The sequence below is a fragment of the Cnephaeus nilssonii genome (assembly GCF_951640355.1).
Source record: "Cnephaeus nilssonii genome assembly, chromosome: X".
Classification (NCBI taxonomy): Eukaryota; Metazoa; Chordata; class Mammalia; order Chiroptera; family Vespertilionidae; genus Cnephaeus; species Cnephaeus nilssonii.
The window spans coordinates 88,082,294-88,370,651 of NC_137071.1; the positions used below are offsets into that span (position 1 = coordinate 88,082,294).

Below are 288,358 nucleotides of genomic sequence, written 5' to 3' on the forward strand. Positions count from 1 at the left end.
ACAAGAAGTTGCCCACATTATAAAGCAACCCGTCCCATTTTTAAGTAGCTGATATTTTAGAAAGTTATTTCTTGTTCAGCTGAAGTCTACTTTCATGAAACTTGTACCAGCTGCTGTTGATTCCATATAGAATGTCTAATTCTCCTTTACCTGAAAGTCCTTCAATTATGAAACAGGATGTCCCTCCCTCACCAAAAGCTTTCCCCGTTCAATATCTCTCATTCATGCAGCCATTTCTTATATGACATGATTTATAGGCACTTCCCTTTCCTGACTGCCTTCTTTGAATGTTCCAGTTCGTTAATGTCCTCTTAAACATGGCATCCAGGAATAAGCTCTATGGGCCAGCTAGGGAGGCCCAAGTGGGACCTGACCAGTTCACCACCATCCTCTTGGCCGAACTCAATTCTCATTAGCATTTTTTTTTTGCATTGTCACCTCACAATCAACCAAGACCTTCAGTTTTCACAATGTTACATTAAGCTCTAGCTCCTCATTCTTAAATGTCCTGCACTAAATAAAGCATTAGAACCCTTTATGTGGCCCTTCATGCTTTTATAAGCCTGAATTTATTCTGGCCTTAGGCTCTTCTGACTCAGTTCCTAGAGGTCTGTGATACATTTTGGTCTTCATCCTTAAAAGCCTAGCCCTCCTTCTGTCATCTATATATGTACTTTCAAAATCTGAGCTCCTCAGAGAATAATCTGTAAGGACACTTTAATTAATTAGATCTTTCTCCCTTTTTAATTTCTCATTGGACTTTTTCTAAATTGTACAGGTCTGAATCTTTGGAATCTCTCGCTCACTTGAGCTATCTTTCTCTTTAGATATTTGGCCAGGAGATAATATTATCATATTTATCTTTTCTCTTTTGATATCTCTCTCTCTCTCTCTCTCTCTCTCTCTCTCTCTCTCTCTCTCACACACACACACACACACACACACACACACACACACACACTTCAGTTAACCCATCTGACCATGCCTACCATTCTTTTGCTTAACAGATCCAGATGGCATGGTCAGTTTCCCCAAGATTCTTGTCATTTTTACTTTGCTAACCAGATCTTCCTTATTTATTGTCAGGATTAAGCCCAGTTCAGCAATTTCCTCTCTATGCTTCTTCAGTCTTCTGAGAACTATAATCATCAGCAAGAGAGTCAAGAATATATCAGATGGCTTATGTCTCTGATCACCATTTCTTCCCTATGTGATGGTTTTATGAAGTACTATTCAGAACTATCTGGGCAGTCTCTTGTATATTTGCACAACTACAATCACTTTCATTTCTCCCTTTCATTTTCACTGAACGTTTTCAACCTCAAGCCAATAAAATACTACTCTGCTCTCCTTTTATATGGTATCTTCCTGAACAGGTTTATCCTTCTATTTTGAGATGCCAGTCAGAAGTCCCATTTTACCAAGTTTGAACAATACCTATATAACGGTTTTTCTGCCTGCATTAATGTTTTACATTCACTTTATTCCCATATTCTGGGTGTTGGTACAAAGATCACTAACTGAGACCTTACTAGTATGTATCATTTCTGACCCTCATCCTTGTTTTTTCTTGAGAATTACTAGGCACTGCCTTAGCTTTAGTTCTTCTTTCTTAATTACACTTGTAGTCTACATAGTTTCCAGAAACACAGTATTTACTAACACAGAACCCCCACTATGCCTCACTGGAGGAATCTATTTTTAACTAATTGACCAGCCATATGTCATTATAAATATCATTATTGTTAACATTTGTCTCTATTTTCCTGGGCTCTTTTTTTTATTTTTTTATTTTCCTGGGCTCTTGCTACTGGTTTCTTTTTTCTTCTTTTTACTTTTTAATTTTTTTAACCTTCAGACATAAAAAAAAAAATGCCCAAAAAACAGTATAAAGAATTTCCATATATAGCCGAAACCGGTTTGGCTCAGTCGATAGAGCGTCGGCCTGTGGACTCAAGAGTCCCAGGTTCGATTCCGGTCAAGGGCATGTACCTTGGTTGCGGGCACATCCCCAGTAGGGGGTGTGCAAGAGGCAGCTGGTCGATGTTTCTCTCTCATCTATGTTTCTAACTCTCTATCCCTCTCTCTTCCTCTCTGTAAAAAATCAATAAAATATATTTTAAAAAAAAAGAATTTCCATATATCCTTTACTCAGCTTCTCCAAATGTTAACATCTTACGTAATCACTGCAACTAAGAATAGTATTGGTAGCCCTAGCCGGTTTGGCTCAGTGGACAGATCGCAGGCCCTCAGACTGAAGGGTCTCTCTCGGGTTCAACTCTGGTCTAGGGTACCTACCTTGCTTGCAGGCATGTGGGAGGCAACCAATCGATATGTCTCTCTCACACTGATGTCTGTCTCTCTCTCTTTCTCTCTCTCTCTCTCTCTCTCTCTCTCTCTCTCTCTCTCTCTCTCTTTCTCCCCTTCCTTTCACTCTCTAAAAATCAATGGAAAAATATCCTCAGGTGAGGATTAACAAAATAATAGTATTGGTAGAATACTCTGAAGGAATCCACAGATCTTCAAATTTCAACAATAGTCCCACCAGTGTCCACTTTCTGTTTCAGGATCCAATCCAGGATCACACATTGCATTAAACTATCATTCTCCTTAGTTTCTTTAAATCTGTGACAGTCCTCAGTTTTTCTGTTTTCCAAGACCTTGACACTTTTGAGAACATCTGACTCCTCTAAGTGTACCTGCTCATAGGCAACTAGGAGAGCTCCAGCTCACAGTGGATTTGGAAAAATACCAAGCCATGGCATGAAGTTGCTTTTAAATGACCCATCTTGTATTTCACCTTCAGTAAAACTACATTTTGTTACCCAAAGACTAAGAAGGGGGAAATTCTATGTAATTATTTGATCATCTTTTTTGTGTGGAGAGAAAGAAATGGGACAGAGCATAAATGCAGAAGTGCTTGAAACTGTAAAAGGAATCTGGAATAGAATACATGCTCCAAGGGAGTAGCAGATATGGCCTGGAGAGATAGAAAAAGGGTAGATAAGTGATAGCCCTGCATTTCAAAGAGTAATTAACATTTGAATAAAAAGCATTAATCAAAATGTCAAGGGGTCAAACTAGAAAGGTTTTAAATTTTATTTTGAAATGGGTTCTGAAAACCACCTCCCTCTAAATAAAATGCTCTGTAGAGATTTGCTTTACCTGTTAATTCTCTCCCTAGTAGAAGTAGAAATATAGGAATATATCCTGTCATTCTCTGAAACTGTACAACAAGGTTATTTTTGTATCCATATGCATTACTAATTACAATCAGCTATTTAGAAAACTAGTAACCTCTCATGAACACAGGTCAAAGATACCCCCCCAAGATCAACAAAGCTGAATTCAAACTTGCTCTTCTTTGAACACGTGATGTATTGCTGGGGTTCTTGGGAGGGCTAGCAAATTGCAAAGTATACTTAAAGGATCTGACAATCTTGGAGGAATCCTCGAATAGGGTCTTTTGATGGGCAGATCTGGAGAAGGTGGGAGAAGGGAGGAAAGGAAAGTGAGGGATATGCCCCTTTGTCTTCAGTATGCTGGGCACCTAGGGTTTAGCTGCAATTGCGGTTCTCAGGCATTATCCTTATTTTTATAAACATTCTTGTGATTACTTAGACATAGGACTTGTGATTACACTCTTGGTTCCTGTTCTGAACCTGAGAGTACATGCAAACTAACAAGAATTTGTGCGGCAAATGCTTACCCAGTGCAAGGATTGAAGGGCTCAGTAAGCACTTGTCCATTGAACAATGGCTGTCTATCTAATTCTATTGATTCCTCTTTTTTGAAGTTCAGGAGTCAATTCAATCCCAGAGCTCTTTACCTGGAGTTGGGGAAGCCAAATGCCAACCTAGTTCATACAGCCTTTTAACCTTCCCTGTACAACCTTTATATTTGGCTTCTGGCTACAATTTCCCCACCCCTAGCCGAGTCCTTTGGACTCTCCTCTGCAAGTTCCCAGAAAGATCTTTGTTAGGCTGTATTTGCAAATCCGGGTCTGGAACATGTTGGCAGTGTCCCCGCTATGCTGTTCCCCCAATTTCCTCTGGATTCAGAGACATAACTTCAGGGCAGTACCAGGTCTAGAGTGAAGAGGTACTTGCATTGGCACAAAATTTAAGGGGATTCCAAATAACTTAGTAAGCAAAATAAATGATTTATAATGCACTATCTTAAGAACTCAAAAGTAATGGAAAAAAAGTCATAATGAACAAATTATCAAAATTTTAAATAAAGACAGGATACCCACGCCCCCACACTTGTATGACCCTGCCTCACTTGTTTCAACCTAATCTCAGGCCTGGGGGTTCCAATTAAACTTTATTTACTAAAACAGGCTACCGGTCAGCGGGCCGCAGTTTGCTGGTATGGAAAATTTTAAATGTTGCATTAAATTTTATCTTGATTACCGAGTTGTGTGCTTTTTGTTTTGTTGTGTTTTGTTTGGCGGTTCCCTTAAATCCTGAGCCTCATCCTTGTCCGGGCCCTGCTCCAGAGGTTTTGGTCCAAGAACCTGATAACGTCAGCGTCCCTTCCAGCTCCCAGGCCCCTCCCAGGGTCCAGGGTCCGAATCCCGGGTATTCCCTAGGACCACCCCTCCCTCAAGCTAGGTCAGCTCCAGTGGACCAGCCGGGAGCGTGGAGGGCGGCCCGGCCCGATTTCGTGGCTCCTCCCCCGCCGCGTCAAGCCACTCAGCAGTCCCCAGGCCTAGCGCGCCGCCAGCCTACCAGCCACGCCTCCGACGCCGGCCTCCAGGGCGCCGGCTCCGCGTATATATTTCAGCCATTTGCTTCGCTCCGCCCTAGAGCCCCGGAGTTCAGCCGGTTACGGTCCCAGGCCTGTCTTCGCCCGCTTCTTCTTTTCAACATGACAGATGCCGCCGTGTCCTTTGCCAAGGACTTCCTGGCAGGTGGAGTGGCCGCAGCCATCTCCAAGACAGCGGTAGCACCCATCGAGCGGGTCAAGCTGCTGCTGCAGGTACCTCCTGGGATCAGAGAGCCCGAACAGGAAGTGGGGGAGGGGACGGGAAGAGGGTCGCGCCGAAAGTGGGGCCCAAGGAATGGAGGGGAAGGAACTCTTTAGATAAGTCCCGGGAAGTGGCAGCGTGGGAGCCAAGGTGGCAGCAGAGGCGGACCAAAAGGCAGGTTTGAGGGAGGCGCTTTTTTTAGTGACCCTAAGTTCCAGATCTAGGAAAGGGTTGGGGGTGGAGGGAGGTGACGAAGGCCCGGGCCTCGGCTTCCCAGAGGCCGCGAACTCGGGCCGGCGTTGGGGGGGGGGGGGGGCGGAGGGGGGAGCGGCAGTGCTTAGCTGCCTCCCCGGGCCTTCGGGTCAAGGGCAAAGCCTGAAAGCCGGCGAACACCTGGCCTTACAGGAGACCTCAAGGTCGCGGCAAGGAGATCACAGCCTTGAGGAAGCCACGCGGCCGGTAGAGCGGCCGCGCTCCCACCTGGCCGGAAGCCTGTGCCGGGAAGCGCGTGTGCCTGCTGCGTCCTCCTCCGCGCAGCCGCCGGCGCCGCGCGCTCGCACGTTCCGGCTCTAGATGGCGCACTCGGACGGGCGAAGTGGCCTGGTGGCCCGCGGGTCACCTCTAGGAGACAAGTAGGGTCTGAACAGAGAAGGGAGGGAAGCAGCTCTGGAGAACTGAGGCGTAGTCCCTGGTCACTAAGGTGACCGCACCCTACCTGGGACTCACCTTAATGCCTCTGAACTTGGGCCCGACCTTTCTCCTAGGTCTAAAGGGCACCGGTCCGCGTGAGCGTGCCTGCTCCCCACCCAAAGGGGTGGAGGCTTAATGTCTCGAATGATGCAGATCACCTCTTCCACCTGTGACAGCTGTGATACAGAAGACTAGATGGGGGGCAGGGAGCTAATCTTAAATCGCTTTGATTGAGATGAGATATTCTCTTCCCTTTTCCCTTCATGGTTATAACTCTCCCTGTTGGTCTCCTTTTTGTCTCTCAGGTGCAGCATGCCAGCAAGCAAATCACTGCAGATAAGCAATACAAGGGCATTATAGACTGTGTGGTCCGTATCCCCAAGGAGCAAGGAGCCCTGTCCTTCTGGCGTGGTAACCTGGCCAATGTCATCAGATACTTCCCCACCCAGGCTCTCAACTTTGCCTTCAAAGATAAATACAAGCAAATCTTCCTGGGTGGTGTGGACAAGAGAGCCCAGTTTTGGCGATACTTTGCAGGGAATCTGGCATCAGGTGGTGCTGCTGGGGCTACCTCCTTGTGTTTTGTGTATCCTCTTGATTTTGCCCGTACCCGTCTAGCAGCTGATGTGGGCAAAGCCGGAGCTGAAAGGGAATTCAAAGGCCTCGGTGACTGCCTGGTTAAGATCTACAAATCTGATGGGCTTAGAGGCCTATACCAAGGCTTTAATGTGTCGGTACAGGGTATTATCATCTACCGAGCTGCCTACTTCGGTGTCTATGATACTGCAAAGGGTAAGTTTTCTATATGCTTTGAAGTTGTGTTCTTATGAGACAGTGTGGAAGGTTACCATGCTAATTTTCCAGGAGCCAGAGATTTTTTTTAATTTATTTTATTTTTGTAATTGCTGAAGGCAGCTAAGGTCATCCAGTACAACCCTTGTGACCAGATGAGATGTTAGGGGGATGTGGAAAGCAAGTCTATAAAACTGTTTTCTAGTAAAGGTGCCTCTTTCCTATTCTCAGGAATGCTTCCAGATCCCAAGAATACTCACATCTTCATCAGCTGGATGATCGCACAGTCCGTCACAGCTGTGGCTGGGTTGACTTCCTATCCATTTGACACTGTTCGTCGCCGCATGATGATGCAATCAGGGCGCAAAGGAAGTAAGTTCCCCTTGAGCAGAAGATGAAGACATGGGCATGGGGTTGATAGTATCTACTACATAGTTGCTTTTGAGCCAGGCCCTTTGGATGCCTATGAATGAGCGTGCTTAAATGGTATTAGAGATGAAGTCTGCTGGGTAGTCTACATATTACTGTTCTCTAGTCATAGCATTAATATTTCAGCATTTCAGTTAGTTAATATTTCATTAACCTGTTAATGTTGGGATTTAAAAAACTGTTAGCTCTTAGAAATGGGGCTCTGGTTTGGTTCAGTAAATCCTAGGACTTTTCATCAGCCTTTTGTCACTAACTCTGTCTTTCTTCTTTGCAGCTGATATCATGTACACAGGCACACTCGACTGCTGGAGGAAGATTGCTCGTGATGAAGGAGGCAAAGCTTTTTTCAAGGGTGCATGGTCCAATGTTCTCAGAGGCATGGGTGGTGCTTTTGTGCTTGTCTTGTATGATGAAATCAAGAAGTTCACATAAATTATTTCCTAGTCTTCCCTCCCCCAGACCCCGTGAACAGGCATGTTGTATTATGTAACATATCTTGAGCATTCTTGACAGACTTTTGGTTGTCTGTTTTATCAGTGGCAACTATTTACTGGTTGAAAATGGGAAGCAATAATATTCATCTGACCAGTTTTCTCTTAAAGCCATTTCCATGATGATGATGGGACTCAATTATATTTTTTATTTCAGTCACTCCTGATAACAAATTTGAAGAAATAAAAAATATCTGAAGTAGAATTTTGTTTGTGGTTTATTTGCCTATAAAAATGTCTTGTTTAGTGAGTGCTACACTTGAGTAAATGCTGCATGTTTGTTTTTTTTAATATATTTTATTGATTTTTTACAGAGAGGAAGGGAGAGGGATAGAGAGCTAGAAACATCGATGAGAGAGAAACATCGACCAGCTGCCTCCTGCACACCCCCTACCGGGGATGTGCCCGTAACCAATGTACATGCCCTTGACAGGAATCAAACCTGGGACCTTTCAGTCCGTAGGCCGACACTATCCACTGAGCCAAACCGGTTTCGGCAAATGCTGCATGTTTAATAAATACTGCTGTGTCTCCTGAGACATGAACAGCTTTCTTTTAAAACCAACCTTCAGCCATCACTTATCAAAGAGTAGTAGCTTGGCTGTGTGACCTGTCAACATTACCAGTACATTAGCAAAATGAAATTCAGGCCCACTGTATCCAAAAACCATTGGTCTGTGGCCTGTGGAAGGTCATAGCTGAATGAGCTTTCTCCAAAAAGTAAAATGTATCCACCTTACCTAGTCCTATGGTTATTAATCAAGAAATATAAGCTGAAATGTTCACTCCTTAAGGTTGCTTTTTCTGAATTTCCTCACACTCAAAAAGAATTGTATAATATACGGTAATAGCAATTTTCGTCCAGTTGCCTTCCCTCATCCATCTTCACCTGGATCAAGCCATTTTAATCCCACTCAAAGCAAAGGATTAGAACTGGCATAGTTAAGCGGTGCTGAGATTGTAGTGCTGTTCAAGATTACAGGGTGATCTGGACAACTGCCACGACCTCAAAATTCATTTTACAGAGAGGAAATGTATCTGCATTTTGTTTTAACGTGCTATTAACCCCAGTTAATGAAGGACATTTATGTTTCTTATGGATAAGCCCTTATTTAGGATCCACATGAGAATGTTTGCAATTTCTGTAGCTCTTGAGCCTCAGAAAGCCAGTAACAAGATTTATGAATAAGGCACCATGGTTGTCAAGGCACAGCATTAATAGTGGAAAATGATAGGTGATTTATGTGCATATTCCTGAGGAGCATCACAAATGCTGGCAAGTTTCAGTGCTGATCACAGGGTCTGCATGGCATGCATTAATGCCCAAAGGACCCTAGATATTTCAATCACTTGTAAAGAGTAGCGTAGTTAAGAACTCACACTATATATCAAAACAAAGTTGTGCCCTTTAAATATATACAACGTTTAGGCTGGCCAGCATGGCTCAACCAGCATGGCTCAGTTATTGAGCATCAACCTATGAACTGGGAGGTCATGGTTCGATTCTTGGTCAAGGCACATGCCTATGTTTTGGGCTCCATCCCCTGTGTGGGATGTGCAGGAGGCAGCCAATCAATGATTCTCTCTCATTGTTGATGTTTCTCCCCCTTCCTCTCTGAAATTTTATATATATATATATATATATATATATATATATATATATATATATATATATATATTCTAGTATATCCTTGGGTGAGGAGGATTAAAAAGAAAAAGATCTTAAAGTTGTTTTAAAAACCCAAAACTTGTTCTCGTATTGTGCTGTTGGGCAAGTTACCTAATTTCTCAAAGCCTTAGTTTTCGTCATTTATAAATTGAGGATAATATTGGCTGCCTTGGAGGGCTGTTGCAAGAATTATATAATTTATGTAAAGCATCTGCCTTAGAACATAATAAGTACTTTATAAATAGTAACTATGATAATTATTAAGAGGCAGTTAAGATTTCAGGGATTCCAGAATCAGAAGTACCTGGATTTGAGGCCCTGGCTGGGTGGTTCAATTGGTTAGAGCATTGTCCCGATACGCCAAAGTTGTAGTGCAGGTTTGAACTCTGGTCAGGGCACATACAAGAAGCAACCAATGAATGCATAAATAAGTGGAACAACAGATCGATGTTTCTTTCTCTCCCTTCCTCTCTCTCTCTAAAAATCAATAGATTTTTTACAAAAGAAGTATCTGTGCCCTAGCTGGTTTGGCTCAGTGGATAGAGCATAGGCCCATAGACTGAAGGGCCCTAGGTTCCATTCCAGTCAAGGGCATGTGCCTGGGTTACAGGTTCAATCCCTGCCCTGGTCCGGGTATGCGTGAGGCGGCTGGTCAATGTGTTTCTCTCTTTCAGTCTTTTCCCCCTCCCTCTCTCTCTAAAAATCAATGGAGGAATATCCTCCGGTGAGGATTTTAAAAAAAAGAAGAAGTACTCGGATTTGAATGCTGGCTATGCTGCTTACCTTGCTCCCGAATCTCAGTTTCCTCATCTGTAAAATTGGGATATAATAGTGCCAGCCATATTTCCTATGGGTGTTTTGAATGAGGGTTAAGGAACATAAAGCATGTAGAGCAGTAAGTATGGCACCTGGCATCTAGTAAGCACACCAATGGGTGTTTTTCATAATTAGGCATCCATTTTGTTGAATGAAGATTTGCCCCAGCAGAGTGCTACTTAAGAATGAATTCAAGCCCACTTTTCCTGCAACAGCCTTGACATACTATATTGTGTAGAATTTCTATAAAATAAACTTCAGGTTAGGTCTTTTTCAGTTGTAGATTTTGACCCTGAAAGGAGCTAAGAGGCTCTCCAGTTAGGGCTGAAAATCACAATACAAGAGAACCCAAGCCCCCTTTATGGTTATTACAATATATGCAGACTCACTGAGCTGCAGTTATTAAAATAAACCTAGGACTAGGCATAAATGATCAGAAAGCAAGAAGTGGTGCCTCCTACAATTGGTTGGCTGATATAAATGAGGTGGTGGTTGTTGTTTTTTCTGTTCTTTCTATTCTTGTTGTTCAATGATTTTTGAAATTTAATTTAAAGACAAAATGGTTTTAATCTCTCCAAGCTGTGCAGGATAGTGCTATAGAATTCATTACGTCCATTATGCTCATGTGAACATTGATGGTACACAATCTTAGCAACACCCTAATTTATGCTGTTGTTTTGTTACTATTCAATGCATAACAGGATGCATGAAGCCTGATTCCAGGTGAGAGAGCCGGAATACAGGTCAGCTTGTGCACAGCCGAGCTTCCCATTCCAGAGGCCCCTCCAGTCACTGGAGGCAGCGTGCTGCCGGTGCTCCGGACCACTGGAGAAGGAAACCAGGGGTGTCTCCCCAACAGGGGCAGTTGTCGTGTGGATGGTAAGTCATTTAAGCCATTATTTTCATATTAAAAGACGTGGATATGTTAGAGAGTCTATTGTACCATTTGAATGCGTTTTTAAACCAGAAGCTGCAAAGAGAGTTCTTGTGTACAGAGGACCATTTCTGGCACTGCCCCCAGACCCCTGGGAGGACCCATTCAGCCTCCACTGTTATTATGGATACTTTGGTAGAAAAATGTTAAAAGTACTGCTGTATGGGATGATAGATTTTTCAAGCATCAATGTTACTGGGGTAAATTGCATTTCTCCTGCGAAGTTTGTGAGCATAGTGTTTCTATTTTGTTTTTTAGGTTTTTAACACAGTTAATATCTGTACATGGCAATCAGTCAAATAGTGAAGAAAAGATATAAAATGAAAAGCAACTATCTCCCTGTCCTGCCTTTCTCAACCCTAGTCCCCCTCCTTAAAAGTAACCATTATGAACAGTTTCTCATATATCTGTCAGAAAATGAATGCATATTCTTGTAATTGTAGCTGATTTGTTTGTATCTGAATCATATTCTCACTGCTTGAATTCAAAATGGCATAATTCTTTTCAACCAGTGTCAGCCGTGGGGTACCAGAGCTCACCGATGCTGTAGGAGGCAGGAGGGTGGGGAAAGGGTAGCTTCCGGACTCTGAGCAAGGATTTCTAAGTGTGAACCTTTATTGAAACCCTAAACCAGTACTTTCCTCCCCTTTTTGGTTGTAGCTTTGGTCACTGAGTGGGGCCTGTCACTTCTAACATCAGAGCCTTAGTTTCTCCTCTAAAGTCCTTTCCAGTCTTAACGTTCTCTGGCTCCATCATTTTTACATAAAACAGAATCTGTGAAAGGGCTAGGATTAGGTGATTTAATCCTTCCAGAGAACATTTTTAAATATCTAACAGAGTCATAAGTGAATAGTCTCTGACTCAGAGCAGTCATTTGCAGACTGTGTGGGTGGGTTAGCATTGCAAGTAAAATTACAAATGTAAAGATTTACATTAATTTTGGGACCAAGAAGCTGAGCAACAAAATTACAGCTCGGAGTTTGGGTCAAAGGTGATCTGATTTACCGCAAAATAATTAACATCTTTCTTGTCAAAGATTCATCTTATTAAGTGTGATGTGCACTTTGGCATGCAGGTGGAGATTTATTTGCACAACAAATATTGAGCATTACAATTTCTGGACACACACAAAAAAAATGCCTTATGTTCCACTCAAAATGTTTGGAGGAGCCTTCCCATCTTTTGTGTACAGAGAACCATTATTTGCTTTATGTGCAGGTGAACAAGTTCAGATGCATGGTGCTCTTCTTAAAAGAGCCTTTGGTATCCTAGCAACATATATAAACAATGTTCAAGAAACAGGTTGGGCAGTTGTTTTCACTGGACTCTCTTCAGAGACAAAACTGAGTTCAATTAGAGGAGCCTATTAATTCGTGCCTTTTTCAATACTATCAAGGAAGGAGACAGTAGAAGAGAGGTCTTATTTTGAAGCTGATCAGCCAACCTGGGATTTCCTTTCCTTGGGCAACTTTTGTAAAGCAGGGAGGAACTTTAGCACTGTCAAGATTTAAGAGTGTGCAGAATCTGATCACATGACACGTTTCACTGTCTCTAATGTTTTCACTCCCCGAATGGAGATATCTGCCACCATCTATAATAATAAAAGAGAAAGATGCAAATTGACCATACCTTTGAGACACCCACCAGCCAATCGGAGTGAGTATGCAAATTAACCCAACAAAGATGGCAGGTTAATTTGCCTACACAGGCGCCGAGTGGCCAGGCAACGACGACGCAGGCGTTCCACACCACCCCAGCTGCTTGGAGCATCTAGGCATTGTGGGAAGGTGGAAAGGCGACTGTGGGCCACAGTGAAGATAGAAAGGTGGCTCTGGGCTGGAGCAAAAGCGGAAAGGCGGCTCAAGCCTGAGCGAAGGCAGTGCCAGCAGCCAGGGGAAGGAAGGCCCATTCTTGCACGAATCTTCGTGCATCGGGCCTCTAGTAAAGACATAACCAGAGCAAAGTTTGTGCTAAGTTGCTGTTGACAGAGCGAATTCCGAGGGCTTTGTGTTTGGCAGTGAAAAGGAAAACTCTTCTGTCTATATGAGCTTCCAATGCCCTGCTCTGCAATGAGCAGGGACATCTCACAGACAGAGGCAGAGGGACTGTGAAGTTACCGATGCTTTAGCTTCAGAGCCACCCCCGGCAGGGGCTCCTTCCCAGCCCTAGGAGGTGTCATAGTGATGTATTCATTTAGATGAATGAATATGCAGCCCACCCTGTACATCAGGGAAGAGGTGGGACCCAGTCTGCGACTTTCTCATCACCTGATTTCCCTGCTGCTCCCCATCTTTCCCCTCATGTTGCACTCATGAGAATCTTTTAGGCTAGAGGTCTCATTTTCAAATACCAAACTTTGTCACTTGACAGCTATCCAGCTTTCACTACTTTGGGCCTCCGTTTCCCCATCTGGCACACGTGGATAACAATAGTACCTACCTGGAAGGAGTATGTGAAGATTAAAGGTGTTACTATATGTAAAATGTTTAAAATAATGCTAGGCACCTGCTTAACCTAATTTTGCTATTATTATGACTGTTATTATTTTATTGGAAGACTTAAATTATTTTTATTTCATTCATGAGATACTGGTGTAATGGATTTATCTCTGACCTACAGATTTTCTAAAACAGTCTCAAGAAAATATCACATGTAGTATAGAAACTGAATCAGAGAGAAAGTTGGAAAGAAAGGAAGGAACCCTCCCTAGCTGGTTTGGCTCAGTGGATAGAGCATTGGCCTCTGGACTGAAGGGTTCCGGGTTCAATTCTAGTAAAGGGCACATGCCTAGTGGGGGGGGGGGTGCAGGAGGCAGCCAATCAATGATTCTCTCTCATCATTGATATATCTCTCTCTCCCTCTCCCTCTCCCTCTCCCTCTCCCTTCCTTTCTGAAATCAATAAAAATATATTTTAAAGAAAGAAAGAAACCTTTTTTGAATGGAATGAATAGGAACATGTGATAATCATAAACTCTAACTCAAAGCACACATTTTACAACACTGATTATGAAAGAGAGCAAAGGCCAACAATAAATCTGTTCTGCCTCACACCAGACTCCACTGCCCTGCTGGCCCAGGAGCCACTATGTGATCACCAAGGTTCCCTTTGCTCTTGTATTTCAAGGAATCCATAAAGTCCCAGCCTGCCCACCCAATCCTATGATTTCAGTCCCTAGGGAAAGAAGCTGCTGGGAAAAGGCAATGTACCCAGATCTTGGGAAGCAAAAGATTGCCTTTCACTTATGCAATTAAGTTTGGGGCCCAGGAGTCCATTTATTATAAATACCTCTCACTTTGAAAGGCCTTTTATTTTTAGATTAACACTAGAAAATGTGCAAATGAATGGCCTGGCTAGGGAACAGCAAGTGACTATCTATACCAGTGGTCGGCAAACTCATTAGTCAACAGAGCCAAATATCAACAGTACAACGATTGAAATTTCTTTTGAGAGCCAAATTTTTTAAACTTAAACTTCTTCTAACGCCACTTCTTCAAAATAGACTCGCCCAGGCCGTGGTATTTTGTGGAAGAGCCACACTCAAGGGGCCAAAGAGCTGCATGTGGCTCGCGAGCCTCAGTTTGCCGACCACGGATCTATACTAGTAAAAGGGTAATATGTTAATTAGACTGGGAGACCTTCTGGACGTCCTTCTGGACAAAGCCATGGTGGCAGGGCCAAGGCAGAGGTGGTTAGGGGTGATCAGGCCAGGAGGGGAGGGCAGTTGGGGGCGAGCAAGCCAGCAAGGGGAGCATTTGAGGGCGAGCAGGCCAGCAGGGGAGGCAGTTGGGGGTAATCAGGCCAGCAGGGGGGCAGTTGGGGGTGATCAGGCCAGCAAGGGGGGAAGTTGGGGGCAAGCAGGCCGGCAGGCAGAGTGGTTAGGGGCAATCAGGCAGGTAGCCAGGTGAGCAGTTAGGAGCCAGCGGTCCCAGATTGCGAGAGGGATGTCCGATTGCCAGTTTAGGCCCGATCCCACAGGGGTCCCAGATTGGAGAGGGTGCAGGCCGGGCTGAGGGACAAACCCCCCCCATGCACAAATTTCATGCACCAGGCCACTAGTTTATTATAAAACCTTGAGCCTTGTTGTGCATTTACCCAAGACGTGAAATCCAGGGGTAAAGGTGCTTGGGGTTCTGGGTAAAAGCATGCTGCTTGCCAATTATGATAAAAAGCTGGCAGTTTGCTGCATGGCTCAGTGGTTGAGCATCGACCTATGAACCAGGAGGTCATAGTTTGATTCCCAGTAAGGGCACATGCCCGGGTTGCAGGCTTGATACCAGTGTAGAGCATGCAGGAGGCAGCTGACCAATGATTTTCTCTCATCATTGATGTTTCTATCTCTCTCTCCCTCTCCTTTCCTCTCTGAAATCAATAAAAATGTATTTTAAAAAGAAAGCTGGCAGTTCAGCCACTGCATTTGTAATCCCACTGGAACTCCATGCTTCTCTATCTTGGGTCATGTCACACCTCATCATGGGTTAGTGCTTCAGTTTGTCCACCAGGAAAATTGGAAATCAACTTTTCTTGAGTTACAATGTAATTTCTTAAATCTTCTACTAGGGGTTATGGCACTTTTCAGGATTTCTAGAGCTAGACAGATTGGATTAGGTTAAGCCTGCTTCTCAAAAACAATCAATACAACCAAGTAGCAGTGATTTCTCTAAAACTACAGAATCAGGATCATAGCTAATTATTGTGGCCTCTTATACGCTGGATATTGTGCTAAGCAGTTAACATGGATTAACTCTCCCGATCCTCTCAAAAACTGCCAGAGGTACATATTATTATTAACTCAATTTTGCAACTGATAAAACTGAGACTCTGAGCTCTTCACCTGACAGAAGGTTTCAAAGAGAACTTCAAGGTGATCCTGTCCAACTATTTATTTTGTGTCATGAAATATATTAAAATATGAAAGCTGACTAGTTTCAATACCCACAGACAAAATCCACGTGACAGGTATTAAATAGAAATTATAATAATCAAAGCACTATCTGCAGAATCCATTTTTAGAGTATGGATTATTTTCTATTTTCAGCCAATTTAAGAATTATTGTTATAAAAAAGTCCCTTGAATTAAATTTGATTTGATTTAAGTTTCTTTGCTTTTTCAGGATAGACCTTCCTTTTAAATGAAGGCTCCTAGCAAAGAAGGCTGAGCCTCCTCAGTTATGTCCTGAGGTTACTGGGCCATTGGATACTGCCCTACTTGACAAACACAACCACGTGACTAGGTGGTATCTGGCACCCCATCACGTATGAGAGCGTCTCAGAAAAATGCTGAGACCTGGGCTTTTGTCTATTTTATTTGACTGCACCTTATATGGGGAGACCGTACATGCATGTCTTGTTTTGCTACTTCTACACATGCTCTGTAGTCCCAAGCCAAGCCACTTGCTATTCCCTAGCCAGGCCATTCATTTGCATATTTTCTAGTGTTAATCTAAAAATAAAAGGCCTTTCAAAGTGAGAGGCAACACACATTTATTTGAGATTTTTTAAAAAGGTAGCTATTCATGATGCACTGATTCAGGCAGAAGCCCAAACAGTGTTCCAATTATGAGACAAAGGCAGTGGGTATTTATGAGAAAGGGAAGAGGAACAATTGCATCAATAGAATGAAGGCATTTCTATTGGCGAAGATAACATAACATAATGATGCTAATTCTAAGCAATGATTTTAATTTTCAGTATGGTAGTCATCACTCTTGTGGTCATAATATCTGCGTTCTTGTTATTTTTGAAAATAGTTCTTTGGGGCACAATGTTGCTCTAGGCCCAGTCCAAAGGCTATTTTGCCCTCTTTGAACATCCAAGGCTTGAGGCATAAGACATGCCAGGCAGTTTCTCTGGCATGGCAGCTCTGGCTCCATTTTAAAGTGATTCCTGTTATTATTTTTTACACTAGCTTTGTTGTACTATTACTTTTCCCAGGCCTGCCCTTCCCTGCATCGCTGCCAAGCCATGGTCCTTCAAGACCCAGCCAAGAATACACCTCCTCTGCATGCCTTCCCAGATTCCAGCAACCAGCACATTCTGCCTTCTTCTTTGAACTGCTAATGTAGTCTATGTCAAAATCCACAAGGAAAGGGATTTTGTCAGTTTAACTCATAGTTGTAGCCTCAGTGCCTAGAACAGTGGCACGTGATAGGTATTCAAGAAATCATTTTTTGTTTGTTTTTTAAAAATACATTTTTATTAATTTCAGAGAGGAAGAGAGAAGAGAGATAGAAATAGCAATGATGAGAGAGAATCATTGATTGGCTGCCTCCTGAACACCCCCACTGGGAACTGAGCCAGCAACCCGGGCATGTGCCCTGACTGGGAATCGAACTGTGACCTCCTGGCTCATAGGTTGTCATGCAACCACTGAGCCACACCGGCTGGGCAAGAAATCATTGTTAAGTGGATGCATTTTATGTTTATTTCACAGTATAGTAACTAAGTGTTCACTTGTCTGTCTCCATTTGAGGCTATGTCTTGTTCGTCTTTACATTCCTAACATGGAGCATAGAACACAACACATAATGGGTGTGTGGTAAATGCCCACTGGAGGGAAAAATGAATGAGAGAATGAATGACCAGCATGTGGAATTTGTTCCTTTGGTTTGGCAGAAATGAATTTTGTCTGGATCCAGCCCCTTGCTACCTGGGAGCAATTTCACAGTAATAAATTGTGCAGGGCCTTCCTACCTTGCATCCATTGTTTGCCCAGCCTCCGGACTGAGTGGGAAGTTCTGGATAGAGCAAGAGTTTAGAAATCACCTGGTTCCTGGACTGCTGCTACATTGTCCACGCTAGAGAACTAGAGAGCCAGAGCCTTGGGACACCTCCCTCCCCAACTCTGTGTAAAAAGCAGGTATGGCACCATATCGATTGTATCTACCGTCCTGTGAACATACGCTGCCTATTTGATCCTGAACCCCTAACCTGGATCCTTCCACATAGTAAGTACTTGATGGCTATCTGGTTGTGATGGTGACGATGCTGAACACTGACTGTCACACAAGATGACTCAGGTCACCCAAGGGGAGAGGAACAGGCATGTTACTGGGGCACCTGAGGACGCTGCCATCAGAAATGTACCAACTGCACACCACATGACTTATTAGGGCTGATTAGACCAGGCATATTCCTGTGCCTGGGCTTGATGTTCCCAGCTCCTAAGAAAGTCCCTGCTACTGAAAGCCAGTGAGACATGACCCTCTTTGACCTGCTCTGAAAGCAAGTGGGTTTGTTCTCTCTCTTCCCCCCACTAACCCCTTCTCCCCCATCCCCACCCAGGGGCTTGGTCTCTTACTGCTCACCCATCATCATTTCTTGAGCTTTTTACTCTGGGCCAGGCACTCTTCTAATTGTGTATGGATTCTCTCGTTTCATCCTTTCAGCAGCTTTATGATGACCATTTTCCAGATGAGGATAACTGAGGCACCTGGCAAACCACATATAGCACCTACAGCTGAAAACCCTGAAAGCAGAGCCCCCTCTCGCCACCCCCCCACACACACCCAACCCCGTCACACACACACACACACACACACACACACACACACACTTAGACAGGGCCAGGAAGCAGTGGGGGAAGGCATGATGCCTGGAAAATAATTGGGGAGACTGGATGAAGAGGAGTGGCTCAGGCCTGTGTGGGGACTGACCAAGGTCAGCAGCAGCCTAAAGAGAGGCACTTGGTGGAGTGGTTAAGGGCCTGACTCTGTCTGTGTCCAGTTGTGAGATCCTGGGCAAGGTTCTGAGCTCTCAGTTCCTCTGCTTGCTCAGCTGTAAAACGGGGTCAAGAACGGCACTGTAGGGCGCATAAAATGAGTAGTTGAGAGCTTGGCACAGAATAGACACTTAAGTGTTAAGTGACTGGTTTCTCAGAGGCCAGCCAGCCTTGTCCCTTCGGGTGCCTACCCTCCCCCACTATTTCTCCCCCCACCCCCAAACTTCGTAGGAGGGCGCTCTCAGCGTGTTGACTACAATAGTCCTTTGCTGCAGACACAGGGAGTAGCAGAGGAAAACGCCCCGCCCCGCCACGGGGTGGGGGTGGGGGTAGGCGGCGGGGGGTGGGGGGCGGCGGAGGGGCTGAAGACAGCTAACTAGGAGAGAAAACGCGTCCTTTGCTGGCTTCTTGGCGACTGAAAGCCGTTGGATGTGCAAGGCTGGATGAGAGATACAGGCTGAGGAAGCCGCCACAGCAGCAGCCCACGGTGACCCCCAGTCCCGCCCTTTGGCCTCCGCCTTGGCGCTGCTGCCCAGGCTCCTCTCCACCTATTCCGGGCAAAGGCACCGCCTCCAAGAAGCCTGCTCTGACCACTGCAGCCACTCTTCCAAAGTATCATCCGCACTGGTATAATTTAACACTTGGATACGTGCTGGCTGGTTCCCTAAGGGTATGGATGTATTGGATGTCTTGGCTCCACAACATCGTGCCTTTTATTTCTCCCCCCTCACACATGGCCCCTGACGCACGCAGCCACAATGCGAGTGCCCAGCAAACACTTGTCTTGCCTCTGTAAGGTGTCCTGTAGCACCCAAAGGAGACTCTCAGGGACCCTGATGTCACAGAGCCCAGGGGTGGCAGAAGAGATGCCAAGAAGAACACCTGCCTGGCCTCAACCATTTTGAGCCTTCCCTAGGCAGGGAGAATTGGTATAGCCCGCCTTTGCAGGCAAAGCCTTGTAACAGAGGAAACCCATCTGCAGGGGAGCCTATTGATGTGGAAACGTTTGTTGAGCACCAGCCTCGTGCAGAGCTCTGTGCTGGGCTCCCAGAACACAGAGAGGTGGTATAAACAGGGTGCCTGCCCTCATGGGAAGGAGCACAGAAAAATGGAAACAGATTTAGAGTCAAAAACTTCCCACACACTAGCGGTGTGAGCTTGGGCAGGCCAGGTCACCTCTGTGAGCTTCAGTCTCCTCATCCGCATCTCTGAGGGGGGTCTGGAGTGGTGTGGGGTAGGAGTGGTCAAAGATTAGCCAGATCTACAATGTTTTCACTGTCATGAGACTATATTCACCTACTAAGTAATTTAAATTACGTTAAAAAAAATTAAATCCTCGCCGGAGGATATATGTTTATTTGATTTTCTTAGAGAGAAGGGATGGGAGAGAGAGAAACATTTGATTAGTGGCCTCCCATTTGTGCTCCAACCAGGGATTAAACCTGCAACCTTTCAGTGTGCAGAAGGATGCTTCAACCAACTGAGCCACACTGGCCAGGGATAAATTACATTTTTTAAAAAAATATATTTTATTGATTTTTTACAGAGAGGAAGAGAGAGGGATAGAGAGTTAGAAACATCGATGAGAGAGAAACATCGATCAGCTGCCTCTTGCACACCCCCTACTGGGGATGTGCCCGCAACCAAGGTTCATGCCCTTGACCGGAATCGAACCCGGGACCCTTGAGTCCGCAGGCCGACGCTCTATCCACTGAGCCAAACCGGTTTCGGCATAAATTACATTTTAAAGTTGAAAAATAAAATGGAGTGGTTTTGTGACAAATTATAAAATAGTATATATGAAAGCTCTTTGTTAATTCAAAGAGGCTCCACAAAGGTTCCTCGCTTCTGGTTGCTAAAATACATAATAGGCACTTGTTAAATGCTTCTTGAGGAAACAACAATGTTTCCTGGGTGATGAGGCGAACAGTCAATTTAAGGTGACAGGATCCATATACAAACATGAGTGTCTGACATGTGCCAAATGGCTTGTCCAGATAATTGAGTTGTCCATGAAAGATCAGTTGGGGGCCGAAAACCAGGTATTACAGGCTTTATTAGAGGAAAGAGACCTGCTGGGCTGTCTCGCAAGGGGAGAGCAGCAACCCGTGCAGAGGTGAGCACTCCTTTTGAGGGGAGGAATGGGAAGGAATGGGGGCTTCAAACTGCGGCTCGCGAGCCACATGCGGCTCTTTGGCCCCTTGAGTGTGGGTCTTCCACAAAATACCACTGCCTGGGCGAGTCTATTTTGAAGAAGTGGTGTTAGAAGAAGTTTAAGTTTAAAAAACTTGGCTCTCAAAAGAAATTTCAATCGTTGTACTGTTGATATTTGGCTCTGTTGACTAATGAGTTTGCCGATCACTGGCTTAGGGTACTCAGCGGGTGCTGATTGGTGGCTTAATGTATGGTCCATATAAGGTACATAGTTAGGCACTCAGGTACTTAGGAACAAGGGCTCAGGGTATTTGGCAGGTGCTGATTGGTGGCTTAATGTATAGTCCATATAACGTGCCTGGTTAGGTACTCAGGTATTTCCGGGCTGCAGGTTACGTCGTGTTAACTGTTATTCCGCCCACCAGTTGGGAGAAGGGAGGATCTATCAGTCCAGATGGCAAGTGTTGAATGACCAGAGAGGGGAGCAATCATGGTGGGTGGGTGGAGGCTCTACTGCGAAGTCCATCCTTGAGATGAGCCTTGAGGACTGGATTGGATTTTGGTTAGAGAGGCATAGGGAAGCCCATCTAGTCAGAGGGAATGGCATTAAAGGTGCAGAGGAAGGAAGGTATGAATGGTTGGGGACTGCAAGTGTGGAGGGCAGGAAGCTCTGCTTTTGCCCACTGTTTTATCCCCATTGACTAGTATAGTACTTGGCACATAGTAGACTCAGTGTTTGTAGAAGGAAGGCAGGAAGGAAGGAAGGCAGGAACGAAGGAAGGAAGGAAGGAAAGAGGAAGAGAGGGAAGGAGGGAGGCAGGGAGGGAGGAATTCCGTCAAATAGAAATCAAAGCTTCCCATAAATTGTGAGAATCAGGACAAGCAGGCAAACAGAAACTAGAAGGACACTGATACTTGAAGTGAGAATATGGTCTCCCCCACTAGATTGCAAGCTCTAAGAATGGGAGACAGAACCATGCCTGGCTTGTATCCTTAGTATCAAGAGTAGTATCCAGCACATAGAAAAGGCTCTATGAATATTCGTTGAAGTGAGTGAGTGGATAAATGTGGCAGTTTGTGGAAAAGGCATGGATTGAGTTTGAGTCCTGCCTCTGCCAGTCATTGCCTGGGTGACCACGGGCAAGTTGCCTAACATCTCTGAGACTCATTTTCTTTCTTTCTTTTAAATTTTTTTATTGATTGATTTTTTTAGAGAGAAAGGAAGGGAGAGAAAGAGAGAGAGAAACATAGATTTGTTGTTCCACTTACTAGTATTCATTCATTGGTTGATTCTTATATGTGCCCTGACTGGGGATTGAACCCGAAACCTTGGTGTATCAGACGACCCTCTAACCAACTGAGCTACCCTCCTAGGAATCTGAGACTCATTTTCCTTTCTGTAATAATACCCACTTCACAGGATTGTCCTGAAGATCCAATGACATACGTGTATAAAGTGCCTGCTGCCACGCACAAGAACACTTGGTAGCCACCCTTTGGTTGGAGCACATTTTAGAGGAGTGCTTTGTACACAGTAGACCATCAGTGAGGTTTTTTTTTGGCTGAGAGGAAGTTTGGGGATCTTGAACTTTTTGCCCTGTAGGCAGTGGGGAGCCTCATATGCAAAGTGGGGTATTGGCTGATTAGCATGGATCTGGTGTGAGGCACAGGCTGCAGGGAAGAGGGGCAGAAGATGCAGGTATGGAGGCTCTTGTAACTGTGAAGAGATTAGGATTAGGGTGATGGCAGTAGAGATGGAAAGAAAGGGGTGATGGGGGAAAGAGGATAAAAGGAACTTGTTATTCTGAAAGGAGACTGGCAGTTGCCTGCACAGTAAAAGGGGAGATAGGTATGAACTCAGAAAGATGCAGAGAACTGCCAAGTGGGTTTTACTGCTAAAGAGCAAGGAGCTATGTGCTGTCTGGAGTCCCAGTCAAAGAGAAGAAGACACCAGAAGACTCTGGGGTTCTGCTGTCTCTGGTCAATGAAAGTCACAGTGGCCAATTCCCAGAGCCTGCAAGATTTTCAGGCAATGGTATTTTTTTCAGAAACATTAGAGACAGCATACACTTTGTTTTCCTCTTCTCCCCCAACTTTAGAAAAGCATAGTCCACAAGGGGGCAGTGATATCTGGCAGAGTCCAATTTCCCTCATAGATGCTCCAGCTGTCCAAACAAGCCTGAACAGGATATTGGTGTCATTCATCCCCCACTGCCTGATTAGCAGGAGTGGCCCTACCAGGGGTGTGCGAGTTGTGACGTAGCCATGAGGTGAGCACTGGGAAGCCACAGAGCCCTTGCCTGACTACATAGGACATCGATTATTGCTCAGACTTGGAGCTGCCTTCTGCTTCTAGTTCCTGTCTGCCTCACTGTTTGCATCTCCCTAACGGGGCCAGAGAAAAGCAGAGAGTCTGAAGCCCAGCGGGCCTGGTGGTGTGAGCTCCTGGAAACTGAGATCAATAGGGCAAGTGCCCACTCCAAGCAGAGCCCAGGATGGGGGGTTAGGAAGTGGAAATTCAGGAGAAATGAAAGATTCCTTTAACAAATTAAATAGAATGGAAAAGACAAACTCATACTGGTTCAGAGAGTGGCTCTGCGATCAGAAAGACCTGGGTTCAGATCCCAGCTCTACCATTTCTTAGCTCTACTAGTAAGTCCTAAGGCAAGCCTCTTCCCTTTCCCAAGCCTCAGTTTCCTCATTTGGAAAATGGAGAGAGTAATAACAGCATCCATCTCACAGGGTGGTTGGTTGTGGGGTTTCAATGAGATAATGTGTAAATGAGATAGTACCTGGTAAATAGCATTGAATACATGGTATCTGAAATCCTTGATATTGTTAGTAGTAACAATAACGCAATATGGTACATATTGAATACAGAAAAAAATGTGGAAGACACAGTGGCAGGTGAGTAGGGGTGGGTATTAGCCTGAGTTGTTGAAGGTGAAGAGGTAGAGTTGTGAGAGAAGAATGGGAAGGGCATTCCAGGCAGAGAGAAAGAGGAGATGTCTTCAGGGTTGGCAGGTGACTTCACTCAGCAGGCCCGCTGGATCTGCATTGGCAAGGACGGAAGCTGCTGCAGTGGGGCTGAGCAGCTGCAGGGCTGTCAGGGCCAGACACGGAAGGCTGCTTAGCTCCTCATCTTAGCATTCAGAAGCTAGGGAAGCCCTAGCCAGTTTGGCTCAGTGGATAGAGTGTCGGCCTGCGGACCGAATGGTACCGGATTCGATTCTGGTCAAGGGCACATACCTCGGTTGCAGGCTCCTCCCCAGCATGGGCCCTGGTCAGGGCACTTGCAGGAGGCAACCAATTGATGTTTCTCTCACATTGATAGTTTTCTTTGTCTTTCCCTCTCTCTGAAAATCGATGGAAAAATATCCTCGGGTGAGGATTTTAAAAAAGAAGAAGCTAGGGCAGTGACATGAGGGAAAGAGTGTCTCAGGTAACCGTTAGAGAAGACTCTAGCCTTCCAGTCTCAGCATTTTAGAGGACCAAAGCAAATCCATGAGAGCAAGTGTATTAGCCAAAGTTCTCCAGAGAAACAGAGCCAATATGATATAGATAGATAGATAGATAGATAGATAGATAGATAGATAGATAGATTTATTATAGGAATTAGCTCGTGCAATTATGAAGACCAAGATCTGCCATCTGCAAGCTGGAAACCCAGGAAAGCTGGTGGTGTAACTCAGTCCGACTCCAAAGGCCTGAGTATCAGGAGCACCGATGTCCGATGGCAGGAGAAGATGCATGTCCCAGCTCAAGAAAAAAAAGCAAATTCACCTTTCCTCTGCCTTTTTGTTCTATTCAGGCCCTCAAGAGATTGGATGACACCCACCACCCACATTGGTGAGGATGATCTTCTTTACTCAGTCTACCAATTCAAATGATAATCTCTTCCAGAGACATCCTCACACATACCCAGAATAAAGTTTTACCAGTTGTCTGGGTATTCCTTACCGTAGTTGCTACATAAAGTTAACCCTGGCCAGGTTGCTTATTTGGTTGGAGCATTGTCCCCATATATCAAAGTTGCCGATTCCAATCCTAGTCAGGGCATATGCAAAAAGCAACCAATGAGTGCATAGATGGGAGGAACAACAAGTTGATATTTCTTTCTCTCTCTCCCTCTCTCTCTCTCACACACTCTCTCCCCCCCTTTCCCTCTCTCTCTCTCAAATCAATAAATACAAAATAATTTTTTAAAGTTAGTCATCACAGCAAGCTCAAGAAGTAAGAGTCCCAGTGCTCTCTCTGCAGGCACAGACCCAGGGGGAATAAACGAAAATACAGAATAAGGGAGTCAGCAGGTTCTTTTGTTCTGGGCCCCACACTGATATCTAGAATTCCAAGATGAGATCCAGTGGGGCCTAGGAGTCAGTTTCTACACACAAAACCCTCAGCTCTCAGCTGCAACAGGCTCATCCCCAGGACAGTGTCCTCCTTATTCCCACCCCAGGGCAGTAAACTAAAAGGAGTTTCTTGCCTGGCCAGCATGGCTCAGTGGTTGAGCATCCACCTATGAACCAGGAGGTCACGGTTCAATTACCGGTCAGGGCACATGCTCAGGTTGAGGGCTCAATCCCCAGTGTGGGGTGTGCAGGAGGCAGCTGATCCATGAGTCTCTCTATTGCTGTTTCTTTCTCTCTCTCCCTCTCCCTTCCTCTCTGAAATCAACAAAAATATAATTTTTTTTTTCAAAATAAAAGGAGGTTCTTGAAATTTTCAATCCCAGGGCCTGGTCTAAGGTTTTTATTTCCATGCGGATTTTATAAGCTTAACTTTCCTCATTAGCAGATGTTTTTAGGGCCCTGACTCAGGGACAGCAGAGCTGCGCTCATTTCCTGTCTGCCAGAATGGCAGGTGCCCATATAACCTTTGGTTACAAAGGCCCTCAGAGAGAAGCCTTGGCCTAAGTAGCCCCAAACATGAGATAATAGAAAAGCCTTTTATACTTAGGTTTGGGATACTCTAAGTGATTTTTTGGCAGCATATTTCCCTTCCTAAATAGGGTTGAATTAGGCTAATATTAAAATTAATTTTATGAGAGGCAGTCCAGCAGAGTGGTTAAAAGCCTTTAAAGCAGGGGTGGGGAACCTTTTTCTGCCAAGGGCCATTTGGATATTTATAACATTCTTGAGCCATACAAAATTATCAACTTAAAAATTAGCCTGCTATATTTGGTAAAACATTTAATTAGCTCACCCCTAATGCTTTGGCAGGGCCAGACCAAGTGATTTCTCAGGCTGGACGTCACCCCCAGGCTGGACGTCACCCCTGCTTTATAGCAACAGCAGTTATGGCCTCGTAACCACATAGTCTGGTTTCCAATTCAGTCACCACCACTTACTAGCTGTTTATGTCGCTCAGGCTGAGTTTCTTCATCTGTAAGACGAAGATAGCTGGAGTCCCTTCCTCCTTGGGTGTTTGGTGGAAAGCATTTGGCCCAATGCCTGGCCCCTTGGAAGCCTTCCACAACGGGGACGGGATGATCATGATTATCATCACATTGTTATGATTTAAAAGGCACCTTTTAAATATTTTTTTACTGATTTCAGAGAGGAAGGGAGAGGGTGAGAGAGATGGAAACATCAATGATGAGAAAGAATCATTGACTGGCTGCCTCTTGCACGCCCCCCACTGGGGACCGAGCCTACAACCCAGGCATGTGCCCTTGACCGGAATCAAACCTGGGATCCTTCAGTCCGAAGGCTGACGCTCTATCCACTGAGCCAAACCAGCTAGGGCTAAAAGGAACCTTTTAAATGGGAGAGGCAGGTGAGGGAATGTCAGACCAGAATTGAAAACTGTCAGCATACAATCCAGAAAAAACACCCATGTTACAAAATTTAGGTGTTCCACTTATTATCCTGAAAGCCACCAGAACCTGCTTTCTGGACCCTTGTTCTCAGGCTTGTGCTGGTTTCCCAGCATGTTCAGGCTGGAGTGAGCAGGTGGTTTTGGCTTGTGACCAGCTGGACACAAATCCTATTGGGAACACCTCTCTGCCGGGGGCGGGTCTGGCTGGGGACAGACATTTGCAAGGTGAATGGTTGTTACCACGAAGTCACCTTTGTCTGTGAAGTGGGGGAGGAGGAGGCCAAAGTCTGTGGAAGGACAAAGTCACTCTGCCTTGGCCAGGGGTTACCTGCCTCCACATTCTTGCCAGATTATCAGTTTGCCCATGCGACAGTTTGGAAAAAAACACTTGAAAACACGTGTTTTGTTTTATTTTTTTAGCTAAGACATGGTAAAAGGACCTCTGGGAAATAAGTGTCATGGCTTTAGCTTAACTCTGTCCAACGCCAGGAAGACAAATTGGTAAATTCAGTCTTTGTGTCCTGGTTCCTCCATTGTTGTCAACAACCCAAGCACTTTGAGCACTTTGAAACCCTTGTTTTCTTTTAGGCTTTTTGTTTGTTTGTTTGTTTGTTAATCCTAACCATTTTCCATTGACTTTTAGAGAGAGTGGAAGGAAAGGGGAGAGACAGAGAAACATCGAGGTGAGAGAGACACATTGATTGGTTGTCTCCCGCACGTGGGGATAGAGCCTACAACCGAGATATGTGCCCTTGACCAGAACTGAACCCAGGACCCTTCAGTCTGCGGGCAGACGCTCTATCCCCTCAACCAAACCGGCTAGGGCTGAACACACCCTTGTGATGTCTTATTTTTCTATTTACACCTCCATTTACACACCTACATTTTTGTTTCTCCCTCTAACCTCATTTATTTTTTTCGTATGTAACATGTGCCTGATACCAAATTCACAAGGCACAAAGGGTTTGCAGTGACAACTTAGTCTCCTACCCACCACTGTTCCCTAACCACCCACTGGTAATCTGCTCCCCTCCAGAGATAGTCTATGCATGTGCAAGCATATGTTATGTTAGTTAGCACAAATGATAGCATTCCGACTCATATTGGTATTCCCAGTGCCCAACAGAGTGCCAAACACATAAGCCTTCAAAAAAGTTGGGTGTCTGAATGTTGGCTCCAAAGTTTTGTTTTTTTTTTTAATATATTTTATTGATTTTTTCCAGAGAGGAAGGGAGAAGGATAGAGAGCTAGAAACATCGACCAGCTGCCTCCTGCACACCCCCTACCGGGGATGTACATGCCCTTGACCGGAATCGAACCTGGGACCCTTCAGTCCGCAGACCGACGCTCTATCCACTGAGCCAAACCGGTTTCAGCGGCTCCAAAGTTTATGGTTTTCATTCCAGCTCTGAGTGTCTGCACTGTCTAGTTGTTATTTCCACAGGCATATCCATATATTGCCTGCCTGGACTCGCAGCTCTGGCTTTACTTGCTCAGGATTGAGATTTACAAAGAGGCCACTGGGGCCTTGCTTACTATAAACAACTCACTCTCTTTCACAAGACAACTTGAAACAACACCCTGGTGCACGCATTTCTTCCTGCTCTGTTCAGTGTCAAGCCAAAGCTTAGCTCTGGCTCCACATTGGTGGTGGTTGTTGCCTGAGAGTATGGTTACAGAGGTTTTGATGCCATGCTCATCTTTGGGGAGTCTGTAAATACACTCATCTCAGAATGTTGGCTCAGGAAATAAAATGCAGAAGTTTCTGAACCACTGCGGTATGCCTCAGCCCCTGCCAGAGCTGGTCTCTCTCTCTCTCTCTCTCTCTCTCTCTCTCCCTCTCACTAAGCATGTTCTTGGGTGAGGATTTTTTAAAAGCCTAAAGCCCCTCGCTGGTTTTGTCTCAGTGGAAAGAGCGTCAGCCTGTGGACTGAAGGGTCCCAGGTTTGATTCCAGTCAAGGTCACATGCCTGGGTTGCAGGCTCTATCCCCAGCAGGAGGCATGCAGGAGGCAACCAATCAATGATTCTCTCTCATCACTGATATTTCTCTCTCTCTTCCCCCCTCCCTTCCTCTCTGAAATCAATAAAAATATATTTTAAATAAATAAATAAGCCTAAAGAATAAAGGAGCCCTAACCAGTTTTGCTCAGTGGATAGAGCATCAGCCTGCGGACTGAAAGGTCCCAGGTTCGATTCCAGTCAAGGGCATGTACCTTGATTGCAGGCACATCCCCAGTAGGGGGTGTGCAGGAGACAGCTGATTGATGTTTCTCTCTCATTGATGTTTCTCTCTCTCCCTCTCCCTTACTCTCTGTAAAAAAATCAATAAAATATATTTTTTAAAAAACACTTAAGATAGTCCCTGGCCCTAGCTGGTTTGGCTCAGGGGATAGAGCATCGACCTGCAGACCGAAGGGTCCCAGGTTTGATTCTGGTCAAAGGCACATGCCTGGGTTGCAGGCCTGATCCCCAGTGTGGGGCGTGCAGGAGGCAGCTGATCAATAATTCTCTCTCATCATTGATGTTTCTATCTCTCTCTCCCTTCCTCTTTGAAATCAATAAAAATATTTTTTTAAAAAGATAGTCCCTGAAATATGGTAAATGCTATATAAGTGCTTTTAAAATAAAAATTTTATTGTATATATTTTTCTTCAGTTATTTTTAATGACACAATGCATGAATACAACTATATTTTTATTTATTTTTAAATATATTTTTTATTGATTTCAGAGAGGAAGGGAGAGGGAGAGAGAGATAGAAGCATCGATAATGAGAGAGAATCATTGATTAGCTGCCTCCTGCATGCCCCCTACTGGGGATCGGGCCCACGACCCAGGCATGTGCCCTTGACTGGAATCGAACCCGGGACCCCTCAGTCCCCAGGCCGATGCTCTATCCACTGAGCCAAACCAGCTAGGGCACAACTGTATTTTTTAATTCAGCCATGCATTGTACAACCCCGCCCCTAGTCCCCTAGGCAAGCACTATCAGCAGTTTGGAACACGTTCTTCTAGACTCTGTTCTTTGCCCGTATGTGCCTATAAGTATACAGCACATATATTATTGATAGATACCATCAGTCTACTTTCCACTAAGATTGTGACTACACCCACCTGTGGTGAGAGGGTCTGTGTTCAGTACTTCAGCTGTGGATGTGGTCAACCTTTCTAATATTTTCCCAACCTGATAAGTAAAAGTCAACTCATGGTTCTAAGCTGTACTTCTCTGATTATGTAGAACTCAAAATCTGTCAGTCTTTCCCTCTATGTGTTCTTGCATTATATCCATTCCCCCTATCCCCTGGCTGTAAGTTTCAAGGCTCTCACATACTTATCTGGGGCCCCTTGGTGCATTTTTTTCCTATTGGGAAAAAGCTGAATGTTGTGTTACATGGTGCATCTCTTACAGAGAAGGGAAAATTTAAAAAATAGCCTATATCTAGGCTAAGTCCTGTATAAAGATAAAAGTCCTCACTACACTGACTTTTGCCTGGGGTGGCTCTTGGGGCCTCATTCTACCTCCAGATGGGTGAGAAGAGCTTCCCAGCCTTCTGGGAAGAGTTGCTGTGGCTGCTAAACTAGGCAAAGTGATCAGCCTCCCCAAAGATGTGTACTAGTATGCTGCTATAGCAATAGGTCTCAGCCCCTATGGGGGCTACAGAGCAAGATAACAGCCTAGAATCCAGGTCTAGGTCTCAGTAGTTATCAGAGATCATGCTGCCAGATCAGCAGGCTGTGCTCCAGACAACAGAGGTGCCCTATGCTCTTCAAATGGCTGGGTTGTTAGTCCAGCTCCTCCTAAGCCTTCTCTCCAGGCCTCTCTTGTTTCTGCATTATCCTTACACAAGAGCATGCCTTCCAGGTGACTGAGCCCCAGAGAGACTTCCCAAGTCAGCTCACCTAAGCCAGGTATCTAGCTAGACCAAGGGATGATCCATGGGAGGAGCCAGGGACTGTCACCTAGAAAGGCTTCAGAGCCTTAGGGTATGGGTCCTGGACAGCTCTCGATTGCCCTTAGAGACTGACTCAGGATTTGTCATCTCTCAGTGACAGGAACCCTAATAACCTGGACCCATACACCTGCATTCCCTGTGCTATGTGCTCAGGCAAGTCTGGGCCCAGCTGTGCCAGAACAGCAGGTGTTCAAAGGACATGCCACCTTGTTCCCAGGTGTTGCCCACACAGAGTTTAGTACAGTTCTATGGACAGGGGGAAAGGTGTATCTTTACAACCAGTATACACCTACAGACTCATTTAGCAAACCTCTGTTGAGTACCTGTTATGAACAAGGCCTTGTGCCAAGTACTGAGGGGAGGAGAAGAGGATAGAGACAAAGAATAATTAAGAATGGTCCTTGCCCGATGACCACAAGCGCTTCCTCCAGCTCTGTCCCAGACTGAACACGGTTTTGCACCATGAACAGAATTTTGCTGATCACTTCCTCCCTGATGACAAGGCCGCCCAAGCGCTGGGCACGACCTGCTGGGAGGCCCTGGTCAGCCCCCTGGTGCAGAACATCACTTCCCCCAACGCAGAAGGTGTGAGCTCCCTGGGATGGCTGCTGGGTCAGTACTTAGAGCAGAGGGAGAGCTCTCGGAACCCCCTGAGTCAAGCATCATCCTTTGCCTCTCAAGTTTGTTGCCTTTGCCACTTGCTGGTGCATGTGGAGCCTCCCCTGGGGCCTTCTCCTGAGCCATCTACTCAGCCCCCCAGCAAGAACAGTAAGGGCCAGGATCAGAGCCGTAGGCCTTCACCTGTTCTTCTAAGCAGTAGCCTGAGGAACATATCGTAGTGCTGGCTGAGCGTGGTGCAGGAGCTGCAGCCTAGAGGGCCCCAGACTTCATGCCTCGTTACTGTGCACTCTATGAGCACTTGCAGAGAGCAGACTCAGAGCTCTTTGGGCCTCGGGCAGCCTTCACGCTGGCCCTGCACAGTGGCTTCTCAGGCGCTTTGCTGCAGTAATCCTTCCTCACAGCTGCTCACATGAGTGAGCAGTTTGCCAGACACATCGACCAGCAGATCCAGGGCTGCCTGATTGGCAGAACCCCTGGAGCAGACATGCTGGAGTAACTTCAGCGGCACCTGGAGCCCATCATGGTCCTTTCTGGCCTGGAGCTGGCCACTACTGTTGAGCACTTTTACCAGCACTACATGGCGGACCGTCTCCTGAGCCTGGGCTCTAGCTGGCTGGAGGGGTTTGTGCAGCAGCAGATCAGTTCCTGCTTCCCCAACCGCCTCCCCCAGCAGATGCTGCAGAGCCTGAGTGCCTCCCAGCAGCTGCAGTGCCAGTTCCACCTCTTCTAGCTCCAGCCGGCTTGACAGGCTGCTCTTGGAGCAGGAGGATGAGGAAGAACAGGGCCTGGGAGAAGAGGAGGAGGAAGAGAAAGAAGAGGAGTCTGAGAAAGAAGTATTTATCGAGAACCAAGGTCCAACAGTTTCTATACTGGTCCTGTCACCACGCTGCTGGCCAGTCTCCCCACTCTGCTACCTCTACCATCCCAGAAAGTGCCTTCCCACAGAATTCTGTGATGCCCTGGACCGCTTCTCCAATTTCTACAGCCAGAGTGAGGAGATAGGGACAGGCAGTTGGATATTGGGGTGGCAAGACAGGAAGAGGAGATGACCTTTGGACAGGAATGCATAGATATGAAGAAACATTCTCTAGCAACAGCAGTCTCCTAGGGAAGGGTGAAGAAGTGTGAGTTAGATTTTTATTAATTTCTCATTTCCTTCAACTTTATATGAATTGGTTCTATTTTCCTTTTTCTAACTTCAAGTTGCATGCTAGCCTTTTCGGACTTCTTTTTAAATAAAAGTATTTGAGGCTATTAAAAAAAAAAAAAAAGAATGGTCCTTGCCCTTAAGGACTTTGTCCTCTACCAGAGAAGCCAGCCATATATGTAACTAGCTATAATGAGACCAAACTCGTTCACTGATTTGACATTTGCTGAATACATATTCTGGGTGGGGCACAGCAGAGGAGAGAGAAAAAGTCCTACCCTTAAGGAGTTTATACCCCAACTAGAGGCCCAGTGCACGAAATCCGTGCATGGGTAGGGTCCCTAGCTGCTGCCGGCTGCAGGCCGGGGCCTCTGTTCCCCTGGTTGCCTGCTGCTGCCACTGTCCAGGCCTCCCTTCGCACCCACCGTGGCCTGGTGCCACCCGCTCACCTGCTCCACCATCTCGCCGTGGTCCCGCTCTCATCAGGGCCCATCGGGCTGGCAGCGCCTCCACTGCTGCCTGCTGCCAGCACCATGTTGCCAATGCCCGTCATGTTCTGCGCCGCCCCCTGGTGGTCAGCGCATGTCTAACTCTTGGTTGGTCGAACTCCTGCCCATAGGGACAATTTGCATATTAGCCTTTTATTATATAGGATGAGGGAGGCAGAGAAGACAACAATTACAATATATAGATGCTCCTCAACTTACAACAAACCCATTATAAGTAAGTCAAAATGCATTTATTACACACAACCTATCGAATATCATAGCTTAGTGTAGCCTACCTTAAACATGCTCAAAACACTTATATTTCCTACAGTTGGGCAACTATCTCAAGTTCCATCTCAAGAGTAATTGCCTACCTCTTCTCACCAGAAGCAGTAGACACAGTTTTGCAGAAATGATGGGATGCAAAATCACAAAACACAATATCAAAAAAATGCTGGCAACATAGTACACTGTAGAATATTGCTTGTTTATCCGCATGATCACGTGGCTGACTGGGAGCTGCAGCTTGCAGCAGTTACCCAGCATCACAAGAGGGTGTGATACCATATATTGCTAACCTAAGAAAAATAAAAATTCAACATTTGAAGTAAAGTTTTTACTGAATGCATATTGCTCTTGTGCCATTGTAAAGTAGAAAAATTGTAAGTGGAGCCATTATAAGTTGAGGACTATCTATAGTGTGAAAAGGGTGTGATAGAGGTTAGCCGACAGAGCTTTGGGTGTGAACAGCAGGGATACGTAATAGACACTTGGAGAATCTGGAAAAGCTTGTGAGAATAAGTTCCACCTAAACCAAGATCCACAGCTACCACTTGGCGGCTACACTGTGAATGGCACCCCTTAGAGTTGTGCACCACCATTTGTGGAAGTCTGGGCTGAAGGACAAATAGGAGTTAGCCAAGAGTACTTAGCAGATGTGGTGCACCAAAAGTGGCTCAAATGGCTAAAGTGCAAGGGCCAACTGGTAAATGTGGATGGAGGGAGTATGGAAGTTGAAAACTCATTTTGCAGCTACCATTGTAATGACCAAATTGGACAAAAATTATGAATGGATGCTAAATGTAGGGGGAGATTTTAGTGAGAAGCAGGATATTTGCATGGTCTTAGTGTCTTCCCACAGATTGCTTATTATAGGCAAGGGAGAAAAAAAGTAGCTAGAGTAGAGAAATCGGGTACCACCTTGAACTGGTGATCAACATTAACACCACCAATGAGAGACAGATGTACATTTGAGTACCCCCAGGTCAGGCACCAGTGTGCCAGCAGAGATGCATATCTAATGTGACAAAACATCAGGCAGATGCAACATGAGGGGCATGCTGTTAAAAAATGTTAGCAAGTCCAGCCAGTGTGATTCAGTTGTTGAGTGTTGACCTATGAACCAGGAGGTCGCAGTTCAATTCCCAGCCTGGGTTGTGGACTTGGTCCCCAGTTGGGGGCAGGTGGGAGGCAGCCCATTGGTGATTCTCTCTCATCATTGATGTTTCTATCTCTCTCTCTCTCCCTCTCCCTTCTTCTCTGAAATCAATAAAAATATCCTATATAATAAAAGGCTAATATGCAAATTGTTCGACCGCTCGCTATAATGTGTGCTGACCATCAGGGGGCAATGCAGAACAAAGGAAGGCCCCGGCTAGCAGCCGAAAGGCCCCGATTGGCCCTGATCACCAGCCAGGCTTAGGGATACTACCCGTGCATGAATTTCGTGCACCGGGCCTCTAGTATTTTTATAAAAGAAAAAATGTTAGCAGGAAGGGATTCTGTATCCTTCAAAAATAGCAAGGTCATATAAGGCCCTAAAATGCTGTGGAATGTTCCAGATTAATGAAGGCTAAGTAGAAAGAACAACCCAATGCAATGCCTGACCCTAGAGTAGCTCCCATACTGGAGGGGAAGAAATATTCTAAAGGACATCAGTGTGTCAGCTGATAAAAGTGCAATATGCACAGTAGATTAAAGTATTGTGACACTGTTAGATTTACAAAATTGATAGCTGCACTGTGGCTATGGAAGAGGATATTTCTATGCTTAGAAAATACACACTGAAGTGTAGGGGTAAAGGATTGTGAAGTATACAACTTACTCTCAAATGCTTCAGAAAAAAATGTGTATGTGTGTGTGTATATAAAATGGATAAACATAATGTGTATGTACATGTATATGTAATGTATATACATTTGTACAAATATGAGTTTTGTACAAATGGATATATATATATATATATATATATATATATATATATATATATATAAATGATCCTCACTACATAGCATGTATGTGTGCGTAGAGAGAGAGAGAACCCAAATAATACAGGAAATGGGATAAAATGTCAACAATAGGTGATCTGGGTAAAGGGTATACAGGTGTTCTTTGTACTATTTTTATTTTTGCAATGTTTTGTAAATTTTAAATGATTTCCAAATAAAAAGTTAAAGCCCCAGTCAGTTTGGCTCCGTAGTTAGAACATCAGCCCCCAGACTGAAGGGTTTTGGGTTTGATTCCAGTCAAGGGCACGTACCTCGGTTGCAGGCTCAAAACTCATGATCAAGTCTCAGGAACAAAGGATGGGAGGGTGGAAAAGTGGTGAGACACGAAAGCAGCAGCCAGATCTTTTTTCTCCCAGCTTAACTAACATATAGCTAACATGTAACACTGTGTAAGTTTAAGATGTGCAACGTGATGATTTCATACACTTATATACTGCAAAATTATTACCACTATATGTTAGCTAACACTGCCATCACATAGTTATCATTTCTTTTTTATGCTGAGAACATTTGAGATCCACTCTTAGCAACTTTCAAGTATATAATACAATATTATCAACTATAATCATCAGACTGTACATTAGATCCCCAGGACTACTCATCTTCTAACTTCAAGAGACTTGCACATCCTGGCTGGAATCTGAACTTTATCCTGAGAACAATGAGATATAAATAACAGAAATACTTAGAGAAAAAGGACCTTGTACCACAATGTTGACTCATGTTTTGTTTCCTAATTTGTACCTTCTGGTAGTTTACACATTTGGGACCATCACCACATGCAGTGTATTACACAGCTGGAAAGGGGGTGGCAAAAGGTGTATTCTTAGCAGAGTGCAGGAAAGGGGTTGGTCTTGGAGGAAGCAAGAAGTATAGGACAAAGAAAATATGGGCATGTTGCAGGCTGAGCAGAGAGGTATAGGGGTGATTTTCTCAACATTTGTTAAGCTTTGGGGATACTTCACGCTGGAGATACAAGGATGAATGAGATACAGTAGTTCCTTCACAAGAAGTCTGATGGCATCACCGTCCCAGAGGATAGGTAGGGTAGTGTCTTGAATTTGTCAGAGGCAGCCATGAGAGGGTTTGGAACTGTAGCTGGCAGGACTAGGTAGCTACAGGGGCCTGTCTGTCAGCTGTCCTAGAGGATGTGGGTAGGGAATAGACACTTGTGTTTTGTAAACAATGACCACAAAAGGGAAAACCCTCCTTCAGTCTCTGAAGAAGATCAGGAGACAAGCACCCACCCAGAGCAGAAGTGTGGGGCTCTGTCACCTCTTCAGATCAGAGGTCTCAGGGGAGAAGAATAGGAACTGCTTCTCTAGTCCCACCAATTTCCTCTCCCCAGTTTCGTTCTCCCTTCTGGAAGGAAGCCTAGACCACATTTTGGGAGATCTTAGCACTTTGCTTCTGGGAAACCTTTGCTGGGAAGGGAAGAGCTGGCGGGCTGAGACTGCTCCCTTCCCCAGAGCTTTGCCTTCCCCAGGGCAGTCTTTCTTTTGGGTGGTACCTTCAGGAACCAGGCCACTCCTTTCCTGGAAGCCACTTCCCCCAATTCCTGGGAATCCCCTCTGGCCCTGTGGACATGCTTATTACCCTACTCTGGGCCTTTCCCTGACTTCCTCATTGGTATCAAAACTGCCTTTTCATTTAACATTCCTTCCTTTCTGCCAAGGAAAATTTGATGCCAGTAGGTTCTGCTTAAAAGTGGGCTGGCTAATATGCCAGCACACATCCCCAGAATTGACTAAAATAAGGGGAACTTCAGGCACCTACAAATTGGAGTGAAAGATATGTTTGGGCACATCATTCAGAACTGGTTTATGGACAGTATGGAGAATGGAGTGGGGGTGGGGTAGGGACAATGGGGAAACTGGAGACAAGAGGCTGTTGCTGGTACTTCAAGAAGACAGCAACCTGACCTAAAGTCTTTTTTTTTAATAGGTTTTTATTAATTTCAAAGAGAGAAAGGAAGAGGGAGACAGAGATAGAAACATCAATGGTGAGAATCATTGATTAGCTGCCTCCTGCATGCCTCCTACTGGGGATTGAGCCCCAAACCCAGGCATGGTCAACACTCAACCACTGAGCTATACCAGCCAGGCATGATGTAATGTCTTGATAGGGTATGCAGGGCTAGGTTGATGAAACGAAAATGTGCGGAACAGGCCTGACTGCATGACTGAATGTGTGGAGATGTGGAATAAGGGAGTGACCAGTTTTCCTGCTTGGCTAAGCAGGTGAGTGGTAATGCCATTCATTAAGAAAGAGATCATCCGGCAGGACAGACTGTAGGTTTGAGGAGGAAGGAAAGGATGATAAATGTGGTTGGGTATATTAATTTGAGCTGCCTGTGGTACAACTAAGTGAGGTTGTCCATGGGGCTCTTGGGGGGTGGGGTCTGGAGCACAGGAGCAAAGTCTGACCTGGAAACAAAGTTTTAATATTTTACCACATACTGACACACACACACAAACACAGAGGCACACACAAACACAGAGACACACAAAAATACACACACAGACACCAAAACTTCAAATTTGGTTCACTCACAGGGTCACTGAGTGCAGCGCAGATTGACGGAAAAAGGTGTGGTTGTCCTTGGAGACAAGGGTGGAGAGTCCCTGCACAGTGGCTGTACAATTCCTCCTTAACAGTCATTATGCAGCATCATAAGGACAACAGTCCTAGTGGGCCCGGAGATGGTTGACTATTGAAGAGCCATGCCTCCCTGCAGACTTCATAGCAGGCCTCCCCTCTTTTCCACCCCCCTAGGAATAGCGTTGTCAGAAGGCATTTCCTGGAGGATGTGTGGGAATGCTGTGTAGGTATGGGCTGGGTGGGAGCGCTTGACAGGGAGTGGAACGCTCATAAATCTGTAGTTTGATCCCTTCCTTTTCAGAGTGCATTGAGCCCTTAGTGTCTGCCTTCTCACCCTGGTCAATCCCCATCCTGTGTACTAATGGGAGGGCAGCACCACCCTCTCAGCTGCACAGGATGTTCTCAGGCTGATGCCAAGAGCAAATCAGTCCCAGTCAGCACTTCTGCCAGCCTCATAGGCACAGGGTGGAGCAGCATGCGTGGCCATGGGGGGCAGAGGTGACTTTCCTCATAGGTTGAAAGAAAAAACAATTGGTGTCTGAACTTCCTGGTTACAGAACATCTGGCTAATAAAAACCTGCATGTGTATAGGGGTGGGGGTTGGGGAGTTCCCCTCCCCCAAGTGTTAGCAATAATAAAGGACACTCCTTTTAAAGATGACTAGAGGACTCCTACACAGGACTCCACACTGGGCTTCTGTTTCACCAGGAGGAAATCTTGAATGTCAGCCAGGCTTGTACTCATTGATTCATTCAGGCACTGAGGGCTGGTCTTTGTACTGAGTGCTGGGTGGGGCGGGGCTGAGGACTGTGCCCCTGGAGTGCTGCCAGCCTAGGTGCAAACACAGAACACTCAATTGTGCAGTGACATCAGAGCAGCATATCCCAACATGGCCCCAACTACATCAGAGCAGTTGTGCCTGATAAGTTATCTGGGGGTGACCTGGGGAGTGGAGACAAGTGCAAGTGGCTCGGGAGGAGCCAGGGTTCATTCAAGGCCTGACACACAGGATGGCCCAGAATGCCTGATGGGCTTTCCATCAGAAAGGAGCATGTTCCAAAGCAGACTGAGCCAGTCAGCAAGACGCCTGACTACAGACGCACAGTCCCAATGCCACCCTCACCTGCTGAAAAGGAAACGGCTACAAAATGCAGATTCCGGGCCACCCGCAGGAGTAGCTTCCAGGGCTCTGGCTGACATCCGAAAGGCAAGAGACAAGGGTTTGGCCCCATCCCCAAACTACAGTCTCCAGTGTCACCAGCCTTTCTAGTGACAATAAATAACAGCCCAGTCAGGAGCAGGGCCAAGTGGACAGAAAGAGGACTGAGCCAGAGCTCTCCTGACCTCACTCCTTCATTCTTCTCTTCCCCTCAGTCTTGAGTGCTTGCCCAATGTGCCTTCCAGAGTCACTGCAAGTGTCCCCGGCTCTTGGCCACCTCTGCTTTTTTTTTTAAGGCAGAAAGAGACCACCCAGCCATGGTAAAGCATTGTCAAACTGTCTCCAGCACCCTCATTCAAGGTGGTAGCTAGAGTTAGTTCTAGAGTTCCCTATCCTTGGTGGTGGGCTGAATTAATGGCAAAGCAGAATGGAGTAGGGATGAGGGTGGTTCAGGACCTACAACTATACTCAGGCCGAGGGGTGTGCTGGGGTTGGCTAATTCTGGCACCTGAAAGCCAAATGCTACATGTTCAGAAATGTTGTGAGCTAGTTGTTAAACACAGCTATTGTTAAAGAAATACATAGGCCCCACCAGTGTGACTCGGTCGTTGAATGTTGACCCATGAACTAGGAAGTCAGGGTTCAATTCCCGGTCAGGGCACGTGCCTGGGTTGCAGGCTACATCCCAGTGAGTCATGGAAGAGGCAGCCAATCGATGATTCTCTCCCATCATTGCTATTTCTCTCCCTCTCCCTTTCTCTCTCTGAAATCAATAAAACATATTTAAATATATATATATATATATATATATATATATATATATATATATTTACAATGAAATAAATTCTATTAAAACTAAGGTAATAAATATCCCCAAAACTCATCACTTCCTAATCAGTTTACTATATTTTATTATTACCTATGCACTTGACATTATTTATTGTCTGCATGGTTGAAATACTGTGCAATTGTACCTGAGATAGGCAGCTTGAAATCAGCCATGGTGGCAGTATTTACAACCCAGAATTCAGTAAAAGTTGCAAATTGTGGCTTGATTTATTTTATTCATTACCTGTATCTAAGAAAGTGATGGAGGAAAATGTTACTAATGCAGATTAAACTCAGTTGTGTGCCATGTAACTGTTACATTGTGAATCATAGCAAAATATGAGGAAATGATCTTCCAGTGTTTGAAAACCACGAACCTATTCAGCAGTCACTCACATTATTGAAGAATTAATGAAAGTTCTGACATATGTCTTTGCTGTTTCACACAAATGAAAATATCAACCAACATTCATGTTAGAACTACATTTGTTCATCAATTGCAAACCATAGGTTGACTCCAAATACAAGAGTCTGGCAAAAATTAATGAAAGCATTCTGTGAGAATCAGTTGGCTACTGAGTAGTAAATAATATTGATGTTATCATTAATATTTATAAATATTACAAATACTAATATCATTTATTTTAATAACATTGTCTGTTTTATTATTATGTTTAATTTGTGTGGTATACATCCTTTATATCAGTAAAATTTATAATTAACTTCTTTACAGATATACATACACACACTTCTCCCCAGAGAGCCAGTTGTTAAACATTTACCATCATACCACTGATTAAGCCCGAGGTTCAGAACTCCTTTGACACCAGAAACACAAGGTCCAAAGATTCAAGAGGTACTCCAACCCTGACCAACATCTGGTAGAGGACAGACACGTGACTGAAAAAGTCTATGTCTTTTTTTAAAAAGCAAACAAAAAAAATCTCACTAACTCCATGAAAGTAGGGACCTTGCCTTTCATTCATAGTGATATACTCAGTGCCTAGTCAGTCCCTGGTACATTGGAGGTGCTCAGTCAATTCTTCCAGAAAAAAAATAAATGATTTTTCTATGTCAACTATCTGATCTAGCTGCTTCTTACAATACCACCCAGAGGTGACCCTGACTGGAGACCCAGGCCTATACTCCTTAGCCTAGATATTCCCCTCTCCACAGGGTCCTTGTTTCACCCTCAGTCCAGCTCTGGGAGGACTCCCACACCAGCATGTTGCCTGACAGGAAAGTCTGCTGCTTTACTTCCTGGATGCTGTCTCTCTAGAAATTGGCCTGGACTGGCCTGGTGCCTCCACTCCTAACAAATCACTTTGGTATAGGAGGAAGCAAAAGTGTGTGAAAAACATCCCAGATGATGAGGCAGGCTGGAAAGAAAATAAACACTGCAGCTTCTGAAAGGCTTGGATCAATTCATAGCTGATAGTTTTTTTTAAAAATATATTTTTATTGATTTTTTACAGAGAGAAAGGAAGAGGGATAGAGAGCTAGAAACATCGATGAGAGAGAAACATCGATCAGCTGCCTCCTGCACACCACCCTACTGGGGATGTGCCCACAACCAAGGTACATGCCCTTGACCAGAATCGAACCTGGGACCCTTGATTCTTCAGGCCGACGCTCTATCCACTGAGCCAAACCGGTTTCGGCTGATAGTTTTTTTATTTTTAATTTTTATTGATTTCAGAGAGGAAGGGAGAGGGAGAGAGATAGAAACATCAATGATGAGAGAGTTATTGATTGGTTGCCTCCTGCACACACCCCACTGGGAATCAAGCCTACAACTTGGGCATGCGCCATGACTAGGAATCGAACCATGACCTCTTGGTTCATAGGTCGACTCTCAACCTCTGAGCAACACTGGCTGGGCTATGGCTGATAGTTTACTAAAGAACTCAAAGACAGCGTTTGGGTACTCATATCCCATGATGCCCTTGCCTGAGTCACAGGAATCAGGCCTCACCCACAATGTGGCATTTTTATGCTCTTGTGTTTTCATGTCCTTCAAATGCCCTGGCTCAAGTCCATGCTGCTGGGTATGCATGCCCACACCTTCTTCCCACATCCTGAACCGCTGCCCAAAGACATGCAAGGTGATCTGCAAAGTGAAGTCTGTCAGCTTCCAGGGAAAGAACAGGAGGCTTCTTCTCAATCCCCAACTGCAAGGTGGGCTCAAGTCCTGGCCAGTGTTAGCTCTCGGCCACTTGCTCTGCCTGTATTTTCCGGTGCTCAGAAAATGCTGTGGAAACAATATGCTGGCATTTTCCAATCCTGCCTCCATACTGCACATATGAGTGTTCCCTAACAGCATTTTCCTGCTGCTACTCTTCTGTTCAAAATGCCTCCAACTGACAGCTATTTTGCATGTAAATTCATGGCCTGACCTTCAAAGAGAAGTTATCATTAATTCAGTGTTTACTTTGTGCCAGGCATTGAATCTAAGCATCGCATACCCTGAATGTAGTAGCAAGTCTCAGATGAGCCCTCTGCTATTTGTCAAACGAGTAAGTGCATAACAAACAACCCTTTTCAGAACAATCCTGAAAAGCAGGCATTATTTATTTTTTTAATATATTTTATTGATTTTTTTTACAGAAAGGAAGGGAGAGGGATAGAGAGCTAGAAACATTGATGAGAGAGAAACATCGACCAGCTGCCTCCTGCACACTCCCCCACCGGGGATGTGCCCGCAACCAAGGTACATGCCCTTGACCGGAATCGAACCTGGGACCCTTCAGTCCGCAGACCGACGCTCTATCCACTGAGCCAAACCGGTTTCGGCAAAGCAGGCATTATTATTCTCCATTCTACCAATTAGGAGATTAAGGCTTAGGGAAGTTAAGTAAGAGGAAGAGTCAGGGTTCAAACCCAGGTCTGTCCGACTCTAAATTCAGGAGATTTTATATATATATATATATATATATATATATATATATATATATATATATATATATATATATATATATATATATATCTTCAAGTTTCCCCTATCCTCAACCTCCCTTACCCAGGAAGGTTCTGGACTAACAGACACAGTCCTGTGATTTTTCTTTTTTTTTTGGTTCCAGTTATTTCTGTGAATATGGCTGCATCCCTCCAGGCAGAGGGCACATATGCCAGCTGCCCCATCTACAGGCACTGCCCGCCACAAATGACTCATACCCCAAGGATTGGCCGTATAATATGGTGGCTTCCCCGGGAAATTTCCACAGCCTTCCCGGGAGAAGCACACCCTTGGCCAGTCACAACCTCTGGTCCATCACGGAGGAGGCACTTCCTGGAAGTTCTGTGGTAGAGGATTTCCTTTTAGGGAGCTGCTGTGTAGCCAAGGAACCAGTGCTCCTATCAGCAAGGACAGGACGCCTCCACCTTGGCCCCACCTTGGCTCCACCTTCCACAGTATGGGCTGCTTCTAAGTACCCCACTCTGCTCCTGTGGAACCTACTGACCTCTTGTGGGCAGAGTGTAAATGCACTAAGGCGGGACATCCTTAGAGGGCTTGGCCCTCACTCAGCCTGCTACACTACAAAGAGCTGTGCTCCCGTATTTTCCTGTTCATTGGAAGCCAGCTAACCCTTGTAAGGTTTGATTTGACTCTGACTGCTGCCTCGACCTCATGGCGCCTCCGTTTCTTTATCTATAAAATGGAGGTAAACAAAGACCCCCACCATATTTTTTAAAATATATTTTTATTGATTTCAGAGAGGAAGGGAGAGGGAGAGAGAGAGAGAAATATCAATGATGAGAGCAAATCATTGATCGGCTGCCTTCTGCACACCCCCTATTGGGGATGGAGCCCGCAATCCAGGCATGTGCCCTTGACCGGAATTGAACCCAGAACCCTTCAGTCCACAGGCCGATGTTCTATACACTGAGTCAAACCAGCTAGGGCCCCCACCATATTTTTTAAAAATATTTTTTATTGTTTTCAGAGAGGGAGAGATAGAAACATCAATGATGAGAGAGAATCATTGATTGGCTGTCTCCTGCATACCCCCTATTGGGGATCAAGCCCAACCATTGAACCACAACAGCTGGGCAGACAGACCTCCACCATATTTTAAAACCTGAGAAAAAGCTTTAATTGGGGAGAAATGTGCGGGTAGATTCAAGATGCCAAGGCTCCAGAGGGGTACTCTAGTCCTGTCCTTGGTACCTGACTAGAATTATTAGGTACTAGAGGCCCGGTGCACAAAATTCGTGCATGGAGGGGGGTTGTCCCTCAGCCCAGCCTGTACCCTCTCCAATCTGGGACCCCGAGGGATGTCCGACTGCCCGTTTAGGCCCGATCCCACTGGGTCGGGCCTAAACGGGCAGTCAGACATCCCTCTCACAATCCAGGACTGCTGGCTCCCAACTGCTTGCCTGCCTGCCTTCCTGATTGCCCCTAACCACTTCTGCCTGCCAGCCTGATCACCCCCTAACCATTCCTCTGCCAGCCTGTTTGCCCCCAACTTCCCTCCTCTGCCGGCCTGGTCACCCCTAACTGCCCTCTCCTGCAGGGTTGATCACCTCCAACTGCCCTCCCTTGCAGGCTTGGTCCCTCTCAACTGCCCTCCCTTGCAGGCCTGGTCCTTCTCAACTGCCCTCCCTTGCAGGCTGGGTGCCTCCCAACTGCCCTCCCCTGCTGGCCATCTTGTGGTGGCCATCTTGTGTCCACATGGGGGCAGGATCTTTGACCACATGGGGGCAGCTCTATTGTGTGTTGCAGTGATGATCAATCTGCATATTACTCTTTTATTAGATAGGATAGAGGCCTGGTACAGGGGTGGGGGCCAGCTGGTTTGTCCTGAAGGGTGTCCCTGATCAGGGTGGGGTTCCCTTGGGGCATGGGGCGGCCTGAGTGAGGGGTCTGTGGTGGTTTGCAGGCCGGCCATGCCCCCTAGCAACCCAAGCAGAGGCCCTGGTATCTGGAATTTATTTTCCTTCTACAATTGAAACTTTGTAGCCTGGAGCGGAGCCAAGCCTGGGGCTCCCTCCGCGGCTGGCAGCCATTTCTGTTGGGGTTATAATTGAAACTTTGTAGCCTTAAGCGAGTGAGCCCAGCCAGGGTGTGAGGAAAACTTTGCTTCCCCTGTTGCCGGGGACAACCCTGGCCTGCTCTCTCAAGCTCCATTCTGCCGCCATTTCTGTTTGAATTTGTTTACCTTCTATAATTGAAACTTTGTAGCTTGAGTGGAGGCTTAGGCCTGGCAAGGGCAGGCAGAAAGCTTGGCTTCCTCTGTTACCTAGGAAACCTTGCTCTCTGTGGCTGTAGCCATCTTGGTTGGGTTAATTTGCATACTCGCTCTGATTGGATGGTGGGTGTGGCTTGTGGTGTGTCGGAGGTTTGGTCAATTTGCATATTTGTCTATTATTAGGTAGGATTATTGAACAATGTTTATGACCTTTTTTGTTTGTTTGTTTATGACCCTTTTTTATGTCACAGCACACACAGAAAATATTTGTCTAACACACTGTAGTAAAAGGAAGTGAACAACGCTGTCCCAGATTTGGCCTAGCTACACCAAAGTTGGAGGGTATGATATCTCAGCCTTCCTAGAATCCTTTAAAAAGGTTTTGTCAAAGCAGTCAAAGAAGCAGTTCTTTTCCCTCTTTCATATTAGTCAGCCAGCAAAGGTTTGGTTGGGTGGCCCTGCCTCTCAGAGACCCGCAGAGACCATAGACACAGGTGGGAATGGTCACTGAGCAGTGGGCAAGGGTCCTATATGCCTGCCCCAGCCACATGGCGGAGCTCTGCAGGCTCTGACTCACTTGTGCTCCTTTCCTAATGCAGAGAGGTGAGGACATCACAGCCACCCACAGACCTCCGGGCAAAGCACATTGCATTTTAGGAAAATCTGTCTGTCACACACTAAAGACAGGATGTATAGCCAAAACAAAATTGTGAGATAGGCGCATTGGTCTCCCCTCAAGCTCTTGTTCCCTTTCCCCCTCCTGCTACCCACTCATGCCCCATTGATGCATTCATTCAAAAAGCCCTTAAAGAGTGGCATCCAATTGCCAAACCCTGTGCCAGGTACTGGGATTATGGGTTGGTACTATTGGCTTCAAGGAACTCAGTCTGGTAGAAAGACATGGAAAGAGAGGAGCTGGGTAGGGGTGCGTAAAAAGGTGAAGTGTGCCAGGGCCTAAGGTAGCTTCAGAGTCAGGCAAGTTTGCAAGGATGCTTGAAGAATAAATGGGGGCTGGAGAGGGAGGAGTAACTGGGGAGTAACAAAGCCGATATCCAGAGAGGACATGTACAAAGGAGGCATTGAGATGTGAGAAAGTGAAACATGTTCAAAGCACTTCAAGTTGTCCAGTTGTGATAGAATATAAAATGCTAGATGGAGGAGGGGCAGGGGTGGGGGAGTGATGAAGCCAGGCAGACAGCAGCTAGATCTAAGAGGTGCCAGTTAAAGGAGTTTTTACTTGATTCTAAAGGCAATAGGGGGCCCCTGGGGCATTCTGAATAGGCAAGCACCATATCCAAATTACTTTTAAGAAGTACTGCTCTGGCCCAGCCAGCATGGATTCTTTTTAAAGAAACTGCTCTGGCAACAGAGAGAAGGGCAGGGTCTTCCAGGCAGGGAGACTGGTGAGGAAGCTGTTGCAATCATTTGGGTTATAGAGGTTCAAAGCCCAAACTAGGACATTGTCAGGGAGGGTATAAAGGAGGGCTTTGAGAATCCTTAAATCAGCAGAATTAACAGAATGTGGTGGTTGATAGGAAGTAGGTGATAAGGGAGAGAAGTTGTGCCAAGGGAAGTGCAAGTTTTCTGACTTGAGTAACTGAGTACATAGTGGTGCTATTAACTAACTGAGTTCTGGAACACAGAGAAGACCTAGGCTGGGGCAGGATTGGAGACATGGGCCATTGTGGATATGTTGGGTTTGAGATACTTGTGGGACATGGATGTCTGCTTGGATATAAAAGTGCTATCACTCAGTAGCAGAGGTCTGGGCTAGAGATATGAATTTGGGCATCTTCCACATATGGGGTAGTTGAAGCCATGGTTCTTAATGAGATGATGAATAAGAAGAGAGCTAAGGATGGAGCTCTGAAGATCACAAGCATTTAAGGAATGTAAAGAAAGTGGGAGAGCCAAATGTTCTAGAAATGAAGGGAAGAGTGAATGGCTGTCAGAGCCCGATGCACCAGAGCAGTCAAATAAGACAGGGTTGAACAAGGAGGAGAAAGATGTCAGCAGAGTCGTGGAGGCAGAAGCTAGACTGCAGTGGGCTAGTCCCAGAAGTTTAGACTGTGAAGGGGAAGAAATAACAAAAGCTAGAAGGGGACTCTGTGTCAAAGAAGGTTTTTGTGGAAGGTATTTGTTCAAATTTCCAGGTGGAGGGGAAGAGATAGAGAGGGAGAGGTTGAAGTTACAGGAAAGAGAGAGGACATGATGAAACAATAAACAATATGGTTCCTAGGGAAGGCCCAAGGGGAGAACAGGACCTGAGCACACAGGGGCGGGGTCTCAGCCTTTGGCAGGAGGAGGGAGTTGGGGTAGGAGAAGAGAGCATTCCAGGTTGGATTTGCTGAGAAGCCAATTTGACTTGGAGATCAGCATGCAGGATGTTTATTAGAGAGCGCCCTTGGGTTCACCAACCATGAAAGAGAAGGAATTGGAGGAGGGAGCCATTGGTCTGCACTGCAGGTTTGAGAAAGACCTCAGCCTGCACCATGGGAAGCACTGAAGCTAGGAGTTGGGGTCAGGGGGCCAGGCCTTTATACCCCCATCAGTCATTAACTGGATACAGGCTGCCCTGGAAAGGGGGCATGGCCTTGGGCAAAGCAGGTCTCTTCCGCTGAGGCAAACCCCAAAGGGATCTGACAGCTGAAGGGTGTCTGCTGCAGGCACTGAGTCCTTCAGTCCTGAAGGGGGTCAGGGAAGCACATACTGTGTCCACTACAGAAAGGAAGGGGGTGCTATTGCATTTGAGTTGAATCTGTGGTTTAGTAAGAGGCTGAAGGAGTTTACATTGTTGGCCTGAATTATCCCTGTGAAAATGAAAACAAGTCCTTCTGCTGAAAAGGGTGGGGCTTAGGGCTGGAGGAAAGTAAAATGGCTGTGGGGTGGTTGCTTCAGAACACTGAAGAGGAGCTGACCAGGGACATACAATAGGATTGCCAAGTAGTGTTTGGGTCTTAATTGAAACCAGAGAATGAATCATTTTGGCAGGCCTATGCGTTCAGATTTCAAGGTTTTAGTTAGTTTGTCTCAGGAGATGTCTATATTATTTATTCATTTATTTTTAATTTTATAATAAATTTTAATTGATTTCAGGGGAGAAGGAAGTGGAAGAGAGAGATAGAAACATCAATGACAAGAGAGAATCATTGATCAGCTGCCTCCTGCACACCCCCTACTGGGGACCGAGCCTGCAACCCAGGCATGTGCCCTGACCAGGAATCGAACCCTGACCTCCTGGTTCATAGATCAAGGTTCAACCACTGAGCCACGACAATCGGAAAAACATATTATGACACAGTGTTCTTTTTGCAAACTTTTCATCTATTTCCTAAATTCACAAACTTTTTACCTAAATTATTTCATAAACAAAATCTGCATTCAAGGACTTCAGTAGATAACTATTATTTTTGTTACAATAACAGTTACTTATGCTAATGGCAACAATCTGGCTAAGGGCAAATAAAACTATTATATTAAAATATCATAAACCAATCAACCAATCAAGAAAATTATTTCAGAGAGGACATTAAAGAAAAGAAATGCTTGTTTATGAACAGACAAAAATTATAGGAGTCAAGATTAAACCTAATTAGCAGGCAAATACAGAATGTAGAAAATTACAAAGGAAAACAAATTATGATCTACAAAGGAAAAACTGCTGCTATAATGGCGAAATGTAGAACAGGTGACCCATCAGGTACTAGAGTGACAAAAGGTAAGTATACTGCCTATTTAAAAGGGCTTTTAAAATCCACGCAGGAATTACATGGGCAATCATTCAAAAACAGTACCTTGCTGTTCTGAGAAGAAAGGGTCCCTGCATGAGGAGTGATTAGAATAAGCACTCACTCGGCCTAAAGCCCTAAGCGTGGGCTAGGCAGCCAACTGTGCCTAGCTCAGGACACCAGCTTGTCAACTATGAGTAGCTATGAGTCAGTAGCAGAAACTTTTATAACTGGCAGTAGCAATGTGGTTCCTAGGGGAAAAAAGAAATATCCAATTCAAGAACAAAATCAACATCTGTGGTGGGGCCTCATCCTGCTTCTCTGCATAGAGTTGTCACTGAGCATACATTTTAACAAAGGCTTTGTTGCCTAAGCAATGACTCTAAGTGTAGAAATTTTAGGACACGGAGAAGAGCAGACCTATAGAGTTGCTATGCAGTAGGTATTACTTGGATGCATCCTAACTCATTCCAGATACAAAGTGAGTCAGTATTGCTTCCAGCTCTACCTTAGAGGAGAGATGGGGCTCCCTACAGCCTCCAGGGGCCAATCGCTCCCAGCAAATTATCATCTTACTAGTGGCCTGGTGCATGGATTTGTGCACATAGAAAGGAAATTAATTAGAAGAAATATTTTAATATCGCTATTTGCCCTTTCTCTAGAATAGAAGTGTCAACCAAATTCACGATCAACAATGACAGATCAAAACACATGTGTATGATTGGCACCAGCGAGAGCTTTATATGTATTGTGCATGCGTGAGTCAACTTAGCCCTTTATACATATAGAATAAACTTGCTTAATTAGACCTTATTTCTGATTTAGCTAAACTTTTTCCAGCCCAGTGAAGCACCCCAACTTCTCTTTCAGGTAATTGTCAGCAACACAGCAATAAATATCAACATGCAGCAGATTATTATTGTAGATCACGCAGGGAGAACAAAGGGTAAAATATTTAACTGCAGCAGTGTTTGACTATTCTGCACAATGAGAAAACCTGAAGTCATTTTCAAGGTCCACCATTTCTTACTTCTTTTCAGTTGGGTCAAGTTTCTAAGCTTTCTAAATCTTCATTTTCCAGCTAAAGAAAAGAAAATAGGATTCCACCAACTCTCCTATCTACCTACTCCAGGACTTCTGTGAGGATCAAATGAGATGAGGCACAGGAAAATGCTTCACAGACATTTGGTTACAGTGTAAAATATTTCCACCTGGCTAAAGTGTTTCTGGACTGAAGAAACTGCAAGGAGGCTAGTCGTCGCTAGGGAGAGGAAGCCAGGTTTTGCTACATGACGTCATTACCCTGATGGTGGGAAGGATACTTAGCATATTAGCCTTTTATATATAGAGATAGCTCTTTCCACCTGCCTGCCTGACTACTCAGTACAATTTCCAGGAACTGCAATTACTGTTCCTCATCCCTTATTCCAGTGTTAGAAACACACATGCATGCACACACATGCACACACACAAAGTACAGGTAGTCTTTTTTTAAAATATATATTCTTATTGATTTCAGAGAGGAAGGGAGAAGGAAAGAAATAGAAACATCAATGATGAGAGAGAATCATTGACCAGCTGCCTTCTGCACTCCCCACACCGAGGATCAAGCCGCAACCCAGACATGTGCCCCGACTGGGAATCGAACCATGACCTCCTGGTTCATAGGTCGGTTATCAGTCACTGAGCCACACAGGCTAGGCCAAAGTACAGGCGATCTTTTAAAAAATATTTTATTTTTCAATTATAGTTTACACTTAATATTATTTTGTATTAGTTTTAGGTGTGTACCGTAGTGGTCAGACAATCATATACATTACAGAGGGATTGCCAAACAATAAAACCAGCAACAAAAATATATAGGGCTTTTAAGGGGGAAAGCAAGGAAGTATGGGGAGGTGATAAAATTTCAGATAGAATGGACAGCAAAGACCTTTCTGAGGAAATGACATTTAAGTGAAGACCTGAAGCAGGTGAGGGAGCAAGCCACAAAGATATCTGAGAGAAGAGTGTACACAGCAGAGCGAACAGTAAATGCAAAGGCCTAAGAGTGGGGTGTGCCTGGCATGTTTGAGGGCTAGGGAGGAGACTACTGGAGCTGTAGGGGAGTAAGTTGAGGGAGATTGTAGTAGGGGTTGAGGTCAGAATGAATGAACAAGTAGTGGAGATTGTGTCTGGTGCCTGGGAGTATGGGAACCAAGCTGGTTCCACAATGTGGAAGCCCTCCAAATCCTGCTGGAACTCACAAGGGAGAGTGGAGGCCCCACAAGAATGCCTATTAATAACTCACTCTCAAAAAAAAAATAACTCACTCTCATGGATATAGAGAACAGACAGCTGTTTGAGGGGAGAGTGTGGGGGCTGGGTGAGAAGGGTGAAGGGATTAAGCAAAGGGGAAAAAAGACTCATGGACAGACAACAGCGCGGTGATTGCCAGAAGGAAGGAGGGTGGGGAGAGATAAAAGACATTAAAGGGCGGATAAATGTCACTTGACTTGGGGTGGTGAACACACAATACAATATACAGATGATATGTTATAGAATTGTACACCTGAAATCTATATAATTCTATTAACCAATGTCATCCAATAAATTCAATAAAAAATAAGTCGCTCTCTCCAGCTCCATTTCAAAGGCATGACTGGATTCTTATGACTGGACTCCCTACTCCACCCCCAACCCCAGCCACCTTGGAGGATAGTCAGGGCCTTCCTTGAATCTCCTCCTCAGTCTGAGATTAGGGCTAAACTTGCAGGAGCAAACTGAGATTATGAATTGACCTTTAGAGTTTAAACAGTTCATCCTTTCACCTCCAGAGAGTACTCTATTCATTTGTCCTTTGAGACAGTGAGGGCATGATGGGCTTGTGGCCACTTGCCCCCTCTAGTCCTTCTGATAGAGAAAACTTTCAATTAGAGTTTATAGACAGAAAATTCTCTTCCAAAGTCCCACTTTCCCACCTGCCTGCCTCACTCTAGTTCTACCTTCAGAGGCCAAAAATAAATAAGTGGCCCTCCCCAACTTCTGGGATCCCTATGTCTGAGTCCTATGGCTTGCATTATTCCCCAGAGTCCAAAGTCAAACCCTCCATTTTCTGAATGATGATTTTTAGTTCTTTAGATATTTTGATATGCGCTTTATTCTCTTTGGTATTACAAATATCTTCACCCACTCTGTGGCTTGCTTTTTCACTTTTTTTTCCCTTTTATTTTTATTTTTTTCACTCTAATAGTATCTTTTGATGAACAGAAGTTCTTGATTTATAAAAATATTTTTATTGAGTTTATTTATTTCAAACAGGAAGGGAGAGGGAGAGAGAGATAGAAACATCAATGATGAGAGAGAATCATTGATGGGCTGCCTCCTGCATGCCCCACACTGGGGATCGAGCCCGAAACTTGGGCATATGCTCTGACCGGGAATCACACTGTGACCTCCAGGTTCATAGGTCGACGCTCAACCACTGAGCCACGCCAGCTGGGCAAGAAGTTCTTAATTTTAATGTAGTCAAGTGTATCCATCTTTTATGTTAGTTCTCTTTTGTTTTTTTGGTGTTTTTTTTGGGGGGGGGTGAATATATATTTTTATTGATTTCAGAAAAGAAGGGAGAGGGAGAGAGAGAGAGACATCAACGATGAGAAAGAGTCATTGATTGGCTGCTTCCTGTAGGCCTACACCTACTGGGGATCGAGCCCACAACCCAGGCATGTGCCCTGACCGGGAATCACACCATGACCTCCTGGTTCAGAGGTCGACACAACCACTGAGCACACCGGCTGGACTATTTTCCTATGTTTATCCTTAGGTATCTAAGCTATGGTAATGACTTAATATTTATTTTTAAGTTTCCAACTGCTTGTTGCTTATATACAGAAATAAAATCAATTTTCCATGTCAACTACATATCCAGCAACCTTTCAAATTTATCAATTCAAATGTTTATCCTTCAGTTCTTTTGGATATTCGATGCACATAGTTGTGTTTTCTACAAATGAGTGTTATTTCTTTTTACCCCCAAATCTTTAACCTTTTAAGTCTTTTTCTTCTCATGTTGCACTGGCTAGGATTCCCAATGTAATGGTAATAGAGGGAATCCTTATCTCATTTCCACTTTCAGAGGCAATAATACAGCTTTTAAGTATACTTGCTGTAAGATTTTTAGTAGATACCCTTTAGCATAATGAAGAAATTTTCCTCTATTCCTAGTTCCTCATTTCCATGTTTATCTTTACAATTATTTAAGACTAGAGGCCAGTTGCACGAAGATTCGTACAATAAGCCTTTCTTCCCCTGGCTGCCAGCACCGATTTTCCTCTGGCACCCGGGACCCGGGACCCGGGCTGCAGCAGAGTCAAGCCTTCAGCCTTCATCAGAGCCAAGCCTTCAGCCTTCAGGCTTGGCTTCCGCCGCAGAGGAGCCTTCAGTCTTCAGTCTTCAGTCTTCACTCTGGCAGAGCGTTCAGTCTTCAATCCGTGCCTGTGTATGCAAATTAACCCACCATTTTGTTGGGTTAATTTGCATACCCACTCCTGATTGGCTGGTGGGCATCACAGAGGTACGGTCAATATGCATCTTTCTCTTTTATTAGTGTAGATGGGAATTTGTTCCTAGCATCCAAAGAACCTAATTAAAACAATGATAATTCATCCTAGCTAGTTTTGCTCAGTGGATATAGCATTGGCTTGTGGACTGAAGGGTCGCACGCAAGTTCAATTCCTGTCAAGGGCATGTGCCCTGGTTGCAGGCTCGATCCCCAGAAGGGGGAGTGCAGGAGGCAGCCAACCAATGATTCTCTCTCATCATTGATGTTTCTATCTCTCTCTCCCTCTCACTCCCTCTCTGAAATCAATAAAAACATATTTTTAAAAATGATAATTTTATCACTGTCATTCAATATTTATAACTCAATTTTATTTTTGGTACCATTTTTTGAATTTAAAATTTTTTCAATTACAATTAAAATTCAATGTTATTTTGTATTAGATTCAGGTGTACAGCACAGTGGTTAAACAATCATATACTTTACAAAGTATTCCCCCTGATATTTCTAGTAGCCACCTGGCACCATACATAGTTATCGCAATATTATTGACTGTATTCCCTATGCTGTACTTTACATCCCCCTGACTATTTTGTAACTACCAATTTGTACTTCTTAATCCCTTCATCTCCTTCACCCAGTCCCCAAACCCACCTCCTTTCTGGCAACCACAGGTCTGCTCTCTGTATCTATGAGTATGTTTCAAGTTTGTTATTCTTTAGATTCCACATATAAGTGAAATCATATGGTATTTGGCTTTCTCTCACTTATTTCACTTAGCATAATATCCTCTAGGTCCATCCATGCTGTCAAAATTTGTAATATTTCATTCTTTTTTATGGCCAAGTAATAATCCATTGTATATGTGTGCCACCACTTTTTCCTCCACTTGTCTCTTGGTGGGCACTTGGGTTGCTTCCAGATCTTAGGTATTGTAAATAATGCTGCAGTGAACAAAAGGGTGGATATACTCTTTTGAATAAATATTTTGGGTTTCTTAAAATATATACCCAGAAGTATAATTGTTGGGTCATAAGGCAGTTCCATTTTTAATTTTTTGAGGACCCTCAATACTGTTTTCCATCAGTGGCTGCATTCTCACCAACAGTGAACATGAGTATCCTTAGCTCCACATCCCCACTGACACTTGTTGTTTGTTGATTTATTGATGATAGCTATTCTGACAGGTGTGAGGTGATATCTGATTGTGATTTTTAAAATATATATTTTTATTGATTTCAGAGAGGAAGGGAGAGGGAGAAAGAGTTGGAAACATCAATGATAAGAGAGAATCATCGATCAGCTGTCTCCCGCATACCCCCTACTGGGGATCGAGCCTGCAACCCGGGAATGAGCCCTGACTGGTAATCGAATCGTTACTTTCTGGTGCATGGGTCGACACTCAACCACTGAGCCACACCGGCCAGGCTGATTGTGGTTTTAATTTGTATTTCTCTGATTAGTGACATTGAGCATCTTTTCATACATCTATTGGCCATCTGTATGTGTCCTCTTTGGAGAAGTGTCTATTTGGGTCCTTTGCCCATTTTTAAATTGGATTGTCTGTTTTTTTGGTGTTAAGTTGTATGAGTTCTTTATAAATTTTTGGATATTAACCTCTTATCAGATGTATTATTGGCAAATATGTCTTCCCATAAGTAGGTTGTCTTTTCATTTTCTTGATGGTTTCCTTTGCTGTGCAAAAACTTTTTAGTTTGATGTAGTCCCATTGGTTTATTTTTTCTTTTGTTTCCCTTGCCCAAGAAGATATATCGGGAAAAAATATTGCTAAGAGAAATGTCAGAGCTTTTACTATGTTTTCTTCTAGGAGTTTAAGGTTTCAAGTCTTACATTTAAATCTTTAATCTATTTTGAGTTTATTCTTTTTTTAAAAATCCTCACCCAAGGATATGTTTATTGGTTTTATTTTTTAACATGTTTTTATTGAGTCCAGAGAGAGGAAGAGAGAGGGAGAAGGGGATAGAAATATCAATGATGAGAGAGAATCTTGATCAGCTGTTTCTTGCATGCCCCCTATTGGGGATCAAGCCTGCAACTGTGCCCTGACTGGGAATCAAACCATGAACTTTCTGGTTCATCGTCAATGCTCAACCACTGAGCCATACCAGCTGGGCTGTTTATTGATTTGAGAGAGGGAGAGAGAAAAACATCGATGTGAGAGAGAAACATTGATCAGTTGTCTCCCATATGCTCACCAACCAAGGATCAAACCCACAACCTTTTTGGTGTACAGGATGATGCTCTAATAAACTGAGCCACCCAGCCGGGGAGAGTTTATTCTTGGGTATTGTGTAAGAAGGTGGTCTAGTTTCATTTTTCTTGCATATATCTGTCCAACTTTCCCAGCATCATTTATTGAGTGGACCGCCTTTACCCCATTTATGTTCTTGATTCCTTTGTCAAATATTAATTAACCATATGGGTATGGGTTTATTTCTGGGCTCTCTATTTTGTCCCATTAATCTATATGTCTGTTTTTATGTCAGTACCATGCTGTTTTGATTATTATGGCCCTGTAGTAGTTTTATATCAGGTAGCATGATTCTTCCAGCTTTGTTCTTCTTTCCCAAGATTGCTGTGGCTAATTGGGGTCTTTTGTAGTTCTATATAAATTTTTAGATTATATGTCCTAGTTCTCTATGAAATGTGCCATTGATATTTTGATAGGTATCGCACTGAATCTGTAGAGTGTTTTGGATGTATGCATATTTTAATTTTGTTAATTCTTCCTATCCATGGGCATGGTTTAGATTTCCATTTATCTGTATCTTCTCCAATTTATTTCTTCATTATCTTATAATGTTCTGAGTACAGGTCTTTTACCTCCTTGGTTAAATTTATTCCTAGATATTTTATTTTATTTTCTGATGCAATTTTTAATGGGATTGTTTTCTTAGTTTTTCTTTCTGATAGTTCATTTTTGGTATATAAAAATGCAACTGATTCCTGGATATTTATTATGTATCATGCTACTTTACTGAATTCATTTATCAGGTCTACTAGTGTTTTGGTACAATCTTTAGGGTTCTTTCTATACAGTATCATGTCATCTACAAATATGAGTTTTACTTCTTCCTTTCCAATTTGGATGCCTTTTATTTCTTCTTCTTGTCTGACTGCTGTGGCTAGGACTTTCAGTACTATGTTGAATAAGAGTGGTAAAAGTGAATAATCTTGTCTTGTTCCTGATCTTAAGGGGAACACTTGTAGTTTTTGCCCATTGAGTATGATGTCCGCTGTGAGTTTGTCATATATGGTCTTTATTGTGTTAAGGTATGACCCCTCTATTCCCACTTTGCTGAGAGTTTGTATCATAAATAGATGCTGGATTTTGTCAAACATTTTTAGTGAATCTATTGACATAATCATATTATTTTTATCTTTCATTTTGTTTATGTGGTGTATTATGTTAATTTACGAATATTGTACCAACCTTGCATGCAAGGAATAAATCTTACTTGATCATGGTGTATGGTCTTTATAATGTATGGCTGGATTCGGTTTGCTAATATTTTTAAAAATACATTTTCATTGATTTTTAGAGAGAGAGGAAGGGAGAGGGATAGAAAGATAGAAACATCGATGAGAGAAACATCATGAACCAGCTGCCTTCTGCATGCCCCCTTCTGAGGACTGAGCCTGCAACATGGGCATGTAGCCTAACCAGGAATCAAACCGAGATCTCTTGGTTCCTGGGTTGATGCTCAACCACTGAGCAACACCGGCCAGACTTGCAAATATTTTGTTGAGAATTTTTGCTTCTACCAACTTTCTTATTTTATTTAGTAAAGTAGAACTTCCCTAATAATATTAATATTATTAATAATAATATTGAATAATAGCAATGATGGCATGTACCCTAGTCTTGTTTCTGACATTAATGAAAATGCCTCTAGAATTTAATCTGAATTCTATTTGCTACTATTTTATGTAGAACTTTCACATCTATATTCAGGATTTTATATCTATATTTGTAGGTGAGATTGGTTCATATATTTCTTTGTTCCTGTTATCACTGTCAAGTTTGATATCAGTTATCCCATTTTCATACAAAGAATTGGGGATGCCCTGGCCGAGTGGCTCAGTTGGCTAGAGCATCGTCCTGTACACCAAAAGGTCACAGGTTTGATCCCCAGTTGGGGTGCATACGGGATGCAACTGATCTTTCTCTCACCTCTCTCTCTCTCTCTCTCTCTCTCTCTCTCTCTCTCTCTCTCTCTCCTTCCCTCCCTCCCTCCTTTTCCTTCTCTCTAAAAAATCAATAAACAGCCTGGCCCGTGTGACTCAGTGGTTGAGAATCGACCTGTGAACGAGGAGGTCATGGTTCGATTCCTGGTCAGGGTACATGCCCAGGTTGTGAGCTCGATCCCTGGTAGGGGACATGCAGGAGGAAACCAATCAATGAATCTCTCTCATCATTGATGTTTCTCTCTCTCTCTCTCTCTCTCTCTCTCCCTTCCTCTCTGAAATCAATAAAAATATATATTTTTAAAAATCAATAAACATGTCCTCAGGTGAGGATTTTTAAAAAGAATTGGGGGAAAGTATAACTTTATATTTTAAAACTATCTGTTCATTGAGGTTCTGCTAAAACTCAAGGACACAGTCTCATTATCCAGAGATCACCACTGTTAATATCTTAATGCATTAATATCTTAATTCTTCCAGATATCTCTTTATATGTGTATATCCATGAACAGATATAAAATATACCAAATGAGACCATTCTACATACTGTTCTGAAAACTGCTTTATTTCAGCCAACAACCTCCACCATTTTAATACATTTCAACTCATCTAATAGCATATATTTATATTTTCCCAGTTGACCCCCAAATAATCCTTACAGCTGGCTTATCCAAACCATAACAATCTAGAACCAGGCACTAATTGCATCTTGCTGTTTTGAAAAGGAAAATTTTTCTAACAATTATATCTGTTGTAAAATAGAAATAGCAGCTTTGGGAAATTGTAAGTTTACCATCACTTGAGACTTTCAAGCAAAGGCTGAACCAACATGTGTCTGGGAGGCTGCACAGGGAATTTTTGCATATGAGAGATTAGGGCACATGATTTTTTCAAAATATTTTTATTGATTTCAGAGAGGAAGGGAGAGGGAGAGAGAGGGATAGAAACATCAATGATGAGAGAGAATCATTGATCAGCTGCCTCCTGCATGCCCCCCACTGGGGACCGAGCCTGCAACCCAGGCATGTGCCCTTGCCTGGAATTGAACCCAGGACCCTTCAGTCCGCAGGCTGACGCTCTATCCACTGAGCCAAACCAGCCAGGGTGGGCACATGATTTTTAAGGTCTTTTCCAAACTTGAGTGATGAACATTCAATGACTGATGTTTTACAAATGCTATTATTGTACCACTTCTGTACTGGATCTCATTCCTTCTTGCCTACTCAAGTACATCACTCAGGTAATTCTCTCTCTCCTGCATTATCAATTTTTACTTCTCTTTTGGCTTTTTCCTCATCAACATTCAAATGTGCTGTTATCTCTTCCATCTTGAAAATACCTGCTCACTCCTGTCAGGCTTTTGCTCACACCACTCTTTTGAACTGCTCTTGTCATGGTCACCAATGACCCCCACATTACTAAACACAATACTCATTTCCAAGTCATCATCTTACATGTGCCTACTTGCTCTCAGAGCCATTTCCCCTCTTCTCCTGCTCTGCTGTGTAGAACAGACAAGTACGTTTCCCAGGCACCCTTCTGGAATGACTTCATGATAGATTGGCCAATGGGAATGATTGGTCAAAATCATTGGCTGGAGGGCAGAAGAAGGGGAAAAGCCAGGATATTCTCCTTCATTTCCCTCAGTTTTGAGAGTCATTTCTAGCAGTGCTGTATCTCCTTTGTGGCTCCCACTGGATAGGCCTCCCTCCAAGGACCAAGCTCCTGCTTGGGCCAGCCTTCCTGCTTCAGCTGGGTGGCCCTTGATCCTGACTTGGACAACACTACCCTCTAATTTCACCTCCAGTAGAAATGATGTACCTAGGGGTGAAGCAGCTTTCCGCTGTTGCTAAATTTCTGGATTAATTCACCATTCCTTCCGTGGGTTCTCCGCTTTTCCTGAGAACAGCTCTCATCCAAGTAACCAATTCTACATGCTAAATTCTTTTTGTTTAAAATTCTGAATGTGGTATCTGTTTTCTAATTGGCCCCTGAAAGATATAAAACATCAACTTCTCTTAGTTTTCCAGATATTTCACTCTGTTTTCCTCCAACCTTACTAGCCATTTCTACTCAGTCTTCTTTGCTGACTTCTCCTCATCTCTTGACCATCAAATGACGAAATACCCTAGGATACAATCTGTGGACCTATTTTGTTTGCTATTTACACTTACATCTTTGGGAATCTCATGCTGTCCTGTGCCTTTGAAAAAAAATCTAAATACTGAAAACTGCCAAATTTATATATCTAGCTGGACCTCCCCAATTAAGCTCCAGATACATATCTAACATCACCACTTCAATAGTCAGTAGGCATTTCAAATATAACATGTCCATAACACATATTACTGCACATATTAGGAAGTCCAAAGTAGGGAGAGTTTCAGGGGCAGTTGATCCCAAGCCTCAGTAGTGTCATGACGGACTATGTTTCTCCTTCATGCTGCTCTGCCATCCTCAGTGGGTCAGAGTTGTCCTCAGGGATTCTCCTTCACTAAGTCAAGATGGCTACAAAGTTCCAGGCACTACATCCAAAGGCAGCAATGTCCAGAGGCCCAAAGGATGGTCTCATCAGGCCTCTTATCTAGGATCAGGAAATCTAGTAGGCAACCTTTCAAGTCTGGCTTCTTTAACTTAGCATGGTGCATTTGAGAATGCATTCATTTTGTTGCAGGAATCAATAGTTCATTATTTTTATGTTGAGTAAGTATTTTAATTGTTTGGATATACCACAGTTTGTTCATCTATTCACCCATTAAAGAACATTTGGCTTGTTTCTAATTTTTGGTGGTTGTGAATACTGCTGCTATAAATATTCACATACAGGTTTTTTTGTGAACGTACGTTTTCATTTCTCTAGGCTAGATATATAAGAGTAGAATTGCTGGGTTATCTGGTAAATGTATATTTGCTTTATTTAAAAAGTTGACAAACCTTTTTTTCCAGAATGACTGTAACAGTTTGTATTCCTACCAGCAATCTATGAAAGTTCCAGTTGCTCTGAACGGTCACCAGCACTTGGTGTTGTCAGGTTTGTTTGGTTGTTTTACAATCATTCTAATAAGGATGCAGCCATATCTTATTGTGGTTCTAGTTTGCATTCCTATGACTGGTGATATTAAACTTCCTTCCATTTAGTTGCTATCCCCATAGTGCTTGACTGCCCCACCCCCAAGGCTGTTCCTCCCCATCTCAGTAAACAGCACTTCAATTCACCCAGTTATTCTAACCAAAAATCAAGACGTTGTCCTTGATTTCTCTTTCCACAACCAACCTATCGGTTGATCCTGACAACAAAATCTCCAAAACACATCTACATTCACTTTCTCCAACTCTTCCTTTACTACCCTGATCCAACCACTCTCTTCTCGTACCTGTTCTTATGACAATAGTCTCCTAATTGGTCTCCCTGCTTCCATTCTTGCCTTCCAACAAAACAAGCCACTCTCGTCCTAGCTGGTTTTGCTCAGTGGATAGAGCATTGGCCTGCGGACTGACGGGTCTAGGGTTTGATTCCGGTCAAGGGCACATGCCTGGGTTTCAGGCTTGATCCCCAGTGGGGGGCATGCAGGAGGCAGCCAATCAATGATTCTCTCTCATCATTATTTCTCTCTCTCTCTCTCTCTCTCTTCCTCTCTGAAATCAATAAAAATATATTTTAAATAAAACACAAAAAACAAGCCACTCTCCATGTAGCAGCTAGAATGATTTTATAGCATAAATCATGTTACTCCTCTGCTTTAAAGTCTCCAATAATTTCCCACTGTGCTTTTAAGATATAAAGTCTTTATTTGAGTCTACAATGCCACACATGGCCTGGCTTCTGCTCACTCCTCTGACCTCACCTCTTGCCAGTTGTTCATCCTCTCGCTCAATACAGTCTAGTCACATTGGCCATCTTTCTGTTCCTCCAACGTGCTAAGCTTATCCTTCCACTGGGCCTTTGTGTTTTCTGTCACCATCATTAGAATGCTTTTCTCCTGCTCTCATTGTCATCCTTCAGGTTTTATGTGGCTCAAATGGCCCCTCCTCCGAGTCCATCCCTGACCACCTGTCATTCTCTAACACATCACACTATTTTAACGGATAATTTTCTTGTTCACTTGTTTGTCTGTTATCCCTATTCCCAGAATGTGAACTTATTTCTTCTCCACTATACCCCCAGATCAAGTACAGTACAGTAGTCCTCACTTAACATTATCAATAGGTTCTTGGAAACTGTGACTTTGAGCAAAATAAATTATAACAAGACCAATTTTACCATAGGCTAATTGATATAAAATAAGAGTTAAACTGCCATTGCATATGTCTGATCACAAAAACATCACCAAACTTCTAAATAAAGACCCAAAGCACTTCTAATATTAAACAATGAAATAAATGTGAGCTATACATCTATTTAAGAAAGATGCAGCCGAAACCGGTTTGGCTCAGTGGATAGAGCATCGGCCTGCGGACTGAAAGGTCCCGGGTTCGATTCCGGTCAAGGGCATGTACCTTGGTTGCGGGCACATCCCCAGTAGGGGTTGTACAAGAGGCAGCTGATCGATGTTTCTCTCTCATCGATGTTTCTAACTCTCTATCCCTCTCTCTTCCTCTCTGTAAAAAATAAATAAAATATATTTAAAAAAAGAAAGATGCATAAAAACAAGTAAGATCATCATTTTCCAACCCACTTATTCCAGTTCAAGGTCATGGGTAGCTGGAACTTTTCCTGGCAGCTCAGGGTGCAAGGCAAGAACCAAACATGGACATAATGCCCTTCTATCCCAGGGCAAACTTACATACATACCTATCCTCACTCATGCCAGAACACTGTAGACAGGCCGATTCACCTCATGTGCACAACTTTGGGATGTGGGAGGAAACTAGAGTACCCAGAGAAGACCCACACAGTCATAGAGAGAATGTGCACTCCACACAGATAGTGGCCCTGGCTGGGAATCTATTTTTTCCATCGTTATAATACTGCATGAAACATTATTCAAGGACCTGCTCTATCTAGCATGATATAGATATTAAATATGTATCAGAATAGGTAGCAGATTAACCTTGAACAGGAATAAGGGCCACCTCTTCCTCTGAGACTGGAAAGAGAAAAGGATGGAAGCTGGTACAAATAAGCATTCTCAGTGCTTTGGGGAGGGAAATCATCTACTGAGAGTTTGCAAGCAGAGGTTTGAGGAAAGTGGTCAGTGAAGACTCTAAATTGTTCCTGAGGGAAGAAGGAGACTTGCTGATCCAAAATATGTAGTAGAAGGGTTGACTAGCTGTGGTGAGAACATTGATATTGGAACCATAAATTCACAATGTCAAATACCACTCATTTACAAGCTATGGACACTCACCTATTTGGGTAAAAGATCAGAGAAAGCAGATTGTAGGACTGATTCTAAATTGGGTGCTCACAAGGCATATATTATCATATTAAAAGAAGGTAAGATTTACCTATTAATATATATATATATATACATATGTATGTATGTGTGTGTGTGTATATATATATATATATATATATATATATATATATATATATATTTCAGAGAGGAGGTGAGTGGGAAACATAAATGATGAATCATTGATCAGCTGCCTCCTGCTCGCCCCCTACTGGGAATTGAACTGTGACCTCCTGGTTCATAGGTAGATGCTCAACCACTGAACAACACTGGCTGGGCTATTTATCTTCTTCAATTAAGAATGGCTGCTGTGGCGGAGGAACCAAGATGGCGGCATAGGTAAACACAACCACATCAAAACTACAACTAAAAGAAAAAACGGATATCATCTAGAACCATGTGAAGGCCGGCTGAGTGGAAGTTCTACAACAAGAAGGAAAGAGAAAAGCGCATCTAGACTGGTAGGAGGTGCAGAGGTGTGGAAGAGCGAAGGTACAGAGGCGCGCGGAAACAGGCTGGAAACGCTGTTGTCTTTTTCAATCGGGAGATACAAACTCCCGACTGCTCTGAATTCCAGTACCGGGCAAGACTCTGGGGACCCAGACTCATATGGGGAGAAACTGGACTGTCTGGCATCAGGCCAGAACACGAGGGTGTCTTTCTTTCAGAGGTGGTCGCAGCGTTCATTGTTCCTGCACGGGGCCTCGGGACACAGAGACCCAGGGACCTATCCGGGGCAGGGCCAATGGGCAATCATTGCTGTTTGCACTGCACTGTGATTCCCTGAGACCACACCCCACTCAATTTACAACCCCACCCAAGCTGTGCACAGAGGCATTTGCATATGAATGGCCTGGCCTTTTGCAACCTAACCTAACAAACTGCAGCTGGGTCAAAGAACCCCAGAGCTTCCAAAAGAAGGCCTAAGGCTCATCAGCAGCCTGCATTGCTTCACAGCTGTGTCTCATTTAGCACCTCCAAACCCCAAACTAAGAGGAAGAATCTGAAGATCTCTCTGTAGCTCCTGCAGGGTGGCCTCAGGCAGTGGTTGACTTTGTACCTCCTTGGAGACCCAAGAGTCAGTGCACCCAGTGGTCAAAGAAGACAACACCAGATTACAACTCTTCAGATCCATAAGAGATACACTTAGGGGGCAGACTCAGTGAGCACCAAAGCCCCACTGAAGCAAGTCCTGCCCCATAAGGGTGTTTCCAGCACAGCAGTTCTCCCATTGTAGACACAACTGGTCCTCAGAGCCAATTGGTCTGGAGGTCAATTCCGCCCAGTGATACCTACAACAATCAACACTTAACTACAACAAGACTGTGAACACAGCCCACAAAGGGGTGTACCAAGAGTGTCTACCTCAGGTGACTGGGAAGGCTGAGCCACTGGGCCCTATAGGACAGCTAGCACACAAAGCCACTCTATCAACACAGGGAAGCAGCCAAAATGCGGAGACAAAGAAACAGGTCACAAATGAAAGAAATGGAGGAAAGCAAACTACAGGATATAGAGTTCAAAACCATGGTTATAAGGTTACTCAAGAATCTTCTAGAAATCTCTGAGAAATTTAGTGAGACCCTCAAGGATATGAAAAAGGACCAAGTAGAAATCAAGCATACACTGACTGAAATAAAGAATAATATACAGAGATCCAACAGCAGACTAGAGGATCCCAAGAATCAAGTCAAAGATTTGAAATACAACGAAGCAAAAAATACCCACTGGAAAAGCAAAAAGAAAAAAGAATCCAAAAATATGAAGACAGTATAAGGAGCCTCTGGGACAACTTCAAGCGTACCAACATCCGAATTATGGGGGTGCCAGAAGAAGACAGAGAGCAAGATATTGAAAACCTGTTTGGAGGAGAAACCAAGATGGCAACATAGATAAACACCTGAAATTGCTGCCTCGCACAACCACTTCAAAACTACAACTAAAAGACAAAACGGACATCATCCAGAACCACAGGAAGGTGGTCTGAGTGGAAATTCTACAACTAGAAGGAAAGAGAAAAGCACACTGAGACTCAGAGGAGCTGCAGGAGTAAAGTGCAGAGGTAGGGAGACGCACGCGCGGAAAGGACTGGCAACTGAGGACGCAGCTGTCTTTTTCAAGCTGGAAGGAGACACAAGCACCCGAATGCATTGAACTCTAGTTCTAGGCGAGATTCTGGGGACCCACACTCATACGGGGAGAAACTGGACTGTCTGGCATTGGGCGGAACTCAAGGGTGGCTTTCTCTCAGAGGTGCTTGCAGCGATTACCGAGGGACACTGAGACCTGGGGGCCTCTTAGGACAAGGCTGATGGGAAGCCATAGCTGTTTGCTCTACCCTGTTGATTCACTGAGACCCCTGCCCCACCCAAGCTGTGCGCAGAGGCTTTTGCATATGAATGGCCTGGCCCTTTGAAATCTAAAATTACCTAACAAACTGCAGCTGGGTCATAGAGCCCCAGAACTTCCAAAAGAAGGCCCAAGGCCCCACAGCAACTTGCATTGCTTCACAGCTGTGCCTCATCTGGGCACCTCCAAACCCCAAACAAAGAAGAGGAATCTGCAGATCTCTCCATAGCTCCTGCTGGGTGGCCTCAGGCAGAGGCTAAATTAGCACCTCCTTGGAGATCCAAGAGCCAGTGTACCCAGTGGTCAGAGTGGGACCATCCAGATTACAACTCCTCAAATCCATAGGGACACACTCAAGGGGCAGACTCAGTGAGCACCAAAGCCCCACTGAAGCAAGTCTTGCCACATAAAGGTGTCTCTCCAGCACAGAAGTTCTCCCATCATAGACATAGCTGATCCTCACAGCCAATTGGCCTGGAGGTCAATTCCTCCCAGTGATACCAACAACAATCAAGGCTTAACTACAACAAGACTGTGAACACAGCCCACGAAGGGGTGCATCAAGTGTATCCACCTCAGGTAATTGGGGAGACTGAGCCACTGGGCCCTATAGGACACCTAGCACACAAAGCCACTCTATCAACACATGGAAGCAGCCAAAATGCAGAGACAAAGAAACAGGTCACAAATAAAAGAAATGGAGGAAAGCAAACTGCTGGATATAGAGTTCAAAACCACGGTTATAAGGTTTTTCAAGAATCTTCTAGAAACCGTCAACAAATTTAGTGAGAACCTCGAGGATATGAAAAAGGACCAACTAGAAATTAAGGATACACTGACTGAAATAAAGAATAATATACAGAAATGCAATAGAAGACTAGAGAATGGCAAGAATCAAGTCAAAGTTTTGAAATACGAAAAAGCAAAAAACACCCAACTGGAAAAGCAAAAAGAAAAAAGAATACAAAAATATGAAGATAATGTGAGGAGCCTCTGGGACAACTTCCAGTGTACCAATATCCGAATTATGGGGGTGCCAGAAGATAGAGAGCAAGATATTGAAAACCTATATGAAGAAATAATGACAGAAAACTTCCCTACCTGGTGAAAGAAATAGACTTACAAGTCCAGGAAGCACAGAGAACCTTGAACAAAAGGAATCCAAAGAGGATCACACCAAGATATATCATAATTAAAATGCCAAGAGCAAAAGACAAAGAGAGAATATTAAAAGCAGCAAGAGAAAAACAGTTAGTTACCTACAAGGGAGTACCCATACGATTGTCAGCTGATTTCTCAACAGAAACTATGCAGGCCAGAAGGGAGTGGCAAGAAATATTCAAAGTGATAAATAGCAAGAACCTACAACTGACATTACTCTACCCATCAAAACTATCATTTAGAATTGAAGGTCAGATAAAGAGCTTCACAGATAAGAAAAAGCTAAAGGAGTTCATCACCGCCAAATCAGTATTATATGAAACTAGAGGCCCAGTGCACGAAATTCGTGCACAGGTGTGGGGTGTCCCTCAGCCCAGCCTACATCCTCTCCAATCTGGGACCCTTCAAGGGATGTCCGACTACCTGTTTAGGCCCGATCCCACCGGATCCTCTCACAATCCAGGACTGCTGGCTCCCAACTGCTCACCTGCCTGCCTTCCTGATTGCCCCTAACTGCTACTGCCTGCCAGCCTGATCACCCCCTAACCACTCCCCTGCCAGTCTGATTGATGCCTAACTGCTCTCCTGCCAGCCTGTTTGCCCCTAACTGCCCTCCCCTGCAGGCCTGGTCCCCCCCAACTGCTCTCCCCTGCAGGCCTGGTCCCCCGCAACTGCCCTCCCCTGCTGGCCATCTTGTGGTGGCCATCTTGTGTCCACATGGAGGCAGGATCTTTGACCACATGGGGGCAGCCATCTTGTGTGTTGGAATGATGGTCAATCTGCATATTACTCTTTTATTAGATAGGATAGAGGCCTGGTGCATGGGTGGGGGCCAACTGGTTTGCCCTGAAGGGTGTCCCAGATCAGGGTGGGGGTCCCCTTGGGGCGTGGGGTGGCCTGGGCGAGGGGCCTGTGGTGGTTTGCAGGCTGGCCACACCCCCCGGCGACCCAAGCAGAGGCCCTGGTATCTGGGATTTATTTATCTTCTTCAATTGAAACTTTGTAGCCTGAAGCAGAGCCAAGCCTTCTGCTCGCTCTGTGGCGGCAGCCATTTCTGTTGGGATTTATTTACCTTCTATAATTGAAACTTTGTAGCCTGGAGTGGAGGCCTAGGCTGGCCAGAGCTGCAGAAGCTTGGCTTCTTCCATCTCCGGGGGCAACCCTAGCCTCCTGCTCTCTCCAGCTCCATGGCTGCCGCCATTTCTGTTGGGATTTATTTATCTTCTATAATTGAAACTTTGTAGCATTGAGTGGAGGCCTAGGCCAGTAAGGGCAGGCGGAAAGCTTGGCTTCTTCCAATGCCGGGGAAATACAAGCCTCCCTCCTGCTCCCTCCGTGGCCGCAGCCATCTTGGTTGGGTTTATTTGCATATCCGCTCCTGATTGGCTTGTGGGCGTGGCTTGTGTGTGTGGCTTGTGGGTATAGCGAAGGTACAGTCAATTTGCATATTGTTCTTTTATTAGATAGGATGCTGAAAGGTATTCTTTAAGAAGAGGAAGAAGAAGAAAAAGGTAAAGATAAAAACTATGAACAACAAATACATATCTATTAACAAGTGAATCTAAAAATCAAGTGAATAAAAAAATCTGATGAACAGAATAAACTGGTGAATATAATAGAATCAGGGGCATAGAAAGGGAGTGGACTGACAACTCTTGGGGGTAAAGGGGTGTGGGGGGTTCGGGAAAAGACTGAACAAAAATCATACACCTATGGACGAGGACAGTGAGGGGGTAAGGGTAGAGGTGGGGTGGGAACTGGTGGAGGGGAGCTATGGGGGGGAAAAAGGAACAACTGTAATAACCTGAACAATAAAGATTTATTTAAAAAAAATGAAAACCTATTTGATGAAATAATGACAGAAAACTTCCCTACCTGGTAAAAGAAATAGACTTACAAGTCCAGGAAGCACAGAGAACCCCAAACAAAAGGAATCCAAAGAGGACCACACCAAGACACATCATAATTAAAATGCCAAGAGCAAAAGACAAAGAGAGAATCTTAAAAGCAGCAAGAGAAAAACAGTTACCTACAAGGGAGTACTCATACGATTGTCAGCTGATTTCTCAACAGAAACTATGCAGGCCAGAAGGGAGTGGCAAGAAATATTCAAAGTGATAAATAGCAAGAACATACAACCAAGATTACTCTACCCAGCAAAGCTATCATTTAGAATTGAAGGTCAGATAAAGAGCTTCACAGATAAGAAAAAGCTAAAGGAGTTCATCACCACCAAACCAGTATTATATGAAATGCTGAAGGGTATTCTTTAAGAAGAGGAAGAAGAAGAAGAAAAAGGTAAAGATAAAAATTATGAACAACAAAGTGACAACAAATACATATCTATCAACAAGTGAATCCAAAAATTGAGTGAATAAAAAATATGATGAACAGAATAAACTGGTGAATATAATAGTATCAGGGGCATAGAAAGGGAGTGGACTGACAATTCTCGGGGGGAAGGGGGTTTTGGGAGTGCAGGAAGAGACTGGACAAAAATTGAACACCTATGGACAAGGACAATGGGGGGGGGTAAGGGCATGGGGTGGGGTGGGAATCGGGTGGAGGGGAGCTATGGGGGGGGGGGAGGAACAACTGTAATAATCTGAATAATAAAGACTTATTTTTTTTAAAAAAAGAATGGCTGCTGTAATAGAAACCAAGTCTAGTAGCATCAAAATGCTTGATAATTAAGAATCATTTCCAGTGGCTTCAAATATTTGGGCAGAAGATTATTTCCCTAGATTTATGTAAAAACTTTTTTAAAAAAGGATTACAGGTCTGGCCTATGTACAACTAGTTCTAATCGCTGTCACTATAATGAAGTGCTGTTGCCTCTCATCCATTTCCCAGACCTTTTGCAATTCCAACCTGGTTTACCTTGGAACCAAGAGATAGTGCATCCCCTTGACATTGCCACAAGTATGTAATATGAAATGTTTTTATGACCTTCCCCCCTGCAGCTATTTTCCAGAGTTACTATCAACTAGAAAAGGTCAGTACTCGGACAATGGCTCTGGGCAGTCAAAATGCCACTGTAAGACAAGTCAGACTGGGAGTTTAGGGCAGAGGGCCAGGAGATAAATGGAATTTCAGCCTGAGTTCATATCAGAACTGGCCTAGTGAGTTTTCAAATACACCCTGAGTTTGTTTTCCTTGTTTAAAAAGAGGTAAGGTTTACAACAGCACCAGAAAAATGAAGTACTTAGGTATAAATTTAAACAAAATATTTGCAGGATCTGTACATGAAAAACTATAAGACAATGATGATGTCAAACCTCAGAGGGAAGGTGGGTGGGAAGAGATAAACCAAAGAACTTGTATGCATATATACATAATCCATGAACATAGATGATAGGGTGGTGAAGGCCTGGGGTAGGAGGCAGGGGCAGGCTAGAAGAGGTCAATACTTTCAACAATAAAGAATTAAAAATAAATAAATAAATAAACAAACCAACAAATAATATGGTGGGAGATTCAATTAAAAAAAGACACTGATGAAAGAAATCAAACATCTAAATAAATGGAGAGATATACCATATTCATGGATTAGAAGATACAATGTTATTAACATGTTAATTCTACACAACTTGATCTTTAGATTTTACACAATTCCAATCAAAATTCCAGCAAGAATTTGAGAGATACCAATAAGCTGATTCTAAAATTTATATGGAAAAGCAAAGTAACTAGAATAACTAAAATAATTCTTAAAAGGACCAAGTCAGAAGATTCATACTACCTGATTTCAAGACTTACTGTAAAGTTACAATAATAATTAAATCAAGATAGTGTGGTATTGGTGCAAAGATAGACAATAGAAGGAAAAGCCCCAAAATATAGTCAACTGATTTTTGACAAAGGTACAAAGGGAATTGAATGAAGAGTCTTTTCAACAAATAGCAATGAAAAACTGGACCTCTATACACTCACTAGAGGCCGGATACACGAAATTCGTGCATAGGTAGGGTCCCCTAGGCCTGGCCGGCGATCAGGGCCATCTGTGGGGTGACCTGCGGACGGGGCGATCGGGCGGCCCCCCGCTGGTGCCCACCTTGACTGGAAGCCTGGCGCTGCCTGCTGGCCGGCCCCACCCCCCAATCACTGCCACTGGAGGGAGACAGACGCTCAATGCAGGAGCTGCCCCTGTCAGTGCATATCATAGCGACCAGTTGTTCCACCGGTTGGTCAATTTGCATATTAGGCTTTTATTATATAGGATGCTTCATACCTTATGTAAAAATTAATTCAAAATAAATCATAGGCCTAAATATAAAATATATAACTGCTAGAAGAAAATCTGCATGGTCCTGAGTCATATAAGGTATTGTACTATTAAGAGAATGAAGACTGGGAGATTTTGCAAAATCATATATCTGATAAAAGATATGCCCAGACAAAAAGTTCTTAAAACTCAACAATTTAAAAAAAAGTTTAAAAATGGGCAAAAGATCTGAACAAACTCTTCACAAGAAGTTATACAGAGAAAAATTAGAAAATACAAATATGTTCACAATAAAAAATCAAATCACCCAATTAAAAATGGGCAAATAATTGGAATAGCCATTTCTCCAAAGATACAAATGGCCAAAAAGTATAAAAAGTTGCTCAGTATCAGTAATTGTTAGAAAAATGCAGATCAAAATCATAAAAATATAACTTCACACTGTCATAGATTAGAGGACACTAAAGAGACATGATAGTTGCCTGGCTGTGTGCCTCAGTGGTTGTATTGACCTATGAAACAGGAGGTCATGGTTCGATTCCCATGCCTGGGTTGAGGGCTCGGTCCCCAGTGTGGGGCATGCAGGAGGCGGCTGATGGGTGGTTCTCTCTCATCATTGACATTTCTATCCCCCTCTCCCACTTCCTTCCTCTCTGAAATCAATAAAAAAAAAATTTCTTTTAAAGAGACATGACATGCCCTAGCTGGTTTGGCTCAATGGATAGAGCGTCAGCCTGCAGACTGAGGGGTCCCAGGTTTGATTCCGGCCAAGGGCACATGCCGGGGTTGCAGGCTCGATCCCCAGTAGGGGGCGTGCAGGAGGCAGCCAATCAATGATTCTCTCTCATCATTGATGTTTCTATCTCTCTCCCTCTCCCTTTCTCTCTAAAATCAATAAAATATATTTTAAAAAATAAAATAAAATAAAGAGACATGACAGCTAAATGCAATGTGGGATACTAGAACAAAGAGGACATAGCAGAAAAACTGATGAAATCCAAATGAAGTCTGTAGTTTGTTATTAGACCAATGTTAATTTCTTAGTTGTGACCAGTATAATATGGTTTTATATAGGTGGGGCAAAAGTAGATTTACAGTTGTGAGTATACAAAACAAAGTTTATTCTTGTATTATTATTTATTAAATGTATTATTTTCCATATGAACAACTGTAAACCTACTTTTGCCCCACCCTGTATATATTAGTCTGCTAGGGTTCCTATAACAAAATACCAAAGACTGGGTGGCTTAATAAATATTTATTTATTTCTAACAGTCCTGGATACTGGGAAGTCCAAGATTAAGGTGCTTGCTGATTCAGTGAGAGCTCTCTTCTGAGAGACAGAGACAGAAACAGAGACTGATACACACAGAGACAAAGAGACAGTGAGATGCAGAGGCAGTGCCCTCTTATGAAGGCCCTAAACCAGTGGTTCCCAAAGTGGGGCACATGCCCCACAGGGGGGGCAATTTGATTTTTAAGGGGGGAAATTCAAGAATGAGTTATTAATAGTGAATTTTTTTGCATTTCTTCTGGTTCTATGGGCCTCATAGACAGTATGTTAATATACTAGAGGCCCAGTGCACCAAATTCATGCACAGGTAGGGTCCCTAGGCCTGGCCGACGATCAAAGCCAATCAGGTTCCCCGCCTCCCTACTTCCTCCTTCCCTTGCTCCCTCAGCACCACACCACCGTTGGTCGCCCCCCATGTTCCGCCTGCTCCCTGGTGATCAGCGCACATCATAGCGAGCAATCGAACTCCCATTCTCCTGGTAGAACTTTGCATATTAGCCTTTTATATATATAGAAGATATTGTGACATATTTATGCATTTCAGTTCTCTATTATATATTTTGAAATTTTATTTGCTTTTTTTTCATACCACTTCATATTATTTTTTAACAATTTCTTAGTGATTTCTTCCTCAGTACTTCAGCTGTCCTTTTTGTTCTTTTATTTTTCTCTTTCATGGATGCCATGTTCTTTGAAAGCTTGTTTGGACCAAGTTAATGGCCTTTTAGGCTTCCTCCACATGAATAGGAGTTCCCTTTTTGAATAATAAAAATTAGATGTCACAGGGGTGGCATCAGTATTTGAGAGATGCTTAGGTGGGGCAGGGCCAAAAAAAAGGTTAGAACCACTGCTCTAAACCCATCATAAGGGTCTCTCTCTCAAGACCACATCTAACCCTAATTAACTCCCAAAGACCCATCTCCAAATACTATTACAGCAAGGGTTAGGGCTTCAATGTATGAATTTTGAAGGAGGGGCACAATCCAGCCCATAGCATTATATAAGATGTTAATATTAGGGGAACCACAGTGAAGAGTATACAGGAACTTCCTGTACTATCTTTGAAACTTTTATGTAAATCTAAAATTATTCAAAGATTTTTAAAAGTGAAAAAAAATCAAGAAGGGTTAAAGGTGCCTAGTCAGTGTAGCTCAGTGGTTGAGCATTGACCTATGAACCAGGAAGTCATGGTTCAATTCCTGGTCAGGGCACATGCCCAGGTTGCAGGCTCAATCCCTAGTGTGGGGCATGCAGGAGGCAGGCGATCAATGATTCTCTCTCATCATTGATGTTTCTATCTCTTTCTCCCTCTCCCTTCCTCTCTGAAATCAATAATAATATTTTTTTAAAGAGGAGTTAAAGGTGCTGGTGAGGAAAATTCAGATCTTCAATCACAGGATCAGGCTGAGTTAAAAGAAAGAAAGATGGTGGTGGAATGGAAATATTGGGGAAAACAGGAGGATCAAGGTTCTATGAAGTTGAAAACAGGTTTAGTTCACCATAAGTAATGACTTTTATTTTCCTTGAGTAATATAGAATATTAAAAGCTCACGTACAATGGAGTGTGCTTCATTATAATAAAATGAAAATGAAGAGTAGCCAGGTGAAGAAGCAGAATAAAAGATAAGAAAAGTAAAAAGGGAAGATTTTTTCTTGAGAAAGGGAGGTGGGTCCCTAGCTAGTGATCAACATAAGCTAATTTATTAAAAGCTTCTCAATTTTTCTTAACCAATAAAATTATACTTCCAAATTTCAGGGTTAACATTTTATAACATTTTACTATTTCAGCACAGTTGATAATTTAAAAACAAAAAAAAAAATAGAATAAGACTCTGAAATTTCAATATGCTTCTTAATACTAACATTGAAGCACTGTAATTGCTGCTAAAATACAAATAAAGACAACAGAGAAATGTCATGTTATTTTAATAACTATTTCAATATGAAGGAATAAAAGATAATGAAGAGCACATTCTTGTTTGGTGCTAATGATGGAACAATTTGCAGTCTTAAAGATGAAGCAAAATGCATAATTTGAACCAGATGTTGAAATGGTTTAAGATTAGAAAGGTAACCACACATTTACTACAGGAAATCCTCTATGCAATTGTCTTTACATTGCATTTTACTTGGTTTGTCAAAATGAAATTGTGATCTGTTCTCAGTAGTGTGTGTGTTAATATTTTCTGAAGCAACATTTCAGAGAGGAAGGAAGAGAGAGAAACATCAATGGAGAGAGAATCATTGATTGGCTGCCTCCTGCACCCCCCCCCCCAATAGGGATTGAGCCCACAACCTGGCATGTGCCCTGACTGGGAATCAAACTGTGACCTCCTGATTCATAGGTTGATGCTCAACCACTGAGCCACACCAGTCGGGCAGTAATATCATCATAATAAAAGGCCAAGAGGCATCACGACCAAAACGACCAAACGACCGGTCACCAGGAGGTGCATGGAGCACCTCTCGGCCATAATGACCTAACAACCAGTTGCTATGACGCCCACTGTGGCTAGTGAACTGGCCTGATCCGGGGGTGGGGCCACTGGCCAAACACCCATGGCCCCTCCCCCAGCCGGCCCAGTCCTGATCGGGGGCCCTGATCCAGGCAGGCCAGCTGGCCAACCTCCTGCCATCTCCTCCTCGCGACAGGCCCAGCCCCGATCTGCCCTGATTGGGCCTGGGCCAGCCGGACCCCACCCATGCACGAATTTGTGCACTGGGCCTCTAGTGTGTGTGTGTGTGTGTGTGTGTGTGTGTGTGTGTGTGTGTGTGTGTATGTACATTTTTTTAATCCCACATGAGATACAATGTAGCTGCATAGTCAGATTTCTGACTTTATCACTCACTAGTTATGGGAACTTGGGAAACTGAAACTTGCAGAGCCTCAGAGTACATATTTGTAGCATTATAATGATAGATAGCACAGTAGCCTCCCCCCCCTCCACACACACACACCCTTATCTGTGGTTTTGCTTTCCATAGTTTCAGTTATCCCTGGTCAACCATGGTTAGAAAATATTAAATGGAAAATAAGTTTTAAATTGTATATGGTGCTAAAATTTCATGCCTGGGACGTGAGCCATCCCTTTGTCCATCCATATTGTATATACTCCCCACCCATCAGTCTCTTAGTAGCCGTCTCAGTTATCTTATCGACTGTCAAGGTATCACAGTGCTCATGTAAAAGTAACCCTTATTTAACTTAATAATGGTCTCAAAGCACAAGAGTAGTAATGCTGGCAACTCACATATGCCAAAGAGAAGCTGTAAAGTGTATGTATGCATAGGAAAAAAACATAGTATATATAAGGTTCATACATCCACTGGGGGACTTGGGATATAAACCCCTGGATAAGGGGAAAGGCTACTGTAGTTAAACCTCTCTCATGAGATTGTCATCAAATTAAGGTTATACCTGGTTTGTCCATATAGTGGAATATTATTTGATATTATTTGATAATAAAAAGGAGTGGAGTGTTGATATATTCTTCAATATGAATGAACGCTGCAAATATTATGGTAAGTGAAAGAAGCCAGTCCCTGAGACCAAATATTGCCCGCCAGTATGGCTCAGTGGTTGAGCATTAACCTATGGTTGAGGTCACAGTTCAATTACCAGTCAGGGCACATCCTTGTGTTGCTGGCTCAATCCCCGATGGGGGGCATGCAAGAGGCAGCCGATCAATGATTCTCATCACGGATGTTTCTATCTCTCTCTCTCCCTCTCCCTCTCCCTTGTTCTCTGAAATAAAAATATATTCATAAACAAATAAATAAATAAATTTAGGTAATACTTATAAAGTGCTTTCCATGGTACCTGACACATAGTAAGTACTCAATAAAATGTAGCTAGTATTATTATAATCATTACGACTATTTTTTTAATTACTATGAATAAAACAATCACCAAAATTACCCTACAAATCTAAAAACAAACAAAACACGTTTAGTGAAAGTGAGAGTACGAAAGGAGCAATGATAGGAGGTTGTTGGCAGAGAACAGAATACTGGATTTCGGAATAGATGACATCCAGGCTGTGATCATGGTAGTTTGTGGCTCAAGTGGTGTGAAGGTAAAGGTCATTGTTTGGAGTTGAGGTCAAGGAATTGTGTGGAGGTTATGGTTGGTTATCCACATGATGTCTAATTATGTCTCCAAATGAGGACAGGAAATGAGGTGGAGAGGACAACTCAGTTGTAAAGAATCACTAGATGCAGGCGATAACTTTTTAAGACAGATGAACAGATGAAAATATAGATACAAGCACTACATATTGGTATCACTGAAGCAATGTAACATTAAATATTTATAAGACTCCTCCACAAATAGCAAATGTGAAATAAAATACCCAGCATCCTTTCTTACTCTATATCTCCCTCCCACGTACCCGCAAACAGAAGCAGTACTCTTAGTTATTTGACAGGATGGTAGCTCCCCTGAGTTGGTTATTGAGATTCCATTTTCATTCAGATCTCACCTATCCTACCCCCTCACTCCTATCTTGCTTTTGCTTCTTTAAGTACAAAGTCTGATAAGGAGCGGCTCACTTATAGCTTTCATATTTGAAGTAAAGGAAGCTTTATGCAGATTCTGGCTTTTTATGGATTTTCTCTCCCAGTAGGAGAGATTCAAGCCATAGTAACACCTGCCAGTCTAGGAAGAGAGACAGAGTAACCTACAAGGATCTGACTTTCTGTAACTTTAAAATCTAATCCATGCCACTTTTTTGTATAACACACCACAATGTTTTTTCCAAAAATCTTTAAACATTTTATTAAAGACCAACTACTTTACAAACCAGAAACACTTAAACACTGATCTATTCATAGTTTCTGTATAGCTAAATAAGTTACATCAAATGGACAAAAATAGTACAGAAGACACATATATAGAAAGATTTTTAAAATTCACCTCTAGAAAGCAGGTCAGATGGACTCAAAGACTTCACTGAATGTAGGAAGCAACATAAAGCCTTTTGCTGGTGCATAAAGGTAGGAGCCAGTCCATGCAGTCAATAAAAAGTTCTTTTACTCGTGGACACGAACAACAGTGTGGTGACTGCCAGGGGGAGGGAAGTGGAGGAGGGTAAAGGGGAGATCAATGGTGATGGACAGAGACTTAACTTGGGGTGGTGACCACACAATACAATATACAGATGATGTGTTATAGAACTGGACACCTGAAACATATAATTTTGTTAACCAGTGTCACCCCAATAAATTAAATAAAAAGGAAAAAAATTATTTTGCCTTCTGGTCTAAATGCTTGTTTCTAGTCTGGGTTCAGAGAAAGGTCCTGATCATTTGAACTGGTTGTCAATCAAAGTCCCCTTCATTTTTGCTTTCTTGGCTTCCAGTTCAGCCTGGAGAGAAAGAAAAGTATATGTACTGATACATGACATGAAATTCTTCTTTTCCTTCCTTATTCTAACTGCCTAAACACTATCCCTCCATGCTCATTTAGTATACAAACTAGAATAGTGGTTCTAATGTCCTTATGAATCTCTAGCAACTGCTATGGCACACACAGAAAATTATAATATCTGTATAACAAAATGGGGTAAATACACAAGGCTGCAGTCAAAGGTAATCAATGTAGAGCTATCTCCCAGCCCCAGGACCCCCAATGGGCCAAGGGAAATCAATCAATATCGTGGTTCACTAGTATCTTATTCTTGGCATAACAAAAGAAGAACACTGTTCTAGAACAGTGCTACTTAATGTTGAGTGGTCCAAGAACTGTTTGTTATGGGTCCATGTAAGATATGTACAAAAATTGAGAGTAAGCATTTAGAGTCTTTTATCGCCATTTGACAGAATAATAAAATGAAATAATTTAATAAGAGCCTCGGCAAACTTATTTTATTGCACTTTATAAATTATAAATCTGTTCTTGCAAATTGGAAATTAAAAAAAAGATAAAACACTGGCCTTCACCTCAGAAAATTTGGTAAGTACTGCTTTAAACCACCATGGCAAGGTAAAGCAGCTACCAAGACCTACCCACCTCTTTCACCAAAAAATCCTCTACAGTCATTAGGATAGACTGGTATAACTTTTAATGAGGCACCAATGAAGTGCTATCTGATTTTAAAGAAATATCACAAGTAAATTATTATCAAGGAAAAAATGGAGACCCATCATATATAGGTGTGCATGCTCTATGATGAGCCCATGAATAATGCAGAAACTGGTGGTGGTACTGAGGCCTTAAGAAGCAATGACCAGCCTGACCATTATGGCTAGGTGGTTGAGCTTCAACCCGTGCATTAAGAGGTGGCTGGTTCAATTCCCAGTCAGGGCACATGCTCAGGTTGCAGGCTAGATCCCTAGCAGGGGGTGTGCAGGAGGCAGCCAATCGATGTTTCTCTCTCATCGATTTTTCTATCTCTCTTTCCCTTACTCTCTCTCTAAAAATCAATCTATAATAATAAAAGCATAATATGCTAATTAGACTGGACAGCTGAACGACCTTCCAGAAGAAGCCAGGGCTGCGAGGGCCGAGGCAAGCGCGGCTGTGAGGGCTAAGGCAAGCCGCTGCGAGGGCCGAGCCCCTTGCACAAATTTCGTGTAAAAAAAAAAAAAGAAGCAATGACCAGCCCCAACCCCAGTCCTACCAATGTAACACTATCCTGTGCCATTACATCCTGGGAAAGCATCCATAAACCCCGATCTTTAACTCCTGACCTTGGACCACAAGTAGCAGAATAAAATATCATTCTACTTAGGGCTAGCTAACAGGTACTATCATTTAGAGCCTAGATCCTGTGGTCACTACCCCAGAGCAGGGTATACCGACAGTCATAGCCCAGACAGAGTTAGATACCTGGCAGCCGGCTACACTAGTAACCCCTGACAGACTTCCTAAAAGATTTCCCTGACTGCCAGAGGATCTTCCCGACCAAGAGATCCAAATAGTCCAGCCCAGCACCTTGCTTCTACATGCTACTCACCAGCTCTTGCAGCCGCCTTTTGCTCATGCCTTTGCGCTCCAACTGTTTTTCAATCACTTTGGCATTCTGTGCATACGAGTCAGCAACTTCCCGCTGAGGGGAAAAAAGAAGCATCCTTAAAGCAGCAGTCACACCAATGAGTAACAACAGAGACCTTAAGCAGCAATTTATACCACTCAAATTATGAAATTATCACTGAAATGGTATGGCTGTTCCATTTCAACTCTTCAGTAATCCAGGAGAGTTCAGGTTTCAACTGAAGCCATTAAAAAAATAATAGATAACATCTCTCCCTCTGTAAACATCATTATACTGAAGTACCATAAAGGTAATTGCTGCTACTGCTAAGGGCAGACTCAGAAACCATCAGAGCTGGACTGGAAGGGACCTGAAATCGTTGTAGTATTTAAACTGAAGAGGGATGAGGGATTTGTCCCCCAGGGCATCTCAAAAACAAAATATTTTTTAAAAATCACTGATTTAGTCCAACTCCCTGGCTCTCATTTTACAGATGGTGCTAGGGATCCAGGGACACAGGAACTAGCCGGCATCCCAGTTGCTTACTGGCAGAGCAAGGTCTATGAGCACTCTCTAATTATTATGCTACCGGGATGCTGTAGTTCTAGAGCCCCTTTCCTTTCATACCCCCTGTCCAATTCCCTTGAGAGCAGAAGCACTTACAGCCTCAATCTCCTCTTCCTCTTCATCAATAGTAGACACAGTGACAGAGCTGAACTTGCCCATGTCTTTAGTCCGTTTGGTCATCATCACCTAGAGTCGCAGAAGAGAAATCAGTGTAGAAACGGCAAGAGGCTCTGTGAGCTATTTGTGTGTGTGGCGCACGCAGGTGCACGTGTCTGGGTGCTGGGGAATGTAGTTTTGGGGAGTGGACATCCACCTCTTTGAAACAGGGTGGCCTATCTAAAAGTGGCAATGTGTTTATTTGCATTATATTTTTCTAACATTTTCCATCAAGGGTTTTAAAAGTATATTTAAAAATTAGCCTGATTCAGTCCATTTTTAATTTTTTTCACTGGAAAAAGAAGAAATTGGAAGGAAATAAATGTGAATAAAAACGATACAATTTCTAATTTTACTTATAGGGCAGCTGTAGGAAAGAAAAAAGAACACAATATTATGCACAAAATTGGCGTTCTCTTAATAAAGAATGCTTTCATAAAGGACAATTTCTTGCGCACTATAATTTAAAATTTAGGGCTAAATCCATTGTCATATATAATATATAATATATATAAATATATATACACACACACACACACACACACACACACACACATATATACATATATATATATATTATTATTTTTCTAACCCTCACCCAAGGATTTATTTTTGTTTGTGTTTTTGTTTTAGAGAGGAAGGGTGAGAGAGAGAGAAACATCGATGTAAAAGAGAAACATCGATTAGTTGCTTCCCATACAGGCCCGAACAGGGACCGAACCCGCACGCCAGGAGAGTGCCCTAACCCGGAATCCAGCCCGCCACCCTTTGGTGTACGAAATGACACTCCAACCAACTGAGCCACCCAGCCAGGGCAAAATCCATAGCTATGTTAACCAGTCTGTCTCCTTCAATGACAATTACCTTCTTAGGAGGCTCTTGCTTCTGAGTATATATATTCGTTTTGCCAAAACCCTGGCCAAACTTGACTACTGCTCCATCCACAATGAAGGTCACGGGGGCATTCTTTGGCTGGGACTGGTAGAAGAGTGGCAGTCCACACCTGGGAACAGGAGAGTGAGTCTTTGGGAGGCCTCAGAATCCAGATTTGCAAAGTGTGCTGAGATTTCAGGAATATTTTTGTTTGTGGCATAAACTAATGGTGCGCTCTTTCCAGTGTTTCCCAAAACTACTCAGTAAGAATCACTGAGGGTGCCTGTTAAAACTGCTGATCAGATGCCTATCCCGCATCCCCAGAAGATCCTGATTCAGCAAATCTGGGGGTTGTGGCCTTGGAATCTGTCATTTTCCTCAGCATCCCAAGTGATTCTTATCATCACATAAGTCTGGTGAACCCTGGCTCCTGCTATTGATTGCTTTCTAGTCAAAACAGCTGCAATTCTTCCCTGGTGTATGGGTAACCAGTTTGGGGGTTTGTCTAGTTTTGTTTTGTTTTGTTTTTGCATTTTCAAGAGGGTGCGTAAAGGCTCCACTGCAGTGATCGGCTCATAAATGCCTGTGATTACTGAAACAAGATTAAACTTACTACTGTTTAATGTTCTATTAATCTAAAGCTGGTAATATATGTGTTTATATTGCATTAAATAAACTTCTGAGGTCTGGGGTCCTCTAGCATGCTTTATAAATGGGCCTGGATTAAATTACTCTGTTCCATTTACCATAAGACCCAGCAAAACCACTTCAAGAGAAAAACACATGTTCCCACCAAGATTTATATTAGAATGTTCATAGCAGCTCTATTTGTAATAGTCAAAACCATTAACAACTCCAATGCCCTTCAACAAAGGGATGGTGAAACAAGCTGGTGCAAAGGACTACTACTCAGCAATAAAGAAGGACAGATTACTGGTATACATAACAACTTGGATGAATCCCAAAAGCATTATGCTTCATGAAAGAAACCAGATGTAAAAGATACAGATTGTATATAGTAAAACGCATATTGTAGAAATTATGTAAACTTTCAGAAAAGGCAAAAACCACAGTAACAAAAGGCAGATTGGCGATTGCCCAGGGAGAGGGGTGAGGAAGGAAACTAACTGCAAAGGGAACATGGGGTCCTAGAACTGTTCTGTATCATGATAGTGGTGGCATTACATGATTGCATGCTTCTGTCAAATGGTACACTTGAAAGGGCAAATTTTATTATATATAAACTAGAGGCCCGTTGCAGGAATCTTCCTGCAAGAATAGGGCTTCCTGCGGCAGTTTCCACCTCCCCGCCTGCTTCCCTCCCTGCTCCGCTGCCCCACTTGCTTCCCTCCCTTCGCCGCCGCCCCGCTTGCTTGCTTCTCTGAAGCTTCGCTTCCTTCTACGCTGTCTTCAGTCTTCGCTCTGCACCTGGATATGCAAATCAACCACCATCTTGTTGGGTTAATTTGCATACTCACTCCTGATTGGTTGGTGGGCGTGGCTTGTGGGCGTAGCGGAGGTACGATCAGTTTGCATGTTTCTCTTATTAGATAGGATTATACCTCAACTTAAAATAATTATATCATGTTAAAAAACTTATTTTTGTGGCTTGCTGGTCAAAGATGTAACTCTGACTGGTCTCTTTGAGAAGCATATTGTTATTTGTGTAGAGATTATAAGGATAAAGATACAACAGAGAATTGGATCCAAACAATTCTGGTCCTAACACATTGTTGTCACTACTTGCTTATGCTCAGAGAAATCCACACGGTTAATACTTACTTTGCACACTTCTTCCTGTACTGTCGTTCAATGCCTTCAGGCCTGCACAAAAAAAGGAAGTCAAAGAAGAAAGATATGAACAAATCTCATAACCTACCAACATCACTGTCACATTTCTTCAAATGCTAAAAGGGCCTTTCAAAATTTTCCATTTCGCACTGACCAGCATGGTTCAGTTGGTTGGGTATCATTCTGTGTACCGGGAGGTTGCTCGTTCAATTCCCAGTCAAGGGCAAATGCCCAGGTTGTGGACTTGGTCCCCAGTGGTGGCCGATGCTGTGCTCCCACATCAATGTTTCTCTCTCTCCCTTCCCTTCCTCTATCTAAAAATTGATAAAATATCTTTAAATTTTTTTCATTTCATAGATCAACTGGTTATGAAACATGTATTGATTTTAAAGCATTCCTTCCGTCCACAAATATTTACTGATAGGAGCCAAGCATCTCCCTGAATGAAGAAGAGGAGCAGCTGTAGTCATAGCAACAACTTAGTGGCAGTAATAAGAACAACAACAATAGAGGTAACTACTTATATAGCTTTTACTACGTGCCAGGCAGCTGTTCTAAAGTGTACATATATTAACTCATTTAATCCTTACAACAACCCTGTGATGTAGGTCATATTATCATTCCCATTTTACACATGAGGGCTCCTAAGTTCAAAGTAATCACATGATTTTCCCAAGTTCATAGAGTTAGAAAGTAGAACAAGTTGAATTCAAGCCCAGGCCATCAGGCTCAAGAGCTCACAGGACACTGCCTTAGATAACCAATTCTTCCACCCACCATTACTTAACAGAAACCTGGGACTCATCCTTGATTCTTTACTTCCCCTCATCTCCCACACCTCTGCATCAGCAAATCCTGTGCATTTTATCTAAAAAAAATCTTAGCCCGGACAGCATGGCTCAGTGGTTGAGCATCAACCTATGAACCAGGAAGGCACAGTTTGATTCCCAGTCAGGGCACATGCCCAGGTTGCGGGCTCGATCCCCAATGTGCGGCATACAGGAGGCAGCCGATTAATGATTCTCTCTCATCACTGATGTTTCTACCTCTCTCCCTCTCCCTTCCTTTCTGAAATCAATAAAATATAGTATTAAAAAATAATAAAATAAAAAATAAAAAAACCCTTAAACCTGTCTACTTTTCTCCACCTTCCTGCCACCATCTTAGCCCAGACCACTGGTATCTCTTGCCTGGACTACGGTCACAGCTTCCTGACTGTATCCTCCCTACTCATCCTCCACTCACAGTTTTATTTCCCAGAGGCAAATACTGTTTCTGGTTTTTTTCTGTTCCTCCGAGAGATAGTGGATGATACAAGCAAGAAATCCTTATTTGTACATAGAGAAAATACATTTTTTTTTGCCTTTTTAAACAAGTGTAGCATATTTTAAATTGTATATTAATTAGTAAAAAGTGTATTGACTTAAAAATGTTGCCCAGCCTGGCTGGCATGGCTCAGTGGTTGAGCGTTGACCTATGAACCAGGAGGTCACAGTTCAATTCCTGGTCAGGGCACATGCCCAGGTTGTGGGGCTCGATCCCCAGTGTGGGATGTGCAGGAAGCAATCGATCAATAATTCTTTCTCATCATTGATGGTTCTCTCTCTCCCCCTCTCCTTTCCTCTCTGAAATCAATAAAAATATTATTTTTTTAAATGCTGTGCGGCCAGTATGGCTCAGTGGTTGGGCGTCAACCCATGAACCTAGAAGTCACCAATTTGATTCCCCGTCAGGGCACATGCCCGGGTTGTGGGCTCGATCCACAGTTGGGGGCGTGCAGGAAGCAGCCGATAGATGATGTTTCTCTCTCATCAATGTTTCTATCCCTCTTCCTCTCTCTCTCTAAAATCAATAAAAGCATATAAAAAAGTATATATATGATCCTTCCCCATCACTGATAAAGAGCTGCTTCGTTCTTTACAAGGTCTGTACTGTATGCCTTTGTATGGATGAACCAAAATGGCTTTTACTTGTTGGATAAATTCCTAGAAGTGCATCTACTTTAAATTCTGACAGACACTGCCAACATCATTATCTCATTTCTTCAAATGCTAAAAGGGCCTTTCAAAACTCTATACAGAAGTTGAACCAATTTACACTCCCACCACCAATGTGAGAGTTCCTGTTTCCCTACAGTCTCACCAACACAGTATGCTATTAAAGTACACTGCCAATCTGGCATGTGAAAAATGTGATCTCATAAATTGTAGTTCTTTTTTTAAAAAGAGTAAAGCTAGGCATCTTTTCATATATTTAATAGGCATTTGTATGGGGGGGGGTGAACTGTCAGTCTCTACCTTTTGTCTATTGAGTCATCTTTTTATTATATACTAGTGGCCCAGTGCACGAAATTCGTGCACATTAAAAGGGAATTAGAGGAAATCTTTTAATATTGCTATTTGCCCTTTCTCTATAATAGAAGTATCAGAGATGAAAGAAAATTAGTAAAATGTATATGAAACTCTTCCTCCTGTCAGAGTCTGGGGCATGCCGTGGGACCCAGAGTTAAGTCCCCGCCCACCCACGTGTGCCTCGAAATCTTGCAAGACTCAGACCCGGCTGGTCCCACCCCCATCAAGCCCCACAGGGCAGGGAGCACAGCCTCAGGTCCTCCAGCCTGGCGCCGGGTGGGGGGCGCAGCCTCAGGTCCCCCGGCCCTGGCACAAGGGCATGACAACCATTTGAATATTAGCTCTTTATTATATAGGAATAAGGAGACTTGCAAATATTTCTTCCCCAGTTTTACATTTCTCTTTGACTTTTCCCCCCACATAGAAATTTTAGATGTTTGTGTGACCAAATAAATAGTGAGAGAGAAAGAGACCTTTCTCATTCCAAAATCATATCTAAAATAAAAATTCCGAATGCTTATTCTAGAATCTGCTTCTACTACTGTCTCACCCCAAATCAGTCTCTAAGTACAGTCAAGAATGGCTTCCCAAGACACCTAGAATAAAATCCAAACTCCTTACCATGGCCTACCAGGCAGCAACTGGGCCCACAATTGGGGCCCTGCATCACCTCACACATTCCCTCCCTCTCTCACTACACACTAGCCATGCCAGTCTTCCTTCTGTTCTTTGAACCAACAAGTGTTTTTCCACCTCTGACCTTTCGCACACGCTCTTCTCTGCCTGGAATGCTCTTCTTACTACTTTGCCACAGCTGTGCCATTCTTCTTTTTTGGACTCAGTTCAAATATCCCCTACTCATAGAGGCCTTCCCTGCCTTTTTAAAGAGGTTCTCATGTGGTTCTCTGCATGAGCCCTTTGTTTCATTCATATGATCTTTCATAATCATAATTACTTTATTTTTTTCTGTCATCCCACTAGACTGTAAGGTCCATGAGATCAGAAATCAGTGGAGACCACGCCTGTCTGTCTCACCACTCTATCCCCAGAGCTGAACAAAGTACTGGAAACAAAATAAACATGCAATAAATATGGGTTGAATTATTTTAAGAATTCAGTTTAGTGAATAAAATTATAATCATGGAGGTAAGTTCTTAAATAGAGGAATGTATACAGTGTAATTAATGGGAACACAGAGGTTGGAGCTACCAATCTGTCTGAAGCAAGCATGGAAGGCTACATGAAGAGGTATGTTCAAGCTGACAGTCCTGATAGAAAATGGTATTTCAGGCAGAGGGAATACTATGTGAAAAGGCAAAACAACACAAACTATTCAGAGAATTACAAATAGTCTGTTACTAGCCTTAAAAAACAAAAGGAGTACGACAGATCTTACAGACAGAAAGATTTTAAGATCAATTGTATACCAACAAATTAGATTACCTAGATCCGTGGTCGGCAAACTGCGGCTCGCGAGCCACATGCGGCTCTTTGGCCCCTTGAGTGTGGCTCTTCCACAAAATACCACGGCCTGGGCGAGTCTATTTTGAAGAAGTGGCATTAGAAGAAGTTTAAGTTTAAAAAATTTGGCTCTCAAAAGAAATTTCAATCGTTGTACTGTTGATATTTGGCTCTGCTGACTAATGAGTTTGCCGACCACTGCCCTAGATGAAATGGACAAATCCTAGAAAAGAATGACACAAACTACCAAAACTCACGGGCAAAGAAATAGAACATCTAAATAAAGCACAATCATAAAATAGATAAATGGGACTTGATTAAAATTAAAAACATTTGTGCTTCCAGAAAGTGAAAACACAACCCACAGAATGAGAAAAGATACAATGGTGATGCTTAGAGTGTAACGCCAAAGATTGTGATCTCCACCTTCTTTAACACTTTGCCTCTCTGCTTACAAGTATTACTTATGCCAAATGTGCCCCCACTTGCTAACATCACTAAACTAGGGCACTGGCAATATTTCCTGTTTTGTGTACCCTATCTGGTTCCTACTAGGATTCTAAATTCTACCTCAGCCTGAAGGGAAATATTCACCATGCAACTGACTTCTAGAATCCTAAAGTCAGCCAATCTTATAAGCTGGAGCTTACAAAGCACAGGAATATCAAACAAAAGGGGCTGTATATTTCCCAATGAGTTTATTTTCAAATACCTATGGCAAATTGGATTTTGTCAAGTTTATAAAAATTGATCAAGTATAAGGCAGGGTTCTTCCTCTCAAAAAGTTTTATCTTTTTGAGATATTGAAACTCTAATGTAAATGAGACAAGGCTTTTAAGTGCTTTGATTATTAAAAAGTGATTAAATGAGCTGAATATTAAGACTAAGTAACCTTGCTGTCTTTCCCATTGTTTAAAAATATATATTTTTTTATTGATTTCAAACAGGAAGGAAGAGGGAGAGAGAGCTAGACACATCAGTGATGAGAGAGAATCACTGATCGGCTGCCTTCACACAACACCCACTGGGGATCGAGCCTGCAACCCGGGCATGTGCCCTTGACCAGAATTGAACCCGGGACTCCTCAGTCCAGGCTGGCATTCTATCCACTGAGCCAAACCAGCTAGGGCTTTCCTATTTTTAATCTCTAGGAATATATGTGACTAGCATTGCAATTGCAGGAAAAATCCTGCAATAGGGTTTCCTGCTGCACTCTACCCCACCCTGCCTGCTCTCCTCCCTTGTCCCCTGCCCCGCCTTCTCCGCCAGCCCCCCTGCTTTTCTCCCTTCTCCGCCAGCCCGCCTGCTCTTCTTCCTTCTCCCCCGGCCCCGCCTCCGCTCCTCCCTTCCCTCCCCCCCCCCCCCCCCCCGCTTGCTTGCTTCTCCACAGCTTTGCTCCCTTCTGCAGCTCTTGGCTTCTTTCTATGCTGTCTTGATATGCAAATTAGCCGCCATCTTTGTTGGGGTAATTTGCATACTCATCCTGATTGGTTGGTGGGTGTGGCTTGGTTGGTGGGCGTGGCTTGGGCATAGCAAAGGTGCGGTCAATTTGCATATTTGTCTATTATTAGGTAGGATAGGGAAGGCTGAAAACTAAACCAATCATTCTCCCTGGTTGTGGCAGACAGCCTCTAAGGTGGCCCCCAATGATCCTTGCTCCCTCGTATTGACACTCTTATACTGTCCCCTCCCACAATGAATAGGGCTGACCTGTGACACCAGTAGGACACTGAAGAAATGATAGTCTGTGACTTGAGTCTTGAACATAAAAGACATTGTGATTTCTGCCTTGCTTTCTCTGGGATTACTCACACTGTGGAAAGCCAGCTGCCATGTCACTAAGGATACTCAAACAGCCCTATGGACAATACCTGTGGTGAGAAACTGAGGCTTTTCCCCAACAGTTACACTCAGCTGCCAATCATGCAAGTGAGCCACCTTGGAAGTGGAACCTCCAGCACCAATAAAAACTTCAAACTTCTGCACCCATAGTCAATCTCTTAACCACAGCCTCATGAGAAACCAGAGCCACCCAACTAAGCTGCTCTTGAATTCCTGACCCACAGGAACGATATGAGATGATGTTTCTCAGTTGTTTAAAAAAAATCAAGGGCATACCAGGCAGGCCAAGACCATATCACAGAGATTTTTTAAATCCTCAGGCTTAGATTTTATCCTGCTAACCAGAATTTTTAAAATTGTGCTCTACAATGACCCCTAAATGAAATCAGATAGGGGAAGGGAAGGGAGTTCTTAATGGGTTGGGCTCACCTCCTCCCAAAACAGAGCAGCTTCCTGATGATTTATACTTTTGGGTAAGAATTTAATTTTAAGAAAGGATTCAGTCTAAAAATGTTTGAAAGGCACTGCTATAGGTCATGAAGAATCACTGAAAGATTTGAAGCAGGAGATTGAAATAATGTGCATTTGAGATCATTCAGGCAGAAGGACAGTAAAAGTTAAGGCCAAAGACCAGAAAAAAGGCCACTTCAACAGCCCAAGCAAGTGAAGTTGGGTACCAGAATGATGGCAGGGTAGCAGGGCCAAACATGAGGAGGCAGCCACAAGAGAGATTACAAGATAGAACAGACAGTACATGGTGAGTGGATGTGTGCAGGGGATTGTGGGGGGCAGGGATGGATGAGATAAAGAGGATAGGCTCCCAGATTTCTGCCTTGGGCCACTGCATGAATGGTGGCGTCAGCATAGGAGGGGAAAAAAAGAAGAAATTGTGTTTGGCTGATAGTTACAGAGACCTGACTGCAGTGGCTTCAACACAAGAGTTTGTTCTCATGTAAAAGAAGCCTAGAGGAAGGTGGATCCTGGCAAAGGTTGAGACCCAAGAATAGCATGGCAAGAGCTGTGCAATTCTTGTGGCCTTTCTTTCCCAGTCCCAGGATGGCTGCTGGTGCTCCAATTATCAAATCCATTTTCCAAAATAGCAGGAAGAAATAAGAGAAGAAAAGGTTTTCCTTGGAAGCCCCACCCAACAATTTCTACTTCCATCCTTTTTACTTGGCAAAAGCTAAGTCACATTCAGAATATTAGAGGTTTTTGGGGGGGGGGGGCGTTTTGGGGGGAGGCTGGAATATGTACTAACTTTATAGACTCTAGTATTTAGGCGGGTATGAGAGAAGATTTGGAGTGGTGCTGATTGAACCAATCTGCAATATCTTCCACATTAGAGAAATAATGAGTTTGGCCTTAGTCATGTTGGATCTGAGGTAGAACATCAGGTGAGGAGGTAGAGTAGGCAGATATTCAGTTCTAGGCACAGGAGAAAAACGTAGGCAAATCTAGATGTTGTGAGTCCTCAGCATATAAATGTAACTGATACCACAAAAGGTGGTGAGAATGTCCAAGGACAGTATAAAGAGAGAAGGGAGAAAATCAAGGTCAGAGCCCTGGGGAAGACCAATATTTAAGGGACAGGAAGAAGACTACAGAAGACCTATAAAGCCAAGGAAGTAGAAGAACCACCACCAGAGCAATTTCACAGAAATCAAGGAAGGAGACAGCATCAAGGGAGGCACAAGGAACAAAGATACAGACAGAAACTCACCCACTGATTTGTAACTGGGGGAGTGCTAGATAAGGGAAAGAGAGGACTAGGGAACAATGTCAAAGGAGTCCAGCTAGTGTGGCTCAGTGGTTGAACGTTGACCTATGAACCAGGAGGTCACAGTTTGATTCCCAGTCAGGGCACATGCCTGGGTTGCAGGAGAGTAAGGGTAAAGAGGAGACTGAAATTCCACTTTGACCAGTTGGGAAGCACACTAGACTGCACATGATTAGAGCAGGAACAATATCAACCAAGGGGGAAATATACCATGCCTTGTTGGTAAACTCTGAAAACTGTGGCCCAACAGTCACTTGGCCAGAGGCCACAAGCCTGAGCAGCACCCAACACTAAGGCTGGGACTGAAGCTGGCTCACTTCCAGGATCAGGCTGATTGCATTCCAAGGTTTCTACTTCAGTCTAGAGCCATGCAGTTTTCTGGCACAGAACTGAGGGTATCTGCCTTATAATGTCACAGAGTCTGTGGCCTAGTTGTGTTATTAGATTACTTTCTGAATTAACTGAATAGAAATTCTTTTCATATATATAATATAATACTACTATATAGTAATATATAATTATAATATACTAGAGGCCCCTTGCACGAGATTCGTGCAATAGGCCTTCCTTCCCCTGGCTGCTGGCACCGGGTTTTCCTCCGGCACCCGGGACCCAAGCCTTGGCTCTGGCCGCAGCCTTCAGTCTTTGCTCTGGCCGGAGCACAGCTCCTGTAGCTCCCCCCCCACCCCCACCCCCCACTCATAGCAGGCGTCCCACCCCGCATGGCTGCTCTGTGCCTGCATGCGTGCTGCCTAGAGGCTCGGAGCGGCTGGGGCTGCTGCCATCTTTGTTGGGTTAATTTGCATATTCACTCCTGATTGGTTGGTGGGTGATGTGAAGTGATGGTCAATTTGAATATTTCTCTTTTATTAGTGTAGAATATATTATATATGTAATGTTATATAAATATATAATTAATAATTTATTCATCCTTAAGATAGTCAGTTAATAATTTTCAAAATCAGAAACCTAAATAAAGATTAATGGAGGGAGAAAAAGCACAAGAGAATGGATTAGCTTTAGATAGGGCATGTTACTTACTAGTATAAACCTTTCTATGTACCATATGAAGTGTTTCCCCAATATTTCCTGGAGGGCCTCCCTTTGTGACTATCATAAGTTTTATTATAATTTGTGCCCCGGTTGTATCTTAAATATGACCAAAATTTTCTTCAACTGCACAGTTCTGGAAACCCAGTTGTCACAGTGGTGCTTGATGCTTGATTTGCTACTGAATGTCACCTAGCAGTGGTTGCTAACTTTTTTCATTCATGCGGGCTGATAATAGTTTGGTTTCTTAAATAAACATAGCTAGATGCCAGCCTGTAGTTTTTTCTAGTTCAACACTAGAACTTAACCTTTTGCACTCAGATGTCGAGTGTGACTCAACATGGTTAGCATTAGAATAAAGGAATCGAGAAAAAAGCAAGCGAGTGCAAAGGGTTAAGCTCCATAAGGGCAGGGTTCTTTGCTTGTTTATTGGTTGTACTGGGTTGAATAATGCCCCTTAAAAAGTAATGTTCTTCACCTGGCTGGCGTAGTTCAGTGGTTGAGTGTCGACCTATGAACCAGGAGGTCACAGTTCAATTCCCGGTCCAGGTTGCAGGCTCCAACCTCAGTGGGAGGTGTGCAAGAGGCAGCCGATCAATGATTCTCTCTCATCATTGATGTTTCTATCTCTCTCCCCGTCTCCCTTCCTTTCTGAAATAAATTAAAAAATATATATTTTTAAAAAGTAATGTTCTTCCAGAAACCTCAGAATGTGGCCTTATTTGAAAAGAGGGTTGTTGCAGATATAATTAGTTAAGATGAGGTCATGTAGATGAGTAGAATGTGCCCTTAATCCAATGTGATTGGTGTCCTTATAAGAGAAGAAACATAGGGACAGAGGCACACACACAAAAAAAGCCATATGATGATGCAGACAGATATGAGAGTGATGCATTTACAAGCCAAGAAATGAGAAGTATGGCTAGCAAACACTAGAAGCTAGGAAGGGACAAGGAAGGATCCTGCCCTAGAACCTTCTGAGAGAGCATGGCTCTGCTGGCACCTTAATTTTAGACTTCTAGCCTCCAGAACTGTGAGAAAATTCATTTCTGTGGTTTTAAGCTATCCAGTTTAGCACATTAATACACTAGGATATCCCGGGTTTCTAGGTCAGCACATGGCACATGGTAGGAGATCAATAAATGAAATATTTGCTGAATGAAATGATGGACTTTTTATTTCCCTAGGATTGACCTCTCGGTGGCATCGGGCACCTGTTGATGACTACCCTCCCTCCCCACACACACTTCTTGAAACTCTGTCCTTTCCTGTTTTCCACATCATCAGGTTCTTCTGGCTATGTTCCAATTATGATATCTGCTTTTTAAATGTCAATGTTTCCCCGGATTGTATCTCCAGTCCTCTCTTCTTCTTGCTCCACAACCTTTCTATGTAATTTTATCCCTTCCCAAGTTTCAATTCCCCATATATATCAAGGACTCCCAAACTTAAAACAGATCTAACCATGTCACTGCTCTGCTTAAAAAAGGAGATGGTGTTCAGCCAGCATGGCTCAGTGATTGAGCGTTGACCTATGAACCAGGAGGTCACAGTTTGATTCCCGGTCAGGGCACATGCCCGGGTTACAGGCTCGGTCCCCCGTAGAGGGTGTGCAGGAGGCAACCAATCAATGATTCTCTCTCATCATTGTTGCTTCTATCTCTCTCTCTCCCTCTCCCTACCTCTCTGAAATCAATACAAATATATATATATTTAATAAAATAAATAAAAGATAAAAAAGGAGATGGTTATTGCCTGAAGATAAGACCCAAACTTGTCTGCTTCAGCATTTTATTGTCCTCACCCCAGGAGGCATGAACCCCTTCTTCCTGTAGAGTGGCCTGGGCTCTAGATACAAAGAACTACTCAGATTTCCCAAGCACACATATTTGATGCTTTTAATGCTTCCATATTCCATCCACTTGAAATGTTCCTAATTTACCTCACATACTTTGTAAAATCCTAGTTCAAGGCCAAACACAAATGCCACCATCTATTTCTACCTTTCCTGACCACTGTTCAGGCAGGATGAGCCACTCCTATATGTTTTCCTGTAGCCTTTTGTTCACCATACCAGTATTTTATCATATCACAATAGGTAGCCTATTTCCTCGCTGAGCCATGAGCTCTTTAATGGTTAGGATGGTACTTGATTAATCCTCATAGATGCAGTCCCTAGATCAATGCCTGCACATAGTATGCTCTAAGAGATTACAGGTTAAATGAACTCATTCTACTTGCAAAAAAAAATTACAGCTCTCAAATAGCAAAAGAATCACATCTCAGCACCATTTCAACAAAACACAATAGAGCTACTGCTGCATTAACAGAAATTAGAGATCTACCACAAACATCAATGTATTGGGCCCAAAAGACATGTTCAACGCTAGATGGAGTATTTATAGTCCTCAGACTAGACCCCAACACAATAAGGAAATCCTAGATAGAGAACATCGACCTCTTACCTGCGAAGATACATAGTTTCCTCGTCTTCTGTGTTACAAAACTTGTGGGCATGTTTGGCAGCATCAATCACCCGGGACCTATCCCGGGGCCTCATAGGCAATTTCTCCAGCTGACAGTCTGAAGTAATGAAGAAAGATTTGGTCACTAGAGTCACTGGAAAATATCCCGAGGCAATCAGAAGTTTTCAGTGTAAGTTTTACTTAATTACTATGCTTATTGAAGCCTATTATTGAATTTTCCAACTAAAAATGACTTGGTATCAGGACACCTGGATTTCAGTCCCAGTGCTGTTACTACCCTGGTGATCTTTGGCAGGTCACTTCTTTTTGGGGTCTTTTACTTTATTTGAAGGATGAATAGATTGTATTATCTCAAAAGTCTTTCCCAGCACTACAATTCAAGTTTTCTGATATTTCTGTGATTCAAGCGTCATGGTACAGTTGGTTTGTATTATAATGCATTAGAATCAGAAGAAATAATCAAGCATACTACAATGCCTATGAGGAAAGCATTGAAAAAAGTGGATAAGTGCTTAGAAAAGGATAGAGAGGGTAGGTGGTATGCTATATATAGTATGCAGATGACCCATCCCTGTTAGGAAAGTTTTAATACAAAAACACATGGTAAATAATGTACAGTTATAAAGCAGGTGGAAAATTGATATATTGCCAACTAAGTACCTAAAGGATCACAGAGAAGTCAAGTGATCAGAGGGAATTGAGATTAACAGAGGAGGAGGAGGAGAGGGCAGTTAGAGATCACCAGGTAGTTTGCACAATAGCTCGTTGCTATTCACATTGACCTGTTAAGAGTAGATATTTAGTATTCCTAGTTTAAAGATGAGGAATTTGAGCCTGGCCAGTGTTGCTCAGTGGTTGAGTGTTGACCTATGAACCAGGAGGTCATGATTCTATTCCCAGTCAGGGCACATGCCCAAGTTACAGGTTCGACCCCCAATAGGGACCGTGCAGGAGGCAGCCCATCTCTCTCATCACTAATGTTTCCATCTCTCTCCCTCTCCCTTCCTCTCTGAAATCAATAAAAATGTATTTAAAAAATAGAGATGAGGGACTTGAGGTTTAGAAAGGTAAGATATATGTCACACATTTAATAAGAAGCAGAACAAAAATTCAGACCCAACTCTAGGTGATCAAAAGAGAATTCATTTATTCAATAAATATGTAAGGTTCCTCCATATACTCAGGCACAGTTCCAACACTGTGCTGGGGGTTCAGTAAAGAGCAAAGCAGACAAAGTGACTGACCTGATTAATTTAGTCTAGTGGAGGAGGCAGAAAATTTAAAAATAATAATTATATAATGTGATCTTGGAGAATGATAAGTGCTAATAAAAAATTTAGACAATATTAAGAGGAGGAACAGTGATCTCAGAAAGTGTTAAGTGCTACCAAGAAAAATCAGGCAGGGTAAGAGGACAGAGTGACAGGGGTGCTATTTACATAAGGTAGCCAGAGAAAAGTTTTCTAAGAAAGTGACATTTTAGCAGAGACCTGAATAAAGTAAGGAAGCACTGAAGGAAGAGTGGTGGAGACAGACTAAATACCAATCCCAAAGTCCCTGCCTGGGGGCAGGAACATTTTGACATGATGCAGAAACATCACTGTGGCTGGAGTGCAGTGAGCAAGGGGAAGAATGTTATGAGATGAAATCTGAGAGGTAGCTGTGGGTCTCTGATCGTGCATGGCCTTCGAATGGACTTTGGTTTTATTCTCGGTGTTACAGGGAAACACTGGTTTGAAACAGGACTCTGGCTGCTGTGTAGAAAATACACCACTGGGGACAAAGTAGAGAGCAAGAGGCTAATGTAGCAATCCAGGTGAGGGATGATGGTAGCTTGGACTTCAGTAGTAGAAATGGAGGTGATAAGAAGTAGTCATATTCTAGATAGCTTTTTAAGGAAGCACCTGCCAAATTTGTTGATGAACTGGATGGGTGTAAGGTTAAGAAAGGGAGAATTGGGCTCTCTGCTCCTCCTGTTCATAAGACAGCGTGTCTTCCTGCACAGTGCCAGCCACAACCCTGAGACATGATGGTGGAGGTCAGAATGATCAGATATAGCCGTATTGGGTACCTGGTCACAAGGGCTGTTTTTAACTCTGGCAAAGTGGACACTGTCACCATCAATGACATCTTCATTGACCTCAGCTACAGGGTCTATATGCTCCTAATTCTATTCATGGAAAGTTCAAAGGCACAGTCAAGGCTGAGAATGGGAAGCTTGTCATCAATGGGAAGTCCATCTCCATCTTCTAGGGGCAAGATGCTGCCAACATCAAAAGGGGTGATGCTAGGATCGGTGCCCTCTGCTCTTTCTTCCACCCACTGCAGGGACACCCTTCCAGGTGCTCCGCTCAGAAATAAGAAGGTAACTTGCATCCTAATGGGCAACAGACACAGGCCTTCGGGTATGGAGACTGCCCCTGAGCCAGCGCCTTCTGCCTCATCTGATTTGAAGCCGGCTCAGGGAGAGTCTCCATACCCAACCCCTAATGTGTCAGTTGTGGATCTGACCTGCCATCTAGAGAAAGCTGCCAAATATGATGATATCAAAAAGGTAGTGAAGCAGGCATCAGAGGGCCCCCTCAAGGGCATCATGAGCTACACTGAGGACCAGGTTATCTGTCTCATGCGACTTTAATAGTGACACCCACTCCTCCATCTTCTATGCTGGCGCTGCATTGCTCTCAATGACCACTTTGTCAAGCTTGTTTCCTGGTATGACAATGAATTTGGCTGCAGCAACAGAATGGTGGACCTTATGGTCCACATGGCCTCCAAGCAGTAAGAGCCCCCTGGACCACCAGCCCCAGTGAAAGGAAGAGAGGCCCTCAGCTGCTGGGGAGTCCTTGCCCCAAATCAATCCCCCAAAATATTGAAAATCTCCTGATCTTCACAGTTTCTATCCCAGACCCCCTGAAGAAGCTTAGGGAAGACCCCCTGAAGAGGGGCTTAGGGAGTCCTACCTTGTCATGCATCAATAAAGTTCACTGTACTCAGCCAAGAGAGAAAGAGAGAGAGAGAGAGAGAGAGAGAGAGAGAGAGTTCAAGAATGAGTCTGAGCCCTATCCAGGTGGCTCAGTTGGTTGGAACATTGTCCTGTACACTAAAAGGTTTCGGGTTTGATCCCCAGTCAGGGCATGTATGGGAGGCACCCGATCGATGGTTCTCTCTCTCTCTCTCTCTCTCTCTCTCTCTCTCTCTCCTCTCTCTCCCTCTCCCTCCTCCCTCCCTTCTGCCCCTCCCTCCCCCTTCTTCTCTCTCTCTAAAAATCAATGAAAACATATCCTCAGATGAGGATTAAAAAAAAAAAAAAGAGCCCCAGCCAATTTGGCTCAGTGGATGGAGTATCGACCCGCAGACTGAAGGGTCCCGGGTTCAATTCCGGTCAAGTGCACATACCTCGGCTGCAGGCTCAATCCCTGACCCTGGTCAGGGTACATGTGGGAGGCAACCAATCGAAGTGTCTCTCTCACGTGGATGTTTCTTTCTCTCTGTCTCTCCCCCTCCCTTCCACTCACTCTAAAAATCAATGGATGAGAGGAACAGTGAGGAGCACAGAGTAGGGCATCATGAAGTCAATGATATCTTTGAAAGGCTCTTTAGACATCCAAACAGAGACATGGAATTGGCAGGTGGAGTTTGAGGAGAAGTGCAGGTCAAAGATGAACATTTGGGAGTCATAAGCATATTCAAAGCTTGGGAATGGTTGGGATCACTTAAGGAGTGATTAAAGATTGAGAACAGGTCAGGGGACTGAGCCCCAGGGCCTTGCAAGGCCAAAGTCTGAGACAGAAAAGGGAACCAGACACTCAGAAGAGGAAAAAAATCGAGATAGGAAGAAAATCAGGAGAGTGTAGAGTCTTGGGAGCAAATAAAGTGTTTCTGGAAGGATGGAGTGCTCGGATCTGTCAAATGCTGCTGAGATGGAAACTAAAATGACCGTTGACTGACCAGTGGAACTGGTAATATGTTCAGTTATTAAGTTTGACAAATATGGTTTAGATGGTGAGGTGGGAAGGAAAGCCTGTCTGAAGTGAGGTCAAGTGGGAAGTGAGGTTGCAGAAACAGCCAATATAGGCAACTCTTCTTAGAAGTTTTGCTATTTTAAAATAGCAAAGAAATGGGGTTATAGCTGGAGGAGAATGTTAGATCAAGGAAGGGTTCTATTTTCATTTCCTATAAGAGCTATTACTGCATCCGGAGGCGAAGTGAGAGGAGGGGAAGATACAGTGTATCATTTTCTGAAGGAGTAATTAGTTTTCAGGGAGGTTTGGATGCAAAGGCAGAAGGTTAAACAGAAAGCTGCATTCCGAGGCGGGGATGTGCAGGGAGGATTTTGATGCAGAGGGAAAGCCTACCAATCTTCAAATAGACTTGGCTCCCAGATCACAGCCAGAAGAAAAATCACACTTGAGAACCCTAAGTTTTGCTCCTTACACAGCCTCCACCCCCCGCGCGCCAGTTCCCCACTACTCACCCAGAACCAGAACCATCTGGCCGCACAGACAGTAGTACACATGGAGGGGCTTCTCGCCGTCGTCATATTCCTCCCGGTCCCGGGTGTCGGAGCAGACAACAGATCTGGACACAACTTTAGGCATAGTTCAGAGAAACCGGCAAACGCAACGCCCAAAACAAGAGTCGCGCATAAATTACGTCAGAGACGCGCGCGTTGAGTCTTTCCCCTACAGTCCCGCTAATCACGTGTCAGTAGCAGTCATGTGAACTTCCGGGCTGTCTCATTAGGCTAAGATGCTGGGGGAGGGAGGGGGGGGGGGAGTCGTCCAGAGTCGCCCAGAACTTCCGTTGCCTTGCCTGTTAGCTGGGACTGCTTTGCTTGGGATACCCTTAATATTATTTAAATTATTTCTATTTCTATGCATGTATGTATATGTATATGCATGTATATATATATATAAATCGAAGGACTATATTTACACAATATGCATAATATAGATTTTAGGTGTGCCTCTACGATTTTTTTCTTTGATTTTATTTTTTTTTCATCTTTATTATTGAAAGTATTACATAGGTCCTCCTTTTCCGCCCATTAACCTCTTCCAGCCCGCTCCCGTCTGTGCCTCTATGATTTTAATGGCTATATTCAGGATTAGTACCTAACAAAGTAGAGACTTTTTAAAGCTGAGATGTAATTCACATAACATAAAATCACCCTTTTAAAATGTATAATTCAGTAGTTTTTAAATATATTCACAAAGTTGTACAACCACCACCACTAACTTCAGAAAATTTTCATCATCCCCAAAAGAAATTCTGTGTGGTTAGCAGTCACTCCCCACCTCTTTCCCAACCCCTGGCAATCCCTAATTTACTTTCTGTCTCTATGGATTTGCCTCTTCTGGACATTTCATATGAATCAAATAATACAATATGTGGTAGTTGGTGACTGGCTTCTTTCACTTAATGTTTTCAAGGTCCATACATGTTGTAGTGTGGATTAGTAAAAAGTAGTAATGAATCAGTAAAAAAGAACTTCATTCCTTTTTATAGCTACATAATATTTTCTTGTATGAATATGGTATATTTTGATTATTCATTCATCAGTTATGAATATTTGTATGGTTTCTACTTTTTGGATATAATGACTAATGCTATATGAATGTTGGTGTACAAAGTTTTTGTGAGGACATATGTTTTTAATTCTCTTTGGTGTTTAATTAGGAGTGGATTTGCTGGATCATATAGTAACTTGATGTTTAACTTCTGAGGAACTGCCAAGAGTGTTTTCCAAAGTGCCTTTACCATTCCCATCAGGAATCCGAGGGAGGAGGGGCTTCTGATTTCTTCACGTCCTCACCAATGATTATTTTTGCCTGTCTTTTTTTCTCATGGCTATCCTGATGGGTGTGAAGTGGTATCTCATTGTGGTTTTGATTTCCCTTTCCCTGATGGCTAATGATGTTGAGTACCTTTTTACATGTATTGGTCATTTATTGGAGAAATGTCTACACAAAACTTTTGCCCATTTTTAATTGGGTTGTCATTTTATTGTTGAATTGTACGAATTGTTATATATTCTGGTTACTAGACCGAAACCATATAAATGATTTGCAGCCCTACCTGGTTTGGCTCAGTGGATAGAGCGTCAGCCTGTGGACTGAAGGGTCCCAGGTTCCATTCTGGTCAAGGGCACATGCCGGGGTTGTGGGCTTGATCCCCAGTGGGGGGCGTGCAGGAGGCGGCCAATCAATGATTCTCTCTCATCATTGATGTTTCCATCTCTCTCTCCCTCTCCCTTCCTCTCTGAAATCAATAAAAATATTTTTTTAAAAAATAAATAAATGATTTGCAAATAGAGGCATCTTAATGATCCTGTTTGCCACAGGTGTAAGTGAACACCTTCCACTCTTCCTTTTTCACAACCCAGAAACTCTCCCAGAATGCTTTTTGCAGAGGACAGATCCTAGAGCCATCCAGAATAAGGATATTGAAACAGTTTACATTGAATAACTTCAATAATCAAAGTTCTGACACCAAAATAGTGGATTTTTAACAGGGAACGTACTGAAGATAGCAGGAATTTATGACTAGAAAATTGACAGGTTGGCAGGAAGAAGTGTACTGTTCAAGATATACAAAATGTAAACAAACCTGAGTTAAACAAAATATAAAAGAAATATCAATGCAAGTTTTAAAGAATCACAGTGTTTGCTCCTTGGTATTAGTCCAATGTCATCCCTATGATTCTATGTTATTTGGCATTTATTGATCTTCTACTGTGTGTCAGGCACTGTGCTATATACTGGTTGTTTAGTAATCAATTACAAATAGTCTCACCCCCTCATGTGGCTTTGTTTCGTGCAAGGGTGGCTAAACTTTTTTGTAAAGGGCTAGAGAGTAAATATTTTAGGCTTTGAGGGCCAAGAGGTAAAATAAAAAACATCATATAGGTACTTGTATAACAAGAGAGAGAACAAATTTCCACAAATATTTTATTGATGAAATTAAAAATATAATAATTGAGTATAAATTTTTATAATACAGGTCCACTAATGATCAGACTGGCATTCTTTGATGGATGGGGATAACATTTCACTTACTTAGGGTTCAAAGTGAGTGTTCCCTGTCATCAAAATTACCTGCAATCTCTATCTCTTTAAAGGTTTTTAAATTGTTTCATATGACCAAATTGACATTTTAAAAAACCTCATTTTTACTTTGTAATAAAGTTTATAAATTGATTTCTCAAAAGAGTCAACAAGCTGTATGCACCTGTTAATAAAGGTATTAAATACTTAAAAAAACACTTGCAAATATTCATCTCTTAATGCTTATCTGTAATGAGAGTTTGTGTATTTCATCTTTGAACAAATAGAACAAAAATAAGTACTATCAAATACTGATATCCATCCACAAGCAATTGATTTTAATTGATCATATTCATCTCTTAGAAGGCATTTTGAGAATTCAATTAGATTCTTCTTTTAATATTTGCCTTTTAGCATGTCATTACATTGCAGAGTAATCACCTCCAATTGAAATTTAGGTGGAAGCTCCTCAAATGAACAGATTAATTTTAAAATATAGAAATTTCCTTTGCACTTTGCATCAAGGTTCGAAAAATGCCACTGGAACTGTAATTTGAGCTCAGAAAATATATCCACTGCAAATTTGTGTGGGAATACAAATCTTGATTTTTGTTTTAACTTTTTACAGCACAGGAAGTGATTAAAATAACTTGACATTACTTTTGATGCAAACAATGTTAGTAGTTGTCATTGAAATGAATTTACTGCAGTATAATTTTCACATATAAGCAGTGGTTTGCCTTGTAATTTTAGGTTAAATTCATTAAGTAACATTATCAAGTATAGAGTAAAAGCTAATTTCAAAAAACATTCAGTATTCAATAACAGTGGTTGAGGGTGAATCTTCTCATCCAGAAAATGTTCAATCTCAGCCCTGAGCTTTTAAATAACTTTTTATAAAACCACTGCTAAGCTAATAAACTGCAGTTAGTAGGGCAAGTCAGAATATTCAGCTTCTATTTCTGACAAAAAAAAAATTCATGAAACTGTCAATGATTTAGTTCATGAGAGTGAATGAAGTACGTTGTTGACACTAAGGGTTGAATAACACAAGAGAGATCCAAATATTTTCCTGCAAAGTACCTGCTGTTTAATAATGAAATGAATAATCATGGGATTTAAACAACTTACATTTTCTCAAGCTTTGTTCATTTGTCCAACTAAGCTGTTTTCTGCTCTGTACATATTTGTAATGCACATTAGCAGATTCTACTTCAGGTTGTATTGAATCAGGGTTTTCTTGATTTCTTTGGAAATATTCTCATTGGTAGTTGTTCCACACAGACTACCCATACAGGTCAATCCTTACATCACTTTAAACTCAGCATTGACTTTTGTGTAAACAACTGAACAGTATTGGAAACATCTGTGAACTCATCAAGAGTCAAGGAAAACCACTTGAAATTATTCGCCCTGTTTATTTATTTATATTAATTTGAGGGGGGGAGAAGGAGAGAGAGAGGGGAGGGAGAGGGAGGAAGAGAGAGATTTCTTATTCCACTAATTTATGAATTCATTGGTTGAGTTTTGTATGTGCTCTGACTGTGGATCGAACCCACAAACTTGGTATATCAGGACGACGCTCTAACCAACTAAGCTAACCATCCAGGGCTGCCATGTTTTTTGTTTTGTTTTGTTTTGTTTTGTTTTGTTTTTTGTTTTTGTTTTGTGTGTGTGTGTGTGTGTGTGTGTGTGTGTGTTTAATGACTATTGATGTTGCTTCCAATGTCCTTCAGTATTTGAGCCACTGTTCTTGTTGAAAGGTTAATAGTCTTTAAAATGTTTATTTTCCCTGGACACATTTCTTTGGCTTCTGCAAGCAAACACAATTTAATTAACTGATAATCAGTAAATGGCCTGCCTTTCTTGGCTAACAAATGAGCCACTCAGAAACTCACTTTGGCCGAAGCCACATTTTCATCTTTTATTTTTGTAAAGAATTCTGCTATGATAACATGTTCCATTTTAAACTTTCTAATTTTTCTATCCATTGCTTTCCTGTGAGCTGGGAACATTGCAATGAGTGCTTAGTTTGATAATGTTCATGTATATTATATTCTTTTAGCAACACTACAGTATCACTGTGTAATAAACACAGTGCTTTGACATCTAATAGATAACCAAGTAGTCTACACTTAAAAGGCTGATATTCAGCCCAGCAGTGTGGCTCAGTGGTTGAGTGTCAACTTATGAACCAGGAGGTCACAGTTGGCTTCCAGGTCAGGGCACATGCAGGCTCAATCCCCAGTAGGGGGTGTACATGAAACAGCTGATCAATGATTCTCTCCCATCATTGATGTTTCTATCTCTCCCTTCCTCTCTGAAATCAATAAAAAAAATATTTTTAAAACATGATATTAAAAATCCACTTTTATTTTCTTGTTTTGACATGATAAGTATGCACTTTTAATTTTTAAAATGCCACAATATGGTGATATTTCTTCAAGATGTAGAGGTGATATGAACCAGGAAGTTACTGTTCTATTCCCAGTCAGGGCACATGCCCAGGTTATGGGCTCGATCCCCAGTAGGAGGTGTGCAGGAGTCAGCCAATCAGTGATTCTCTCTCATCATTGATGTTTCTATATCTCTCTCCCTCTCCCTTCCTATCTGAAATCAATAAAAACATATTTTTAAAAAGATATAGAGGTGATATTTCACTAAGTTTCAGTTTTTCTTTCTCTTCTCCTTTCTCCCCTCCCCTCCCCTCCTCTCACCGCTCTGTCTTTCTTTCTCTTTCACTCTGCTCTCTCTCCCTTTCTCTCTCTATGTCCTGGGGGCTATAAATGAACAGCATACTGCTATGTTTTTTAATTTTTTTTTTTAGAGAGAGAGAGAGAGAGAGAGAAACATTGATGTAAGAGAGAAACACTGATCAGCTGCCTCCTGCTGGAGACTGAGCCCAAAACCCAGGCATGTGCCCTGACCGGGAATCAAACCCTGTGACCTTTTGGTGCACAGGAAGACACTTAACCATACTACTACTTTTATTGCCCAAAGCTACACTGTGACAACTTGTTTCCTATGTGATTCTCTTGACTTGTTTTCTGAGATTATTAGAGTCAAGAAAGACCTTTTGTTTTATTTTCTGTTGTTTCTTGGTTGCCGTTTGTACTACATTTAATCAACAGAAGTGATACTAAAGTTGCTTGCCTTCACTGGCTAATAGAAATACAAACTCACAGCCTCATAGGCAGGAAATGATCAGTTATCCAGTCTCTCCTTCCAACCAAAAATAGTTCAGGAAAATCACAATCCACTCTGCATTTTGAAAGCTGCATGAATGAACTTTTACAATCTCCCTAGTCATATACTCCTGTATTTCACAGTCCTACTTTTAGGAAAAATCTCAAATCTTTGCCTATAGACAATTTTTTATGTTCCCTGAAGCTGCATTGCTAACACACTTTCAACTGAAAAGGACTTCGTTTCTTTTAAAAAGATAGATGATAGATAGATAGATAGATGATAGATAGATAGATTTCAGAGAGGAAGGGAGAGATAGAGAGAGAGAGACAGAGACAGAGACAGAGACAGAGACAGAGAATCATTGATTGGCTGCCTCCTGTACACGCCCAACTGGGGATTGAGTCTGAAACCAGGCCATCCTACCTAATAATAGAGTAATATGCAAATTGACCGCACCTTTGCTACACCTAAGCCACACCCACCAGCCAAACCATGCCCACCCGCCAATCAGGAGCAAATATGCAAATAACCCAACCAAGATGGCTACAGCCACTGAGAGCAGGAGGGTTTCCGCGGTAACAAAAGAAGCCAAGCTTTCCACGCCTCCTGTTGCTGGCCTAAGCCTCCACTCAAGGCTACAAAGTTTCAATTATAGAAGGTGAATTAACTCCAACAGAAATAGCTGCTGGCCGAGGAGCGAGCAGCAGGCTTGGCTTTGCTCCAGGCTACAAAGTTTCAATTGTAGAAGGTAAATAAATTCCAGATACCAGGGCCTCTTCTTGGGTCGTCAGGGGGCATGGCTGGCCTGCAAACCACCACAGGCCCCTCACTCAGGCCGCCCCACGCCCCAAGGGAACCCCCACCCTTCAGGGCAAACCAGTCAGCCCCCACCCATGCACCAGGCCTCTATCCTATCTAATGAAAGAGTAATATGCAGATTGACCATCACTGCAACACACAATATAGCTGCCCCCATGTGGTCAAAGATCCTGCCCCCATGTGGACACAAGATGGTCACCACAAGATGGCCAGCAGGGGAGGGCAGTTGGGAGGCACCAGGCCTGCAAGGGAGGGCAGTTGGAGGCGATCAGCCCTGCAGGGGAGGGCAGTTAAGAGTGACCAGGCCAGCAGAGGAGGGAAGTTGGGGGCAAACAGGCTGGCTGGGGAGCAGTTAGGCGTCAATCAGGCTGGATGGGAGTGGTTAGGGGGTGATCAGGCTGGCAGGCAGAAGCGGTTAGGGGCAATCAGGAAGGCAGGCAGGTGATCAGTTGGGAGCCAGCAGTCCTGGATTGTGAGAAGGATGTCCGACTGCCCATTTAGGCCCGATCCGGGATCGGGCCTAAACGGGCAGTCGGACATCCCTCGAGGGGTCCCAGATTGGAGAGGGTTCAGGCTGGGCTGAGGGACACACACCCCCTCCATGCACGAATTTCGTGCACCGGGCCTCTAGTATGCTCTGAATAAGAAACGAACCATGACCTCCTGGTTCATAGTTGACGCTCAACCAAAGAGCCACGTCAGAGCATGGGTTTTAGCCTCATGTCCTTGTTGGTGCTGGCGCCCTCACGGAAACTGTGTGAGTTCTTCTCTTCCAAGTCCTGCTTTCATCTCTTTTGAAACAAAGTTGATATAGATCCTTTCCAGGAAGCTTGTTCTAATCAGACCAAACCAATGAGTCACCTACTGGATTCACATGCTTCTGCTATGTATCTTACTGCTGCTTTTGTAGGCAGAATTCTCCAATACCACCCCCTCCCTCAAGATTCCTGGCTATTGATATACACACACCTTCTTCCAGTTATTCAATCAGACACTAATTTAGGTTCTGCTGTGAGGGAATTTTGCAGATGTAATTAAGGCTCCAAGTCAGATGATTTTTTAAAAATATTTTTTTATTGACTTCAGAGAGGAAGGGAGAGTGAGAGAGAGAATCACTGATTGGCTGCCTCCTGCACACCCCACACTGGGGATTGAGCCCACAACCGGGTCCTGACTAGGATCGAACCATGACCTCCTGGTTCATAGGTCAACACTCAATCAAAAAGCCCTGCCGTCTGGGCCCAAGTCAGATGATTTTAAGATAGGAGATTATCTGAGGTGAGCCTGTCCTAATCAGATAAGCCTTTAAAGTGAACTGGGCTCTTTGTGAAGAAAGACATTCAGAGTGTGAGAGGGATTTGATGAGAGAAAAATTCTCTGTTGCTGACTTTGAAGATAGAATAGGCCACATGGCAAGCAATGTGGGAGACCTCTAAGAGCTGAAAATGGTCCCTGGCTAGCAGGCAGTGCGAAAATGGGGAGCTTAGTCTTATAAGAACACAGAACTGAATTTGGTCAACAGTTTGTGGTAATTTGTTCAACAACAGTAGAGAATGAATGCATTTGCTTTTGTAGATCATGCTTTTGTTGATTTCATATGTCTTAGTCCATGTTTCTAGATGAGAGGAAAAGGTTTTTAAATTTTATTTTTGTCCCCCCTTCACACCACAGCCATAATGTGAAGTTACTGGGGAGACTTGCCTTAACTGATATTTTGGAGTTAATGTGAGATATAAATCCTTGGCATGAAGGTACCAGTTGCTAAGCAGCAACTACAATTACTACCATTCTCAAGTGTCTCCTACCTCTCATATTAGAAACAAATTTCTACACATCTGATATCTTGTGGACATCTTCATCTGTATGTCTCACCAGTCCCATGAACTCAGTAAATTCCCAAATTTCCTTTCCCAAAGCTGCCCCTCCCCCTCTATTTTCTAATTGTGTTCATGGCACCTTCAAACCTCCAGCTGCCTTTGAATTTACAACTCCAGCCATTGTTGACTCCTTCCTCTGTCTATTCTCCACCACCCAGTCACTCTGTTGCCAAGTCCTCTCCATTCTTCCCCTCCTTTCCATTTTTATTGTCACTGCCTGGTTCAGTATCTCTCACCTAGAATACTTCAGGAATCTCCTAGCTACTTTCCTGGGACCAATCTCTGAATGGCACAGTTGTAATCATGTCTCTTCTCTGCTCACCCACCTTCCAAGAAATCCATTGGCTTGGCATTCAAAACTCTTCAGGACTTAACCCAGACCTACCTTTCTCATATTTTCAAAAACTCTTTTTAAAATAGTATTTTTATATTTATTGATTTGAGGGGGTAAGGAGAGAGAGAGAGAGAGAGAGAGAGAGAGAGAGAGAGAGAGAGAGAGAGAATGAGATCGATTTGTTATTCCACTTATTCATTGGTTGATACTTGTTATGTGCCCTGACTGGGGATCCAAATGGGCATCCTTGGCAGATATGGATGATGCTTTAACCAACTGAGCTACCAGGTCAGGGCCTCAAAAATTCTTAAATGAGTATTTTGCCAACCTTTTAAGTTATTTGGGGTTAACCTTTAAAAATCATTCTTTAAAACTATTATTGCTTTTGCAGGTCCGCATCCCAACTCTGACTCTTCCCTGAAATCTGCAGCTTCTTCCAGTTACTTTTACTTCAGACCCACTGCACTTGCAGTTCTCTGTAGTCCATCATTCTCAGACCTTGGATTTTTCTGAACATACAGCAGCCGTTTGGCTTGTTGAACTGCCAAGGGAAAATGTGGTTCCAGAACCAAATTGTGAGTGCCCAGAGCTAAAACCTCATTCTTGTCTTAAGCTCTCATTCCTTCCCCCCGCCTCCCCCCTCCCCAGGACACACACCACCATTTTATTCTGCTTGGGAGTGATCATCGGCCTAAATGTTGGGACTCAAATCGCTCACATTCATCCCACAGCCCCTTTCATAGTCGAGGCCAATTTACTCTTTGGATTTTCAGTGATTTTAACGGGTCACACACAGCCCTCCCCAGTGTTCTGTGTCCACAGAGTATGTGCATGCATTGTTCCCGCTTTTTGAGAACCTTCTGGTTTGCCTCCGCCCACTCCTCCTCCTCTAGTTTGGGATTTTATCCTTGTTCCCCCCCCCCCCCCCCCCCCAGTCACAGGGCGCACTTTAAGTGATCTGGTCTTTAAAAAAAAAAAAAAAAAGATAACCTAAAAAAAAGCTTCCCAGGATTCGTCTTAGACTTGACAAGTGGGGGTGCAGCCCATTCCAGGACCCAGTCCTGGAACTGTAGGCTTCCGTGGGCCAGTTAGACGGCCTCAGCCCTGCGAGCTCTGGCCGGGCTTTAATGACCTAAGCAACTTTCCTTCCACGCCCCCCCTCCCGTCTTGGTACGGCCCGTCCGGCTTTTGGCTTTCCATTCTCCCCCCCCCCTTCCTTCCAGGTTGGTTCAGCCCCTGTCTACTCCGGGGTGGTGCTTAGCCGGCGCCAGACCGACCCTCGACTTCGGAGGGGCAGTGCGGTGCCTCTGGGCGCTTCCTCCCCGGCGTCTTCGGCTTCTTCAGCCTCTTCGGCCTCCTTACCCTCGGCTGGGACCCGCGATCTCAGTGTATGCCCCAGCCCTGACCCCGCTCGAGACATGTCTACCCCGGCTCGGCGGCGCCTCATGCGGGACTTCAAGAGGTAACCGGCGGGGACCGCGGCGGCCGCGGGCTGGCTACGGGACTCAGGGCGGGTCCCGAGGCGGGCCGGGGGCCCGGGGGGGGGGGGGAGCCCTGAAGTAACCGGCAGCATCGCGGCTGCCCGGTAACGGGGCCCCTGTCGGTTTCTCTAAAGGTTACAGGAGGATCCTCCTGCCGGAGTCAGTGGGGCTCCGTCCGAGAACAACATAATGGTTTGGAACGCGGTCATTTTCGGGTGAGTCTGCTTTCCGGGCGTTGGCGAGAGATGGGGGATGCTAGGCGGCTCTTCCGGCCCTCAGGGACCGGCCCCTGGTGCAGGCAGAGTGGGAAAGGGCCAGTGTTGGGGTCTGGCGGGGCCTAGGCGCCTCCCCGGAGCCTGTGCCTCGATTAGCTCGATTAGCTCGGTTCCCGCTGCCAGGGGAACCGTTTGGGGTTCTCAGGGGGGCGGGGCGGGGAGTGGTGGCGGTTGTGCGCGGCGGCCTGTACTCGGTTTCTGAGCCTGAAACAGCTATTTGTAGTGGCTTTCGACCCAGGAACCGGGGTTTTACCAGAGGGTGGTTAGCAATGCTTGGCAGAGCCTGGAATAGCCATCTCCTAAAATGAACCAGGGAGTAGGGGACCCCTTAAACAGGAACTGACATGTTTTTCTCTGTATTTCAGGCCCGAAGGGACCCCATTTGAGGATGGTAAGAGAGTTTCTTTACACACACCTTTCAGGAGCCTGATCATCTGGGGAAAGGGTTCCTAGTCATCCTGGAAGTGCCTCCTACTTAGGAACCTGCTTCTCTCTAGCCTCTGCCTACTAAAGGCTTGAGTGGAATCCAATATGTGGCAGGTTGTTCTGTTGCCTGCTTGACTAGAATTGCACCTTTTTTTCTTGCTTGCTTCTTTAAAAAAAAAATCTGGGTAAGGCAATCACTTTTTTAAAGGAGCATCGTAGCACTGAGGGTAAAGACTTCTGAGGTCTGGGCTGTGATCTGCAAAATTCAGGCCCCCATCAAGATACTGAGTTAGTATCACCCCAAACACTTGCTGATAGATTCAGAGACCATCTGGTTAGCATTCTACCACAGGGCAGGAACTGTGTACAGCAGGTGCTTAATAATATGGTTCTCAGATGTTGAATGGATGCAAGCATCCCTTGTACACAACTATCTAGTTTCTACAATCTGGCATTGAATGCCTGTCAGCTTAGCTGCTTGGTCTAAAATGGTTTTTAGTGGCCAGTTTGAATATAATACTGTTTGTTATTTTAAATGAGTTTTCAGAGATTTAGATTTGACTTTAAAAAAAATACATGTATTCATTGCTTTTTAAAGATTTTTTTAAAACTTCCTATTTTGAGGTTAATATAGATTCACGTGCAGTTGTAATAAATAATAATACAGACTGTGTGTATCCTTTACACACTTCCCCACCCCATTCTTTGGTAACATCTTGGATGACTATATTACAATATCACAAATAGGAAATTGACAATGATATGGTTTTATGTGCACTCAATTGTGTGTGTGTAGTTATTTTTTGAGAGTTTAATTCATTTAAAAGATGATTAAAAGTATTTGAACTACTGTTTGACATCTTTAATATTGGAGGTATTTTTTTAAAGAAAAGGATCTGTTATTCTTTCTCAATGACTTATCTTCCTTTAGTTATGTAGCATTATATATATATGCACATAATTCAGTTTGAAGGTAGGAACAAAAACATTGTTGCAAGCTACTGGAGTACATACTTACATTGTCAAGTCGGACCACTCTTTGATGCTACCAGCCCACAAGGTAGGTCAATATCAACCAATTCTATAATTTGTCTCAAATACTCAGATTTCCCTAGGAGGTTGCAGACAGTCATCTAAGTACTTTTAGCTTCCTGTCTACCTTCATTCCATGGGTAAATATCACTGCTCTTCAGTCCTGCAATAAAAAGAAATGACAGCAGAAGAGAGGGGTCCTAAAGGCACACTACTTTGGTGCAATAAATCATTTGAACTGATCCATAGCAAGACTTAATTTTGCAGTACAGCATTGGTACTAGTTCTTCCTTACTTAAGCTTTATGTGCAGATTAACTGTGTATTTGCTTTAGCTTTAGCAGGCTTTGTTTTCATTGGCTTCTTTTGGTTCCCTCCCTATTTTACTGACTTCTTTATCCTGGGCACAGGTTTATTAATAGTACATCACTTTGCCAAGGGGTGACTACTTAAATATTTCAAGGGTGCTTCTCTTGTTTTAAGTGGTAACAACTGAAAAGGTACTTATGGAATCCATTATCTATCTGGACTTTCCCTCTTGACATTAATGACTCTGTTTTTGATGATGTGTATCTCCATGCTGGCATTACTGAAAGGAATTACTCAGGCTAAATGACAGTACTCTTTTCTGATTCATTCTGTTAAGCAGTCTGCTATCCAAGAATGCTTCCTCAGGTGTCTAGAACACTGACTGTGGCTGCAAATATATTTGACCGTCTGTTAATACCCCTCCTTTATGGTTAGGGAATTTACTGGAAAAGACTGATTAGGGACAAGTAGCATAGTTAATTTTGCCCTGTTTCCAATGTATTAATATAAATTAACAGCCCCAAAACTATTTTTGCTGCTTCCTTGTAAACCGTTTGTAATGGAAGTTTCTGGAGCAGCAAGGCCCTAGTTAAAGAGATGAAATCTTAAGAAAAACAACTCTGATTTAATTTCACACATTTGAAGTAAGAGGACAATGTTTCCAAGAGCTTACATTACCAAACAAAGCACTGGGGGCAGCAGGTTATGTATGCGGAATACAAAGGCTATGGAACAAAGCATTCTCCGGCACATATAAAATTTGTTAATAGACACAGTAAGATAGTAGTATTTGTTTTTCATAATAGGTGTATTCTTAAGAATTTGGGTGTTAGATTTCCCCCAAAAAATGAATCACTTAAAACCCACTGAGGATGTTTTTAAGCTAAATAAATCCTATGATAGAGTACTTGAGTGTTATCTTAAAAATTAGAATTTTCAATCATCAAAAAAATGTTTTAAGTACATGTACTTTGCTTTATTTTTCTCTTTGTTTTATTTTATTTTATCCATCACCATTTATCTCCCCTATACCCTCTTCCATCTCTACCCACTCCCCCCCCCCACCAACATAGACACTGTTGTCTATGTCCATCAGTTTTTACTTTGCTTTCCTTTCAGGGGTCACAATCTAATGGCCAGATGGCAGGAAATGTCTGCAGAGGTGTTTCTTTGGCCAACACAATGTTTTTAAACATTTGAATTTGTGAATATCTGTAGAACATACACTCTTGAACCATATCACTCCCTTATTGCCATACACTCAGTCATTTAACACATTTATATAATTTTCCTGGTTCCTATGTATAGATGGATTAATTGACACTTTCCTTAAAATGTTTTGGCCTCCTCAGGTTCTTGAGCAAAATCAGTACAGATCGTGTGCTATTTTGAGGCTTAAGTTTTCAGTGATTTTAAAGCCTAGCCTCCTAAATATTCAGAGATAAGCTCTAGCCTCAATTGCATAATATTCTAAGATTTTAAATTTCTTTAATATTTGTTTTAGACCTCAGAAATTGCATTAAGGGTTATACTAAAGAGGTGTTGGTTGTTTAATCTGGCTAGCAATATGAAATATACCTTCTTAAATATGTGCTTTGAATAAGATTTGGGTGAGTTCTAATTTATATTCAAGTTGACATAGCAGATTGTTTCACCTCTCAAGATATTAAATGAGCTGCTTTAAAAGACTTGACTCTTCTTTGGTAGCTAGGTAAGCACCTTGTTGAACTTCTAGGCAAATATTAGGCAGAAAGCTCAAGGGTTTTGAGAACCACCAACATAGGTACTCAACTTGCATTTAACTGAGTGTTTTATATAGATCAGAAATAAAGTACTTAATATTTGAATCCATTAATTGTATATTTCTTACTACAACTAAAGCTTGGATTTTGAGGTTTTGCCTCCTATAGCTGGGTATCAAGATGTGAAACTTTAGAATTATTAATATTTATAGAGCACTTATTTTGTGTCACTGTGCATATTTCCCTCATTTAAACTTCACAACAATGTTACGTGTTGGGTACTATTATTAACTCCATTTTACAGATGAGGAACTTGAGGTTTAGTCAAGTTGAGTGGCTTCCCCAAGGTTTCACAACTAGTCAGTAGCAAAGCTAGGATTTGAGCCTAGGTCTGTGTGACTTCAAAGTTCCACTTATGCCAGCCTTATGTGTTGTTTTACTACCTTTAGGTATTATATTTAATGGTGGTTTTAATTTAAAGTACCTGAGAGCTCCATCTGCTATGAAATCTGCCCAATTGTAGAGCAATTCCTAAATGATAAATCTCTTGCCTATAATTTTATCAGATTTCAGCATTGAGCCAAATGTTACACTCTAGATACATACAGAAGCTCAAAGTTTTGAACTCTCTTGAAAACACTGATTCCCACTTTTTCTTACATATTATAATATCAATAGTACTGAAAAGGAAGAATATGCTTTCTTCCTCAAAAAAGGAAAGATTTATGACCAGGTGGTGATTAAGGTGAAGTATGTTCTGAAGGATTATAGCATGTTTGTCCATTCCAAAATACTTTACCTTTTGTCCTTAGGGAGGTTTAACAATCATTTGGGTACTATTAATGGAAGCAAGAAGGAAATAAATGGCCTACTCTGAAGGAAACAGTACCAAATTATACTCTTATCTGAAGTGTGATCTATTATATTAGAATAAATGATTTATTTAATATACCAGAGTAATATAGTAGAATATGCATCACCTTATACCACATAGTAACTGATTTCACAAGTTTACTTGAAGAGATTTCAGTCCGGAAAAAATAGTTGCCCAATTGTTTTCTTGAATTTATTAAACCAAATTAAAAATAATATTTTTAAAGGAAATAATCTCCCCAAATCACATCATCCTACAATTCTTGAATGAGATATAGTTTATCCTTTACTTATAAGTCTATAATCTAGTGTGCTTTAGGGCCTTCTGCTACCTTAGTTGACACATATTCAAGAAAAATAAATTCATCATTAGATAAATTTTCTGGAGACATGAATGTAATCAAATCCGATTTTTAAATTACTTCGGCCATTAATTCCCTCCATTAGTGTGAATGATTAAGTTGATTTTATAGTGAAGTACTTTGTGAGTCATACTTAAGGGTTTTGAGAGGGACTATGAAGGTTTTTTTTGGTTCACATTCAATTATATTTTCATTATAGAGTTGCTATTATATATGGAAAGGAACTAGTGAACACTTCTATGCCTATTCCCTTCTATTTTAAAAATAATTTGATTATTTATTTGTGTTTCTAGCATTGATTTTTGAACCTTTGTAATCCCATTCTCTAATCCATTTAAAAATCTCTCGAGAGCTTATGATGGCAGCTGATTCAAATGGGCTTTTAAGATCTTCCAATTTTCTAAAGGAAGGCCACATTTTAGCTTTAGTTTCTTGTCATTTTAAGGCTGTCTTCAATATGCACAGTGGTTAAAGTTATCCTACAGGTAGTAATTTTTAGTTTAAGGGGGCTGTGTTTAAGTTTGGAGGAGAATAATGTCAAAACAAAAAACAAATCACCTTTGGGTGCTGGTTCTTAAAATATCTGTCCATTTTTAGAGCCAATTCCTGGAGATGTATCTCTTAGCTGGTCTGTATCTTGGCATTATTTCATTTAACAATTGGGAAAAAGTCACATAGCATTAAAAACAAAATACTTCTGAACAAAGTGATAACTATGTTTTCTTAAACCTGTCTTTTCTAACTACAGGAACATTTAAGCTTATAATAGAATTCACTGAGGAATATCCAAATAAACCACCTACGGTTAGATTTGTCTCTAAGATGTTTCATCCAAATGGCAAGTATCACTTTTAATACAGTATTTTAAACGACTGCACTGTTTATTAGGGAGGTGTTCCACATTCCTATGGATTTGTCTGTGGTACCTGAGTATTTAGGCATCCTGCTGTTTCCTGAAAACTGAACTTGTTCATGGTGTGCTATTGCGGTCTTCAGCTGTAGTACTAGAACTAAAGCAAGGAAGCTACTTGGCCTTCGCTTGGAGTCTGAGAGCCTACTGATTTTGATGATCTTTGTGTCATTTACTTATTAATAAACAAAGGTAAGGATGCCCTTGAGGTTTCCTTTTAATGTTAGGCCAGATTGGGGTAGTCTTATGTTGTAATTTTTCACTAGTGTTTTTATTTTTAATATTGGGAGGGAGGAAAAGAGAGGGAGAGAGAGATAAAAACATGAGGCCTGGCTGGCATGGCTCAGTGGTTGAACGTCGACCTATAAACCAGGAGGTCAGGATTGATTCCCGGTCAGGGCACATGCCGGGTTGCAGGCTTGATTCCCAGTGTGGGGTGTACAGGAGGCAACCAATCAATGATTCTCTCTCATCGGTGTTTTTATCTTTCCCTCTTCCTTCCTTTCTGAAATCAATAAAAATGTGTTGTTTTTTTTTAAAGAAACTTTAATAATGAGAGAGAATCATCGCTCGGCTGCCTCCTACATGCCCCACACTAGGGATGGAGCTCACAACCCAGGCATATGCCCTGACAGGGAATTGAACCGTGACCTCCTGGTTCTTAGGTCAACTTTCAACCACCAAGCCACACTGGCTGGGATCACTAGTATTTAAGACAATAGTTTCCAACTTTGGTTACAGATCAGAATTACCATGGAACATTTAAAAAATACAGATGCTCTAGCCCCAATCCAGACCTACTGAATATCAGATTCTCTGGTTGAGGGCCAGGTATACAGTATTATATTGGAAAAGCACCATTTTTTTTCCTAGCAGTAAGCCTAGAACAGTTTGCCTTTTATTCAGGTTAATAAAAAGTATTTTCCAGGTTATCAAATATTATCTTCATGCCAATATGAAATCTTGTGAGCTATCTTTTGTTATTTCATATAGGAGGTATAGGTTACTAATTTGATGGGATGAATTTCTCACACGTCTCTGGATGGTTGGGGACCCTGTTAGAAAATGTTGATGATTTCCTGGATAATGGGGCACTCTTTTCAGAAGGAACACTAAGTATCTTCCAGTTTTATACTGATTACATTTGACATTCTCCGATCCTGATTATTTCATTAGTCATGATTCTATTTTTAGGAAAATAACTGAGGAGTAGCTGAGAAAATCTTGTTAAACCTCAAAAACAAAATATTCTTGACTGTGTTTGTCTTGACTATGCTGTTAAACCCGTAATGGTTTTGTTATGTTTAACATACATATTTCTCTGCTCTTAGTCTATGCAGATGGTAGTATATGTCTGGACATTCTTCAGAACCGCTGGAGTCCAACTTATGATGTGTCTTCCATTTTAACATCAATACAGGTGAATTTTTCCTTCATGTGACTAACTGGCCTTTTATGTGTTTATATTAGCAACTGAATTGTTTTGAAAGTCATAACTTAAGGTAAAAGGTTGGTCTTCAGACCTCAGCCACCAGAATGTGTATATTTGCCTATATACTAGCAAATATATATACTGCATCTAGGAACTGACCTTTTACAAATTGTCTTTGTAGTCTCTATTGGATGAGCCCAATCCCAATAGTCCAGCAAACAGCCAGGCCGCTCAGCTGTATCAGGAGAACAAGCGGGAATATGAGAAACGTGTTTCTGCGATAGTAGAACAGAGCTGGCGTGATTGTTGACTTGGGTGCAGCAAGTGAAGAGGCTGGGCAAATGAAAACTATATATTGACGTGTTTGTCACCTTATTCCTCAGTGTCATCACATTTACTTCCATTAAAAGCAAAATAGTTATTCTGCTGTTTCCATCTTCCCTCGCCAAACTTTTCCTACCCCTTCTATCTTCTCATTGAACATCAAAAGCACCCCCTATGAGATCAAATGTACTGTACCTGGGTTACGTGCAAAAATTATTAATGCTTAATTCCTTTTCTGTTGTATCTCATCTCCAGCTGTGGGGCAGTATTTTGTCACCATACTTTACACTAAGCTCTTTAAACGAATTGTTATACAAGTGGTGCTTCTGCAAAGCTTGATAACCGGGATGTTATTTTTAACAAAATGATTGAAGTGTTTCATCCTGGCTGAGACACTTGTGTTGGACTTAGAAGTGAACATTTGGAATATGGCCTATTGAAAACAGGGAAACAAATCCATACAAACATCCATTTTGAGATGAAAGTTAAAAATGCATTATTTCTACGATCTAACCAATACGCATTACAAGGTGGTTTTTATTGGTAGGAAGGAGAGTGTTAAAGGACTCAGCCAAAGGAGTACAATCACTGTAGTAACTGACACATCCTCTCCTTGCAAGATATTCACTGGACACACCCATGCTAAGTTTCAGACTACAGTCGGCCTTCTGTATCTGCAGGTACCACATCCATGAATTCAACCAACCCCAGATGGAAAATATTCGGGGAGGGGGGAGTTTTGTTATCGATGATGTGTACTAGGTAGGTAAGCCTCTGATGGTTGTGTCTGTTCTGATGAATACTTAGGGACAACTGTACTGGAAGTCTTCTGGGTTTTTACTTTTTAAAGAGGTGTGGGAGCAGAGGAATGGAAACATATTTTTAAGGTGGGGAAGGTTGGTGATCCTTTCATCTTTTTAAAGTAGTGCTACCTTAGATGAACAAATTTATAATCTCCCCTCATTGTTTAGAGTTTTAACCCAATGAAAAGAGCATATCTGTGGCAAACTATTTTCCACACAAATCCTGAGTTAATGCTGCATGCTTTAGTTTCCTCTTCCCTTTCAGTATTATAAGAACCTTAAAGTCAATGTTTGCAATCTTTCTTTGGATATTTATACTTTTAAATAGTACCTTTTAAGTAGCAGTGTGGGACAAGGCTTGTAAATGTTTTGTCTAAATGTTCCATTGTCACCTTGTGTGCATTTATCACTCTTCTAAATCTAACTTTGCACAAGTAACCCATGTAAAAAATGTACATTTTTCAAAACTTGTAAATAAAAATAAACTTAAAATTTTGTAGTCAAGGTATAATTAATTATATTTTAGCTCAGTATGAACTTTTGGTATTATTGAAATCGCATATCTACTCTTTCCCCCCTTTGAAATAAACATGGTAAAAGCAAAAAGTACAGATTCTGGGAAAAGAATAGATACTGTTAGAACCTTTTTTCTTTTCAGTCATGAGTAATGTTTTTCAAAAAACCATTTTAACAGTATGTAAAACTTAAATAAAACAAAGCTACTTTAGCATTAATATGATCAATCAAAGGAATGAAATTGGGATAAAGGGAGAGAATAAACAAACCCGGATCTTTACCAGCACCCTCAAGAGACCAACACCTAACTTCTTGTCCTGACATCCACCTCTTTTAAAAAGCCCTAGCTTAAAAACAAACAGTACCAAACTATTACAAAACGGTATTTTCAGTTCTGTGTAAAGTTTGGGAGTACAAGTATCCTCAAGTTATCTTGCTTAAACAAAACTCTTCTGAGAAACATCCTATTTCTTTTTAAATAGACAAGAACAGTGACTTTGTGGAAACTCACCTCTTTACTTGTTTGGGGGAGGGAACTAAATAAAATTAAATCCTTAAGGTATTGTACCCATTCATCCTTTAAGACAATGGCACTTTAAGGAGGCTCAATGTGGGGTGAGTGCATTCGACACTGACCACATTAACTGGTTTGTTTCACTTAGCAGCAGTATCCTTATATGTACTTAGGTCCATTTCTGCTTCAAAGTAGAACAAAGTAGAAACATTAAATTGGGTCTCCACTTGATACATTAGTTTTACATTTACTTTTTTATCCCATTGTGGCTGGGTATCTTATTGACACTGTTAACCACACTTTAAAAAAAATTAAGGTGAGATCAGGAATGTGAAGATCTATTTTTTTCTTTTGTACACCTGAGAAACATATTCCCAATCTCTCATGGGATAACCCTTTCAAAACCTTACAAGTCAACAAGCTGACCTCCCAAATCATCATACCCATGGTAAAAGATACCAGAAACCATTCATTTGGCATTTAATGCTAATTTACCTTTTTTTATTTACCATTTTTTTACAAATGCCTCAGGCTGCCTGCATATAACAATTATTTATAAAGTTAAAACAGGTTATGTGAGGTCCCTTTTAAAATGACAGATCTGAACTTGAGTCTTCAATTCTGCACCTGCTGATGTGGGGAAGGGGGCATGATAAGGAAGAAAAGTTGTAATTAGAGTCCTTTATTTAGAACCCACCTCCAGCTTCAGGGGCTATTAACAGTCAAGTGATGCATTGTAATAAAAAAGAATCCCAACCGAATGCATAAAATTCCATTCATTTTGCAGTCAAAAGGGAGTGGGGAAACTGTGTGTGTGTGTGTGTGTGTGTGTGTGTGTGTGTGTGTGTGTGTGTGTGTGTGTAATAAAACAGTTTCTTAGTATAACATTTAAGTAACTCAAAACTTGAAACTGCTCATATACTGTACAAGGTTACTGGGTTAAAAATGACTATTTCAAAGGAAGGGAAAATACAGGAACCAATAGGGGACAAAACAGAATAGCAAGGCTGTCAGCAGCTCATTATTGCCAAACCCATTTCTCAGCATACATTGTTTTCAGAGTTAAGTGACTTTACTCTATTTCCACATCAATACCAAAGCTGATCTAAGAAGTTGGGAATCTTGGACCCTCAAATCCAGAACCAAATACATACTTAGCCCAATTACTTGGGAGTCTTAACTTTAGATACATTAATATTCTGCTCTGTTGAACTTATCTAAATAAGCCAGATTTACATGTAACATTACCCTACTCCTCCCCCCCAAAAAAACTAATTTTGGGAAGAGGAAAGAAATGTAGAGAGAAATGAATTTTTACATTCCTTATTCCCCAAAGCCACTCTTACTCAAGAGAACTCAAGGATGATTTTTCTAACTCACTAATTGAACCATAGCTTCTCAAGGTTGGTATGAGCCTTGTAGGTTAAAAAAAATACACAACAAAAACTATAAACATTTTAGCTTAGTTCCCTTTGCCATTAAAACATTAAGTGTCAAAATGCACACCTCACTTCTCTTCCTACCAACATTAGGAAAGGACCACACACTAGGCAGAGACTTGGTAAAAAGTAAGTATACTGTGTCAATCATTGTAGGTGACTAAAGGTTAAGAGATCCAGGTATAAAAGTTAATCCCTTTATATTTTTAAAATATTGATTTAACTACAATAGACAGCATCTTAATGTCAAATATAAAAAAGAGGGGAAAAGAAATTTCTGTTTATTGTGGGGCAGTTAATGTCAAGCACAGTGCTAAATGTTTTAAGGTACTGCAAACAACCTAATTGTTCTAAATATAATTTCATTGGATGTGTTTAACATTAATATTCACTTCTGAATATTAATAGTGTGAATATTAATACTTGATTTATCTGAAATACAAAAACATAGAATTAAACAGCCTGAGATTTGGTTGCAGCCAGCATATTGGTCCATAGGAAAAACCTGAGTGACTGATGAGCCATTCCTATCTGCCAAGTCACGAAGTTCATCCACATGTGCTCTGGTGTTGAAATACTTTGTGCAAACACCACTTCCCCTCTCCAGATCCCCAAAGTGTCACTACTAGGCTACTGCCCAGAAATAAGCACACCACCATTTTGATCAACTTCGGCTCCTTTTTATTCAGGAAGCACACACATTCTTTTTATATACTTTCTTTTTACATTCCAGAAATAAGCGAAAAATAGCTGTTTTAAATATGTTACAAAGTTGGCTTTTGAGCTTAATAAGCTTTTTGAGAGAGTGACCAGCCAACAGACCTTTTCATCAAAGCACCAATGTATCTTCAGTCTTTTACCAAGTTCTACCACAGCTCTGGCCGCCCTGGATGCGCTGTACATCCAAACCGCATGAAAGCTACAACGGAGAGTTGCTGTGAGTCTCTGCAAGGCACCAAGAACAAACAGTTCCAGCTTCCTTTCTTCAGGTTAAACCAAAGTCTCTGAAAGTTTTCAAGTGCTCTCTCTAGTGCTCGTTCAGCATGAAGACTAGAATTTGTTAAAATTGATATATCACAAGGTACAATACACACTTCCAATATGCTGAAAACCACATAGTAGAAGTTATAAATAAGCGAACACTAAATTCACTTTAAGAAAGTTTTACATCATTTAGTCGATAAGGACATTTACACATACAGCACAAGTTACTGTTAAACATTCTATAACTGGCTTCACACAAAGATGAAAATAGATAATACAAAATGATCTGACATTTTAAGTGTGGAATTAAGTTTTATTGTTGTTAATATCAACTTCACATATTGTTGTGGGTTGCTGTGCTATGCCCTTCAAGATGGGAATTTCTTTCTCAGGGTGAAATTCCATTTGGATATACACTCTTGCTTTGTACAAACTACTAAAATCTGAGGGACACAGCAATATCAAAGACACAAACGGTAACTGCACAATATCATCTGCTGGATTAAGCTAATACAAGTAGACAATTTTTCAGGTTCCAATATCTAATAAAGCTCTATATGAAATGAACAAGGTGAAACATCTTAAGAATGAATATACTCTGCAACTGGAACATGTAGCATTTCTTTAATTCACAGATATGCCTCATTAGGCATTTACAAAATAAATTAGTAAGATCTCAATTTGCTTGAGGCATCACAAGCTCATAATGCCCCACTTGGCCTTCCTGTTTGAGCTGATCTAGTAGGTCTTCCTTCCGTCTTTTTCTACCTACCACCAGGTACCTGTCATGGCCTACCCCATGAGACTTACTCTTAAGACCATATTTCTGGGCGATTTGATGTATTTGCTTCCGCTCGTCGTTAGTCAGCTCTGTAGAGAAAGTCAAATCGCTGTGGCTCTCGGAGCGGGCGTAGTTTCTGATGATCTGTTCAATATCTCTCTTGGCAATTTTATTTACCCTTTCTACATCAAGACCAAGCCCTTCCCGCTTATGCTGCTCTTTAACAGAGATTGGCTCCCGAATGCCCTCACCAGATTTACCTAAACCACCACCCGTCCACCCCATCTTTCTCAGCAGCTGATTCCCTATGTTATCTTCTTTGATTTGTTGTTTATAAGCCTCCTCTGCTGAGCGGCCCTGAATTTCATTTCTTGAAATCACATCTTCAATAGCTCCTTTCTTCAAGTTGTTAATGACAGTCGGCTGGGTCTTTTTGAGGATTTTCACAGCTTCCCCAGCAGCTTCATATTTGACAGTTTTCTTCACCCCAACTGCTTCTGCAATGACTTCACTCTCCAGAATCACCTTGCATTTCCATCGGAGGCCTGTCATTCTTTCATAGACGTATTCAACTGTCATTCGGTTAAACTGAGCTGTGTCGTTCAGCGTGCACACAGGATTTGAAGAATTCTCGTAAACTACAAGATCCTTTATATCTTTCTTCTTGCCAGATCCCCTGGGTGAAGAACCTGTTTGGCACTGTGAACTTTTGACAGATGGGTAAGTGGGTTGTGTTTTTTGAAGGATTTTCAAAGCCTCATCAGCAGCTGCATGTTTACTTGTTTTTTTGGTTCCATAACCTTCAGCTAAGCAATGATCTTGCAAAAACACTCGACAACGCCATGTGCGATTTGGCATCATCTCATATTTGTATTCAACTGACATTTTGTTGAATGAGGCGGAATTGTTAAGGATACCAATAGCATCATTTGCATTTTCTGTAAGGACAAAATTGGTCCAGTGTTTGGCAGAAGCATTATAAATTGGCTGCCCAGAGGCATCCTTAGCCAGCACCACCAGCTCTTCTGGTGGCTTCAGAGCTGGAGGAAAGTCATATGAAGGCATGCCAATCTGACACACCACAAGGTCCTCTCCAAATGTGTGTTTGAATTTCCGCCGGATAACCCTAACTTCAATACGCTTCTGCAAGAGTTTTACAGCTAGCTCAGTAGCTCGATCCCTGGACCCATTCTTGCTGCCAGCATACCCTGTAGTTAAGTAGATATTTTGGCATCTAACTTCACAAGCATAACCATCTGTCAGAAGTTTTTTATTTTTGGGGATGTCAGCAGGGGGGATTTCTTTTAAAGGAACATATATATACTCAGGATTTGTCTTACATGCCTGAATACAACGAGTTAACATGTATGTATAATTAATTTTATCAGATCCGGAAGTCATCTCTGGATTAGAAAGGTTGCTCCAGATGGTCGCTGTTAATTTTTCAATAAAATACTGCTTCTCGGCTACCACTGACTCAGGAAATGTCTGTGATAGTGAAGGCTCAGGAGCTGACTGCATGTTTGCCTGCTGTGATGTGCTGCTTGGGGCAGGGTTCCCACGGTCAAAATACATGTTGGATGTTACAGGCTGGTCTTTTGTGAAAAGAAATCCTGCTGAATCACAATACTGAGAATTCCCATCTTGTACACTGAAAGAGTCTTGAGTATAATCCTGGTAGCTGTTTCTCGGCATTCTGGCAAAATGTGTTTGTTCATTTACCTCTTTTGTTTGAGAGCCATAAGGATCTTCCTGTCTTTCAAAATCTTTTGAACTACTAGCTACAAAATGTACAGGCTCAAAACGAGGTCTCACATGGAATTTGGAACCGGCTTGCTTTTTAGGAGGATTTTGACCTATAGAATGAGTGAAATTTACAATTCATTAAAGAGGGAATATTTCAAAAGAACCAAGCAGGAAAATAGTACCAACTGTATTATTTGCAAGCTGCATTGTTGGTACAAGATACTTCCTATCACAGAAACTTCAGATCATTGAGGTGATGGGATTCAAATATCAATGTAAGGTTCCAGCATAAGGGGGGATGATTCCTGTCCTTTTGTGTGTAAGGGAAGGGACTTGATAGAAAATATGCCATTGAATCAAGTATGCAGGTCACCACCATGCACGATGGTAGTTGCTTTTGCATCTAATGAGTTAAAGCACAGGAGATGTGTACAGACTAAGAAGTTGTTCCAGTATTAATCTCATACCACCTGTTGTGAAAAGCTTCCCTTAAGGACTGCAAATGGAACAGGTGGTTCTACTGCAACACAGATGATGACCAGAGGCATTTACAAAGCTTCTCTTTTTTTTTTTTATCAGAGGTGAGTGACTCTGCGATGGTGCTTTACACATAGGTGTGACTAAAACTCAAATAAAAATAATTCTCAAAAGATCCCAAAGGTTTTCAACTTCAAAATCTTAGTTCTGACCTGTTATGCACCAAAGAGTGTTCGCTACATTTTATTTCTAGAACAAGCAACAGCTGGAAACTAATGTTTTATGAGGTATATCAAATTTAAAGCTATGGAAGAACTCTGTTGAGGCTATACCAGACACTAGAGCTTCTTCCCTCCAACAGTATTCAATAGAAAGCTGGTCCATCTTGGACCCATCCAAGAGGATTTAGTTACTTAGATGCTCAAATGATCAGAGTATAAGGTTTTTCTATTTAGAGGGAGGTTCATGGCGTGGAATTTAAGGATAGCATTATAGTGTGACTTCAGTATTCTTAGTCTTCAGTTCTATTTAGCATCCTCAAAAAATACCCAACTGTGCATAACTAAAAGTTAATTTTTTTACATTTGTGTAAGATCCAATGTTATGAATGTTATACCACTCTCATATTGTTAAAAAAAAAAAAAAAAGGCCATGTCGTTTCTTCAAATCCCATCTTCCAGAAACAAGTATACTCACCATCATATGTTGAGAGGTGACGTTTATGACCCTTAGAAGGTTTGGACAGCATCAGATCATATGAAGGCATCTCCCCAATATCAATACCTTCAGCCATTTGGAGAATTTTTTCCATCAAGCGTGGGCTATACCTATTTAAATTAATATAATCTACCATTAAAACAGATAAGAATGTAGTTTTTTTAAAAGCTTCTAAAATGAGCCAATTTTATAATTGTTCCCACAGGACATTTTTAACAGAGTATCTTGGCTATAAAAATGAAGAATCGGCCCTAAAATACTTACCTATCAAATGAGTAATTATGGTACTGTCATTTCAGGCCATATAAACATAAAATCAAGAAATTTAAGCCAATATCATCAATGAATCCACAAACAAGTGCCGGCAAGGATGTGGAGAAAAGGGAACCCTCTTGCACTGTTGGTGGAGATGCAAATTGATGCAGCCATTATGGGAAACAGTATGGAGGGTCCTCAAAAAACTAAAAATGTGCCTGGCCGGTGTGGCTTAGTGGTTGAGCGTCAACCTATGAACTGGAGGTCACGATTCAATTCCTGGTCAGGGCACATGCGGGGTTGTGGGTTTGATCCCCAGTGGGGGGCGTACAGGAGGCATCCGAAAGATGATTCTCTCTCATCATTTATGTTTCTATCTCTCCCTCTCCCTCTCTGAAATCAATAAAAATATATTAAAAACAAACAAAACCCTAAATATGTAACTGCCTTATGACCCAGCAATTCCACTTCTGAGAATATATCCAAAGAAATCTAAAACACTAATTCAAAAGAATATATGCACCCTTATGTTCATTGTAGCGTTATTTACAATAGCCAAGATATGGAAGCAACCTAAATGCCCATCAATAGAAGAATGGATAAAAAAGTGGTGGTACATATATACAGGATGTCCTCAAAAATGTATACGCACACTTTGAATAATTATAAAGGCAGTGTTTATTAAAATGCATTTCATTTTCAACATTGAGCTGTTAAAGTATATATACATTTTTGCCACATCCTGTATATACAATGAATACCACTCATCCATAAAAAGAATTAAAAGCTTACCATTTGTGATAGGATGGATGGACCTAGAGGGTATTATGCTAAGTGAAGTCAGTCAGACAGAGAAAGACAAATACCATAAGATTTCACTTATATGTGGAATATAAAAAAACAAAGTAAATGAACAAAAAAAATTGAAACAGACTCACAGACACATTGAGTGGACTGTTGGTTGCCAGAAGGGAGGGGCGTTTGGGAACTGGGTGAAAGAGGATGAAGGGATTGAGAAGTACAAATTTTGTAGTTACAAAATAATCATGGGAATGTAAAGTACAGCACAGAAAATACAATAACTATGTATGGTGCCAGGTGAGTACTAGAAATATTTGGAGGAACACTTTATAAAGTACATGACTGTTTAACCACTATGCTGTACACCTAAAACTAATACAAAATAATGCTGAATGTGCCCGGCCGGCATGGCTCAGTGTTTGAGCATTGACCTATGAACCAGGAAGTCAAGGTTCAATTCCAAGTCAGGGCACATGACCAGATTGTAGGCTCCGTCCCCAGGGTGGGGCGGGCAGGAGGCAGCCGATCAATGATTCTCTCATGATTCTCTCTCATCATTGATGTTTCTCTCTCTCTCTCTCTCTCTCTCTCTCTCTCTCTCTCTCTCTCTCTCTCTCTTTTTCCTCCGTCCTCTCTGAAATCAATAAAAAATAATACTGAATATAAACTATAATTGAAAAATAAAAATTTAAGTTATTTAAAAAAAAAAAAAGAAATGTAAGCCCAGCTGGTGTTGCTCAGTGGTTGAGCGTTGACCTATGAACCAGGAGGTCATGGTTCGATTCCCAGTCAGGACACATGCCCAGGTTGCAGGCTCAATCCCCGGTGTGGGGCGTGCAGGAAGCAACTGGTCAGTGATTCTCTCTCATCATTGATGTTTCTATCGCTCCCTCCCTCTCTGAAATCAATAAAAGAAAAAAGAAAAGTAAGCCAAAACCTTATCTTTAAGTTTGAATTGAAAGTATCCATATAAATTCATGATTTATTTTTCCTCTATCATATGTGTATATTATATGCAAATAATTACATTGATATATTTATTAAAGTACTAAGAGTGTTAAGAGCTGCTGGGTTGTTAACATCCAGACTGTGATCTCTATCATTTCCATGAAAAAGAATCAGAGTCCTTAGAGAAATGGCTGATTCCAAGTCTGGGGCAAGAAATATATAAGATGAACCTGGCATATTCTTATGCCTGAAAACAGGAAAGCTGTCAAAGACTTCAGGAATTGGATCAAATGGACTCAGAAGCCAACTTGAATAGCCTCCCACTGGCAAAATAAGCCAACTTGAGTATCAATAAGAACAATAACAGCAGTGGATTGAGACACATCAAATATGTTAAAAATCCATTAGCTCAAAAATGTACTTACAAACTCATTATTGGTCACCTTTGGAGGATGGTAGGAAATCAAGTTATTATTCCAAAAATGGGTAATATTAAGGAAGAAAGCAGGTATTTATTTGGCAATTTCCATATAAATTATACCTCAGAGCAACTAAAGAGTCGATGAAGAAAATCTCTTTTACAGAAGCAGCCCAGCTAATAAGTGTAGGGTTGAAAGACGACTACCATTTTGCAACCCACAATGCAATAATAAGTGATCATCAATAGCTGCTAAGCCTATTAGGTGAAAAGTTGATGGGGAAACCCCCGAAATAGACCTGCACAAACATGCTCAAATGATTGTTAACAGCACTGCAAAAGCAATTCAACAGAGGAAGGATAGCCTTTTCAACATATGGTACTGGAGCAAGTGGGCATCCACAGGCAACAAACAAAACCTCAACCTATACCTCAAACTTTATACAAAGTGCATCACAGACCTCAATGTAAAATGTAAACCTATAAATCTTGTACAAAAAAAAAAACACAGGAGAAAATCTTCAGGATCTGGGCCCGGCAAACAGTTCTTATACTTGACACCAAAAGCATGATCCATAAAAGGAATAGCTGATAAAAGGCACTTCATCAAAATTAAAAACTTTTGCTCTCAAAAAACCTTGTTAAGAGGATGAAAACATACAAACTGGCAGAGATATTTGCAAACCACACACTTGACAAAAAAACTAGTATCTAATAGAAATGCCTCTCAAAACACAACAGTAAAAAAATCATATTTAAAACAAACAAAAGACATGAACAGAACATTTTACCAAAAAGGAAATACAGATCGCATATAAGCACATTGAAAACATCATTAACCACCAGAGAAATGCAATTTAAAACCACAACGAGATATGACTACACACTTATCACAATGGCTAAAATAAAAAATAGTGGCAACACCCAATTCTGACAAGGATGCAGAGAACCTGGATCACTTACACATCGCTGGTGGGAATGTAAAACAGTCTGGTCACTCTGGAAAAGAACTTGCAAGTTTCTTATAAAATTAAGCATGCAATTACATGATCTACCAATTACACTCTTGGGCATTTATCTCAGAGAAATGAAAACATATGTTCATGCAAAAACCTGTACATGAATGTTCACAGCAGCTGTATTTGTAACAGTAAAAAATTGCAAGCCCTAACTGGTTTGGCTCAGTGGATAGAGCGTCGGCCTTCGGACTCAAGGGTCCCAGGTTCAATTCCAGTCAAGGGCATGTACCTTGGTTGCGGGCACATCCCCAGTAGGGGTGTGCAGGAGGCAGCTGATTGATGTTTCTCTCTCATCAATGTTTCTAATTCTCCCTCTCCCTTCCTCTCTGTAAAAAATCAATAAAATATATTTTCTAAAAAATTGCAATCAGTACAGATCTTATTCAACAGGTAAATGGTTAAACTCTGGTATACACTGAGTGGCCAGATTATTATGATCTCTGAACGCATAATAATCTGGCCACTCAGTTTATATCCTATATAATAAAAGGCTAATATGCAAATTGTCCCCTCGACCAGGAGTTTGACCAGCAGGCAGGCCGGCCAACCACCCATGTCCCTTCCCCCTAGCCAGGCTGGCCGGACCCCACCCATGCACGAATTCATGCACCAGGCCTCAGAGGTCATAATAATCTGGCCACTCAGTATATATACACCATGGAACACTACTCAGCAAAAAGGAATAAACTATTGACACACGCAATACTGTGTATGAGTAGGAAGAAAATAGATATGGTTATAAAATGTGAGGGATTCTTATGGTATTGGAACTGTTCAATATCTCGACTGTGGTAATGGATGCAGAAACCTACACATGTGATATATATTGTATAAAACACACACACACGAGTACTAGTAATACTGGGGGAATCTGAGTAAAATCAGTGGATTCTAATGATGTCATTATCCTGGTTATATTATGCAATAATTTTACAAAATGTTATCATTGGGAAAACTGGGTAAAGAGTGCAGGACATCTCTTTGTATTATTTCCTACAACTACATGTGAATCTACAATTATCTCAATAAAAATTTCCATTAAAAATATGACAGCCAAGTGGCCCTGGCCCAGACCGGTTTGGCTCAGTGGATAGAGCATCGACCTACGGACTGAAGGATCCCAAGTTCTATTCTGGTCAAGGGCATGTACCTTGGTTGCAGGCACATCCCCAGTAGAGGGTGTGCAGGAGGCGGCTGATGGATGTTTCTAACTCTCCCTCTCCCTTCCTCTCTGTAAAAAATCAATAAAATATATTTTAAAAAGAAAAATATGACAGCCTACTTTTTAAAAATATTTTTATTGACTTCAGAGAGGAAGGGAGAGGGAGAGATAGAAACATTAATGAGAGAGAATCATTGATTGCTGCCTCCTGCACACCCCACACTGGGATCGAGCCCTCAACCTGGGCATGTGCCCTGACTGGGAATGGAACCTTGACCTCCTGGTTCACAGATCGATGTTCAACCACTGAGCCATGCAGACTGGGCTCAACTTTTTAATATCACTAAAAATGGGACAAGCAGACTTGTGCCACTGATGTCCATATCACATAACAGGACAAAGAACTATCTATAAAGTGTACTTACCCACCAAGTAATTAAACCTGAACCTAATCAAGCCCCTAACTCCCAGAAACATGTTAAAAACCATGATAAGAACCTATTCAGCCAGCCAGCCCTGGCCAAGTGGCTCAGTTGGTTGGAGTGTCATCTCATACACTAAAAGGTTGTGGGTTCGATTTCCGGTCAGGGCACATACCTAGGTTGTAGGTTCGATCCCCCATCGGGGAGCATATGAGAGGCAACTTCAATAGCTGTTTCTCTCTCACACCTCTCCTCTCCTTCCTCTCTCTCTCTCTCTCTCCCTCTCCCTCTCTCTAAAAACAATAAAGACATATCCTCGGGTGAGATTTAAAAAAACAAGAATCCAGCCAGCCAAATCCAGAATAAAGGAAACGCTATGTGACAACCCAATTTCTTCATCAAATAAGTAAAATGAAAATAAAAGGAAAGGGGAACTGTTTCTAAGTTAAAGGAGACAGATCAACCAAATACTATGTGTGGACTTTGTTTGGATCATGAATCAAACAAACCAACTGTAAATATAGAGTTTGAAACAAATGGAAAAACTGAACCTGGACTAGACATTGGATGATTTTAAGAAATTATTGTTTATTTTGTTAAGTGTGAATAAAGGTATTGTGACTCTATTTTTAAAAATTCTTACTCACAGGGGAAAGGCGGTCAAGATTTTCTTTAATATGCTCCAGACTATCTCCCACAAAAAAACTGGGAGCAAAATAGATGAAATAAGGAGGATAGCATGACAGACTGTTATAATTGCTGAAGCCGAGTGATGGGCACATAGGTGTTCATTAAACTCTTCTACTTTTGAATGTGTTTGATTTTTTCCACAATAAAGTATTTTAAAGCACACAATTTTAAAAAGGATTTCTTAAGCAGTTGGTTGGCTACTTGAAAGGATATCATTTCATTGCAGAGAAACAAAAATATGGGCTCAAGTGAAATTTTTGTTATTATGGGAATCTACTCACCCTTCCCACCTTCAGCCTTTCCCAGCCTAAGACCAAAAAAGAGACTGCTGGTGGCATTTAGGAAGAAAGTTCTGAAAATAACTATCACACCTTTATATGAATAGATTCTGAACTTGAAGGAGGATAACATTTTCCATTTTTAGCAGAATAGTTTCCATACCCATCAGATGTCTTTCCTTGAAAATCAGAGAAGTCAAGACAGATTACTAGAAGTAGGCCCAGTTGTAATCTGCACTTCAAATTGTTAATTGCTACTGCTGCTACTAACACCAGTATTTAAATGCCAAGAATAATTTTATTTTCATTTACTCTTACCCAAACATAGCCTAAAATGTTCTATATATCACTTCCATTCAGATTTGGGAGTACAATTGCCAAGGTATGAGATGAAAACAAGAGATTATGAAAATGAGATAACAGTCTACAAATCCTAAACTGGAACACCACCTTTACTACCAAAATTAGTACTACAACCAAGCCACTCACCTTGAATTGCAGTAAAAATTCTCCAGGCCTTCAATTATAGCCTGATTCCAAATAGGGTATAAAACTGTAAATGGTAAGCATGTCATAATCCAGTGTGCATGAATGATGCATTTGCGGCTCACTCCATTCACACTCAACTTTTCCCTCGGTTTCTTCCAGCATTAGTAATGATTATACGTACTTACTGTTTCCTATTCAGTACACTTGCCACAAAATTCAACATCATCCATAGGCTACAAAAATAAACCTTTGTATAGATTGCCAGCACAGTCAGCTTCTGAGTCCTTTATTAGAAAGTCCTAATAATGAAGAAGCTCAACCAGCTCAAACAATAATGGAAAAGACTTTATAGTGCCTAACACTTGACTAAGGACAATGAAAATAGCAATCTGGAGTCTTTACTAAGACCACTAGGATTTCATTCCCATTTCTAAAATTCTCCAGCGAGTAGCTATCCAGGGATAAAGAAGTGGTTTCACAAATTTGAAATGAACCAAGACAATAAAGCTTTCAGTACTCAGTTTTCTATAGTGTATTCTTTTGTAGTGGATTTAAAAGTAGTACCTTTACTCCAGAAGTTTTAGAGCATCCACCTAGAAAAACACCTATAAGCCCAGCCACTGATCATTTCACCAACATTTTGGGGGTTTATGTTTTATTCCTGTTTCTGTATTTTCCATACTTCTCTTCCCGCCCGCCACCTAATCACTATCAGATCATCTATGTTGATTTGCACCCTGGTGAGGGTTTTTTTTGTTTGTTCTTTTTTTTCCCCCCATTGATTTTTAGGGAGAGTGGGAGAGAAAGATAGAACATTGATGTGAGAGAAACACATCGATTGGTTGCCTCCTACATGAGCCCTGAACAGGGCTCGGGCTAGGGAGGAGCCTGCAACCAAGTAAGGTACGTGCCCTTGACCAGAATCAAACCCGGGACCCTTTAGTCCGCAGGCCAATGCTCTATCCACTGAGCCAAACCAGCTAGGGTTGTTTGTTTTTAATCTACTATATTGTAAGCTTTTTCTCCATGTCATTACCATATGAGATTTAATGGCCATATAGAATTCTGTCTTTGGAGGGATCATGATGAAAAATATCATTAAGGCAAGTATAATACAGTAATTTTAAGATGCATGCATATTATATATTTAAGTCTGTTAATTTACCTATTTGGTTATAAATGTTTACAAAAGAAAACCAAAAATCTCCAGCAGGTCTTTAGGGTTTTCAAAGGTAGCTTATTATGTACCAAGCTTTTGGAAATCAGGATGCTATTCAACTGTTCCACCATGCCTACCACATAAAAAATGATTTCTAATGGACAAAAGCATCTGAGTTCATGAACTTACATTCTTGAACAAAAATAGGTACACGTAGGTGCATATTTATGATATATAATGGCACCTGAAATTTAATAAATATTCGGTAATAGATGCTTTAAAATTTTTTTTAATATATTAAACCGGGTCTACTAAATCCAAGTAAGAAAGCTGAGGTTTGAAAACTCAGCAAAGATTAGGATTGCCAATTATAAAATTATTAGAGGTTCAGTGCACGAAATTCATGCACTGAGGGGGGGGGGGCGGTCCCTCAGCCAGGCCTGCACCCTCTTGCAGTTTGGGGAGCTCTTGGGGGATGTCCGACTGATGGCTTAGGGGGAGCGGGCCTAAGCCAGCAGTGGGACATCCTTAGCCCTGCTATGGAGGCGGGAGAGGCTCCTGCCACTGCTGCTATGCTCGCCAGCTATGAGCCTAACTTCTGGCTGAGCAGCACTCCCCTTGTGGGAGCACATTGACCACCAAGGGGCAGCTCCTGCCTTGAGCGTCTGCCCCCTGGTGTTCAGTGCACGGCATAGCGACTGGTTGTTCCGTCGATTTGCATATTAGCCTTTTATTATATAGAATTTATTCAAAACCATTGATAAGACTCCTAACATGTGAATAACAAACAACCAGATTATTGATAAATCTTTTGAATGCTCCCACTCCCACTTCATTAGTGGTAACTGATGCCCTCTACCTACTGTGTGCAAAGTTAGTTTTACAGCATGAGCCCATTGGCATCTGCAAATGCCTCACATCAACAAGGAAAAGAAGGGACGAATAATCAAGGTGGCAAAGCTGGTTGCATTTTAAGATATATTTTCCTGATTAATTAGTATCACATCAAAGATCAGTAGTCCAGGATTCTGATTCTAATCCTGTCGATGAAGAATGATTGGAAAACTGAATGCTCCAGTTAACCAAACATTCTGCTTTATTAAATATATATACATTTATCCACAATTTTAAGTACATATTATGCAGATCCCTAGGCATTCATATGAATTATTATTTAAGTGCTAAAGATATAGTTGATTAGAAGACTGTACTAACTTTTCATTAGCCACAAGATATTTTTTTTTCTTTTTCTTTTTTTTTTGGGGGGGGGGGGTCAATCCTCACCTGAGGATATTTTTCCACTGATTTTTAGGAGGAGTGGAAGAGAGGAAAGACAGAGAGAAACATCAATGTGTTTGGTTGCCTCCTGCATGTGCCCCAACCAGGACCCAGGCAAGGGAAGAGCCTGCAACCAAGGTATGTGCCCTTGACTGGAATCAAACCCAGGACCCTTTGGTCCCTAGCCACTGAGCCAAACCAGCTAGGGCACAAGATATATTTTAGAAATGGCTTGCAGAAAAAAAAATTCTTGACACATTGTTTTCTTTTATGAAACAAATAAAAAAAGTGAAGAGAAATAGTTTCAGCTATTTGAGCTTCCTGGTTGCCTAGACTATGATGGAAAAATGATGAACAGGCAGACTGGAAAACATTGTTGTATTTAACCCTTTATTATAAAGCAGTGGCTCTCATAGTATAATCTCTGGATGGCATCACTTGATCATCAGCATTACTTGGAACTTGTTAGAAATGCAAATTCTGAAATTCTGGGGCCTCACCTCAGACCTACTGAATCAGAAGCCCTGGGGATGGGGCCCAGAAATCTGTATTTTAAGAGGCCTGACTGGTGATTCTGATGCCTGCTTATATTTGAGAACCACTGTTAGAGTTAAAGAGATACTGTATTCAAACCTGTGCCTTGAAAATCCCCATTACCACCAACAGAATGAAACATGCTTTGCCTTCCTGCACATTTGAGCCCCTCCTGGCTTTGTCTTATAATTAAGAAATTTTCAAGATAACCTTGTCCTAGGAGTTCAGAACTGAAACAGAACACAAAAAGTTCTGCTAGATGGGGGGAAAATGCAACAAGTTCCCTTCTTGCTATTGTTTACAACCTGTTCTAAAAGTCAAGGATGGACTGTAAAGTTTAGAATAGGCGCTTTCACCATGTATTCTGCAGTTCCCTTGAGAGAAAGAAGAGTCTTCTGTCACAAAATAGACCATAAAACAAGAGTTCTGCCAACATCAACATTAACAAGTACATAGATTTTCCCCACCTGAAAATGACAGCTAACATAAAGCCTGCCTAAAGTGGAAGACTGCACTTGGTTCCTAGCTTCCAAAATTCTTTACTGCCTCTTCTTTTTCCTATATCTAAACTAGAAATAATGTAAACATTACTTTTCTGTTATGCTATATATTTTTGGTGTGGTTTTTTTTTTCTTTTGTTTTTTTGTTAATCTTCGTCTGAGGATATTTTTCCATTGATTTTTTAAAGAGAGTGGAAGGAAGGGAGACAGAAACATTGTGAGAGACACATGGATGTTTTTTATCAATTGGTTGCCTCCTACACACGGAGGGGCCATGGATGGAGCCTGCAACCAAGGTACATGCCCTTGACCAGAATCGAACCCAGGAGCCTTCAGCCCACCTGTGCTCTAACCAGCTGCTCTAACCAGCTAGGGCTGTTATGCTATTTGATAATGTTATGGCAACTTGTATTGACTGAACTGACTTAACTACAATGTCACATGGTGACTATAGTATATATACTATACACAGGTGATATGCTTTGGCAAGTGCACATACACACATAAAATGCCCTGGAAGCTTGAGCTCTTAACACTGACTACCATTGGCCCGGCTTGTGTTTTTCATGCCCTACTTATGTATAAGGCTGCTGTTTTTGGAATGAACTCCTGATGCATAATAATGATGTGGTTTGTGTCAGTTACTTGCTTTCATTCCTGGTCCATCCTTCCCAAATATAGCAGGTGTATCTCAGTGGAAAGAGTATCAGAAGACTGTGGGACCTTGGAAAAGTCACTTAACTTCTTGGCCTCCATTGATTCAGCTGTAAAAAATGAGACACCACCTAATTCCCAAAGCTGTTGTATTAAGTGAGATACATAAATTTGAAAATATTTTGTACATTATAAACCTATATTTATCCATTTATTCCACCCATAGTTATTGAGCAGCCATTATGCAGAAGGCACTCTTCTAGGCACTGAGAATAAAGGTGTGAACAAAAAAGCATAAACCCTTTCCCCAAAGGAGCTTACATTCTAGTGGGAAGGTAAGATTTATTAACACAAAGGATATTATCCTACCATGTAAGATATTTTTTAGGATTCAGATTCTCCATGGCCCTCTTTAATATTAAGATCTATGATAAAGGTACCTCTTTAACTGCAAAAACAACATTATTAAATGAAGGTCAATTAGATTTTTCTGACTTGATTAATAACTGAGGCTTCCCCAGTTGTAACCAGCTCCTCAAGTGAAATAATCATTATCCCTGGAGGCAGAAATTACACTAACCTAGAGAAGATAAAAAAAAGCACATTAATTTTTGTGATGAGTTCAAAGTATCACACTGAATACCATGTTCGACAATTAAGGGAAAGGGGGACAATCCTATTTTTCTGTATCTGTTAGTCATTTCTGGACCTGAATTGGCTGGATTTGATCTGATAATTTTCCAAAATATCTCATCCTTTCTAATAAAAAATTCACTGTGAGACAAGTGTCAAAAAAAAAAAGTCTCTCAGTAGATCAAAGGAATGATTAGTCTAATATAAGACAGATTTGGGGGTTCTGAAACACAGAGCTCCTAGTAGTCCTGTTTTAAAAAAAAATGCGTTGGAACCATACTGCAGTCTCCAGTCTCCATCAAATGCGAAGAGCTTTCAAAGAGGCCTGTTCAGAATGCGCACTAGGTTTTAGAAAAAGGGGGAGGGGCAAACACACACACATAAACGCACACCTAAAATCTCACCCAATGCTAAATGTTAATCCTTCTGATCATAATTAAGGTGAAAGGAGGGCAACCCATTTTTATGGTAGATATAGCCATTTCTTTGTTTGCTTCCACACATATTATACGCAAATCTACAAGCAAGGCAGACCCTGCGGCTGAGACACCTCATACAAACCTCCTTCCCAGGAGGAGACAGTAAAACCCAGCTGGAGGGGGGGGGCTGTTGTTTTATTTAATGGGGATGGAAAGACAGTGGTCAGGGGACTAGGATTAGAACCGCAGCGCCCCCACCCCCGCGGACCCTAGAAACCGTGACTGTAGGATGTTCTCTGCGGATACCGCATCCTTGGAAGATCCTACGCAGGTCCGAGGTTCGGCTATTTGTCATTTCCCACGCCCTCCAGAACCATCACCACAATGTTCACCTCTATAATGGTGATGATTCCTCTTCCAAGTACACCTCTATCTCCATTCCTGGTCTTGGAGGGGTTTCTCCCGCGACCCCTCACACCCTTCTAGCCGTTATGTCATCATCCCCTGCCACCTCATTCGGCCAACCCCCTCCCCAAGACAACAGTGTCCTCCAGCATTTCCAAATCTCCAGCCTCTAAACCCTCGTCTGTATCCTGTCCCAATCCCCATCACCGATCCCCTACCCCTGTTCCTTAACCGGACCCGCGCACCTTCCTCACCTGCAGCCCAGGAAAACGTGGTTGGTCCAGGCGGCGGAGAGCGCTAGGAGCTGGTCGAGGGCAGCCCCGGGATAGCTGTGCAGGTGCCGACAGATGAAGCTGCGTCGCAGAGCCCACTGCCAGTCACTTTCGTGGCTATAGCGCCACTGCTCCAGCACTGGCTCAGGCGGGGGCGGCGGGAGGGGCGGCAGCGGCGGCGGCGGGAGGGGGAGCAGCGGCGGAGGCGACAGGAAGTCGCCCCCCAACAGCAGACGTCCTCCAGCCATCTTCTCCGCCCCCAAGCAGGGCCACCAGGGATGAAGCCAACTATGGACCTGGAGCGAGTTGGATGGGGGGCCGGTGGGAGGGGCCGGGTGAGGAGGGGCGCGCCGTGGCGCGAAGACCAACTCTCAGGGGACTAGGGTGTGTGCACGGAGGGCGAATGCTAAAGAGGAAAAGGAGCTCAGGTCCCGACGCCAGGGCGCGCGCCTGCTGCACCCCAACTCGTGGAGGAGCAGGAGGGCGCCCACTGCAGTCTACGCGTGTCGGGGACGCCGAGCCAGGCCCCGCGCTCCGCACTTCCAGCCACCCGCAGACCCACGCTCAGCGCGGGGAGGAGGGGGGAAGACACCAGCACGCTCTGCTCCCCCTCCTCTGAGTTCCTGCCTACCTACCCGCGTGCAGCCCAGCGGTAGAGCCAGTGCGCATGCGCTGCGTGTGATCCCTAACTTTCAAATCCCGTGGCCAAATATCGCGCGATGTACATTTCCCTTCTGTGACGACTATGGGCCTTTGACGCACTACGGTGACTAGCGGAGGGAGGGGACTCTGGGAAGGAAATTTTGGAAGATTCTCAGAGGTTCTGGAACATGTTTCCATTGAATTCCTGGAAGACGACCTCAGGTGATTGTTGGCTGCAATGACTCCTCCGACACTTTCCCCTGGGTTTCTGAGCAGCACGACAAATGCGGTGTTCTTTCGGAGGGACTTAGGTTTGTGATGGATTTTACACTCTTTTTTTTTTTTTAATGTCAGCTCTCCGAGGTTCCTTTTCTTTAGAGGATAGCTTGAAAAGCTATGTGTGTTATGTATCGTTAGCTTTGCATTTTATTGTGAGAACAAAGGAGAGATTAAATACTTGCAAAGAAAATCATCCATAATGCCACTTCTCATACATATTCCATTCCAATTGCTGACAAATAGACACCGTGCTTACACAGTTCTGATCATGATTGCAAGTAATTTTGCATTTTCTGTAGCAATTTAAGATGTGCAAAATATCACAAAATACAAAAGGGCCCCCCCCCCCCCCCAAAAAAAAAGAGGCTTAAGAGCTGCACAGCAACAAATGGCAAAATCACTGTATAGCTGAACACAACGCTCTAGCAGTGCTCCGGTCAGTTCCCTCAATCCCTGTCTGCCAACCTGTATTATTTAAGTAGTTCATCCATGAGTATCTGTCAACAGGAATTTACACAGCACTTGTGTGCTCAATACAGGGTGGGGCAAAGTAGGCTTACAGTTGTTTGTATGGAAAAGAATACAATAATTAATAAATAAGTAATAAATAATAAACTGTGTTTCGAGTACTCACAACAGTAAGCCTACTTTTGCCCCGCCCCGTACAATAATAAAAGGAAAAAGAAACTGGGTTTTCTCGGTCATCCTAGAACTTATTACAATCTTGGTGGGGAGAAATAGTCCTGTATGAAACTCAATGTCCCACTGGCAGCAGGTGCATTGGATGAGATAGCTTTGACCCATTGCCCTGTTTCACATTTTAACGACACATTTTCCATTATATGACATATCTTATGTGTAGGGTGTATTGGATTGAGAAGATCAGAAGATAACATCACTTTTCATACCATTTCATAATTATTTATTTCTGTGTCTGTCTTCCCTATTTCCTAGTGAGTGTTTTGTCTTTGACTCTATGGCAGGCATTCATGTTGATTGAAGTAAAGACATTCTTTGAACCACAAGGTCAAAACATGATATGAAGTAGGAAGCTTAGAGATCATAAATTAAAGTCATTGTTGTATGAGTGAAAAAATTAAGGCTGGAGAGGTGAATGACTTGTTGAAGACTGTAGAGGCCATAGCAAAGCTGAGATCATAATCTGGGTCACTTGACTCCTCATCTAGTGCTTCTCCAGCCATTTGCCATTGCATTGCCCTGTTTTTGTTTTTGTTTTAAATGTTTTTCTTCACAGCATGTATCATCTTTTTAACTCTTTAAAAAAGTTTGACTGCCCCCTGCCCAATGTCAGCTCCATGAGAACATGGAACTTAACCTGCCTTGCTTTTTGCACCTATGCCTGGCTACTGTGGGTACTCCATAGATATTTCTTGAGTTGAATGAATGAATGAGTAAAGGCTCTTTCCATTGTCCCCATCTTGTGAAATTCATTTTCTTGGCGTCTATATTTTAAGCTGTTGTTATTTTACAGTTGGATTAATTTCAGCCTAAGCTGCCAACCTTCATCAGCAACAGCATTGTCATCAGTACACATTGTTCCTAGAAAAAGATTTGAGAAAATAAAAGCTACATCCTCTTAGCTTTGATGAAAACATGTTCATCAGGTAGGAACATATAATTGCAATCTGACTTTTGAACTTGGATTACAAAATGAAAGGCAATGAAACTGATGTTAGAGGCAGGCCATTTACTTTACAACAGCCATAACTGGACTCCATTTGACATTCCCACTGTGGAATACAGTTTCATCTCTAGAAAGCAAAACAAAAATTTGCATGATTATCCATGACATTATTTTGATAGTAATCCTTCTGATCAAAAAATCCTTCAGCCAACCTATCTCAGCCCATTCCCTTTTCTCAAGCCACATATTTCTCTGTGATCAGGAATTGAAACCCTACGCTAAAGTAGACTATCTGAAAAATGGTTGAAGATAGGTATAGCAAGGAATGATGATAAAGGCATCCATTGCAATCCTAAAACAATCCAGAAATCGGTAGTCATCCATCCTACACACACACACACACACACACACACACACACACACACACACACACACTGAGAGCTCTGAGCTTCTCTCCATGCCCTATCCCAGTGGTCGGCAAACCGCGGCTCCCAAGCCACATGCGGCTCTTTGGCCCCTTGAGTGTGGCTCTTTCACAAAATACCACGTGCGGGCGCGCACATACAGTGCGATTGAAACTTCGTGGCCCATGCGCAGAAGTGGGTTTTTGGCCTGGGCGAGTGTATTTTGAAGAAGTGGCGTTAGAACACTCAAGGGGCCAAAGAGCCGCATGTGGCTCGCCAGCCGCGGTTTGCCGACCATTGCCCTATCCTATGTGGGATTCAGTGAGTGATCAAAGGAGGAAAACTTGGAGACTGGTTAAGCACCCCCCATAAACTATCCCAGAAATCAGACCACCAAAAGTTCTTGACCAGTATAGTCTGCACTACAATATTCTCTTGAGGAATGTTTACTAACACATTAAAAGCAATAGCTAGGAGCACCCACTGGTCAAATCTTGGCAATTTGAGTACAAAAATTATTAAGGACAGTAAGGAACTATTGAAACAATAGGAAACTATAAGTCAACAATGACACTAAGTTGACAAATAACAAGGGGAAAGGGAGGGCCCTTGCTTACAATAGAATATCATAAATTTTTATAGTTGTCGAGCCCAGAGTATGGACTTTCTAAAGCTCAAGCCAAATAAGCTAAGAGGTAGTGGAGGACTTGGAGGAGGAATACTGATGGAAGGTAGGTCTAGGTGGCAAAACCTCTGTACTATGATTCAAATGCACAACTCTTTGAAGGGTTACCCACATTTTAAAAGAATGGCCTTGCAAGAAAGCTGTCCTTTCAGTAAGAGATTAATCTCTTGAAGTGGGGGCATTTCAGACAGGAGAGGACACTGCTTAACCTCAGTGCTTAAACAGGAGCCCTAGTTGCTTGGTATTTTTTAGGGTATTAGAGGCCCAGTCCTCTATCTAGAAGTGGTTGGGGTTCTCACCTGCTCAGTACCCCAGGAGCAGGATCTCATCGACACAGCAAGCCCCTGCCTCCCACCTATGCTCTAGCAAAACTGTATGCAAATTTTAGTTAATTACTCCGCACTCAACTTGCATTAAAACGTCATCCACTTGTCTTCATTTCTGATTTATTTTGACCAGCCAGTCGTTTCTAACACCTTTAGTCTGATGATGCATCAACAAGCACTAAAATGCGTTAGAGGTGGGGTAAGCATACTATGGCCTGCAGACCAAATCTGGTCCCACTGCCTGTATTTGTATGACCAGCATGCTAAGAATGCTTTTTACATTTTTTAATGGTTGAAAAGAATAAAAATAATAATTTAGGACATGTGAAAATGAAATTCAGGTATGAATGTTAAATTTCAGTGCCTGTAAATGAAGTTTTTAAAATATTTTTTTTATTGATTTCAGAGAGGAAGGGAGAGGGAGAGAGAGAGAGAGATAGATAGAAACAGCAATAATGAGAGAGAATCATTGATCGACTGCCTCATGCATGCCCCTTACTGGGGCTTGAGCCCGCAACCCGGGCACGCGCCCTTGACTGGAATCGAACCTGGGACCCTTCAGTCCATAGGCAGACACTCTAGCCACTGAGCCAAACCAGCCAGGGTTGTAAATGAAGTTTTATTGGCACACAGCCACGCTCATCCTTTTACATACATATTATCTATGACTGCTTTTGAGCCATAGTAACAATTGAATAGTTGCAGAGACCATCTGGCCTGCAAAGCCTAAAACATTTATCAGCTAGCCTTTTACAGAAAAAGTTTGTTGACCCCTGGCCTAGAGTAATAATTGTCAACATGGGGCTATTTTGTCCTCCAGGAGACACTTGGCATTGATAGGAGACATTTTTGATTGTCACAATTGGGGGTGGGGTAGGGTGCTACTGACATCTAGTGGGTAGGGATGCTGTTAAACACGCTACAATGAACAGGTCCCTACAGCAAAGAATCATCTGTCCTCAAATGTCAGTTGTGCTGAGGTTTAAAAATGGTGGATTAGAGGGACCCAAGATACTTCTAGCAGAGGGGAAAGAAACTCCATCCTTAAATAAAGGGTACCGTTTATGGAACACCTGGGTCTTTAATTTACATGAGCTCATGTAGCCTTCATGATCATCCTGCAAGGGAGTTGCTGATAATCTCCTTTTACAGGGAAGTTTTTAACACAGTTTTCCCAAGGCTGTCAGGCTGCAGAGCCTGTATTTTTCCACACCTCAGTGCCTGCAGCTACTCAGTGACATCAGAGGCTAGTGTTGTCTCACTCGGCTGCCCTCTAGTGTGCAAACTATGCAGACACAGGCCAGTGTTGCTTCCTTCAGGCCTGGGCACCAAGAGGATATGGACCACTCTCCTGACCCCAGCATCTGGCCATCCGGGATATGGAGCCAAGGAAAGGAACCCCCACGCTTGCAAGCACTTATGAAAACTGACCACTCTTCCTCTTGCCCTCTTTACTGCTAGGGGTGGGGACTGAGAACAGGAGCTTCCCTCCCTGGTGGACCCAAGACACAAAATACCGCTTGCTATCTTTTGAGTCACAAAGAACAGCCATATGCATGAATTTTGGGGGATGCTCACATCACAGGATTAAATGAGAGGAGAATCTTGTTTTGTAGGATCTGGCACTCCACTTCCTCCCTCTGTTATCCTAGATCAGTGGTCGGCAAACTCATTAGTCAACAGAGCCAAATATCAACAGTACGATTGAAATTTCTTTTGAGAGCCAAATTTTTTAAACTTAAACTTCTTGTAACACCACTTCTTCCAAATAGACTCGTATTTTGTGGAAAAGCCACACTCAAGGGGCCAAAGAGTTTGCCGACCACAGTCCTAGATGATAAGGAGCTCAACCGGTCAGATAAATCTATGCTAATAAAGGAAAAATAGAGGACTTCCTGTCCACCCCATCCCACTCCACTGTGGGAATTTCAAGCTCAAATAGAGGAAGGAGGGGGCACAGCAGCCCACCTAGGAAGGTTGCATATGGGCTTATGGTGCCTCCCTGAGTCCTTCAAATCATCCACTTGGAAGGCAGCCACCCACTCCTAAGGCAAACCATGATGGGTCGAATCATCTAATGGTTTAAGATCACATCACAGAGCCAATGAGCATTTCTTTGAATTTTATTGAAAACTGACATGGACATTAGAAAGGTATCAAGCTAAACAGTGCTGGTTTTGGGATGTTTTTCCTGGCGAATGAAAGCCCCAGAGGGGCAGTGAATGGTCACACTGCTGAGCAAAAAGAACAAAGGAAAAGAAAGGAAAAACAAACACAGATTCTGGAAAACATGCAAAGAGGCTCTCTCAAGAGACACTGGACAGTGGGATGGCGATGGTTGTAGGGATATATGGGAAGGAGCACACTTACATGGTATTTTGATGCAAGTTAAACCAACAAATTCAAGGCAGGTTTATCAACATCAAAGCTCTCCAGCCAGATCCCAGGTTGAGCAGAAACCTCTCTCAGAACCCCAACTAGCCTTGGAAGGTTGAATGGATTAATTTTGCTCTCACTAAGCTTAAACCCCCTCTCATCTTTCCTTTCTCAACCGGTCAGTTAAATCCATGCTAATAAAGGAAAAGTAGAGGGCTTTTCCTCTACTCTTGAGTGTTAGTGGCTCCATTTCCCCCTTGGTGGGGGTCTGCAGAAGGTCTGTGAATGCTGAAGAAGATACAAATGTCACTTGACTTTCTCTTCCGTATTCGGAAATGTTTCCTAGTGGCTGTAGACAGTCAACCCACTGAACCGGAGAATTCGTGTTTAAAAAGAAAAACAAACACTCAAACGAAAACTTGTGAACAGCACTTCCACACCCACAGCTGAGGTCTCCTGCCCCAGTCACTTACACTTGGGTGAGTCATCCTGCAGTTGTCTCTCTGAGGTTACACTTGGTCCATTCTCCAGCTCTGACGGTTCTTTGCCTGCCTTGTTAGGCTAGGACAAGACATTTCTATTTAAAATACCATGTAAGTCAGGAGAGAGCTTCTTGCCTGGACACAGGGACACATGAACATTTGCTGAGTGTGTAGTGTGTGTGTGTTTGCACACGCGCGTGGGGGGAGAGGGAATTGGTTGGTTTCTGGTTTGAGACAATGTGGAACCCTAACTCTTCTATAATGGCAGTCTTCTCCTTTAGACTTAGTGCAGCTGCTGAAGACAAGATTAAAAAAAGCTGGAGAGGGAGAGAGAAAGAGAAAGAAAACATGAAATTAGCCAAAGAAAAAGGATATTCAAAGTAAGACAGGGCGAGGGGAAGGGGCAGTGTGAGGCAGAACAGATTATACTTGCAGAAGACAGGTTAGAAATGGGGTCACTGACGGACCATCACCATCCGGAAATCTGCTGACAAGGGTTTAAGAACAACACACACCAGTTTAAAGCTTCTTGTTTTAATTAAAAAACAAGCACATAGTAACAGCCACGTGGGAATACCATATGATTAAAACGGGAAACGAAAACAAAAACAAAAGTGATCTGCACTGCAGCTAGGAAAAGCAAACTTCTTGGCTTAAGAAATGAGGTGTGTGCGTGTGTGCACACATGGGGATTTTTCAGGAGAGCCATTCCATTCCAGAATGGAAAAATAAAAGCACAGACCATTTCTAATGACTGGTTTTGTATCACCAGAAGTAAACAGAGTAGTTAGGGTATTTTTAAAAAAACAGCAACAGCCTGGCCGGTGTGCCCCAGTGGTTGAGCATCAACCTATGAACCAGGTGGTCACAGTTCGATTCCCGGTCAGGGCACATGTCTGGGTTGCTGGCTCGATTCGATTGTGCAGGAGGCAGCCGATCAATGATTCTCTCTCATCATTGATGTTTCTGTCTCTCTCTCCCTTCCTCTCTGAAATAATATATATATATATTTAAAAATAATTAAAAAATCAAAAACAACAACACTTTTATTAATTAGAAAGCCTTTTCACTGAAGGGGAAAAAAACCTTTCTGTCTTACAGTGAGAAAACTACCATTAATCAATGTCACCCCAATCAATACCATAAAATAAAAAAAGAAAGAAAACTATCCAATAAAATAATGATTTTAATTCTTTTCAAAGTGTTAACTTCCTAAAGGCTTTATGATCACTCACAGGTTAGATTTTTGTTTACTAAACTTTCTTGATTATGAGCATCAGCTAGGGCACCAGTTAAACATATGCATGCCTAGGCCCCGTTCCAGACTTCTAGGAAAGCTGACCAGCTAACAAGTGCTGGTGACCCCTTCTGCCAGCAGAAGCACTCTCTTCAGGAGCTGCTCTGGGGTCTTCAGCTTTGCCCGCCCCTACCTATCCATCCTTGAATATTTTTCTATGGGAAAAAAATCTCAAAGGCCCTCTAAGAGCAACTATGCAGTTTCTCTGAGCATCAAAAGACCTTGTCTCAGCCCTAGCTGGTTTGGCTCAGTGGATAGAGTCATTGGCCCGCAGACTGAAGGGTCCTGGGTTCGATTCCAGTCAAGGGCACATGCCTCGGTCCCCGGTGGGGGGGGGAGTGTGTAGGAGGCAGCCATCAATCATCATTGATGTTTCTATCTCTCTCTCCCTTTACCTTCCTCTCTCAAATCAATAAAAATATCTTTAAAAAAAAAAAAAAGACCTCGTCTCCAGCAACATGAACAGATTGAAGCCCTTTGTGAAATGGATCTGGAGTCAGGAGACACTGAGTTTGGCCTGGCTCTACCAAGAAACAGCACTGGGACCTCTGGCAGGTCCATTCACTTCTATGGGTCTCAGTTCTCTTATGAAAAAGTGGTGCCTGACCGGCATGGTTCAGTGGTTGAGCATCGACCTATGAGCCAGGAGGTCGTGGTTCCATTCCTGGTCAGGGCACATGCCCGGGTTGCAGGCTCGATCCCCAGTGGGGGGCGTGCAAGAGGCAGCTGATCAATGATTCTCTTTCATCATTGATGTTTCTCTCTCTCTCCTTCTCCTTCCACTCTGAAATCAATAAAAATATATCTTTTAAAAAAAGAAAAAAGTGGGTCATGTCTGTCTTGTGGACCAAAATTTCTCCCTTAATACAAAATCCTTCCTAGGCTCTGAAGGTCTTTTAGGCTGCATGGCTCTAAAACTTTTGAAGTTTTCAGAGCTCTTCCTGCCTCAAGTACTTAATCTGTAAACAAATGCAAATGAGGGGGCTCTATTTGTGACACAAATAATTACCCAGAGGGGATAGAAAACAGTTGGTTGTTTTAAGTTTGGGATTTGTGCAGAAGCGTCTGTGAAACTGGACTGGAAACTTCAAAGCTGCAAATAAGAAGCCTTTCTCCAGAAGGCTTGACAGCCCTAACTTAGCATCTCTCCGAGCTACTGGCTGAGTATCCAAGTTCTTTTTCTTTTTTTTCAAACTGCTAAGCATAGAGTCTCCTAAAAATGCTCCATGAGACTTGGATTTTTCAAGAAACTAGCTTAAGCTTTGGCAGCAACCCCTTCCTTTTTGCCTGTGGCCACTAACAAATCAGTGACTCACCAAACAATACATACCAAAGCTGTACTCTTGCTTAACCAACAAGAAAAGGTAAAGTGTGCATATGTTTGCTTTTCATTTTTTCTACTTTTTGCTTCCTCTTATTATCTAGTATTGAAGATAGAAACCCTCTTCCCACGCTCAACTCTTCAAAATGGCCTATTTGACATAGCCTTGATAGACTGTGTTTCCAAAGAAAGTAAAAAAAAAAAAAATACCCTCAAAAAAATAAAAAGAAGTTCGTGGACAGTGCGGGTGACACTGGAAGGCAGAACCCAAAAATAAGAGGTGATGCTTGAAGTGGAAGTACATGGTAGGGGCAGGGGACCCAGCTTCCTGGCACCGCGAAGGAAAGCTGTCAGTTAAAATAGGAACCTTGGCTTAAAAGGCTAAATGGAGTCCAGTCCAGCTGTAGCCGGGAATACTATTCAGTACACAGCCATAGATTACTGCAAAGGAAGGGCAGAGAAAGGGCGTGTTAGCCACAGAGTATTGCCAGCTCACCTCCAGCTCTCACTCTCGCACTGGCTAAACACCAAAGGCCACTGTGCCTGACAGTGGAGCACTCTCTACATGACCAGAATTAGGACTGGAATATTTAAAAAAATATCAAATCCTTAGACTGCAGATAAAATTAGGGACCTTCTGAGGATTAACACTTCTTTTCTCTTCTCCAGCTGAAAGGTCCACGTCTTCTCATTGGGGGGGTACATGCAAAATACAGATTAAAACTCATCACATTCACCAAATAGACAGGAAGACTCATCAAAGCAGAACTGAAAACATTGATTCTTTGACCACTCAGTTTGACAGTTTATGATAAGGGTTATTGTACCTGCTACTGGCCCTGCTTTGGGGGGATGGTGTGGACCCTAAAGGAGATTACAGAGGAGATGCCCAGACACCTCAGAATTCCTTAAGCCCATCATTCAAGACACTAGGCTGGCAATAATATGCAGGTTTATTTCCCCTTCTGCATCTGTGGGGTACTCGGAGTTATAGGGAGAGGAAATTTATGCTATTTTCTTCAGCAGTCATTTTCAGGGGTGGGGGGCGGGGGACTTGGTGTAAACTTATTCTGGATTTTTAACACAGCTTGGGTACAGTTACCTTGAGTGAATCAAAACTGGAAAGGGCTGGGCTGGGAGACCAAAAGGAAAAGGCATCAAAGGATCTCCTTCTGCAGCCCTCTGAGAAGGAACTGTGGCTCTGTTGGGAGGTGGCGGGTGCTCAGGGAAGCCCAGTGACTAGGGGCCAACAGGGAAAGCCTTGTTGACTGGTGCTTACCCAGCCACGGTGGATGCAAATACCTCGGGGAAGCAAGCAGCCATCAGAGTTCGAACAGGGAAACTGGCGGTGGAGAGTAGCAGATAGGACCCCTGAACAAGTTACACTCTGGCAAAGTTGGAGATGGGGAGTGGCTGGCTGGGAACACTAGGAGGGGAAGGGGGATGCACGATGCATCTCTAAGCCACAGAACCGCCGGCTTCTTAACCAGAGGCCAGACACCATCCTCAGACTCTCAGGCTTCTATAAACTGGCAGGAAGAGAGGAGAGGGCACGGGTTGTGTGCACCCAGTCGTGGTAAGGGGTAAAGATAGGGAGGCCCAGCTCTGTTGTGCAGGAAAAGAGCATCTACAGGAAGCCCAAACTGAAAATGAAAAGAGAAGTTGGGTTAATGAATGGGTGGATTAATGTACCCCCCAAAAAAGGTTAGAAGAAAACTGTTTGTCATGGTGACTAGTAGACAAATTAGAATATATAGCTATGTTAGATGGTCTTAAGGTTCTATATTGCATTGGCTCCTGGGAACATGCTTTCTCACCTGTACACCCACACACACACACCTCTGAGTGGCAGCAGTAGTGGTATTAGCTAGCAAAATAATTGCCAATAGTCTCAAGAAGACATTCTCTCCTTAATTACTAGGTCCTGGCTAATGCCCCCCACCCAGACACCTTGTGCAGGAATACCTTCAGCAAATGTCCAGGTGGCCTCAGGCTCCTGCATAGAGCACCAGGCTCTCAGTTATTAATTGCCTTGTCCCATAGGGAAAGCAGAGGAGGTTGAGGTTTCACCTCAGGTAGCCTTTGGAGCAGTCCCAGTCAGCTAAGTGGTACCCTGGGACAAGAGCTGTTTGAGAAGTGTCTGGTTCAGACCACAGTTATCTGAAAAACTGAACTACGGAAAACCATTATTGGTTTGTGTTCACATAGCACTTTAACCTTTTTTTTTCCTATTTAAACTTCATCCTTGTGACATAAACAGGGCAAGTAGTATCCATCCCCATTTGACATATGAGGAAATTGAGACACAGGGAAATCAACTGTCTTGCCCAGATCACAAAGAAAAAGATGCAGCCAGAATCAGAGCCTGAAACCCTTGGCTGTTTAATCACACCACAGTGTCCCTGAGAATGCCTTGGCTATGGATCTAAGCCCCTGTTTTTTACCTGCAGAATACATTTAGTCCATTAAATAAAGACTATTAGATATTTGGGAGGGATAGTTAAAAGCATATGCATACGTATGTACAGTCACTTTCTCAGAGTTAATACATCCAAACACCTCAACACCACACACACACACACACACACACACACACACACACACAGGAATAGCAATATACACCAAGAATTAGGAGTTCTACATTTTTAAATAGTTTTTCCCCCATATGTTTTTAAATTTATTTCAGGGAGGAAGGGAGAGGGAGAGAGTGATAGAAACATCAATGATGAGAATCATTGATCAGCTGCCTCCTGCACGCCCCCAACTGGGGGTGGAGCCCACAACCCAGGCATGTGCCTTGACTGGGAATTGAACCATGACCTCCTGGTTCATAGGTCGATGTTCAACCACTGAGCCACACTGGCCAGGCAGGAGTTCTACATTCTTGTTCCAGTTCTGCCACTAACTCACTGTGTGATCCTTGTTCAAATCTATTAAATTCCCTGCTCCTCTATGTACTCATTTTGTCAACAGAAGATTATTCCTTCCATACCTCACATGACTGTTGTAAGGCAAAAGTGAGATATCATGTGGAAAAGCACTTTGAAAAGTATTAGAATGTTATATGAATGCTCCTTTCTTATTTTATTCTTTGCCTAATTCCTAGGGGAATGGAAACCTAAACTACACAGCAACAGCCTATTTTCTGTGCTTCACAGGAAAGCTGACATATTTTGATACACGTACACTCTTCCCTATACTGTGTACCCCCAAGAGTCAAGGGCCAGTAACCATTCAGATATAGTATCACAACTGAGTACAGGTCACAGGAGTTATTTTCCATTACAGTTTCCGACAGCTACAAGTAGTGCCTCAAGCAATTTCAAGATCAGTGAGGAACAGTAAGCCTCACTCAGTTAATAAGAGGTAGACTTTGTGATCCACCCCATGAATGAGGGCTGCCTTTGCTGCTTTCGGATCCCAGGGAGTCAAGGCCTCCCTCCCCTATTTGGTTTGGAACTGCTTTTGTGGTCTTCTGGGGAGAAGCCTGCGGGAAAGAAACAACCTACTTGGGTTGAGGTTGGCTGTTCCCGCCATTTGCTAATTGCCTCTCACCTATAAAGTAAGGCTTTAATTATAGTTTTGCCAGAATTCATTTTAGTAATGGCCACTAACAATGGTTCACTCAGGGAAACCTGAGCCAAGCTGTGTCAAACCACATTAATTCAGTTTCATTAACTGATAGCTAACTTACCAGAATACATACTGTATTTTCCGGCGTATAAGATGACTTTTTAACCCAGGAAAATCTTCTATATGCCCAGTCGTCTTATACGCCTGAAAATACGGTATTTTCTCCTCTCCTCATTGACAATGGGGAACAAAGAGGATGCACGTGAACTGCGCTTCTACAGGTGTAAGACCCTTTGCAAGGCACTGGGACCACAGCAGAGGACAGACACTCTAGGAAGTGAAAGTCTTCCTTAATGGAAACCTGCTGTTTAATTCCAGTCAACTACCAGGGGCTCTAAAGACTTGCCTTTAAGCCAGACAATAAATCTTTCCATTGTTCTTTTAAGGTTGTTTCCTTTGGCCCAATTTCATGGGGCTTATGTTTCAGAAGCCTCTATGGACTTCCTCTTTGGAACTTGCTTGAAAATAGGATGTTTTGCCAGCTGCCCAAAGTCCCCAGTGCAATAGCTGTGGCACTATTTGGTGATGAACAGCAGGCTCTCCATTTAAATCATAGACTAGCCGTGGCTGGTTTGGTTCAGTGGATAGAGCGTTGGCCTGCAGGCTGAAGGGTCCTGGGTTCGATTCGGATCAAGGGCACATGCCCGGGTTGTGGGCTCAATCCCCAGTGGGGGGCATGCAGAAGGCTGCCAATCAATGATTCTCTCTCATTGATGTTTCTATCTCTTCCTCTCCCTTCCTCTCTGAAATCAATAAAAAAGTATTTTTTAAAAATCATAAATTACATTGGTGAGTGGGGAGAAGCCCTCTCAATATTTTATATTCCCTCCCTGATTCAAACAAACCAAATGTAAAGGCATTTATGAGACAACTGGGGTATTCTGAACACGGACTAGGAATTTTATGTTAATGATTTGCTAATTTTGTAGGTATGTTAATGGTGGCATTGTGGTTATGGTGTTTTTTTTAAAGAGTCATTATCTCTTAAAGATACATGCTAATGTATTTGCAGATGAAATAATGTGGGTTTTGCTTTATAATAATCCAGCAGGTTTGGGCAGCTGGCATAATAGATGAAACGGGATTGACCCTGTGTTGACAGTTGCTTGGGGGCCAGGTTGTGGGTATCTGAGACTGCACTGTACTATCTTCCCTCTTCTTTTGTTCCTGTTTGAAGGTTTCTATGGTAAAGTTTAAAAATAGTAATAAGCTTAATATGGTTAAGTTAACCATATTCATTTTCCCTCCCTATCTACTACTTGAGTCTACTACAGATAGAAGGTGCTTAATCATTGCTATAATCAGCCTATAAATTACATGATGCCAGGGACTGCTTTATCCTTTTCTGTAGATACAGCTTGCAGCCCTCAGGAACCCATCTTATCAAAGGTAGGTGTTCATGAAGCTGGTACTTGTAGAATTAAATGTAAGGAACTTTTCTATAATATCTGATAGCTCTTCAGTTTCTTCCACTTTCATTATGGTGTTGGGGGGTTACATAACTAAAGGAAATTTGAGAATTTGAACCCTCTGGATAAAAAATAGACACCAGCCTGGCTGGCACTGCTCAGTGGTTAAGCATTGACCTAGGAACCAGGAGGTCACAGTTCGATTCCCAGTCAGGGCACATAACCGGTTGTGGGCTCGATCCCCACTGTGGGGCGTGCAGGAGGCAGCAATCAATGATTCTCTCGCTCCCCCTCCCTTCCTCTCTGAAATATATATATCTATTAGCCACCAGAGGGAAACAGAGAAGCAAGTTTCCGTTAGTTTGGAACATTCCCAACCCGGAGGTTAATGCCACTGTGACAATTGCAGGACAGGGCTGCTGAACCCAGCAGTTTCCCTCCTCACTACAGCCTAGTTAATTTTGAAACTAATAATTAAGGCTCTTGAAGGAAAAATGGCCAAAACTGAACCTCAAATATTAACCCACTTATGCTACCCAGCTGTTCTGGCAGCAGAAGTCTGAAAATACCTGGCTTTTAATCAGGCAGGCAAGCACTGCACATGTACACTTGAAACCACACCAGACTTCTTCTTAATATTCTAACTCACAAGAGGAAACCAGCTAGGACAATGAAGCAGCTTCTTTTATGATGAGATATGTGTATTGGGGGGTGGAATTTGGGGAGATATGTTCTAGGAGCCACTGCCAGGTCTATTTAGAGTTAATAAAGCTTACCAGGACCCTGGGTCTCATGCAGCATGCAGCAAACAGCAGAGTTAACTGTAAAATAGTTAAGAGCTGATGAAGATGGAGTGAGCTTGAAGGAGAAATCAAATATTATGAGTTCACACCAATAATGAAGAGTTAGAGGTCAAAGGAGATTAGGAGGAGTAGGAGGGGAGGGTGGGAGGGTGGGAAGGGGGGCTGGTACTCTTTCTTAATCTCTTTAAGGGCAGCCAAAGGAAATTCTAAATATGTGACTCTGTTATATCCAACCACCATCTCTCCAGAAAAAATGCTTATCATCTCCACTTCTACTCTCATACCCCACCACCGCCATCATCACTATGGACCAGAGGGACACAGGTGTCATGATGGGTCTTCCAGAAGTTAGCTGACTGTAAGGAATTATATAAGAAGCCCAGGCCAAGGGCCATCTACACATCTGGAAGTAAGAAAGAGGGCAGTCTATTTGGTCAGGTTTCCACCCCCTCAGAATAGTAAAAGAGTACCTCCACCAACCCCAAATTTCCCTAGAGACTGTACAGAGGGTCTTCTGCCTGGAGTTGGGGGGATATCAAGTAATTTGAGGCAACTGGGGGGAAACCTGGTCTGGGATAAACTTCTACTAACACCAGAATAGAGAATATTTAGAGCTTAGTGTTTGTCAGTGGGGTCTGAACAAATGAATCTTCTAATTCCTACAAGCAAGCTGTTCAACTACCCCAGGGATCGAGTTAACAAATACCAAAGGGCTATGAAGGCAGCAGGTTAGAGCTGGAAGACAAATTTAGACCTTTCTGATCTTAAAAATAGGAATCCATGCCTGCTGGCGCAACTGACATACTGTGACTGATCAGTTAATATGCAGTGTTTCCAAAGAGGCTTCTTTTCTGGCTAGTTGAACTTTATCCATTAAGTAATACCAAAAAGAGTTAATTAGTCAGTGAATTTGACATATAGTGTTATGGTTCACTAACAAAAATCTTTAGACTAATTGGTGAAAATGTTCAAATTATATTATGAATAATGAATAATCGAATTGGAAAACTGAGTGTCTTCAAATATATTTTAATACTGTACAAAAAATCACAGTTTTATTCCTAAGTGATGAGCCAGGCACTGAGGAAAGGAAGATGTTTCCTCCTGGCAAATATCCAATAGTTGAGCCCTGGCCAATGTGGCTCAGTTGGTTGGAGCATCGTCCTGTGTACCAAAAGGGTTACAGGTTCGATTCCCAGTCAGGTCACATACCCAAGTTGTGGGTTCGTGTTCTGGCCCGGGCATGTACAGGAAGCAACCTATTGATGTTTCTCCCTCACATCTATGTTTCTCTCTCCCTCTCCCTTCCTCTCACTCTAAAAAAAATCCAATAGTTGGATCAGGAACAAGTGGCTAAGAACAGAGGGCAACAACCATGGACATCTTTCAGATCCTCAGGCCTCTTTAATAAGGACATTGCCTAACACTCCATCTGAGGGGTTCCCTAGGCACACTGCACAAACAACTTCAGAGCCCAAGGGACCACTGGGTTTTTTCCTGCTGTTGTATAGGTCCTGTCAGAAATGCTTTTCTCTTCTCTGGTTCTGGGATGAGGAATGGGTTGGGTCAGGATAATCGGCCCACATGGTAACCAGGAGCCCATGCTATCCTGCCTTACCAAATACCAGGGGAGAGAGATAGATTGTAAAATCATTCCCCAGGTTGAGGATGGGGCACCTAGAATATACCAACATCTAAAGGCTCCCCACCAAGTTCTTAGTTGTACCCCAGGCCAGGAACAGCTAAGCAGTCAACAGGATGGACAGTAAAGGGGTGAGAAATCAGACCTGGGCTACAGCCTTCAGCAGCAGCAGTTAAATTCTGCTGGCTGCAGCTAGTGAGAACTGAGGCAGAGAGAGGGTTGGCCTGCAGGCACGAGAGTTCACCTCAGGTATGGGGCGAGCAAGCGGGCGAGCACGCCTGGGAGCCCAATTGATTCCAACCTCTCAGACTCTCTCTCTCACCACCCTCTACCTGCCCTCCTTTTTGTTTATCTATTTCTTACAACTTTGTAGTGTTTATTGTTTCCATACTTCTTCTTTCTACTCTCTCAGATTCCTTTTGCTTTTCCTCTCCTTTCCCTCCCTCTCCTCCTACCTGAGTTTGCAGGACTTTCCTACACAGGCCAAACAGAGGGGGCTGGGCTTCTGGGACCTATTCTCAATTGCCCAAATTCAGGAAATCCAAAAATTGTGTGGGAACATGGAGACCAGTTATAGGCACCCAAACTGGTCTGACAGCCTACAGCTCACCTCTCTGCTGCCCATCCTTCAGACCCCTCAGCCTCCAGGTCCTGCCCTGAGGAGCAGAGAGAAGCCAACACCCCAGAGCAACCTCCCACTTACTTTTTCTTCTCTTTGTCCCTTTTCAGAGTCTGTGAGCCTCCAGCCTGGGAGCCCTGGGACTGGAGCAGCTCGGCCGCTGACTTTCTCTGTTTGAAAGCGTTCACTTCATCATCCAGGGATTTCTTCTTATCCTCCAGCTTCTTCTTCTCATCCTGGTGTAGTTTCTTCAGACGGTCAAACTTCTCATGCAGCTGGCAAGAAAGCACATGGAGTGTGGGGGGAGTCCCCTGTCAGCAGCTCCCAACTGAGTTGAGTCCAGGGCAACAGGGGACTGGCAGGGTTGCAACCCTGCAGGAGCCCAGGAACTGAGGAGACATTTCTGCTAGAGACAGCTATGATGGCACCAAAGGTCTCCATGTTCTGGATAGTCCCCTTCTCCTGCCGTTTTACCTCCAAATTTCTGCTCCTGAATATGGTCAGGGAACTGTGCATTCTGCTTAATCAAACATTTTATTTAAAAGAGTCACCACATATGGTTAGTAATAATCCTATCCTATATAATAGAAGCCTAATATGCTGTGTCCAACCGTTTGTTCGACTGTTCTATCAGTTGCTATGATGTGCACTGACCACCAGGGGGCAGACGCTCCAACCGGTAGGTGAGCTTGCTGCTGGAGTCCAGCTGATCGGGACTGGGCGAGACAGGCTGGACATGCCCTGGAGCCCGCCCTGGAGCCCTCCCTCGGTCCCTCCCCAGCCCAATCGTGGACCAGTGGGGTCCCTCGGCCTGGCCTGTGCCCTCTTGCAATCCAGGACACCTCAGGGAATGTCAGGGAACCGGTTTCAGCCCAATCCCTGCAGGCCAGGCCGAGGGACCCCACCAGTGATCCGTGCACCAGGCCTCTAGTATCAGTTATAATAGTATAACATTTATTGAGTGCTTATTGTAGGCCAAGCACTGACTTTTTAAAGCACTTTATATGTATTAACTCATTTAATCATCACAACACTCCTATGAGATAGGTTCTGTTATTATCTGCATTTTATGTGGTGACAGAAGTTAAGGAATTTGCCCAACCAAGATCCATCCATTCTATAGAGGATTATAGAGTGAGGTCTCCCAACATGTTATGGGTCCTGCCGTTTCTTATCCCCTCCAGTCAGGGAGGATCACCATGGAGCACAGAGCAAACTGAAGCAATGCCAAAGCTGTTCAAAGGAAGTGCTTGGCCCTAGCCAGTTTGGCTCAGTCGATAGAGTGCTGGCCTGTGGACTGAAGGGTCCCGGGTTTGATTCCAGTCAAGGGCATGTGCCTAGGTTGCAAGCTCAATCTCTGGCCCTGGTTGGGGCACTTGCGGAGAGGCAACCAATCAACGTGTCTCACATTGATGTTTCTCCCCCACTCCCTTCTACTGTCTCTAAATATCAATGGAAAAATATATTCAGGTGAGGATTAACCAAAAAGCAACAACAACAAAGGAAGTACTTGTTCTTGGACATGAAAGGAGATTTTAAAAAGTTTTATAACATGGCATAAGTGTGGAGACCTCAGCTTTGACCAAAGAGAGGTTTAACTATCCCTGAATAGAGCCAGAGACCAGCAAGAATATTCTGGTGTGCTGTTGTGGTCAGTGGATCAAGAGGTAGAAATGGGGCCCAACCAGTGTGCTCAGTGGTTGAGGTCGACCATTGAACCAGGAAGTCATGGTTCGATTCCGGGTCAGGGCACGTGCCTGCATTGCAGGCTCGATCCCTGGTAGGGGGCGTGCAGGAGGCAGCTAATCAATGACTCTCTCTCATCATTGATGTTTCTACCTCTCCCTTCCTCTCTGAAATCAATAAAACTATATATTTTTAAAAAATAGGTAGAATTGATATGAGATAAACTACCCTGAATAGTAGAGCAGACCAAGCATAATTTCACTTTCTTTTGAGGATTCAGGAGATGTTGGGATTCTGTAGCACTTGCAGCACACCATGAAGAAGGTATTTGGGATTGTCACTTGGTAAGGGATGGTGGATGACAGACTCGCAGGGTAAGCCAGCTTTTATTAGTCATTGGGGTAGGGGGATGGAAGCTCTGCCAGTCAGTTGCTTTCACTTGGCTTTTGTCCATTGGTTTTTCATTCATTTCTCTTTGAGGTTCCCTTACCCCTCCTCCTAAAAGTACTGGGTGATATTTTTCTTTTGAAAAGTGAATTGAAGTAAGATCAACAGCCTTGTCCTGGACTTTATTGATAACCCTAGAGAGTCACAGCAGATTACAGGGAAAGATACTTGGGCAGTAATTAAGTGCTTCTCTTCATCATGGGCTCTGAGGCCCAGAGAGTGAAGCAGTTGTTAAAGTCACCAAAACTGTAGCTGAGGCCACTTTAATCAGGCAGCAGTGGGTGCATTGGTAGGGGGACCTGGAATACAAGGCAATAGTTGGAGGACTAACTGCACTCTATTAGGCACGACTTCAGTAATGAAAACCCCAGGGGGACCATCAAACCTTAGTTTACAAACTCTCTAGATGCGCACAGATGTTTCTTTAATGCCACCATGAAATGGAACAAAATATCCAAATGACTCAGGAAGTGCCCAGCTGTTACTGTTTTAGGTTTCAACAAGGTACCCAGGATTGCCTGGGACCATCTTTCCCCATGGCCGTCAGAGAGCAATTGGGTTGGGGCAGGACAGCCAAGAATCTGTTTGCACCTGACCTCAAGGGGCTATGTGAGGTCTTTTGTTGTTGTTGTTAATCCTCACGAGGATATTTTTCCCAATGATTTTTTTAGAGAGTGGAAGGGAGGGGGAGAGACTGAGAGAGAAACATTGATTTGAGAGAGACACATTGATTTGTTGTCTCCCGCACATGCCTGACCGGGGCGGGGATGGAGCCTGCAACCGAGGTATGTGCCCTTGATGAGAATCGAAACCGAGACCCTTCAGTCCACAGGCCGATGCTCTAACCACTGACCCAAACCAGCTATGGCAAGCTCTTTTTTTTTCTTTTCTTGAAATAAGTTTATTGAATTTCATTTTATGTTCCTTCCATATGTCTTAATGACAAGCATAGTATACACTCATGTTTTATTCTTATTTACTTTGGCTTATGAAATTTAGATGGAAGAAATCACCAACTAGTTAAGTAATATTTGAACTTTGATTCTATGTTTCAAAGTCTTTTTTGTTGTTGTTGTTAATCCTCACTGGAGGATATATTTTTTTAAATTTCTTTATTGATTAAGGTATCACATATTTGTCCTCATCCCCCCATTCCCATCCCACACCCCTCCCCACACATGCCCCCACCCCCCTGTTGTCCTTAATCGCTGGTTAGGCTCATATGCTTGCACACAAGTCCTTTAGTTGATCTCTCCCCTTTACCCCCACCCTCCCCTACCCTCCCTCTGAGGCCCGACCATCTGATCCATGCCTCCTTGTTTCTGGGTCTGTTTTTTTTTTAATTTCTTTATTGATTAAGGTGTCACATATTTGTCCTCATCCCCCCATTCCCATCCCACACCCCTCCCCATGGATGCCCCAACCCTCTGTTGAACTTAAGCATTGGTTAGGCTCATATGCATGCACACAAGACCTTTGGTTGCTCTCTCCCCCCTCCCCCCACCCTCCCCTATCCTCCCTCTGAGGCCCGATAGTCCGATCGATGCCTCCTTGTTTCTGGTTCTGTTCTTGTTCATCAGTCTATGTTGTTCATCATTTCCCCTAGATGAGCGAAATCATGTGTCACTAGAGATATACTTATAAGAATTGAATGTGCGACGAGCAATAATAGTTATGCTGACAGGCAAATGAATCAGTCTGTAGTGAGTTTCTTTCTGGTCCAACAGTTCTTTTGAGACCCAATATCAATGTCCACCAGTTCCTTATGAGTACATGTCGGCACTGACCCCTCAGCTCTGGATGGTGGACAAATGGTGGTAATGCAGGTCCGACTCCCTCTGGTTTGGTCTCGGCCGGACCCAGGGGCACGGCTTCACCCGGATCCAGGGGCCCACGGCCTCACCCGGACCCGGGGCCAGGCTCACCCGGATCCAGGGGCACACGGCCTCGCCCAGACCCAGGATTCAGCTTCATCCGGACCCAGGGGCGTATGGCCTCACCCGGACCCAGGGGCGCGTGGCCTCTCCCGGGCCCGAGATCCAGCCTCACCCAGATCCAGGGGCACACGGCCTCGCCCGGACCCGGGCTCCAGCTTCCCCCGGACCCAGGGTCACGTGGCCTCACCCGGATCCAGGGGCCCACGGCCTCACCCGGACCCGGGACCCAGGCTCACCCGGATCCAGGGGCCCACGGCCTCACCCGGACCCGGGGCCAGGCTCACCCGGATCCAGGGGCCCACGGCCTCACCCGGACCCGGGGCCAGGCTCACCCGGATCCAGGGGCCCACGGCCTCACCCGGACCCGGGGCCAGGCTCACCCGGATCCAGGGGCCCACGGCCTCACTGGGTCTGTTCTTGTTCATCCGTCTATGTTGTTCATTATTTCCCCTAGATGAGTGAGATTATGTGCTATTAGAAATACACTTATAAGAACTTAAAATGAGACAAGCAATAATGGTTATGGTGACAGGCAAATGAATCAGTGTGTAGTGAGTTTCTTTCTGGGCCAACAGTTCTTTTGAGACCCAGTTTCAATGTCCAACAGTTCCTTATGTGTACATGTCAGCACTGACATTACAGTTCTGGATGGTGGAACAAATGGTGGTAATGCAGGTCCGACTCTCTTATGACAAGGTCTTGACTCTTGAGCAGTGCTGCCCAATAAAACTTTCTGTGGCAATGGAAATGTTCTTTATCTGTGCTGTCCAATACGATAGCCACTAGTCACATGAGATTGAGCATTTGAAATGTGGCTAAGGTGACTGAGGAAATGAGTTTTAAACTTGTTTATTTTTAATTAATTTCAGTTTAAATAGCCACATGTAGCTAGTGGCTACCATATGGACAGTGCTGCTCTAGAGGACTAAGTAACACGGAATGAGAAAACATCCCGGTCTTGGGGAATGAGGGATCAAGAAGACAAAGATCCCTCACAGCTCCCTCTGTGCCAGCCGAGGCAGGGCTACAGATGCTGTGTCCCATTTCTTCCTGGAGGCTGCAAGGCTCTGGCTGGCAGTGCTCTCAGGGCAGAAGCTCCTGCCATGCCCAAGCTCAGCTTCCTTTTCCTTCCCACCTAACACCTAGGCTCCCATTTACCTCTTTCTCTGCCTCTTTGAGTTCAGCTTCTTTCTCTTTGACTCTCTGCACGAACATCTGTCTCATCTCCTCTTCTTTTTTCTGGAGCTCCCCTAGGAACTCATTCCTTTTGGCCTCATACGTCTCCTGCAAACTGGGAACATGGTCAGGTTAATTCTCCTGCCTTTGGAATGGCTCCTATTGGATGAAAACTGACCCCAATGATCCTCCCTGGGTTCCCCCATCCTCCCCTCCCTGATTTTGGGAGGGGTGCAAACACAGAACCACAAAGCTGTGGGCAGCTGGCTTGGCATGTGACAGCAGAATCACAGGGCAGCTTGAGGGTGATGGAGCAGTCCTGGTAAACTGGAGAGATATTTAGAACTGGGAGTGACTTAGAACATCTGCCTCTATGCTCTCATTTTACAGGTGAGGAAACAGGCCCAGAGAGGTGAAGAGACTTGCTCAAGACCACACAGCTAGTTAGAGGTAGAATTGGGACTGGAAGCTGGGTCTTTTGTCTTTTACTCTGGGGCCCTCCTATTCCACTTTGCTGCCAGGCCCTGGCTCTGAAACTGACCACATTAATGAACTATTGCAATACACACTTGATGAGACTCCACTACATGCTAGACACAGGACTGAGTGACACGAATACTACTCACTCAACATCTAGAGCCAACAGCCACTGTGCCTGCCATCAAAGAGCTTACACTAGTGGGAGATGCCCGGGCTAAGTCTCCCTGCCCACAGCCTGGGCTTAGTTTTAAAAAAAATAGGAGTTAGCCTGGTGAGAAAGAAGGAAGTGTGCTCTGAAGAGAGCAGCATGTGCAAAGGCACATGTGGAGAGAGACTGGCATACTCAGGGAGCCATGCATAGTTCCACATGGCTGGAGAATCTAGTGTGAGCTGTGGAGTGGTGCGATATGAGGTCCCTGAGTCTGGCAAGAGAGAGCAAGCGTTGGATGCCATATTAGACTGGGACATTTATCTATACTGTAAGGTTTATGTCGGAGGACTGACTTGACCCAACTTGAAAATGAGAAAGAACACTCTGGCTGTTGCATAAAGGACAGACTTTCCAACAACCCAAGGACGAAATGACAGACTCTTAATGTTAAGAGCTGGTGAGGAATGGGGGACCTGAGGGACCTGGAGGAACAATAGGGGAAGCAGAACTCCCAGGACTTAGGAGGACTCAAAGATTATTCCAGTTTTTGGCTCAGGCAACCAGGTGAATGGTGGTACAGTGAGCTGCGACAGGGACCACTGGAGAAGAAGTATGGTTAAGAGGGGAGAAGTTGACTTAAATTTTAGACAGCCCGCGTTTCAAGTATGCCACCTATGGAACGTCTGAGTGAAAATATCCAGTATGCACTTAGCTCAATGGGTTTGGAGCTCAAACATAGGATTTTAGCTTGGGATTTATCTATTTCTGGGTGGTAATTAGGGCTGTGAGAGGAGATATAACCAGCTACAAAGAGAATAGAGGTGAAAGGAGCAGAGACCCTAGGAAAGAATCCTGGGGCACAACATTTAGAGTAAGCTGAAGAAAATGAGCCTGCTGATGAAGCTGAAAAGGAGTAGCAAGAGAGAGAGGACTAAAACCAGCCAGACCAGTGCTAGAAAAGCCAAAGGCAGAGAGAACTTCGGGAAGGAGGCAACGAAGGAATATCAAATGATGAGATTAAAAATGATGGGACTTAGCCCCAACAGGTGTGGCTCAGTGGTTGAGTGTCAGCCCATGCACCAACAGATCACTGGTTCAATTGCCAGTCAGGGCACATGCCCAGGTTTCGGGCTCAATCCCCAGCAGGAGGCATGCAGGAGGCAGCCGATCCATGTTGATGTTTCTCTCTCATCCGTGTTTCAATCTCTCTCCCTCTTTCTTCCTTTCTCTCTTAAAAAAACAACAACAAACAACAATAAAAATATATTTAAGCCCAGCCGGCATGGTTCAGTGGTTGAGCATCAACCTATGAACCAGGAGGTCATGGTTTGATTTTCGGTCAGGGCACGTGCCAGGCTTGCAGGTTTGATCTCCAGTAGGGGGCATGCAGGAGGCAGCCGATCCGTGATTCTCATCATTCTCTCTCTCTCTCTCTCTCTCTCTCTCTCTCTCTCTCTCTCTCTGTGTGTGTGTGTGTGTGTGTCTCCCCCTCTCCCTTCCTCTCTGAAATCAACAAAAATATATTTTTAAAACCATATTAAAAAAAAAAAAAAAGATGGGACTTAGAGGCCACACTGTACTTGGCCATGACTGTGTAATTGCTGATCTTGGAGGGAGGCATTTCAGTGGTGTGGTGAGATCAGAAGTCAAAAAATAAGAGCAACTCTTTCTCCTTCCTGTCAGAGCCGAATCTCTTGACAGGGCAGAAGCTGGTGAGGAAGAGCAGTTAAGCGTGAGTTTCTTTAGGATGAGAATATTTACATGCAACATTGAAAGGAGAAGGCAGAGGAGTGCAGAGGGTGAAGATGCAGGTAACAGGTATTCAGGAGGGAGCAAAGGAGGAGGGGAGGGGACTAGAAGAACTGGTAGAGGCACACCGCTTCCTCCCCAGATGCAGATTAAAGCTGGTGGAGGGGAAGGACAGAGAAAGCTAAGGAAGCACCCACTGGAGAGACAAGCATACCTTCCTCCAACCCCAAGAGCTCCAGTGGCCCTTGTCCCGCGCTGGGGACTGAGTCTGCCCCTCCAGAACCAAGCAACCCTGAAGGACTGGCTATGCTTTGCCTCCTGGCCAGGTTTCCACTGTGAGCAGGTACTGTGGATCTCTGACAGCCTTCTTAGCCCACAACCCTCCCTATCACTTGCTTATCAAGGCCTGACATTTCCCGAAAGAAGACTGAGCCCTGGTAAGGGCAACACATGGTCATTTAAAATGTGGGGCTTATATCAGACATCGTGCACACAGATCAGACACTTGGGGGACATTGGCTCCTGTTAGCATAGTAAACTGCCTTCAGAAACATTCCTCTTCTCTGGAAGCATCTTAGATTCTGATTTAAGAAGTATGTCAATGACTATTAGCATCCTTTGGTCAAAACAAAACCTGCACTTGACGGTGAATGAAGAGCCTCAAGTTCATCAGTGCATGTGCAATGACTGCTACCTGAACCCGTCTGGTTTGGATAATGGGCAGGAAGGTAAAGAAGACATTGGACATCTGACAGAACAGCAGAAGCCTGATGAAGAAAGTGGGGCATAGGACAGGCACAAACTGCTACAGCCCAGGGCCTCCTCTGGTATAGCTGGCTGCAGCTCCTGTGTGTGCACAGTGAGACCATCGGCCTTGCTGGGCCTCTAGACCTCCTCCATGGCCCACTGCTTACCAAGTCCGCCTGGCCACAACTCCCCCAGGAAGGCAGAGAGGGACTGAAGGGAAAACTGGCAAATGACTGAGTCCTGATGTTCTTGGTCTCAGCACCTGTGTCTGACTCCCTTGTGGATGCTCTAGGGTAAAGCCTCCACACCCCCTGGGTTGGCTTGGCTGAGTTGGGCAGAGTTGGCGTGAGAGATACCTGAAGGGTTTGCTGTCGGGGTCAGTGTCCTTGAAGCCCATCTCCTCCAGCTTGCAGCGGCGGTATAGCTCATAGTGCCGGCTGTGGGTCTGCTCCCGGAGGTCCTCCATGTTGACCCGAAGCAGCATCTCCCGCAGCTTCACAAAGTCGCAGTGGGCCTCATTTTCAACTGCATAGTAGGGGTTGGAAGGTTGAAAGTATATTGAAAGGAAGGCCGGAAGAAGCAGAAACAGTCAAATAAGCCCAGCCAGCGTGGCTCAGTAGTTGAGCATCGACTTATGAACCAGGAGGTCACAGTTCAATTCCCAGTCAGGGCACATGCCTGGTTGTGGGCTCGACCCCCAGTAGGTGGCAAGCAGAGGGCAGCGATCAATGATTCTCTCTATTATTGATGTTTCTATCTCTTCCCCTCCCTTCCTCTCTGAAATCAATAAAAATATTTAAAAAGAAATGGTAAAATGAGAAGCAAAATATCTTACAGCAACACGGCCTTTCAATCTGTATACAGAGTTTTATGAATTTGCCTCCTGATTTCCTTTTCTACTGATAAAACAAATGAAAAGTTACAAGAATGACAGTCATGGAAACTGCAATGCCATAAAAAAAAACCACCTACGAAGACATTCAGTAGCACCTCAACCCCAATTCACCAATCAGACACTCACAAGAGTTTCTGCCCTGCACCATTCTTAAGACAATGACACACACATGTTCAGCCACCTGTCCAGTAAACATTTGTGGAATCTCTGTTCCCAGTATTGTATGAAGCACTGCGAATTTTCGAAATTAAGGCATGGAGTCTTGCCCTCAGCAGTTTAGTGGAAGAATAGATGCAAATAGACAAATACAACACAATACAAACATTATGAAAATAATAGTATATAGCCAAGGTGCAATGAAAGCCCAGAAAAGAGGGGCCTAAGAACTCATGGGAGAGTGAAGGCTTCACCAGAGAGGCAACCGCTAAGATGACTCTTGAAGGAAGAATAGTAATTTATCAGGCAGAGGAGGAAATAGTCTTGGCAAGGTCTCAATGAGGTCAGACAAGGTTAAGTAGCTAATAAGTTGCAGGGTTAGGATTCCAATCCAGGTCATCTAAAGCAGCGGTCGCCAACCTTTCGGACCTCACGGATCACCAATTGGTGACCGCTGACTAAAGCATAGGTGTCAAAGTTCCAAAAGAATAAGGAGGAAGAAGTAGGACATCAATAGTTGACAGCGACAAGGAGGGGTATGGCCCATCTGGATGGCAGAAGCTTCAAAGGAGGTGTGTTTTAGAGGGTGGATACGGCCTGACAGCAATAGTGACCAAAGTGGACCCCACTTTCCAGCTTAAGTGGACAAGCCCTCTCCTCAAAAGAGTGTGGCAAAGGTCTGCATTTGGGGCAGTGGCCAAGAAGGACAGAGATGTGGACCAAATAATAGCAATGTGGACTTCTGGCTGGAACACAAGGTTGGGAGCAGTGCTCCGCCACATGTATCCAAGCATGGCTGCACTGTGTCAGAATGGGAGTGTCTGGTCTGACCATGTGGGGATAGGGGGGCTTGAGATGATGAACAAGCACAGTCACCCCATACCCTGTCTTGCAGGTATGAGGGCAGGAGGGAGAAGGTAGTGAGGGCAGGGAGAGGATCCGGGATGACAGCGTGGGGCATAGTTGCAACCGACTGCTTTGCAGTCAGCAGAGTAATCTTTCCAAAGCCCAAATTAGCTCACATGACCCCTCTGCTTAATGCCCATTCCCTTTGGGATAAAGCCCCTCACTGTCATAAAACATAAACTAATAATAGTGGAGGGCAGTTGGGGGCAACCAGGCCAGCAGGGGAGAGCAGTTAGGGGCAACCAGGCCTGCAGCGGAGGGCAGTTGGGAGTGACCAGGCCTGCATGAGAGGGCAGTTGGGGGGGACCAGGCCCACAGGGGAGGGCAGTTGAGGGTGACCAGGCTGGCAAGGTAGGGTAGTTAGGGGCGACAAGGCCAGCACAGCAGGGGAGGGCAGTTGGGGGCAACCAGGCCTGCTGCGGAGGGCAGTTGGGGGGAACGAGGCCTGCAGGGGAGGGCAGTTGGAGGGGCAGGCCTGCAGGGGAGGGCAGTTAGGGGCAAAAGGGCCATCAGGGGAGCAGTTAGGTGTCAATCAAGCTGGCAGGGGAGTGGTTAGGGGGTGATCAGGCTGGAAGGCAGAAGCGATTAGGGGCAATCAGGCAGCCAGGCAGGCAAGCGGTTGGGAACCAGCAGTCCTGGATTGTGAGAGGGATTTCTGACTGCCCGTTTAGACCGGATCTAAATGGGCAGTCGGACATTCCTTGAGGGGTCCCAGATTGGAGAGGGTGCAGGCTGGGCTGAGGGACACCCCCACCACCACCACCACCGTGCATGAATTTCATGCACTGGGCCTCTAGTATGAAATATTGCATCTGTCCGGCAACTTTTCAGGACCATCTCCTCCTCTGTCTCCAGACAGTGACCCCTGGTGGTCGCTCAGAAGGAGTGACACTAAAGGCCCCTACATGCTGCCCAGACAACAGTTTCTTCCTCACTCGAATACAACAGTGAACCCTGACTTACAAGAACCCTGACTTTGTTGGTTAGGTGTGGAGTGGTCTAAGTTGGATGAAGTCACTGGAACCACACCTGCTAGCTTCACCTCAGGTTCCTGTCTCTCAGACCACAAATTAATTCCCTTTGTTGGACTGTTGGTTTAGAAACCATTTGCAAATGTTCCAAGTGGACCAGCTCCAGCCCCAACTGGCAGAGAAGACCAAAACCTGACACAGTTCTGACGACCAGTCTTGTCCTAGCCACGGCAAATTCCACTACCGCGGCAGGGTCTGTGATGTGCCCTAAAGCATGCTGGCCTTTGGGTGGGATATGGACAACTTCCCACCAGCTTTCACTTGTTTGCTCAGCGTCAGGGATGAGTCTGCAGTGAACCAGCCACCCTGTCACACATGGTGCCCCTGCAATCCCAGACCTACCTGACAGCTGCAGACTCGGGAGGTCGGGCACCTCTTCCACCCATGGCAGAGTCCTAGGCCTAGTTTCATGTACTGAATTGACTAGTCCGAGTGTAACCTCACACGCATCAAGCAGACCACAACAGGAACCTTCCTGATTGTATATACATGTGTTTTTAAATTGCAAAATAATCAATCACACATACAAAACGGTGCATGAAATGTGCAATTTAAAGAATTTTTAAAAATGAATACCAATGTATCCAGGGCCTTGGTGAAACATTACCAGCACCTTAGAAGCTCCCTCCTTCTCCACCATGACATACAACCTGACTTTTGGGTTTATCATTCCTTTGTTTTTCTTTATTGTTTTACCATTTACATATGAATCTCTAAAGATATATATCTTGTTTAGTTCTGTCTACTATTGAAATTCATGTAAATAGAATAATACATGTATTCTTCTGTGATCTATTTAGCTCCTATGACCTATTCTTTTATGAACTATTTCTGAGATGCAATCATGTAGATGTAACTATAACCCATTCATTTTCACTGCAGTATAATATCCCATTATATGAACATTTCAAAAAATGTTTATTATTGATTGATTTTCAGAGAGAGAGGAAGGGAAAGGGAGAGAAATATCACTGTGAGAGCAAAACATTGATCAGCTGCCTCCTGCATGCCCCCTATTGGGCACCGAACCCATAACCAAGGTGTGTGCCCTGACCAGAATTGAACCAGCAACCTTTCGGTGCATGGGATGATGCCCAACCAGCTAAGCCACACTGTCCAGGGCCATCTAATTTATTTTTAATGTATATCTGAGCTGTTTCTAATTATTTACTATTATGAACAACTCTGCTTTGGACATTATTGTAAGTCTCCTTTTGTGCTAGGGCAAGTACACATGCTCTCTTGCACACTCCTTCCCACCTTGCTCGAGGTACATTTATTTTTGTTTTAGGAATGCTTTCTCCATTGGAAACAAAGAGAGCCTACTCATGGCAGAGAAGCCAGAAGCCAGAGTTTGCCTGCTGGCAACTCCTATGGCTGTTTGAGGCCCAAACTAAAAGAGTAGAGACCTGGAACAAGTTAGGGACTGGTCAACCAATGGCTGGGGTCAAGCAAAGAGACAGATAGAAGGAGCTTCCTTCTCCCAGTCTCCTGGAGACTCACCCTGCACTGTGCCCCAAGGATACTGCCGGGCCCTCATCATCTTGTTGCCTATCTTCAGTTCTTCTGTGCTGCCAACAACAGCAAAAGGCAGGTGGGCCTGTAACAGAAGGCAAACAAAAGCTCAGAACTCCAAGAGGAAGGCAGAGCTCCCGCAATACAAATGCTGCTCATCTCCTGGGCCTCAAGCCCTCACACTGCAGCATCCCTCACTGTCATCAACAATCAAGAGGCACTTCTTAAGCTCCCGGGGTGCCTGGGGATAAGAGGCCTAGTCCAAACTTCTGCTGTTCCGAAATTCACAATAAAAGGTAACAATGACATGGCCGAATGCATAGGGAACAAAGACAGCAAATCAGCAGAATAATAAGCAGATACACAGATCAGCTAGCTTCTCAGTATTCACAGTTGCTGAGGGAAAGAGCCTTTGGAAGGTGGGTGAGTGGGATGAAAGGGGCTATGGGGACCATGAGGCTAAAGGAGAACAGTTGTACTGGGATCACTGGCCCTCCCCCTTCCCTAGAGTGTGAGAGCCCCGAAAACAGGTGTATACTGAAACCATGCTGCTGGCTGAGCTATATGCTCCTTGTTCTTGTCCTTTCCTGGAGGAAGAGCTCACACTGAACTCTTGAGCCTAGAAGTCAAGTCCATAAGTATTTATCCGCATGCCCATGATTGTGTTGGATTCTGTTTTAGCTGCTGTAAGGGAGACAAAGGAAGTAGAAGACATATTCCCTCACCCTCTAGGAGCTTACAATCTTGTTGAGGAAGCTCAATTTACATACCCCAAATCATATAAGACAGAATATGACCAAGGGCTCCAATGTATGCTCTGGTGTCTGGCACATAGTAGGTGCTTCATCAATACTCCTTGAATGGCAGTAGCAAGGCCATGGGAATAGTAGACAGGAAAGAAAGACCAAGTATGAAGAGGGGTCTGAGCTTGGTGCTTGCAGGGGGTAACAAGGAGCGAGGACTGGCTAATGAAGGCTTTGTGGGTCAGAGAAGAGGCAGGCTGTGTGGGGTCTGGGAAAGCGCCCCTTCTGCAGGGAGCTGGCCAGGTTATAAGTGTTGAGTGACCACTGGCCAAATGGAAGCACTGAATAAATACTGTTTACAGACCAGGTGATTCCAAGCGGGGCTTTACTTAAAAGGACTCTACAAGGACAAGTAAAAAGTCCACTGGAGCTTTCTTAGCCTGCTTGGAGAAACAGGCCTTGATTGCAGATATTTTGATCCATGGCTCATTCTTCCATTCTGTAAATATTTACTGAGCTCCTGCTATGTGCTAGGCATTAAAAAAGAATACACAATTTAAAAAGTTCAGAGCCTGCCCTTGGAGAGTGCACAGTCTGGTAGGGGAGAGACATGCCAACAATGATAACAGAGTAAGGTCCAGATTGTAAACAGAGGTTCAAGGGCTGGAGGGACACAGAGGAGGGAGCAGCTAACTTCTTAGGAAGTCAAAGCAGGCTTCACAGTAGGCAGTAGCAATTGTGCTAATAGTATTGTAGCTATAGAACTGATATTAGCAGCAGCAATTCACTCAACTCTATGTACTCCATATCAGCTGCTGTATATTGCATTATCTCATTGAATCTTTTTTTTTATTATTGATTTTTTACAGAAAGGAAGGGAGAGGGATAGAGAGCTAGAAACATCGATGAGAGAAACATTGACCAGCTGCCTCCTGCACACCCCCTACTGGGGATGTGCCTGCAACCAATGTACATGCCCTTGACCGGAATCGAACCTGGGACCCTTCAATCCGCAGACCGACGCTCTATCCACTGAGCCAAACCGGTTTCGGCATCATTGAATCTTTACAATGCTTGAGGTAGGTATTTTTTATCCTGTTTTACAGAAGAGGAAATTGACAGTTTGAAGGACTAAGTGACTTGCCAGCAATCACACAGTAGCAAGGGGCAGAACAAGAGGTGGAATCCAGGTTTCTCAGACTTCAAAGCCCACCCCTGCTGGTCTGCCACACCCGTTTTGAGCTTAAAGCAGCAGATGAGGTGAGCACTCCAAACCCTAGGTTGAACTGGTTGTGCAAGGTCAGATTATAAGAGGCGGTTCAATTCTGGGAAACCTACAGCAAATGTTTTTTGTTTATTTAATTTGTGCACTGATCTCAGAGCCAATCCGTTCTCTACATTCTCTTCTAGCTCTGCACCCCAAGAATGTTCTTGGGAATGGAAAAACACAGGACTTAATCACGAGCTCAGCTCCAGGACATCTGCTAATCCCCCGAGGTGCTTGACCATCCAGCTGAAGTGACTCACCCCCATCCTCTCTCAACTGCTCTCAGAGTAGCATCTCAGGCCACCCCTTCCCGCTCTGCTGACCATCCCTGAAACAGGGACATGGGAAAGAGGGAAAGAGGAGGTTATGGATATGGAAGGTGAGCAAGGGGTAAAGGTGGGAAATGTTTCATCAGTCCTACTAAGGGAATGAATGATCAAGCAGGTCATTGGGGCCTGGCTGGCGTGGCTCAGCGGTTAAGCATGAGGTCACGATTCAATTCCTGGTTGGGGCACATACCCAGGTTATGGGCTCGGTTCCCAGTGTGGGGTGTGCAGGAGACAGCCTATCGATGATTCTCTCTCATCCTTGATGTTTCTGTCTCTCTCCCCCTCTCCCTTCCTCTCTAAAATCAATAAAAATATTGGGGGGGAAAGAGGGTCATTGGGCATGCATGTGACACATGGGGCATTAGGGGGGCACTGAAATATCAAAAACTCTGACCAAGTGCCAGAGATCTCTGACCTCTGCCAGCTGGCTTTCCCAGGGGGTCATCTGGGTACAATTCATTCTCACTCAGGGACCCAAGACAAGTGAGGAGTCTCAAAGCCACCCCCAAACACTTTCCAGGAAAATGTTGCCCTTCTTGCAGAGACCCCAAAGCTCATGATACAAAAAAAACTAGGGGGCAGTGATAGTGGAGGGCTGGATGGCGGAGGGCTAGACTGAGGGAGGAGGTGAGAAAGAGAAACCACATTGTATCATTTTCACACATCCTGGGCTCTCAAAGGAAGTGATGGAGGAGGAGGCTGTGTGAAGTGGGAGGTATTTCTCTGGGCTCAAGAGAAAAGGAGGAAAAAAAATAACAAGAAAAGAAAAAAGGCATAAAAAATGTGAGTATTCCCCTGGGCCTATTATTTTTATCTCCAAAAGACGTTGTTAGTTAGAATGACAGGGTCGCTTGCTTCCTCTCTTCCTTAAACTGCTGTTATTTTACCCCTCCCCATTCTAAAACGCACAGCCCCGGCCCAGGCAGCTTTAGAGGGCTCGGGAAACCTCCCACGGCCCACTCCTTTGCAATTGGCATCAAAGTCTGTTTTGATAAGTATATGCAAGGATATCATGTCTCAGTGCTCCCAGGCAGATTTCATTTGATTCTCCCAACAGTGTTACAGGACAGTTATTATCTACCCCATTCATGATTTGGGAGAACTGCACACAGAAGGGTTAAATGAGTTGCCTGGATCCCCAACTCTCTGAGCTTTAAATGCCAGCCTCCCCCAGTCACCCAGGGCTGCTTGCACTGTGCCTCCAGGTTAAATGGCATTTGCTAGAAGTCAGCTAACCTGTGAAGGGCAGGAAATCATGGGTCAAAAAGCACAGAGAGAAGGTACTCCCTTCATACTCCCAGGGGTGACATTGGGTATTGTGTGGGCCCAGGGAGGAGACTCTGAGGGATGCAAGACAGTGCTGCGGCTGAAACAGCGAGACTCCTAAGGGGACTCCGTGGACCTGTCTCACCCAGAAGACCTCTGATGAGGTGCCCCCAGAGGTCAGATACCCCAGTTTCAGAAAACTTCAACAAGAGAGAGCCTCAAGCTTCATCTTGTGAGTTTAGATCCAGATTCACCACCTTTCTTGTCTCGTGTCTACCTTCAATTCCTCTTGGCACATTTTAAAGTGTTTGATGATCCAGTTGGCATGAATGATTCTCTCCTGGTTCCACTACATCCATTATACTTTGGGAGGGTAGATGATCAGTCCCCTCGGCCTGGTAAAATAGAGACTGTCGGGGGCCCTTTTCTCCTTGTCTGACAATATCCAGTTAGGCGTGGCTTCCTCCCAGGACTGACAGTATGTCCCAGTTGTGCTGCTGGTTATGTCTGCCCCCATTTCAGGCTCCTATGGCGACTGAGCAAGAGCATTGCCTGATTCTCAAGTCAGCCCTTGATGATTCCCACAAAAGTGTGTGCAAACGATGGAAAGGGCACTGCTGCCTCCGGAGAAAGGACAGGCTTGTGCCTGTGGGTCTCCCTGTGACTCTACAGGTCACCCATGTGACCAAATGCCTTTATAGGGGTCAAACCCAGGACCTCACAAGTGGCCACTCAAGTGAGCCAAGTAGAATAATTGGGTCTATTGCCTGGTCCCTGGCCATGGTTTGAGCCATACAAAGAACAACACTGAATTTGAACAACACAGCAATTTCCAGTATTAAAGTCTACAACCTTGAGAGTTATCAGAGCGTGGACTGAAAGTAGCATGCCATGAGATCTCTCACTACTTTGCTCCCTCATTCTGAAGCCAGGGTTTTCAGAGCCACCAGAAGTCAAGGGGGAGGCTGAGACCTCATTACTTTCATGTCGTGCCATGAAATGGTGGGCAAGGGGATGGCTACACGGTCCTCTCCACGTAGGCAAGAGGCTTCTCCACTTTTTCCAACCCAGTTCCCATGGTAATTGGCTGGGGTGGCTGAGGCTGTGGGGCTGGAGTCAAATCCAGAATTGAAAGGCCAGCACCCATTCCTCCTCCCACCCAAGCCCAGGTTTCTGATGATGCAGCTTCATATACCACGCTTATCTGAAGGCCCTGGGGACTTTTGACACAGTTGTAATGGTGGCAGGCAGGCTAAGCAATCCTGTGTATATATTTTATAGCATCCCATCACAACACACATAACACATAGCATTCACATGCATGACCTCACCCACAGGCATGCCCAGTTCCAGGCACACTAGCTGGAGGCCACCCTCTCTTTCCCACTCAGAAAAAACATGGTGGATTGCCAGGGAATGAATGCTGAGTGATGTTGTTATAGAGATAACCCTAAACCCACTAAACCTCCAGTTATAAAAAAAATAATGAGTCATGGGAATGTGTACAGCATAAGAAAAATAATCAATATTATTATAACTAGAAGCCCGATGCACAAAATTTGTGCAAGAGTAGGCCTTCACAGCCCCAGCTGCCTTGAGGCCCTGTGGCCCTGCCCCCCACCCACTGGTCGTTCTGGAAGGTTGTTCCAGAAGGTTGTTGCACCATCTGGCCTAATTAGCATATTAGCTCTTTATTATCTTACCTTATAATAGAGAAACATGCAAATTGACCGCACCTCCGCTATGCCCATGATTGGGCCAGCGGAGGCTGAGGGCGGGACTCCGGGTGGCCTGTCGACCGTTGATAAAATCAAGATGGCGGTGCCCAGTGGCCACGCCCGAGCCGCTGCTCCCCTGGGGTGCCTGGGGTGATCGGCACCCCGGGGGGCGTGGCCGCACCCGTGACCGCTCCCTGGGGGTGCCTGGGGTGATAGGCACCCCTGGGGGGCGTGACCACGCCCGTGCAGCTGCTCCCCGGGGGTGCCTAGGGTGATCGGCACCCCGGGGGGGCGTGGCCGCACCCGTGCCCGCTCCCCGGGGGTGCCTGGGGTGATCGGCACCCCGGGGGGGCGTGGCCGCGCCCCTGCTGCCGCTCCCCGGGGGTGCCTGGGGCGATCGGCACCCCGGGGGGGCGTGGCCGCGCCCCTGCTGCCGCTCCCCGGGGGTGCCTGGGGTGATAGGCACCCGGGGGGGCGTGGCCACGCCCGTGCAGCTGCTCCCCGGGGGTGCCTGGGGTGATCGGCACCCCGGGGGGCATGACCACGCCCGTGCAGCTGCTCCCCGGGGGTGCCTAGGGTGATCGGCACCCCGGGGGGGGCGTGGCCGCGCCCATGCCCGCTCCCCGGGGGTGCCTGGGGTGATCGGCACCCCGGGGGGCTTGGCCACACCCGTGCAGCTGCTCCCCGGGGGTGCCTAGGGTGATCGGCACCCCGGGGGGGCGTGGCCACGCCCGTGCTGCCGCTCCCCGGGGGTGCCTGGGGTGATCGGCACCCCGGGGGGGCGTGGCCGCGCCCCTGCTGCCGCTCCCCGGGGGTGCCTGGGGTGATCGGCACCCCAGGGGGGCGTGGCCGCGCCCGTGCCCGCTCCCGGGGGGGTGCCTGGGGTGATAGGCACCCGGGGGGGCGTGGTCACACCCGTGTAGCTGCTCCCTGGGGGTGCCTGGGGTGATCGGCACCCCGGGGGGCGTGGCATGGGGCGTGGCCGCTCCCCGGGGGTGCCTGGGGCGATGGGCACCCCGGGGGGCGTGGCATGGGGGCGTGGCCGCTCCCCGGGGGTGCCTGGGGCGATCGGCACCCCGGGGGGCGTGGCCGCGCCCATGCCCGCTCCCTGGGGGTGCCTGGGGTGATCGTCACCCCGGGGGGCGTGGCCGCGCCTCTGCTGCCGCTCCCCGGGGGTGCCTGGGGCGATCGGCACCCCGTGGGGGGCGTGTTCGCGCCCGTGCCGCTGCTCCCCGGGGGTGCCTGGGGCGATCGGAACCCCGGGGGGGGCGTGGCCGTGCCCGTGCCCGCTCCCTGGGGGTGCCTGGGGTGATAGGCACCCGGGGGGGCGTGGTCACACCCGTGTAGCTGCTCCCCGGGGGTGCCTGGGGTGATCGGCACCCCGGGGGGCGTGGCATGGGGGCGTGGCCGCTCCCCGGGGGTGCCTGGGGCGATCGGCACCCCGGGGGGGCCGTGGCATGGGGGCGTGGCCGCTCCCCGGGGGTGCCTGGGGCGATCGGCACCCCGGGGGGCGTGGCCGCGCCCATGCCCGCTCCCCGGGGGTGCCTGGGGCGATCGGCACCCCGGGGGGGGCGTGGCCGTGCCCGTGCCCGCTCCCTGGGGGTGCCTGGGGTGATCGGCACCCCGGAGGGCGTGGCATGGGGGCGTGGCCGCTCCCCAGGGGTGCCTGGGGCGATGGGCACCCCGGGGGGCGTGGCATAGGGGCGTGGCCGCTCCCCAGGGGTGCCTGGGGCGATCGGCACCCCGGGGGGCGTGGCCACGCCCCTGCCATTGCTCCCCGGGGTTGCCTGGGGAGATCGGCACCCCGGGGGGGCGTGGCCGCGCCCGTGCCGCCGCTCCCCGGGGGTGCCTGGGGCGATCGGCACCCCAGGGGGCATGGCATGGGGGCGTGGCTGCTCCCTGGGGTGCCTGGGGCGATCCGTGTGAGAGGGATGTCCAACTGCAGGTTTAGGCCCGATTCCACAGGGATCGGGCCTAAACCTGCAGTTGGACATCCCCCGAGGGGTCCCATATTAGAGAGGGTGCAAGCTGGGCTGAGGGACACCCTCCCCAGTGCACGAATTTCGTGCACCGGGCCTCTAGTATAGGATAATTCTGTATAGTGACAGGTGGGGACTTATGGAGGTGTTCACATCATAAGGAATATAAATGTTGAATCACTATGTATGTTATACACCTGAAACTGATATAAATTTCTATGTCAACTATACTTTGTAAAAAGGGAAAATACTTAGTTTTTCAAAGTGAACTACTGGCAAACTTTGGACTACCATAAAAAGGACCCCAACCCCTTCACAGCCCAAACAGTGTGCTTGAGAACTGTTGCTTCATAGCATGGGAAGTTTCCAACCCTAGCCGTGCCTGCCCCAGTTCAAACAGGAGGACAAGGCTGAGCTGGGAGCAGAGGCTAAAATGATTGTCAGTCCTGATCCACAATGTAGTGACATGTAGTTTTGTGTGACACCTTGAAATTTCAGAGAACTCTTAGCCCCTCTCCATTCTTAGGAAAGCAAACCACAAGCCTGAAAATTTCCTGGTGACTTAGGGAATCCGTGTTTAAAGATGTCTATGAGATCCTGTGTTCTGAGGTGAGAGGTGCTTCCAGACATCAGTGCCAGTGACACCAAGTGACACTTCTCTCTGGGCTCCCATTTTTCTGCAGGCTAGGCACCCTTTCAGGTTTTCTCATTGTGACAGAGCCTGATTTCCATTCAAACATCCTAACTTCTTGAGAAAATAAGTACAAATCTGTTTTTTCACTTTTTCTTTTCTTTTCTTTTTTTTTAGTGCTCACGACTGGTTATAACTTCACCTACCACAATCCACACAGCCATCCTCTTGGGCCAGATTTGTCAAAAGTGATAAGGGACTCCTAATAACAGCCATATCTCAGGTGTACTGATAAGCAGGAAGTCAGGCGAGACAATGACTTGCTGCCCCGCTATGCTAATTTGTTGGCCAATTCATAGGAGGTGGCAGCTGAAGATATAATGATAACTTACCGGGGCAGCAGCAGCAGGAAAGTTTCTAAAAATGGTTTTTATTACAAGGCTTTCCTGAGTTTGGCTATACCCAGGCATTATGTCATTAGGAAAAACTGATGCCTCTCAGTAGAGAAAAAGAAATCTGTTCCCAAAGCAGAGGCTTTCCGCAAGCTATTAGCTGTCTCCTTGAAATCATAACATTGAAGATTTCACAGCAACAGCATCAACACATTGTAAAGAAGCATGAGGCGATGTTTGACTCTCTGCCTTCTTCATTACTCACTCCTCCAGTCGGGGGGGAGAGGGGGAGGAGAGGCAAGATGGCAAGTTGCTTTTTTTAAAAAAAAAATTCATTGACACTTAATAAACCAAAGCATAACCCTAAAACTTTAAAAATAATATTCCTCTAGTCACAAGAAAAGTTGGGGGCCAAATAGCATTTTTCCTCCCAGGAGCAGAGGGCTTGATTATCTGAGTACAGATTATCCCCGAGTCTCCAAAGCCAGCCAACATTTTTAGCCTTGTCTTCTTTCACCGCATCAATTGTCAAGGCATTGTTTTGGTCAGAGACAAAGAATGTTTGCCTTTCCAGCAGTCTCTTGGAGCTGCCTGGCCTAGACCAGAGCAGGAATCAAAGAGGAGGGTGGAAGGGGAGATCTAAATCTCCCGCTCCAGACTCTTTCTGGAGTCAGTCAGCCTTTCCATCCTTCAGTCTCTGGCTATTTATCTCTGCATCACTGAGGCTTTGAAGCAGCCACCACTAGGAAAGAGGAGCTATCTCATCCTGGATTCTCTCTCACAAATACTCAGCCCATCCAGTGTGGCTCAGTGGTTGAGCATTGACCTATGAACCAAGAGGTCATGATTAGATTCCCCGTCAGGGGCATATGCCCAGGTTGTGGACTCAGTCCCCAGTAGGGGTTGTGCAGGAGGCAGCCAATCAATGATTCTCTCTTATCATTGATGTTTCTATCTCTCTCTCCCTCTCCCTTCCTCTCTGAAATCAATAAAATACATTTTAAAAATTAAATATTTCAAACAAACACCTGAGACTCAGATAACCAAGAATTGACTACACTAAAATGGATGGTGAAAATGTCTGACAGCTATTTGGTGAAATAATAACAATAATAAAGAAAAGAGCAAATGGCTAGCATGTTGAACCCCTGGGCTCCCACTCACGTTCATGGTTCCGTTGATCTCTGCCACCGACTCATCATCTGTAGGAAACTGATAGATCTGGACCCCGTTGCTGACAAGCTCGCTGGTGATTTTGATTTTGAACTTTGTTAGCTCACTCTTAGAAATGGCATCTGATTTGGCAATGATGGGGATTATGTTCACCTAGGGAAGGGAGGAGCACAGTGGGAACATTGTTGGTAATTTGCAACTGATAGCAGCATGGCTTAGGACTTCCACCAGTTGCCAGTGGGAGCAGCTCAACCCAATGGTCTAGGACTGGCCAGCTCTGTAGCCAAATAATATAATCAATGACAATGAGTGCTTACAAAGTGCTGGGCGCTGAAGTAAGTGCTTTACATAAATTAACACAATCCTGATCATAACCCTCCCAGGAGGTATCATTACCACTATTTCACCCATGAGAAACTGAGGCACAGAGAGGTTAAATAACTTGTCCAAGGCCACAGAGCAGGTAAGTAGCATAACTGGGATCCAAATCCAAGTTTAGCCTTATTCCTAAGTTCACAATCTTAACCATGAGCTATCTACCAGCCCAGATCCAAATTGATGAACTGTGTGATATCTTCATATCAAGGTCACTGCTCTGGTGATTTGAAGCAGAAAGATGAAAGGCTGGAAATCTGTGGTTGACAAGGGGAGAGATAGCCACTCCTTGCTAATAATAAACTGTCCCAACTGGTCCAGCGCAAGCCAGCCCCAGCCAGGGTGATGGAGACCCACATGTGGGATGGTAGGAAGGGGAGGCTCAGTGAAGATGCACACTTGGCCCTCTTTCTGGCAGCAAACACTGATAAACCACCCCAGTTAGGTGAAGAAGACCCTCTCAGTTACCATTATGATCAGACATATTCAAAAATAATGCCTATAAAATGCCATCACAGTGTCAGGCACCTATAAAACATTAGGGAAAAATACACTAGCTGCCTGAGGCTCGTGGTTAATTTCTGCATAAAGCAAGCAAGCGGAAATACCCAATTTCAAACAGCAGAAGAAAGGCTTAATGCTCCCCCCAAAATTCAAGCCACCTGAACGCTGATCCTTGCAATTCCTCCAAGAAGGGACAAGGCTTTTACTACCGGAAGGTAAAGAACTTGAAATGCACATGGCTTAGTGAAACAGAGTGCCCCAAGCTCAAGTTCACATGAAGAGCAAGTCATTCCTGCCAGCAGCCTCCAATGGGGTAGCATGGATGGTGCTGGGGCCCGGAAAGGGGCTCTGGAAGCAGGGCCTGGGACCTTTAGACTTGGAGGACAAATTCTGCCTCCTTTGCACGTTGCCTCAGGAGCGCCTCTAAAGACGTATCACGCAGCGGACCTTGGAGGCACCTCCCTTGAAGTCTTTTTTGGGAGGGGAGGGGGCCAAAGCCCTTGCCAAGGTGGAACAGCAGGCAGAGCCAATTCTCCTCATCGCCTTTCCTCACACCTCCATCCGCACACTATAAATATGCCAAAGACTGCTTACTTAACCTGCCCACTCACCAGGCCACCAGCTGTGTGGCTCTCTGCTGCCCTATACAGGGCATGCAGGGCGTGGCGGCATTTCCAGAGCAGCCTCTTACTCATGGGCAGTTAGCTCATTGCTACAAAAAATGAAAAATTGCTTCTATTTTTATTATAGCTGATTTTCAGTTTTTATAGTGGACGTGCTACTAAATAACTGCACGTAAATTATATTTTTGCTAAAACAACAACAACAACCTTGGAGTCAGAGAGAGCTCAGTCTGAATTCTCTGTGCCTCCATTTCCTCATGTATCAAATGGGAATAATAATAGTATACACCACATTGAATAATTAGGTGAAATAAAATAATGCCTATAAAATGCCATCACAGTGTCAGGCACCTATAAAACATTAGGGAGAAATGTAATTAGGTTTTTTTTAAAGAACTAGTAATTAAGGTTTTTAAAAGAACTAGTAATTAGGTTTTTTACATTTTTTTTAAAGAATTCCATTGTCAAGTCTTTTGTACAGCAAATAATCCTCTAACATGAAGAATCATTGTCTAATTTATATCTGGAGTGGGATTTGCATTCTTCATTTTCTCTTAGAGTGGGACAAGCCCAGTTCCCGCAGCCATCTGTTTCAGGTACGGAGGCAACAGAACATGGTGCCACAGATCTGAATTCCACTCTAGACTCTGCCAATAGCCAAGTAAATGACAATGGGAAGTCACTTAACCTCCCAGAGCCTCGGTTTACTCCTCTGTAAAATGGGGGATAATGACTGTGTTTGACTCATATTGTTGTGAGGATTCATTGAGATGCCCCATGAAGTACTTAGCACAATGGTGGCACATGAGAGCTTAACAAATGTTAGCTGTGATTAGAAAAATCAGTATGATAATAAGAATAATAACTTTCAATGTCAAGTTTGCATGTTTGATTTTAGTAGAGGCCAGTTAACATATGGACAAAGAAAAAAACATCTTTCCACTGTCAAAGTCTGAGCCCCAAGACCAGGACAGCCATCTTGCTTACATGTACCTTTATGCCCAAGAGGGATCAGGGCAGAAAGGTGGCTCAGGGCAAACCTGTGCCTCCTGTTGGGAAAACAGAGTATTTGGCACAGGCTATGGATCAACAGCACCATCTTTATGGAGGGACAGGGAATAAAGAAGAGGATGAAGAGGCCATAAAACCTCTCCTGGAACTCACTGCTACTTTGCATGAGAGACCAATAAGAGTGAACCAGCTTGCCCAGCCTCACCCCTCCCCTCGCTCTGCCTCCATACCTTACTATCCAGCTTCTTCATTGTCATTAGGTCCAGAGACTTCAGGGAATGACCCGTGGGGGCGATGAAGTATAAGCAGACATGGATGCGAGAGTCGTGGTAGGTGTGCAGGACCCTGCGGATCTTCAGCTCCTCCTGCAGGTAGGCTTCGAACTGGGCATCGAGGAATTCCACGATGGGCTTGTAGCTAAAGGGGAGAGTAGGGAAATGGCCTGGCCACTTCAAAAATGGGGATTTCGATACAGTCCCTTGTAGAAGTTTAAAATGTCCTCGGTAATTGACTCTCCCCATCAAGCTGGATTTCTCCGTCTCCCCTCAGTGCACCTCCAAACCCATCTGGCTGGTCACCTCCTTGATCCTCACATGAACCAATGTTATGCCCATCTGTGCACCTTTGCTCTGGAATGCCCATTTCTCTCTTCTCACCACAATACTGCCCTCCCAGACCCCAGGGCCCAGTTGAATGCCCATCTCCTCCATACAGCCTTCCCCGATTATGCCAAAATCCCTTCTGTGCTGGGTGCCCAGTGGTGGCCAGGACCTCTCCCTGACCCTGTTGCTGGGGAATCCCGTCAGAACACTCTGGGATCCGCTCAGTATTGCAAGGTTCAGTGGCGCTCCCCACTTGGCTCCCCTAAGGTCCAGATATTTTTTCAGTTCTCATTTCCTCCAAGGTTGTGAATTTAAAATCAAAGTAGCCCTTGCCGGTTTGGCTCAATGGATAGAGCATCGGCGAACCTGGGACCCCCCCCAGTCCAATTCCAGCCAAGGACTTGATCCCCACTAGGGGGCGTGCAGGAGGCAGCCAATCAATGATTCTCTCTCATCATTGATGTTTCTATCTCTCCCTCTCCCTTCCTCTCTGAAATCAATAAAGAAATATATATATATATATATATATATATATATATATATATATATATATATGTAAATAAAATTGAATTGGGCAAATTTTGATAAAGATACTCCCCCCCACCACAGCCTTCACAAGTGCACCCCCCCAAGCTCACTGAGTCTCCTCCATATACAACCCCCCCTTTGTGGCCCTCAGGTCCTGCCAGGACTTCTTAAACAACAGCTCCCTGTCCTGGGAAGCTTCTCACTTCTCCCTTGGGCCATTCCTGCAGCCCCTGCGGCCTCTCTCTGCTCTACCTAGGTCAGCTTCACTTCAGCCCTGCCTCTGTTCTCTTCTCCCTGTCTCTGCTGTCTCTCCATCTGGGGCTAGAAAGAGCCCGGGGCAGTGAGTCTGCAGATATCACTGCCAGAAGGGAACCTGATCAAAGGAGGAGTGGGCCCAGGCAGCGCCTCCTACCTGCAGCAGCCCCCAACCTGAGCCTTTTTGAACGATCCCCTTTTTAGAGAAGGGAAAATAGCTTTATAAAAAAGAATCACAGCTCTAGCTGGTTTGGCTCAGTGGATAGAGCGTCGGCCTGCAGACTGAAGAGTCCTGGGTTTGATTCTGGTCAAGGGCACATGCCCAGGTTGCGGGCTCGATCCCCAGTAGGGGGTGTGCAGGAGGCAACCAATCAGTGATTCCCCATCATTGATGTCTCTCTCTCTCTCTCTCTCTCTCTCTCTCTCTCTCTCTCTCTCTCTCTCTTTCTTCCTCTCTGAAATCAATAAAGATATATTTTTTAAAAAAAGAATCACAGAATCCTAGATTCTAGGAGTTACATACAGAGGAGAGATCCAGGTGCAGGTTACCTCTAGAGCCCCAGAAAAAAAAATCTAAAAATAGAGTCCTTTCTTCCTTTGATCCCTCTGAGCCAAACATTGTTCTGAAGGGTAATAGCATCAAAGAATCTTTTGCTTGCAGAGAACCTTACAAGGTTCCTGAAGAATTAGGAGTGAGGGTGCAGGGTGCATCCCTTAGACTCATCTAATTAAATTTTGAGTGATTGGCTGGTTTGAATAATCTAATCATGGCACTACTTCCTTTTTTTGTCCATTACATAACTTTTTTTACTTCAATATTTTACTCTTCAAAAGGGATCAAAGGAGGAAAGAAAAGTGCATTTTTAGCTCTCCTCCCCTGAATCTCTGTTGATACCCTAAGCCTATCTTTCTGCTGCTGCCTCTGGCTCTTAGGGTCTCTGAAGGGGTGTATTAATCAGACCAGCCAAACCAGCCAATCAACCAAGAAGATTTGGTTCAGTCTAATCCTAAATAGGTGATTCGCCTTTGTCTCATCAGTGTTCAGCATGGAATCTGGGATAGAGTAATGGCTCTGCCCCCGTTCCCAATAGCTCATCTTCCCACGGTGGTCATCTCTCCCACCCCACTCTGTTGTGCTCATTGGACTTCAAAACACGGTAAACAAGATCCTGTACTCCCATTGGCAACCTCTTCACAAAATGCTTCCTTCCTCTAAGTCAGTGATGGCGAACCTATGACACGCGTGTCAGCACTGAAACATTTGCTGCTCCTGAGGATGAAACATTTGCGAAATAATGTTTTTTCCTCAAAGTGACACACTACCCGAGTTATGCTCAGTTGTTTGGCGAAGTTTGACACACCAAGCTCAAAAGGTTGCCCATCACTGCTCTAAGTGATACCTGTCTCCTCTTCAAGCACGTTGTTTCTCTCATATCCTTCTCAACTAGAAATTGCTACTTCTTTTACACCCAAGTTCCATGGGTGTGAGGGGTAGAGAGGGAGCTTTCTTCTAGCTAGTCATTCCCTGACTTACTATGATTTCTTCCATTTCCTACAAAACCCAGCTCTAACATACTCTACCCCTCCTCATCACTACTGTTTATCTTTTACATTTTAGGGTAAGAATTCTTAAACGGGGGTCCACAGACCTCTAAGGGGTCTATGGGTAGAATTCATAGTGTCCATGAATTTGGATAGGACAAAAACACATCTTTTTCACTAAACTTTAACTAAAGTTTAGCATTATCTTTAGGTACAAACATTGGTAACACTCTACTGTAATTTTAGCACTACCCAAGATTTCATAACCAATAGAAATCACCAATATTTTTGTTTCCTATTAAAGTTCAGCAAATATCTCAAAACAGCATTTATACTCATCAAACTTTTAAGTTATGATAATTAGACCTGCCTATAGATATTGTTATTTCAGGAATTAATAGAAGTACATGAATTATTAAATCACAATTTTAAAATATTTCAGTATTAACTATATTTTTAGTATAATTGGTGTAGTTTAGGCATTTAAAAACGTTATTTTGAAAATGAACCCATAGGTCTCACTAAAGGGTCCTAAGGCACAAAACAATCCCTGCTTTAGACATTACTTCTTATTCATTTCAGTTAGTGACATGTATTATGAAGACAATAAAATAGGATAATTGGATAAAAGGTGACTCAGGGTTCAGCTACTTTAAACATAGTGATCAGGCTTGTCTAAGGATGTGACCTTTGAGCTGCAAAGATGAAAATGAGAGAGCCAAGAAGAATCTGGGAGAGGAGCATTTCAGTAAGAGAAATAACAAATGTAATGGTCCTGAGGCAAGTTTGAACAATAGGAAGAGGACAAGGGAGCTGGAGGTTAGTTAACAGAAGAAGAAGAATAAACTATTCACAATAGCCAAAAGGTGAAAACAGTCCAAATGTTCATCAGTTGATGACTGGATAAACAAAATGTGGCATATCCATACAATGGGCTCAGCCGTTTAAAGAAAGAAGGTTCTGATACAGTTGCCACATGAATGAACCTTGAAAACACCATGGTAAGTGAAAGAAGCCAGTCACAAAAGGACAAATATTGTATGAATCCATTTATCTGAGTCCTAGAGTACTCAAATTCATAGAGACAAAAAATAGAATAGTTGTTACCAGTGGCTGAAGGGGAGGAAAGTGGGGAGTGTTATTTAATGGATTTCCTTTTGGGGTGATAAGAATATTTTGGAACTAGGTTGAGATTGGTGGTTGCCCAACATTGTGAATGTATTCAATGCCACTGAATTGTTCACTTTAAAATAGTTAATTTTATATTATGTAAATTTCACCTCAATAAAAACAAGAATAATAAGAGATAAAGCAAGTAAAGCAGCAGGGAACAGGTCACATAGGGTCTTGTGGGTAAGGTATAGTAAGGTTTTGTGGGGGTTTTTGTTGTGAATAGGGTCTTTTGTTACATAATGCTTTCAAAATGGTTATTGTTGGTTGATCAAAAGTCTGTGGCTTGAACTAAAATATAGAGCAACCATCATTCAGAACCACCTGAAATCTGGCTGAATGGAAGTCCTACAACTAGAGAATTAAAGAAGAAAGCACATTGAAACTGGAGACATAGCAGCTCCACCTAACACACAGAAACAAAGACAGGGAAGCAGCCAAAATGATGAGACAAAGAAACATGTCACAAATAAAAGAACAGAAGAAATCTCCAGAAAAAGAATTAAATGAAATGGAAGCAAGCAAACTACTAGATACAGAGTTCAAAACAATGGTTATAGGGATGCTCAAGGAACTTAAGGGGAGCTTCAAGGGACTTAGTGAGACATTCAAGGAAATTAGTGAGAACATCAAAGACATAAAAAGGGACTAGTCAGAAATGAAGAATATACTAACTGAAATGAAGGATAATTTACAGGGAATCAATAGTAGAGTAGAGGACATTGAGAATCAAATCAGCGATTTGGAATTGAGGAAGCAAAAAATACCCAATCAGAAGAGCAAAAAGAAAAAAAGAAAAAAAAATATGAAGATAGTGTAAGGAGCCTCTGGGACAACTTCAAGTGTACCAACATTCACATCATGCTGGAAGGAGAAGAAAGGGATCAAAAAATTGAAAACCTATTTGAAGAAATAATGACATAAAACTTCCCCTACTTGGTTAAAGAAATAGACATACAAGTCCAGGAAGCACAGAGAGTCCCAAACAAGAGGAACCCAAAGAGGCCCACACCAAGACACATCATGATTAAAATGCCAAAGGTTAAAGACAAAGAGAAAATCTTAAAAGCAGCAAGAGAAAAGCAGTTAGTTACCTACAAGGGAGTGCCCATATGATTGTCAGCTGATTTCGCAAAAAAAATTTTGCAGGCCAGAAGGGAGTGACAAGAAATATTCAAAGTGATGAAAAGCAAGGACCTACAAACAAGATTCCTCTATTAGCAAAGCTATCATTTAGAATTGAAGGTCATATAAAGAGCTTCACAGATAAGAAAAAGCTAAAGGAGTTCATCACCACCAAACCAGTATTACATGAAATGCTGAAGGGTCTTCTTTAAGAATAGAAGAAAGCCCTAACCGGTTTGGCTCAGTGGATAGAGCGTCGGCCTGCAGACTGAAGGGTCCCAGGTTCAATTCCAGTCAAGGGCATGTACCTTGTTTGCAGGCACATCCCCAGTAGGAGGTGTGCAGGAGGCAGCTGATCGAAGTTTCTAACTCTCTATCCCTCTCCCTTCCTCTCTGTAAAAAATCAATAAAATCTATATTTTTAAAAAAGAATAGAAGAAAAAGATAAAAATATGAACAACAAAATGGCAATAAATACATACCTATCAACAATCAAATCTAAAAATCTAAATAAATGAACAAGGAATCTTATGAACAAAACAAACAGATGAATAAAATAGAGCCTGAGGCATGGAAACATGAAACAGGTGAATCTCAGAGGGAAGGGGGGTGGGTAGGAAGAGATTAACCAAAGATCTTATATGCATATGTGCATTACCCATGGACACAGACAATAGGGAAAGGATACCTGGTGAAGGCCTGGGGCAGGGCAGGATCTGGGTGGAGGAGGGCAATGAAAAAGGGAGGACATCTATAATACTCTCAACAATAAAGATAAAAAATTATAGCAGCACAAAAATAGTTTATGGCTTTCTGCATGTTTATTTTGAAATTGGATACCTTACTGAACAATTGTTCATTAGAATTGTTTTCCAGTTGATTACCTTGGGTTTGCTAAACAGACATTATAGAAAAATAATAGTTTTATCACTCAATGAACACTTCAATTTTCATCTTTCTTGATAATGTTGACGTCCCTTCTTTTTTAAAAAAATATTTCTTTTTTTAAAATATATTTTTATTGATTTCAGAAAGGAAGGGAGAGGGAGAAAGAGAAGGAGAGGGAGAGGGAGAGGGAGAGAGGGAGAGGGAGAGAGGGAGAGAGAGAGAGAGAGAGAGAGAGAGAGAGAGAGAGAGAGAGAGAGAGAAACCTCAATGATGACAGAGAATCATTGATAGGCTACCTCCAGCACGCTCCCTACTGGGGATCAAGCCCACAACCCAGGCATGTGCCCTTGACCAGAATTGAAACCAGGACCCTTTAGTCTGCAGGCTGACGCTCTATCCACTGAGCCAACCCAGCTAGGGCACCAGTCCCTTCTTGAAACATTGTCCTCTGGCTTCACTGCCACCATTATATCCTACCTCTATAACTCTGCTTTCTCACTTAGCCTACCTTGGGCTGTTTCTGAACTTCCATCCTGGACCCCTTCTGCTGTCCTTCTACACATTGCATGTATATTATTCCTGAATGGTCTCACTTACTTCCATGGTCTCGCTTATCATTGTCTTCCTATTACACTTCCTAGACACCTGGACATCATCCTAATATCCTTTCTCCCCCATGTGCCAGTTCTCCACCAACAGAGCCATCGGAGGCTCCCTGCTGGAAACCTGCAAGACCTGGTCACAGACACTGTACTTGAACACCACCATCTTAGGCAAAAAAGCCAAGTTACCATAAGGTCAGGTCTTCTACAGCAATGCCAAAAGTGACAACAGCTAATTCACTCTATTACCATCCTTCCAGTCACCTCTTCTTCCTTCTATACGCATCCTTAGTCTGCTCTATCTTCTATGGGCTCGTCCTCCAGTAGCTCTCTTCTTTCAAAAACATTTCCACTGTGCCCTCTAAAATCCCTGTACTATGATAAACAAAATTGCCTACATTTTTGCCACTCAGAGCACAAGAGTGTGGTTCTTGGATAAGTAGAATTAGTATCATCTGAGAGCTTGTTAAAAATGCAAAATCTCCAGTACCCAATACAGACCTACAAGATCAGAATTTGCATTTTATTAAAAGCCTCCAAGGTTTGCATACAACATTAAACTCTGAGAAGTGCTGGCCTATATCATCTGCCTCTTTCTATAATTTGCCTACCTTTTTCCCTTAATGGAAACCTCATTCTTCCCTGGGGACACCACAACCCTGAGGACACCAATACCTGGAAGCCCTCTTCAGTGTAGGCATCCCATTCTCCCACAATTGGTGTACGTTGGGGTCACTAGGATGGGCATTCACGGGGATCCTCAGAGCCACTTTTAGACTGTTACTCCTCTACCTCAGTATAAAGCCTTTTCTTCATTTGAGACCTCTTCCATCTTCTTCTGGTAGCATCTGACCCATAGTCTTTCTCCCCATTCTTGGTGATTGCAATGTGCTTTAGATAACCCACCAACCTTCAACCTCTTAATTCCTTGATTGCCTCAACTTCACAACCTTTAGCTCCATCTACTTCAGCCACCTACACACCTTACCACTAGCCATATCAGTCTCACCCAAGACATACTCTCTAAAACAATACCCCACTATCTGACCACAACCTCACATTTTTCCAGCTCTCTTTTGCTTTCAATCCTCTTAAACTTGATATTTCACTCCATAGAGTCCTCTGGTACCTTGACCTCTCCTTTATCTCACAAGATATCAGCCTCTTCCTGGCCTCATCGCTTTCTTGGCCTAGGCTCAACCCCATATTTGATTACCTGAACCAGGTTTTTACCAACAACCTCATTCCCATTGTACCCCATCTTCTAACTTACTTGCATAGCAAAACTGCTGTGCTGAACAAATTTTAGGATCTGCTCTCTCTGCTCCTATACCACTACTGCTGAAGTTGGCTAGAAGCAATCACAAAACTGTAGGTCTTGGCACCACTATAAATTCATGGCCTCCAACCTTGCATGGGCCTTTAGAGCAACATGACAATCCATTTACTCAGCTTTCATTGGCTCCCTTCCCATTGCCTTCGTGGACCATTCCAAACTTTTACTACTTTCCTCAAGCTCCAAAACATACTAATAACCACTTCACTCTCACAAAATGGTCTTACCTCCTGTTTTACCAATAAAATTGAGGTCATCAGGCTCACACTCTCCCAACTTCCTGCCTCACTCCCTCCCCTCTAAAAAATGAATCAACTCTTCCTGGTTTCTCTCTAGTCTCTGAAAATAAAGGTACCCTCATCCTGTCCAAGGCCTATTACCCCTGTGCAGTTGATCTCATTCCTTTCATGCTCTTAGAATAAGGTGACCAGATTTTAACATTGGTAAAGCGGGACACCATTGACCAGGGGCGGGGGAGGGGTGTTCTTGATTAAAAATTTGGTCTATATGGAGCAACAAAAATTTTCATAGAACGCAAAAATAGTATTGTCATATATTTTTTTAAATTTCAACATAAGTACAATTTACAAATATAATAAACAAAAAATTATGTATAGTATTATTTTGTTCTTTGGCATATTTCTCATTTGAGGGAATTTTTTTTAGTAGATTGCTGTCGTTGTTTAAAAGGTCATGAATTTGCCGTAACGTAAGTTGTGTCACTTTCAAGGCCGGCGCTAGACTTTTTGCCGCCACTATAAAATATAAATAATACGAGTATTGTCTGCTAAATTCAAGAACATTTATGTATTTATGAAATAAATAAATAAATTACTTACCTAAATTATCTGAATAGCTGATTTGTAATGACATCACTTGTTTAACTAGCTTACTAGCACGCAGTACGATGTGTATCATCTGAGAGACAGTTACAAAATGTTTTCGTCGTTGCCAATCCCAAAAAATGCCATTGTTCATTAAGTCCAAACAATGGTGGTCGAATTCTAACAACTGATCAACAACGCGAACTTTGATAAGCAGTTCTCAACAATTATTTGTTATTATTAAAGTTTAACATTATAAAATTAACAAAAATAATATAAAACTCATATCCTGGCTAAATAGCCACATGGCCTCCGAAAACCGTATATTCCCTTCCCGTTCTCCCACGGTTCCCTAGCTTGTCGTGCATTCTTTCCAAAAATCGGGACTTTTTTAAAACACCGCGGGACGCGGGACACATTGTTTAAAATCGGGACTGTCCCGCCAAAAGCGGGACGTCTGGTCACCTTATCTTAGAACCTTGCTTCATCTATAAGCTCCTCACCTCCTACTGACTCCTTCCTCTCAATTTATAAACATACTTGAGTCTTCTCTCATCTCCAAAAAAATAAAAATTCCCTCAACCTAATCCTCCTCAACCACACATTTCTCTCCATCTACTCCTCTGTCTGTTTTTTCGTTTAACAGTCAAGTTTGTCTTCTACACCTATCACAGGGCCTGGCCTATAATAGGTGCTCAATAAATATTTAATGGGTGGATGGAAATTTTTTTTAAAGAATAATCTATTTTTTTCTTGATTTGAGAGAGAGGAAGGGGGAGAGAGACAGAGAGAAAGACAGAGGGAAGGACAGAAACATCGATGTGTTGTTCCACTTATTTATGCATTCATTGGTTTATTCTTTTATATGTCCTGACTGGGGTTGAATCCAAAACCCTGGTGTATTAGGATGATGCTCTAACCAACTGAGCTACCTGGCCAGAGCCTAATCTATTCTTTTTAAAAATTTATTTCTCATTCATTGCTGAACACATTATAGACATTTTCTACCCTCATCAGCATCCTAGTTAACACATTAATTGAATACTTTGGGTTTTGAATGATGGAAATTTAGAAGTATTGTCTTTAGTGCTTTATTTTCTCCATCAATGTATATATCATCTATTCATCAAATATATACTGAATACTCACTACATGCCAGTTGGCTAACTTGTATTCATTCTACAAAACGTCAAGACTTAGTTCAGCCATTCCTGATCACATCCTCTCCCCTCTCAGCAACCTCCACCCTACACTCCACCAGGCTTGGCCAGTTGCTACTCTTCCTATTCCTACAGCCCCCTTCCACATGCCTCTGTTATTATATTTAACATATTATATAGAATTCATATATGTATTTGTCTCCTCTTCTAAACTGCAAGTTCCTTAACTAAAAACTGTGCCTTATTTCTTAGTATCCCTGGCACTTGACACTGTACCTGTCACACAGTTGACATTTAGTATTTTATAAAGTGAACCAGATCCCCCACCTCAATTTAGTTACTAAGTCTTGTGGACTCTTTCTCTCATACCTGCCCCCTCCTCTCGATTCTCAAAGCTTCTGCGCCTGTACAAGCCCTCATCATCTCTCCCATCCCGACCTTGTCTTCCCCTAAACATTGTTTTATCTCTTTTTTCCCAGGTCAAAAAAGCTTAAATGAGTAGTCTACACCCACTTTATCTAATTCCTTTTTTAAAACTTCATTCTTTTTTATTGTTTTGTTACTTTCCATCGTTTTTTATTTTCTTTATTGATTAAGGTATTACATGTGTCCTTATCCCCTATGCCCCCTCACCCCCCACTCATGCCCTCACCCCCCTGGTGTCTGTGTCCATTGGTTATGCTTAATGCATGCACACAAGTCCTTTGGTTGATCTCTCCCCCTTACCCCCTCTATTTTATTTTTAATGATGCAAGCAATACATATACCTATTCTCCCCTCCTCAGAGGTAATACTATTTTCAGTTTGTTGATGATCGTTGCAGACCTTTTTTATCCATATATATATATATATATATATATATATATATATATAGAGAGAGAGAGAGAGAGAGAGAGAGAGAGAGAGAATATTTGCTGTTGTGTTGGGAAGGGGCAGATTTACACAAATGACATCATGATCATATCATCCTGCAACTTCTTTTTTTTCATTTAACAATATGCCCAACAGCATATAGATCTACCTCCTTCTTTTCAACTGCCAAATACACGTCCATGATATGGTTGTATCATAATTTATGTAGTTGCTCTATTGGTGGAAATTAAGACTGTTTAAATTTTGTAAATTCCATAACAAATGTTATAGTGAACATCCTTTTTGTATGCTTTTCATGAACATGTGCAACTGTTTCTCTAGGCTATACACCTAGAAATGGAACTGCTGGATCACAAGGTATTCACATTTTACATTTTAATAGATTCTGCCAAACTTGCCCTCCAAAAAGCTGCATCAATTTACACTCCCAGCAAAATTAATGAAATTACCTGGTGTTGCCCTAACTGGTTTGGCTCAGTGGATAGAGCATCAGCCTGCGGACTCAAGAGTCCCAGGTTCGATTCTGATCAAGGACATGTACCTTGGTTGTGGGCACATACCCAGTAGGAGGTGTGCAGGAGGAGCTGATTGATGTTTCTCTCTCATCGATGTTTCTAATTCTTTATCCCTCTCCCTTCCTCTTTATAAAAAATCAATAAAATATATATTTTTTAAAAATTACCTGGTGTTAGTGGATATATTTTTATCTTTAATTTTTGCAAATCTGATGGTTAAAAAATGTTCAGTGTTCCATTTTGCATTTCTTTAATCACTGGTGAAGTCAAATGAGCATCATTTCATATGTTGATTGGCCATTTATATTTCCCTTCTGTCAATGATTGGTTTATTTCTCATTGAATTGTAGAAGCTTTTTTACATTTTATTTATTTTTTAATATTTTTATTGATTTCAGAGAGGAAGGGAGAGGAGAGAGAGAGAGAAACATCAATGGTGAGAGAGAATCATTGATCAGTTGCCTCTTGCACGCCCCACACTGGGGATGGAGCCCATCGAGCCCACAACCCAGGCATGTGCCCTGACCGAGAATCAAACTGAGACCTCCTCGTTCGCAGATCGATGCTCAACCACTGAGTCACACCAGCTGGGAGCTCTTTCACATTTTAAAAAGATCATTTGTCTGTTATATAGGTTACAAATATTTTCTCCCCATTTGTACTTTGTTCTTACTTTTGTTTATGGTATCTTTCAATATACAAAAGGGTTTTTTTTTGTTTTAATGAATTTAAATTTGTCAGTCTTTTCTTCTACAACTTTTGGATTTTGTGTTACGATTAGAAAAGCCGTCTATACTCCCAAGTTATAAAAATATTCCTTTACATTTTCTTCTTATATTTTTAGAATTTGTTTTTAATCCAACTGGAATCTATTTTTGTGAATGATGTTTGTATGGGAGGGTTCGTCTTATTTTTTCCTAATGGATGGCCTATTTTCCCAGCACATTTTCTTGAATAGTCAATTCTTTCCCTGATGACTTCCTTATGCTAAATTCCCATAAAAACATGACTTTGATCTTGGAGTGACTTTTCTGTTCTTTTACTCTTTTTGCTATGGGAGATAAGGACGCCTTTACTTCCTTATCTCCCATTCACTCACAGCAATCTAGCTTCTACCCATAATTTCCCTGGAATTATTATTCCTAAATGTGTTAATGACCTTCTTGTTGCCAAACCCAATGGATATTTTTCAGTCCTTATCTTCCTGGACACCATTTATCATTTCCTCCCATATGCTACATGATATAACTCTCCCTTGGTTCTTCTACCAATAACAGTCATGATTATAACAATACTAGAGGCCCAGGGCACGAAATTCGTGCATGGGTAGGGTCCCTAGGCCTGGCCTGCTATCAGGGCTGATCCGGGCCTTCCTTCGTTCTGCACTACCCCCTGGTGGTCAGCGCACGTCACAGCAAGAAATCGAACTCCTGGTCTCTGGGTCGAACTCCTGAGGGGAAATTTGCATATTAGGCTTTTATATATATAGATATTCTGTTCGTTAGTTACTCTGTGCCAGGCACTGTTTAAGCTTTTCATATGCCATACATGTCAACTATGCCTCACCACAACCCTTTAGGGTAGATAGTCGTATTATCATCATCCTTACTTTACGGGTGAGAAAACTGAGGCATAGAGAATTTGTGTCTTATGGTAGTGTAAGCCCTGACAGTTTTCTTTTCCTCTTTTGTAATACAAGTGCCTGCCTTAAACTTTGATTGCCAAGGCATCCACTTCAAAGTTGGCTATTTGAATAAACACATCACCAGCCACTTAAAGATGGAGAGCTAGGATACCCCCACCTCTGCCTTAAGCTCCTTTGTTTTAGGGATCTTGATTGATTTCCATAACTGAGCTTTTGGACCACTAGTTTTTTCTCTTCCTGCACTTTATTTTATTATTATTATTTTTTTAAATCCGCACCCGAGGATATTTTTCCATTGATTTTTAGAGAGAGTGGAAGGGAGAGGGAGAGACAGAGAGAAACAACAATGTGAGAGAGACACATCAATTGGTTGTCTCCCGCATGCCCCCGACCAGGGCCGGCAGCCTGCAACTGAGGTACATGCCCTTGATGGAATAGAACCCGGGACCCTTCAGTCCGCAGGCTGACGCTCTATCCACTGAGCCAAACTGGCTAGGGCTCTTCCCCCACTTTAAATTCCTGCTCCTATGTTTTAAATTCACCAGTAAAGACTGAGCCCACAAAACCTTAGCCCCAAACCCTCAACCCCAATCAAAGCAGAAACCCAGGCCCATGTGCTCCCTCTCTTTCTCACGGTGTGGCCAGTGTGCCCTGTGCTTTCCAGGACCTGTGAGTAATAAACCTCCCCCCACCACCAAAAGTTTCCCAGTGGTTAATGCAGAGGGTGTCTTCCAATCATAAGAAGAATCACTAGGGCCTATCCAGCCACAACACCACTGGAGTGGGACTGGCACAAAACACTTGTCCAAAATCCCTGGGCTAATAATGGCAAAATGAGATTTGAACCCAGATCTGTCTGAGACCAAAGCCTAAGTTCCTAAGCCTATGCCCCTCTTCAGCCAGTCCTTCTATCTCCCTTTTGGGTTCCTTTTGCTCCAGAATCTTTTCAATGGTGACTTTCTCCAGGAAAAATAAATGATGGCATTCATCACTGCCCCTCTGTTTATCCATGCACCCTGAGTAAAGCAGGCATTCTGATGCTCTGTTTCCATGTAGCTGCATTGACATCTCTATGCCCAAATGGCCCTGTCTATATGGAGAAAACATTGGGGTTTTTTCATTATAAATCCCTGGAGTTTACTCCACCTCTGCTGGCAATGGCCCTAAAACACCGCTTCAGGGAGGCTTTTCATTTCTACTTATTTTTTAAATATATTTTTATTGATTTCAGAGAGAGAAGCATCAATTATGAGAGAGAATCATTGATTGGCTGCCTCCTGCATGCCCACACTGGGGATCGAGCCCCCCTAACCTGGGCATGTGCCCTGATCAGGAATCAAACAGTGACCTCCTATTTCCAAGGTTGATGCTCAATCACTGAGCCATGCCAGCCAGGGTCATTTCTACTTATTTTAGTTTCTATTGCAGGAGTCCCCCCTTATCCATAGGGAATATGTTCCAAAACCCCCAGTGGATGCCTGAAAGCACAGGTAGTACTGAACCCTATGTATACTGTGTTTTCTTCTCTACATACATACCTGTGATAAAGTTTAATTTATAAATCAGGCACAGTAAGAGATTAACAACAGTAACTAATAACATAGAACAATTATTACAATATACTGAAATAAAAGTTTTGTGAATGTGATGTCCTCTCTCTCTCTCTCTCTCTCTCTCTCTCTCTCTCTCTCTCTCAAAATATCTTACTGTACTGTATATACTATACTCACCTTTTCACTTAAAGGAAGCACTTAACAGCTTCTCTTTGGCATATCCAATTGCCAGCATCACTACTCTTGTGCTTTAGGGTCATTATTAAGTAAAATAAGGATTACTTGAACACAAGCACTGCAATACCGAGAGAGTCCATTTGATCACTGAGGTGGCTACTAAGTGACTAATGGGAAGGTAGCATACACAGCATGGAGACCCTGAACAAAGGGATGATGTGATCCTAGGCAGAACAGAGAGGAATGATGCAAGATTCCACCATACTACTTGGACAGCGTACCATTTAAAACTCGGACAGTGTACAATTTAAAACGTATGAATTATTTATTTCTGGAATTTTCTATTTAATATTTTCAAATCATGGTTGACTGCAGGCAGCTGAAACCACAGAAAACGAAACCACAGATCAGGGGGACCACCGTATTCGATTTTGTATGAGTGTGTATCATATTTATAATCAGGAAATACAATTAGGATGATACAAATATAATGAGAGTAGATTAGCCTCTAAGGCAGTGATGGGCAACCTTTTGAGCTTGGTGTGTCAAACTTCGCCAAAAAAACTGAGCATAACTCGGCTAGTGTGTCACTTTGAGGAAAAAACATTATTTCGCAAATGTTTGATCCTCAGGAGTAGCAAATGTTTCATCCTCGGCATGCGGCCGCCTCAGCAGCCGCGTGTCATCAGAAATGGCTACGCGTGTCAGTGCTGACACGCGTGTCATAGGTTCGTCATCACTGCTCTAAGGTGTTGTATCAGTTCAGTCCTCCCAAACCATCATCAAGGCGTTTTCCAATGTTAGATCTGCTGAATGTATGTTACTGAGAACTGAAAGAAATTTAACCGAGAACTTGAGCAATGTGCAGCTGAGATTAAGCACTCGTATTGTGACCTGATGATCCCCTTTCCAGAGGATCTAATTCATTCTCAACCAAATAAGATTAGCACAAAAAACAAGCCTATAAAAAACAGGTGTCCTTTGTTTAGAATTTCAAGTGGAAAACAGAAAGCAGTTCAATTTTTAAGAAACTAAATATATTTATTCAGCCCAACCAGTGTAGCTCAGTGGTGGAGCATCGACCAATGAACCAGGAGGTCACGGTTCGATTCCCGGTCAGGGCACAAGCCTGGGTTGTGGGCTCGATCCCCAGTGTGGGGCATGCAAGAGGCAGCCGATCAATGATTCTCTCTCAGCCACGCGCCCCTGGGTCCGGGTGAGGCCACATGCCCCTGGGTCCGGGTGAAGCGTGCCCCTGGGTCCGGCCGAGACCAAACCAGAGGGAGTCGGACCTGCATTACCACCATTTGTCCACCATCCAGAGCTGAGGGGTCAGTGCCGACATGTACTTATAAGGAACTGGTGGACATTGATATTGGGTCTCAAAAGAACTGTTGGTCCAGAAAGAAACTCACTACAGACTGATTCATTTGCCTGTCAGCATAACTATTATTGCTCGTCTCACATTCAGTTCTTATAAGTATATCTCTAGTGACACATGATTTCGCTCATCTAGGGGAAATGATGAACAACATAGACTGATGAACAACAACAGAACCAGAAACAAGGAGGCATCGATCGGACTATCGGGCCTCAGAGGGAGGATAGGGGAGGGTGGGGGGAGGGGGGAGAGATCAACCAAAGGTCTTGTGTGCATGCATATGAGCCTAACCAATGGTTAAGTTCAACAGGGGGTTGGGGCATCCGTGGGGAGGGGTGTGGGATGGGAATGGGGGGATGAGGACAAATATGTGACACCTTAATCAATAAAGAAATTTTAAAAAAAATTTAAAAATTTCTGACAAAAGCAGCACACAATCATATTGAAGAAAAATTTAAATATGAAAACAAAATTTAAAAATAAAGCATGTATAATAAAAAAATGATTCTCTCTCATCATTGATGTTTCTATCCCTCTCCCTTCCTCTCTGGAATCAATAAACATATATTTTATACTTATTCATTGTAAGGAAATGAGTATGGCTGTTGTAACTTGAAGGGAGAAATAGGAGAATTTAGGATTCAGTTCATCTAAGAAGCAATAGAATCCTGAAAGAATGAGCAGACACTGCTCAAAATGATAAATGGCCTTGTCTGAGATGAGCACATATGATAACCATGTAACTTCCAGTTAAATGCAGATGGTGCCTGACCCCCACCCTATTCCTGGCCCCAGCCCACATCTCATCCTCACCTCTGAGCTCTCTCCACCTTTCATTCACACACCATTAGCAAATACCACAGACCTCCTCCTATCTCTCTGCTTATTCCTGAACTGTCTCTTTTAGGATGTCTTTTCCTCCATCTGCTGACTTAACAGCATAAGGTTTTCATATTTAGCCTAGTGTTCATCTCGCTCAACTCTGATCCCTAGGTGATCTTACATGCGTCTGCAGTTGGGACATATCACCCATACCTTGATAACCCAAATCTCTATTTCCAGTCTAGCCCCTTTCCTGACCTCTAACCCTGTACATTCAGCTGCATACCACTGAAGGTCATCAAGTGTCTCTCTCCATGGTCCAAAGACAACTCAAACTCAACATGTCCAAAACAGAAGTGATTCCTTTAAAAGTGTATCCTCTCTCACTAAATGCTGCCACCATTTGTCTACTCTTCAAAGCTGGAAATCTGGGCCTCACTCTAAATTCTTTGCCTTCACAACCCCACTCCAAGTCCTATTGATTTTGCCTACTCAATATTTATCAAATCTGTCCCCTCGTCCTATCTCAGCACCTGATATACACTGAATGGCCAGATTATTATGATCTCTGAAAGCATATATATATTAGAGGCCTGGTGCATGAATTTGTGCATGGGTGGGGTCCGGCCAGCCTGGCCAGGGGGAGGGGACATGGGCGGTTGGCCGGCCTGCCTGCTGGTCGAACTCCTGGTCGAGGGGACAATTTGCATATTAGCCTTTTATTATATAGGATATACACTGAGTGGCCAGATTATTATGCGTTCAGAGATCATAATAATCTGGCCACTCAGTGTACCTCTGGCCTAGTCCAATTGGGCCAATAATCTCCTAATTGATCTTCCTACTCTCCAGTCTATCTCAAAGTACCTTCTTCAAAGGCCAAACAGATGACATCATTCTGCTTCTAAAAACCTTTCAATGGCTCCACATAGGCACATTCTATAAATCCCTTAGGACCTGGTTTCTGCTACGTCTTCAGACTCATCTCCTTTACTTTTCCCCAGCTTATCCAAGCACTAGCTCAGGGGCAGACTCAGGTTTGTGTTTTGTTTTTTTTTTTGTGGAGTCTTAAGCTTATATGATTTAAAGGGCCCTCCAAGAAAGATAACATAATATTATGACTAAAAATTAGTTACAAGGCCTAGAAAGGGGACTGTGTAAGTGAGGGCCCCAAAGCTTAAGTTTCATTAGCTTCACAGTATCTCTGCCTCTGGTCTGCAAACAGAGCAAGCTTCAGTTCCCTAGAATATGCCATAATCTTCTACATCTCTTTGCCTTTGTACAAGCAGTTACCCTTGCCTGGAATGCCCTTCCCTCCCTGCCCTTATCCGTCTGACAAAACAGTTCATTCTTCAAGGGTCAGCACAGGGACACCTCCTATGTGAAGGCTCCCCTGACCTCCCCACATGGAATTGACTGTTCTCTCCTTTGTGTTCTCGTTGTAATTTGTCCTTTACCTCCTTGTACCCTGTTCTTTACAGAGCATATCACTCCATTGAACTGATTTGTTTAAAACCAGTCTTCCCCGTGAGTGCCTCAAGGGCAGAGACAAGGTCACTCCTTTTCAGATTGTCAGAGCACAGAAGTGCCTGACACAAGATAGGAGCTCAGTAAACGCCTGCCAAATGGAATGGAGATCTCACCTGTGCATGCTAGAAAGACACCCTTCTTTTGGTGAAATGTGTAGAGTAGAAAAGTTGCTGTAGACAGGGACCCTGGGTGGAGGCGGCGCTTATGAGGGATCTGCTGCCTGCCTACACCATTCTGAGAAGAGGTCTAGGCTGGACCATGACATCTGTGGTCTCTCCAAGACCGTTGTGGTGAGCTATTCCCCGTGGCCTCCCACCAGCCTCCCCACCCCACTCCCGTCCTTACCTGTCCTCCTTGTTGATCTGGTCCCCAAAGCCCACCGTGCTAACAATTGTGAGCTTTAGCCCCACGTGGCTCTCCTGGAGGTCATAGGTATTGGACCGAAGCTGGACACCTGGCTGTGTGTGGGTGGCTGGCTCCCCCTCGAACTTAGTGTTGAACAGGGTGTCCATGAGGGTGGACTTGCCCAAACCTGTCTCTCCTGAAAAGCAAAAGGATAAATTATGGTCCATTCACATAGTGACCGTGAAGCCATTCCACATCATGTTTTGGATGCATATTCATTGACATAGGAAAGTGTACATGATAAGACACTGAGTGGACTGTTTGATCTCAGTTAAGTGAAAAAAAAACTGAAAGGAACTGCACCAACATATTAGCAGTAGTCATCTCAGGGTAGTGCAATTGGGGTAATTTTCCTTTTATTCCTCTTTTTTTTTTGTTATATGAAAATTGAGTACACATTGTTTTGTGTGTGTGTTTTTAATATATTTTATTGATTTTTTTTTAAAAGAAAGGAAGGGAGAGGGATAGAGAGTTAGAAACATCGATGAGAGAGAAACATCAGTCAGCTGCCTCCTGCACACTCCCTACTGGGGATGTGCCCGCAACCAAGGTACATGCCCGTGACTGGAATCGAACCTGGGACCCTTGAGTCCGCAGGCCGACGCTCTATCCCCTGAGCCAAACCGGTTAGGGCTGAGTACACATTGCTTTATAGTTAGAAAAAGAAACTGTTCTAGGCAATGATGGAGAGGTAGAGTTATGCCTAGAAAAAGACTGGAAGGAAATACAATATTTTCTTACCAATGGGTATGTGTGGGTGGTGGGGTTATATGTGGTTTTCATTTCTTTCTTTATGCTTTTCTCTACTTTCTGAACTTTCTTTTTTTTTTTTCTTTTTTTCCCCCCGAACTTTCTGCGAGGAACATGTATAGCTTTAGTAATAAAAATTAAAAGCTTATTTTAAATTTTAAAAGAAAGGGACAGCAGTCTCTCATCAAATAAATATTCCCTCAGTCCCCGTGTCACCTCCCTGACAGGACCAGAGTGCTCTGCAGATGCCCGAATGAATGTGTGTCCCAGTGGGGAGACTGTGTGGCCTTGGGCTTCTCCTCCCAGGGGGTTGAGCAGTCAGTGGGACTATTTTCAGCTAATGGGGAGGGAATTTAGCAGGCCACAAATTATTCTTCCCCTTAAATTTCAAACAAACCAGTCATTTGTTTGTTTAACTAACAGGCTGCAGGGTACTAATAAATTAAGCCATTGAAATTTTAAAAGTCTTGCCTTTCACACCAAGGAAACATGTGGGGGAAGAGCTACGGGGACTGCTGAGGGTTTGGGATGCTATTTCTGGAAAACCTAAGGGACGTCAAGCCACTGCCATAAGCCAAGGAGCGTTCAGGGAATGAGACACTGGAGGGAAGCTGGTGGCACGGGAGTTAAGCCAGATGTTAAGCCACAAGCTGGGCTGGGTATTATAGCTGTTTACAGTCTCTTTGAATCCAGACTGTTTTTGGGTCCCTGCCCCAAGCAATTCAGGAGTACAAGATTCAGTAATTAATTACCTTAGATTTCCCTTTGACTACCTAGACTACCCTGCCATTCTGCTATCATCACCCCTCTTCTTCCCTCTCTCTCCCAACCCTTGAGATGTGAGCGTTGACTGTCTTTACAGTCAAGAGCGGGTTTGCACTGTACAAATCCTGACCTGGCAAATCCTCCCTGTGACTAACAGCACATATCTGTGCTGCCTAATTGCAAATGGTCCATCTCCCCTCCACCCTCTGGGTGTGTCTAGCTTTGGATCTTCCAAGCCTCTTTTCTCCCAACTATGAATGCAGGAGGTGCTTTTTAAAATATCTGTTGATGAGAGCTTCTGTATTGTGAAGAGATTGGAGAGAGAGAGAGAGAGAGAGAGAGAGAGAGAGAGAGGAAGGGAGAGAGAGAGAGAGAGAGAGAGAGAGAGAGAGAGAGAGAGAGAAGAACATTCAATTCAGCCTCAGCCAGCTACTGGGCCCCCCAGCCCAATTTCATAGCCAGGTCTGACTAATGGGGTTGATTGTCAGGGTGCAGGAAAATGATTCCCCACACAGATTGTATTTCCAGCCGGGGTCTGCTATACCTATTAGCAGCAAAGATTCTCCCAAGAAGAGGCCCCTTTGTTCCTCCCCAAAGAAACAGGAAGCACTTGGGTCCCAAGAAAAATGTGGTGAGGTGAGGCCTTTGCAATGGGAGGTGACAGACTTGGCCAAGCAACGGAATGTATCACCCCCTCCCCGCCCAAGGGCGGGGGTGGGCAGCTAACTACAAATGGGGCCAGCACCTCGGAGGTGGAAACGCAGGGTGGCTCCCACACCCTAACTCATCTTCCCTCTGGGCACTGAGGTTCAAGCTACATTTTAGCCTGTCTTTGTATATTCCCATCTCCACCGCCTCTTCTGTTCCGTGAACTCTTTGCTGAATGCCTGGCAACAACTAGAGAGTGGTGGGCCCTGCCTCCCCCAACACCCAGAGCTGGCTCCCTGGCTCTCTGAGCCAAAGGATTCTCAGAGAGAGGGGCGGGGACAGCTTCCTGTACTCCAGAGAGTGCCTAGCCCGGCTCACACAGGCCTCAGGACCAGGACTACAGGGTGAGGGGTCCACCCTGTTTGCACAGCTGAAGAAATAGAGGCCTGCAGGCAGGGCAGGGCAGCAGGGAGTGGCAGCAGGGAAAATGACCGCCCGAATGCCTGCCAGCACAAAAGGGCTGTGGAAACTATACGCCCAAGGATGAATGTCTGGAAGAAAAGAACCCCATGGGTGTCTAGGGAATCGTGATAAATGCAACATGAGAAGAGGACAGAAAATCAAGTGCGCTCGTCCCATGGCTATTGAGTGCCCCCATTCCAGCTTTCCCATCAATGTGGAGCCTGGGGGTGGGTAGGGTAGGCCCTCTCTCTCATGGCTGGCACAGGCTCAGCCTGAACCTAGGAACATGTCCCCTCCCATGCTGCCCCAGGCCCAGTATTAAGTGGGAGGGAGGGCACATGTGGCTGAATTCAGATCAGGTCAGCAGATTCCACACCCCTGCAGGAAGGTGGGGACTTGGCAGTTAGATTCCAGTAGGAAACCTGAGGAGTCCCTAGGGGTCAATTTCTCTCTCCTCCTCCCTCCTCATAACCGTGCAGGGTTTAACCCTTTTTAAGTCATCACCCTCAGCCAGGAGGATTTCAAGTCACTGCAGATAGTATTCTGGAAACACCAGATTTAAGAAAATAAACAAACAAAACTCCACACATACACACACATACTATGAAATATGCTTTTTCAAACTATACTCCCTGGGATAGTCCAATGCTGACCTCTATACAGTGAATTAAAAACCTCTGTAACAGAATAGACTGATAAACACAATAGAATCAGGGGCATAGAATGGGAATGGATTGATAATTCTCAGGGGAAGGGGGTGTCTGTGTGGGGGGTATGGGAAGAGACTGGACAATATCATACACCTATGGATAAGAATAGCGAGGGGGGGAGGTAAGGTCAGAGGGAAGGGTGGGAACTGGGAGGAGGGGAGATATGGGGGGGGAGGAGAAACAATTGTAATAATCTGAACAATAAAGATTTATTAAAAAAATAAGGACAACAGGGGGGTGGGGGCATGTGTGGGGAGGGGTGTGGGCTGGGAATGGGGGGATGAGGACAAATATGTGATACCTTAATCAATAAAGAAATTAAAAAAAAACAGGAAAAAATAAAATAAAATAAAAATAAAAACCACTGTAACAGCCCTGGCCGGTGTGGCTTTGTTGGTTGGAGCATCGTATACACCAATGGGTGGCAGATTCAATTCCCAGTCAGGGCACATACCCATGTTTCAGGTTTGATCCCCGGTTGGGGCAACAATTGAGGTCTCTTACATCAATGTCTCTCTCTCCCTTCCTTTCCCCACAATTATTTTTTTAATGTAAAAATAACTGTAGCCCTTTTCTTCATCTGCTGTTAATATTTGTATCCTCTGGCACCTGTGCAATGAAGTCCTTGCCAGTGATGAAATGCAGACCCGCAGCCATGTCGTCACTAAATGACTGTGTGGTCTGAATGGAGCCCTTTCCCCTCTCTGGGCCTCAGTCTCCTTCTCCATAAAATGAGCAGGTTAGAGTAGTAATAATAGCTATCATTTATGGAACACTTACTATGTGCCAGGCACTGCTGTAAATATTTCATATTTTCTTATTTAATCCCCCAAATGAGCTTAAGAAGTAGATATTACTATCTGTCCTTAATTTACAGATGAGTTAATCAAGCCAATTCCTAGCAGTGTGCATTTGCTCCCGTTCTCAGCCTCTCTGCACCTGACCTTCCTCATCTGTATAATGTAAATGAAGTAACTGGCCCAGGGTTACAAAGTAGTTAAGTGGCAGAGTCAGCATGTGAATCAAGGCAGTCTGAACTTGGAGCCCATGCTTATAACCAATATGCTCTAGCGCATTGCATAGGCATGATATGTTGGCTCATTCAGTTATTGAAAAAAATATTTACAAAGCCTCTAATAGGAGCCAGGCACCGTTTTAGAGGCTGGAGAATACAGCAGTGGACAAAACAGCCCCAATCCCTGTTCCTATGGAGCTCAGTAAGATGGAACTAATGTTTCTTCCAGCTCCAAATGATGGAATAAACCAAGAGAAACATCCCTGAGTTCAAAAGGGAGGAGTCCAAAAGGAAGCTCTCCAGGAACTCCAGTTGGCCAAGGGAGCCTGTGGACAGGGACAAGGTCATGCCTGGCTCGGTGACCTTGATTTTTTTCTCCTTCCTGATCTGGCAGAGCAAACTGCTGTGCAGGAGGAGCCAGCTTGCCCAGCTTCCTGCAGCTCTTCCCAAGCCCATGTGCAGTGATGACAGGTTGGCAGCAAAAAAGCCAGCTTTGGTGGGAATAATGACACAATGGAAATCGGCAAATGCTGCACACCATGGCAATTTTCTCCTGAGCGCAGATGGTGAAACACTGACCAGCACACCGCTGCTGGCAACCTGTCTTTCCCAATTGACCCCTGACCTTGATAGAATGCTAGCTGCCCTTCCCCTCCTCCTTTAGTGAACCTCAATCCTGCCTCTCTTGTATGCTTTTTTCCAAGTTCGACAGACCCCAGATGTGTCTGGAATCCTGAGCAGCTTCAAAGTAAATATTATCATTATGACTCTCTCTGCTCCTCACAGGCATTACTGTTGCTGGCACATTCAGAGGCCTGAGTCGTTTTGGGGCTCTTTCCCAGCAGAACATTTGTACTGCTGTCTCTGGCAGCTCCTCTGAGGCCTCCTACACTATATCTAGGATCATGGGATCCTAGCAATTTGCAAAATTAAGGGACCAGTAGATATTTTTATTAGGAGAGGGGAACCTCACCCTACTCAGTAATTATTATCAACCCTAGAGAATTTATTGAGGAGGAGTCTTTTGTTGTTGTTGTTAATCTTCACCTGAGGTTATTTTTCCATTGATTTTTAGGGAGCATGGAAGAGAGAGGGAAAGACAGAGAGAAACATCGATGTGAGAGAAACACATCGATTGGTTGCCTCCTGCACAAGCCCCAACCAGGACCAAGGCCAGGGAGGAGCCTGCAACCAAGGTATGTGTCTTGACTGGAATCAAACCCAGGACCCTTTGGTCCGCAGGCTGACGCTCTATCCACTGAGCAAAACTGGCCAAGGCTAGGGGGAGTTTTAATATGCTCACACCCATGTGCCTAGCCCTCTAAAAAAATAATCACTGTAGGTGCCATTTATTGGTATTCTGACATATAAATTGGGCTCTGGATTCATAAAAATTCTCTCTCCCAATCTCATTATACACACATTCACACACGCACGCATGTACATGATGGGCACCCACTCTGCTAGGCTCGGGCCTATACTCTGCTGGGCTTGGGCCTATGTTCAGCAGCCCAGCACCAAGATAAATAATACTGTGCTAAAAATACCCTAGGTCTCGGTTAATAATAGAAGCTAGTGCTACCATAATTTTACACTTAAACTGCCTTATTAGAAAAGAAAAGAAATCCTTTGGGGGAAGATATTCCAAGCCCAAACAGTCATTAAGGGAGTAAACCTAACAGATATGCACAGGCGGTAGGCAGGCGTGAAAGCATGGTCACTGAGTCCTGTGAGAGAAAAGATCAAATTCAGCAGCTAAGCTGCAAACCCTTCACCAAGTCAGCAACAGCACCGAGCCCCATGGCTGAGCTGAGATTGTAGCCTTGGAGCCACTCTTAGCTGCTTGTGTCCTTGGCCCAAATTGTGGGTTCTCTGAGCAATGACAGGGTCGCAAGCACAGTCTGAGAGCAGAATGCATGAGTTGTAGGCTTTTTTGGATCAAGGATGAAGAATGAAATTAACTCAGTCCAGGCTGGTGCATTGAATGGTTGTACCTGCAGGGCTAAGAGGGGAGCTACTAGGGCAGCCATTTTCTGAAACTTGACATGAGGGGAAAGAAAGAGACAGGGTGACTGCTTGGGGATGAGGGTCTCCTTCCTACCCCTCCCCTCTTGGAGGGTCTATCCCAGGCAGTTAAGCAAGGTTAGCCCAGCAGGTGCATGCTGAAGCAGTCACAGCTGTACAATGCCTAGGCTGGAACTCAAGGACAGAGGTTTACTATTTCTCCCACTTGTTTGCCATGACCTTGGCTGCCTCTTCCTCTGGGCCATTGGGGAGCCTGTGACCCACATGTCCAATTACCCCACACATCCACCCTCAGAGAGCTATTCTTGTTTACATGGCCTCCCTCCTGAAGCTTTACTAGCCCACCCAATTGGTTGAAAGGTTGCTTGGTGTGGGTATGTCATTTCACTGTTCATCTCCTCAACTTCAGTACAGGTCACACAGAGCTCTGGGAGGAATGCCAAGAGAATCTAGTATGTTTGTGTGGAAATTTTCAGTAATCAAATATTATGTAAAATAAGTTGACCATCAGCCAAAGATTGGAGAGATCTGGCAGCCCTCATATTACATGTGATAGCATTTCATCTTTATGTCAATCACCGTGACTTCTATTTATGTTGTATCCTTCTCCTAATAGCAACTAATCATAACCATCAGAGGATTTCTGGCATTTGATGAATTAACAGCCTAGATCTAGACTCTAAGACCCATGATCTGAAATTTGTGAAGCACTTATTTCGTGTAGCTGGTGTGTGGGAGGGAGCCATCAAGCTAGTGAGTGAGCCTAGCTGACTGCCTGCCATCCATATTTAGAAGTGACTTTGTTATACTCCACTTGCCTTTGTGTGTGCAGTTATTCTCCTATAGAAAGTGATATGGAAGAGTGCTGGGGATGGAGGAGAAGAAAATGAATGACCTTGGTTAGAAAACTTTACATTAAAGAGTAAAATATCCAGTTCAAGAGTGGCTCAACATGATCTTCAACATGAATGAGTTCCCCATAAGCTCTATACAAGAATAAGAAAAGTTAATTACCAGAGGTATTCGAGTGTTTCAACCAGCATGAAAACGGACTTTATTATGCTATTATACAATTATTAAGGTTTGGAAGTAGGTCAATGAAAATATGTAGGTATGCTCTACTGCACTGTATAGTGAAAATTATATGCTATGATCGTATTTGCAAATTTGGGATTTTTTAAGGTCTAAGGAGAGATTCTTAAAGAATGTCAAGGAACTTTTGTTCCTCATATTTGGTTGGTGCTTGAGTTTTTAAAATGCTTTTGTGTTCTCAAGACATGTTGTTAGCAGCAGTTAGAGAAGTAGAAGGTGAAACAAAGGGTCAGCTAGATGTGGGTCCTTGTCCTGGCTCTGCCACTTATTCTGTGTTGCCTCAGGTAAGTCCTTATCCTTCCCAAGCTACTGAGTCTCCATCTGTTCAATGAGGATACAAATGCTACTCATTCTGCTCACTTCACAAAGCCCTATTAAGGACCCAAATTGCTAATGTGGGAGTGTTTGAGAAGCATAGTAAGTGGTTCCTGTGGGCTTAACTCATTCATTCCTTTCATAAACATTATTGAACGCTCTGTGTGCTGAGATTAGCATATCAGAGGTGACTAAGATGTGGTTTTCCACATTTAAGACTACAGGTCCAGGAAGAGATATACTTAAAGGGAATAAAAGAACTTTGCACACAGCTATGTTGTCCCTGCACTTGAGTTCCAACTGTAGCAAGCATAGCAGGGCTGCAAAGGAAACAGACAGACCCAACCCACTACCCAGCAGCTGTATACATCTTTCCTGCAGCCATTACCTCCATCCCAATTCTGCCTTGGCTCCCATTTTCTGCAGTCAAAACAAACCTGACAGCAATAGCTGAGCCAGCAAGCTCTCTTGCAAAATTTCCACAGGGTATCACACAGCTCAGTTTCCCTCAAGGTATGACCCCATATTCTGGTCTGACCAGCGGAAAATGTCATTATAGCCAGGTGTTAAAAAAAAAAAAAACAAGCAGAGGATAAAAAAAGAAAGCGGGGGGAGGGACACTCTTACAAGTAGATCAGAATGACGTACTATTTAACCTAATTACCTGCAAAGCCACATCCAGCTATTAAGTATCTATATTCTGTAATAGAATTTTCTGCTGTGGAAATACTCACCCACACACATGATGTTGAAGCAGAAGCCCTGGCTGACTGACTTATTCACCAACTGGTCCGGCAAGCTGTCAAACCCCACATGTCCAGCCAGGGGGAGAGTTCGGCAATCTTCACCCTAATTTGGAAGGGGAGGGAAGGGAGAAAATGAAAATGTGCTTACAAGCAATCTGGGCCTCACTTCTCCATCCAAATAATATGTGTATTAGGAAGTAACACCAGCCTAGGCTCCTGTCACCATAGCTCCAGGCAAAGCAAACTACAGCGGCACTTATAAGGGGCTGGAGGGCAGGGGCAGGGGATGAGACCAATGACGCCAGAGGTTCACAAACTTAGTTAAATTCTCAACTCACTTACAAGCTGGATAACCTCTCAGAAACTCCACTTCCTTCTCTGTCATATGAGATAATATTACTTATCTTACAGGTGATTGGGAGACTCAAATGTGCTCACACATGTAACAAACTTAGAACAATGCCTAGTACGTGCATAGGTGTTCAGTAAATATTACAAAGGGATTTCAATTACTCCTCTCTCTAGGGCATTTTAGGGATCTACAATGGTGGCACCATGTAGAGGTTAAGAGACTAAGCTTTGATAAAATATGGAAGCAACCCGAATGCCCATCAATAAATGAGTGGATAAATAAGCTGTAGTACATATACACAAAGAATACTATTCAGCCATAAAAATGAATGAAGTCATAACTTTTGAGACAGAAAAAAACAAGTATCACGTGATCTCACTTATATGTGAAATCTAATGAACAAAATAAAGTAGAAATAAACTCATAGATACAGAGAACAGACTGACAGCTGGGTGAAAAAGGTGAAGGGATTAAAGAGTACAGATTGGTAATTACAAAATAGTCACAGAGATATAGATTACAGCATGGGGAATATAGTCAATAATATTGTGATAACTATGTATGGGGCCAGGTGGATACTTGAAGCATCGGGGGGGGGGGGCACTCTGTAAAGTACATGATTTTCTAACCACTTTGTTGTACATCTGAAACTAATACAGAATAATATTGAATGTAAACTGTAATTGAAAAATGTTTTAAGTGGGGGGAAAAAGAGACTAAGCTTTGAATTCAGGCAGGAGCCCCACCTCCTCCACCTTCTGAACTTGGACAAGTTACTTAACTTCTCAAAGCATCCCCATCTGTAAAATCAGGAACTTAGTAGTTACTACCTCATAGAACTGGTGTGAAGATTAGATAGGATAATACTCTGAAAGCACTGAGCCTGGGGTAAGTATACAGTAAGCCTTCTATCAACCGTAGCTGCTGTTCTGATTTCACTGGGAGGTTATCCTTCCACTCAGACATCCCAAATAACATGTGATACTATGGCACACTGGTGGCTCAAGGAAGAGAGAGAGAGAGAAAGAAAGAGAGAGAGAGAGAGAGCTCCTTGCTTCCTCTGGTCCCCTTGTCTCTATCAGGATCAGCCAAGCCATTTGCAGCTCTGGAAAGCAGAGGGCCTTTGCTTCTTACTGTTAAAGGTTTTTACAAAACAAGGAGAACCTCAAACTGGGGCAGGCTTCCAAGGAGCCGGGGGGTGGGTTGTGGGGAGGACAAAAGGGGCCTGCATGTACTAAAAAAAAATATTAGTGTTAACTGCCAATCCGGGCAGCAAGGGAGGGGAAAAGGGAGGAGAAGGAAAGCTAGAGACAGCCAAGCTAGACAAGAGGGGTGGGGAGCTAGGTAAGCAGTTAGAGTTTCTGTTGTGTGGGGCTACACTAAGATTTCCATAACCAGAAGGGTGCCAAGAGTAATTCAAGAAGGACATGGTTAGTGCCAGGAGGCCTGCACCAACATCCCAGGCTGTTAGCAGGCAGCTCTTAAGACTGGATCTGCTTTAAGACCAGGTCCATACGGGTACACTTCACACTGAGACAGATAGGCTGCATTGGTGGGGAAGCCTCACAGAGGCTCACACTGTCAGAACTGGTTCCCAGATAGCCCCTTCACCCAGCTTGGGATCCCACTCCCATTGGTGCCATCAGATACTCCAAGAGTGAGAGACAGGGCTAGGTGCCAGTGACTGCCACCTGGCAAGTTCATTACCCTCACACATCTCACCCCACACACAGTCCCAGTAGAGTATTCTTGGAACACAACCATCTGCCATCATTCAATCCAGGCTGGAGTATTCTGGGTCCCAGTGGGGCACCTGAAGACAGCTGGGTTTCCTGAGTGGGCCACATCATTCAGGGCCTTGTTCTACATTAACCCCTTTCCATACCCCCTCACCTCTTTCTCATTCTTTTAATTAAAGCAAACAAAAAGATCTAAGTTTCCCACTCTTCATTCTTGGTCCTCAAAACTGCAGGGAGACAGGGCTTACAAGCCAATATGCTTTCTCGATGGAGCCTCCTACGTAGCAGGCATTGGAAATTGGGAGGGACTCGGAGTTGAGATTTCCTGAACCATTATTTTATTGCCCCTGGATGCCTCTTCCTGTCTCCAAATGTAGCACCATGCTCCAAGGACTCTGGTCCAAGTGCCAAAAGCAAGGAAAGAGAATTTTCAAACTGAAGACAGTGGAGGGCAGTAGGGAGAACACCATTCCTTATTCTGTGTGTGTGTGTGTGTGTGTGTGTGTGTGTGTGTGTGTGTGGTTGGTTGGTTGGTTGGTTGATTTGTTGGTTAATCCTCACATGAGGATATTTTTTCCATTACTTTTCAGAGAGAGTGGAGGGGAGGGGAGGAGGGGGAAAGGGAGAGAGAGAGAAACATCAATGAGAGAGAGACCCATTGACTGGTTGCCTCCTACACGCGCCCCAACCAGGGGTGGGTTCAGGACTCAAACCCACAACCCAGGTATGTGGCCTTGATTGGGAATCGAACCTGTGACCTTTCTGTGTGCAGGCCGATGCTCTAACCAATGAACACACCAGCCAGGGCCATACCTTATTTTTTTTTAATCTTTATTGTTCATATTATTACAGTTGTTCCTCTTTTTCCCCCCCATAGCTCCCCTCCACCCAGTTCCAACCCCACCCCACCCCACCCCATGCCCTTACCCCACCCCCACAGTCCTCATCCATAGGTGTATGATTTTTGTCCAGTCTCTTCCCGCACCCCCACACCCCTTTCCCCCCGAGGATTGTCAGTCCACTCCCTTTCTATGCCCCTGATTCTATTATATTCACCAAATTGTTCTGTTCATCAGATTTTTTATTCACTTGATTTTTAGATTCACTTGATAGATATGTATTTGTTGTTCATAATTTTTATCTTTACCTTTTTCTTCTTCTTCCTCTTCTTAAAGAATACCCTTCAGCATTTCATGTAATACTGGTATGGTGGTGATGAACTCCTTTAGCTTTTTCTTATGTGTGAAGCTCTTTATCTGACCTTCAATTCTGAATGATAGAGTAATCTTGGTTGTAGGTTCTTGCTATTCATCACTTTGAATATTTCTTGCCACTCCCGTCTGGCCTGCATAGTTTCTGTTGAGAAATCAGCTGACAGTCGTATGGGTGCTCCCTTGTAGGTAACTAACTGTTTTTCTCTTGCTGCTTTTAATATTCTCTCTTTGTTTTTTGCTCTTGGCATTTTAATTATGATGTGTCTTGGTGTGGTTCTCTTTGGATTCCTTTTGTTTGGGGTTGTCTGTGCTTCCTGGACTTATAAGTCTATTTCTTTCACTAGGTGGGGGAAGTTTTTGGTCATTATTTCTTCAAATAGGTTTTCAGTATCTTGCTCTCTCTCTTCTTCTGGCACCCCCATAATTCGGATGTTGGTACACTTGAAGTTGTCCCAGAGGCTCCTTATACTATCTTCATATTTTTTTTTAAATTCTTTTTTCTTTTTGCTTTTCCAGTTGGGTGTTTTTTGCTTCTTTGTATTTCAAATCTTTGACTTGATTCTTGTGATCCTCTAGTCTGCTGTTGGATCTCTGTATATTATTCTTTATTTCAGTCAGTGTATGCTTAATTTCTAGTTGGTCCTTTTTCATATCCTCAAGGGTCTCGCTAAATTTATCAGCCTTTTCTAGAAAATTCTTGAAAAACCTTATAACCATGGTTTTGAACTCTATATCCAGTTGTTTGCTTTCCTCCATTTCTTTCATTTGTGACCTGTTTCTTTGTCTCCGCATTTTGGCTGCTTCCCTGAGTTGATAGAGTGGCTTTGTGTGCTAGGTGTCCTATAGGGCCCAGTGGCTCAGCCTCCCCGGTTACCTGAGGTAGACACTCTTGGTGCACCCCTTTGTGGGCTGTGTGCACAGTTTTGTTGTAGTGAAGCCTTGACTGTTGTTGGTATGACTGGGAGGAATTGACCTCCAGGCCAATTGGCTGTGAGGATCAGCTGTGTCTACAATGGGAGAACTTCTGTGCTGGAGACACCTTTATGAGGCAAGACTTGCTTCAGTGGGGCTTTGGTGCTCACTGAGTCTGCCCCCTGAGTGTGTCCCTTATGGATCTGAGGAGTTGTAATCTAGATGGTCCTACTCTGACCACTGGGTACACTGGCTCTTGGATCTCCAAGGAGGTGCTAATTTAGCCTCTGCCTGAGGCCACCCAGCAGGAGCTACAGAAAGATCTGCAGATTCTTCTTCTTTGGTTTTGGAGGTGCCCAGATGAGGCCCAGCTGTAAAGCAATGCAAGCTGCTGTGGGGCTTTGGGCCTTCTTTTGGATATTCTGGGTAAGTTTAGATTGCAAAGGGCCAGGCCATTCATATGCAAAAACCTCTGTGCACAGCTTGGATGGGGCAGAGTCTCAGGGCAGAGCAGACAGCAATGGCTTCCCGTCAGCCCTGCCCTAAGAGGCCCCCCAGGTGTCAGTGTCCCGCAGTAATCGCTGCAAGCACCTCTGAGAGAAAGCCGCCCTCGAATTCCGCCCGCTGCCAGAGAGTCCAGTTTCTCCCTGTATGAGTCTGGGTCTCCAGAGTCTCGCCCGGAACTGGAGTTCAGAGCAGTCAGGAGCTTGTGTCTCCCTCCTGATTGAAAAAGCCAGCCGCGTACTCAGTTGCCAGCCCTCTCCACACACGCGCCTCCGTACCTCTGCACTTTACTTCCACACCTCCTCTGAGTCTCAGTGTGCTTTTCTCTTTCCTTCTAGTTGTAGATATTCCACTCAGCCAGCCTTCCTGTGGTTCTGGATGATGTCCGTTTTGTCTTTTAGTTGTAGTTTTGAAGTTGTTGTGCGAGACGGCAAGTTCAGGTGTTTACCTATGCCACCATCTTGGTTTCTCTCCCATACCTTATTCTTAAAGATTTACTTTATTGTCAGAGACTGACCAAGCACTTCATATGTGCCCACCTATTACCTGGCACCTAGCACAGTGCTGGAAAATACCCTAAACAGCAAATGGAAGGATATGGGATTTATTCCCTAGACCATGAGGTTTGGGGGCATACAAGTAGATTTTTTGAAAGATCATTCCAGTACCAAAGTGCTTCATTGATTGGAGGAGAGAGAGAGTGTAGGGGCAGAAGACGTGTTAGCAGATAACTCCAATAATGTTGATCTGGCACTGAGACAATAAATGCTTGCTGAAATGAACTGGTCTGACTTGAGACTCAGGAGGGAAGAACAAATTTGAGAGATGTCCTAAAGGGATGAGCCTCAATGAGTGGGCAGAGTGAGTGAGGGAGCAATCAAAGCTCAAAGTATTCTAAGCCTGGAAGCTTGGATTGATGACATTGTTCAACATTCACCCCTTTGGACCATGGCCAGAAAGAGGGAAGCCAGAAAATGGGGCTTGTTTAGTGGGGAAGTCGATAATCTGGTTTTAAATAAGCTACTACTAAAAAAAAAATTACATTGATCAGGTTTTTTATTTTATAAAAGTAGTCAATGTTCACTGCAGATATTTTAGAAAATGGGAAATTATAAAGGAAAAAGCACAATCACCCATATCACTCTCCAGAAATATTCACTGTTAATATTTACATGGATTTCCCTCCAGTTTGTATATGGTGCGGTTTTGGGGGGTTTTTGTTGTTGTTGTTGTTGTTATTGTTTTACAAAATAGGGATAATTTTGTATAATCCTTTTCATAAACTGACTTAATAACCTTATACTCAATATAGTGTGGATGTTTTCTTGAGTAATTACGTATACTTCTTTTTTAATTTTATTTTTCCATTACAGTTGACATTCAACATTATTTTATATTAGTTTCAGGTTTACAGCATAGTGACCAGACAACCACATAATATAAAGTATACTTCTAAAACTTTACTTTTATTGGTCACATAGCATTCCACTGTAGGACTCTACAGATTTTATTAACCAGTCTTCCACTGCTAGACATTTAGCATGCTTCCAAGTTTTTAACAACTTAAACAACAATTCTTGTTCTTATAGAATGACATATCTCTAATTATTCCTAGAATTGAAGCCCACTGGGCCCAAGGACTCACACATTTGAAAGACTGTGGTACACACTGAAAATCACTCAACAGAGAATAGCACAAATGTCTACTTGCACCACCAATATATAAGAGTGTCTGTTTACCCATACATAGACCAACACTTTGAGTTTCTGAGGCTTTTTAGCTATTGTGCATTGCATCACTGAAAAATGGCATTAAGTCATTTAATTTTCATTTAATCATTATTTTTATTGTTTAACTATATATGTATATTGTGCATATGCATACCTACATGTGAGTTGCCCATGCATGTCTTTGCCCAGTTTTTAAATAATAGGTGTTTGTCTTTCTCTTCTGAATTTGTAAAAGCATTTTATATGTTAAGGAAAATAAGATAGTTTTGATTTTATGAGAGATACCAGGAGAAGAAATTCAATAAGTACTTAGTAACATGGGATTGTAGGCTCCAGGAGAATCAGGACTGGGATATAAATTTAGAAGTGAAAGGTATGAAACTGGTGTGTTCCCCAAGAGCTAAAGGTTGAATATAGGAAATGCCCACAAGTAAGGAATGGGAAATTGAAGAGGATTCTGCCAAGAGGAGGAACTGATCAGGTAAGAGATGACCCAATAGTTTTCTATCACCGGAGGCCAAAGTGGAAGTCAGGAAGAATTACAGAGAAGTAACTATTGATCTGGACTTGGTGAAGGTCACTGGTGATGTTTAGAATCCTTGTTTCTTCTGTATCTTTTTACCCACTGTCCAATATACCTAAATTAACTGGAAGGTTAATGTGGGGTTTTTTTCTTGAGCAGCAAACTTTTTGTCTCAATGCCTGTAATTGAGAAAACTTCAAAAATGTAGTATTTGTGTATATATAGTTCCTGCTTTAGGAACTCCTGTCTAGCAAGCATTATTCACTCTTACTTTAATGACTCATATAAAATGTAAAGGTCATCATTATGAATACCAGTCCTCATTGTTCAGAGTTAAATATGCAGAGGTAAAAAGGACAGGACACTGGACTGAATGTACACTGATCCCTGAATAGCCCCTGGAAGTTTCTTCCTCACTCCCTCACTAAAATCTCTGATATATTATCTCTTTCCTCTTTCTCCATAAGGTGGCCTGATTAGTGGAGGTTCTCATTACTTTGTTTTTATTTTATTTTATTTTATTTTATTTTATTTTATTTTATTTTATTGTTTAAAGTATTACAAATAGCCGAAACCGGTTTGGCTCAGTGGATAGAGCGTCAGCCTGCGGACTGGGAGGTCCCGGGTTCGATTCCGGTCAAGGGCATGTACCTTGGTTGCGGGCACATCCCCAGTGGGGGGTGTGCAAGAGGCAGCTGATCGATGTTTCTCTCTCATTGATGTTTCTAGCTCTCTGTCCCTCTCTCTTCCTCTCTGTAAAAAATCAATAAATAAAATATATTTTAAAAAAATAAAATAAAAAAATAAAGTATTACAAATAGTAGTACATATATCTCCTTTTTTCCCCCATTGACCTTCCCCCAGCCTCCCCTGCCGGTCCTCATTACTTTGACTGCAATTACAATCGAACGTTCCCTGGATTACAATGTTCACAAGAGGACATGCAACTTGGCCCAGCATGTCTGACACTAAAACCTCAAGTTATCATTTTGAGTAGCAGGTGGCACCATGTTCAAGGTTTGAACTGAGATGCTAGAAAGGCAACAGTAACCAAAATGTTAAATGGCCCATCTCCACTAACCCTGCAACCTCCCTCGGAATCTATTCTACAGAAACTCATACATCTGTACAAAGATCCATGTACTATAAGGAAATTCATTATGACACTTCATAATGCTGAAAAATTAGAAAAAACATAAGTGTCTGACAATAGGAAAATATTTAACTAAATTCTGGTACAGGCCTATTCTGGAATATTCTGAAGCCATTAAGAAGAATTCGGTTGGTCTATAGATACTGATGTGAATAGTCCCAAGACATATTATAAAGTAGATAAAAGAAGTTCTAGAACAATAAGCACAGTATAAGCCCATATATGAAAAGAGGCCTGTATATGTGCATTTGCACATAAATGTACTTGAGTGCATAGAAAGGGGACTGGAAAGAATCCACCAAACCAAGAACTGTGGCTACCTCAGGGGAGGGGAATAGAAACAGGGGCTTACTCAGGGGGTAGTCAGTATGCTTCCGTATTGTTTGATTCTGTTAACAGCTTGAAATGTATTCACACACTACCTATGTAATTTAAAAACATCTTCAATACAAAGAAAGGGAGTTCTCACTCAGTTTTGCAGCAGGAGCAATTAAGAGGCAGAATCTAAGAGGAGCTAAAAGGAAGGCAAAATGAAAGAGCGTTCCTGAGAACTGGGAGAGCCCCACTCCCCTCCCTAATTACATTTCCTGTTTTCTCCTCATCTGAAGTCACTTGTGGTTTTGAAATCCGTTATACCACATTTCATGTCATAGGCAGAAACACCGCTGTCTTTCTCTTCCGCCTCCACCCCTGAGGACACACCAATTTCGTTTTTTAATTGAGTAGTAGAAGGTTCATGTTATAAAGAATGACTTATGGTGGTTCCAGTTGTGCATCTTTCTCCCACTGCTGTTATTCTGCAAATAAAGAGTCCCAGCCTGGCTGCGGTGGCTCAGTGGTTGAGTGTCGACCTCTGAACCAGGAGGTCAAGTTTCCATTCCCAGTCAGGGCACGTGCCCGGGTTGCAGGCTGGATTCCCAGTAGGGGACGTGCAGGAGGCAGCCGATCAATGATTCTCTCTCATCATTGATGTTTCTATCTCTCTCTCCCTCTCTCTTCCTCTCTAAAATCAATAAAGATATTTTTAGAGTCCCATAAACACCCAAGTGGGCAAAACCCATACCCCTCAATCACCTTCCCCTTCTCCCAATTCCTGATCAGGGCATATGCCTAAGTTACGAACTTGATCCCCAATAGGGGAGGTACAGGAGCAACCAATCGATGATGTTTCTCTCTCTTCTCATCAGTGTTTCTATCTCTCTATTCCTCTCCCTTCCTCTCTCTCTAAAAAGCAATAAAAAACATTTAAAAAAAAAACTGCGGTGCCAAAGTTAGTAGCTGCCATTCTGAAGGATGAGACCAAAGCCAAAAGTTTGGAGCTCATTGCTGATGCCTGGGCTTTCCCTAAACTTTCCCCTCTAACCTTTGCATGTAGATGTTAGTAAAGGACAGAAACACTGAAATAAGATTCTCCCCATGTGTCATTACTGGTGGGCCTCTCTCACACCTTCCTTTTCTCCATCTCCATCCCCAGCCCTGAAGACCAATCTCTGACAGACCCTGCAATTCTTCAGAACAATCAAAAACAGTGAATAATTCAATGATGCATGATGGGATATGAAGCAGCTGATTAAAATATTTTCTAAGAATATTTAATGACATGGGGAAATGATTACCAAATACTGTCAGGCAAAAAACAACACACCAACACTATATACAAGATCATCCCAATCATGGGGGGAAAGTATATATGCATTTTTAAAGGCTTCAAAGAATACAATAAGATGCTAACAATGGTTACTTTGGGTGGAGGGGCTGTAGGTATTATTGCTTTTCTATGTTTTCCAAATTTTCTGCGATAGGCATATTTTACTTTTATAATCAGAATTAAAATGTTGGGGTTTTTTTAAAGTTCTATGATGATACTTTCCTATTCAGGAAAGTGGCCTCAGATATTATAGCAAAATCTTCAACTACAACCAAAAAGGTGCTTTAAATACAGATAATCAGAAAATTCAGGTCAGTATTCTGCTTTCAAGCAGTTTTACTATAATATTAAACACTAGAGGCCCAGTGCACAAAATTCATGCACTGGGGGGGGGGGGACATCACTCAGCCCAGCCTGCACCCTCTCGCAGTCCAGGACCCCTCAGTGGATGTCCGCCTGCCAGCTTAGGCCCGATCCCTGGGACCTGCTCACTCCTTACCATTTGTCTTGCTACTCCTTAGTGGCAAGCTTACTACTCAGCTGCTCCTTAGTGGCAAGCTCCTTACCACTCAACTGCTCCTTAGCGCTGCCGCGGAGGTGGGAGAGGCTTCTGGCTGAGTGGCACTCCCTCTGTGGGAGCACACTGACCACCAGGGAGCAGCTCCTCTGTTGAGCATCTGCCCCCTGGTGGTCAGTGTGCATCATAGCAACTGGTCGCTCCACTGTTCGGTCTAATTGCATATTAGCCTTTTATTATATAGGATTTTACCATTAATACAAAAAAAAACTACTATTATTATTATATACATAACATTATTATACAGTGTAACTTAATATTATAAACTAGAGGCCCAGTGCACAAGATTCATGGACGGGGGGTGGGGGGGTGGTAGGGGGATTGTCCCTCAACCCAGCCTGACCCCTTTCACAGTCCAGGACCCCTCACTCCTTACTGCCTGCCTACAGCGGAGGCGGGAGAGGCTCCCACCACCACAGCTGGGCTCGCCAGCCATGAGCCCAGCTTCTGGCTGAGTGGCACTCCCCCTGTAGAAGCGCACTGACCACCAGAGGACAGCTCCTGTGTTGAGCATCTGCCCCCTCGTGGTCAGTGCACATCATAGCAACTGGTCGTTCCACAGTTCAGTCATTTGCATATTAGGCTTTTATTATATAGGATATTCATGCGAAACAGAAGTAAAATCACATATCCCAAAACATGTAGCAGAAAGTCTTGAAACAATCAAGTGGGTAAAAACCCTGTCTGCTGCCTCCACTATTGTCAAGGGTGTGGATGCCACTGTATTATCAGCCATAAGAACCACAAAAACACTGATAAGTTCCCAGAGGTTAAAAAAAAAAACTTAAAAAAAAACCTCTAATGTGCCTTACACATCAAATGTCAGGATTTCCCTCGTGCTGATTAAGCCAGGCTAAGAGGAAACTGACAGTAGTAGCAATGCCCTGAACTGGGAGAGAGCAATTTGGGGGCTTTTCCAAGGAGAAATAAAGCTGCAAAAGGTGGCAGCAACCCCTTAGGGGCCCCAGAAATGCCCTTCAGTGGGGAACAGCTTAGGGGACCCAGGGAATGCACAAAGGAGACCATCCTCACCAAACAGGGAGAAGACCCGTTTTTTGGCAAATCCAGTAGATGAAACTCTGGAGTGGCTTTTCATTCTATAAAAGGATTCACAGCAGGATTCTATTAAAGAGCCAGCTTTCCTTGTGCATTTAAAATGGGACTCAATAGACAAAAATTCAGCTGTCATGTATCTTTATAGGAAGACAAAGGCTATATATACATACATGGACAGACAATATCTGAAGGGTTGTTTCTAGTCCACTTATAGGGACCCTGCTGAGCTAAAAGCCCAGACTTGCCTTCTCTCCAATTCTCCCCACCCAGCTCAAGGAGTCTAAGCAAGGAAGGGGTGGAGTAACATACTGCCACCTCATTGAGAAACAGAAGCGGCAAGGACCTAACAAAATTAGGCTGGAGAACAAGGAAACATAAGAACCATACAATAGTTGAGCTGGAAACACCCTTAAAAATCACCTAGTCCAACCCGCTTGGCTTACAAAAGGGGAAACAGAGACTCAGAGAGAGGAAATTACTTGTCTCGAGTCAGAGTGATTTAGTGGCAGAGAGTGCTGCTAGGATCCAGGACCCTGTCAAGCAGACTGCCACTCTCCAATGGAAAAGCTGCCTCAAGAGGCAGATATAGATTTTCATGCTGCCAACATTCCGGGACATTGGGTTTGTGGCTTGATGTTTAGTAGCGGGGAGAAGGGTCACAGGGTCACAGAATACGACCTCAAAGCCAATGGGCTCACCAAGGTGACTATGGCCCACGGAAGGCAACGGAGACCGTGGATGTCATGGAGGGCTTTTTGCTCCTCTTCTACCTTCTCTGTCCCATTTCCCTCCTTTCTGACTCCGACTTAAGCCTAGGCCTGGTCAACCACCTAGCTCTGCTCAAAAATCCCAGGGCTACCTAACCCACAAGCCAAATTCTTAAGTAAAATATCTCCTTCGGTACAGGGGCGACCCTTTGCTCAGAGTGCATCAACTTTCCCACAAATACCAGACAGATTCCCTTCAAGCTTGGCTATTTAAACAGAGTTTTCTAGGTGTTCTGGACATTATTATCTCCGATCTATTAAAAAAAAAAAAAAGGTTTACTCACAGGCCTCTGGATGAATGCCCAACTGTCCTCTGGGGAGCCTGAATTGGCCTCTGCCTCCATCTGGTCTCGTTTAAAGGGGATCTGAAAAAACCTAGTTCCTGCTTCAGCGCCAGTGCTCAGAGCTAGGGGCCTCTGCTGTGAAAGGAAACTCAAGGCCTACCTCACACCTCATCAAGGGTCATCAAGGGCCCAGAAAGCGGAATTCTGTCCTTTTACCCCAGTGTCTTTGTTAGGGGTCAGAGAGGGCCCTGGAAGGAGAAACCTGAGCCCTGTCCTTGAAAAGGCCTGTAAATCTTTTCCCGTCACCTTTAAGTGAGTGGAACGGATGACCCAACTCCAGGGCCAGCTGAGAGCACACTGCATAATTCAGCAGATGGCTGCCTCTAATGAGAAGATACTGAAGGAGAGGATAACATTATGTCTCACCCTCATGAGCATGTGGCCTCCTTCCTCTGTGCAGGCAACAGAGAAACCCACGGTTTCAAATCCCAAATCGCGGCAGCAGAAGCCTCCTCCTGCCAAACCCAGGAGGAAGGGTCTGTGTTTCTAATTTATTCTGCCCCCCTCCCGTTGTTACTTAAAATAATCCATCATTACATAGCTGGTGGCTCCAAAATTTTTATTTAAAGCAACATGGGAGAAAAAAGAAAGAAAAATCCATGACTGTGCTATCTGGATTTAAGCTAAGAATCGTTTTAACATCAAGAGTCTTCAAAGCACCCAAGTATATTCTCCTCTGACCTCCAAGAGTGTGCTGGGGGGGAGGGGCAGGTGCAGTGAAAGAGGGAGAAGAGGGGACATGGCACGATTTTTATTTCTTAGAAACATCATGAAAAGACCAGAGTGTGTGTGTGTGTGTGTGTGTGTGTGTGTGTGTGTGTGTGTTTATGAATCTGTCATCTGGTAGGTGTTTCGTTGTTTTATCCACTGACCAGCAATAACACTTTGGACTAAGTCACTTGATCTCCATGTACCCATAAAATGAAGAGGACAATAAATACTTGTCCAAGAAGCTGTTGGGGAAAATGAAATCATACAGATGGAAGTATTCTGAGATCGTTGAAAGAAACATGTTACACTTATCCGTGGTATTCGTTTGCTTTGCTTTTCTCTCTCTTTCTTGAGTGCAGTTTTAATGTTCATGCAGTAGATACCCTTCTCAATTGTTCATACTAACATGAAACCCCAGCTCTGATAATCCAGGAGGCCAGGCAAGTCCAGAAATCAGTCCTATTTCACTCTGGAATACCTTTTTCCAGGGTACTTAGCTTCCTAATAACTTTTGCTCCAGCTAATACAACGGGTTCACTCCCTTACAGCACACAGAAGGAGGGGCCTGCTGAGCAACAAAGCCAGCAACTAATAAAAACTTTGCAGCAGAAACTACACAAAGTAAATGCTATGCACATGACAGCAGGTCAAAATCTCATTGTATTTTACAGACAAATCACTCAGCTCTAATGCAGTTTTGGAGTAAGAACACTGCTAACACACATTTCCGGGATTTAGGATAGGAAAAGGAAACAGGCTTATTCCTGCCTCTCATCTGGAAGCTTGGAGAGCAGCATCCTATTTGCCTTGGCCACACTAGATCCCAGCACCTGGCACAGGGCCTGGCAGAGTCGCTGCCCAATAAATACACACATTGAAGAAATGAATGAAAATAAAAGTGTGAATTAACAAAGGAAATGTTCCCAGCCCAGTAGCAGAAGTGAGATCTCACCCATCTTCACACCTACCCTTTTCCTAGTTCAAGCCCTCAGGAAGCCTTTCCTGTCACACAGCACCACTGCTGGATTAGGTCCCCTTGTAATGGATTCTCATAGCAGGCAGCAGATCTCCTGTGCAGAACTTACCACATGGTAATTATATACTTACTGGTGTCTGCCTCTGCTACCAGACTGTAAATTCCCTGAGGGAAGGGGCCATGTGCATTTTGAAGGGGGTGTGCACTGTCATCCCCCCTACTTTTTATTCTGAAAAGTCTTAAACATACAGAAAAGTTGGGAAATAGTACAATGATCAGGCATATACTCTTGACTTAGATTTAAGAAGTTTGAATATTTGGGGCCATGTAAATTTTTTTTCAGTGCTATATCCCCAGTAGAGGTATGGGTGAATATTGAGGTTTGCTGCCCCCTGTTTATATTTTTAGTGTGAAGTGGTGGCGATGGTTGAGGCAGGGAGCTTCAAGGGGAATCCAGGGGAAGTGCCATTTGACAGCAAGCCCAGAGTGCAGCCACCTGTAGGCAGTTGCCCTAAGGCACTTGTTCCAGGCCAAACCCAGCTAGGGCAAAGTTCGCCCCTGCAAGCTCTTTCATTGGGAGAAAGACCATTACCTGGCTGCTGCTGGAAGAAAGCATCACTTCCCACATTTTGGATTGTTCCAAGCCAGAATCAAGGTTCTTTCTATGGGCCAGCACTTACAGTCTACAACTCAAAATGCAACACTGAGAGAAACAGCTCAAGAGCCAGGAAATGCAGCCTCTGGGGCCTGCACTGTGCACGGCTAGGTTATCTTGGACAAGTCATGCATCCTTTCAGAGTATGTATATATTAATAGCAGCCAAGCCACCTCACAGACAGGGGTTGGGGGTAGGGACATCCCAAGAATCTGCTGTAGTTTCCTAATTATTGTGTCCACAATTTGTCTCCCCAACTAGACTGTAAACTTAAAAGCCAATAACTTGCCAAAACCGGTTTGGCTCAGTGGATAAAGTGTCGGCCTGCGGACTGAAAGGTCCCAGGTTCGATTCCGGTCAAGGGCATGTACCTTGGTTGCGGGCACATCCCCAGTAGGGGGTGTGCAGGAGGCAGCTGATCGATGTTTCTCTCTCATAGATATTTCTAACTCTCTATCCCTCTCCCTTCCTCTCTGTAGAAAATCAATAAAATATATATTTTTTTAAAAAGCCAATAACTTTATCCACTACTTTTTTTTTTTTGTATAGTTGACCAGAGCTAGCCATCATGTGGAACACTAAGCAGTCAATCAAATAAACACTTGTGGTCACAACAGAGAAATTATTTTGTCATGCACAATCTTTGTAGTGTTCATTCAAATGGGATGGGATTGTACTATGTACAGGAGAACTGAACTTGCAAGTTGCATGCATGCCCAAATAAGGGCCCTACCCAACAACTCTAGGGCCTGTTTTCGTCTAGCCAGAGTGACCCTCAACTGACTCTGGAAAGAACACACACACACACACACACACACACACACACACACACACATACCAGAGGACTACTTGCATGGCGCCTTGTCTCAGAGCTCACTAAACAGAACTCTTAAGCCAGGCATACTCAGGTTTATTCTCCAGTCTTCTCTTCCCAACCCCTGGATACATGTTCCCTGGAAGAAACAAACTGCAACCAGAAGGCCAAGGTCTCCTGAGTTAATTCCATCTTCCCCGGGTGAATTACAACTTCTTGCAGACACAAAGGAGAGCAGAGAGACAAATGACACATTAAACAAGAGCTTCACTGGCTGGGGGAGGGGGACATGGAGAGTGACGTCAGTTTTCCCAGAAACCCATTTATCACGATAACAAGGTCTCAAGTGCTCTGCTGCTCTTTGAGCTTCAGAATCTGACGTACAATACAGTACAGCAAGGATAGCCAGAGAAAACTGTAACCATGCAAAGCAAACTAAGTGACCTTAAACCACTCCACCCCCATCTGCAGAACAAAAGGATGCCTGGGTTGCTGGAGTTGTGCCTGAGGTGAAACACAACCTTCTAGAACGTTCCCCTTTGCAACATCTGCCCTGCAGTCCTAATCCAGGCAAAGGGACTGGTGAAAGCTTACAGAGAGGTCAATGCAAATTAATTAGCTGACAAGAAAAATCATTAGCATCCTTTTTGGTCACTAAGGATGGGACAAATGTAATCCAGGAGGCTAAAATGCAGGTAATGAGAAAAAAAGCATTCTGGGAACTCTCAAAACACTAAAGTAATAGATATCACAGTGCTAATCTTGGGGAGAAGAGAACTCTCTCAATTTCCATTATCCCAGCGCATCCTATCTACTCTGAGTCCTTCCACATCGTGACTATATAAAAAGCTCCATCTGGGGTCTGCAGGAGTTGGGGGAGGTTTCAAAGAAATCACTCTGCCCTTCTAAACAGGTACAAGAGGGTGGAATAAATTTATACATATCCTGTAAACACTTGGATTCTGGATTCCGATTTTGAAAACAACTATACCAAATACCTAGAGGCTTTTTTATTGCCCTGGACTTGTATTGCACAGACTATTTCCCTTAATAAGTAAACCCAAGGTTTTAAAACATGTGTGTGTGTGTGTGTGTGTGTGTGTGTGTGTGTGTGTGTGTGTCGAGATTTTCATCAAGTAGAATTTGGTGTCATGGGATTTGAACTACCTCTATTTCACTCTCCTTCCTGGTCTCAGGGTGCTGGTAATTGTGGGCTTCTGAAAATTCCAGAAACCCGTGGATGAATAGAAAGGCTAGGTTGTTCCCCCAAATGGAATCATCCCCTCCCTTTGCAACCAAACTTCTGATCTAAAAACAAACGAACACGGGGCCTCGGGTCACTTCAACATGATTTCTGTGTACACCTCGGGCTAGAAAACTTCAGTTCTTTAAATGAAGATTTTTTCCCCCCGAGTCTGTTGCCAACAAAAAGAGAGAGGGCACCATTTTTGCAAACCTCACAGTTATTTTCCTGAGTTCCCATAGAAAGAAGCCAGCTCCACAGATTTTGGTACTCAAGCCCAGTTACACTGAACACGCGCCACTACAGACCCCCGGAGGCCCGCACAAGCTGGGTCAGGTGCTGGGAACCCTGCCAAAGCACGCAGCCAGTCACCTACAGGCCAGTGGACTGCACCCCACACAGAGGCACAAATGGGACCCAGAGACACACAGCACAAGCAGAGAGGCGTCTGAACACTCACCCTGAAGGTGAGCACACTCAAGAGAAACTGGCGGACTCATCCAGGGTCAGAGAGCAGCGGGGCGCCGCCGCCCGCCGGGGAGGCACGAGTGCGCGCGCGTGCACTCGGACGCACACAGTGCTTACACACTCACAGACGCAGTCACATATGTAATGCATATGGAGAATCCCTCCCCCAGCCAGTCACCTCCCCGCCCCCCTCACCACTCACCGACTCCTGCCCCAGGCTAACCCCAGGCCCCGGTCCCTCTTCCCAAGGAGGCCGAGTCGCAACGGGCAGCTGCGCGCAGGGGCGCGGCCCGGCGGTCCAGGAAGCCAGGCCGGGGCGCCCGAGACAAGGAGGGCTGGACGGCTCTTGCAGCCATTCATTCGGCAACGCCCCATCGGCAGGACCGCTGCTGCAGCGAGGGAAGCGGCGGCGCTTATAGCAGATATTGGGCAATTCAAGTTCAGCCGCCGGCCCGCAGCCTTGGCCACCCGCCCGCCACCACTGTGGTTCTCGGGGGCTGGCTGGGGGACTGAGCCGCTGATCGCGGGAGCAGAAGTCCCACCGCACCTTGACTCCTGGATGCTGCTCACTGCCCTCCTCGCGAAGGCGGTGGCGGTGGCCAGGTCTCCCCTGCCCAGCCCAGGCCCTTGGCCCGGGTCCTGACACCCAAGCCCCGCACTCACCACCTGGCGAGCTATGTCGGTCGCTGCCATCCCTCCAACTGCTCCTGCCTCCTCCAGGGCTGCCTCCAGCGCCTCCTCAACGGGAGATCCAGCACGGGAAACAGGGGAGCTCCTCCGACAAAGAGAAAGTGTTACACTTTGGGCGCGACCAAGTCCTCTGGGGGGAGGTGCAAGGGAGGAGCCCCCTCGCCGCTGCTCCAACCCCAATCTCCCCTCTATCGCCCACCCCCTCGGAAGTGGGGTCTGGGGAGCGGACGGATTTAACGCGCCGCTTCCCCTTACTAGCGCGCTTCCAGTTCTCCCTACAACCCCAGTCGCTGGCCTTTGCGAAGGGAGGCGGGGGCTCCCCTCAGTGACCACGTCCTGCCCCACCCCCGCCACTGGGTTCCATGGTACGTCCCGACCTCTGCTGAATTGTCACACCCCCCTGCTCTCGCCTTACGTCCCTGAGTCTCCAGACCCCCAAAGGCTGGAGGGGAGCCCCTGCCCCTCCCCCTCCCGCGCACAGCTCTGCGGCTGAGCTCCGCAGTCCTTCCCTCCCTCCCCCCAGGCCCTCTGGACCCCTTCTTCCTCTCCACCGAGATATCAGGGTGCAGGGGTTCCAGCGCCCGCCACTGGAGTCTCGACGCTCCACCACACCTGACACCCGTCCCCCCAGCCCCCATCATGGACCGGGAATGCTGCTGAGGCCGGAGCGGGGCAGCTGCTGCGGCACCTGCAGCTCCGTAGTGGAGCTTAGAAAGGGGATGGTAGGGGGAGCCGCACTGCCGCCCCGCAACTCATCTGTGACCAGCGGAGTCCGAGGCCAGCAGTTCAGAAATGGAGCGCCCCTTTTGCCCTAGGATTTCTAAGCCTCGGGTCCTGTGGGCTGTAATTTCATGGGGCCAAGCCACCACCGTTGGGTACTTAATACAGATGGGCCCCAGGCCTCCTCTCCACGCCCAGCCCCAGACCGCCTACCCCCTCCCTCTCTTGCCTGGACCGTTGGGGAGTCAGAGGAGGTGCTTGGGGATGAAGATCCCCAGCTCTGCGGAGCCGGATAGTGGGCAGTGAGGACCAGCCGCCTCCAGTGGCTGTGAGCCGCCCCCTGGTTGTCCCTAAACCCTGGGTGAGCCCAGGAGAACCTCGAAGGCAGAGGCTATGCCTGTCTGATTTCCTTTTCCTCCTGGCCAGCCACCGCTGCGGGTCCCCTCTCTTGCCCTTGGCACCTCTCCACCACTGCAGCCCTGATGCCCCCTTCCCTTCCCCCCTCCCCCCAGGAGTGGCCCCTTGCTAGTTCCCTGGGACTGGGGAACCCTGGCAGATTTGGCTGCCCCAGGCCTGAGGGATGGGGCACTCCAGTCCTCAAAAGGGCAGGTGCGCTGGTCTCAAAGGGGAACCCAGACCCTAGAGTGGCATCTGGGACCGCGAGGGGAGACAGGCCTGGGGGTGTGAAAACCGGGTCCACAGGGGGTCCGGATGAGGAGAGGCCCCTCAGCAGCCAGGCCAAGGCCCAGCAGCTGAAGGGGAGGCGGGAGGGAGGAAAGCAGCAAAACAGGAACCAGGGAGAGAGAGGGAGAAGGGACCTCACCCAGTGGCCCAGGCCTGTGGAGAAGGAAGGAAGGCAGAGAAATGGGGTGGTCACATGAAAAGCGCTTTTCTGGCATTGGGTTCCCCCTGCTGGGACCGTGCTTCTCACTGCTCCTTGGATGAGGAGTGCACCTGAAGAACTAGGACTCCGCACGAAGCAGCCCTCGTGCCTAGGGCCTGACACTCAGGAATCGACCGATTAAGCGTGTCCTAAACAGGAAAGCCGAGGATTTGGATATAGGGGGAGGGAGGTAGATAAGAAAGAAGAGACACCAGGAGGCTGTATGTGAGGAACCTCTGAAGGGCTAAGCCAGGATCGGATGCGGAGGCAGGGGAGGGTCAGAGTTGACCTGCAGCTTCCAGGATGGGTGACTGGGAGGGAGACAGGTCTTCCCTGGCAAAGGGTGGGGTGTGGTGGACGTGGGGTCTGGGTGGTGGTGGGACCGGAAGCAGGCATTTGGAAGCCAGAGCTGAGAGCTGATACCCAGAGCTGGGTAGAGCCTGCGGAGCTGGGCAGGCGGAGTACTGGGCGCGTGGGAACCCTGCCTTTCTCTGGGCGGACTGCCCTCCGGCCTTAGCACTCGCTCTGCACTGACCAAAGCCCTGGACATTTCCCCCCAGTGCCTTAGCGCAGAATCCTTGGTGGCTTGCCAGTGTGGTCCACTCTGCCCACCTGTCCCTAGGGATCCTTGGAACCTTGTGGAGTCCTCCTCCGAACCACTGGACCTCTCAGGTTAGAACCAAGTGTGTAATTCAAGTCTCCTGCAACCCTTTCATGCCTCCAAGACCTGACCCCTGCATCACATCTGCAAGTCCCCCTAGGGCCTGGGCCTCCCAGTTTTGGTGGGGTGTGGGTTGGTGTTGATGTTTGAGTAGGTGTGAATTTATGTGTCCGTGTGTGTGTCTGCTGTGTGTTTGTGTTTCAGCATGTGTTAATGTGTGTGTATCAGCATGCTTTTAGTCCTATGTTTGTATTTGTTGGTGCATGTTGGCCAGTGTGTGTGTTTCAGTTTGTCTATATCGATGTGTATGTCAGTGTGTAATTTCAGTGTGTATGTAGGTAAAGGTGTGTACCCCAGTATTGTGTGTTGGTGTGTGAGTCAGTATGTACATGTCAATGTGTGTGTTGGTATATGTGTCATTGTGCATGTGTCAGTGTGTATGTCCGTGTGCATGGGCTATGTGTAGAGAGATTTTAGTTCACTATGTTCTGGGCTTCACATACCTTATTTCACTCAATGCAGTGGGCCAATGACTGGGAGGTGTGGATTATAATGTTTATTTCAACAAAGAAGTTTGGAAACTCCCTGGGTTTGAGTCTCCCAATCTTTGGCGCTGAGCAGAAAGGAGGGCTCTCATGAGTAGTTAGTTTCTGCCTTGAATGTCTGTCCCCACCTTGATGAGTGTGGCCAAAAGTTCCCCTTCATGCCCTGGCTGATGTGGCTCAGTTGGTTGAGCATCATCCCATGCATGGAAAGGTCACCAGTTCAATTCCTGGTCAGGGCACATTCCCAGGTTTGGGGTTTGGTCCCGTCACGTGTGTCCAGGAGGCAACCAATCAATATTTCTTTTTCTTTCCCTCTCCCTTCCTCTCTCTCTCTCTCTCTCTCTCTAAAATCACTAAAAACAAACATACAAACAAAAAAGATCCCCTTCATGAAGAGCCATTGTGGACTCTCAGGCACTACCATGAACATGTGTTCATGTTCTAAGTGCCCTGCTAGGGTCCCTTGGGCCCAGCACTGTGTCTGGCAGGTGCTCAATCAAAGTGTGTTGAGTGACTAAATGAAAGGAAGCATGTAAATGTGGTATTTTCAGTGATCCCACTGTCCTTAAGGAAGCTGGAGCAAACAGCAGACTTCCCAGAGCCAGCAGGTGACTGTCATTAGCATGCCAATGTTGTTTGTGGAACCAGACTCCCTGAGGAGGGGAAATGGCCACCCTGCTGGAAGGAAGTGGGCCCTAATTGGAGCCAAGCTTTAGAAAGCTCACTGACTGCTTGGGTAGGGGGTACTAAGACTGGATGGGGGAACAGCAAGGGGGAAAGGGACAATGAAATGGAGCCAAGAGATCAGGAAAGGGCTTTGTCTTGAAACTTAGCCTTTATGAAGGAGAAAGAGAAGGGTTAATCAAGTAAAGTGAAGAAACTGAGAACAATAAGAAAGAAAAGACCAAAAAGTGGGAGGAGGATGACAAGGTGAAGCAGAGGGAAAATGATCTGGGATTAACCAAATCCAGACAGTGCTGACAGAATCTGAAATTCAGTTAAGGGGCTAAGTCAAGATGAATTAAGGATACCTTTGTTTGCCCTAGCCGGTTTGGCTCAGTGGATAGAGCGTCAGCCTTCAGACTGAAGGGTCCCAGGTTCAATTCCGGCCAAGGGCAAATGCTTGGGGTTGCAGGCTCGATCCCCAGTAGGGGGCGTGCAGGAGGCAGCCAATCAATGATTCTCTTTCATCATTTGATGTTTCTATCTCTCTCTTCCTCTCCCTTCCTCTCTGAAATCAATAAAAAATATATATTTTTTAAAATGAGACCTTTGTTTGCATTCCTGTTGCTTGTCCATTTTTATTACGGTGGTTCTAAAAATGTGGTCTAGCAGCAGCAGCACCTAGAAAGTTATTATAAATGCAAATCCTCAGCCTCCACCACCACAACCACCACTACCACCACCCATCACCACCACCACCAACAACAACAATAACCTACTGAATCAGAACCTCCAGGACTGGGACGCAGAACTCTGTGTTTGAACAAGACCTCCAGGGGATTCTCATTTATGTTAAGGTTTGAGAACCACTGGTTTATCTCAAATCTAGTGCGGAGGGTTGAGACGCAAGACTGGTAAGGTTTAGTGGGCTACTGAGGGAAAAGTTTGAAGCCTGGGCTGTAGCAATAATGGTAGATCCTGGCAGATTTCTACAGTGAGCAGTATAAGGGTATGGAGTGCCAAGAGCTGGGGAAAGGGTGAAAAAAAAGGTGGAGAGGGGACCCCTGTAGGGAGCTGTGGAGTTCGAAAAGTAAGCTTTGCCTCCTTTGCAATTTATTTCACAAATATGCACTGAGCCCCCACTGCACATCAGCCACTGTGCTAAGTGCCAGAGAACTCAAGGGGGACAAGAGTGGGTAACAAGGACTCCTAAGGCTTTGACCTGACCTGTTGGAGCTCCCAGGCCAGTTGCCAGATAGCTCCACAAACAACCAGTAATGTGATAAGTGATTTAAATCAGTCAGGAGCAAGACCTTGGGAGGTAGGAACCCAGAGAGGTAAGGGAAGGCACCTCGAAAAGTCTTTGGATAGAGTCTTAAAGTATGAGTAGCAGTTTATCTGGCCAGCAAAGGCGGGGGGGGGGGGTGGAGCGGGGGGGACAGTAGAAGATGAGCATGTAATAAATCACAGGAAAAAAAGGACAGAGAACAATTAGGAAATTGCAAGTCTTGGCCCGCCAGAGAGAGTAGTAGAGAGGGGGACAGTTGCTGTAAATGAGGCTGGAAGATAAGATGGGGTCAGATCTGGAAGAGTCTCATTGGTCATGCCAAAGAGCTTAGATTTTATGTCATACCAGTGCAAATGGGATGGATACTCAAAGTGAAAAAAAATCAGTTAATGGGTAGAAATTTCACTATTTTAACTTTTTAACCATAAATTTTTCCTAAATCTTTGACAGATGCTTCTGCGTATGTGCTAGCAAGCAACAAAAAGAACGAATGAATAGCAAATGAATATTAAACAGACAACCCCAGTACTGATCATGCCTAATTCAACAGTTTATTTTTCATGGACATCTGTGCTTATGGCTATGATTTTGTATTGCACACACACATAATACAGACATATTTTCTGCTCGCAGAAGTGTTCTTTTGAAAAGCGTCTCATTTGATGTGGTGCGATTTACTAGATCAATTATTTCATGACATCCCGATGTTGTACCACCTGAACCAGTTGGAGAAAGGAACTGTCTCTTAGATAGTGAGGAGCCACTGGAGGGTTTTGAGCAGGGGAGTGATAGGAACACATCTGCAATTTTGAAAGGTCACTCTGGCTCCAACTTGGGGAGAAGATTGGCACAGAGAGTGATTAACGTAGTTGGGACTCAGGCGTCAGAACACTGTTGTAGCAGTTCAGGCTAGAAAATGTGACGGTGACATGGGAGTGGAGTGGCATAGATGGAACAGAGTCAGCATTAAAAAAAGGCCAATATTAAGGACCTTGTGTGCCATGCTAAGGATGCTGAAGATTCAACCTTTAGGGAATAAAGAGCCTTTGAAGCCCTGTTTCTTAATGGATGACACCTGAACCAACTGCAATGGACTTGCCTGTAGTTCTTATAGATGCAGAGGCCTAGACCCCACCTCGGACCTGCTGAATCAGGCTCTTTCATATGGAAGAAGTATGGGTTTGTAACAAGCTTTCCAGGTGGTTCTGAGGTACATCACAGCTGGAGAACCATTGCATGAATGGTTTGTGAGCAGTGGCATGACGCAGCGAGATCTATGTTTATAGAAATTACTTGAATCATCAGATGAACAGCTTACTGAATGAAGGCAAACTAGAGACACATAGACCAGTTAGGGAGCTACTGCAATAATCTTTGGCTGGCTTTATACATTAGAGAAGAGCCAGAACTCAAAAGAAGGCTGGCTTACTGCCCACATCATGATATAATAGTTATCCTTATCCCCTGATTCACTCACACTGATGTAGACAAATGATACAATTTTGTGTTTCCTCAAACAATTCTTGTTTGCCAAAATTAGTCTTCAGAGGTCTTCCCAGAGTCATAGAGTTAATCTAAAATGTATAATCATGTAAAATGCACTGCATACTTACTATACCTAGGGCACTGCCCTAGGCATTGTGGGAGGTATAAAGAAATATAAGGCATAGCTTCCATTCTCAAGGTACTTACTATTTAAGTGGGGTGACTAGATATACCGTATTTTCTGGCTTATAAGACGACCCCCAACTTTTCCAGTTAAAATATAAAGTTTGGGATATACCCGCCCTATAAGATGACACCCGGAGTATAAGACGACCCCCAACTTTTGAGAAGATTTTCCTGTGTTAAAAAGTCGTCTTATATGCCGGAAAATATGGAATATGCACTAAAAGTTAAGTAATTAATGCCAGATGTGTCATAAGGCAGTATCCAACATACAGTATAGACCATAAATACCAATGTTCTATTTCTTTACCTGGTGGTGGTCACATGGGTGTTTGCTTTGTAAATATTGGTTTTTGCTATATCTCTATGCTTTAGGAGATCTTCTAGATGTGTTACATTTCACAGGATAAAGTAAGGTTACAGAAAACAGTAAGTCCTGTGAGTTGAAGGACATTAATCAATAGGCCTTAGACATGGTACAGAATCTAGAGAAACAAGGTCTCGATCTTTCAGTTGTCTACAGATGAACCACAAGCCCAGTGAAAAGATTGAAATAAGACACAGGTTGATAAAATATAATAGACACCTTGGTGAGATATTGGCTTCACCATCACCACCATTAGTCGTTGATTAAAATAAGGTCTTCACTTGTATCAATCTCTGAACATTTTGCATCTATACATATGTGCATATGAGCATGAGGGCTTGCACGCATACACACACATAAACACACATAGCATCTTATTCCAAAACAGATTTTATGGGTCAACAAACTAGGAATAGAATATCAGGATCAAAAGAGAATTCAAATATACTATTTCTAGTGGATTAATATGATTGTCGAGATTAAGCTTTAAATATGATTCTTAGCTTCCTGGAAGCCATAACAAAAGGAGAAATACTATCTGGCCTACTTTTATATATTTCCTATACACAAGGATCACTATGTGATTTGTTAATCCCACAAATATTGGTTGAGTACCTATTGTATGCCAAGTCTTAGACCAGGTACTGAAGACCAATGGTGAGCTTTCATGGAGTTTATGCTCTAGTAGGAAAGACAGACAATAATCAAATAATCACACACATAAATGCAAAAATACATCTGTGATCAGAGCAATTAGGGAGATATTTATTATACCCTGAGAACCTATAATGGCAGAGGGTGGTGATGAAGATTTGACTCAGTCTAGCATATCAGTATAGGAGGCTTCATGGTGAAAGAGATGTTCGAATTGAGAAGTGAAGAGAGGGTGGAGTGGAAAGAGCATTTCAGACAAAAGGAGAGCATATGTAAAGGCTCTGTTCAAGAAACAGTAAGAAAGCTGGTGTTCCTGGAGTACAGAGAGACTGGAGTGGTATAAAATGAAGCTGAAGACGTGGGCATAGAGCCAGATAGTTTAGGGCCCTAGGCCATCCTTAGAAGGTTTTTTTCCTCCCTAAGCAATGGGAAGCCACAGAGGGATTTAAAACAGGACTGTGACATAATCAGACTCATGTTTTCAAAAGTTCCCTTGGCTTAAGTATAGAGAGTGTGTTGAAGGGGTAAATGGAGGCAAGAAGACCAGTTAGGAGGCTATTGCAGTAGTCCAGGTGAAAGATATACAAGATATTATACTACAGAGTTATGAAGAGAGCAATGGGATGCTCTGAGACCCTAGGAGGGGATAGGTATCTAATTCAGACTCAGATAATTAAGTAAGGCTTTCCAGAGGTGGTGATAACTAAATTGAGACCTGGATGGCAGTAGGAGTTGGATGGATGAATAAGACAAAAGAAATTATCTTGCCCAGCCTATGTGACTCAGTAGTTGAGCGTCCCAAGAGGTGATAGTTCAATTCCCAGTCAGAGCACATGCCCTGGTTTCAGGCTCAATCCCCAGTAGGGGGTGTGCGAGAGGCAGCCTATCAATGATTCCCTCTCATTATTGATGTTTCTCTCTCTCTCTCTCTCTCTCTCTCTCTCTCTCTCTCTCTCTCTCCCCTCTCTCTCTCTCCCTCTCTCTGAAATCAATAAAAATATATTGTTTAAAAAGAAATTATCTTATCAGGATGAGACCTGAGAATAAAACCCTAGTAACAAGAAATGAATTGAGAAATGCCAGATGGTCAACAAAGGCTCGGGGTTGGATTCCAATAGCGTGAGTCCATTATGTTGAACTGGAGTCAAAACTGAGGATGAGCATGGATGGATGTGTATATGGGGGCAGGGGTAGGTTTCAGAATTAAGAACCTTAAGTTATCTGTGCAGAGACATGAAGTATGATGACTTGGAAGAGATCTCTAAAGTAAGCAAAGCCGAAATAACCATGCTTCAAGTGCAGATAAGATCTTATCACCTTTTATTGAAGCTTGCTTTCATATGGTATTCCTCACTCCCACTACTCGAAGGGGGCCTATATCATCCATGTGGACTTTGCTGAGCTGGAATAGCATTGAGGTCTTTTTATGATCATGGCAGGTTATTGGTTAATACCATGCTCCATAATATGGAACGCAGGGACTCAACAGAGCGCTTTTTGACATGTTGGCTTCACTGTAAGTAGTTCCCTGGCCTACTACAGAGGTCCTGTGAACTTCCATTTATCTGAGATCAGAGGTCAAGCTTCTCAACTTTCATAACAGAATATCTACCAACCACAACTTCTATTGTTTCCAAAATAAATAGATTAGCCCTCAATAAACAATAGAGAAAAAATACCAGTTCTCTAAACCCTTATCAGAGATTACAGGTTTAAATGACCTTCCATGTAGTTCTCATCACAAATATGGACAAGAAACCTGATATTTTAGGAAAGTTTAAGTTGGGGTATCCACATTTTTTTCATTGTAGGTCACATAATAAAAGATGTAGATATGTACAGGCCACATAAATGGATAGTAATAATGAAATATAGCTTGTTGGCTATTCAACAATATGGATTTTAGGGACAGTAATACAAAAGCATCTAAAAAAAGTTTAACTGTATTTACTCAAAAGTTCATATTTATAGGCATATTTTTGGTTATTTGGTCAATTTTTATTGATTCAATGAGAGCAGAACACTAATATTTAACAAAATGAACTGCAAAAGTGGGAGCTATTGAGCCTGGGCCTGTCTCATGCGGGCTCCAGAGACAGACTCCCAATAGGGCTTCACTTTTGTAGTTTTAAGAAAGAGAACACACTTCAGCTGCAACAGGAAGACCTTAACCTTGTTTAGACCTTGGCCATCCCACCCAAGAGATTGGGATAATGTTTAACCTGAAAAATTCTTGGTGGATCCAGTTAACTGAGCTGAATGTTAATACATAATAGTAGTGGGTTTGATCATTTAGTCATAGGCAGACTATAAATAAATAAATGACAACCTAATATTTGTACTCCCAAAGCAACCATAAAATGTCTTTTAAGTTATATTTTGTTGGTTTATGAAAATAAAGGACTGTCTTTACTCATCAAAACCTATGAACCAGATTAATTGAGTGGTATGTGAATTATATCTCAATAAAACTGTTATATTAGAGCCTGGCTGCCATGGTTCAGTGGTTGAGCATTGACCTATGAACCAGGAGGTCACAGTTTAATTACAGGTTGAGGGCTTGATCCCCGGTGGGGGGCATGCAGGAGGCAGCCAATCAATAATTCTCTCTCATCATTGATGTTTCTATCTCTCTTTCTCTCTCCCTTCCTCTCTAAAATCAATAAAATATATTTTAAACTGTTATATTATTTTAAAAAACTGACTATCCCATCATTTTACCTTAAATTCAGTTGGGCCCCCCGCACCCTACCATGACTGCTATACTAAATACCGGACAATCAACCATGTCTGGCAGGCCTGGAAGCTGGCTTTGACCCTGGTGTTATTACTCTGGTCATTTTTGCTTACAGATTCCTAGCTCTGCAAGTCTAAGACTCCCTCCTCCAGTCCTGGGCTCTTGGGATCCTAAACTCTCCTCTGCACCCCTACCCCCACATACAGTGAAGGGAATCCTCACACAACTGTAACTAATTTTCCACCAAACATAGTGCAGCATTCTTCAAAATCAATGAATGCATCAAAGTCAAGACAGCTCAGCAATGGAAAATGAGTGGTTTCCAGTCAAATCTGCCCAATCTACATGTCCAGTTAGAGTCGCATTTCCTTGAACAAATCAAAAGAGCTTTTGTTTGTCCCCTACAGTTTCAAGTTTAATGTGTTCGGATTTCTCATCACATCCCTAAGAAAACATAATCCTGTGAATCACTGGGGTCTAACAAATTGGATTTGGAGACACTTTTAATCCAAAAAGTTCTTGATTGGAGATGGCAGCTCAGTAAATCTTCATACTTGGAATCAATCTCCTCTAAATAGCTCATAAACTGCTCATGATTAAAGACATGAGCACAGAGAAAATTCTTTATTGCTTTCTCCATCACATGTGGTGAACTCGACTTGCAAAATTCATGGCATGAGGCATGAGGCAATGACAGCTGGGCTCACCAAATTTCTCTTGGCTTGAATACATTATTTAAATCTTGTTTGCCTTTCAAAGAAGATGCTCCATATATAGCAAGTGAACTTTTCCATATATATATATATATATATATATATATATATATATATATATCCTTTTAAAGTCCCTACTTTGAGCTGGTCAGAAGCTCCTAATTCATGTGGGTTGGCATAAAAAAAAGCACAGACTCTGGAGCCATACCTCTTAGGTTTTAAATCTCAGTATGCCCCTTGCTAGCTATGTGATCTTAGGCCAAATGCTTAACCTTTTGTGCCTCAGACTCTTCTTTACATGTAAGATTCAGATAATGATAATAAGAGTAGCTATGTTATGGTGTTGTTATGAGGATGAAATATGTTTAAATTTATAAAATACTTAGAACAGTACTGGCATATAGTGAATGCTGTATTAGTTGTTTGGTGAATTAGGTTAGTTATTTTTGCCAAAAATCTCAGGCAGGCACAAACAACTCCTGCCCCTTTCCCAAGCCACGTTTGGGTCTGTGGGCTTCATGATAGACACCCTGGGTAAAGGATATACAGTTCATACCCTCTCCTAGGTACTCTAAGTTCTATTCTTCAGTCAAATTAGACCACTTAAAACCTGTATATTTGGTAGCCTTTGCAGGATCACCTTCCCTGAGTTTTACTTCAAATGTTATGCCTTAACTTTTTTCAAAGATCACTACAATAGAGTCACATGGAATGCTTTTCTGATGACTATTTAAAAATGTAAAAATTCAATATAACACATATTTGCACCTCCTGGCCAAAGCCCTTCGTTGAGCTCCAACCTCATGTATCCAACTGCCCATCTGATAACTCTATTTGGATATTTCAAAAGAAACAAATTCAACATATCTAAAAAAAAAATCATCTCCTCACTCTTAACCTTCAATCTGATTTTCATCCAGTGTCCTCTTCTCAGAGAATGGCACCACCACTTATCCTATCCATATGTCAGAATCAAAGAAGTCATCCTTGACCCATTCCTAAATATATACCCAAGAGGAATGAAAACATATGTCCACCCCAAGACTTGTACATGAATGCTCATAACAGCATTAATCATAATAGCCAAAAAGTGGAAACAACCCAAATGTTCATCAATGGATGAATGAATAAAATGTGGTATGTCTATACAATGAAATACTATTCTGCAATAAAAAGGAATGAAGTTCTGATACATGCTACAATATTGATGAATCTGGAAAACATGATGCTAAGTGAAAGAAGCTAGTCACCAGAGACCAGATATTGTATGATTCTAATTTTATGAAGTGCCCAGAATAGAGAAATCTACAGAGAAATGGAGCAGATTAATATTTACCTAGAGCTGGGAAGGTTGGAACAGAATGGGGAGTGACTACCAAAGGCTATAGGGTTGTTGGTTTTTGAAGTGATGAAATGTTCTAAAATTAGATAGTGATGATGGTTGCACATATCCATGAAATACTAAAAGCCATTGAATTGTACCTTTTAAAAAAGTAAATTGGCCCTGGCTGGTTTTTCTAAGTGGTTAGAACTGTGGCTCAAGCACGGAAGGGTCATGGGTTCAATTCCCAGTAAAGGGCACATACCTAGGTTGCAGATTCGATTCCTGCTGTACGGGAGGCAACCAATGGGTGTGTCTCACATCCATGTCTCTCTCTCTCTCTCTCTCTCTCTCTCTCTCTCTCTCTCTTCTCTCTCCTCTCTCTCCTTTCCCTCTCTCCCTCTCTCCCTCCTTCCCTCCTTTACACTCTCTCTAAACATCAATGGAAAAATATCCTCGGGTGAGGATTAACAACAATAAAAAAAAGTAAAAAGGTAAATTGTAGGGTATTGACATATATCTCAATAAAGCTGTTATTAAGAAAACTCTCGCAGAAACCGGTTTGGCTCAGTGGATAGAGTGTTGGCCTGCGGACTGAAAGGTCCCAGGTTCGATTCCGGTCAAGGGCATGTACCTTGGTTGTGGGCACATCCCCAATAGGGGTTGTGCAAGAGGCAGCTGATCGATGTTTCTCTCTCATTGATGTTTCCAACTCTCTATCCCTCTCTCTTCCTCCCTGTAAAAAATCAATAAAATATATTTTTTTAAAAAGAAAACTCTCTGTGGTAATAGGTGCAGAAAAGAAATTGGGGGTGGCGGCACTGGAGACTACAGAAGTGACTGGTACATGGTCCTGGCAGGAGAGGATGAAGCCTGAGCTGGAACAGGGTTTATGAAATAAATTCAAATGAGATACTAGATTGAGATAGGCCAGGACTTGGTAATTATTCATTTTTGTTTGATTCTTGGTTCCACAGTATCTGTCCTGATACTACCAGAGTTTGTATCCATGCATGGCTCTCCATCTAAAAGACTATCACACTGCTTCAAGCCACTACCGCTATCACTCATCTCAACTACTGCTCTCTTGGATGGTCTACCTGCATCCATTCATGTTCCCTGTCATTCTATTCTCTACACTGGAGCCATAGTGATCTCTTCATACTACAAATCCGATCATGTCATCCCTCTGCTTTAAACTCCTCAATGATTTCACTTTGTACTTAGGATAAAGACCAAAGTCCTTAACCTACTTGACCAGCCTGAATCTCCTGGCCCCTTTCTATCTCCCTGACCTGTCACTCACTCTTTGTGCTCTGAGTCCACTGGATTGCTTTCAAGTGCCTCATCACACTCCCTCCTACCACTGGTCTCTGCACATGCTGTTCCCTCTATGAAAGCTTCCTTCCCTGCTTTACCTCATGATTCCAACTCTCCCTTCAGTTACCAGCTTAACCATCACTTCTTCAGGAAAGCCTTCCCCGGTGGCCCAAGTCCCCTATTTTATGCTCTCAGAGCTCTTTGTACTTCTTCTTCGTGAACTTTATCACAGTTGCCCTCTTATCCTTATTTATGGTATCATTTGATTCATGTCTCTTTCATTCGATTGTAAGCTCCATAAGATCAGCAGCCATTTTTGTTCACCATTATACCTCTGATGCCTAATACAGTGTTTGGAACATAGTAGGTCTTGAATTATATTTGTTAAGTAAATGAATAAACTTCAAGAACAACTTTAAATGCTAATTAAATCAATAAGTATCTACCCTATTGTGCCCATAGGTTGGCAAAGGCTAAAAAGATTAAAAATATCCAGCATGGGCAAGGGTTGAGAAAATGAGCACTACCATATTCTGGGTACTGGGTGTATAGATCGCTATGTCCTTCATGGAGGGCAATTGGGCCTTCAAATGTTCACACTGTTGGACCCCACAATTCTACCCTTGAAAATTTATTTCAAGAAAATGATCACTCATGTGCATAATGGCATACATGGGAGGATATTTATTGAAACACTGTTTATAATAGAAGGTTGAAAACTAGCTAAATGTTTGACAGTAGGATATTAGTTAAATAAATCATGGTGCGTTCATCCAAATGATCATGTAAATCGTATTTATTGACATGATTAAGATGTTCATAATTGAACCTTTAGTAAAAATAAGAAGTTACTAAAAAGTGTGATGGAAAGATCTTAGATTTTCTATTTTAACAATATATAATATAGATATCTAAATTCATGGAAAAAGAACTGCAAAGATAAATAAAAGTTATTTACTATGAGTTGCTTCTGGGGTCTTTTACCCTATAATATAGTTCTATATTGTGTTAAAATATTTTATGAAATGTGCTCATGTGTCACTTGCATAACTGAAGGTTTCAAATAAAAAAATAAAAAGAAAGATAGAACATCAAAGGTAAATATGTATATATGACCATTTGTATTGTATACTGTATATACATATATATATACATATATGTATATATAAAGAATCTGAATTAATAGTCATGAAAGTATTAACAGTAGTTCTGGGATTATGGGTGACCTTAATGATCTATTTTTGCTTGCTTATATTTTCCATGATTAGCATCTATTATTTTTGTAATAAGAGAACATAAAGTATACTACTTTTAGGAAAAAACATTACAATGATAGAAGCCAAGAGAGGTTATTTATGCTGGCTAACCAGTCCATTATCTCCCAGGAGGCAGATCTATGTTGAGAGCCACATCTTCATCAGAAGGTTGCTTAGTGATCACAGAAGCAGAGCAAAGGGCTGAGCTAGATGGCTTTAATGTCCAAAGACAGCAAGCGATGACAGCCTGATACATTCATCTCTACTGCAGTGATAAACTGCCTGCTCCAAATAAATTGCCTTTAGAACAGCCTGACACACCTAGTGTCCCAAGAATCCACCCCAAGATTGTTTGATCCCATTGCACTGAACCCTCCCTGCTTGTGTACAACTTAGCTTCACCTCACCGTGTCTCTGAACTGACAGTAAATTCTCAGCTCCGCAACCCAGCCTTGTATCCATTAGAGGTCTGGTGTCTGACCCTCTGTTTTATCATTAGCTCTTGGTCTCAAGGACACCAGACCTCCAATGGACAGAAGAGTAAAGACAGAAGGGTCCTGAGAGAAGAAAAAATACTTGGGACCAAGGCTTGAGGCACATCTACATTTAATGGTCAGGGAGAGAAGATTGAGACTGCAAAGGAGACAGAGAACTGGGAGGAACCTCAAGAAAGAGTGATTTATAGGAGCCAAGGATTTCAGCAGTGCCAAAATATGAAAATTTAGAAGAGGGCTGAGAAATGACCTTTGGGATCGGTGATATGAAGACCATTTGTGATCATGCTGATTACAATTTCTGTGGAATGACGGTGGCAGGAGCCAGATTGGCATGGGTGGAGGCAGAAGTGAGAGGGGAAGAAATGGAGGTAGTGCCTGGCTCTACCCATCATAAATTGAAGTTATCACAGAAAAAAGAAAATATTGTAAGTCAAAATGCATTTAATACGCCTAACCTACCAAACATCATGGCTTAGCCTAGCCCCGTGGTTGGCAAACCGTGGCTCGCGAGCCACATGCGGCTCTTTGGCCCCTTGAGTGTGGCTCTTCCACAAAATACCACGGCCTGGGCGAGTCTATTTGGAAGAAGTGGCGTTACAAGAAGTTTAAGTTTAAAAAATTTGGCTTTCAAAAGAAATTTCAATCGTTGTACTGTTATATTTGGCTCTGTTGACTGAGTTTGCCGACCACTGGCCTAGCCTACCTTCAATTTTCTCAGAACAATTATACTAGCCTACTACAGTTCGGCAAAATCATCTAACACAGATATCTCATGTAATTTATTATGAGTATTGCTTTTTTATTATCATAAAATTCAAAAAATCATAGGTCAAACCATCGTAAGTCGGGGACTGTTTGTATAGACAACCTAAGAAGTGCAGTTATCATGGGGAAGAGGGAAAATGGCAGTGGCTGGAAAGAGGTGGAGTGAAGTCAAGAGGGGATTGTTTGTTTTTTATGAGAATTTTGAGCAGGCTGTGGTGCAGCTAGCTTGGGAGCAGCACAGGATGGTGCAAAGAGCTTGGGCTGGACCTCAGTTTAAATCTCATCTCTACCAGACGGAATGAAAGTTAAAGCTCAGGCTCGGGAGCTAGACTGCCTCAGCTGTAATCTGAGCTCCACACTTACACTTCACGGTGGGACTTTGGGCCAGTTGCTGCTGTGCTTCAGTTTCCCTTTCTGTCAAATGGGCATAATAATAGTACCCACTCCATAGGACTGCTGTAAGAAATGAGTTAATGCATGTGAAGCGCTTATAATAGTAAGTGCCTGGTACATAGTTAGTGCTTGCTACACATTCGCTGCTATTTTTGTTGCTAGCTATTTGGCTTTGGGTATGTCATTTAACCTCTCATCTGTCATTCAGCCTCCCATTTAACTTTTCACCATTCCTCATTTGATTGCTCTAAGGGTTCAAACTGCCTAGCACATAATAGGTATTTAGTAACAGTCCGTTTCCATGGTTGTTTTTATACTAACACTAATATTTAACATATGAACATTTACTATATACTAAACATTTTACCTATTACTTTAATTATCTCACTTAATTATCAAGACAACCATATGAAAAAGGTGTGATAATGGGAAGCAAGTATCCTTAGTTTACGGATGAGAAATTTAAGGGTCAAATACATTGCAACTGGCCCAAGGGCATATACTAGGTGGCTAAGCTGGGATTTAAACTCCTGTTTCTTTTTCAAATATTGACGCTGGAGTGGGTGGTGGCCAGTTGTTTGTGAATTCAGTAGCTGATCCTTTATTGCAGGCGTCCTCAAACTACGGCCCGTGGGCCACATGCGGGTGTTTTTGCTGTTTTGTTTTTTACTTCAAAATAAGATATGTGCAGTGTGCATAGGAATTTGTTCATAGTTTTTTTTTTTAAACTATAGTCCGGCCCTACAACGGTCTGAGGGGCAGTGAACTGGCCCCCTGTTTAAAAAGTTTGAGGACCCCTGCTTTATTGCTTAAGACTGATTCTCCTTACTGGATGGTGATGAAAGGCTTTCTTGCCTTCCTCTAGGAGTAGGAGCACTTTGCTGCCCCCTGGTGACACATCAAGTTCCTACCTCCAGGTTCCACTTTATTGGGAGGAAAAAAACTGTTTTCTATTACAAAAATTTCGCTCTAGGAAAGGGTTTACCTTCAGAGAGGTAAGGAAAAAGATGATTGGGGTTGACTTTTGTCATTTATTTTGCCTTTTTAATACATATAAGAAAACATCAGTGCTCTCAACACCAACCAAGATGATGTCCCAGGGATATCTTTCCCCCAGGAAAAAAGCAACACAGCAGCTGACCTTGCTGGAGGGGAGCATTCTGATGGTCAGTTCAGGTTGGATTTCTCCAGGCAGCACTCCCAGTTTCCATCCCTGTGGAAATGTCTTCTCCCTCCTTCCCCATGTCTCAGCTCCCCAGAAAGCTGATACCGGTGCCCCATCTACTCCCAACCCGCACAAGAAGGATCTGGGGGATAGGTAGGAGGGCTTCCCCAGCTCCTGGTTCTGCCTACTGTTGCTTTATTTACCTATGGAGGACCCTGGCCCACCAGGCACATCTGCATTATGAGGTCATGCTTGTGAATGGGGGCAACATGGGAGGCCTAGGCAGAGCCAAGCTTTCTAGGGTATCTGGTATGGATACCCAACTCTCAGCCATTAATGGAATTAAGACAATGCAAAGATGCCACTGGTATGAAATGGAAGGAGCAGCATGATTTCATTCATGTATTTTACATATGCACAGTTATATATTATATTTCATATATACATGTGAATGTGTATTGATGACTGTACTTGCCAGAGGAAATTATGTCAAAAAATTAACAGTGTTTAGCATCTAGGATGTAGGATCGTGGGTGGGTTTCCTCTGCACTCGCCTGTACAGTAGCTTCTAAATATCCTCTAGTAAATATGTATCTGATTCTTGGCCACATTCACCCTAACAGAAACCTGAGAAGCCACAGGGCCTACATGTGATAGATTTCAAAAATGCAGTCTTGTTACCTCTAAAACACATGATAAAACTAGGCAGATCTTGGTTACTGATTTTGAAGTTTGGAAACTAAGGTCATTGTGGCCGAGAGGTTAGCATGTTTGTCTATTATTAGGTAAGATTTCTGTTTCTAGAAAGTGTGGATGAAGGGGCGAGGGGTTGAGGTCAGTCTAGAGAACAGGGGAGCTTCCCTAGTGAGGGGGACCCTGAGGACATCTACAGGGAGAGAGATGGTCCCTCTTTCCCTCCTTTCTACTTCCTTCCCTCACATGTTGGTCCATTTACTCAGTCAGTCAGCAATCCCTTACCAAATACTTAAGGCTGTGCAGGCACCGGACTAGACCCTAGGGAAACAGGATGAGAAGACATGGTGCCTGTCCTCAGGAAGATCACACAGTTTACTGGAGAAGACAGACAGGAAAATCACATGAGAGCCCAGCATTAATTGAGGTACGTACAGGATGCTGCAGGGTCACAGAGGGACCGTTGGCTAACTCTACCTGGGGGCATAGGGGCTTCACAAAGGTGGTGACAGTTGGGTCAGGTCTTGAAGAATGAGTAAGAGTTCTACGGGCAGACTAGGAGGAGGAAGGGCCTTCCAAGCAGAGGGAATAGCATGGGCAAAGGCACGGAGATGTGAGGCAGCATTGTAGGATTCTTAGCTGGGAGAGCAACATGATTAAATTGATTCACTCTTCGACTCAACACATGCGTGCTATGCACTAGCCTAGGTGGTGAGGATGACGGCAGTACAAAAACAAATCCCTTAACTCAAGGAGCTTACATTCTAGTTGGAGAGACAGCAAAGGATAAAAATAAAGCAGGGGATAATAACAGAGAGGGAGCACAGGGTGGTGTTAAACAAGGGTGGCCAGGCAAGGCATTCCTGACCCAGTGACTTTGAGCAGGACTGAATGAAGTGAGGAAGCAGGCCTTGGTAATGAATGAGGAAAGGGAATTGCAGGTGCAAAGGCCCTGGGGTGGGGAACGTGTTTGGTGTGATCAAGGAACAAGCAGGTGGGACTGGGGAGTAGTGGAGCAGCATGAAGGGGAATGGTGGGGGATGAAGTTGGTAGGAGATGGAGTTGGTGAGATAGAGAAGGACCCAATCATGTAGGGCCATGTGGGCCACAGCAAAGGATGGAGATCTCATTGTAAAGGGGATGGGAAAAGAGAGAGAACTTGTGGACATGGGCAACAGTGTGGTGGTTGGGGCAGGTCGTGGATGGAGGTGGAAGAGGGCATAGAAGGGATAAATGGTGATAGAAAAAATAAAATAAATGGGATGGGAAGTGTTTGCTAAGACTGCATGTTATGGTCTGAGAGGAATGTGAAGTGTTAGGACAATGCAAGGGTTTTCACCCAAGCCACTGGAAGGTTGGAGATTTCACTAAGTGAGGCAAAGGACACTGGAGGGAAACTCAGAAGGACTTCAATTTGGATGTGCTATGTTTGAGAGGCCCATTAGATCTCTCAAACTGGGGCTGTTGAAAAGGCATCTGGATGTGTCAGTATGGAACCCAGAACAGAAGTCAGGGCAGCAGGTGTCCATACTGAGGGGAGTTTAAAGACTTGAAATGAGATCCTCGAGAGAGTGAGTACACAGACAGAATTGGTCCAAGGCCCAAGCCCTGTGGCTCATCCAACCTCCACACTCTAGAAGATGCAGAGAGGAGGAGCCAGCAGGAGGCACTGAAGACTGACTGACTAGCCAGTGAGATAAAAGAAAAAACAGTGGAGTTTCATGTCCCAGAAGCCAATGGAAGGAAGAGTTGCAAAGACTGATCAACTATATCAGATGCTGGTGAGAGACCCAGTAAGGTAAGGACTCAGCATTCACTACAGCAGGAAAGGAGGGCATGGGTGACCCTGGCATATTCCCATTTTATGGGAATGCAACCTATGCAGTCAAACAGGGCTCTGGTTTCAGCAGGGTCCTGTGCTAATCTAATGCTCTTCTATGACCATCTTGAAATTCTTAAATAACTTCTTGTAGTGGTTTGAAAGATGACCCTTCTCCCAAATATATATCAACTTGAAATGTGACCTTAGTTGTAAAAGGGGTATTTGAAGATGTAATTAAGGTAAAGATCTTTTTCTTTTTTTTTTTTTTTTTTTTTTTTAATATATTTTATTGATTTTTCACAGAGAGAAAGGGAGAGGGATAGAGAGCCAGAAACATCGATGAGAGAGATACATCAACCAGGTGCCTCCTGCACACCCCCCACCGGGGATGTGCCCGCAACCAATGTACATGCCCTTGACCGGAATCGAACCCGGGACCCCTCAGTCCGCAGGCCGACGCTCTATCCACTGAGCCAAACCGGTTTCGGCAAGATCTTTTTCTTAAAATAAATATTGTTCAGATTATTACAGTTGTTCCTCTTTTTTCCCCCCATAGCTCCCCCCACCCGGTTCCCACCCCTCCCTCTGCCCTTATTACACCCCCCCCCCGCACAGTCCTCATCCATAGGTGTACAATTTTTGTCCAGTCTCTTCCCGCATCCCCAAACCCCCTTTCCCCCGAGAATTGTCAGTCCACTCCCTTTATATGCCCCAGATTCTATTATATTCACCAGTTTATTCTGTTCATCCGATTTTTTATTCACTTGATTTTTAGATTCACTTGTTGATAGATATGTATTTGTTGTTCATAATTTTTACCTTTTTCTTCTTCTTCCTCTTCTTAGAGAATACCCTTCAGCATTTCATATAATACTGATTTGGCGGTGATGAACTCCTTTAGATTTTTCTTATCTGTGAAGCTCTTTATCGGCCCTTCAATTCTAAATGATAGCTTGGCTGGGTAGAGTAATCTTGGTTGTAGGTTCTTGCTATTCATCACTTTGACTATTTCTTGCCACTCATGGCTGGCCTGCATAGTTTCTGTTGAGAAATCAGCTGACATTCATATGGGTACTTCCTTGTAGATAACTAACTGTTTTTCTCTTGCTGCTTTTAATATTCTCTCTTTGTCTTTTGCTCTTGGCATTTTAATTATGATGTGTCTTGGTGTGGTTCTCTTTGGATTCCTTTTGTTTGGGGTTCTGTGTGCTTCCTGGACTTGTACGTCTATTTCTTTCACCAGGTGGGGGAAGTTTTCTGTCATTATTTCTTCAAATAGGTTTTCAGTATCTTGCTCTTTCTCTTCTTCTGGCACCCCCATAATTCAGATGTTGATACGCTTGAAGTTGTCCCAGAGGCTTCTTACACTATCTTCATATTTTTTGATTATTTGTTCTTTTTGCTTTTCCAGTTGGGTGTTTTTTGCTTCTTTGTATTTCAAATCTTTGACTTGATTCTTGCAATCCTCTACTCTGCAGTTGGATCTCTGTATATTATTCTTTATTTCAGTCAGTGTATGCTTAATTTCCAGTTGGTCCTTTTTCATATCCTCAAGGGTCTCGCTAAATTTATCGGCGGTTTCTAGAAAAATCTTGAAAAACCTTATAACCATGGTTTTGAACTCTAAATCCAGTCATTTGCTTTCCTCCATTTCTGTCATTTGTGACCTGTTTCTTTGTCTCCACATTTTGGCTGCTTCCCTATGTTGATAGAGTGGCTTTGTGTGCTAGGTGTCCTATAGGGCCCAGTGGCTCAGCCTCCCCAATTACCTGAGGTGGACACTCTTGGTGCACCCCTTTGTGGGCTGTATGCACAGTCTTGTTGTAGTTAAGCCTTAATTGTTGTTGGTATCACTGGGAGGAATTGACCTCTAGGCCAATTGGCTGTGAGGATCACTTCTGTGCTGGAGACACCCTTATGGGGCAGGACTTGCTTCAGTGGGTCTTTGGTGCTCACTGTGTCTGCACCCTAAGTGTGTCCCTCATGGATCTGAGGAATTGTAATCTGGATGGTCCCACTCTGACCACTGGGTACACTGGCTCTTGGATCTCCAAGGAGGTGCAAATTTAGCTCTGTTTGAGGCCACCCAGCAGGAGCTATGGAGAGATCTTCAGATTCCTCTTCTCTGTTTGGGGTTTGGAGGTGCCCAGATGAGGCCCATCTGTGAAGCAGTGCAAGCTGCTGAGGAGTCTTGGGCCTTCTTTTGGAAGTTCTGGGGCTCTCTGACCCAGCTGCAGTTTGTTATGTAATTTTAGATTACAAAGGGCCAGGCCATTCATATGCAAAAGCCTCTGCACACAGCTGGGGTGGGGTTGTAAATTGGGTGGGGCGGGGTCTCAGGGAATCAACAGGGTAGAGCATACAGCAATGGCTGACCTTCAGCCCTGCCCTAAGAGGCCCCTGGGTCTCAGTGTCCCACAGTAATCGCTGCAAGCACCTCTGAGAAAAAGCTGCCCTCGTGTTCCAGCCGATGCCAGACATTCCAGTTTCCCCCTTATGAGTCTGGGTCCCCGGAGTCTTGCCTGGAACTGGAGTTCAGAGCAGTTGGGAGCTTGTGTCTCCCTCCCGATTGAAAAAGACAACCACGTACTCAGTTGCCAGCCCTTTCCTCACGTGCCTCCCTACCTCTGCACTTTACTTCTGCAGCTCCTCTGAGTCTCAGTGTGCTTTTCTCTTCCCTTCTAGTTGTAGAATTTCCACTCAGCCAGCCTTCCTGTGGTTCTGGATGATGTCCATTTTGTCTTTTAGTTGTAGTTTTGAAGTGGTTGTGCCAGGCAGCAAGTTCAGGTGTTTACCTATGCCGCCATCTTGGTTTCCTCCAGGTAAAGATCTTGAGATGAGATCATATTGGATTAGGGCAGGCCCAAAATTCCAAGGTGTTATAATGAGAGAAGAGTGCAAAAAGACACAAAGAGAAGGTGATGTGAAGATGGAGGCAGAGATAGGAGTGATGTGAGGGGAGCAGAGTTTTGTGACCCCAAAATATGCTTTTTGGGGGCATTGATTATTTTTAGCTGGTTATTTTTAAGGAACAAAAGACTCAGAAAAGAACCTTTGACCTTCCCCTAACTGCATAAAAGAATTTAGATAGAGAACCTGCTCCACGAAAGAGCTATCTTCATAAATAACTACAGTTTAATATGAACGTGTGTGTGATAGACAGGGAGGAACCTAGCAAAGCTGGTTTTATCAAAGTCCCCTCTGTCATTGTTAAAGATGGCCCAACAAACATTTAATTACCAAACATTTGATTTTTCATCTCTACATGAATTGCCTTTCTGCCTTTTGAAATACCAAACCATTACTCCCCGCTACACACACACACACACACACACACACCTTTCTCCTTAGCTCAAGATGACATATAACACTTTGCCTAATTTGTCTCAGGATCTCATATTCTTCAAACCATTTTTTAAAATTCTTATCCACTGATTTTTGAGAGAGAGGATGGGAAGAACAGAGGGAAGGAGGGAGGGATGGAGGGAAGGAGAGAGAGATATATTTGTTGCTCCACTCATCCATGCATTCATTGGTTGCTTCTTGTATGTGCCCCAACTGGGGATCAAACACAACCCTGGCATATTGGGATGATGTTCCAACCAACTAACCCATCCAGCTACGGCCAGGGTCTCATATTCTTATGGAGCCCTGTATATACATATGGAATAAACTTGGTCATTTTCCCCTGTTAATCTGTCTTATGTCAATTTGATTATTAGACCAGCCAGAACTTAAAAAGGTAGAAGGAAATTTATTTTTCCTTCCCTACAGATGCATCTACAAGCCAAGGAATGCCAAGAATTGCCTGTAGCCATCAGAAGTTAACAGAGAGTCATGGAACAGATTCTCTTTGAAAGCCTACAGAAGTAACCCACCCTGATGACACCATGACTTGAGACTTCCGGCCTCCAGAACTGTGAGAGAATCAATTTCTGTTGTTTTTAAGCCACTCCGTTTGTGGTAATTTGTTAGGATAACTCTAGGAAACAAATACACTTTTGAACAAGGGGCCCCATATTTTCACTTTGCACTGGGCCTTGAAAATTATATAGTCAGTCCTGCCTTGGCAAGTGTGGATTCTGAGGCTTGGTAGGTTGTGAACTTTGGAATGTGTTCAAGAGACAATGGGAAATGAGGAAATAGACTGCCAGAAAAGGCAACTTGAATTTCAGGGAGTCTTGCTACAAAGGATATCACACAGAAATGGGGTGATGGATAGTTGGGGATATATGGTCAAGAAGGTTGTAGTCCCCCCGCCGGTATGACTCAGTTGGTTGAGCATCGTCCCATGCACCCAGAGGTCGCTGGTTAGATTCCTGGTCAGGGCACATGCCCGGGTTTCAGGCTCGATCTCCAGTAGGGGGCATGCTGATCAATTGTTCTCTCTCTCTCTCTCTCTCTCTCATTGATGTTTCTCTCTCTCCCTCTCTTATCCTCTCTCTCTAAAAATCAATAAAAACATATTTTTAAAAGAAAGTTATGGTCTTTTTAAAGAGAGGAAACATTACATGCTTGAATACGGATGGCAATGCTCCATTGGCAGGGAGAGGGATTAGTGATGCAGGAATAGTAGGGGACACTTGCTTGAGCAAAGTCCTTCCAAGAGGAACAAATGGCAAATTTTATCTTTTTCCCCAAAAATCAGTGTTTTGTATCTTAGTTGAAATTCTGCACCCATACCACACACAGCAAGCAGCAACAGCAGCATCTCTAGTCACCCATATGTTTACCAAGTGTTCACATTCATGGTCTCATTTGATCCTAACAAAAAGCCTGTGAGATAAAGTAATTCCTTTCATGTCCATTTTTCAGATGAGAAATAGAGACTCCGAGAGGTGATAATGGCCCAGGTCCATGGTAACTGGCAGACCTAGGGCTCCAATCACAATAAGGTCTTTCCCTCTCTTCTTGGATGCCCATTTAAGCCAGTTTCAACGTGCAAAAAGTGGAGGTAGCAAATTCATGAGGCATCTCCACTCATGAGCATGGAAACCAGGATCTCTATAGCGGGCGCTGGCTGCTTCTCTCACAACAGTGATGCAGGCCAGCCCTTGGCAGGATTCCCTCCCCAGAGTCAGCTTCAGAGTGGGCCAGCTGGCAGGCAGCCAAGCTCATGGAGAGCACCCACTTGGAGCCAAGAGCCCTGTGAAGGGCACTGCAGGGACATGGGATCCAACAAGCTCAGGCTGTGTGCTTCTGCCCCAGAGAAGACAAGGGTGCTGAGGGGGAACAGGCCACTGGCAAGGACTGCCTCGAGAACCACTAGAATCCCACATATGGTTGCTGAGCCTGGAGGGGCAACGGAGGCAGATTGAAGAGCATGCAGGGCCAGTGGCTGTAGACTTGAGGTTGGATCAGGATGGCAGTTTGAAGCGCTGGTTGAAGGAGGGAAGTGACAAGCTGGGCTGTGGCAGGAGTGGGTGGGAGGGCAGTCAGGCTCTTAAGAAAACAGCATATGTGGTCTGAAGTGTTTATCTCTCAAGCAGATTCCTAAGTATATCAAATCTTTTGTTGCTAAAGTGTTCTGAGATGCGTGGTTAAAACAACCTTCATCCCCTAAGATCTACTTTTTAAGTCTAACATCTCCTGTAGTTATCAACAGCATGTACGGCCTCTAGAGGTTAGTATGCTAAGCTGACCAACATGATGGTTGTAACTATCCAAAGGGTTTGTCTCCAGAGAAAAGAATTGTTTAGTGTTGTGGAGTGAACGCGAGTGAATGAGCACTGGAGCCCAGACCAAATTAAAATTTAGGGAGCCTTTATTAGCCGGCCGGCCGGGCGAGTGACTAGCCAAGTGACTGCTCTGCCATTCTCCGTGCAGGGAGCCTAGAGAGCAGCAGCGACCCTTTGTGTAGGACCGCTTTTAAGCACATTAACCACATCCGGTTTTTGCAGAACAAGTAATCCAAGACAAAACAGTTTTTCCCAAGCAACGTCAGGATCATGCCAATGACGACCATGTTATTCACAAGGTCATCCTGTTCCTCAGAAAGCTGACAGTGTTCTATGAAAGAAAGCCTACGTGCTGGGAAGGGGCCATGAGACCCTATCTGAAGGCCTGGCCTAGTGTCAGCACTGACAACTCTATCTGGGGCATAGTCCACGGTCTCTCTGGAAGCATGCTTAAAAATTCCCACTCTCTAACATTTAGCATAGCAGAAATATAAGCTATCTAGGCATGTTGTAAAGCCATTTGAAAGTAACTCAAAGCTAGATTTGTGAATATTAATGTAGTGCTCTAGTCACATTCTGCTTTAAAAGGTTATGAAAAATAGAGACAAATTTAAAAGAAAAAGAAAACAGCACATGAACTCTCCTTTGTGACAGTACACTGATCAGAGAAATATCACTTGCAGGCCTGGAAATGGCCAGGGAGTCACAACAGTGATTCTTGCTGCAGCCTCTTCCTCACTCCAGAGCTGAGGCTGCAGGGCAAGGTAGGTGGACTTTTGCCATGTGACAAATAGACATAGCATTCCGTGTTTAGTCACCAAAGTCAAGACAGGAGCCCGGAAGTCCCATTCCCAGTGGAGCTGAGTGACCCAGATGCTAAAAGGAGGGCCAGAGCATGGGCAGGGCCAGCAGGTGCCATGTGGGGCACCTGCCACAGCCTATCAGGCAGGTGCCAAGGGGAGCAAGGAGGCTGAGTGGCTCCATTTGCAGGAGGGGAGGGCCAGATACTGCTCTCTGAATGTCCGCTAAAGAAAACAAGCTCCCAGGAAGAGGACAAAGAAGCCCAAGGTCAGCCAGGGATCACAAAACAATACAAAATCCAGCTCTGATTCACTGAGGCTTGCCATTTGCCAGGCATTGTGCTATGTGGTGTCTTTGGAAGTGCTACTTCAATTCTTAGGACACTACTGGGAGGCAGGTGCAATTAATATGACCCCCCCCCCACCCCCCGCACTGTAGAGATGAAGAACCTGAGGCACAGAGCAGTGCAGGGCCTTACGAAGGTCACATACTTAACTCTCCAAGGTGGGATTCAAACCAGGTCTTTCTGATTCCAAAGCCCATTCTTTTTTTCTTTTTTAATTGTATTGATTTCAAAGAGGAAGGGAGAGGGGGAGAGAGATAGAAAGATCAATGATGAGAGAGAGTCATCAATCGGCTGCCTCCTGCATGCCCCCTACTGGGGATGGAGCCTGCAAACTAGGCATGTGCCCTGATGGGAATCAAACCGTGACCTCCTGGTCAACACTCAACCACTGAGCCACGCCAGCTGGGCTAGCACCTCTATCTTGAACCCAATGGACTTCTTAACATCACCACCTGGATGTCTAATTGCCATATCATATTTAGCAGGCTCAACACCAAATCCCTGATGCCTTCCCCCAAAATCTGTTCCATCCACAATCTTCCTTGTTTCAAAAATGGTGACTTCATGCTTTCAGTCACTCAAGCCAAAGCCTTGGTGTCATCTTGCACCCCACATGCAATTCATCAGCAAATTCTGTCAGCTCTATCTTCACCATATGTCCAGAACCCAGCCACTTCTCACTTCTTGATAAAACGTAAGCAGATCACGTCACTTCTCTGCTCGGAACTACACAACGGCTCCATCTTACTCAAAGCCAAAGCCCAAGTCCTCATTTCCAACTATTCGCACGTGCTCACCTACTGTGCGAATCAGATGACCTCCTTGCTATTCCTCCAATATGGCAGCCAAGCTCCTGGCTTGGGTGCTATTTTCCCAGGTATCTGGTAGGTCTGCTGGCTCACCTCCTTCAGATCTTCTTGGTGAGACCTGTAGGGGTTCAGAATAGGCCTCCTCAAGATATGCCACTTTGGCATTTGAATTGTTTTGAACTAAAGGCAACCAAGACCCCATGGACTTGCCCATAATAAGAGTTATTACCAGAGATAACTTTTTTATGACCTATCTATAGGGCAGGGCAGACTTCTCATTACTGAACATCTGCTCATTCTGAACCCCTTCTTTTTTTTTTTTTTTATGTTTCCTCCGTAGACGAGGCTGTGCTTTCTTTTCTAAATATATTTTATTGATTTTTTACAGAGAGGAAGAGAGAGGGATAGAGAGCCAGAAACATCGATGAGAGAGAAACATCGATCAGCCGCCTCCTGCACACTCCCCACTGGGGATGTGCCCGCAACCAAGGTACATGTCCTTGACTGGAATCGAACCCGGGACCCTTCAGTCCGCAGGCTGATGCTTTATCCACTGAGCCAAACCAGCTAGGACTCATTCTGAACCCCTTCTGATGTGTATCAGTTTCATATGATTTCAATCTACTTGTTTATGACAAAAATTAAAGTTGTTTTTAAGAGTGAAGTTGCTCTAGCCCAGGCGTCCTGAAACTACGGCCCGCAGGCCACATGCGGGTGTTTTTGCCGTTTTTTTTTTTTGTTTTTTTTGTTTTTTTTACTTCAAAATAAGATATGTGCAGTGTGCATAGGAATTTGTTCATAGTTTTTTTAAAACTATAGTCTGGCCCTCCAACAGTCTGAGGGACAGTGAACTGGCCCCCTGTTTAAAAAGTTTGAGGACCCCTGCTCTAGCCAGTTTGCCTCAGTAGAAAGAGCATCAGCCTGCAGACTGAAGGGTCCCGGGTTCGATTCTGGTCAAGGGCAGTAAAAAAAGAAAAAGTAAAAAAAGGAGTGAAGTTGTTTGACCCTAAGAATGAAGTTGTCATTATAAGTAAAGTTATTTAAAATTTTATTTTTCAATTACAGTTGACATACAATAGTATATTAGTTTCAGGTATACAGCATAGTGATTAGACATTTATATACCTTACGAAGGTAAAGTTGTTTCACTCTGAATGAGGTAAGCTGTATCAGGATGTCATCATCTCATCTGTTGTCACTGATAAGCACCCAGTAGCTCAGCTGCTGAGGGGCGCCACTGGGGCTTATGGAAAAGAACATGTGAAGAAACATGACAGGGAAACATTTAGACTATCAATACTCAGAGTTTGTCAAGAATATCTGAGAATGTTTGGTCTGGTCAAGGCTACCCTTTGCTGATCTAAATCTCCCCAAAGACTTTTGGGGCATTAGCTCCTGCCATAGTAACAGCAACTGTTACCAGCAGCGTCAAAAGCCACTCAGCTGCCCTGCAAAGGAGAACATCTCACCCATCAACAAGGCACCATCATTCCCTAGCAATGTGCTCTGGCAACAAGAAACTTTTACTTTTGTGCTGGCAGCTGAACTTCAGCTCTCATTTAGCTAAGCTATCTCTCACAAGTACCAACTCATATAAAGGTCCACCTCAACTAAATTTGGACTTTATTCCTTTCATCTCCCCTTAACTAGAACAATAGTGGGGTTAATCTATTGGTTTGGGTTATGTTATCTCTTTTTTATGTTTTGTATTCATTTTAGAGAGAGAAGAAGAGAGAGGGAGAGAGCAATAGGAACATCGACCAGAGAGAAAGATCAACATCCATTGGCTGCCTCCTGCATGCCCCAGGCATGTTCCCTGACCAGGAACCAAACCAATGACCTCTTGGTGCATGGGTAAATGCTCAACCACTGAGCCACACTGGGAAGGCTGTTATTTCTTTATTAGCTTATTAAGAGACATTGTCCTGTATGCTATTGGCTTATAAAATGATTATAATTCCTGCCCTAGCTGGTTTGGCTCAGTGGATAGAGTGTCAGCCTGCGGACTGAAGGGTCCCAGGTTTGATTCCGGTCAAGGGCACATGCCTGTGTTTCGGGCTTGATCCCCAGTGGGGAATGTGCAGGAGGAAGCCAATCAATGATTCTCTCTCATCATTGATGCTTCTATCTCTCCTTCCCTCTCCCTTCCTCTCTGAAATCAATAAAGATCTATTTTTTAAATAAAATAAAATCATTATAATTCCTATAGTGAGCCTGTGTTAAATAAAATATTGGAAAAAACAAACCCAGTCTCTGAGTTTGTCCCCGACAATAAAACACCTTCAATATCATATGCTTTACTCACTTATTTTATTTCTTATTGACTGTCTTCCCCATTAGGGCAGGGATTTTTATGTTGAACACTGAGGTCTCTCCAGCACTTAGAACAATGCCTGGCACAGAGTACGTGCTCAATAAATGTTTGTGAATCTCCCAGACGGACTAGTAAGTGACAAATACAAGTTGCAGAAGAAGAATTAGTGATCTAATTTATTTAAAGAACAACCACAAAGCACCACTCTATATCTGTACATATACATGCTTATGAATATAATTGCATGCAGTAGGCTCTGGAAAGATAACATCAAAGTGGTAACAGTGGTTATAGCTGGGTTATTCCCAGAGGGTTTGGGATGGGGGGAGGGTGTCAAAGGAGACTTCAGTCACATCTGAAATGTTTTCCCTTCCCCCCCCCAGGAAAACGTATTTCTGTATTACTTTTGTGGGATTTAAAAGAAATAAAAATGAATCCATTGCTCTAACTGGTTTGGTTCAGTGGATAGAGCATTGGCCTGCGGACTGAAGGGTCCCAGGTTCGATTCCGGTCAAGGGCACATGCCTGGGTTGCAGGCTCGATTCCCAGTGGGGGGCATGCAGGAGGCAGCCGGTCAATGATTCTGTCTCATCATTGATGTTTCTATCTCTCTCTCCCTCTCCCTTCCTCTCTGTAAAAATCAATAATATATATATATATATATATATATATATATATATATATATATATATATTTTTTTTTTTTTTTAATGAATCCATTAAAAAATTATATGTTGCAACAGTTTCAATGAAATGAACAGAAAGTTTGAAGGACTCAGTAAGTGCTAAAAGCCATTCTTAGGGCAAGGGCCTGTTGTTAACCTCCAAGACTACATTCCTCCCTCCCTCCTTCCCTTTATCTCCCACCCCCAGGCCCCACCCCGCACATCACACATGATGGTTCCATAGCACCTACCCTTAGTCTAAGAGCTGGGGATAGACAAAGGGAGCTCTTTTCCCCACAGAGTTGACTTTCTGGTGGGGGAGCCAGAGCCCCCCCAGCTGCTCAGCCAGGACTCTGTAAGTTGAAGGTCTGGACTGTGCAACTATAGAATCCAAAACACTTCGTTTCTGGTCACCAAATGTGTGGAGGTTGTTCCTTACATCAAACAATTTTCTGCCACAGCAGCTAGATGGCCTGCAATTTCACTCAATTCTGATGCTATCTACCCAGAAATAGCATCAGATTCCACAGGTGAAGGGCTCAGTCTCACAAGATTGCCTTCCCCAATTCAGACGCCAGTTGCAAACCCAGGTTACCACCTGTGCTTCTGACCGACTGGCTATAGATGAGAGGTTCCAACGACCCCCTCCTTGAGTTTGATTAATTTGCTAGAATAGCTCACAGAACTCAGGGAAACACTTACTTAGGTTTACCAGTTTATTAAAGGATATGATAAAGGATAAAGATGAACAGCCAGATAAAGATACACATGGGGCGAGGTGTGGGAGGGTCCTGGGTGCAGAAGCTTCTGTCTCCGTGGAGTTGGGTGTGTCATCCTGTGTGGATGACTTCACCAGGGTTTTAGGAGCTCTGTTCCAGGGACCAGAGGAAGAGACCATTATATATTTTCTATTATCTCACAATGATCTTAAGAAGAAAAACTTGGGTGGAGTGGTGAGGGGAAAAGCCAGATCAGAGTATGTATGTTAAGAGGCGGTTGGAGGAAAAAGATGAAGCAGCAAATGCAGATTGCTCTTTTGAACAATTTAGAAACAAAGGAAAGAGAAATGGGGCAATAGCTAAAGGAAACCGTTTTTGTTTTTCTTCAATTGGAGAATAAACAGCATATTTGTGTGCTAATAGAAAAGGTCTGGGAGAGAGAGAGAGAAAATGATGATATAGGAGAGGGGGCAACTGCTGGAGCAAGGTCTTGAGGTTGGTGAGAGGGGAATGGGATCGACTGCAGAAGTGGAACATAGACAGTTCATTATAGTAACAGAACTTCACAAAGACTCAGTATCTCGTCTTCAACCCTAAAGCTTGGAAAAGACCTTAGAAGTGATGTACTCCAACTTTATTCTTATACAGGAATTCCCTCAGGCAGCCCCCCAGAAAATGCTGGTCCAGCCTCTGCTTAAACATCTCCAGTGATGATGAACTGGCTACTTCCCAAAGTGGCCATTTGCATCTTACGTCCCCTATAATGGTTAGGTAGCTCTTCTTAATTGTACTGCATCAAAATCTGTCTCTCTGTCAGTTCCACACACTGGACCAGGCTCTGTGCTTCAGGACCACAGAGACTCACGGTAATATAAGTTGCCAAGCATTTTTCAAATTTCAAGCACTCTTTTTTTTTAAATCCTTAGCTGAGGACATTTTTCATTGATTTTTAAAGAGAGGGAGAGAAAGAAAAAGATACATCGATGTGAAAGAGAAACATCATCTTGGGTTGCCTCCTGTATGTGCCCCAAGTAGGACCGGGGATTGAACCCGCAACCTAGGCATGTGCCCTGACCGGGAATTGAACTGGTAACCTTTCAGTGCACAGGATGACAATCCAACCAACTGAGCCGCACCAGCCAGGGCTTCAAGAACTCTTTTATAGACCCCTCTCTCACTGAATCCTCACAAAAGCACAATGAGGAAGATATTATCTTCTCCACTGCACTGATGAAGAAATTGAGGCTCAGGGAGATTAAGTGACTTACCAAAGGGAGCAGGCTTAGTAAATTATAGAACTATGAATTCAGCGGAAGTTCCTGAGTCCATAACCCACACTTTCCTCTCCTCCACTCTGCCTTGGGTCCCTCCCTCTCTCCCACGGGCCAGCCCTTCATTTTTTTAAAGGCAGCTGTTATATCCCCCATGAATATTCTCCTCTAGTTAAACATTCCCAATTCTTTCAACCACTTCTCATCAGGTGTCCCTTCACTCCTGGTCACTCCTACAGATGGGCTTCAAAACCTAAGCACCATAGCCGAAACCGGTTTGGCTCAGTGGATAGAGCGTTGGTCTGCGGACTGAAGGGTCCCAGGTTCTATTCCGGTCGAGGGCATGTACCTTGGTTGCGGGCACATCCCCGGTGGGGGTTGTGCAATGTTTCTCTCTTATCGATGTTTCTGGCTCTCTATCCCTCTCCCTTCCTCTCTGTAAAAAATCAATAAAATATATTTTAAAAAAAAACAAACCTAAGCACCATAGTCCAGGTGTGGTCTGGCCTGTCCCGTTGTACAGAGCAGGCTTCTTGTGCCCTCACCCCCTTTGCTCTGTACACTGTCCTGCCATTCCTGTAGCCTGGAATAAAATTCCTGTCTTGGCAATGAAGCCTCATCAATTTGTTGTCTTACTCATTTTTCCCTCATAAATATGAATAATTTGCATGTGTGTTTGGTCTGTTTTGTTCCTTTACAATGTCTTCAGTCCCCAGGAGCCCCGAGGAAACAAGTGTTATATGAACGCAGAAGGAGATGCATGAGGCAGCCCCGACACTCAATTATACTTCAAAAAGGGTGGAGAAGTGTGAAACCTACCTGACTGGCTAGATGAGGCATGTGGCCCCTACGTATCTTTGAAAGGAGTGTGTTCTCCCTCTGGATCTTGATGAATGAAACTGTGTCGACTTATTGCATCCGCATGGATTTCCTGCAGCTCAGAGCATCTGGCAGACAGGAAACAAATCAAGTGACTATTCTTCCCAGCCTGCTCTTGCCAAACTGGCTGCCAGGGGACCCTAAGAACAGAACTTCTGATGATGCCAGCTGGCCAACTGGAATGGGTGATTAAACCGGGGCAGATTTTTTCCTTGTGCCTTAAGGGAGTAGCCTAACTTCCAAAAACATGGGAGCCCTCCTGTGATAGTTAATACTGAGCTGTAGACCTCAGGGGCCTAGAGCACACTGAAGGCAGTTGACCCTGATCCCTTCACTGTCCTGGCAGGGACAGGCAGGCTTATTTTTCTTCAAGGGGTTGATAATCTGAGCAGGATGCCAAAGATGGCACACAAATCCATTAGCAATGGCACTGGGACCAGTTACAATGCTCTTTCCCTCTCCCTTTCCCTGCTGTTTGTGGGCACCACTAGCACCACTGGAAGAGCTGACCCCTGGGTCAGCCTGTGCCCAGCTTGAGGTTCTCATTGCCACCTCTACCAACCTGGACTAAATCTCCAGCACATCAAAGAGATCGTGCTCGCTCAGCCGGTGTGGCTTAGTAGTTGAGCATTGACCCATGAACCAGGAGATCACAGTTTGATTCTTAGTCAGGGCATGTGCCCTGGTTTCAAGCTCAATCCCCAGTAGGGGGCGTGCAGGAGGCAGCTGATCAATGAGTCTCATCATTGATGCTTCTATCTCTCTCTCCCTCTCCTTTCCTCTCTGAAATCAATAAAAACATATTTTTAAAAAGAGATCATGCTCTTAGCATGATCCAATTGTGAGTGGCTGCCCACTCCTGCCCTAACTGACAGGTGAAAGCAGAGAAAGAATGTGGTTTCTCCAAGGCCACAGAATGTACAGATGACAATGACAGACTCAGTGCCAATAAAGTCACAGGCCCTATTTTTTGATGTCCAGAAACACATGAATGACAATAAGGTGTGATACAAAATACAACCAAAAATGCTTCACGTTGAGATCTCACCAGGTTCTCCTCATTCAAGTTGGAACAATGTTCAAGTGAACTCAACTCACACATGGGTCACTGAAACATTGAAGTCAAGGCTTGGAGGCCTTGGATCATTTACAGAGATGTCCAAAGCACAAGCAGGGGGCTATCTTCTCTCATTTACTTCATACAAGTGGCAGGAATTGTGGGAACCCCTTTCACGTCCCACGTGGTTCGGGGTTCCGGTTCAGGGTTCGGGTTCTGGAGAAGGCCGCACACAAATGAAAAAAAAAACTAGAAAAGTATTAATTTGGGAATATTGGGGGCCAGGCAGCAGCCCACCTCTAAGGGGAAGACTACGCCTTGCTCTGGCCTTGCCGTCCCTTTTATTCAGGTTTGGGATACACCCATTGCCCTTAGGCAGGTAATTCCAGTAACAGACAGATTATTTTATCAGTAAGGATTTACATGATTATTTGGTGGGGAAGTTGCCTCAGTTACCATTGTCTTAATTAGATAGGGAGTGGTTGGGTCTGACCTTTAAGAGCTTCAAGGTTGACCAGCCTTCCAGGTTCCTTGTTCACACCTTTCTAATTAGTGAGACAATGATCAGTTTCCTGCAAGGAATGGTTGGTCTCACAGAGGAGCCACCATGAATTATGGGGCTCAGATAGCAGAGTTGAGTGAGCCTCCAGGAAAGATCTCTAAGACCAGAATTCTCTCCCCTATGATGCACCCCATGTCTGAAATCTCCACCATTAGAGCCACTCCTTCAGGTTAAGGCATTCAAAGCCCCTATCACAAGGCAAATACAGGGTTTGGCAAAAGTAGGTTTACGTTGTATGTGAAACAGAGCTTATTCTTTTATTATTTACTAGTAGCCCATTTGCAGGAAGAATCCTGCAAGCGGCCGCTGCGGCCGCGTGCACTACCACAGCCGCTGCAGCCGACATGCCTGCACCCGCGCTCTGCTGCCACCCGCCCCGCTCCACCCCGCCCGCGCTTTCCCTCTGGCAGCCACCTTGCTTTCCACTTTTCCTCCCTCTTCCTTCTAAGTTGTCTTCAGTCTTCACTCCTCCCTCCCTCGGCATATGCAAATTAACCGCCATCTTTGTTGGGTAATTTGCATACTCACCCTGATTGGTTGGTGGGCGTGGCTTGGGCTTAGCGAAGGTGCGGTCAATTTGCATATTACTATTTTATTAGGTAGGCTTGATTATTGTATGATTTTCCACATGACAAACTGTAAACATACTTGTGTCGCACCCTGTATTTCAGAGTATAGGCAACTGACTAAACATCTTCTCGTTTGAGCCATATTGCCTAGGTTTGAATTCCAACTCCACCACATATTAGCTGTGCAATCTTGGGTGATTCATTGAAGCTTATAACTGCTCTGTGCCTCAATTTCCTCATCTATAAAATGGGGGTAATACTGGAACGCATAAAGTTAGTTTGAGGAGTCAATGAGTTAATACATGTAAACTTGGAGCAGTGGCTGGCATATAAAAAGTACTCACCCAGCCAAAACCGGTTTGGCTCAATGGATAGAGCGTCGGTCTGTGGACTCAAGGGTCCCAGGTTCAATTCCGGTCAAGGGCATGTACATTGGCTGCAGGCACATCCCTGGTAGGGGGTGTGCAGGAGGCAGCTGGTTGATGATTCTCTCTCATTGATGTTTCTAGCTCTCTATCCTTCTCCCTTCCTCTCTGTAAAAAATCAATAAAATATATTTTAAAAATAATAATAATAAATAAAATAAATAAAAAGTACTCACCCAATGTTAACCGTTATCATTATGATGGGGTAAGATTATGAAGGGCTTTGTATTCCAGGCAAAGGAACAATGTGAGCTCAGGTCCTGCTTGGTTCCTAGCCTCTACTCCTCCCCCCTCCATGACTGGAGCCACTTTCTGAGGATCTACCAACCCTCTTGCTACAAGCTCAGCCCTGCCCCAGACTCTAGGCCAGAGGGACATCAGCAGCTCCAGCCAAGCACTCTGGGATTCTGTCTGGGGTCACCCTTGATGTCTCAGTTCTGGCTGCTAAATCCTTGCCTTTTCTCTTGTGTTTGCTTTGGGGATCTTTAACTTAGTTGGGAACTTGGGGCATAGTCATCTGAGAACCACTCAGGATACCATATGATAAAATTCTGGGTTGGGTGTTACAGACTACAAGGATTACATGAAGGAGGAAATGACTAGGTTTAGAGGAGTCAAGCAGAGCTACCTGGAAGAAGCAGAGCTGGGATAAGTAACATTTGCCCTGGCAGAAGGTGGAAAGGAAAAACTAGAGTCTGGTCACCTGTCTATACCTTTAGCCCCCTAAAACTCACTTTATAATCTAGTTCCACTTTCCACTCCTCACTGTCTGTCCTATCCCACTGCAGTTAATGAGGTCATGTCCAGTTGTATCTGGAAAGATGGCAATGCTACTGAAACTGAGGACAGCAATGGCATCTCTGGATGGACAAGACAGCATATCAATGCCTTCTGTTGGTTGGAGCTCCTGGAGGAAGCCCTTGAAATAAAACTGATGCTGCATCTTTAAAGCCACCATCATTATCATTTAAAGCCAATTGTATCATTCTTGAATACTTCCCAAGAGGAAGAAGATCAGGCCTTTATTGTCTTTCACAAACCCTCAGCATCAGGTTCAACTTGGGGTGAATCAAGTCATTCCCATAATCCTTTGGAAACCAGCTCACCACTCCTCTGGCTTGGAGTTGACCAGTCCTGCCCTCAAATGACAGATCATAGACATGGATAATAGACAGGATTTATCTATACCAGTGCCTTTCAAGCTATCTGTGGTGAATGATAGAGGTTTTTTTTACAGTGTAAAATTTTTATATTTAGAATTAGACAGCTGGAGTGAGTTTAGATGATACCAATTTTGTTAGCAACATCCAGAGCATCGTAGTCGGGAGCCAAACATATGCCTTCTTCTCTCCAAAGGCCTGATCGGGGTGTTGACCTTGGCCACGTCAATGTTATAGAGCTTCTTCACAGCCTGTTTGATCTGGCACTTGTTGGCCTTGACATTCACAATGAACACAAGTGCATTGTTGTCTTCTATTTTCTTCATGGTTGTTGATTTGGTAGTCAGGGGGAATTTGATGAGGGCATAGTGGTCAAGCTTGTTTCTCCTGGGGACACTTTTTTTTTAAATATATTTTATTGGTTTTTCACAGAGAGGAAGGGAGAGGGATAGAGAGCTAGAGACATCGATGAGAGAGAAACATCGACCAGCTGCCTCCTGCACGCCCCCCACCGGGGATGTGCCTGCAACCAATGTACATGCCCTTGACCGGAATCGAACCTGGGACCTTCCAGTCCGCAGACCGACGCTCTATCCACTGAGCCAAACCGGTTTCGGCATGGGGACACTTTTTTGAGGATATGTGGGCAGCCTTCAAAGCCGTAGTGTCTTGGGCCATCAGAAGGTGGATGAGGTGTGGATCTTTTTTTGTGGCTGTGGACGCCTTTTAGCACTGCTTTTCAAAGCCTTTGCTTTGGCCAAAACTGGTTTGGCTCAGTGGATAGAGCATCGGCCTGCGGACTGAAACGTCCCAGGTTCGATTCCAGTCAAGGGCATGAACCTTGGTTGTGGGCACATCCCTGGTAGGGGGTGTGCAGGAGGCAGCTGATCGATGTTTCTAGCTTTCTATCCCTCTCCCTTCCTCTCTGTAAAAAATCAATAAAATATATTGGCTTTACTTTGGCTTCAGCTTTGGGAGGAGCAGGTGCTCCCTTCTTCACTTTTGGTGCCATCTTCATGAAAAGGAGATTAGATCTTTTTTAAATTTCCAATCTGTCATGAACACATACCTTTGTAAAATTTTTTTAAATGATTCATACACTTGGATGTTGCAGCAATATCAAATTTCTATGAACATTTCTAAACATTCAATTTATTTTCTTGTTGGACTGGCAGCAGTCCACAGGCTGGCACCATTCGAGGCCTCTCTGGACTCCATCTGCTCAGTGAGGAGATGCTGACAGCATGGATAGTGGACTCTGTAAGAAAGGCTGGCTCTGCTGAGATTCTGTCCATTTCCTACTCAAAGCAATGATGGAAGAGATGCCAGGCTGGTGGAAGATCTGCCACTTGCTAGCAGCCAGGTGACCTTGAACAAGTTCCCTAACCTCTCTGAGCCTCAGTTTCTGCATCTATAAAATGAGGATGATGTCTAGTACAGTAGTTTCCCTCCCTTATTCGCTGGGGATATGTTCCAAGACCTTCCTTGGATGCCTGAAACTGTACACAGTACCAAACCCTGTATATACTATGTTTTTCCCTATACATACATACCTATGATAAAGTTTAATTTATAATTAAGCACAGTGCCAGGCCGGTGTGGCTCAGTGGCTGAGCATTGACCCATGAACCAAGAGGTCCCCTGGTTCGAACCCCAGTAGGAGGCATGCAGGAGGCAGCCAATCGATGGTATTTCTCTCTATCCCTCTCCCTTCCTCTCTCTCTAAAAATCAATTAAAAAACCACATTTACAATTAAGCACAGTAAGATAAAAAAATAACAAAATAAAACAATTATAGCAACAATATACTATAATAAAGTTGTGTAAATGTGCCTCTCTCTGTCTCTCTTCCTCTCACTGATAACTGATCTGATAACCAAGAGGGCTACTAAGTGACTAGGGGTCAAATAGTGCATACAGTATGGATACACTGAACAAAGGGATGATTCACCTCCTGAGTGGAACAGAGTAGGATGGCAAAAATTTCATCAAACTACTCAGAATGGTGCACAATTTTTTTAAAAATGAATTGTTTATTTCTGGAATTTTCCATTTAATATTTTTGGGCCATGATTGACCATGAGAAACTGAAACCATGGAAGGTGAAACCACGAATAAGGGGGTACTACTCTAGTAACTTTCTTGTGAGGCTGTTATGAGAAATGAGATATAATATATGGAAAGCAGTTGTCACAGTGCCTGGCACGTGGCTAATTCTTACTATGTGCTAACTATAACAATATTGTCTATGAAGCAGATGGGCTACAGGCAACACAATGTATTCCAGGTTTAGGAGTCATTCCATTTTTTTTTACTTGGAATGCCAGCATGGCCACCTGCTCCATTTTGTCATCTTTGAAATGGAAGTAACATTCAGAAGCTATCTCATAAGACTGTGGGGAGGATCCAGTGCTCAGCTCTGTATCTGTCTTGCACATAGTAAGTCAATTACTGGTAGAGTCCAATTATGTCCACATGTTCCCTCTAGTCCTAACTCCTACTGTGCCATAGAACATTCAGAGAGAAACATGCCCTCAGCTGGGAGAATAATATTTAGCAATCTTCCATCATTTTGGTGTCTGAAACCAGAAACTGTATATTTTTGAATCAGTCAAAAGCTTTTGGTCATAATAGAAGGAGTGTGGGCATTGGCGTCAAAGAGACCTATTTGGCCGAAACCGGTTTGGCTCAGTAGATAGAGCATCGGTCTGCGGACTGAAGGGTCCCAGGTTTGATTCCGGTAAAGGGCATGTACATTGGTTGCGGGCACATCCCCAGTGGGGGATGTGCAGGAGGCAGCTGGTCGATGTTTCTCGCTCATCGATGTTTCTAGCTTTCTATCCCTCTCCCTTCCTCTCTGTAAAAAATCAATAAAATATATTTTTAAAAAAAAGAGACCTATTTGAATACTGTCTCCATCACATACTACCAGTAGCTGTGTATCCTTTAATAAGTTTCTTCACCTGTCATTACCTCAATTGTCTCATTTGTAAAATGCAACCAATGCAATGAACCAGTTATCTCCAAAGTGGGAATTCCACAACACAGAAGGGTTCATAGTGGAGCCCACCCTCTTTCATTTTATTTTTAGTCTATTCCAAGTTATGCAATTTCTGTGTTAGGTTGCACATTTACAGATTATGGCATCTGGTTTTAACTAAACCAATCCTCCCCAAATGGAAAAGTGGCTTGAAAAGATTTCTACAAATAAACCACAGCCTGAATGAAGATAATATGAAGGATACAAGTACAAGTGAGCAATAGGAAAATGGTAGAACTGACTAATCTCCCATTGCTAGTATGAGCTTTTCGTCAGCCTCATTACAAAATAAAAGCAACAATGAACAAATAGGTGATAAGAAATAAGCCACACACACACAAAAAAGAAAAATAGCAAGAAACCTAAAGTATGACTCACATTCACTTTGTTAATAACACACACTTTACGTGTTTACTTTGTCTTATATTAGTTAATAATAATATGAAGCAATCATGATTAACAAGATCTTTAAAATCTAAGCATCCTCAAAATGAATGCTTAATGAACTATGATGGTAGTTAAGATGGTGGTTACTTTTTGTGGCAATTTTAATTTTATAATCTTTTTAATCCTCACTTGAGGATGTTTTTAAATTATTAATATTTTTAGAGAGGGGGGAGGGAAAGAGAGACAAACACTGATTGGTTGCCTCCCACACACACGCCGACAGAGAATCCAACCCACAACCTGAAAGTGTGCCTTCACCAGGAATTGAACTGGTGACCCTTTGGTGCACAAGACGATGTTCAACCAAGCAAGCCACACCGGCCAGGCCTGGTTTAATTTTTTAAATTGTCTAATCCAAAAACTGGAAATGCACTATGAAGTACTGCTTTGACAGCAATTTTTTCAAAAGGTGGGGGTGGATTTCAGGATAAGTTTACTGAGAAAGTTGGCAAGCTATTACAGCAAAGATAGTGAAGTCTGATATATGCAAAGTGCTATAGGGTTCATCAATATGGTATAGAAACTAGACTTTTGATATACAGTAAAACCTTTACAGTATTCTATTTTGGAACAAGGTAGGGAGTGACACTCTATTTGTCATTTGGGTACCACACAGAGGTTGAACACTGGTTATTTTGCAGCAAAGTCCTTAAAAGAGTTTCAAACTAAAAGATACACTTTCACGCCCCCAAAGAAACCTGTACCCATTAGTAGTCACTCTCCTTTAGCCCCTTCCCTCCTCCACCCCACCCCCCTGCCTAGACAACCACTAACCTACTTTCTGTCTCTAATGGGTTTGCCTCTTCTGAACATTGAACAACTTGGGACACAGGGTGTCCGAATATCAGAAATGAAAGGCAGAAGACACCAAGGGCAACAGGCACTTACTGCAGGATGTTGTCTCTGCCTACTGTATCCAAATGAGTAAGGCGGCATGACACAGAGGCATGGGCACACCCTCTGCTCTACCACTTTCGAGCTGTGTGACTCTGGTCACGTCCCTTAACCTCTTTCAGCTTTGTGTGTGAATTCTACATAAATATTGTCTTTTCCACTTACCTCACAGGCTTGCTACCTGGATCAAAGAGATAATTTAAAAATATAAAAAGACTTTGTGCCCTAACCAGTTTGGCTCAGTGGATAGAGCATCAGCCTGCGGACTGAAGGGTCCCAGGTTCGATTCCGGTCAGGGGCATGTACCTTGGTTGTGGGCACATCCCCAGTAGGGGGTGTGCAGGAGACAGCTGATCGATGTTTCTCTATCATCGATGTTTCTAACTCTCTATCCCTCTCCCTTCCTCTCTGTAAAAAATCAATAAAATATATTTTAAAAAAAAAAAGACTTTGCCCTAGCCGGTTTGACTCAATGGCTAGAACATCGGCCCGTGGACTGAAAAGTCCTAAGTTTGATGATTCTGGTCAAGAGCACATACTTCAATTGCAGGTTTGATCCCCAGCCCCAGTCTGAGTGCATGTGGGAGGCAACCAATCGATGTGTCTCTCTCACATTAATGTTTCTCTCTGTGTGTGTCTCTCCCCCTTCCTTCCACTCTCTAAAATTCAATGAAACAATATCCTCGGGTGAAGAATAAATAAATAAATAAATAAATAAATAAATAAATAAATAAATACACTTTGAAAACCATAAGGGATTGTTATTCCCAACCTCCAACTCCTCTTGACTAAAGTAAGGAAACACGTTTTGCTCACCATCCTCCTTCTCTCCCCAGATTGTCACACCAAAGCCCCTGATGCTAGTTAGAACCTCCTTCCTTGCATCTACTTAAGGGCCAAGGGTGAACATCCCGATCCTGGTTAAAAACCTGAATTCATACCAACAAAGGTTCTGCAGTGGTTTTCCTCCCACCTTGAAATCTGTGCGAACTTTCTGATTTTCTCAGTCTCTAGTTGGTTAGAGCGCCCTCGTGTGTCTCCACATGGTAATACTTTAGGTCTTTTCCAGGAGGAGACATTCTTTTCATCACAGTATCAATAAAATGTGTAATGGAAAATTTTTTTTCTCATCACTCTTCAGGGCCAATGCTTGACACTTGGACTCCAGTTAAGCCATTGCATCCCGAGTCTTTGGCAGGTTTCCTGCTTGCGCTCAGGCCTGAAGATTTCTTGCTGCTCCATGTACACCCCTTTCTCCTTAGTCCTTTTGAGAAACCTTAGTCTCATGGTTCATAGATGTCCACTTGGTCCTGCCACTACTGTTATCCCAAGCTTACACAGTTCCCGAAGTATGATCATATTTTTTTTCTTTCTAAAAAGTACATCACACTTTACTGAAGGACTAACCAAAGCCACCTTTGGTTAGGAGAAAAGGTAATTTCAAAGTATTAGGAAAGAATTTTTTTAAGTATTTACTAAATATGAAAGGTATTCAAAATGGTAAACTTTTCACAGCAGTCTTCTCATGTAAAGCCCTGGCACTTGGAAAGGAGAAAATAATAAACTGGGACAGTGACATCTGGCAGTACACACTCAAACATACACTCTCACACACACATTTACACGCTCTCACAGCCACACAACTGTTGCTCAGTGGGAAAGGAGCTCTCTCACTGAGAATCATGTCATGCTATCAGCACAGGTCTTTGGAAGAAGAAAAATTTCTATTTTATATTTGGAACCTCCAGAATGTTCCCTGTCCCCTCCATCAGCAAGGGTTATGGAAGCCTGGGGGACTTTCCTTCCCATATTCCCCCCTTGCCTGTTTGCATCCCTGGATTTTTCTGGATACATTAAGCTCCACTGGCAAACTCCACTAAGAGCCAAAGACACATGTGCCTTTGGCATCCCCCACCCCCAAAAGCATGTTCCTGAAAAGCTGCCTGAAAATTAATTTTTTGCAGGACAATTATGATTCCCAACTGACTTTTAATAAGATTTCTGAGCTCCCTCTTCAAGATTGATTTTCAATGTACACCCAACACTTCAGCTTTAAGTTCCTCTGCCCCCTGCCATCCGCTCTGACAGTTACTTAAACCTCATCTGAAAAGTGAAGAAATGATCAACGAAGCATTAAGATCTCTCCTAAGACTTGGCCAGATAGTTCAGTTAATTAGAGCATCGTCCAGATACGCCCAGGTTGTGGGTTCGTTTCCCAGTCAGGGCACATACAAGAAGCAGCCAATAAATGCATAAATAAGTGGAACAACAAAAAATTGATCTCTCTCTCTCTCTCTCTCTCTCTCTCTCTCTCTCTCTCTCTCTTTCTCTCTCAAAGCAATAAATTAAAAGCTGCCCAGCCGGTGTGGCTCAGTGGTTGAGCATTGACCTATGAACCAGGAGTTCACAGTTTGATTTCCAATCAGGGCACATGCCCTGGTTCTGGGCTCAGTCCCCAGTAGGGGGAGTGCAGGAGGCAGCCAATCACTGATTCTCTCTCATCATTGATATTTCTATCTCTCTCCCTCTCCCTTCTTCTCTGAAATCAATTTTAAAAATTACAAAATTCTAAAAAGATAAACTAAAAGCGAAAAATATCTCTTCTAGTTCAAATAGTCCAGGATCTGTAATCAAACCTGTAAATACATTGGAGAGGCTGTTATTTGGAAAAGACATCTGGTACCACCATTTCTAATGCAAATACCCTACATCTAACTTTTGGGGAGGCTGTTTCGCAGGGCTTGAGGGATTTATGCCCCACTCCCTTAGAGGGGAAGCCGCCTCAGATGACCGGCATCTTCGTTTTAGCGGGGGGGGGGGGGGGGTTGGTATTTTCCCTTCTGCTCTCTGCTCCCTCTACCCCCTCCCAGGTGTCAAATTCCAAAGACCCTCTCTACTGAAATAGAGATGGGTCCTGGGATTCTGGGGAACTCTGTATGCAATACAGCTGGTGGCCTAGGGTAGGAAGCACTTGCTAAGAAAAGATGAAATGAGTTGCTAGGGAGGCACTGTGGCTTTGGTCTCTGGTAAAAGAGTTAAGCAAGGACACGTGCGTCATGGGCCTTTGCAGTCTTTGAACCAGAGATATTATTAGTGCTGATAGCAAAGGGAAATGCCTGCTTAGTGGTGAGGAAAATTAATAGTCCAAGCATTCTTCCAGCCTGCATTCTCCGTGTTGGCATTTTGATTAAAAAAAAATATTGCCGCAGCTGTTTGCATATTCTGGAAGTGTGTGTGTATGTGTGTGGTTTGGTGTTTACAGATTTGGGGTTGTGGAGGGGAGTTTCCAGAGCAACGGAAGTAACTGCTTGTCAGTCAGGGTGCATTTTGAAAATGAAACCCTGAAAGCTGGGGCCCACTTTGGGCCTGGGCCTGGTCTCTGAGGAGTCAGCAAAGGCCAGGAGGTGGCTTTGGCTAGTTGGTTCAGTGAATGAACCACTGGTCATTATTACTTTTTTAATGAATTGACCAAATCTATGAGTTGCTTTCAGTGTCCTGCAGATTCAATCCAAGGCAGGGATGTGGGAGTGGGCATCAAGGTTCTGGCTGCTGACACACCCTACCAACACACACACATACAACGCCCCCCCCACCACCACATATACACACAATCACATTTTCCCAGGTTGCCAAACCAGAAGAAGGTAACAAATATTTCTCGCACATCTACCAGGTGCACGAGGACAGTATGACATACTCATCAAATAGTTTAGAAGGATTTTTCTTTTAAGATTTCTTTTTTAGCATTTCTAATTGATTTTATAGAGGAGAGAGGGGGCGGGGGAGATTTGTGGTTTCACTTATTTATGCTTCATTGGTTGATTCTTGTATGTGCCCTGACCGGGGATCAAACCTGCAACCTTGGCACACAGGGACGACGCTCTAAAATCAACTGAGCTTCCTGTCCAAGGACAAAGAGTTTAGAGTTTAACTGGCATGTGAGAACAAGGGGAGAGAAATACAACATAAGGCAGTTTGTGCCAAATGCCAAGGCAGCAATACAAACAGAGGATTGAGGGAGGGAGAGTGATCCCTCTGGGCTGGGATAATCAGAGGCGGCTTACTGGAGAAGGTGGAAACTGAGGCCAACCTTAAAGGACAGGGAGAAGAACTTCACTATTCAGAAGCTGTGAGGGAAGACATTCTAGATAGAGGAGGGCAAGTTCAAGATGTACTCAGGCTAGGACAAGTCCATCCCTTTGGCTGAAACTTGGGGCTTGTGGGAGTGATTTATAGCCAATAAGCCTGGCTTGGATACCAGTAGATCTGTGCTAGAACAAAGGCTATGGTGTCACACAGACCTGCTCTGCCACTTCCTGCTGGGTGACCTTGGGCAAGTGGCCTAACCTCCCTGCAAACTGAGGAAAATAATGATGCTTAGTTCCTGAGGCCATTGGGAAGACTAAAAGTTTTACATCTAGCACAGTGTCTGACACATAGTAAATGTTCAAAAATGGGTTACACGGTTCAATTCCGGTCAAGGGCATGCACCTCCGTTGCAGGCTCCTCCCCGGCCCGGGCCCTGGTGGGGGCACATGCAGGGGGCAACCAATGGATGTGTTTCTCTCACATCGATATTTCTCTCTGTCTTTCCCTCTCTTTTCCACTGTCTCTAAAAATCCATGGAAAAATATCCTTGGGTGAGGATTTTTTTTAAAAAGGGTTACAGCCCTGGCCGGTTTGGCTCAGTGGATAGAGTGTTGGCCTGCGGACTGAAGGGTCCCGGGTTCGATTCCAGTCAAGGGCATGTGCCCTGGTTGCGGGCACGTGCCCTGGTTGCGGGCATATCCCCAGTGGGGGGGGGGGGTGCAGGAGGCAGCTGGTCGATGTTTCTCTCTGATCGATGTTTCTGGCTCTCTGTCCCTTTCCCTTCCTCTCTGCAAGGAGTCGATGAAATATATTAAAATAAATAAATAAATAAATAAATAAATAAGGGTTACAAATGCATAAGCTGTCATGAAGGAAAGCTCACGATATTTAGGGCTGATTCCCAATATTTGAGGGCCAAGGAGGAAAAGCCTCTGATACTTTCCATCACTGTCGGGCCCAGTGGTGTGAGCCCCCATCCCTCTGGCCTACACTATTGGACCAGCCTCCTAACTTCCTGCCTCTGCTTCTCCCATACTCATTTTCCTAAATACCACCTTAATCATAGCTGTGCTCCTCTCTGGCTCAAGAACCTTCTGTGGATCCCAATTGCTCACTGACTGAACTCCCTAACATGGGGTGAGGGAGGGGACAGGAGGCAAGAGCTACCATTTATTGAGGGAAGAAAAGAGCAAAGAGAAGGCCAATGTTAGGAGTTCAAAGGTAAAATATCATCCTCTTTTAAAAGCCCCTAAGCTCTGAGTTCACAGAAATCAGCAGGTCCCTGAGGGAGAGAGCGGGACACATCTCTGAAGAGGGCAGGGCGTTCCCCTAGCCTCTGACTCAGATTCACCTGCACCTGCTTTTTCAAGCCAACCTGGGAGAGGTTAAAGAGGAGAGAAGAGGGTGGAGCAGGGACCTGGGGTGGGTGGGGCCGTGGAATACCCCTTCTCCATTCCGGGAAAGTCTCTACCTGGGCCCTGGCCTCAGGTTTCTGAAGGAATCCCGCGTAGTTCTGGGCGCTGCGGGCATGACAGCACAAAGGGCAGAGCAGGCGAACCCGCGTCACACGGGTTAGCCTGGCGGCCTCCGTGAATGCTAGGCTCGGGACAAAGGCGGCTCGGGGACAAAGTACAGGGAGACTCTTGAGGAGATAAGAAGGACGGTCCAAGGAAGGGGGCGGGGAGAGAGCACCCAGGAGCCTTGGCTGCCGCAGCCTAGCTCAGCCCGCCGGGGAGGGGGCGCCCTCGAACCTCTTCCTCTCAGCAGCTGCTGGGATGCGGAGAACGGCTGCTGGGGGGCAGTTGGGCTGCTCGGGGCGACTTTGGGGGCCGCTTGCAGCCCTCCCCCCGCGGGCCAGGAGGCGGGGCCTCCCAGCTTACCTGGCCATTTGGGGCGGGGCCGCCCGCAGTCGGGCGGCAGAGGTGGCGGCGGTACCCAGTGCACCGGATTACCCCTCCACGCCCCCACGCCCGCGCGGGGGCCCTCCCTCGGCTCATTCGTTCTCTCCCTCTCTCCCCCTCTCCCCTCCCCTCATTTGCTCCCTCCCTTCTTCCCTCGGAGCCCAATTGCTCAAGCCGCTTCCTTCCCCAGCGCCAGTTCCTCTCCTAGTGGGGCCCGGGAAGGGCTGCGAACACTAGAAACGCGGAGCGCGGCGGCGGAGCTGCAGGACCATGGCCGAGCCCGGACAAGCCGCGACGCCGGTGCCCAGAGCCTCCCTGCCCTGGAGCGCGCACAGCCTGCGGAGCTTCCCGCAGCCCCGCCCCTCCAGAGTGGACGCCGTCAGCCTCGGCAGGTACCGGGGCTCAGCCGCCGCCTCCCGGCAGGCCTCCTTGCACGGCTCGCTGACGCACTCCGGAGCGGGCTCAGGGCGCCGGCGGGGAATGCTGCGGGAGCTGTTGGGGCTGCAGGGAGCAGCTCCCGCCGGGTGGCCGTCCGAGGGGCGCACGGAGGAGCAGTCCCCGGGCGGGCCGAACGGCGCGGGCAGCGGCAGGCTGTGCCTGGAGCCCCGGGAGCACGCGTGGATACTGGCGGCCGCCGAGGGCCGCTTTGAGGCGCTGCGGGAGCTGCTGGAAGCCGAGCCGGGGCTGCTCCTACGGGGCGACCCGATCACCGGCTACTCGGTGCTGCACTGGCTGGCCAAGCACGGGCGCCACGAGGAGCTCATCTTGGTGCACGAATTCGCCCAGCGCCAGGGGCTGCAGCTCGACGTGAGCGCCCCGGGGAGCGGCGGCCTCACGCCCCTTCACCTGGCGGCTCTGCAGGGCCACTACCTGGTCATCAAAGTGCTGGTGGGCGCCTTGGGAGCTGACCCCACGCGCCGTGACCACAGCGGCCACCGGGCCTGTTACTACCTGCGGCCCGACGCGCCCTGGAGCCTGCGGGAGCTGTCGGGGGCTGAGGACTGGGAGAAGGCGAGCGACAGTGAGCGGGACAACGCCAACAACAACAGCAGCGGCGCCACCACCGCCACCGGGTGGACGCTGCGAAGGACTCTGAACTCATTGGGTGCGATGGCCGCGGAGACAACGATGAGAGAGGTGGCGTTGCCCAGCAAGGAGAAGGACTCCGCGGGCAGCCGGGTGGCGCAAATTCAAGGTTTTTTCCGCCAGATGTTCCCCTTCTTCCAGGACCGTTGAGAGCGACGTAGACGAGAGTGCAGAGGGACCGCGCCACTGTAGCGAGGCCTCGGTCCTCCCTTGTCCCAGATTCCACTGAAGGGGCTGTGCGGCCCAGTGCGCTGGGCCTGCAATGAGCAGACCACATCCGGTCTGTCTCAGGTACCTGTCACCCGTCTCCTGCAGTCACTGGCCAGGAGACATGGAGACCAGGCGTCCTCCTCCCCTCCACCCCCGCCCCGCCACCCCCCCCCCCCCCCCCCAACCAAGAGAGAGCAAAGACCAAGCTGTCCTGGAGCCCAATCCCAAAAGGTGTTGGAGTTAGGGACAGGAGCGCGGTCCAGCTTGGGAGAGGGAAAGTTAAGCTTCCAGTAGCCATTTCTGATCTGGCACAAGTTTTGGTTTATTACTAGAATGAGTTAAGACTGTAAACCACTGAAGCAGAGTAAGCGCCTAACTGCAGGCTTGACTTGGCTACTAAGGGTCACTTTGTGCTGCCAGAGTCAGCCCCTGGCTCCCTGTTCCTGAGACAACCAGGGCTTACTGGTACTTTTTCAAATGTATCATGGATGACTTCTTAAGCATATTAAAGTGGAGTTGTTTTCCTTTCACATGACAAAGCTGTCCTTTGATTTTTTTCATTAACCACTGAGGTGGGGGAAGCTTCCAACATTTGCAGGGAAGAGGTCACCCACCCATGGCCAGGAGCTAGTGATCCAGGGCAGGCTCTGGACCTCATTCTCAGAGCAAATGGCTAAGCTGTGCACTGAAGGAGCTACTTTGACCTTGACTCTGAGTAGAGACCCACAGTTTAACTATTGGGCTCTTGAGCAGCTAGGTCTGGGCTCTGGCACAGTCTCCTCCTAAAGTTGTGTGTAGGGGAAAGAAGGGTAGTAAAAGGGGAAAGCCTCCAGATGTACATTGCTGATACTTTGTGGTGAGTCATGTCATTTACCTGGACTTCTGCCCTCCAGTGAGACACACCCTCTGGCACTTTTTTCAGCGATAGGGCTTTAATCATCATCTTTTGCTTTTGCTTTTTTTTTTTTTAATCCTCACCCGAAGATATGTTTCTATTGATTCTTAGGGAAAGTGGAAGTGAGAGGGAAAGAGAGAGAAATATCGATGTGAGAGAAACACATCGATTGGTTGCCTCCTGCATGTGCCCCCACCAGAGCCAGGGCCGGGGAGGAGCCTGCAACTGAGGTACGTGCTCTTGACCTGAATCAAACGTGGGACCCTTTGGTCCACAGGCCAACGCTCTATCCACTGAGCCAAACCGGCTAGGGCATCATTTGCTTTTTTTAAATTACACTTAATATATAAGCTGTAGTTTGAAAAATTGTTCCCAAACAGTTGAACTGAGTAGAATACAGCACAGTTAACTTGAACTGAAAGGAGGGCAAAGCAGTGGGAGACAAGAGTTGTGTATAGGGGGAAGAAAGGTGGTAAAAGAAAAAAGCTTCTAAATATACATGCTGCCTTAGAGAATATTTTAAAAAATAGTGCTGTATTCCTGTAGCCCTTGCAATGGACTGGTGTGTCCGAAGCCCTCCCATCTCAGTCCTTGAACACCAGGGAGAAATTGAGTCACTACAGGATACAGAAACCACCCTGTGCCCATTCATTCAAATTTCCATCTCTGCCTGCCTAGTTGGGCCTATTTGCTCTTTTTTATTACCCACTCTGTGCCCCCAAACAATCCCACCTTCCCTTAATAACCCGTTAGATTCCTCTCATCCATGAAATGATCCAAACCCTTCCTATTGGTGTTTTCTGCCTGTCCCAGGTCTCTAGGAACGGCACCTTAAACATATTTATTCCTGGCTTCTGGCATTTGGCATCAGCAGCTGGCATAACCCTCCTGCATCTCTTGTGCCCATTTTATAGATACAAATTGGCTAACTGATGCAAGACTTCAGTTTCTGTTCCACAACCTCCCCCTTGACAACTGCCAAGGTGGGTTGGGCTTGGTGGAGGCTGCCAGGGCAGAGCCTTCCTGCCACATGGCTGAGCCTGCGGGTTCCAGGCTTGGAGGGAAGATTAGCATGTGCCTTTGCCCAGCATTCAAAGGACACTTATATCAGTAGTCTCCTCCCCACAGGCTAAGTTTGAACCTAAGCATCTTAACTATTAGCAGATTTGGGGACCTGAGGCCAGCATCTGCCTTGCTCTTTCCAAAATGAAAACCAAGTCAGCTAGAAGATTTGAAAGCGGCTTTCTATAGTTTTTCCTGTAGTCAGCTATTTTTCCCCACAGACTTTTCTCATCATGTGATATTGCCTAGCCTACCTCCTCCATGTAAAATTGAGGTTTGGCTGCAGGGGACGTACTCCCATTCTGAAAACTCTCCATGCCTAACATCAAGCCATTGGCATTTCTGGTATGCTTTTCGAGGCAAGACTGGTATGCTTACCCCAAGAGAAAGAACAAATTCCCTGAGAAACTTCGTTCCTGGGAAGCAAAACGGAGTTGAGCAGATGATGCGAATCTGCATTCTAGTGGGGCTTGCAGAGGAGAAAGGAGACCGGAAGTAGGGCTGTGAGGTGTAAACATCGGGGGGAAGGGTGCTGCTCAGAGGGCAGGGCCTGGCCCAGGCTGAAAGATGCTGGAAAGGCTTTCAGGGAAGAAGGTAATTCCTGATCTGAGGCATGGGTGAGTGGGAGATGGTCAGTGAAGGGGGAGGGGCCTCCTGGCAGAGCCAGTGGAGTGTATAAGGGCCAGTACACCAAGTACCAGGAAATGTAGGTCAGCCTGTTTGGCAGGAAGGTGGGAGCAAAGCTGGAGAAGTGGATGGGGGTCCAGATCACTGAGGGTCTCATAAGTCATACTAAAAGAAGAACATTGATTTTCACTTAAGGTACCTGGGAGCCATGGAAAGTTTCCAAGCAGAGGAGTAACATGAAGTTTTACCAAAATCACTCTGCCAGTCATGTTGAGGATGGATGTGCTAGGGGAGATACCTTGGGGAAAATGAATCACAGAAGCAGTGTTTCTGGAGAAAACCAAGAAAAGTCATGCTTCAGCAGAGAAGTTCAAAGACCCCCATAGAGGTCAGTGGCTTTCAAACTTTTTTTTTCTTCTCAATAGATTTTGATCTAATAAATCTTATATTGAAGCCCCAGGTGTAAAACTGACAAATTGAGACTAGGTTGCTGCGCTCCCCACCCGCTGCCTCTGTCTTAGACAGTAGCATAGGGGAAGGGGGGGTGTCCCTGGAGCAAAATTCAAAACCATTGGTGTAGGGAAAAGCTCTCAGCCTAACCTGGGTTCCATCCTGACTGCTGACTATCTGGCTTTGAACAAATCACTTATCTCTCTGAGTTGCAATTTTCTTATCAGCAAAATGGGAACAATACAATCTCCCTTGAGGTTTGTTCTGAGGATTGCAGATAAGTGCAAGGTCTAGTACCTGCAGGACACACAGGAAATAGGAAATGACAGCTATTGTTTGGCAGAATTGAAAGGTGCACAGCAGGCTTTTGTGGTGAAACTATTTTACCTGCTAGCCTAGTCCAGGAAGGATCTTGTGGTTACCTGTATTATCCCACCTCTAAAATGTGTCCACATTGCTTGCAAGTTATTTCCTCCCTGTGCCAGTTGAGTGGCTTTTCCTCAAAGGAGATGTTGGTTCCTCTGCTGATGTTCTTCACAACCTACATTCTTTTACTTTAGGCACAATTGTAACAAGCTGCCTTACCTTGTTCTAGGCCCATAGAAGTAAAAGCAGCAACTTAATAAGTGCCCATCAAATATTAAATAGGTTAGATATTGTTTCCAGATAAAATCATAAACTGGGCCCTAGCTGGTTTGGCTCAGTGGATAGATAGAGCATCTGCCTGCGGACTGAAGGGTCCCAGGTTCAATTCTGGCCAAAGGCACATGCCCAGGTTGCGGGCTTGATCCCCAATAAGGGGTGTGCAGAAGGCAGCCAAACAATGATTCTCTCTCATCATTGATATTTCTATCTCTCCCTCTCCCTTCCTCTCTGAAATCAATAAAAATATGTATATTTTTAAAAAATAATAAACTGGAGTCAGAGCTAAACCTGAAATCCTCTGAAGAGAATAAAAGTATACAAGTCGGTTATCTCCTGACCCTATAATCTGTGAAAATGCCTTCCTCCCATTCCAGCCAACATACCCTACATTCCACACTCAGCCTCCATGTCTTCTATTTCCGTTTATTTTAATGAAGGAGCATGCCTGTCTTCTTTCAAGATGTAACTCATGCAGTCAACCCGTCTCCTTCAAGGGCCTTATTCCCTCAATCCCTTTCCTGTATCTTCAAGTTCACCCTCAGTTTAGTTCAGTGCAATAACATTTATTGAGTGACTACTAGGAGCCAGGCTCTTTGGGTGATGAACAGGCTCAGGTGTCCCCCAGTCTTCTGGCTTAATCTTACGACTCTCTTCTCTTCACAGCCAAGCCTCTCAGAGATCACCTCCCCTCTTTACTCACCTCTGTTTTTTCTAATTCTTTTTTTATTGATTGATTTTAGGAAGAGAGAAATATTGACTTATTGTTCTACTTATTTACGCATTCATTGATTGCTTCTTATAGATGCCCTGACCAAGGATTGAACCCATAACCTTGGCCTATCATGACAATGCTCTAACGAGCTGAGGTACTGGCTAGGGCAGTGATGGGCAACCTTTTGAGCTTGGTGTGTCAAACTTCGCCAAAAAAACTGAGCATAACTCGGGTAGTGTGTCACTTTGAGGAAAAAACTAACTCCAAGACTCTAGTCGCAAATGTTTCATCCTCAGGAGCAGCAAATGTTTCATCCTCGGCATGTGGCCGCGTGTCATCAGAAATGGCTATGCGTGTCAGTGCTGACACGCGTGTCATAGGTTCGCCATCCCTGGGCTAGGGCTTTCCTCACCTCTTAATCACTCTTCAACTCTATGCATTCTGGTTTTTGCCTCCATCATCCCAGTGCAATTGCTTCCTGAAAGGTTGCCTATGATGCACTTCCATCTGCCAAATGCAAGTCCTTATCTTAGTTCACTTCTTGGCCTCACTGGTCAATGTTGGTTACTTCTTCCTCCTTGAAACCCTCTTCTCTAGTCTTCTATTACATCCTATAGCTCTAATTACTGGTGTTTATCAAGCTGAAGTCCCAGAAACTTTTCTCTTCACTCTATATTCTCTCCCTAAGTCATTTCATCCCTTCTCTATTCACCCTTCCTCACTCTACTCCATCCACACAGTCAGTCCTTCTTGCTGTTCCTAAAAAGAGCCATGTTCTTCTGAATTCTGGTATTCCTACATGCTGTTCCCTCTCCAGAAACACTCTTCCCTCTATTTCTTGCCTCTCCCCCCTCTCCCCCCGCACCCCCGCACCTGTTTAATTCCCACTTATCCTTCAGATGTCAGTTTAAATGTCACCTCCTTAGGGAAGTCTTCCCTGCCCCTCAGGCAAGGTTAGCAACTCACCTGGTCTGCTCTTCATAGTCTTTAACACACTTGAAATTATTCAAGCAGTTATTAGATTAGTATCTCCCCTGCCCCCACTAGACTTAACTTCCATGAGGACAGGGACCAAGTCTGTCTTATTCACCACAGTATCCCTAGTTCCTGGTAGATGGAAGGTGCTCAATTAATAGGTATTAATTATCAATAGAATCATAGATTTGGTCTCAAAAGCACAGAAACAAAGAGCTATGTCACTTGGCTAGGCTACAGTCCCACTTGGGGACCACCCACACCTGTGAGGTCCAGTATGCCCTTCCTGAAAGCCTGCCCAATCTGCCAAGTCTGGCCTCATCATTGCAAAAGCCAATTCCTTGCAATAAATCACTTAATATATATACCCCTGCTGGCCCTGCCTCTCTGATTGACCCTGACTCATACAAAAAGCAACCATGTTATTCCAAGATGATAAGTTTATGATCAGATTAAAGTTTATTCAGATGGAACATACATAATACCATTCCTCAATAAAAGGAAACAAGATCCCTTGGCTCCTTGGAGAAATGGCTGGTTCTAGGGCTAGGGAAGTAATAAATTATAACCGAAAGTATAAAATAAATATCCATAAGTCCATTTTGATATAAAGAAATGATAGAATAAACAAACAAATAAATAGATAGAGAAGAAGAGTCAAATCTCCCAAGCAGAAAAATCCCAAATAATTTATGGAGATACTCCTCTGTTAAAGAGGAGAGTGTAACTCCCCACTCCTTAAAGAGAGCTACATGACTTGGGGTGGTGAACATACAATACAATATACAGATGATGAATTCTAGAATTGTATACTTGAAACCTATATAATTTTATTAACCAATGTCACCCCAATAAATTCAATGTGTGTGTTTTTTAAGAGAGCTACACATTGTTACTTCCCTCCAAAGAGTACAGTTGGGAAGGGAGAAGAATGAGTAACTTTACAGTGGAGAAACCTGACCAACACTACTAGAGCCAGGTGAACAAGGCCAATATCAAATCATGTTGATCATATGTACCCTTGATATGATCTGATAAAAATGGCACTTTACCTCTGTGATCTTCTTTCCTAAAACTTATAACCTCAGTCTTATCATGAGAAAAACATCAAACAAAATCCAATAGAGGGGCACCCTACAAAATATTTGACCAGTACCCCTCAAAATTGTCAAGGTCGTCAAAAACAAGGAAAGTCTGAGACACTATCACAGTCAAGAGGAGCCTAAGGAGGCCCTGGCTGGTGTGGCTCAGTTGGTTGAGCGTCCTTCCCATGCACCAAAAGGTCGCTGGTTCGATCCCCAGTAAATAAATACATTTATTTGTTATTGATTGATTGATTTGAGAGAGAGAAGAAGGGAGGGAAGGAAATTGGTTGTTTCACTTATTTATTTTTGGTTGATACTTATATGCGCCCTGATTGGGGATCAAACCCACAACCTTGGCATATCGGGATGATGCTCTAACCAACTAAGCTACCTGGCCAGGGCAATTTCCCCATTTTATAGTCCAGGAAACTGAGACTCAGGGAGTGGAAGTGACTTGCCCAAGGTCTCACAGCTGGAAGGTGATAGAATCAATGTTCCAAGTCGTCAGATAGTCTGACTCCAGAGTCTGAACTCAACTCCTTCACTCTGTTCTGTAAGACAAATCCCAGGTCTTGTTCTAACTCATCCCTTCCCAACCCTAGGGAGCTTTGATCCACTGACTATTTGAATGTGTCTGTCTTCCTACCTGTCCCTCTTTTTCTCTGTACTTCAAGTCATTATGCAAACAATCTGTCACTCCCAGATAAAAATAAAACCTCTCCCTTAACCCCACAGCTACCTCCAGTTCTCTCCTGACTTGCATATCCACAACCCAACTGTTTATTGGACATCTCCACCTGGAAGTCTCACAGCCATCTCAAACTAAATACAACTGACCCTTGAACAATGAGGAGGTTAGGGGCACCTACCCCTGCACAGCTGAAAATCCACATATCACTTTTGACTCTCCAAAAACTTAACTACTAATAGCCTGCTGTTGACTGGAAGCCTTACCAATAATATAAAGAATCGATAAATAGCCGAAACCGGTTTGGCTCAGTGGATAGAGCGTCGGCCTGCGGACTGAGGGGTCCCAGGTTCTATTCCAGTCAAGGGCATGTACATTGGTTGCAGGCACATCCCTGGTGGGGGGTGTGCAGGAGGCAGCTGATCGATGTTTCTCTGTCATTGATGTTTCTAGCTCTCTATCCCTCTCCCTTCCTCTCTGTAAAAAATCAATAAAAAATATTTTAAAAAAAGAATCAATAAATACATATTTTGTACATTGTATGTATTATATATTATATTCTTACAATGAAGTAAGCTAGAGAAAAGAAAGTTTTCTTAAGAAAATCAAATGGAGCCCTGGCCGGTGTGGCTCAGTTGGTTGAGCATCATCCCATGCACCAATAGGTCCTTGGTTTGATATCCCGGTCAGGGCACATGCCCCAGCTGCAGGCTCGATCCCTGGTAGGGGGCGTGCAGGAAGCAACCAATCTCCCCCGCACCTCCCGCCCCCCCCCCCCCCCCCCCGTGTTTCCTCTCTCACTAAAATCAATAAAAACATATTTTAAAAAAGAAAATCATAAGAGGAAATACATCTACAGTATTTTTTTTAAATATCTGCAAATAAATGGACCCCCACAGTCCAGCTGGCCACATGCCTGGCTTTTGGGCTTGATCCCCAGTGTGGGGCCTGCAGGAAACAGCCAATCAATGATTCTCTCTCATCATTGTTTCTATCTCTCTCTCTCTCGCTCCCTCTCCCTTCCTCTCTGAAATCAATAAAATAAAATTTAAAAAAATAAATGGGCCCCCACAGTTCAAACTCATTTTGCTCAATAGTTAGTTGCACATCCAAAACTGAAACCTTGATCCTTCCACCCTCCCACCAGAAAACTATTCTTCTCATGGTCTTTCCCTCTCAGTAAATTATACCACTGTCCACACTGTTGCTCAAGCCAGAAACCTGGGCATCATCTTTGCAAACTCCCTCTTTCTCCTCCCCTACTCAGTCAATCACAAGTCTTATTGATTCTACTAAATGTCTCTTAACTGTCCATTTCAATCCATCTCCACTGCCTCTGCCCTAGTTTGAGTCACCATCATTTCTCACCTGAACTACAAACCACAGCCTCTTACTAGTCTCTACTTCTAGCATACCATGCCCCACCCCCAACCAGCCCGATCTCAGCAATCTACTGCTAAACTCAGTAATTTCTTTTCTTTTTTTTAAATTTCTTTATTGATTAAGGTGTCACATATTTGTCCTCATCCCCCCATTCCCATCCCCCACCCCTCCCCACGGATGTCCCCACACCCCTGTTGTCCTTAACCATTGGTTAGGCTCGTATGCATGCACACAAGTCCCTTGGTTGATCTCTCCCCCCGACCCCCACCCTCTCATACCCTCCCTCTGAGGCCCGACATGAGCGAGATCATGTGTCACTAGAAATACACTTATAAGAACCGAATGTGAGACGGGCAATAATAGTTATGCTGACAGGCAAATGAATCAGTCTGTAGTAAGTTTCTTTCTGGACCAACAGTTCTTTTGAGACCCAATTTCAATGTCCACCAGTTCCTTATGTGTACGTGTCGGCACTGACTTTTCAGCTCTGGATGGTGGACAAATGGTGGTAATGCAGGTCCGACTCCCTCTGGTTTGGTCTCGCCCGGACGCAGGGGCGCGGCTTCACCCGGACCTGGGACCCAGCATCACCCAGGCCCCAGGGCGCGTGGCCTCTCCCGGACCCAGGGGTGTGGCCTCACCCGGACCTGGGACCCAGCCTCACCCGGACCCAGGGGCGCGTGGCCTCACCTGGACCCGGGACCCAGCCTCACCCAGATCCAGGGGCGCATGGCCTCACCCGGACCTGGGATCCAGCTTCACCCGGACCCGGGACCAGCCTCACCCGGATCCAGGGGCGCACGGCCTCACCCGGACCCGGGATCCAGCTTCACCCGGACCCAGGGGCACGTGGCCTCACCCGGACCAAGGTGTGTGCGGCCTCACCCGGTCCCGGGATCCAGCCTCACCCAGACCCAGGGGCGCGTGGCCTCTCCCGGACCCAGGGGCGCGGCCTCACCCGGACCCGGGACCCAGCCTCACCCGGATCCAGGGGTGCACGGCCTCACCCGGACCCGGGACTAAACTCAGTAATTTCTTACACCCAAACTGGAGAGGCCACTATCCAATTCCAAACCCTTCAATGTTTCCCTGGGTCTCAGGGTAGAATCCAAGCAAGCTCCCTCTCAAGGCTTAAAGGCTCCCTACGATCTGGCCCCAGCTTGTCTCTCCAGCCTCATCTTCTCCATCCTCCTTACTAGTTTCCTCTAGGCAGTTTCTCCCACCACGCTATATGTTCCCTTTCTACACTGCCAACTCACAGAGTGGCTTTCAGTTCTCTAAGTCTCCCAGCTTTCTCTTTACTGGGCATTTTTGCTAGTCCACTTCCTCTGTATAGGATATGACATATGCCATATTCCACGCCCCCCCAGACCTAATTCCTCTTCAGCCTTCAGGGCTCAGCCTGCCCCCCCCTAACCTACCCCCACCCCCCATTGCCTACTCAGAGCAGGTTCCCAAGGACCTGTGCCATCCTTACCACAGCACTCGATACTAGGGGTGCAACTGTCTGCACGCTCGCCTGCCCACTGTAGACTGTAAGCCCGTGAAGATGAGAGCTCACTGCTGTATCCCAGCACTCCTGCACTGTGTCTGCCCTGTAATCTGTAATGGGTGTTTGTGGAATAAATAAGTACAAGTTGGAGGTAGCTGACCTTGAATGTATATCCACAGGTCAGGCTTTCTGATTAAACTAATAGTTATTGTTTTGTGGCTCATTCACCTTCTGTTCCCATGTCCTCCTCCCATTGGTGAGCCCTGTGAAACACTTTTTCTAATGAATACCATATCAGACACACATTTAGAGAATTATAAATGGGCCATTGGAGGTTCATGATTTTAGAAGCAACTTCCTCATTTCAAATGGAAGAAAACTGAACTCCCAAAAGCTGAAGTGGTTTGTTAGTGGCAGGCTCACTGCATCTAGAAATATGTAAGTTCAGAACACTTCCCTTGGGCCCTATAAATACTTCTCTCTCATTGTGCTTATAATACTGTAAGATAATGGTCTATGTGTCTATGTGTCAAACTGGGACTCAGCCTCAGATTTCTTCATTCCAGTACTCTTTCCCCTCTTATACCATGCTGTGACAGATTAAAGATGACCATGAGTTCTTTGATACTTTTCCCAATGAAAGGTGGGATCTATATCCTCATCCCTTGAATACAGGTGGGTTCTGTAACTGCTTAGATCCGTGGTCGGCAAACTCATTAGTCAACAGAGCCAAATATCAACAGTACAACTATTGAAATTTCTTTTGAGAGCCAAATTTTTTAAACTTAAACTTCTTCTAACGCCACTTTTTCAAAATAGACTCGCCCAGGCCGTGGTATTTTGTGGAAGAGCCACACTCAAGGGGCCAAAGAGCCGCATGTGCCTCACGAGCCGCAGTTTGCCGACCACTGGCTTAGACCAATACAATACAGCAAAGGAGATACACTTGGCAGCCCAAGCTGAAAATGACAGATCCCTTCTAAAAATTTATTAAGAATTTCATGATGGTAGTGCTCACATCGGTAGCACATATACTAAAATTAAAACAATACAGAGCCCTGGCTCAGTTGGTTGAGCAGATTCCCAAGCACCAAGAAGTAGCCACTTTGATTCCCGGTCTGGGCAAGTGCCCAGGTTGTGGTCTCAATCCCCAGTAGGGGGCGTGTGGAAGGCAGCCTATTGATGTTTCTCTCTCTCTCTCTCTGACAGTGATGTTTTTCTCTCTCCCTCTCCCTTACTGTCTCTCTAAAATCAATGAAAAATATATTTAAAAAAAAACGATACAGAGAAGATTAGCACGGCCCTGGAACAAGGATGACATACAACTTTGTGAAGTATTCTACAGGTTAAGGCCACGGAGATGTAGTGTACAGCATGGGGAATATAGTCCATGCTATTGGAATAATTTGTACAATGATAGATGATTATTAAACTGTGTGGTGATCACATCATAATACATCCTATATAATAAAAGGCTAATATGCAAATCAACTGAATGGTGGAACTACCAGTTGCTATGACACGCACTGACCGCCAGAGGGCAGACGCTCAACACAGGAGTTGCCCCCTGGTGGTCAGCGTGCTCCCACAGGGGGAGCACCGCTCATCCAGAAGCCGGACTCACTGCTAGCGAGCGGTAGCACCAAGGATGTCCAACTAACGGCTTAGGCCAGCTCCCCGCACAGCTCCCAGACTGCAAGAGGGCACAGGCTGGGATGAGGGACCACCCCCGACTCCCCAAGTGCACTAATTTCATGCACCAGGCCTCTAGTATATATATATATATATATCGAGTCACTATGCTGAACACCTGAAACTAATATATTATTGTATGCCAACTTAATGTTAATAAAAAATTTTTAATGTCAAGATGGCAAAATCAAGGCATAAAACTAAGTAAAGGGCCCTGTGTGGCTGCATAGGTCACAGGCCCATGAAGCTGGTCCTGGTGTCAGTTTCAGGGCCCAGGTTTTAAGAGACTGGCAGCTTTCAGTTCCTGTCTCTTGGGACACTCAGTCCAGCCAGCTGCCGTGTAAGCACTCAACTGCCCTGAGCTGAGATCACCACACCATGAGAAGCCCAAGTCACATGGAGAGGCCCTGGTGGATGACGTGCCATCTGGAGAGAGACCAAGGAGCACCAAGGTGATCAGCACATGAGTGAAGAAGCCATCTTGGGAATGGGTCCTCTAGTTCCTGCCACCCAGCCAAGGTCTGCCCAAGTTCCTGACCCACAAAAATGTGATAGAAACAAAATGTCTGTTTTAAGCCACTAAGTTTTGGGATAGTTTGTTACCCAGTAATAGATGAAAAAATATACTGTCTCTAGTGTTCTTCAAAATGTCAGTTATTAAGTCCTGACAATAAACAAAGCATTTTTATTTATTAACGGGTAGGGTCCCTAGCGGCTGCCAGCCACCGTCCAGGGCCTCCCTTCCCCGGCTGCCGGCTGCTGGCCAGGGCCTTCCTTCATTCTGCACCACCCTCTAGTGGTCAGCGCACGTCATAGCAAGCAATCGAACTGGTGAGTCTAACTCCCTAGGGGACACTTTGCATATTAGGCTTTTATATATATAAAAAATTTATTTTTGTTAATCCTCACCTGAGGATATTTTTCCATTGATTTTTTTTTTAGAGAGAGCGGAAGGGAGAGGGAGAGACATAGAGAAACATCAATGTGAGGGAGACACATCAATTGGTCACCTCCTGCACGAGCCCTGACCAGGGCCTGGGCTGGGAAGGAGCCTGAAACTGAGGTATGTGCCCTTGATTGGAATCAAACCTAGGACCCTTCAGTCCACTGGCTGATGCTCTATCCACTAAGCCAAACCGGCTAGGGCAAACCAAGCACTTTTAACACATTGTCTCATTTAATTGTCACAGCCAGTCTGTAGCACAATATTACTATATTTTTAAAATATATTTTTTATTGAATTCAGAGAGGAAGTAAGAGAGAGATAGAAACATCAATTACACCCTAGCCGGTTTGGTTCAGTGGATAGAGCGTCAGCCTGTGGACTGAAGGGTCCTGGGTGCGATTCCGGTCAAGGGCACATACCTAGGTTGCAGATCGGATCCCCGGCCATGGTCAGGGCTTGTGTGGGCAGCAACCAATTGATGTGTCTGTCTCACATTGATGGTTCTATCTCTCCCCTTCCCTTCCACTCTCTCTAAAAACCAATGGGGCCCTGGCCAGTTTGGCTCAGTAGATAGAGCATCAGCCTGAGACTAAAGGGTCCCAGGTTTGCTTCCGGCCGGGGGCACATGCCAAGTTTCAGGCTCAATACCCCCTAGTGGGGGGCATGCAGGAGGCAGCCAATCAATGATTCTCTCTCATCATTGATGTTTGTATCTCTCTATCTCTCTCCCTTCCTCTCTGAAATCAATAAAAAAATATATATATAAAAATAAAAACCAATGGGAAAATACCCTCAGGTGAGGATTTAAAAAAATGTCCACACTATCCAAAGCAATCTACAGATTCAATGCAATCTCTATCAAAATACCAATGGTAGCCATAACTGGTTTGGCTCCGTAGATAGAGCGTTGGCCTGCAGACTGAAGGGTCCCGGGTTCAATTCTGGTCAAGGGCACATGCCCGGGTTGTGGGCTCGATCCCCAGTAGGGGGCAGGCAGGAGGCAGCCAATCAATAATTCTCTCTCATCACTGATGTTTCTATCTCTCTCTCCCTCTCCCTTCCTCCCTGAAATCAACAAAAATATATTTTAAAAAAGAAGAACAACAACAACAGCAACAACAACAAAGTTGGATATCAAACTATACTACGGGGCCATAGTAATCAAAACAGCCTGGTGCTTGCATAAAAACAGACATATAGATCAGTGAAACAGAATAGAGAGCCCAGAAATAAACCCACGCCTTTATGGTAAATTAATCTATTACAAGAATATACAATAGGGTAAAGACAGTCTCTTAAATAAATTGTTAGGAAAACTGTACAGATACATGCAAAAAAATGAAACTAGATTTCCTTCTTACACCATATACAAAAATAAACTCAAAATGGAATAAAGACTTAAATGTAAGATCCAAAACCATAAAACTCCTAGAAGAAAATACAAGCAATAAACTCTTTGACATTGCTCTTGGTTATATTTTTTTGGATGTGTTTCCTTGGGCAAGGGAAACAAAAGAAAAAATAAACAAATGAGAGTACATCAAATTAAAAGTTTTTGCACAGCAAAGGAAACCATCAACAAAATGAAAAGACAATCTACTGAATGGGAGAACATATTCACTAATGATACATCCGGTAAGGGGTTAATATCCAAAATATATACAGAACTCATACAACTTAAGACCAAAAAGCAATACAAACCCAATCTGATTAAAAAATGAGCAGAGGACCTGGCTGGGTAGCTCAGCTGGTTAGGGCATTGTCCCATACACCAAGGTTGTGAGTTCAATTCCCAGTTAGGGCATATACAAAAACCAACCAATGAATGCATACATAAGTGGAACAACAAATCGATGTGTGTTTTTTTCTCTCTCTAAAAAAAAAAATCAATTAAAAAAACAATGAATCCATGAATAAGAGGAACAACAAATTGATGACTCTCTTTTTAAAAAAATAAAATGGACAGAGGACCTGAGTACACATTTCTCCAAAGAGGACATAGAGATGGTCAACAGACATATGAAAAGTTACTCAAAGTCAGTAATCATCAGATAAATGCAAGTTAAAACCACAATGAGAAATCACCTTATACCCATCTGAATGGCTATCATCAATAAATCAACAAACAAGTGTTGGTGAGGATATGGAAAAAAGGGAACCTTCATGCACTGTTGGTGGGAATGCAGATTGGTGTGTGGAAAACGATATGGAGGTGCCTCAAAAAATTAAAAATAGAACTATCATATAACCCAGCAATCTCATCTCTGGGTACTTATCCAAAGGAAACAGAAACACTAATTTGAAAAGATAATATGCATCCCTATGTTCATTGCAACATCCTATATAATAAAAGCCTAATATGCAAATTGTCCCCTAGGGCCATCTTTCAACCCGGAGTTTGACTGCTCGCTATGATGTGTGCTGACCACCAGGGGGCAGCATGGAACATGGTGGGCGTCAGCGACACGCTGCAACCTCTCACCGGCTACCTGGGGGTGGGGGTATGGTGAGAATGCAGGGTGCCCACCAAGCTCACTCTCACGCCCCCTGCTACCCTCCCCCAGGATGCCAGGGCTCGCACGCCGAGGAAGCCCCCGTGCTCAAGTGCCAGGGGCCCACAAGGAGCCTGCCCTGCACCCGTGTGGCACCTTCCAGGTGAGCTGGGCCGCAGCCACTGGGACTGCAGGGCTCCCCGTGTGTTCATGCAGGAGTCAATCTGCGAGGCTGGCCAGGAGAGAGTGTGCTGCCTGTCCGGCTTCCCTGCAGCGCTGCTGCTGCTGGGTGGCCCAGAGGCCCATGCTGCGCCCCGGCCTGCAGTGTCCGGTCGTACTTATCGCATCTCAGCATGGGGACTTGGGCGCTGTGACTTAGGCAGAGGGGTGTGTGTGGGGGCTCGGGGGCCCAGGTGCTGCCCAGGACCCAGAGGTCA

The 288,358-nt window shown here is 44.0% G+C and overlaps 6 protein-coding genes and 1 pseudogene across 13 annotated transcripts; 3 read left to right on the forward strand and 4 right to left on the reverse strand.

Moving 5' to 3' along the window:
* Nucleotides 1-4,776: 4,776 nt before the first annotated feature.
* Nucleotides 4,777-7,579, forward strand: SLC25A5 (solute carrier family 25 member 5). Its single transcript, XM_079765181.1, has 4 exons — nucleotides 4,777-4,983; nucleotides 5,968-6,454; nucleotides 6,686-6,826; nucleotides 7,158-7,579. The coding sequence occupies exons 1-4, from the start codon at nucleotides 4,873-4,875 to the stop codon at nucleotides 7,313-7,315; spliced, it is 897 nt and encodes a 298-aa protein (XP_079621307.1). The 5' UTR covers nucleotides 4,777-4,872; the 3' UTR covers nucleotides 7,316-7,579.
* Nucleotides 7,580-76,449: 68,870 nt separating this feature from the next.
* Nucleotides 76,450-97,637, reverse strand: STEEP1 (STING1 ER exit protein 1). Its single transcript, XM_079765892.1, has 7 exons — nucleotides 97,469-97,637; nucleotides 92,971-93,088; nucleotides 82,016-82,057; nucleotides 80,225-80,363; nucleotides 79,301-79,390; nucleotides 78,620-78,712; nucleotides 76,450-77,029 (listed from the first exon to the last, which is right to left on the reverse strand). The coding sequence occupies exons 1-7, from the start codon at nucleotides 97,590-97,592 to the stop codon at nucleotides 76,967-76,969; spliced, it is 669 nt and encodes a 222-aa protein (XP_079622018.1). The 5' UTR covers nucleotides 97,593-97,637; the 3' UTR covers nucleotides 76,450-76,966.
* A 9,834-nt stretch (nucleotides 97,638-107,471) lies between these two features.
* On the forward strand, nucleotides 107,472-116,439 carry UBE2A (ubiquitin conjugating enzyme E2 A). The gene is made up of 6 exons (XM_079764710.1): nucleotides 107,472-107,721; nucleotides 107,875-107,955; nucleotides 108,381-108,406; nucleotides 113,507-113,596; nucleotides 115,000-115,088; nucleotides 115,282-116,439. The coding sequence occupies exons 1-6, from the start codon at nucleotides 107,678-107,680 to the stop codon at nucleotides 115,408-115,410; spliced, it is 459 nt and encodes a 152-aa protein (XP_079620836.1). The 5' UTR covers nucleotides 107,472-107,677; the 3' UTR covers nucleotides 115,411-116,439.
* Nucleotides 116,440-119,354: 2,915 nt separating this feature from the next.
* Nucleotides 119,355-136,384, reverse strand: NKRF (NFKB repressing factor). 2 transcript variants are annotated; one of them, XM_079765376.1, is made up of 4 exons: nucleotides 136,373-136,384; nucleotides 135,720-136,033; nucleotides 123,381-123,511; nucleotides 119,355-122,317 (listed from the first exon to the last, which is right to left on the reverse strand). In XM_079765376.1, exons 2-4 carry the CDS (start codon nucleotides 135,983-135,985, stop codon nucleotides 120,357-120,359), a joined length of 2,358 nt encoding a protein of 785 aa, XP_079621502.1. In that variant the 5' UTR covers nucleotides 135,986-136,033; nucleotides 136,373-136,384; the 3' UTR covers nucleotides 119,355-120,356. The 2 variants fall into 2 exon arrangements, with proteins under 2 accessions (XP_079621502.1, XP_079621503.1); XM_079765377.1 differs by lacking the exon at nucleotides 136,373-136,384 and having other exon boundaries at nucleotides 135,711-135,811.
* A 6,341-nt stretch (nucleotides 136,385-142,725) lies between these two features.
* Nucleotides 142,726-224,010, reverse strand: SEPTIN6 (septin 6). Of its 6 annotated transcripts, XM_079764523.1 has the most exons (11): nucleotides 223,699-224,010; nucleotides 205,637-205,751; nucleotides 197,061-197,256; nucleotides 178,418-178,604; nucleotides 175,666-175,827; nucleotides 166,165-166,261; nucleotides 162,030-162,198; nucleotides 158,529-158,661; nucleotides 153,385-153,575; nucleotides 151,013-151,057; nucleotides 145,885-146,837 (listed from the first exon to the last, which is right to left on the reverse strand). In XM_079764523.1, the coding sequence occupies exons 1-10, from the start codon at nucleotides 223,726-223,728 to the stop codon at nucleotides 151,054-151,056; spliced, it is 1,284 nt and encodes a 427-aa protein (XP_079620649.1). In that variant the 5' UTR covers nucleotides 223,729-224,010; the 3' UTR covers nucleotides 145,885-146,837; nucleotides 151,013-151,053. The 6 variants fall into 6 exon arrangements, with proteins under 6 accessions (XP_079620648.1, XP_079620646.1, XP_079620645.1 ...); XM_079764522.1 differs by lacking the exons at nucleotides 145,885-146,837; nucleotides 151,013-151,057 and adding an exon at nucleotides 142,726-142,893; XM_079764520.1 differs by lacking the exons at nucleotides 145,885-146,837; nucleotides 151,013-151,057 and adding an exon at nucleotides 142,904-145,635.
* A 37,218-nt stretch (nucleotides 224,011-261,228) lies between these two features.
* LOC307095357 (large ribosomal subunit protein uL23-like) lies at nucleotides 261,229-262,128 on the reverse strand (annotated as a pseudogene). The gene is made up of 3 exons: nucleotides 262,069-262,128; nucleotides 261,739-261,849; nucleotides 261,229-261,507 (listed from the first exon to the last, which is right to left on the reverse strand). The product of its transcript is annotated as a large ribosomal subunit protein uL23-like (transcript).
* An 8,915-nt stretch (nucleotides 262,129-271,043) lies between these two features.
* Nucleotides 271,044-273,260, forward strand: SOWAHD (sosondowah ankyrin repeat domain family member D). The gene has a single exon (XM_079764526.1). It carries the CDS (start codon nucleotides 271,752-271,754, stop codon nucleotides 272,715-272,717), a length of 966 nt encoding a protein of 321 aa, XP_079620652.1. The 5' UTR covers nucleotides 271,044-271,751; the 3' UTR covers nucleotides 272,718-273,260.
* Nucleotides 273,261-288,358: the final 15,098 nt, after the last annotated feature.

Coding starts and splice junctions, on each gene's coding strand:
- SOWAHD (XM_079764526.1), top strand. CDS start 271,752: ATGGCCGAGCCCGGACAAGCCGCGACGCCGGTGCCCAGAGCCTCCCTG.
- SLC25A5 (XM_079765181.1), top strand. CDS start 4,873: ATGACAGATGCCGCCGTGTCCTTTGCCAAGGACTTCCTGGCAGGTGGA. Junction 4,984..5,967: donor GGGTCAAGCTGCTGCTGCAG/GTACCTCCTGGG, acceptor TTTGTCTCTCAG/GTGCAGCATGCCAGCAAGCA. Junction 6,827..7,157: donor GCAATCAGGGCGCAAAGGAA/GTAAGTTCCCCT, acceptor TCTTCTTTGCAG/CTGATATCATGTACACAGGC.
- UBE2A (XM_079764710.1), top strand. CDS start 107,678: ATGTCTACCCCGGCTCGGCGGCGCCTCATGCGGGACTTCAAGAG. Junction 107,722..107,874: donor CTCATGCGGGACTTCAAGAG/GTAACCGGCGGG, acceptor GTTTCTCTAAAG/GTTACAGGAGGATCCTCCTG. Junction 113,597..114,999: donor TAAGATGTTTCATCCAAATG/GCAAGTATCACT, acceptor CTCTGCTCTTAG/TCTATGCAGATGGTAGTATA.
- SEPTIN6 (XM_079764524.1), bottom strand. CDS start 223,728: ATGGCAGCGACCGACATAGCTCGCCAGGTG. Junction 205,752..223,698: donor CCGACATAGCTCGCCAGGTG/GTGAGTGCGGGG, acceptor CTTCCAAATTAG/GGTGAAGATTGCCGAACTCT. Junction 175,828..178,417: donor TGAAGAAGCTGGATAGTAAG/GTATGGAGGCAG, acceptor TCCCTTCCCTAG/GTGAACATAATCCCCATCAT.
- STEEP1 (XM_079765892.1), bottom strand. CDS start 97,592: ATGCCTAAAGTTGTGTCCAGATCTGTTGTCTGCTCCGACACCCGGGAC. Junction 93,089..97,468: donor CCAGATGGTTCTGGTTCTGG/GTGAGTAGTGGG, acceptor TCATTACTTCAG/ACTGTCAGCTGGAGAAATTG. Junction 80,364..82,015: donor TACAGGAAGAAGTGTGCAAA/GTAAGTATTAAC, acceptor TCCTGTTCCCAG/GTGTGGACTGCCACTCTTCT.
- NKRF (XM_079765376.1), bottom strand. CDS start 135,985: ATGGCTGGAGGACGTCTGCTGTTGGGGGGCGACTTCCTGTCGCCTCCG. Junction 123,512..135,719: donor CACGTTTTCCTGGGCTGCAG/GTGAGGAAGGTG, acceptor TAATTTAAATAG/GTATAGCCCACGCTTGATGG. Junction 122,318..123,380: donor TCACCTCTCAACATATGATG/GTGAGTATACTT, acceptor CTCATTCTATAG/GTCAAAATCCTCCTAAAAAG.